At 37.5% G+C, this 267,489-nt stretch overlaps 2 protein-coding genes, 2 non-coding genes and 6 pseudogenes across 6 annotated transcripts; 4 read left to right on the forward strand and 6 right to left on the reverse strand.

The window, feature by feature from the left end:
* Nucleotides 1-7,914: 7,914 nt before the first annotated feature.
* On the forward strand, nt 7,915-8,059 carry LOC123325032 (annotated as a pseudogene).
* A 25,037-nt stretch (nt 8,060-33,096) lies between these two features.
* LOC110570525 lies at nt 33,097-33,466 on the reverse strand (annotated as a pseudogene).
* Nucleotides 33,467-34,365: 899 nt separating this feature from the next.
* LOC110570492 lies at nt 34,366-38,585 on the reverse strand (annotated as a pseudogene).
* Nucleotides 38,586-40,285: 1,700 nt separating this feature from the next.
* LOC123324835 lies at nt 40,286-40,727 on the reverse strand (annotated as a pseudogene).
* A 27,910-nt stretch (nt 40,728-68,637) lies between these two features.
* Nucleotides 68,638-77,390, reverse strand: LOC110570493 (annotated as a pseudogene).
* Nucleotides 77,391-77,941: 551 nt separating this feature from the next.
* On the forward strand, nt 77,942-237,332 carry OSBPL8 (oxysterol binding protein like 8). Of its 3 annotated transcripts, none has more exons than XM_044915365.1 (25): nt 77,942-78,007; nt 128,376-128,484; nt 144,962-145,000; nt 150,626-150,662; nt 159,382-159,519; nt 190,303-190,373; nt 196,972-197,049; nt 198,853-198,954; nt 201,117-201,320; nt 203,585-203,669; nt 205,376-205,547; nt 208,443-208,680; nt 209,245-209,429; nt 212,470-212,551; nt 212,847-212,945; nt 214,559-214,655; nt 216,654-216,752; nt 219,499-219,596; nt 221,245-221,334; nt 222,810-222,946; nt 224,488-224,673; nt 225,015-225,102; nt 229,201-229,306; nt 231,233-231,335; nt 233,108-237,332. In XM_044915365.1, exons 2-25 carry the CDS (start codon nt 128,443-128,445, stop codon nt 233,238-233,240), a joined length of 2,709 nt encoding a protein of 902 aa, XP_044771300.1. In that variant the 5' UTR covers nt 77,942-78,007; nt 128,376-128,442; the 3' UTR covers nt 233,241-237,332. The 3 variants fall into 3 exon arrangements, with proteins under 3 accessions (XP_044771300.1, XP_044771301.1, XP_044771302.1); XM_044915366.1 differs by having other exon boundaries at nt 159,391-159,519; XM_044915367.1 differs by lacking the exons at nt 77,942-78,007; nt 128,376-128,484; nt 144,962-145,000; nt 150,626-150,662; nt 159,382-159,519 and adding an exon at nt 182,174-182,318.
* Nucleotides 96,088-96,187, reverse strand: LOC123325044. The gene has a single exon (XR_006540210.1). It is a non-coding gene; the product is annotated as a small nucleolar RNA U13 (small nucleolar RNA).
* On the reverse strand, nt 173,768-176,818 carry LOC110570488 (annotated as a pseudogene).
* On the forward strand, nt 191,382-191,512 carry LOC123325016. The gene has a single exon (XR_006540184.1). It is a non-coding gene; the product is annotated as a small nucleolar RNA SNORA41 (small nucleolar RNA).
* Nucleotides 237,333-239,248: 1,916 nt separating the features above from the next.
* Nucleotides 239,249-242,050, forward strand: BBS10 (Bardet-Biedl syndrome 10). Its single transcript, XM_021678558.1, has 2 exons — nt 239,249-239,476; nt 239,898-242,050. Exons 1-2 carry the CDS (start codon nt 239,292-239,294, stop codon nt 241,876-241,878), a joined length of 2,166 nt encoding a protein of 721 aa, XP_021534233.1. The 5' UTR covers nt 239,249-239,291; the 3' UTR covers nt 241,879-242,050.
* Nucleotides 242,051-267,489: the final 25,439 nt, after the last annotated feature.

Here is a 267,489-nt window from a genome sequence, read left to right on the forward strand (position 1 = left end):
GAAGCACATTCTCCAAAAGTGACTTACATTCACCAGTCCAGTTTTAATGTGCCAAAAAATCACTGCTTTTCAGACTGTGATGAAAAATGTCAGAGGCAGCAGTGTCAACCTCAGGAAAGAGAAGAGTCCAGGGGAGGAGCCTTCTTTATGAAGCTCACCCCCACATGTCTGCACCAGCCACGCTCCCTCTGAGGACGGACTAGTAAGTCTCCGCTTACTAGTAGGTAAAAAGGGAAAGAGTATATAAAAGAACGGATGCTCCGAAAGAAATGTTCAACTGGCTTTAAAAAAAAAAACAAACAAAACTACCCCACCCACCAAAAAAATTGAACAGTACTTCAGAGGTGTTATTCAATGCACTTAAGTTAGTAAAAAGATAGAAATTAAACCTAGGCAGGACCTTTGTCTACAAAAGAATGCCCCTGGTATCATTGAATTCAATACTCAGGTAATAAAATTTCCATTTGATAAACATTTTTCTATGTAAGAAGCAGTTCTAATTCTATCTGAGGAATATAATTGTTGATGAAATTCAGAGACCATTATCTCTTCTCCCTTATTGAAAGGATTCAGATTCCCCCATCTTACAAAGCATCCAGTACGGTCTTTTATAATCCTCAGAATAATCCTCAAGGGGGCTGGGGGGTGGGGGTGGAAGGAAAGCACGTCCTCAGAACAGGTAGAATTGCTTTTACTGCTCTTTGTTGCCATGATGGGAATTACGTATTCAGCTCCAAATGCTGGATTCACTACAACAATGTTTTTCTCCCTCACTAGGAATAAGACAAACTATTAAATCATTATTTCCTTTCCAGCTAAGGGTCATTGTTGTCCTGACCAACTAAATGAAGCGTGCAGTATCTCCTGGGAAAAAATGGGCGGCAGAAGTGTAAGTGGTTAAATGCCCAGAGAAGTCGGGCTCTAAAACCTCACAGCTGATTGCATAGTCACTGTTTGCGATTCAGCACAACGTTAATAGGCTCCCCCTGGGAGTTAGCTGATGCTTTCTGAATAACTCACTTCTAAAATCACCTAACAAGTGAAGCAATAATTATTTGCCAGCATGAACTATGCCGCTGGTAAAAGTCATGAATCCACGTTGTTAAACCAATATGGATTTACTCTAGCTTGGCATCACTCAGATTAGTATCAGGGATAACAGGGCAAGCTGCTGTCAAGGGCCAGATACCAACAGCTTTGGCTAGAATTAAAGACAAAAAGGGCCTGGCTGGCTCAGTCGGTGGAGCATGTGACTCTTGATCTCAGGGTCATGAGTTCAAGCCTCACTTTGGGTGTGGAGGTGAAAGAAAGAAAGAGAGAGAGAGAGAAAGAAAGAAAAAGGAAGGAAGGGGCCGCCTGGGTGGCTCAGTTGCTTAAGCGACTGCCTTTGGCTCGGGTCATGATCTTGGAGTCCTGGGATCGAGTCCCGCATCGGGCTCCCTGCTGGGCAGGGAGTCTGCTTCTCCCTCTGACCCTCCTCCCTCTCATGCTCTCTGTCTCTCATTCTCTCTCTCTCTCAAATAAATAAATAAAATCTTAAAAAAAAAAAAAAGAAAAGAAAAAGGAAGGAAGGAAGGAAAAGAAAGGAAGGAAGGGAGAGAGAGAAAGAAAGAGAGAGAGAGAGAAAGAAAAAAAGGCAACAGGTAATCATCTCTTCGAGAGCTGCCTAGGTCAGCACCACTCATCCAAAGGGACAATTAGCATGAAAAAGAAGGGTTTTTGAAATCCCGCCGGTTTCTTGCCTCCTGGCTTTTGTTGTGTCACCTAAGTGAACTGTTTGTTTCCTCTTACTGTGCTTGGACTTTCTCACCCAATGGTGTAAGCTTTGCTTCTTTTTTTCTTCTCACCTAATACAGGAGAGGCTCTAAATTTCCCCTTCCTGCCAAGAGGCACCGTCCTCCTTTTTTGCAAAATGACATTTGGCAAAAGGAAAACACATCAGGAGCTCTTTCTTAAATCTTTATTGCACTGAGTATTTAAATCTTTATTGCACATCTCTAGATGATTGTTCTGTGCCCAAACAGCAAAGAGATGGGCTTCAGGGTTTCCAGTGAAATTTGCTATTTACAGCTACATTGGGGGCGGGGGAGGGGGGAGGAGTCGTGTCTCACAGTCAATGTCAGGAAATAGGGAGTATAATCTGTGCAAAACTTGCTGTTGGGAGGTGTCCCGCTTTGAACTCAAGTGGAATTCAGACATTTCAAGGCTCTTCAGGTGAGCAACAAGGATGGGGCTTCAAGAATTTGCAAGAGGAGGAGCCCTCTGGAGAGAATCATTCCCAGAGAAAAGAGAATAGACATCACAGCTGTAGGAGGGGAGGGGCAATTCCGAGTACCACACAGTGTCCTCAACCCAGTCTTGCCCATCGGATCAGGCACCCAAGACTCGCATTCCACCTAGGATGTGGGAATGGCTAGTAGAGAAAACCTCTGAGTAAAAACTATTTGTTCACAGAAATTTGGTGAGACAGCAGAACTGTACTGGCCCTCTTTAAAAGGAGAGACAATGTCCACACATCATTGGCACCTACAGGGCTTCACTCTGTTAGAAGCATCAAGTGTGAGGAATCTGTACTGCCCAGCAGTGGAAGTGAGGGCAGGGTCTCACAGACGGGTTCCATCTAGAGAAGGAGCTTGACATGCTCAGTGGAAGTGAGAGGATAGAAAGAAAATGGCTGTTTCTGTAGGTTAACTGACCAGCGTTGTTCGGAGAGACACCCTGGGGACCTTCATTTGAGAGGACCCCTTACAAAACACTGAGATCTTGTATTAGCAGGTGGGAGCAAGACCCAGTGAAACCAGGGGGACAGATGCTTCTTTTCCTAAGTGCGGTTTTACTTCGCAGGGAATATCCAGGCGAACAGACTCTTAAGTGTTTTTCTTTCGAAGGACAGATGGAGATCCATGTTGCTCAGGCCTAGCTCCTGACGTGCTTTGGCACCAGGAGTAAAAAACTGGAATGTGCTGCTTGCTTTTGGGGTGCTGCTGACCCACTGAAGATGTCACTGAGAACACTGCCAGGACTACTAATGATTTTAGCACTCCACTGAAGAAATTAAACTAGTTATTAGTTATGGAGTATTGTTGAAAAATTGTTTTGACATTTAATTTCTGTAGCTCTTTATATGTTTATTCTTTTGAGAGACTTGGTTCATCTTTGCTGTTCAGTGAGAGCATCTTCTAAGAGTTTATATCTGGATCAATTCTATGTTTGTCTTCTATTGTATTTTGTGTATTTTATATTGAAATAATTGGTTTATATTCCTGTCCCTCTTGGTGAAGCTATAAGCTCTTCATGGAACTTACAGGGACAGGGATTGTATCAGACATTTGAATTATCTTTCTTCTTCTTTTTTTTTTTTAAGATTTTATTTATTTATTTGCCAGAAAGAGACAGAGAGTACAAACAGGGGGAGTGGCAGGCAGAGGGAGAAGCAGGCTCCCTGCTAAGCAAGGAGCCCAATGCGGGACTCGATCCCAGGTCCCTGAGATCATGACCTCAGCCGAAGGCAGACGCTTAAGCATCTGAGCCACCCAGGTGCCCAGACATTGGAATTATTGGAACTGAACTCTTTATAGCCTCATCATTGTCAGAGTAAGCTCTGCCCCCCAAAAAAACTCAGATCAAAATTTTCTGTGAATGTCCTACACCATGGCTAAAACTGGTAGTTATCACCAAACACTATTTCCCTCTTCTTCAAGAGTAAAATAATCTTAGGTAGGCATGAAACAATCCAGTAAATACATTTCCCAGATTCTCTTGTAGCTAGATGCGGTCTTGTGATAAAGTTTTGGCCGTTGTGTTGTGAGCCAAGTGTGGACTGTCCCTCCCGGTTTGTGCCAGGAAAGAGAACGAGAATATCTTCCTTCTTCCACATCCTGCATCTTACCATTTGGATGAGGGATATAGTGATGAACCGCCTCCACCCTTAAAGACAAAGGCCCTCCTCTACACATGGTAGAAAAAATAGCTAAAAGGATTCTGGGACCTGACAACTCAGTTATCATAACAGCCCTGGACTGCTCACCCCTAAACTATGTATTATATGAGGGAAAAATAAACTGCTATCTCATTCAGATCACTGAATAACCACTTCGGTGTGTGGTATACATTAATATATTTATTCCATGGAACCGGCCAGTGTTCTTATTTGTCATACCTTACAAATGCTCTTGGTACAAAATAAGAAATTTAGTATCTAAATAATTATACGGGAGCGCCTGGGTGGCAAGGTTGGTTAAGTGTCCAACTCTTTGTTTCAGCTCGTTGAGATCCAGGGTCGTGAGATCAAGCCCCGTGTAGGGCTCCACACTCAGCAGAGTCTGCTTGAGATTCTTTCTCCCTTTCCCTCTATTCCCCCGACTTGTGCTCTCTCTTAAATAAATAAATAAAATCTTAAAAAAAAAATAACCATATTAAGGCAGTAGCTGGTATGTGAAATTGTCAGGATCTATTTTATAAGCTATCAAATTTCTAAAATTTAAACCTTTTAATTGTGAAGTGAGAGAAAAACCTCCCCTCTTAGCATGCATTTCTACGGCCTATTTGTCTACCACATAAATATCCGTTGGTCCAACTCCAAAAGGGTGGAAGTCAAATGTTCTAGTTCCTATCCTTCTGTTGCCCTCAGGTCATTCAAGTATGGCTGCCTTCCTACTCTCAGCATGCTTACTCTGAAACTCACAGATCGCATGCTGAACTCTGACCAATTGTAATGAGAAACGAACTTTAGTTTTTGTCATAGTCACCTCTTTCACTCTTTCTCATTATTTTATGCTCCTCCCCTCACTCCTTAATCCTCTATCACACACACTTCAATTATTTCCCATCACCCACCGCCACCATTGCCTTGTTCCAGAAAAACTTGCTCACAATATCCCTAAGAGACGTTTGTATCCCCAACCAATCCTGAGAGCCCTGCTTACCCAAGATACTTTCCATGTACTGAGTGGTTCCACTTGTAGGTCCTCTACAGCCTGGCCACAGTGCCAGCTATAAAGGCTGGGGCAGAGTGGTTGGTCCCTGAAGGACCAGAAGGATCCAATCCTGAGGTAATAAACATTCGTGAAACTGAGGGACATGTTTGATAGAAAATCCTTTAGAGAGAGCAGAAAGTCAAAGGCCTAGGGCATTTTAGGTAACATCATAAAAAGGCAACAGAGCTGAAAAATTTTTAAAAAAAAGAATGAAAACAATTCAAATTGAAGTCGGAATTAGGGTTCACATGTTTCAGACCATTCCAAGTTGCTTGCTGGAATGTGATCAAATTTATACCCTGTTAGTTTTGGATTTGAACCTGAGGTGGAGAGAACTTATTTAGTCATGGCATACTGCTATCATCAGCCTGGCCAAGGGCTCAGTCTTATTTGGTTTTGTTTGATTTTCCTCTTTAATCCTTGATTCCCACCCTCATTCCCCTCTCCAACATAAGGACCCATCCTAAAGTATAAACAATATATGTCCTTAAATATGTCTATATCCTTGTAAAATATATAGTATTATTTTGTGTATTTGTAATTTGTAAATTCCAAATTATATAAAGTAATTATGTGAAAGAACTAAATAGAGAGAACCCAGAGTTCCACATGATTTAGATAAGACCCCCATTCTCCTGACCTTTACAGCTTCATTGTCAATAGTGAATATGTCCTGAATATACCCAAAGGAAGACAGCACCCTGTGCTCCAGTAATAAAGACGAGTTCCCTGAGCCCTGTGCATTTGAAAAGATCTCCCCCCACCCCCGCCCGCCGCCACCTTACCTCACTACACTCACTCCAGTCTACCTGTAGATTGACCAACAGAGCTAATCCCACATACCCGTGAGGTTTTTTCCTCTGGCCTACATACCTTTCTCCACTGGGCTTGGAGGTGCCTAAGAATGTTCATGTCAAGAATTGTAAGGGACTGAGATTCTCCCTTACTTGCAAGCTAAAAGTTACCTGGGCACAGTTTCATGGATGTTGGCAGAAGACATGAGACTCCCAGGTCAGGGACAAAGGACAGTTATTATTCACAGCAATAGCAACTGCCAGGGTATTGCCAGGTTTTTTTTGTACCAGTTTCCCAAAGACCAATTCCTGTAGGCTGACACAAAGAGGGTCAGGTAATACCTGCACACATGGGGATGCATTACAGGAGAGGAACCATGAGCTTAGGGAACACAAATCTTTTAAAATGGATAATAAGCCTTCCTGATCTTTGCCATATAGGGAGACATTATTTTTATTATAATGGACAGTAAACAATGCCCTTTGTTACCTATCTTCCAAAACTGTTCACAATAAGAACATCCTTGAAAAGATAGTCCAGAACAAAGGTAGTCTGCTCACAAGATATGCAAAATTCAAGAGACCCTTGGAGATTGTCTCCCAAACCTCCTTCTATGCAATTCTCTCTTTCTTTCTTAAACACCCCCTTTATGAAGCTTATAATATCAGATAACTCTTTCTTGTTGCAATCATTTACAAACCTCACGTTATTCCCTCTCATTTTCTGGAGATTTCTGAAGAAATCAGTGTATTGATGATCCTTTACTACAATAGCTTTTTGGTTCCATGACTTCTCCTTCAATGATCTTAACCTCTATTTTCTGATTATTTTTGAAATTGAAATGAATATCACTTCATATGTTAGTTATTAGTGTCTCCCCTTTTTTAAAAAAAAGATTTTATGTATTTATTTGTCAGAGAGAGAGAGCACAAGCAGGGCGAGTGGCAGGCAGAGGGAGAAGCAGGCTCCCCACTGAGCAAGGAGCACAACGCGGGACTCAGTCCCAGGACCCTGAGATCATGACCTGAGCCGAAAGCAGACGCTTAACCAACTGAGCCACCTAGGCGTTCTGGGTTTACCATTTTCTTGTAATTAACAAGATGTCTTGTTTACTGTAGGTATTTATCCCTTATTGACTTTAGTTATTTCAAATATCCTTTTCCAATCCGTGATCTGTATATGAACTTTCCCTATTATATCTTTCAATGAAGCAAAGTCTTCAATTTTACTGTCTTTTCTATCCATTTCTTTTTTATCTTAGAGTTTGTGGTTGGTTTAAGTTCTCCCACACCCCAAAGCCAGGAAAATAATCTATGTTTCTCTTTTTTCTCTTACCATTAACTTTTCAGATTTACACTGTCCATTTAGGACTTAATCCAACTAAATTTCACCCTCCCATGGGATATAAACAGATATAGATATATAAAATATTTGTGGTATTAAAATTTCATTGGAAGAGGTAGAAAATTAGGGGGAAAAGTCTAAAAAAGTTTAACTATACGATAATGAAAAAAGGGTTGAGAAACACTGGTATAAGCTAAGAATCCAGCATTACTTTTCTCCATAAAAATGACACTTTCCTATTACCATCTGTTAAATGTTTTATCAATCCTTTCTCCACCTGCACATATCAGTTGTCTGATACGTGCAGTGAGCCCCCCCAACCCTTTTTCAAAATCTCTTCAATTTTTCATAACATATTTAGTCTTCTTATACATGGCAGAATAAGTGTGTTGAATTCATTTTTTTTAAGTCCTAATAGAATTTTCATTGGGATTGAATCGAATTTACAGATTAGTTTCAGAGAAGTGACATTTTACCCTGTTGCCATCCATTCCATGAGCATGGTATAGCACTCCATTTATTTAAGACCTTTATGCCCTTAATAAATTTAAAACTTTTTCTCCATAGAGATCATATACATTGTTTATTCAGTTAAATTCATAGTTTATAATTTTGATTGTTATTAGGAACAGCATCATAGAATGTTACATTTTTAGTTAGCTATTGCTGATGCAGAGGAACATTACTGATTTTTGTAAATGGATCTTGTATCTGGCATTTTTGTGAAATCTCTTATTAGATCTATAGTCTTTCTGTTGATTCAATTGGGATTATCTGGGGGAAAAAAAAAAAGACGGGGATACTTAGCTGGCAGGGGAGTGGTTTCCCAGGGCAAGGCTTATCCATTGCACTCTGGATATGCTGACCCCTGTGATTTCCCCAAATGTGGGAAACTTGACTGCATAATTTGTGGTAGCAGGGGACTGCATTAGTTGTCTCCCTTCCCTGTGCCAAGACACCAAAAAAAAAAAGAGAGCGAGAGAGAGAGAGAAGGGAGAAGAAAGAAAGAAAGAAAGAAAGAAAGAAAGAGAAAAGAAAAAGAAATTGATACAGATAGGGAGAAACCAATAATCTAGTAACCTATATGTAGCAAGAAGAACAGAAAATTGACCCCTTGTGGAGCACACTATAATGATCAGATGGTCTGGGACGTCTGGGTGGCTTAGTCAGTTAAGCGTCTGCCTTCAGCTCAGGTCATGATCCCAGGGTCCTGGGATCGAGTCCTGCATCCAGCTCCTTGCTCATCTGGGAGCCTGCTTCTCACTTGCCTGCTCTGCCTGCAGCTTCCCCTGCTTGTGTGCGCTCTCTCTCTCTGTGACACACAAATAAAAATAAATAAATAAATAAGCTTTAAAAAAGTAATCAGCTGGTCTGTTTAATGACACAGGGAATTTCCGCTTTGCATTTGCAATAATCAGCTTATTGAATTCTGCCTAATAAATACCTATAATTACTTTTAGCTTCCTTATTCATATGCTCAGTCCTTTTTGCCCTACATAATTATGAATTTCAGTAATGTATTATGTTATAAAAGGTTAGAACCACTTGTACTGCTTTATCTAGGTGAGCAGAGCAGTAATCGATATTCTATGGCTTTCTTTGAATAGCCATACTTAATAACTCTGAACATTCTCACCAGTACTCACAATGAAGAAAAAAATTAAGCATATGTATTAGAGGAGGAGAAAATATCTTGAGTAGTTTCCTAAATGATGACCTATCAAAAATAGCTAATTCAAAGTGATCATTTTCACCTGATGATCCAAATTTATTGCTTAATAAGAGCTTCAAGAAATTAGTGGCATCCAAATATACACACCATTCCCTAAATCAAACAATAGGTACAAAATAAAATTATGCTCCATTGTAACAAACTTGGACAAAGTTTCCATGCAAACACATGTCTATAGAATCTGCAAATTTCCCAAAATAGTCACAAGAAAACTAGATGCCTTTAGAAACAGATTCCTGAAAATGATCATATCAATTGGACTGAAAATTTCTTCACCACCTAAAAAAAAATCCAAGAAATCACTTGACCAACAATTAGTTTCTACCAGAATAAAAGTGTAGCACTTGGCAAAATTTAAGCATGTGTATTTTAATTTTTAAAAATTGGGTTTTGGGGGCACCTGGGTGGCTCATTCAGTTAAGTGTCTGCCTTCAGCTCAGGTCATGATCCCAGGGTCCTGGGATCCAGCCTTCTATAGGGCTCCTGGCTCAGCGGGGAGCCTGCTTCCCCTCTTCCTCTGTCCCTCCCCCCCACACCCATGCTCTCAGTCTCTCACTGGCTCTCTCTCTCTCAAATAAATAAATGAAAACTTTTTAAAAAATAAAAGAAAAAATAAAAAATTGGGGTTTTTAAAGTAAGCTATACGCCCAACGTGGGGCTTGAACGTACAACCCTGATATCAAGAGTCACATGCTCTACTGACTGAGCTAGCCAGATGCCCCTAAGCATAAATATTTTAAACAGCATGAATTGGATTTCTACATAAAGCTTTTTGTAAGCTAAATTAAATTCAGAGCTAAGGCATAAAAAGAAACACTAAGACTAGCTCTTATTAAAGAGAACAGGCTTCTCTGTATCCATTAAGTGGGACAGATAGACAGCTTTGTAACAATGGGATAATCTTAGCTGCCCTTCCTAGAGTAGGACACAAAGTAAAATACAATGGCTTAGCAAGGAGGGGGAAAATCATAACAGAAACATCTTTTTGAAGGTGATCCTGTGTAATTCTAACAGGAAACACGAGAACATGAGGTTTAATGGAAACGTTTTTCAAACAGAACAGCAAAGGAGTGACTTAATGTAGGTCATCATTAAAGGCAGCAGAGTTGTCAATGGTATGGCTAACTCGTTCTACTTTGTACATGTCTCTATGAAACACAAATTCACCCTATGTCATAATTTTGAGCAACTGGCAGTCAGAAATTAGCTCTTCCTCTCCTGTTTTGTTTTAAAATGTCCTGCACCCAGTATGGTGCATAGGTGTATAGTAGGTGTTCAGTCTAGAGAGGCTTTGTGCTTTAAAGTAATGTGATTATATGATTTAAGACTTTGCACTGTTTCTAGATTTACTCGTCATCACTGAGTTTGTCTAATAGGCACATGACTTACCCTGCTTGAGCCACAATATCCAGTCTAGACCAATTATTCTAACCTCCAACTTGGACTTTTAACTCTGCCAGGTGCTATTTGACAGTAGATTCTCCAATACTGAAAATCTTGCCAAGCATATATTATGTAGATGTATAATTACAGCTTTCTAGTACTTTGTATGGTATTATTAGCTCAAGCTGTAGCTCATTTAGAGTACATAATTACAGCACACTCAGCAGTGAGCACTGACCTACAAAAGGGGGTGGTGGTGGTTTCTGGTGCTACTTTCTTACCTACTTCAATTGACAATATATGTAGTTTTTACTAAAACTCCAAATTTTAAGGAACTTTGATTACTCACACTACATTTTCATCTACCTTTGGAATATCTAACATCACACTGATATTTTAGAGATATTATTTCTGCTAGTGATTATTGAATATTACTATTATTTGAATCACACTTCAATTTTTAAAATTCTTTCCTCTGGTAGGTGCCTGGTGGAAAACACCAAGGGACAAAATGGTACAAAAGAGTGCAAGTCTTAAAGAAGTGTTCTGCTGGAGAGCTATCATTTGTTAAATTTTTATAGTGCCTAGGGCATATTCACACCTCAGGAAATGACACTTTGTGGTCATCATCCATTTACATATTTTACAGCTTCAAATATCCCTCTTTAAGAGGCAAAGGAGTTAGCCCTTAAGCAAATGGTAGTCATAGGTGTATTCTCATGGGGATCGGGATTGTTCTGGACAGGAGGTATTAAGTTTTAGAGGAACTTGGGAGCAGCAACAAGGAAGCTTCAGTTGCCTGGGCTTCTCCTCTCTGACTAGCTTTACCTCGTTTGCTCCCATGTCACTATTAGACATCTCAGTCGAGCTACTTTTCCTTTGCCTCCACGTTCCTCTAGGATTTACTTGCATTACACGAAAGGTCAAAAGCTTAACCACAACATATGGCACTTAACTGAAACTCAGAATATCAATAATTGAAGACCTTTAATTTTTAAAAAAGATGTCCTGAAGACTGTTCTTTTACCTTTCCTTAACTGAATTGTCATAAATAACAAGAGCTAATGCTTTCGTACATTATTTCACATTTGTAAATATCTGTGAAACTTAAGAAGAAATCATTTTAAGTGTGCAGTATATTTTCCACTTTATTCAAGGACTCAATATTTTAATTCAAAGAAACTGATTTTTAAGAAAGAAGCTTCAGTTTTCAAACTATTCATAATTTACATTTTAACTGGAATTTTAAATATCCTGAAGGTAAAAGCCATGGCTGCTTCAATATTAAAGACCTCTTTCCATTTCCAAATACACATAAAACTAATTTTCATTTATGTGGTTGAAAGTTCACATGCTAATGCAGGCAGGAGAGTTGATTTTAATTCCATAAAAGTCTTTTTGGTATTATGTAAAAAGATTCTTACCAGCATAATCAGTTAACAAAGTTATAAAAAGCTTTTATTTTATGTGTGATTTTTCAGACTGTGGTTTGACCAATAACACACACACACACACACTTTTCTTTATGTTAAACCATGTTATAATATGGTTTCACTTAAAACATCTTGTTATAATATGGTTTCACTTAAAACATCTTATTATAATATGGTTTCACTTAAAACATCTTGACATTTCCCTTACACTGGTCTTGTGACCATTATAGAACCAAATGACTATTAGGAAATTCAGTGATAGATACATAAACAGAATGGGCCTCTCCTGATAGGTGTCAATAAAGTACAGATATGTTAGAGCTGTTTGAGATCATTTGGACTAGCATTGTCATTTACAAACAAAGGCTCAAGGACATCAACTGAACTTGTAACACTCATACTGTCTCTAAAGGTAAAGTCTGATGTCATCACCAACATCATCATCATCATCATCATCATCAAAGAGATTGCTAAAAGGAAAATCAACCAGTAATTTGCAGAAGAATTATTCTTATAGTATTCATGTAGACACACACTGTATAATGTCTAATGATTAAGGCCTACCATCTCAAAATGTTGAATGAGAATACCTGGGTTCAACATATCAGCCTGAAATTTATTAGAAATGATTTACAGGAAACATGTATACTAGATGCCATGAATGATTTTTAAAATTAATAAAAGGAAAAAGGAAGGGAGGGAGGGAAGAAGGAAGGAGAGGTAAAAGCAATGCCTGTCTTCCAAAAACTTATTTTTACTTGGAAAAAGGTATTGCTATTGAACACTTTGCTTAGCCTCTATAAACATTGCGATATTATACCAGTCTCTGCCATTAAATGAAAAGTTCTTCAAGGGCAGAGAGCTTATCTTGTTTACTGATTTATCTCCCAGAATAAGTACCTTCCATTAATAGCATTTGCTCAGTAAATGCTTCTTGAAATGAATTCTGTTACTATTATGGCACATCCAACACCAATGATAGAATGAATCCTTCATCCTTTATATATCATTTCAGCCTCATTAATGTACATCCAACACATCTTTTGCATAAAGAACAATTAATATTATGTTTTTTAAACAATAGTTTGTACAAGTGAGTTTGAAAATTCTTGAGGGAAAAGTCAATGATGAAATAATGACTGATTTAGAAATATCCTCATTGACACTCCTGTTAGTCATTTAATTGAGATTTTGTAGGTAAACTAGTAATCTCAGTTAAAGATGAATGCTTTGATTCCGCATGCCTTTATTAGGTTACACCAAGTTGAGAGAGAAAATACCTAAGTGAAAGGCAAGGAGGGGGCACCTGGGTGGCTCAGTCATTAAGTGTCTGCCTTCGGCTCAGGTCATGATCCCAGGGTCCTGGGATCGAGCCCCGCATCAGGCTCCCTGCTCAGCGGGAAGCCTGCTTCTCCCTCTCCCACTCCCCCTGCTTGTGTTCCCTCTCTTGCTTTGTCTCTCTCTGTCAAATAAATAAATAAAATCTTTAAAAAAGAAAGAAAGAAAGAAAGGCAAGGAAGGGTGTTATAAATTGGATGAGGCCCCTGAAGAGAGATGATCCATTGATAGGCATTTGGTCTATTTAAGGGAGGAAAGTGGAGTTTGGTTGTCAAAGAGGGGTGTCTATTAGGAATCAGTCGAAGAAAGAACAGGAGCAAAGACACAGAGGTGAAAGGGTTAAGTTTGTGATATAGCAACGTGTATGATTTTTATTAGCACAATAAATAACACAATGGAGCAACAGACCTAATAACTTCTGAAATTGCCAAGTTATACTGTGAATGATATTTTAAGATTTCTGGAACAACTGGAATGTGATGTGAAAATAGGTGTAATTTCTGTTAACAAATTCATAGAAACTGTTAAGACTGCTGTTGTTTGTTGCCTTCATTCATAATTGGAGGAAGTCTGAACTTAGAGATAAATGAAAATAAAGATGTCACTTTTTTCCCCATCTAGGTTCATGGACCCCTGAAATGTATGCATAGTTATCCTTGGCTCATGCTTTCCTTTCACCCACCCTGTGTAAGAACTATAAGGACCCTGTACTAGACTCATTCTGTGCCATTCAAAAGAACAGAACTAGGCTTAGTGGGTTCATGTTATAAGAAAGACAGATTTCTACCTGAAGCTAATATAACACTGTATGTTAACTACACTGGAATTAAAAAAAAAAAAAAGCCCACACCAACCAGTAAAAGCATTTGAGTAACAACGTGTTTCATTTCCGATGAATATTTTAGAAATAAATACTGAGATTATATAACTGCCTCCCCCCAAAAAAAGACAGATTTCAGTTCATCATAATGGAGAGCCTCTCAACAATTAAAAATCCTCAAAAATAATAGACCACTTAAGGTAATGAGCTTTTCATCACTGAATACTTCAAATAAGGTTGAATATGATTAAATAAGGATTTCTATATTAGAAATGATATTGGGTCCCAATTTCATAAAATATAAGGAGAACGATGCTTTCTAGAGACGTGCAATGCGACAGGTCTGGTAACCTTTGCCAGTGATGGTGCTTTACATTTATCCAACTCATTCAATTCTTTTTTTTTTTTTTTGAGAGAGAGAGCACGTGCACATGGGGATGGGCAGAGGGAAAAGGAGAGAGAGAATACCAAGCAGGCCCCATGTCCAGCATGGAGCCTGACTTGGGGCTCAATCTCAGCACCCCGAGATCATGACCTGAGCTGAAACCAAGATTCGGACGCTCAACTCACTGAGCCACCCAGGCGCCCCACAACTCGTTCAATTCTAACAGAACACTGGGGAGTAGGCATTATCTCATGAATATTAGCTTAGTTATTTTTAAATATCTTGGCCAGGCCAAACATCTCAGAGGTAGAATTCAAATCAAGGGTTCTCAGGCCCCAAAGGTTAGTAGTTTCCACCTGAAAACTAGAGTTAATAACACCTACTTCTAGAGTTGTTATGAAGACTTCAAAAAAATAATATATGACAAGTGCATATGCCAGATTATTACAGATAATAATATTCTAGCTGCTTTACATGTATGAACTCATTTCATCTTCACAGCAACTCTATGAGGTAGATTATATTATCATCCCCATTTTACAGAAGAGAACACAGAAACACTAGGATGTTGAACAGCTTGCCAAAAGATATACAACCAGTAATTGGATTTGAACCCAGGCAGTCTGACTCCAGATTCCAAGTTGGTAACTATGTTACAGGATTTCTATTCCTTTAGTGCCCGCAGTTCTTGGTCACCCCACTTTGAAGAATGAAGAGGTGGACCAGACAAAGAGTGGTGGGCACCAAAGCAAAGTTTATTGAGCAAGAGTACAAAGCTCCTAAAGAGGGAGGGTACCCGAGAGGGTTGCCATTGGAGTTTCTAAGTTTAGCGGGTTTTATGAGCTCTCTTGCAGAACTATCTTAAGCAGGCGGGGTGTGCTGAGTTGTGCCAACCAGGGCTTTGATCACGTATCTGTCTACTTAACAGGTTAATGTTTATATGCTAATGGTCTTTTTGGGCTGACATCTGGGGGCTTATGTCTTAATTGCCCCTTGCTCATGATAGTGACAAATGCTTTGTGGTTAATTGTTTTATTTTGGGACATTTTGCAGAAGTCATTTTTGCAAAGGCTGCAAAGCAGAATGCTAGTGTGTTCCTGTCTTAGCTGCAAAACAGGATGTTAGTGCTGTTTTGTCTTAGCTGTCCCAACTCCATATTTTCTTGTTGGGGACCCTGGCCCTGACTACCTAACTGTCCAACTAACTCCTAACAACTACTATGCTATGCTAGCACAATTTGTTTTATGTGTTTGCAAGATTTCTCTCCCCAACAAGACAGTTACTGTTTGAGGGTAAAAAATGGAAGTACCTTAATAAAACTAAGCTTGTTTGGGACATATAAATTCAAAAAAAATTTTTACTGGTCACTGCACAGCCCATAAATGTTCTGTACTGAAGATCTCAGACTGTCATGCTAACCTACATTTATTTTACATGCCAATATCTAGGCAGGTTAGAGTTTCTCACTTCTTGATTCTTATTCCTCTGCTTCTGTCAGGGCTGTTGGATGAATCAAAAACAAATGACTCTGAGACATAGCAAAAAAATCTGGGCAGGTCTGCTCTCCAATTTAGAGGGAGATCAGCAACAAATATCAGCTTTACCTAAATCCCTTTGCAACACAGACGATAATCATTTAAAAGAATCTTACAATTTCATTTGTAGATTTCTCCCCCCTCTGCCCTCCTGCCATATCTTTCTTGTTCCCTCACCACAGCAAGGAAGACTCTTCAAAAGGAAACACAAAAATTTCAAAATAATGAAATAAAAGTACAAGACTTTTCAGGATCCATCCCTATCAGTTTGACTCAGAACCAACTTGTTTTGCCTCTGTTGCCTGTTTCTCTTAATCATTAATGTTATTATTTATAATCTCTGAAGACTTTTTGTTCATGGCTGGTCACTGAATGTACTCTTAGGAAGAAAGAAGAACTACCCACTCTCAGGGAAGCTTTGTAAATTGCCGCTTGGATTGTTGCTAAGCTGGGTTTCTCTGTCCTACAGGGGACTCCAGAATGGTGATTCACAAGCTGAGATTTATGACTTGCTATGTCCAAAGAGACAAGCAAAATATTTATTTCTATCATTTTTCTCAAGAAGTTGAGTCACTCACATGTCTATCTTGGTACTTAAAGGGCTATAGTTTTAAGTAATTTTATGACACTCTTCATAAGTGGATATAAGCCGATAGCAAAGCAGTGTTAGAACTTGCAAAGCAGTAACATTCACATACATTTTCTTGTTTGATCCTTACAAAACTCTATGAGATTTTAATATCTTTTTTCCCCATTTTATATGAATGAATGAAGCAAACAAAGTGGTTGCGCAATTTACCAAAGGGCTTGCCCCTGGTGAGTGGTGGAACTGGAATTCAATCCATGTCTGTTAGATGCCGTGCTCAAGTTCTTAACTCTCAATTTTCAACTATCGGGGACCTTTCTCAATAACCCAGACAGGCCTCTGGCAAATACTGCTGAAATACTTGGTGTACAGCTATACACTAAAGTCCTCTGTCCACCTGTAAAAATGTACCCGAAGCTACTTCTCCTGTTAATCTCTGTGCCTTTCAACCCTCTCAGAGAGCGCTATTTTATTTCCTGAGCACCATCCATGTGCTGGTTAGTGCAAGAAAAGTTACTTTTAGCAAGATGTCTTTTCTGGGGGTCAGTTTCATAAATGCAGCCACATCAGCTACCCTTCAATGGGATCCAGCTGAGTCTGACTGAATCATCACCGGGGTAATGAGCTGAAGGCAGGTTTTGTTTCAGTGAAGCTAAGACATACCCTATGATACCCATCTCAGGATCTCCTAAGAGGAGGGAAACGACTGCCCCGGGGTGGGGGAGTGGGGGGGTGGGGGAGGTGATGGAATTTGGATCCCAGTAATCAGATTCAGACTGCTCAGTGTTTTTGAAGACCAGCATTCACCTGTGGACAATATTTTCCTTGAGGATTCTCCTAGAAAAATCCTTTTAGTGCCTCCAGCTGTTCCTTAACCTTCTGGTCAGGTCTTCACAATTCAAAAATAACTGCCAGAAGTTATTCAGGTAATTTTTGTTCAAGTCAAGCACTTGCTCCCTCTTACTTAAGTTGCCTGTGGCTGCTTCACTAAAGGACTGTTTCATCACTAAACACTGGACTTCACCTAATACCTCTGCTGGCAGTACAGATATCCAGAAATTTTATAGGACACTTGGTAGTAATGATTGTAGTAAGAAGCATTTCATGGGAATTTATTCTCTTCTTTAACAGAAATATAACTATAAATACTAGACTCTGCCAGAAGAAAAAGATTAAATCTTAGGCTGGCTGAATTGGAGAATTTTTGTGTTTTTATATTTCACTGTATCATTTTGATTTCAGTTTGCAAAGCTTTAGAAATCTTTAAATAAATACAATTAAGAAGAAAACCTTTTCTGTGCGCCAAAGAAGCATTTTAGTATTTGTTCTGGTTTATTTTTAATTTCTTGCCTACTAAAAAACCATGAAAGGTATTTTCTAAAATAAGAAGTAGTAATGGCTTATAAACCCCCAAAAAAGTTTTGTATCTAATTATTGCGATTTTTTTAAATTTGGGAATTAAAAATGAGAAAGAGAATTAAAAACGAGAAAGAGAAAAAAAGCCAGTAAAATATGTGTCAGTGAACTCAGTCCCCCACGGAACCTTCTGAAAAACTGTGTGGAACCCACCTTAGAACTGTCGCACCAGGGAATAGGGAAGCTGGTCCCAGTAGTTGAAGATGGTGTTGACTCTGCATTCCTGATTCCCCTGGTACTAAGAGTACCTGTGGGGCCGCAGAAAGGCCTCCTGTGGGGAAGCGAAGACACAGGAGGTGTCAGTCAGATGGAAGCTGTTGCTACAACCACAGGCACAGGGCACACTCTGCCCCCGTTCGCTTGCTCAGGGAACAGAAGCAGAAGGCACCTTGCCTCAGGCAGGTGCGTGCAAGAGAAAAGAGGAGTGGGCTGAGGCAGGCCTGCTTGCTGGTCAGGTAAATCACTCCTTCCTGGAGGAGGGAGTGTCAGAGGAGAGAGAGAGGGAGGGCCCCAACAAAAATCAAAGTATAAAAGCTAATACTGCAATTAAAAAAAAGAAGAAGAGGGGCGCCTGGGTGGCTCAGTCGTTAAACGTCTGCCTTCGGCTAAGGTCATGGTCCCAGCGTCCTGGGATCAAGCCCGGAATCCGGCTCCCTGCTCCGCACGCAGGAAGCCTGCTTCTCCCTCTCCCTCTCCCTCTCCCACTCCCCCTGCTTGTGTTCCCTCTCTTGCTGTCTCTCTCTCTGTCAAATAAATAAATAAAATCTTTAAAAAAAAAAAAGGAGAAAGAAAATAGTGGTATTCACATGTTATTTCAGATTATCAAGGTATACACCCCCAAGTAGCTAAAAAATTGCAGAAGTTACCTGTTGGAGAATGGGAATTGAGATTAGGAAAAATACAAGAGGGACTGCTCTTTTTCACTACAACCTTAATCATACTATTTGACTTTTTAAATCTGAATCTACGTATTATTTTGATAAAACATAAATTTGAAAAAAACTATATAGCAGACCCACCATACTGAGGAGGAAAAAGGTTGGTTTTTTTTAACAGCTATGACAATAATTCTAATTATAAAAAATTCTACATGAAGAGTTTTTACTTTTATAATCAGGAAAATACAAATACATACTAAAAATACTTTAAAATACCTAAAGCATATATGAGTTGGACTCCCTGATACAGTGCTTCTACATATTAGGAACTTATTAAGTTTATTTTATTTCAGTAATTAATTCTAAGAAGCAACAGTGAAAATAAATTTAAGAACATATACTATGCTAGTTCAGACACCCCTGTTTGAAAAGTCTGTGGCCCATTGGAATGTAAATAAAACTAGTGAGATACCAATGTGAAATGCAAGAAGCTCTGGATTTGGAGGTAAAAAAAAAAACAAAACTAAATTGGAGTTCTAGATCTGCCACCCACTAACTGATGTTGGATATGTTCTTGAATATCACTAAGCCTTGGTTTCCCTCTGTAAAGGGGGTTAACAACACTGACCTCACAGGATTATTTTTGAGATGAAGTGAAATAATGTATGAAAGCACTGTAAACAGTTATATAAATATAGTATCTATTTGAAAACTGTTTTAAATATTACATTTAAAAACAAAAAACTAGGGTGCCTGGGTGGCTCAGATGGTTAGACGTTTGCCTTTGGCTCAGGTCGTGATCTCTAGGTTCTGGGATTGAGCCCCACGTAGGGCTCCGGGCTCAGCGGGGAATCTGATTCTCCTTCTCCCTTCTCTGTCTCTCCCCGTGCTCATGCTCTCACTCTCTCTCTATCTGTTTCAAGTGAATAAATAAAATCTTTAAAAAACACACATACAAAAATCCAAAAACTAATTATAGATAACCTATTAAAAGAAGAATTATAAGGGCACATTTTAAAATTAAAACTTCATTAGAAAATATATTTCAATTTAAGGCATATATGAAGATAAATATTTCCATCACTATGTGCTGGCTAGGTAGTACCTTGGCATACTTATAACAATTGTGTTTTTCACCTTACAATTTTTTTATCTGATTATAAAAGTAATGTGTGCTTATTAATATATCCTCAAAAGTATCTTCCCCAAAAATGACTTCTAATGGTTCCAAATCAGTCCAGCAAGCAGCTGTGCAGTAATTTGACATCTTCCTATTGTTAAGATAGTTCGGTTGTTTCTAATTTTTCAGTATTATAATTAACCTGGGTTCAGTATGCTACTACACAAACTGTTGCACTGAGTCAGAATTGCCTATTTACTCATCTGGTTCCCCACTGCACAATAAGTTTTGGGAGGGATTTTTTTTTTTTTTTTTTTTGGCCACTGTTACTTAGTGCCTAGTATTTTGTCTAGAACATAGTATCTACGTATATAAATATGTGCTGTGTGAATGAACAAAGGAATGAATTAATGAATGCTAGTATTTCCCCACAGAATTTAAGTGGAATTGCAGGGATGCCTAACAAAATGAGATGACCTTTATGAAAGCACTTTGTGTGTTTTAAACTTTATTATCTTTTAGTCAACATTATTTTTGCTGTTTTAACTGTTACCATGAACCAGAACAGTAAGAAAGAGACATGTGAGGGGCAGATGTGGACGTCAGGGGGGGGGGGACATGGTATGGGAGAGGGGGGCGACACATGCCTCTTCCTCTCCTAGACACTGGCAAGCAGGCTGTATTTAGAGCTCTTTGTCGGCCTTGGCAGGAACAAAGCTTTCATCTTAGAATCCTCTCTTGGCAGTGCGGGAAGTAGCTGTTTCAAAGCAGGAAGGAGAAAGAGAAAAGGGAATGACTGTGGGGGAGGGGAAATTATTTTTCTCATTTTCTACAAAATATGAGTTGGAAATACACAAAGAGGAATACATGGAAAGAAATGCAGACTGCGGCATGGACTCCCTCTGTATACCTCAGTTCGGTGCTTGAGGCCAACACACAACGTGGATTTGCTAAAATCCAATACAGTGTGCTGCTTCCGATCAGTATGTTGAAATAACCCGAGAGGTTAGAACGCTTTGGAAAAGCAGTGTGTATCACAGGAAGAGTGCTGTATTAGGGTAATTTCGGATTTGAAGGGGGCACAAAGGAACCTTCTGGGTGATGAAAATAGCTCATATCTTGTTTAGAGTGATGGTCACACACAGGTGTACATAACTGCCGCAACTCTGAACTGAGCACTTAGGCTCTCTGTGCATTTTATTGAATGTAAATTGTGGAGGCTGCCTTTAGGCAATCAGCTTGAGCAATGGAAACCTGAGTAAGGTAAAAGGGTCCACAGGGGCCACTGGGCTGAATACAAACAGGCCCATTAGGCAACCCACCTCAAAATATCCACAAGCCCTAGCTGACCAATGGGTTAGAAGAAAGGAAAACTGCATATGTTCCCATACCTCCTCACCTTCCCCCCTTAACTACAGCCCCCACCACCCCCTCTCACCTCCTGGCAGACAGTCTCTCCTTTGCTGTCCTGCCCCCTACTCCTTTGCAGCGAATTCTGTAAACTTCTATCTCTTTTGTTCTGCTTAGGGTGAATTCTTTCACTGCCAGCCTTGCTGGCCTCCACTGGATCCGGTCGTGTCACATAAACTATACCTCAATTTTAAAAATTATTAAGTAATAGAGTTTTTTTCTGGTTGCAAAAATAACATGCATTCATTATAGCAAGTTTAGAAAATACTGATATGCACAAAAAAGGAAATAAAAATTACATGGAGTTTTATTGCCTGGAGACAATCACCCTTAACATTTGTGTCATTGTTATCTGAGTTTCCATTATCCCACCATCCCATTTAAGAGGCTACCTAATAAAGCAGTAGTTATCATAATATGGACATATTCAACTAATGAACTGACCACTTATAAAATTTGTCCCCACCCAACATCCTCCAGCATAACACTAGGTTTCGTCCGTCCCCACCCATCCTGTCAAAGTGTTTGTCTGGCAGCTGCTGCCTGAATGTTGGATGTAAACATCCACAAATGTAATGGAAATTGACCCTAAAGTGAATTGTGAATTTTTAAAAAGCAAGGTATACTTCATAAAGTCAGTGAACATAATGTTGGAAAACTGGGATCACGTAAAAGCCATGGAAAAGCAAGTTCCATCTGACGTGCGTGTACTAAAAGAAAATAAATAGGTCTGATGACAAGCACTTCAAAAGAGAATGATTCGGCGATCAAAGATTAGAAGAAGCTCTTTGAAAATAATGAAGCCCTCAAATTATTTTTGTTACAAAAGTTATGATAGTACTACAAAAGTCAGCCATAAAATGTTGAAGAATATTACACCATACTATCATATGATTTTATTCAAGAGAAAAACTTAAAATAACAATATTTTCAGTTTTTCCCAAACATTTTCTTAAAGATTTATTTATTTATTTATTTGAAAGAGAGTGCATGTGCATCCCCCTCCCCCCCACACGTGTGAGTGGGGGAGGGGCAGAGGGAGAGAGAGAGAGAGAGAGAGAGAGATCACGCGCATCTCAAGCAGACTTCCACTGATGGTGGAGTAGGACGCGGGGCTTGATCTCATGATCCTGAGATCATGACCTGAGCTGAAATCAAGAGTTGGACATTTAACGGACTGAGCCACCCAGGCGCCCCTCCCAATTAAACATTTAAAAACCTATTTTCTATAACAGCATCACAAATATTAATGTGCATAGGAATTACCTGGAGATCTTGTTAAAGTATAGATTATGATTCAACTAGTCAGGAGAGGGGCCATGGAGTCCGCATTTCTAACAAGCTCCCAAGAATGCTGATGCTGGTAGTCTTTGGTCCTAAGTTTGAATAGTAAGACTGTAAAATTGTAGTTTAAGTAGATTCACCTTAAATGGCCTTTATCCAATACTATCTTTGAATATTGAGAAACTCCTTCCTATCCTTCCAACTATTTCTAATTTAACTGTTCTAGACACATACAATATATGGTTCTCAAATAAAATCACCTAGAGTGCTTGTTTAAACAGAAATTGTTGGGCCCTATACTCAGAGTTTTTCTCTTAGTACAACTGGGGTTGGGGGGGGGGTCCTTTCTTGCTAGTTCTCAGGTGATGCTAATGTTGTTGGTCCAGTATATACTTGGTTAATCACTAGTTTAGAATGATTGCAAATAACTTCCAGGGAGTTGCTTACAATACCCACATCAGACATTCTACTTGTAACATTTTCAAAACAAAGAGCAAGATGGGAATTGTATGGATCACAGGAACAAGCCCCAAACATTAACTCTCTGAATGTTCCTGCTATTTACTGAACTCACTGATCCAGCTCATTGCCCAAGGTTCGGTTTTACTTTATATATGATGTATGTCAGTGTTCTCTGTTTTGACTTCAAAATTATTTTTATTAATGATTTTCTATAATGTTGTATATTTTTAATTGTATTTCTAAAGAGAGTAGGGGCGCCTTGGTGGCTCAGTCATTAAGCGTCTGCCTTTGGCTCAGGTCATGATCCCAGGGTCCTGGCATCGAGCCCTGCATCGGGCTCCCTGCTCCGCGGGAAGCCTGCTTCTGCCTCTCACACTCCCCTTGCTTGTGTTCTCTCTCTCGCTGTCTCTCTCTCTGTCAAAAAATAAATAAAGATCTTTAAAAAAAAAAACAGAGCAATAAAACTACATATATGACATAGGCTTAGATGATCAATTGTTTTATCTCATTGCTGTTGACAAAGGTTTGCCCCTCACTTTACAAGGAGTGGATCTGCCATCATCTTGTTGATTGTGCTTGCATTCTTCCAATGTGCAAATACATACATTTTCATTTGTATGAACTACTCACCACACACAGTTTTTTTGTATGGATCCTTTCAGACAATCCTCTCATTTTGAGAAGATTACTTAGTTAAAAGCAGATAATACAATCTTCAGATCCACTTCCTATATTTGTAATCTGCAATACAATGCAATAGGCAAAAAATGAACAATCAACTTAAGACTTCACTATAAACCGCTCTCCTCTGAGGACCTACCACTCAGGATACTGCAAACCTTTAATCACTACTCTCAGTATTGTTATTCAGTAGGCAATGTAGTCGTGTAGCTGCATTTTCATCCAGCACACAGATTTGCTATTAGGCCAGAGTGATACTGTGGGGAGCTGTGTCAGATACCCCAGGAGGAAGCCGTTTGTAGCGGCTAAGCGCTCTGGCTCTAGAGTCCGATAGTAGAGTTCAGATACTGGCTCTACCACCTGCTATAAGTTCTGTGGTCTTAAGCAAGAAACTGGATCACTCTGTGCCTCAGTTTCCTCATCTGTAAAATGGGAATAATAATGGAGCATATTTCACAGTGTCATTGTGAATCTCAAATAAGTTAATACAGGTAAAGCATTTAGAACAGTTCCTGGCACAAATTAAGAAGCCAATAAACATAGCTGTTTTATTTTGCCCTGAACACTGAATTGGAAGTCGGAGAGCTGGGTTCAAATCTTGGCTAGTTTTATGACTTTACATAAGCCATTTAATCTTTCTGAGCTTTGTCTGCAAAACAGGGCTCACAATCTCTGCCTTGCCAAGCTGATAGAATTGTGATCTCAAATAAAATAGTACATGTAAATGTGCTTTGGAAAACTGTAAAGCACTATCTAAATGTAAGAGTCAAAGTCCCTCTTTATAATTTTCTTTTATCATAAATTTTATTTTAAGGCATTTATATTATATGAAATATTTTATAAAATAGAAACATGATCAAAGCAGGAAAGATTCTTAGTGAATACTTTATTTTCTTACATTTTTATAGTCACTCATTTAGCAATTTAATTTTTTTTCTGAGATTTAAAATGAAACTCACTAGAGGGCGCCTGGGTGGCTCAGTCAGTTAAGTGTCTGCCTTCAGCTCGGGTCACGATCCCAGGGTCCTGGGCTGGAGTCCTGCATCGAGCGAGCTCCCTGTTCAGCAGGGAGTCTGCTTCTCCCTCTACCCTTCCCTCTTGTTCGTGCTTTCTCTCTCTCTGTCAAATAAATAAATAAATAAAATCTTTATAAAGTGAAACTCACTAGAATAAGATTTCTAGTGTCCTTTTCTCCACTAAAAAAAAAAAAAAAGAAACATTTGCCATCACTTGTCTTCTAGCTGTCTGGTATGCTATAAAGAGTGTGGGCTTTGAGAACAGAAGACCAACACGAGTCCCATGTGAGCTGTGTGAACTTGCACGAGTTATTTAAATGTTCTGAGCTTCCATTTTATCACAGGGATAAGAGTGGCTGCTCAGCCCACCTCCCTGAGTAAGACCTGAAGAGGACCTAATGAAATAAAACTTTCATAATTGTCATGGATTAGAGATAACATCAGATAGATATCTAGCCCATGATTCAGTGAATTTTTTTTTCATAAAGACTAAATAGTAAATATTTTAGGCTTTGCAGGCCATAAGCCTCTGTCAAACTACCCAACTTTCCCACTGATGCACAAAGGCAACCATAGACGGTATGTAAACAAATGGGCGTGGCTGTGTTCTAATAAGACTTTGTCGACCCTGAGGTTTGGTTTTCATATAAATTTCACATGACATGAAATGTTCTTTTGATTTTTTTCAAACCATTTAATTCATCATTCTTAGCACAAAAACAGGCAGTGGGCTGAAACTGGCCTATGAGCCATACTTTACTGACCTTTGGTCTAGCACAATGCCTAGCATGTAGCAGACACCAGTAGCTAATATTAGACATATAAAGTTCCTTTATGAAATGTCAATATTAGGTATAATCTATTGGCAACTTTCTTGTTCTTCATCATGATTTAAAGACTATCAGCAGGTGTCTCATTATTACATCTGTACTCTCCCAATACCTTAGGCTATAATTCATCTGGAACTGTGGACTTGGCATCATTAAAGCATTGATTTGGGCTCTTGCTAAATCAAATTTTAATTTCTTGTTTTTCAATAAAATATTTTAAAAATATTTTTTTAAAGATTTTATTTATTTGACACAGAGAGAGACAGTGAGAGAGGGAACACGAGCAGGGGGAGTGGGAGAGGGAGAAGCAGGCTCCCCGCTGAGCAAGGACCCCGATGGAGGGCTCGATCCCAAGACTCTGGGACCATGACCTGAGCTGAAGGTAGCCACTTAACCAAGGCAGCCGCTTAACCAACAAACCAAGGGGAGCCACCCAGGTGCCCCTAAAAAAATCTTTTTTTTTTTTTAATTTTATTTGTTTATTCAGGAGAGACAGAGAGAGAGAGAGAGAGGCAGAGGTAGAAGCAGGCTCCCAAGGAGCAGGGAGCCCGATGCGGGACTCGATCCCAGGACCCCGGGATCATGACCCGAGCCGAAGGCAGACGCCCAACCATCTGAGCCACCCAGGCGCCCTAAAAAAATCTTTTTTTAAGTAAAGAAAGGTAATACTCATTCTGAAACTTTCAAAAAATGGAGAAAAGTAAAAAATGAGGAGGATCTCTCATTTTCCTGCTTAGTTATGTTTTCTACCTTCCCTTTTGAAGACCATTTTCTTTACTTAAACAACAGAAAAGAAGTAAAACAATAGTTAAGTGGTTATACTTTCTCTACCATCTGTCAGCATTACATCATTTTCTTCCTCCAAACATAGCTTTGTTTTGTTTTGTTTTAACTGAACTGTTTCTTTTTATCCTCAACTTGAGCTGGTTCTGTGCTTTATCCTTCCTGAGTTTTCCCTCCGTCTGTGTCCTTGGTTGTGCACACCTCTATCATCAGCATCTATCTCAACAGAGCCCATTCTCCTCAGCCACATGTTCTTTCTTTGGTATTTTCTTCCTCATCAGCTTTATGTGTGATTGTAATTTCTTATAACCCATGTTTCCCTAGCCACACCAACCTAAGCATAAAATGGAATCATATCAACAGTAATAAATAGTATTTTTTTTTTCTGATTTTCACCCCAACCCTATTGCAGGACTTATAGCTACTCTTAAAGTCTCATCCAGTTGTCTCTACAAAGCTCATAGGTAGTATGACATGTGTGCTCATCAACAAGTCATGTCAGCTCTCCCCTCTGTCTGCCATGATTCTCTCCCAGCCAGACCACCTTTGGAGATACCTGCTGACAAAACCTTTGCTTCCCATGAAGTTACTTGGTAGTGCCAGACCATTGCCACGACTGCTGGTGATATCCATGCTAAGGGTCTTTTCTCCTGAAGCTACAAACTATTAAAATCTCTCCCACTCTTGGAACTGGTTTTCATTCCTGCAGGGTGATGGGGTCTGGCCTCTACTGGCCACCACTATCAGGACTGGTCACCGTTTCAGACTCATTGAATGTTAAAGTTGGAGGGGGCAGTTTTTAGAATCTTTAATGCATTGAAGCCTGTTGCACAAAAGTAGGATCAAGGCTTTTCTCCTTTGGGCCTTAGCATTAACAGATGAGTAACAAGATGGCATTGTCTTGTTATCGTAGTATCTTACATAGTTTATTGAAACAGAGCTTTCATCTCTTGTATTCCCCTCTCCTTAGGATTCTAACATGGGTTTATAGCCTCTGGGCCAGAGGCTAAACCTGAGCGATAGACATCACGCTCTACTAATTTCCCCTCCTGTTGGCCAAGTATTGTCCAAACCTAAGAGCACTACTTTCTCTTCCTTTAGAATGAAATCTTTCCCAGGAGACTCCTTTTCCTGTCATGCACAATAATGGAGGATTCATGCCCTGACACTGAATGTTAATGGTGATTAAAATTTAGGTTCAAGGGGCGCCTGGGTGGCTCAGTCGTTGAGCATCTGCCTTCGGCTCAGGTCATGATCCCAGGGTCCTGGGATCCAGCCCCGCATCAGGCTCCCTGCTCAGCAGGAAGCCTGCCTCTTCCTCTCCTCCTGCTTGTGTTCCCTCTCTCGCTGTCTCTCTCTCTGTCAAATAAATAAATAAAATCTTTAAAAAATAAAAAATAAAATAAAATAAAATAAAATTTAGGTTCAAGCCAGAATCTTCCACCGCATCAGAATACTACCCCTTAGTCTCTCTCATTTTTCTTAATCTATTGTCCTTTTTAAAGGATATTGGCCATAAAACCATAGTTGCCTTTCTCTGGGCTTTTAGAAATCTGTTTTTCTAAAATCTCCCATATGTTTTTGTAGTGGACATCTGTTGTTTTGCATGTTTCCTCAAGAACATTGCTCCATCAATTCTGCCTTTACTCTCCTATATCATCAGTTTCCTCTCTCCAATGGATCATTCTATAACATATAAATTTCTCCCATTTAAAAAAAATCTTCTCTTGATATCCCTCTTCTAACTACTGCCCCATTTCTCTGCTCTGTTTTATTGCACAACACAGATATAAACTATGTTGTAGTTTTTAATATTTGCAATCTCCAAATTCCCTTCTTCTCGTTCTCTCTTGAACAGACTCTATAGGGTTTTTTCACCTTCAGACCATTTAAACTGCTCATGGCAAGTAGTTAAATCCAAAGGTCAGTCCTTATTTTCACTTGACCTCTCTTCATTTGACAGAGTGATCTCTCCCTCTTGAAGCATATTATTCTCTTTGCTTCCAGAATATCTCATCCTCTTAGATTGCCTCTTATCTCATTGACTGATGCTTCTCAGCCTGCAGTCTTCTTTAGGAATTCCTTATCATCGTCTTGACATCTAAACATTGAAGTACCTCATTCTTGGAGTTCTTTCTTCTACACTCTCTCTCTCTCCCAGTGATCTCGTCCAGTCTCATGGCATTATATATCTGTATTCTGATAAACTCTGCAGCCAAGAACTCTTACCTGAATCCTAGACTCATATATTCAACTGCCCACCAACATCCCCACTTTGAATCATTAACAAGTATCTCAAATTTAATAAGAATGCGGTGGAACTCCTGTTCTTCTACAAACCTGTTCCTCCGACAGTTTTCTCCATCTCAGTTAATGGCAACTCTAGCCTTCTGATCACTCTCGCCAAAAATCTCAGAGTTATCCTTGATACTTTCTTTTACTTCTCCTGCCCCCCACAATTCACTACCTTGAAAATATATCCAGAATCTGACCACTTTTAACCAAGTCCACTGTTACATCATTTTGGTCTAAACTATTAATATCTCTAATCTGGATTACTATACTGATCTCTTACTTAATCTCCTGCATCCTCCCTTTGGTTTACATTTTAAATGTCAGCTAGATCATGTCATTACTCTGCTCAAGCTCTCCAGTGGCTTCTCAACTCATTAAAATCAAAGTCAATAGCCTTCAAGACCTTTTACAATCTTTGACCTATCACCTACTCTCCTCTGGCTCACTTTTGCAAGATACAAATCCACATACACACTGCTTTCCTTCTTCCCTTTTACCCAGATATTTACAGAGCTCATTCTCTTGTTTGCTTTGGCTCCAATGTCCCCTTCTCAATAAGGCCTTCTCTGATAACCCTACATAAAATTGCAGCAATTTCTCTTCCTTTTCCCTGATATTTTCCTACAGCACATATCACCACCTGAAATATTACATATTTTATTAATGTAGCTGTTTATTGTCTTTCTCACCCCAACTAGAGTGCAAGGTCCAATAAAACAAGGATTTTTGTCTTTATTATTCACCGTTATATATCTGGAATCTAAAATAAACCTACACTTCTGAGGCAAACAACCAAATTGTTTCCCTGAAAAGATGTCCTTATTTATATTTACTCCGACAGAGCACACAAGAATTTGTCTCACCATACCTAGGCCAGTATGGAATATTTTATCCAAAACAATTTGCTACCTTAATTGGTGAAAATTATAGCTTTTTAAATTTACATTCTTCTGATATTCTTAGGGTTGAATACATTTTTCTTATGTTTATGTTAGTCATTTTTCAAAGGGGGTGAACTAGTCTATTGGTACCCTTTACCCACTTATAATTGGGATCTCACTACTTTTTTCTCAGAGATTTGTATGCAATCTTTATACACTAATTACACTAAGTTTTTGTCTTATATATGGTAAATATTATTGTCAGTTTATTCTTTGTATTTTATTTCTATTTTGTGTTTTGATGTGTAAAACCTCTATATTTTTATGTAATCATATCTATCATCCCTCTGTTATTTTTACATTAAATTTAAGTTTGGGAACCAGAAAAATAAATAAAATAAATAAATCTTTTAAAAACAAAATAACAGGGGCACCTGGGTGGCTCAGTTGGTTGGGTGTCTGCCTTTGGCTCGCGTTGTGGTCCCAGGGATCAAGCCCCACGTCTGGCTCCCTGCTCAGCAGGGAGTCTGCTTTTCGCTTTCATGCTCCCCCTGCTTGTGTGCGCTCTCTGTGTCAGATAAATAAGTAAAATCTTTTAAAAAATGAAATAAAAATAAAAACAACAACAAAAACAAAAACAAAAATGAAATAAAATAAGCCTAAATATAGTAGGCACTCAGTAAATAGTTATTGAATGAATGAATCCCCAGCACCTGTAATTCTTGAAATAGCACCTTAATTTTCCTTCATGGAACTATTCCTTTTTAGTCGAATAGTACTGACTTTAGCTCCTCAGCTTCAGATTTAGTATGTGTCTGATATATTCCTACTCCCATCCCTCACATATGTCATATAATTGGTTTAGGGATGGGCCCATAACACAAGCCTGCCAAATGACTCTCCAATCCCACACTTCTGTGAAAAATGTTCAGAAAGAGATGTTCTCTTTCTTTTTTTTTTTTTTGAGATGTTCTCTTTCTAATGAGCTTGCTAACCTTGTAGGACATAAGCTCAGAGATATTGGAGGTCATCTTGCCACTATGAGAGGTGACTCTGTCTTAAGAATGAAGCCAGCAGACAGGAAAGCAAATAATAACAAAAGAGAAATAGTGTTTCTTGATGACTTATTTTGAAAACCTTGATCCAACTGTGACTGAGTCAATTTGAATTGGATTCTTGCCACTGACAACTAAAAAATACTAACAAATTCGTACTCTACTCCCAGTGTCCAACCCTAATGTGATACTGCCTCTTCTCTTGATCTTCTTGTAGCTTCTGTATGCTTCACTAACCGGTTTTTCCTTATTAGTAAAAGTCAAGTCTAGAGTATAAGTTTCCCTAATTGCTTCTTTAGTCTTCTGAGCAATAAAATTATCAGGTGACAAGTAAAGACTTTTCCTAATTCTTTGCCTTTAGCAGAATAGAACATTCAATACACATTGGAATAGTTGAAGTCCCTCCTCTAAATTGCCTCAGTGCCAGTTTTGTAACTGGACTTAGAAAGCAGCATCTCGAACATCTGTCTAGTTAGGTGACATGCAGCATAATCTTACAGTAATATCATGTGCATTTCTCCCTTTTTGTGCTGAACAAAATTAGTTTCATTATCTCTATCCTTAGGTTTCTAGATCTCCTTATAAATGAACACTATTTTTGAAGTCAGGAAACATTTATCGAATCCAAACTCCAAGCCTGGTACTTTTCTAGATGCTAGGAATATAAAGATGAAATTTTATCTTGTTCTATAGTCGTATCTTGTCACACAGTAGGTGTTTGGTAAACATTTGTTGAGTTAGTAAATAAGTGGATACATTGATATGTAGAACTACTTGAATATTCATTGGATCTATTTCCTTTGAACAAGATTTACCTTTCTATTGACATATTTTAGTCCATTCCAACAATTCTTGGCAGTGATGATGATAGCAATAGCTTTGATTTATAAAGTACTAACTGACAATAAATGCAATGTTTTATTTATGTTTTCACTATTCCAGTCAGTAATCTTTGGATGGATAGGAACAAAAACTAATTCAAGTTAACTTAAATGAAAAGTGTTTATAGTACATTGCAGTAAAAGTGTTGTCATATCAATCCAAGAATACCCATAAGTAATTGCGGTAATTGTGCCAGAGAGGAGTTCTAGATTCATGGCATTTCTTGGGACCTCAACAGCAGAAATTCATCAATGTGACCCTTTTGTATTATTGTTAATTACCATGACTCACAGGTGTTCCACATGCCTGCTTCTTTCTCTTGTACTCTGGTCAGTTGACCACTCCTGATTCAAGCAGCTCATGGCCAGTTACAAAAACATGACGTTAAATGGCAGTCGGCACTCAATGTGGAAAAGACTGACAGTGATGGAGATGGGGGTGAATTTAAGGGAATTTAAGCCTCATTTAAAGGGGACTGCCAATTGTTGCCTTGTGGGAAAATGAATCTATTTTTGCCACAGTATCTGACTTTTCACAAGGGCTGAAAATCCTGAGTGAAATTTCTTAATTTTTGAAGAATGGCAACTAAGTTAAAAGAAAAAAAAAAAAAAGCCTGCATGGGCAAACCCTGTGTGTGCTTGTGTAAAAATGGTAACATAGCAGGTCGACCTTCTTATTCTTAGAAAGGCCTACTTACAGGTTGGCCCTTGGCTGGCATTTGGGGACTTGAACTTTGGGAGGGCTCCCACCATTCCCAAAACTGATAAGAGTGACTCAATGTGCCTGAACTGTTTGTACAAACAATATGGATGATGCCAAGCTCCTGCTTTCCTTCTGAGAGTCTGGAATTTTGGTATCTGCCTGGCAGAAGCTGCCTACATGACCAGGCCCAGTAAAAACCCAGGTGCTGAGTCTCTAATGAGCTTCTTGCTTGGCAGCATTCCATGTGTGTTGTTATAACTTATTGCTGGGGCAAGTAAGCCCATCCTGTGTGACTCCATGGGAAGGACCCTTGAAAGTTTATTCCTGGTTTATCCTAGACTTTACCCCATGTGCTTTTTCTTTGCTGATTTGGCTGCATATCCTTTGCCATGATAAATCATAGCCTTTGAGTAGGACTATATGTTTAGTCCTGTACATCCTCTTAGTGAATCATCAAACCTAGGAATGGTCTTGGGGACCCCTGACAGAGACTCAAACAAAACTCATCTTTGAGCCAAGTCCAGCCCACAGGGTATTACTTTTTAATCTCTAATCTGAGAATCAGTCATGGGCAGGACAAGCACCACTCCAAAATGGAGCATTTTTTCCATGCCTTATCTCATTTAATCTTCACAACCCTGCAAAATAAACATTTTTATTTATTTATTTTTTCCTGAAAAAAAGAGTTCTGCATCTTGGTGATCACATTTATTGAAAGGATTGGAAAAAAATTAAAATGCCCTTTAGCTTAAGAATTTTTGAGTTATCTGGGGCGCCTGGGTGGCTCAGTTGGTTAAGCGACTGCCTTCGGCTCAGGTCATGATCCTGAAGTCCCTGGATCGAGTCCCGCATCGGGCTCCCTGCTCGGCAGGGAGCCTGCTTCTCTCTCTGACCCTAACCCCTCTCATGTGCTCTCTCTCATTCTCTCTCTAATAAATAAATAAAAATCTTTAAAATAAAAAAAAATAAAAGAAAAGAATTTTTGAGTTATCTGCAAATCAACTCATTTCAGGAGTGGAAGAATCCTTGGTCATCTCTTAATATCAAAATTTATGCAGGTTTCTCTTTTGAATGTCTTCTACATTTAAAGAGGCAATCATACAAAAGCTCCTATATTCCATACATGATAAATTCTTTGTTTCAGCCAACTCTTAATGGAGGGGCAACTAATACAATATCATCTCCCTGGACAAAAAGCATTGGAATATTCTGTTTTGTTATATATCTCTTTGTATGTTTCCTCATCAATTTCTATAGTAGTCATAATTTCTTCCACATCTCCCAATATCATATTTAAATGCTGATCATAAGCATATAATCTGCCTTGAAGCTCTCTGTCATTTCTCATTTTCACATAAATTCGCTCATCCAGGCTGAGCCTGATGAGATCCAGGGGCTCTTCTACAGTGTTGGTAGTTTGTTGCTGGTCCATGTCATCTGCCATGTTTCAAACTCTGTGCCCTTTCCCCCAAAATAAACATTTTTATAATCCCATTTTACTCATGAGGAAATTGAGACTCAGAGAGCTTAAGCTTGCACAAAGTGCAAGTAACCAGTAAGTGGAAGAGGCAGGACTCAAACAGAGCTAAATCCTATTTTATTTCCATATTGCCTCTATGAAATTATGTTAAAATTTCAGGATCACTTTATTTTCCATTCCCACATATAGCATTTATATCTCTGGAGCTAAAAGTATTCTTATCACTACTCTTCCTTGCAATATCTGCCTTTCTCTTATTCCATTCCAATCTTCCCTTCCTATCAGCCATGAATGAGGCTTTCTAAGCCAGTATAGGAGGTGGAAATGTGCATGGACAAGGGAAGGGAAGAATAACTCAGCAGCTTGGTCAGCCTTTGCTGGCCTGTCAGAAATCCCAATAATAGGGTCTGAAGTGGTGCGGGGAATGCAGGGTTAATTTGGATCCACATCCAAGAGGGGATGTGATGATTATTACTGCCTCCTAGACTACAGAAATTTTTGTCAAAGGAACAGTGATAGTTGTCCCAGAGGGATCCATGGTGTTTGAGGCAGACTCTGATCTAGCATCCAAGGGACGGTGGCATAGTTGGGGTATCAGGATAAGAGGGTGAGAAATGGATAGGTAGGTTGTCAAGGCCCTAGCTGAGGGTACAGGACTGAGCAACATTCTCAGGAAAAATTGACATGAAAACCAGACATCTGGGTAGAAGCCCCACTCTAAGACCTGAACTCCCGGAGTCAAAAATTAGGAAGGGAAAATGGAGCTTGATGGCTAATCAAGTACTCTAGAGTCCTCGTCTGGTCTACTGACTATCAAGCTTAGAACAGGAAGACTAATTCTAGCCTCTTTTTTGAGTAACCTTCTAGGTAATGATAGAACTGAATGCATAAAGCTGAGCAGACCTGTCTGTGTCTGGGCAGAGCTGAACATTGTAGGGACTGGCCTTCTTACCTGAGGAATAAAGTAAAATAGGTTTGCCTAGCTTTGCAATATTGATACAACACCTCTCTGAAAAGATTCAGTGAAGTATACATAAAGTAAATGATACTCAGGGAAACACCATTTCAATGGACTCTTGAGATTATATACTTTAAAAAAAAAAAAAAAGATTTTATTTTTAAGTAATCTCTATACCCAACATGGGGCTCAAACATATAACCCCAAGATCAGTCGCATGCTCTACCAACTAAGCCAGCCAGGCACTCCAAGATTATATACTTTTTTTAAAGTATAGTATCATATTAACAATGTAAATGATTATTCCCTTACCAATATGTTCTGTGGATATATTTTTTAAAGATTTTATTTATTTGACAGAGAGAGAGACAGCAAGAGAGGGAACACAATCCAGGGGAGTGGGAGAGGGAGAAGCAGGCTCCCCACTGAGCAAGGAGCCCAATGTAGGGCTCAATCCCAGGACCCTGGGATCATGACCTGAGCCAAAGGCAGACCTTTAATGACTGAGCCACCCAGGTGCCCCTGTTCTATGGATATTTTGATGCTAGGTAGTCTCTGAGTTATAAATATCAGGCTTATGAGCATCCTGTCCATTTATGCATCCACTAATACCTGCTGATATTACATGTGCCTACTATGTGCCTCGAGGTCATTGTGCAGTCATACTGACTAACATTTATTGAGCATTTACCCTGCAATCTGCATTGTTCATTTACATACATTAACTCTTCATTGTTCACAATAATCCTATGAAGGCAGCTATCACTGTTATATCCATTTTATTATTTTTTTAAGATTTTATTTATTTATTTGACAGAGAGACACAGCGAGAGAGGGAACAGAAGCAGGGGGAGTGGGGGAGGGAGAAGCAGGCTTCCCATGGAGCAGGGAGCCCGATGCTGGGCTCCATCCCAGGACCCTGGGATCATGACCTGAGCTGAAGGCAGAGGCTTAATGACTGAGCCACCCAGGAGCCCCTATCTCCATTTTAAAGGGAGAAAAAGAAAGCACAGAAAAGTTCAGTACAACTTTTAGTTGTATGTGGAAATGTTCCTAGCTTCAAGCAATAAACAATTTAGAGAGATAAGACATAACTAAATATAGACAACCAGTCACACTGCCTCCCCACACATTCACCCAAAGACTGCCTTGATCCTGAATATTTCCACCCTCTGTTCCAGTTGGCATCCAAGCTACTCTAATGCCACCTGTTGATCAGCATGGGGAACTGTCTAACTCAGTACTTTCCTATAATCCTATTCTAGTGGGATTTTGTCCTACATTCCCCTCACCCCTTTATTTCTAGTTTTAAATATCCACTTTATTCAACACGATACTCAATACATATCATTTACCTCTGAAGAAGAGATGGCTTATAAGACATCTATAGTAAAACACCTATTCTAAGAAGTGTAATCCATTGTGAAATATCAAATGGATGATTCCATAAACATGAATCAGTTTCTTTGCTGTAGAAAATCCAAGTGGAGTGGGGCACCTGGATGGCTCAGTCGGTTAGGTGTCCGACTCTTGGTTTCAGCTCAGGTCATGATCTCAGGGTCATGGGATCTGGCCCTGTGTGAAGCTCTGTGTTCAGCATGGAGTCCGCTTGAGCTTCTCTCTCTCCCTCTCCATCTGCCCCTCCTCCCCACTTGTGTGCTCTGTCTCCCAAGTGAATAAATAAAAACAGAACAAAAAAAATAGGGTGCCTGGGTGGTTCAGTCATTTAAGCGTCTGCCTTCAGCTCAGGTAATTTTCCCAGGGTCCTGGGATCAAGTCTGCATGGGGCTCTCTGCTCAGTGGGGAGTCTGCTACTCCCTCTGTCCCTCCCCCCTCCCCGGCTTGTGGGCTCACTCTCTCTCTCGCAAAAATAAATAAAATCTAAAAAAAATAATAATAAAATAAAATAAAGGGGAAAAAAAAAAAGAAAATCCAAGGAATAGTGATGTGTAAAAAGGTTTCTTGAAGGAAAAAAGGATGACACCCTGTATAGATTTAGTTTTCTGCCCCTTCTGCACCTCACCTTCTTCTTCTGCACTGTTCAATGTTCATAATGTTAGGTTATCACTAAGCATGATAAGGGTGCTGTCTTTGTATGAGTCTTCTTTCAGTGCATTAAGTTCTGTGATGCCTTCATCAGAAGTGGTTTTAGGCATGGCACAAAAATAGACACATAGATCAATGGAACAGAATAGAGAGCCCAGAAATAAACCTACGGTTATATGGTCAATTAATCTACAATGAAGGGGGCAAGAATATACAATGGGGGAAAAGACATAATCTTCAATAAATAGTGCTGGAAAAACTGGATAGCTACATGCAAAAGAATAAAACAGGACCAGTTTCTTATACCATACACAAAAATAAACTTAAAATGGATAAAAGACCTAAATGTGAGGCCTAAAACCATAAAACTTCTAGGAAAAAAACATAGTAATTTCTTTGATATTGGCCATAGGAACATTTTTTTTTGATATGTCTTCTCTGGTAAGGGAAACAAAAGCAAACATTAAACTATTGAGACTGCATTAAACTAAAAAGCCTTTGCACAGCAAAGAAAACCATCAACAAAATGACAAGGTAACCTACTGAATAGGAGAAGAAGTTTGTAAATGATATGTCCAGGAAAGGGTTTATATCCAAAATATATAAAGAACTTATACAACTGAGCACCAAAAAGAAAACAACAAAAAATCCAATTAAAATGGGCAGCAAACTCATATAGACATTTTTCCAAAAAAGTCATAGAGATGGCCAACAGACACATGAAAAGATACTTAACATCACCAATCATCAGGGAAATGCAAATCAAAACCACAATGCAATATCATTACCTTACACCTGTCAGAATGACTAGCATCAAAAACATAAGAAAAAAGTGTTGACAAAGATGAAGAGAAAAAGGAACATTCCTTCACTGTTGGTTGGAATAAAAATTGGTAAAGCCACTGTGAAAAACAGTTTGGAGGTGGCTTAAAAAGTTAAAAATAGAATTACCATATGATTCAGTAATTCCACTAAATACTGGGTATTTACCCACTAATTCAAAAGGATATATGCACCCTCTGTTCTTTGCAGCATTATTTATAGTATCCGCCATATGGAAGTGTCCATCTAGATGAATGGATAAAGAAGATGTGGGGTGAAATATTACTTAGCCAAAAAAAAAAAAAAAAAAAAGAGTGAGATCTTGCTATCTGCAACAATATAGATAATGGACCTAGAGGGTAGAATGAAGTGAAGTAAGACAGAGAAAGACAAATACCATATGATTTCACTCACATGTAGAATTTAGTAACTAAAATAAATGAACAAACAAAGAAAAAAGAGGCAAACAATAAAACAAGACTTAAATATAGAGAACAATCTGATGATTGCCAGATGGGAAGCGGGTGGGGAGATGGGGGAAATAGATAAAGGGGATTAAAAGTGCACCTGTAGTGCTGAGCACTGAGTAATGTATACAAATGTAAAATCGTTATACTGTACACCTGAAACTAATATAACACTGTATGTTAATTATGCTCAATAAAACAACAAAACAATAGCAACAAAAGTAGTTTTAGCTAGTGTGCAGGCAAGCTTTGGGTTATTAAGGATCTCATGTTAGAGTACAGAAAGGAGCCAGCCCAATGTGGATTGGGTGTGTGGGTTGCATCTCTTTGTAGTTTATATCAAATGCCTTTTGGAAAGCTCCTCCAGAATTATCTATAGTTTGTTCTCAATCATCACCATGTGCAACAAAGGTTACTAGAAGTAAACTCCATTTTCAGATAAAAGACTTTACCTTTTGGATTAGATGCATTGGCTATTAAGTACTTACCCAACAATTGCAGGACAATGGTGCAGATGAATCTCAGTTCAGACTCTTTCTCCCAGTAGCTCTTAATAACTTCTTCTCAGAGGTGTTCATCTTTTGTTCCATATTTGAGAAAATCCTCCAGGGGCAACCGTAGTCCCTGAAGACATTCTTATAGGCCACCTAGAGCAGGTTACATTCTGACTGGGCAGCTTGGTGCCAGGCTTTGTCATGGCCTTCATGCAGGTGGACATGTCAGAGCACTCAGCCTGCTCAGCCAGCTTGCCTTCTGGATCACTCTGTTCTCCTTGGTGAGCAGGCCGCATGCAGGGCTGGTGGGGTTCCAGGACCAGGACACGGAAGAGAGTGAGGGCAAGGCATCGAGGGTGTGAACACCAATAAGATATAGAGGAGTCCTGCTCAAGAGAACTTCTCTTCTCTGCAGTCACTTTGATCTACATTTGGCTTTAGCAGAGGATCTTCCTGGAGGCAAGGGGCAGGCAATTGTCTACACACCATTTTCTTTCTCTCTCTTTTTTTTTTAAAGATTTTATTTATTTATTTGACACAGAGAGAGACAGAGAGAGAGGGAACACAAGCAAGGGGAGTGTGAGAGGGGAAGCAGGCTTCCCACTGAGCAGGGAGCCCGATGCAAGGCTCAATCCCAGGACCCTGGGACCATGACCTGAGCTGAAGGCAGATGCTTAACGACTGAGCCACCCAGGCACCCCATACACACCATTTTCAACTGGTCTTTCTTTTTGCTTCCAAATCTTGGCTCACTCACAGAAAAATTCCACTCCCACTTTCTTTGTTCCATTTACAAACTCAAAGAGTACTCTCCATGTGCCTACCACCTTGAGGATCATGCTCTTCATCTTCAGTATTGGGGGTAAAATCAATGATAACAGAAAACTTGAATTTAATATATTTATCTTTATAAATTCAAGAAAACTTGAATTTAATATATATAAGTAAAATCGTTATACTGTACACCTGAAACTAATATAACACTGTATGTTAATTATGCTCAATAAAACATGTATGTTAATTATGCTCAATAAAACAATATATTAAATATATATATTTTTTTAATGTTTTATTTATTTATTCATGAGAGTCAGAGAGAGAGAGAGAGAGAGGCAGAGGCAGAGGGAGAAGCAGGCTCCCTACCTAGCAGGGAGCCCGATGCGGGACTCGATCCAGGACCCTGGGATCATGACCCGAGCCGAAGGCAGACGCTCAACCATCTGAGCCACCCAGGCGCCCCTTGAATTTAATATATTTGAAAGCTGTTCAGAGTTCCCCTCAGAATCATCATGAAGTCCTTACTGACCACTTCATTCACTTTCACTTATATCTATATTTTGCTAAGTACCAACAGTCAAGATAAAGATTTCTTATCCATCACGTCTTAGAATATTAGAGTTGGAAGGAGCCATAGAGACCATTTAGAACTCAACCTTTTTTTTTTTTTTTAAGATTTTTCTTTATCTGAGAGAGAGAGCACAGAGGGAGATGGAGAAGCAGGCTCTCTGGTGTGCAGAGTCTGATGCAGGGCTCACTTCCAGGGGCTCCATCCCAGGACCCCAAGATCATGACCTGAGCCAAAGGCAGATGCTTAACTGACTGAGACACCTAGGCGCCCCTAGACTTCAACCCTTCTGTTTAAGATTCTACCCTGTTTGCCACCTAAAATCTATTTCACAGGGAACTATTTGTTGATTGGCTGGCTGGGCTGCCTTCCTGATTCTACATTTTTCTCCACTGTCCCTGCTCTCATTCTTAAAGAAAGGCCTATGTTGGAACTGGGGTGGGCAATTAGGCATGCCATGTGTCTGGCAGGTCTCACTTCTTCGTTGTTGTTGTGCTAGTGAAATTTATTTACATTATACTCTATCATGTCAATTACATTTAAATCCTGGAAGTTTGTATTTACATTCCAAACCCAGTACATTCCTGGAAAAATATTATATATATATAACAAAACCAAAACAGCAAACAATTAATATGATAGTTGGGTAGCTTAATGAACATCTTGCTTCTTTGAGGTCTCATCTGGGATTTTAGGGTGAAGTGTATCCAGAGGCTGCCAGTGGCAATTCATGAGAAAGTTGTAGAGTTCTACACTTTTCACCATAAACTCTTTAATTCCTTAATATTCAAATGAAGATATGGATCTTGTAGTGGTTTTTCATCGTAGTTTTCAGCTAGATTTCTGGTTTCCTCAGGTGTAAACAAAGGTTCAGCTGGGTGTCCAGAGTTCTCATGAGCAGAAATAAGGTGGTGTCCACTTCCATCCACGACAGCTGCAACTGTAGCCAGAAAGAGAGTAACATGCTGTTGCTCATACTATTTGCCAAAAGGGTAATCCTGTCAGGGCTGGAACTTGGCTTCACTCTTTGCCAGTACCAGTAATAATTATTTTGAGTCATGCCAAAACCTGCAAAACTCTCCTGTCCAGCCATTAGACAGAAGTTAACCATGAGATGGGTTAAATGCTAGGCTTCCATGGCCTCAATTCCTCACTCCTCTTGTTATATTAGGGACACCAAGCAAGACGCAAAGGATGGCACAGCTGTCAGTTGCTCTGAGCTTGGGGCTTCAGCATTGTTTCCCACTTGCCCTCTGAGTAGTTTCTAAGAAGAAAATAAATTTCTCCTTTATTGAAGGCTTTCTCCTCCCATCCTATTATTTTTGGCAATGGCTGAGCTGAAAGGTACCTAGGAATTGCTGGTCCCATAATTTCAGAGGTATCCCTTCCATAACTCTTTAATATTGAACTTTGACGTTTCCTCAGTCTGATATAAAGTACTTTGGAAAATCAGCTTTAAGGCTCCCCTTCTAACCAATCTGCAGCCTCACATCCATCCTAAATAGAACTTCAAGACATGGCATGTCTCCTGGAGACCTTTAGCAGGGTAACGACTCAAAGCATTATGAGCTGTTTTTCAGCTGTTTGCTGTTTTTCCTGAAGACCACCCATCCTTTGAAGCCCTCATTCCTCTAAACTGAATAGAGTTAGAGGTACTTCAATCTTATCTACAAGGTTTGCATTTGTGCAAGAGCAAGAGAACCATGTACCATAGCCTGGCTTCTCTGCCAACTTGTGGATAATGTTCTTCGGAGTTTGCAGTATGAAGTTAGGGCATTTTCCAATTTCAGTGTGGACTAAGTTCCCCTCTCTAATTAGCTTCTTTGAGTTCCTTTTAGTGGGTGTGGAATGGGAAGGACTTTTTTTTTTTTTAAGATTTTATTTATTTATTTGGCAGAGAGAGACACAGCGAGAGAGGGAACACAAGCAGGGGGAGAGGGAGAGGGAGAAGCAGGCTCCCCGCGGAGCAAGGAGCCCAATGCGGCTAGATCCCAGGACCCTGGGATCATGACCTGAGCCAAAGGCAGACGCTTAACGACTGAGCCACCCAGGTGCCCCAGGACTTTTTTTAGATATAATTTTTCCACAACTTTTCCTACCCTTTCAGTTTGTAAGTGAAGAAATTGAGGGCCAGAGAGGTAAAATGGTTTGGTTAGATTCACACAGCCAGAGAATAGCAGAAGAGAGGACTGAACCCAGGGCTTCTGCTTCATAGACAAATGCTTTATTTACCTGTTGTATTTAAAAACCAATATTGTAACAGCTTTTTAAAACTGTCTTTTTATTTTGAATTATTTGATATTTCAACTACATTATGGATTCAGTTAATGGACTCACTTTAGAAATGAATCATTATTTAAATCAAGTTTCCTATGGGAAAATGCATTTCTAAATCTAAATATTCAATTTCCTTAGTGTCAGTCAATTCAAGCCACTAAAATACTGTAGATTGAGTGGCATAACAGACATTTATTTCTCACCGTTCTGGAGGCTTGGAATTCCAAGATTAAGGTGAAGTAGATTCTACAGTTTGTGGATAGTTGCCTTCTTGCTGTATCTTCATATGGGGAGTTGGGGGGTTTGGGGAGAGAGAGAAAGGAAGAGAAGGAGCACAAGCACTAATCTCATCATGAGAACCCCACCCTCATGTGGTCTTTAAGTAAAGGTTTCTGACTATTCCCTAAACTGTCCTTTCCTTGAACACTTATTTAAAGTATGGGCGTATGCTTGTCCTTTTCCTGTGTGTATGGTTATCCTGTTTCATTTAAACTGTTAACCCCTTGAAAGTAATTATTACTGTATTATTGAGTTTTTAAAGTAGTTTTGCAAAAACATGTATGATTATTAAAAATAAAATGGAGTGCAAAACTTGTTAGAATTTACATTTTAAAAAAATGATTGAAATTTGAAGAGAAAGTCAATCTAAATAATAGAAGTTTTTTTTTCAGAGAGTAATTAAAACTTGCATGAAATAGAGGATTGGACTAGGTGACTTTTGAGGTTCCTTTTGGGCCTATGATTCCATCATGATCTTATTACCCATAGAGAGGCAGAAAGCAATGAAATTAACAGATCTGGGCAGGCTTGTGACTTGCTTATAATCAAAGAAAATATAGAACTTCTGAGGCTAGGTCATTAAAGGTGATGCAGTTTCTGTCCTTTTGGCTGTTACACTCCTGTTTTGTAGCCTTAAAATGCCCCCAAATACTGTTACAACTTCAGTCAGTGTCTGATGTCACTAGCATGAGAGTCTCTGAGCCTGATACTTAGAAACCATAATAAAATGATTGTTGTTGTTTTACTCCACTAAGTTGGAGGTGGTTTCTTACACAGCAGTTGTGACTAGAATAGGTATGTTAGTATTACTGGAAGAAATAAGTACTGGAAAGACCTGGTAGGAAAAGAACTGAAAATGAGAGAAGTTTGTACTTTGGTAGTTTTGTTTTTTTTTTTTAAGATTTTATTTATTTATTTGGCAGAGAGAGAGAGCATAAGTTGGCAGGGAGGCAGGCAGAGGGAGAGGGAGAAGCAGGCTCCCCGCTGAGCAGGGAGCCTGACCCCAGTACCCTGGGATCATGACCTGAGCCCAAAGTAGCCACTTAACCAACTGAGCCACCCAGGCGCCCCGTACTTTGGTAGTTTTTAAAGAACTAATTACAGCATATGTCATATAGAGAATGTGTGTGTGTTTGTGTGTCTGCTCATGGGTATGTGCCTAGTTGGGGAAGAGGGTACCAATCTGCATGCTCTACTTTGGGAACTTAACAAAAAAAAGTTTACCTAAGAATTCTATTTTCCTGTAGACCCAAAAGTCTGTAAGAAGAAAGTGCAAAGAAGATTTGGAATTGATATTAAGGTTCATAGTATTCCACAATTAATATTTATTACAAGACAATGATGAAACAAAAAGTATACCCACCCTGCCTTTGGTTTTGTTTTTTTTAAAGCTAGCCTGGCTGTATTACCCCACCTATTCTCAAGAGGGTCCCTGAACTGGTGTTTGGAATAACTGCACTGGAACCTCTCTCCTATCTTCAGTCCTCTACCTCATGCCCGTCCCATGTCCATTCTTTAGAAGAGGTACTACAGTGACTAAAAAGACTCCAGGCTCTAAAAAGAGACTGCCTGGTTTTGAATTATGGCTGCTTCATCTACTAGCTAGGTGGCCTTGAAACTCTCAAGAATTGGGAAAATTTTTTTAAAGATTTATTTATTTATTTAAGAAAGAGAGAGACAGCGAGCATGAGTGTGAGTTGGGGGCGCTGTGCAGAGGGAGAGAATCTCAGGCAGACTCCCCGCTAAACGGGCTCCAGCTAACTACCCTGAGATCATGACCTGAGCTGAAGTCAAGAGTCGGACCTTATCTGACTGAGGCACCCAGGTACCCTTGGGAAATTGTTTTTAAAAAAGGAAAAAAATCAAGGTTATTGTTCAGAGCCTATATGCCCAGGGAAAAGAGGGACTGGGTAAGAATAAGCTTCAGTGAGTAAGAGACTTAAAGTGTATAAGTGTACAGGACGTTACAAGCTCCCATGAAATGAACTTCATTCTGAACCCAAAAATTAACCTAGAAAAATAATGAAGGAAAGAAATCTCACCTCCTAGGAAATCAGGAAAAGTAAGAGAGTTCTCTATATGGACTGGAAACAAATGAAGAAATTAGTTGTGAATCAGATTACCTTTTTATAAGTGTGCCAAGATTTCCCCACATATATTAAATGTTAAGCACAAATTAAAGCTTTGTGCTTTAACTGCATGGCTAAGATGTAAAAGGTGGCTGACCCAGTAAAGGACCAAGAGTAATAAAGAAAGGAGAAGACAAAATCCGCTCTGGATAAATATGGCAAAAACAAAAACAATACCTACATTTGAGAAACCCTAGGCAGGCTTCATTTAAAGGATACCTTTGACTAGTTTTACCAAAGATACAAGGCCCCAATTCACCAAAAATTTGGCCCCTTCCTTGCTTTGTGTTGCCCAGGCCTGGGCTATGTATTCAAATAAACAATCCTAGAACCAAGTAGGTCTCTAAAATTCAGGAGACACCATTCAAGTACACCAGATAAGATAAATAATATTTGGAGATGTACCCCAAAACAAGTCTGCTTTCCTGACAAAATGATTTTACAGAGAGTTTTATGCTTTTCTAAGAGACTGCAAAAATAAATTATTTTTTCTTCAAGTAACACTCATATTCAGCCCCCTAGGATCCTGATAAGCAGTTAGTTTATACTACAGATATAAAAACGCCTGTCTTTTAATATTGTTTGGGAAATAATAGGAAATAAAGACCCATAGAATTAAAATACTTTCCCTAGTATTAGGGATCAGTTAATGAAAATAAATTGGGTGATAACAAGTTAAGTTTGAATTGGGAAGCAGTTGCAACCTTGACTGGTTCCAGTTAATGAGACAAAAGCTCTCACCTATTTGCATAAGGAAGCCAAGAGTCAAAGATACTATTCATTTGTGCATAAAGGGAAAAAGACATTCTTGGGACGTCAGGGTAGCTCATTCGGTTACATGTCTGCCTTTGGCTCGGGTCATGATCCCAGGGTCCTGGGATCAAATCCCTCATCATGCTCCTTGCTCAGTGGGGAGCCTGCTTCTTCCTCTGCCTGCCACTTCCACAACTTGTGCTCTCTCTCTCTCTCTGATAAATAAATAAATAAATAAATAAATAAATAAATAAATAAATAAATAAATAAATAAAATCTTTAAAAAATAAATAAAAATAAAGAGAAAAAGACATTCTAAAACTTTTTCTGGTTTAACAAAGAAACCTCACAAATATTTAATTACCTTTTAAAAAGTAAAGATGTCATTTTTAAAATAATTGCTAGGGAAGCAGATTATTAAGATAACCAGTTAGATCTGCAGAGTGTCGCAGGTTGTAGAGAACTTTTCAGAGGACAGAGCAATGTCTCCTCAAGTCAGCCTGCCTTTAAGACTCCTTTGCATAAATATCTTTCAGAGAGTTTTTTTTTAAGATTTTATTTTTTATTTATTTATTTGTCAGAGAGAGAGAGAGTAAAGCAGGGAAAGCTGCAGGCAGAGGGAGAAGCAGGCTCCCTGCTAAGCAAAGAGCCTGATCTGGGGCTCGATCCCAGGACCCTGAGATCATGACCTGAGCTGAAGGCAGACGCTTAACGACTGAGCCACCCAGGTGCCCCCCTACAGGACAATCTTAATTTAAGCAGTGAATGTTACTGGTGCATGTGCCCTCCATCCACTCTTCATGGCAGTTTCTGGTTCTGCCCCCACGATTATTCTCTTGCTCATCTTTGGCCACAAAACACCACCAATAATGCTAAGTGCCTCAGTTCTTTATAAGACTTTCTGGAGAATTCCACAATTCTTTCAGCCAACCTTAGATGGTCATCCTAAGGGTGACAAGTAGGGAGTGGGGGAATGTATATGTGTGCACGGAGTCTTTTATTCTCATCCCTTTATCTCCATCAGCTGCCCAGACAAGCCCCACAAATAAATATACAATGAAGTCATAGTGTACTTATCTATAAGCAACTTCAAAAGAAGCCCCCAAATAAGTTCCCTTTCCCCACCCCAATATCCTTAAACACGCACACATACACAAAACAGAATGCTGCTCCCAATGTGCCCAAATGGAAATTCTGGCACCAACACTGACTGGCCTCATATGGTTACAGTTCATTTGACTCTCACTAGTTAGTCTTCTCTATTGAATTTACAATTCCCAGGTTGTTGTAAGCTGGGTCCTCCAGGAGCCAACTCTAAGACTAAGTTAATGTGTATGATGTTTACTAAGGAATGCCTTGGGATTAGTACCTGTGGAAGGGAAGGGAAGGGAAGGGAAGGAAGCAAGAGTAAACAGAGGGAGAAGCTGAGCTGTGATGCAGTGCCAGTGAAAACCTTGACTGATGCTACAGGAAGCTCTCGAGCTGGAATGGCCCTTCTGCACTGTCCAGGTTGGCCCAAGATGGTCCTTATGCTCCCGCACTGATTAATTATTTTGAAGAAGCCCAAACCACATAGAAAGGACATGTATAGTTCAGTTTCAACCATGTTCAAATCCACATGTTTCCATAATGAAAATATCAGAAAAGAGCAGTCAGATAATGCCCTCTGGAACCCAAAGAAGTGGTGTGGGCTGGAGGGGTGCAGAAATAAGAGTACAATCCAAGTTGCAAATGTGCTCCTGCATTTCTTGTTTAATCAAAGTGCTTTTAATTTCCTTTAGGATCTTCAAAAATTACTGCTCAGCCTTGCAGAAATGAAGATGTGCCTTATTTGTAAGGTTGCTGTGAAATGTCTGCCATCTGGTGGACATAAATAAATAAAATTTAAATATAAATTTGCCTCATCCAATGGAATAGAAACATTACTGCCAAGTTGAGCAACTTGAAGTTTTATTAGAAAACTTTATATTTCTCATTAGGGAAAACTGCCACGTTTAAACCTAAATCACATCAAAGTGTGCAGCATTGAAAAGATTTATAAAAGGAATCTTTAGTTTGATAAAATATTAAAAGCAAACATAGGTATCATTCCAAAACCTGGATTTTCTCGGGATTACATCAGAAAAAAATGTAGTCTTTTGGCTCCTTAACAGAAAATAAATTAATATTTATCTTTCCCCTAGATCACAGTCAGCGGGTGCTGGAGCCGGCTTCCATAGGCTCATAAGAGCTGATCGTGCACATCTCTTCCAACTCTAAGTTCAATGATTTCATGTTGGTAACTTGAAATTGGCCATGGTGGGGGTATTTATACTGAAGAAATCAAGAAAGATTTGAAATCAGAGTTGTTGGGTTTTGTTTTTGTTTTTCAGAAAGTCAGTTTACCAGCATACCATACATATCTCTGTTCTCCCTTGAGTCCACCAATTAAAAAAAAAAAAAAAAAGCATTCCATGGAACAGTTGTTAACCTTTTTAAAACTTTATTTAAATACACATTTCCAAATCTGGGACACTATGGAATCTTTTAGGAAGTGCTATTTGAGTTTTATATTTTTCTTTTAGTTGGAGGAGCCCAGACTGAATTTTTAAAAGGTTACTCACTACTAAAATTATTGCATAAAGGTAATATATCTCAGATTGTTTCACTCTTAGTCAAACCTTTACCAGTGTTGACATTTGTATTTTTTTTTAAAGATTTTATTTATTTATTTGACAGAGACAGAGAGCGAGAGCAGGAACACAAGCAGTGGGAGTGGGAGAGGGAGAGCAGGCTTCCCGCCGAGCAGGGAGCCTGATGTGGGACTCGATCCCAGGACCCTGGGATCATGACCTGAGCCGAAGGCAGACGCTTAACGACTGAGCCACTCAGGCGCCCGACATTTGTATTTCTTGTACTGGTGACTGTCAGCTAACAGATGTGATGAATGACGATAGCTCCAAAATTGAGACCAGAAACCTAAATGCTCTATATGCTCTGAGACTTTCCTGGTCTATTTTTAGAGGGGTGAGCGCAAGAGATAGAAGTTCTTATTGTATTTGTCTGATGACTCAGAAATGTCCCTCTGATGTTTTTTGAGGGCAGTGTGCTTACCTTTGCCTCTAGTTATATTGCCTTAAAGAGGCCTAAGCTATAAATGTGAGGTAATTTATTTCTTACAATCCAAAACTCTTGTTAACAAGTAAGGACAAGTCCTAGACATAAAACTATTGGACCAGGGCAAGGGTCTTTTATGTTCAGTTCTCCATCGTGCCATTTTCTAAAACAGGCTTTTCAGATCTTGTGAGTTCCATAAACCCTCAGATAAAAGAAAATGCAGCTTTCTGGGGCGCCTGGGTGGCTCAGTTGGTTAGGCGACTGCCTTCGGCTCGGGTCATGATCCTGGAGTCCCAGGATCGAGTCCCACATCGGGCTCCCTGCTCAGCGGGGAGTCTGCTTCTCCCTCTGACCCTCCTCCCTCTCCTGCTCTCTGTCTCTCATTCTCTCTCTCAAATAAATAAATAAAATCTTCAAAAAAAAAAAAAAAGAAAGAAAATGCAGCTTTCTGCTTTCTGAAACCGAAACGAATAGGCCTGTTTCACGTCAGCGGAGGTTCAATACGGCAGAGAAATTCTGTTCAGTGGAAGAATCCACAGGCTCTTTCCATTAGCCTTCAGTGGTAACAAGTGGTAGCATTCTATAATAGGTGCAAGTGGATTGAGATGGGGATTTGAACAGAAAGGGGATTTGAGTTGAATCATATTATGAGGTAATGGAAATGTCCAGCATTACTGGGCACTAAAAGTAACAATTTGCAAAGTTTTACCAATGTAATGTATTCCCACCGATAGATTCAACTTTCACTTTCTTGAAGACCACTTTTTTGGTATCTTCTACACCTAGCATAAAACCTCAAAAGATATTTGTTCATTTTTTACAAAGTTATACTGGTAAAAATGAATGCATTGTTTATGTAATGCCTATTTTCCCCAGGAGACTGAAAGTTCCATGAGGTCAGGGATCATATCTGTCTTATAAATACTGTATCCTCAGTGCCTGGCATATAGTAGGAAATTTATACATATTGATTGAATGAACTAATAGAATATAGATATTAGGTATGATATATAGAGATCGGATCCAATGCAGATCTATTTAAGCTTTTTTTGCAGGTATTCTGGCTTACTCAGGATGCCATTCTGTTTTTTCCTAGGTGATTATATAAAAGAGATTAGGAGACTTAATTTAACTATCTCATGATATACAGGATTCTGATTTTCTAAGGGTCTGAATTTAGTGTAATAAGGAAATTTTCTTAGTTCCCTGGTGCAGACACTAATCAAGGGAAGAAGTCACCCATACTGTTCTTTTTTTCTTTTCTTTTCGTTTAAAAGATTTTATTTATTTATTTATTTGACAGAGAGACAGAGAGAGAGAGCACAAGCAGGGGGAGCAGCAGCAGATGGAAAGGGAGCCCAATGTGGGGCTCAATCCCAAGACCCTGGGATCATGACCCAAGCCAAAGGGGACGCTTAACCCACTGAGTCACCCAGGCTCCCCTGGTTTTGTTTTGTTTTGTTTTTCTTATTTAAGTAATCTCTACACCCCACATGGAGTTCAAACTCACAATCCTGAGATCAAGAGTCACATGCTCTAACAACTGAGCCATCCAGGCACCCCAATCACCCATACTGTTCTGAGAGTTACTCTTCCTACTCTCCTTTAGAGAACATGAGGTCTCTCTTTCTCCTGAGTTACTCAGTCATTATGCTTTCCTTCCCTTTTCTTTTCACAGAATGAAGGAGCCTGAAATAAAGGCATAAGAACATGTCTTAAATAAGGTTATATGGCTTTACTTGTAAATAATTTCTTTCCTTCTTAATAGTCAAATGTTTCTTAAATACATTACAGTCAAAATTTATAATCTTCCTGGTCAGTATCCTCTATCCTCTGAACTTTGAATATCTAGTGAACCTCATCTTCTATTTTCCTTTTATGCTGTTTGCATGCAGGTCTACTTTGTGTGACATGATCGCACCATGCTTTGCTTTTCTTCATGTCTGATACATTTTCAAAGCTCTTTTTAACTTACACAAATGCTCAGTTCTAGAAACACTCCACCTTCTCCACCTCATGTCTGAGACTTTCCATGAGACTTTCTTTGAGAACTCTGTCAAATTAAACAACTGGTATATTTTTGTAATGTAAAATGTTACCTATTCAACCCTAGGGAAAAAGGGACTAACAGTAGTGTCCTCAGCCACTGCACAAGGGAAGTTCAATGGTGTTACACAGAAAGTGTCATGGGTCTTTACTTAAGTGGGAACCATGCTCAGTTTGGACTATAAACAAGAAGACCTTTCCTATCAGACTTTCTGTCATTATCACAGCTCAGTGGCCACAGGGACACATGATCAATTCCTACATGATCAATTTAGCAAATCTGGAACATTCAGGTTAGAGAGACTGAACTGCAGAATTATCCAATCATTCTCAGCTTCAATGAACAAAGATTCTTATGTATCAGTACAATAAGAATAACAGTTTATTCCTTGGAATTTTCTTTTTCATATATAGAAAAATGAAACGAGATGTGTGGAAGTATTTTGGAAAATGTAAAAGGGAAAGGGACTTACATTCATTGAGCTCCAAGAGCCAGGTGGCGCATGTAAAGGACATAGCACAGGCATTGTCTTTCTTGGATCTCTGCTCATTGCACTCTATGGGAGCATCTAATCATAACGTTAATTTCTAGACTCCTCATCCTCTGTCTAGAAGAAGGCCTCCACAGTTGAATGCTCAGACTTGCTATTAAGAGCATTCTCTGATGTTTGTCTAAATTTAAAGTGGCTTTAGAGGAACTTACCTAGCCCTTTATTATTTTTTAAATGATTTTACTATAGTTACATTTTAAAACTTAAAAAGGATAGGAATTGTCATTCCACTGGAGAAAGTAGTTGCCCCAAGAAGAGCCCCTCACTGGAGAAAAGAAAGTCTCTTCAATAAATACTGCTGGGAAAATTTGATATTCACATATAAAAGAATGAAACTAGACCCTTATCTTATACCACTCACAAAAATTAACTTGAAAAGGATTTAAAACTTAAAAACAAGACCTGAAGCTATGAAACTCATAGAAGAAAATTAGGAAAAAACTCCTTTACATGGGTCTTGGCAATAATTTTTCAGATATGACACCTAAAGCACTAGCAACAAAATAAAAAATTAACAAATAGAAATTCATCAAAATAAAAAGCTTTTGCAGAGCAAAAATACAACCAACAAAATGAAAAGACAACACACAGAATGGGAAAAAACATTTGCAAACCGTATACCTAATAAGGGGTTAACATCTAAAATATATAAAGAACTCATACAACTCAATAGCCATAATAATAATCCAATTAAAAATAGGCAAAAAATCTGAATAGACATTTTTCCAAAGAAGATATATGAAAGCCATCATCAAAAAGACAAGAGATAACAAATGCTGGCAAGGATATAGAGAAAGGGGAACCCTCGTGCACTGTTGGTGAGATTGCAAACTGGTACAACTACTATGGAAAACAGTATGGAGGATCCTCAAAAAATTAAAAATAGAAATACCATATGATCCAGCAATTCTACTTCTGGGAATATATCCAAAGGAAACAAAAACACTAACTCAAAAGGATATCTGTACCCCTATTCATCATAGCATTATTTTCAATAGCCAAGACATGGAAACAACCTAAGTGTTCATCAATGGATGAATGAATAAAGAAGTTTTGACATATATATACAATAGAATATCATTTAGCCATAAAAATGAGGGAATCCTGCTATTTGGGACAACATGGGTAAACCTTAAGGGCAATACACTATGGGAAATAAGACAGATTAAGACAAACACTGTAAAATCTCAGTTATATGCAGAATCCTTAAAAATAAAAATTAAACTTAAAAAAAAATAAATCAAACTCATAAAAAAAGATCAGATTTGTGGTTACCAAGGTAACTCCCTACCCCTAAGGAGGAGAGAATTGGAGGAAGGCTGTCAAAAGGTAAAAACATCTAATTACAAGATAAATTAGTACTAGGGATGTGATGTACAGCATGATGACTATAGTCAACATGGCTGTATGATTTATGGAAAAGTTGTTAAAAGAGTAAATCCTAAGAGTTCTCCTCACCAAGGGAAAAAATATTTGGTTTTTTTTTTCACTTTCTCTTTTTATTTTATCTATATAAGATGATGGCTGTTAACTAAACTTATTGCAGTAATAATTTTACAATATATGTAAGTGAAATCATTATGCTATACACCTTAAACTTATACAGTAATGTATGTCAAATATATCTCAATAAAACTTGAAGAAAAAAAAAAGAGTCCCCGAGCAAAGCCTTTCTTAAGATAGATGTCCTAAGCAGGCATTAAATGTATCTCTGGATACAATCATATAGTAAAAACGAATAGCCCATGCTAAAAGACACAATTTCTTTTTCATTTTGTGAAAAGGAAAAGGGAGAAAGGCAAATAAATACTTTAACTACATAAAGTAGAAGAAAGAAGAACTTTGAAACCACGCAGAACCTGGTTTCCAATGTCATTCCACCATTTCTTATTTGACCTTGAGAAAGTTACTTAACGTCTTTGCACCTTGATTTCTCTTATGAAAATCCAGATAATACTGTCTAAGTGTTGTGAGGACTGACTGACAAAATTTAGCATAATAAATAATACATATAAATCATTTGATAAATATGTATCACTTTATTAGAGCTATGTCTAGAAAGAAACTCTACAGAGAATTAAAATAATGACTGCATTTTCCCCTTTACATTTATATTGTAAAGAGACATATAAAGCCAGTCCAGCTATAACCACCATCTTCTAATATCCTAATATATTAGTTTTCAGTTCTTGTAAGTGCTATAAAATTAGTTCCTCCTTGAGTATAGCCACTTATATACCTAATAACCACAATCTTCTAGTTATCTGTTAGGTTCCAGTTCTTGTAAGTGCTATAAAATTAGTTCCCCTTGGGTATACTACTTACATGCCTAATAGGTAGAGAACTGAACTCATCATTTTGCCTCACACAAACCGTTCCTTTTTCTGACTTTCTGACTTCTGTGAATAGCATCACCATTCTCCCAGTAACTCATACTTAAAGCTTTAATCATTTTTTCACAACCACTTCTCCCTCACCACTGCTTACTGATCTTACTTCCTCAGTGTTCTCAAAATATATTTCCACCCATCTCCACCTCTAGGGCCACCACCCTAGTTCAGGCCTCCAACCTGGTTTTCTTGCCTCAAGTCTCTTTTCTCCATTAAATTTCTTTTCATCTGTAGTTGCCAAATAAATCTTACACAAATAATGCTTTGATTATTGAGCCTGTTTTACCCCATTACCTCTGCCTCTTCTGAAACATCTTTGGTAGCTCCCCACTGCTTACTAAATGAACTCTAGGCATTCAACACCTTCTACAACATGACCCCTTACTACCTTTCTGACCATGTTTTTTAATTACTCTATTATCTGCATCCTTCTTGCCTTTTCCTAAGCAGCCCCTGTGCTTTTTTATCTTCATACAACTATTATTATTTCTTATACTTTGAAAAATGTAGTCTCATTTCACCTGTCCAAATCATGTCACTCTTTAAGACCCAAAGCAAATGCTATCTCTCTAGCAAGTGAAATAGTAGATTTGCAGAAAATTCATTTTAAAATCAATACATACATACATACATACATACATACATACATACATACATACATACATAGAAATAAAATTCTATCCTGAAGGGCTAGGTTGATTCCTGGCAACAAAATTAAGAATTAAACTGGACTCATTAGAAAATTAATGTGGGGTTTGATTAGGCAGACAAAAAGAGGGGCCAGGAGTTTTTATTTTGGCAAGAAGAATGGAGGGTTAGAAATGGGGAAATAGGGCACCTGGGTGGCTCAGTTGGTTAAGCGACTGCCTTCGGCTCAGGTCATGATCCTGGAGTCCCGGGATCGAGTCCCACATCGGGCTCCCTGCTCAGCGGGGGGTCTGCTTCTCCCTCTGACTATCTTTCCTCTCGTGCTGTCTCTCATTTTCTCTCTCAAATAAATAAATAAAATCTTTAAAAAAAAAAAAAAAGAAACGGGGAAATAAGCTAGAACCAGAACAGAATATGATGGGTCATGATTACCAGTAAGCAGAAAAGGTTGGTGAGAGCAGTTAGGCCAGGACTGGTTAGAACACCACAGACTCTTCTCAGAGTGTGAAAAATTGTGTGTGATTGTAAATTGTGTGAAAAACGGATTGCTACCACTTACAAGTTAGGTTCGCTCTTGGGCAGCAGTTCTTAAAATGTGGTTTGTAGACTCCATGGAGTTCTTGAAAACCTTTCAAGTATCTGCAAGGTCAAAACTATTTTCAAAATAATACTAAGACATTATTTGCCTTTCAAACTGTGTTGACATTTGTACTATAATACAAAGGTAATGGTGGGTAAAATTGCTGGTGCATTAATAGAAATCAAGACAGCAATACCAGCCTAGACTAATAGTGATTGTATTTGTCACTGCTATACACTCACAAGAAAAAAAAAAAGAGTTTCATTTAATAATATGCTTAATAAAATAGCAACAATTACTAATTTTATTTAATCTGAACTTCTGATTCCATGTCTTTTAAAAATTCTATGATACAAAATGCACAAAGCATTCCTGCTGAATACCAAGGCACAATGGTTGTCCTGAGAAAAAAGATTTATGTGTTTCAGTTGTGAGTTGAACAAGCCACTTTTTATACAGAACACCATTTTTACTTGAAAGAATGACAGACAAAATGAATTATTGGGACTTCATCAAGATAAAAAGCTTTTGCACAGCAAAACAGTTGACAAAGCCTAAAGACAACCTACAGAATGGGAGAAATATTTGCAAATGTCTTATCAGATAAAGGGCTAGTATCCAAGATCTATAAAGAACTTATCAAACTCAACATCCAAAAAACAAATAAACCAGTCAAGAAATAGAAGATATGAACAGACATTTCTCCAAAGAAGACATACAAGTAGCCAACAGACACATGAAAAAATATTTAACATCACTCAGAATCAGGGAAATACAGATCAAAACCACAATGAGATACTACCTCACACCAGTCAGAATGGCTAAAATTAACTAGTCAGGGAACAACAAATGTTGGCAAGAATGCAGAGAAAGGGGTACACTCTTATAACTGCTAGTGGGAATGCAAGCTGGTACAGCCACTCTGAAAAACAACATGGAGATTCCTCAAAAAGTTAAAAATAGAGCTACCCTATGGCCCAGCAATTGCATTACTAGGTATTTACCCAAAGGATACAAACATAGTGATCCAAAGGGGCACCTGCACCTCAATGTTTATAGCAGCGATGTCCACAATAGCCAAACTATGGAAAGAGCCCAGATATCTATCAATAGATGAATGAGTAAAGGAGATGTGGTATATGTATACAATGGAATACTACTCAGCCATCAGAAAAATGAAATCTTACCATTTGCAATGATGTGGATGGAACTAGTGGGTCTTATGGTAAGTGAAATAAGTCAATCAGAGAAAGACAATTATCATATGATTTCACTCATATGTGGAATTTAAGAAACAAAAAAGAGCATCATAGGGGAAGGGAGGGAAAAATAAAATAAGATGAAATCAGAGAGGGAGACAAACCATAAGAGACTGTTAACTATAGGAAACAAATTGAGGGTTGATGGAAGTGAGGTGGGTGAAGGGATGGGGTAACGGAGTGATGGGCATTAAGGAGGGCATATGATGTAATGAGCACTCGGTGTTATATGCAACTGATGAGTCACTGAACTCTACCTCTGGAAGGATTAATGCACTATATGTTAACTAATTGAATTTAAATAAAATAAAATTTTAAAAAAGAATGACAGGCAACCAAAATATAGTTATTCAGACTTGGGTATTTGGCAGACATTGTCTCAAAACTTAGTGAAGTCTGTCACTTCAATGAAAACAATTTACAGTGTTTGTTGTTAAAGATAAAATTTCGAGCTTTCAGGAAAAAATTCAGAATTTTGGAAAACTTGTATCTACCCATGAGTCTGACAATTTGCTAATTCTTAAGGACTTTCCTGATGAGATCAGTGGTGATAGTCATGAATGTGAGTCTTTGATATTTCAGATGAAATGTATCAACATTTGGAAGATATGCATACCTCAGTAAACCACTATTTTCCAAATGAACAATGCATGATGTTACAAAATAATGTGTAGGTAAAAGATCCATTCAAAGTTCAAGATACACCATAATATATCAGTAGATTTTAATGTTACAGTATACAAATGTCCATACATATTATTTCAGATTCCACATTGCTACTAATCTTTAAGAAACTATCTCTTGTAGGGTTTTGGCAGTATGGTATCAAAGAGATTATTGACAATTATCTTTTTAAAAAACTATTAAACCATTCCTTCCTTTTCCAATTACATATATGTGTGAGAATGGATTTTTTTTGTTTCAACCAAAACAAATACCAGAACAGATTGAATACAGAAATAGGTATAAGAATTGAGTTGTCCTGAATTTGCTCTATGGCAACTCTACTGAGAAGGTAGCCTCATTTGGAAGTAAAATGTCCATGATGTTAACCATACTCTCCTATTTAAATAGTTACAATCATGATGTCTGAATAAGAATGATTTTAGGTTGGGCATCTGGGTGGCTCAGTCATTAAGTGTCTGTCTTCAGCTCGGGTCATGATCCCAGGGTCCTGGGATGGAGCCCCGCCTTGGGCTCTCTGCTCAGCAGGAAGCCTGCTTCTCACATTCCCACTCCCCCTGCTTGTGTTCCCCCTCTCTCTGTGTCTCTCTCTGTCAAATAAATAAATAAAATCTTAAAAAAAAAAAAAAGAAAAGGAAAGGAAAAATGGTCTAATTACTTGTCTTGATGGTAGGCAATGGTCCTATCAATCAGACAAAATCAATAAATGAAAAAGCAAATGTTGACCTAAGGTGTAAAAAAAAAACAACACTGACCAAAACAGGATAGAAATGGGAAGGAGGGTCTAATCTTTCATCAGAGAACAGACCAAATTAGGTCTGAGTTGTAGCAAGTTTCCAGATGTAAAAAGCATTCTAAGTGCAGACTGTGGTGGTCATTTAGCCTATTTTCTCTAAGATCCATCCTTCCTAGACTCTTCCTTGCTCTACACTCTGAATCACAGGACATGACCAGGTTAAACCATATTTCCCAGTATCCATTTGCCAACTAGCTTCTAGTTAGGTTCAGCAAATAGAAATTACTGGTGGGAGACTGGAAGGGAGAATGAAGGAAGAAGTATCCTACCACTAAGAAAAAGGCACAGAGAATCATCATATACAACACTTGGGGTGACTTGGAAGGTTGCCAGTTTTGAGTGGACTCAGAAAAAGTTAGTTCCTGGGTACAATTAATTACTCTTTATCTATGGGCCTGAGAAACTAAAGAAACAAGTGATCTGCCTCCAACATACCCAACATTCAATGTTGGCACAGATTGAGTATAACAGTTTAAGACATTCAAGTTCAAACAGGGGGGAAATGAAAGGCTTAAAAAAAGGTAAAATGAAAGGTGAGTTTCTTGGTCCATAGCATTTTGTTTTGTTTTGTTTTTTAAAGATTTTATTTATTTATTTGAGAGAGAGCGAAAGTGACCACAGAGGCAGAGGGAGAAGCAGACTCGCCACTGAGTGGAAAGCCTGATGCGGAGCTCGATCCCAGGACCCTGAGACCATGACCTGAGCCAAAGGCAGACGCTTAACTGACTGAACAACCCAGGAACCCCATAGCATTTTGAAATACAACTGGGTGAATGTTGGGAGTTCCTTGATTAAGTTCTTTGGCTTAGGGATAATCCTGCAAGGCTCTTGGCTCTGCCCCTTGGATTCTTGGTTCGGCCCTCTGAGTCATCCTTCCTTTTTTTGGAAGGTAGCATGTGTTCACAGATGAGTAGGTTTATCAGACTATTTCTTGACAATAAAATTGGGTGGGGGGGGCAGTCTGACAGCCTCCTTTTGTTTTACATTCTGTCTTTTTCATTCCAAGCTGGCACTGTTTCTGCTGAAATAAATTTTTCAAGAACTTGGTGCATCTTCAAGTATTTCAATGAAGTTCACTCCATTAGACAAAGACCACACAATCTACAGTTTGTTTCTATAAAATAATCTCATCTCTATCTTTGGCTCCTGCTGAGAGCCTAGGGCTGAGGAATAGCATCTTTAAACTTCTTAGAGGTTTAATGGTTTGCTTGAGAAGATCTGAGACACACCCTCAATCTCCTGAAATAGCCCTTTGTGTGATTAAGCACCTTGACTTTTTTTTTTTTTCTAAGATTTTATTTATTTATTTGACAGAGAAAGAGGCAGTGAGAGAGGGAACACAAGCAGGGGGAGGGGTGATGGAGAAGCAGGCTTCCCGCGGAGCAGGGAGCCCCATGCAGGGCTCGATCCCAGGACCCTGGGATCATGACTCGAGCCGAAGGCAGACGCTTAACAACTGAGCTACCCTGGTGCCCTGCGCCTTGACTTTTGATTTCTTTGAGGTTTTAACAAAAGGTTGTGGAGTTACTCCCTGGGCATTTTCTCTGGAGCAAGCTTTCCTGACAGTGTTCAGAAGCCATCTCCTAGTGTTAGTATTTTTTCCATCTGGGGAGGAGGAAGATTTTCCAAAATCATCAAGTCCTGTTCCCTTTTTGATTAACAATTCTTCCCTTAAATTGTCTCTCTCTTCTTGAATTTTTACTATAAGTAGCAAGTTGTCATCTTCAACACTTTGCTTGGAAATCTCCTTAACTATATAGCCAAGTTCATCACTTATAAGTTCTGCTTTCAATATAATGGCAGGAGGCAATTTCACTAAGTTGTCTGCCACTAGGATTCCCTTTCTTCCAGTTTCCAGTAACACATTCCTCACTTCCTTCTGAGCCCTCAATAGTAATGTCCTCAGTTCTATATTTCTACTGATAATCTGGTCATGGCAATTTAGGCTTTATCATCCTCTAACATTCTTCCAGCCTCCACCCACTGCTCCACCTACAGACACATTTTTAGGTATTTGTTATAACAGCACCCCATTTCTAGGTACCAAAATCTGTATGGTTTTCTATTTGTGTGTAACAAATCCCATAAATTTAGCAGCTTAAAACAACACACTTTATTATCTCTGTTTCTGTGGGTCAAGACTCCAGGGAGAGCTTAGCTGGGGTTTCCACTTTTGGGTCTCTCCAGGCTACACTGAATGTGTTGGCTGGGCTGTGTTCCCATCTGGAGGCTCAAGTGAAGAAGAATCTGCTTCCAGACTCCCTCAGATTTTTGACAGAATTCACTTCCTTGCAGCTGTAGGAGTAAGAGCTTCAGAGGTTTTTTTCTGGCTGTCGGCCAGTGGCTGTCTTCAGCTTCTAGAGGCCACCTGAGTTTCTTGCCACGTGGTCCTCTCCATAGGCAGTTCACAACATAACAGCTTGCTTCATCAAAGTCGTCACGAAAGTGAGAAAGAACAATTCTGCTAACAAGATGGATTCTTACATAATGTAACATAATGATGAGAGTGATATATCCTACCACATCTATGATATAGTGTAATGTAATTATGGGGGTAATATCTTAGCACCTTTGCCATATTCTGTTGGTTAAAAGCAATTCACAGACTCTATCTTGTGAAAATTTATAAAGGGAAATCTTTCTAAAGTGAACTCGGGATAATAGAAGGGGAGCTGGAATGGGAAGCCATACCACTCAATGTCAATTATAGGAAGAACTGTCAATTACAGACCCCTAAAAAAAGAATCCTCAATAGGAAAGAATCATCAGTTACAGGGCCCAAGAGGGAAAGATGTACATTGCATCTGCTACAAGAAATTAGCTACCCCTGCAACTCAGCCATTGAGAAACTTTCATTACCCTAGACTTGGGCTTTCCTCTGACTTTTGATCAAAACAACCCATCCAACTTCCTCCTTTTCCATAAAATAACACTCCTTTCCTTTGTTAGACTTGCCAATAGTTTTGCTATAACCTGCTTATCCTGAATTGCAATTCTCTGTTTTTCCCAAATAAATCCACTCTTGCGGATAAAATAACTGACTTTTATTTTTTAGGTTAGCAACCTATATTTGGGGGTAAGAGCATTAATACTGGAAGACAGAGATCACTGGGAGTTACCTTAGGGCCTATCTGCTGCACACACATAATTTCTCAGGATTAACGATAATCCTAAATGCAATGCTAAAACTTCATGGAAGAAAGCACACAAAAGGATTAGAAGATACAGTATCTCTCCTCTGGAAAGGCAGAACTTGCCCTGGGTACTAGATTGGCTAGGCTGACAAGTGGAGCTCAATAAATTTCTGTTGTAGAGAGAGGATTTTATCAAGTATGAACCTGGCAGAGCTTGACAGCTCAGAAAGAGTGACAGAAGTCTTTAAATATAAAGGAGAAAACTATTAAAGAACATTTATCACACATACAAAAAAACACACTAGTTTCTTCAGTTATCTCTATTCCCATGGTGTCTGTCACTTCAAGTGATAATCACCACTTATTCTGCTTTGGTAGAGTGACTATCATTCACCTTACTTTGGTCAAGTTATTTGTCAAATCATAAAGGTGAAATGAGAGGATTGTCAGGTCATATGTTTGGTAGGGATGGAATTACAAAGAAAGGAAAACTATGACACTTGGGGAAGGAGTTATGAGGAAGGAAAACCAATGGGATGCTTAAGGACTTGAGTCAGAGTCATCTGGATACCATGGCTAGCACAGTGAATTATTCTCACATAAAACTTCTAAAATGGTTACCTTAAGATTACACTGGCTACATGGTCAGGGTTCTCATTTCCTTTTCTTAAAACTGGATTGGTGCTCTTTGAAATGTCTGAAGATATATAGCTACCGTTGGTTGAGTGTATTGTATTACCAGGCCCAGCACTGAGCTAATTGCTTTGCATGCAATTTCCCAACATCTTTATGGGGATAGATGATATTCTTTTTTTTTTTTTAAAGATTTTATTTATTTATTTGACAGAGAGAGAGACACAGCGAGAGAGGGAACACAAGCAGGGGGGGTGGGAGAGGGAGAAGCAGGCTTCCCGCGGAGCAGGGAGCCTGATGCGGGGCTCGATCCCAGGACCCTGGGATCATGACCTGAGCCGAAGGCAGACGCCTAACGACTGAGCCACCCAGGCGCCCCAGGATAGATTATCCTTTCTCCTAAGTATAGGGAAACTGTTAACCTTGGTGTTAGGATGTTGAATAACTTGCCCAAGGTCACACAGCTAGTAAACATCATAGCCAAGACCCAAGCTCATATCTGCTGACTCTAAAGTTAAAGTCTTCTTTTGTTTTAACTTTTTAAAAAAGATTTTATGTATTTATTTGACAGAGAGAGCACACAAAAGCAGGAGGAGCGGCAGGCAGAGAGAGAAGGAGAAGCAGGCTCCCTGCTTAGCTGAGAGCCTGTTGAGAGCTCAATCCTGGAACCCTGGGGTCATAACCTGAGCTGAAGGCAGACACTTAACTGACTGAGCCACCCGGGCACCCTCAAAATAAAGTTTTTAATATTTAAAAAGAATTTAAGTTTTTCCATACCTCATTTTAGTTTTTACACTAGTGACCTTAAAATTTCTGTTTTTCTCTGGAAGATGCAAACTAATCTATAGTAACAGAAAGCTTGTCAGTGGTTACTGGAGGATGGGAGAGGGCTGGGAGAGGCAAGAGGCATGAAGAAGGAAATACAAAGTAGCACAAAAAAACTTTTGGTAATGAGGTGCCTGGGTGGCTCTACTGAGTAGGTTAAACCTCTGGATCTTGATTTCAGCTCAGGTCATGATCTCAGGGTCGTGGTATCCAGTCCTTCATCAGGCTCCCCGCTTGGCAAGGAGTCTGCTTGGGATTCTTTCTCTCCCTCTGCCCCTCCTCCTGTTTGCATGCACCCTCCCAATCTCTCTCTCTCAAAATAAGTAATTAAAAAAAAAAAACACTTTTGGGAATGATAAATATGTTCACTATCTTGAGCTATCTTGAACTATGGTAGCAATAGTTCACAGTTGAATACATATGTCAAACTTATCAAATTATACTTTAAATATGGACAGTTGATTATATGTCAATTATTCTTCATATTACAGATGAGGAAATAGATATCAAGAAGTGAGAGTGCCTTGTCCAACATTATCCAGAGAGGTGGTAGCAGAGACAGGATAAAAATAATAGCTTTTAAAATATTTGAACAAGTGCTATTTTTCCCTCTCAATTTGGTAATTTATCCCTACATGGTTTCAAAAGGGACTTGAAGAGACATAAAATATGAAATGCATATTATAGGAAGAAGATTGTATTTAAGAACTCTGGGTTAACTTACATATCTCATTTGAGCACTGGAAATACATGGTGAATTCATTTGATGAAAAGGTTTAATGCATCTCAGAAGTTTGTCATCACATGCAATCTGAGAAATACATTATCTTCAGGAATTTTATAATTATGTGACCAGCAGGGGGCAACTAAATACTTCAGAAACAGCATCATGTACAGGAAAACACATTAAAATTGGAGAGACTATGAGCATTCTCAGTTGTATAGAACTAAATACCTTCTAAAATGATAATTAACAACTAGTCAGGCATTCTCACAATATTGAATTTGTGAAGATAATTAGAACACTCTCCTAAGTAAAATCTATATACTAACTCAGTCAAATTTGAGTACCAGGTAACTTATTTATTTATTTATTTATTTATTTGAGAGAGAGAGAGAGAGAGAGAGAGGGCGTGAGCAAGCAAGCACCCACTCAAGTGGGGGGAGGGGCAGAGGGAGAGAATCTTCAAGTACATTCCCTGCCGAGCTCCATAGCCTGACAAAGCAGGGCTCAATCTCAGGACCCATGAGATCACAACCTGAGCTAAACCCAAAAGTTGGATGCTTAACCAATTAAGCCACCCAGGTGTTCCATGGAGCACCAGGTAAATTTTGTCTAAAATATTCTAACTCTTTAAACCTCTTGAAACAATGTCTAACACACAGTAGGCATTCAGGAATAAGTGAACAAATTCCTATTTTGCTGATTCTCTGATAATTGCTATCATTTTATTCTGGGATCTTTTATTCCCTTGTTAAATTGGCAAGATTTCATTTTCCATTCCTTTTGTCATACCTAGGTTCTCATTGAACAACTACTTTTGGATAAAGTTGTCCTATCAATAATGGGGCTTAGGCAGTGACAGATGCTCATATGTTTTAACTCTCCTCTGAATTCAGAACCAATTAATAAGGAGCCAAATAGAGAAAGATGAAAAACCACCTTCTTACTGATAAAGCTGTTTGGACAATATGACTTCAATGTATAGCCACAACCAGATTTTTCCATACTTCTCCCCAAGTGCAAATGGGATATGGCATAATAAAAGGAAAATCTGGGTCTGCAGGACAGATAAACTTGGGCAGAATCACTGGTCTCCACACTCAGTGAGGTCAACAGTAGAAAAAATGAGGGTTAGGACTCAGACCTGCCTCTAGAAGGCAGGCCTAGGCTCTGATCCATGTGTGTTTAGTTTATTACACAGAATGAGAAAGAGAATAGAACATAATCTGTTGTGGGTGGGTACATTTGAAAAATATGGCAAGAAAGGGGCTCGGTCTTATTTTCTTCTTCTTTTTTTTTTTTTTTATTTTATTCATTTATTTGAGAGAGAGAGAGCACATGAGAAGGGGGAGGGTCACAGGGAGAAGCAGACTCCCCGCTGAGCGGGGAGCCCGATGCGGGACTCGATCCTGGGACTCCAGGATCATGACCTGAGCCGAAGGCAGTTGCTTAACCAACTGAGCCACCCAGGCGCCCTTATTTTCTTCTTCTTAAATCACCAATTATATAAAATAACTCTTTCTTCTCAGAGAAGATGGTAGAAATAAAAATGGAAGTTACTCTTCCCTAAAGTTCTGAAAGTAGCATATTCCTATTTTAAGAACCAGGCAGGGGAGCACCTAAATATGTAAATATATAAATTTATAAATATATAAATATATAAATGTCTAACTAGAGAGTACAATAATTAGTGATTATATATATGATTTTTTTGCTCTGGAGAGAGGACTAGGCTAGAGATACATATTAGATTAAAAAGAATGAGAACACAAAATCCATTTTCTCCTCTCTTTTCTAGGAAGAAGACGTAAAGTGAAAAGAGGGCTGAGTTTGAAACTTTGGAGCAACAAATAAATAACAGAGAAAGATAAACTTGTAGAGAAGAATGAGGAAGAGTCAGAAAGGTAGGAAGAAAACTAATATGATGACATAAAAACTATAAGAAGTGAGTTTCTGTCCAAGGCCAACAGAGGCACACAAGTAGGCTGCCAGTTCGTGAAGACTGCTACAGTGGAAAGGCTACATGGTTCTAGTGCTGAGGCAGCCCTATGAACCATGGGTGAGATGCAAAGGCAAAGGAAATCTGCAAGCAGAGAGGCTTTATTTTATTTTATTCTGAAGTGGAATGAAAGTTTATTAAATGAAGGTGAGAACAGAAAGGAAAGGAGCTCTCTAGAGAGGGGTCCTGAATGGGTTGTCCTGCAAGCAGAGAGGCTTTAAAGAAGTAACCAGCTAGGTTGGTGCCCTGGCAGTCCCTCAGGCTGGAATTTTTACAGTCTCATGTTGATGATGATTCAGAAACTATATGTAGGGCCAGTAGGAAATAGTGATTTTCTTAAAAAGAAAAAAAATTTCTGTTACTGTGAAAGTAGTACATGTATGGTAGAAAGTTGGAAACCATATATAAGTAAAATAGAAAAATAAAAGAACCATATTTCCCATCTATTACCATTGTTAACAGCTTATTGTATATCTTTCCATACCTTTATTTATTCCTATATATGCATATAAATGTATATATTTTTAACCAAAATAGTTTCATACCCGGTATGCAGTTTTACAACCTATTTACTTTTTTTAAATTAACAACCTCTACCTTTCCAAGTAAATGAATTTTCATCTTATCTAAAACCCAAAATCAGATTTCCCCACTAGTCTCCAAATTATCAATATTCAGAAAATTACTAACTAAAAGTAAGGAATTTATTTTTCCTTTCCTGTATGAACCATATTTTAAGGTAACCAAATAGTTCTAGGTATAAAGGCAAGCTCTATTTTACTGAAAAAAAAAATGTCAGAATATAGAATGAATGATGGTATTAAAATTATTTTGCAATTCTTATTGAAATTATTGACACGTACAAGGGTTTTAAAACAAGTGTTAAAACATGAGGTTTATGTTTGAAGAGGAACTAGGCATATGCATGGTATCAAAGTAATGCCATGCAAATTACTTCCTAGTCATGAGTTTATAAAGTAGGGATGAGACTGCCATATAATTATTTCAATATCAGTCTAAGCGTCAATAATTGAGCATTAATCGAATAACATGAAAGATGCTATACAAAGTATACTACATTACCTATATTTATTCTAGCCCAAAATGTTTAACTTGAATCCAGCAAACCTTTACAACTAATATCTCTCAAAGATTTCAAAAGGCCATTTTTATATCTATTGACTATTATAAACAAGGTGTTCTGGATCGCTAAGTGACAGTGCAAGGGCAGAAGAATGAGGAAATGTGTGCATTACTGCATTGTGCTTAGAGATAAATTTTGTTTTACTATGATTCATTGTACTTAAGAAATAAGTTTGGCAAGAGAGGACTGGCTTAGAGTGTTGACTTCGTGTATTGCAACACTCGAATGTCTGTTTGAAGTCTTATTTGGGGCAAGTACAACTCTCAAATTGAGTCTATCTCCTGGTTGCTGAAGAAATGGCTTTCATTCTCACATCACATGTGAGACCTGATATTTGAATTGTAGAGATTCTTAAATAAATCTGCTTCCATGGCCTGGGGTTATGCCCACCTATGTATCTTCTATAATTCTCAGAATTAGGCCAGTCGCCACAAAGTTTTGGGATCAATGGAAAGTTGGTAGAGTATAGTGTGTGTGTAATTTTTTTACAACTAAGTAAAGTGAAAATACAGTAATATTATGTATAATGTAATATTCCCCAAAGAGAGTAACCATAACAGCTTATGTTTCTTAAGTTCTTTCTTATCACAACACTGTAAAATAAAAAAAAATTTTTTTTAACTCCACTTTACAGATGAGGAAAGAGGTCTCACAGCTAGAAAATGACAAGGCTAGCATTATATATCTGATGTTAGAGTTGGAGCTCAACCCCACTACACTATACTACTTCAGTGAGTCAAATTTAAATTGATGAACTTTGTAATATTGATTAAATTGATTTTTTAAAAAGACTTATTTTATTAATTTATTTTTAAAGATTTTATTTATTTGTCAGAGAGAGAGAGAGAGAGCGCACAAGCAGGGGAAGCAGCAGCCAAGGGAGAAGAGGATCCCCATTGAGGAAGGAGCCTGATGTGGGACTTGATCCTGGGACCTTGCGATCATGACCTGAGCCGAAGGCAGATGCTTAACCAACAGAGCCACCCAGGCATCCCAAGACTTATTTATTTTAAAGAGAGAAAGAGTGTGTGTTTGAGAGAGGGGCAGAGGGAGAGAGAGAATCCTCAAGCAGACTCCCCTCTGAGCACTGAGCCCAATGTGGGGCTTGATCCCAGGACCCTGAGATCATGACCTGAGCTGAAATCAAGAGTCAGCTGCTTAACTGACTGAGCCACTCAGGCGCCCCTTTGATTAAATTGATTTTAAGATTTTCTTTCAATTTAATAGTAATACTAACTCATAACAGTTTCTGGATTATCACCCACTAACCTAATGGGAACATCTCTGCATAAAACGAAAGTACTTAGTTCTTGCCAAATATTAGCACTGAAGAAATAAAAACATTAACAGAATACTTTCAGCTATTCTTTTTTCCAGAAAACAGTGCTAATCAAGGCAAAGCCTAAACTGTTTCACTTGACTTTTTTTGCTACTTTTTATGAATTTGACAGTTGTGCATTTGGAATCTGTTCAAATTCTATTTGTAGCTGAATCATGTGAATGCCAAGGAGATCAGTACATCTGCTTCTTAGCATCTCTAGAGTAATCTGTATTTGCAGAATGCTTTATATAAATTTGAACATGTTAATGTGCTTAATCAGATTTATTTACCATAGGTCATATGATATTTGGCCTTTCACAGTGGTTTAATAGAGGTTTGGAGCAAATAACAGCATGAGTTGCTATTGATTTAAATACTTTTACCAAAAAATAATCATGGACATGGGACACCTGGGTGGCTCAGCTGGTTAAGTGTTCACCTGGTTGTGATCTTGGGGTCCTAAGATTGAGCCCCGCACAGGGCTCCCTGCTTGGCAGGGAGTTTACTTCTCCCTCTCCCTGCTCATGATTTTTCTCTCTTTCCCTCTTAAATAAGATCTTTAAAAAAAATAGACATGATAAAGAGGAAATGATTACTATCTTAAGGGTAGAAAATAACAAGTAGTAGGGCGCCTGAGTGGCTCAGTTGGTTAAACAACTGCCTTTGGCTCAGGTCATAATCCTGGAGTCCTGGGATCGAGTCCCACATTGGGCTCCCTGCTCAGCAGGGAGTCTGCTTCTCCCTCTGACCCTCCCCCGTCTTGTGCTCTCCCTCTCTCAAATAAATAAATAAAATCTTAAAAAAAAAAAAGAAAATAACAAGTAGTAATTGTAGAGTACATTCCCATGGATTTGACCTACAGATAGAGAAAAGAAAAGTGACATAATTTGAAGGTAGGTTTTTCTCCCCCTAAAGTAGGGGCCTGATTATCCAGTATGTGTCCTTAAGAAATGAGACATTTTAAAAAAACATAACCACATATAATTATCATGCCTAAGATGATTAATAATTCCTTGATATCATGTAATATCCAACCAGTAGTAGTATTTCCCTGATTATCTCATTAATGTCTTTTTATAAAAATGATTTGAAACAGAATCTAAAAGAGGTCCATACATTGTATTTGGTTGATATATCTGATGAGTCTACTTTTTTAAATAAACATTTGTAATTTTACTTAAAAAAATAAAACATCACAACCATGAACATTGTTACAGTTAGACGCCCTCTTGGTTTTCCACAGTGATACTGAGCATGTTCACAAGGGTTCCCATTGTTTAGTCTTAGTTTATTTTTAATTTAATTTAATTTTTTAAAGATTTTATTTATTTATTTGGGAGAGAGAGAGAGCATGGGGGGGGGGAAGCAGAGGCAGAGGGAGAAGCGGACTCCCCGCTGAGCAGGGAGCCCAATGCAGCACTCCATCCCAGCATCCTGGGATCATGACCTGAGCTGAAGGCAGACGCTTAACCAACTGAGCCACCCAGGCGCCCCTGTTTAGTCTTAGTTTAAACAACCAAAACAACCGTCTTTAAAAGAAGGGAAAAAAAGTTCAGCACACTACCGTTTAACTTGTTTTAATGTTTCTTCACAAACGGTGAAAAATACTAAAGTACAGACAAGGTATAATCACCATGTTGTGGCCAACCTTATAAATATGAAATTATAAATTTAAAACATTTTCTGGTTTAAAAATAAATCTGGTAGTCAATGAAGCTGTACAGGGTCTCTGCGTCTAGTAGGGACAGTCTCTGCATTCCTGACAGTGCTCACCTTTATCCATTTTTCCAGGTCCTCCATGCCCACCTCTTTTTCCTCCTATCTGTTCCATCAAAGGTCCAAGGGGCCCACCAGGGCCGCCCCATCTTCCTCCACTAAAGCAACCTCAGTCCATACCCCAGCCACCACAGAAGCCACCTCTTTCTCCACCATGACCACTTCTGAACATCCCATTGGGACTACTGCAGTCCATGAGGCTGCCTCTTCCTCCCTGCATGCCACGGTCACCACCCGGGGGTGGAAAGGGTGGTTGGAAGGAAGCCTTCAGGCTTTGAGACGTTGCACTGGTTGCATTCTATTCTCTGGGCAAAGTTCTGGTTTCCACACCCTTGATTGGGGCACTGCCAGTCTCCAGCTCAGTGCTGGACGTTTCCTCCTCCAGATGGGAACCCCGGGGCCCTCTTGGGGGAAAGCCACCTCTGTCTCCTCCATGGCTTCCCATGTGACCCATTGGGACCCCCAGGACCTCCTGGGCCCCCTGGACCTCCACGGAGTGGCTGTGGCATCCCTCTGCCTTTTCAGGGAGGCATACCACCCTGCATGCTATACATTGGAGGCTTCTTCCTAGCGAGAGAAACCTTAAGTTTGCTCCACTGAAATTCTTTCCCATCAAACCACTCCATGGCAACCTTGGCAGTTGGTGGGTCTTCATAGGACATCATAGCATCACCTTTGGGCTTTCTTGTTTCCTTGTCCAAGTAGATATGGATCATGGGTTGTCCAGTTCTCTTGTTCATCTTAACAATCCCACACTGGTTAATGAAGTCTGCCAGATCATCTAGGATCACACTGTCATTTAAGCCTTGCACATAAATTGCACTGTTGTCAGAGTCTTCATCTGGATCTACAGGTGGGCCTAGATCAAGATCTGGTCCTTCGACCATGGGTCCACCAGGTTTATTGAAGCCACCTCGCTCTCCAGCACCCATTCCACTATGTCCTCCTCCCTGCCCACCTCTGCTCATGCCTCCACGATCAAATCCCCCTCTTTCCCTGCCCCGGTTATCAGGCCCACCCATGTTCCCATTCTCTCCTGGTCTGGAAAATTCTCCAGACTCCTGCCCATAAACACTCATGCTACTGGGGTGGTCCTGTCGGAATGAACTCTGTTGCCCGTAGCTGCTGCTCTGTTGGCTATACTGACTTGGAGCCTGGCTGTAGGATCCAGTTTGGGAGGGATAACTAGTGGGCAGCTGCTACCCATAGCTGCTTTGTTGACCATAGCTACTTGCTGTCCACAGCTGCTGGGCTGTCCATAGGTGTTCTGTTGAGAGTAACTGCTCTGATCATAACTAGTTGGCTGTGCAGAGGAATAGCTGGTAGGAAGGTAAGATGGTGGTACCCTGATTGGCTGGGGTCAGCTCCCAGGGGTAGCTCCCAGGTATCTGGGGATAACTATAGTTACTCTGTCCATATCCTAGGCTGTGCTGGTTGTAACCTCCTGTGCTAGACTGAGGTTGACTAGTCTCAGCAGATTTGTTACCATCCTGCGGTTTTGCAGGTTCAGTGGCTGCCAGCTGCTGCCCATAGGCTGGGTAAGCAGGCTGAGTGCCATATGCAGACTGAGCTGCAGAGGAGGCCTGTAGTGACCATAGCAGTGGTATCATAAGCACTAGTGCCATACCCCTGAATAGGCAGACTGTATGCCTGGGGGGCAGTTGGAGTGGTGTAACCAGCAGGAGGCTGTTCCATAAGAAGTTGCCTAGGCGGTCTGCCCATAAGTCGCAGTTATCTGAGTCTGGGTATAGCTGATATCAGTGGGCTGTCCATAGGTTCCATAACTTTGCTGCCCATATGCCTGGGTGGTCTGTGCATATCCTTGAGTGGGTTGTAGCTTGGCAGTAGGTACTATAATCCATGGACACCGTTTTAATGTTGATGAGTCTATTTTAATACGTAATAGTGCCCCATTTTTCCCCTTGCCTTTATTTATTGCATAAAGTTCATTTTCTTCTAGAATTTTCCCTGTTCTTAGTTTAGATCATTGTATTCATATGGTGTACTGCTTTTCTAATAATTTCAGGAAGGGGGGCTGGGAGGCAAACAATGTTAGGTCCAAGACTATTGGCTGACAACAAAAGAAAGTCAGTCAAAATAATCAACACAATGTGGTACCACAAGGGGCAAAGTGTTTGGTCATCTCTGGAAAGGAGCTGATATTTAAAAAGAAAATAAAAAATAGATGTATCCCAACTCTAGTCCATTCCAGGAGTGTTTTATAGGGATTAAGTGTTAAAGGAAACCAGTGGGGGAATGGGATTGGGAGTCCGGTCTCAGCTGTCTGTGCGTATAATATCAGCAAGTTAGGCTCCCATAGGAACTGACTGAAAACAACTAGGAGAAAATAGCAACAGGGCCTAGAACAGAGGGATGAACCTGACAAGAATGCTTTGGACAGACATTACCGGAATATAGGGGTAGGTGCCTTCTTTCTTCACCTTGTCACTTCTGGGCACCAGTGTTCTGGAGAAATAAGAAAGATAATGAATACCTAGGAGATTTGACAAAAGTAATCCAGGCAGCACCTGTCCTTGTTGGGAGGGGTGGGTAGACGCTGCTATTTGATAATGTCGGTATGGCACCTTCTTTGCCAGCAGAGAAGAGTACAAATGGCAGTTTTGAAACACTGTTAGTTTATAGGGCAAGGCCTCTTGCTAGCTTCCCATTCATTTCAGAAAAGAGGTGGAGTAACCTACAGCTACTTAATAATTTTTTTGTAAACAGGATGGGCCTTGGACCCAGTAAAAACTGATAACTTATTAAATTGAAAGAATTAATGTACAGTCTGGTTTATATGAATTGAATTACTTGTGAACTGTCAGAAAGTTTATAGACATATAAATACAGGTTGGACAAAGCTAACTGGAATAATCTATACTAGTAATATATAATCTCTTATATGTTAAAAAAGATAAAGTAATGAAAGTCATTTAGACATTATGCAGTGAAATTATAGATTTGGTTTTCTCAGGAAAGTATTATAGAAGTAAATATGTTTTGAATAATCTCATATGGCTGAGGAAAAGAAAGGGTAAAGCTTTGGTTAAAAAAAAAGTAAGGTATAATTTCTTTGCATCATAGTTACTACAACTTCAGAAATTTAAGGAATTATGTGTTCTATGCTTTTCATGTTTATGTAATTGTGATAAACAGCTTTTTATACACTCTCTTGAAATTGAAATGAAAAATATTTACAACTGGGAATGTGTAGTCTAGGTAGATATCAGAAAGAGATGGGTTCTTCTTCTCCCTTTATAAAAATTTATTTCGAGTTCAGGATGCCCTCTGAGCTGAATTAAAACTCAGGAGTCAATCTTTTCAGCCTGAGCATAGATTTCTAACTATTTCCAGAGATGGTATTAAAAGTCATAGCATGCACCTAATTTTGAATAGGCAATGTGGGTGGAAAGAGTAGGCAGAGCTTTTCAATAAGAGTTAATTGTTCTTAACCTGTGAATACATAATTATATAATTTGTTATGATGAACTTTCATTTTTAGACTTCTATGGTGGGACTCATTAATGCTTCATAGTTATGTGAAAAATAGTATATAATTCTACTTTCTATTACTCTAAATCATGATCTCCTAAATATGTGTTAATTTCTTAGTCTGATTATTAATAAATCATCTTCACTGGTACATTATGCAAATTTGAAATAAAAATGTCATGAAGAAAAACATTTAAAATGCTATACCAGTAGAGTTATTTAAAAAGAGAATACCAATAAAACATTAATACAGCTTTGCCTAAATGGATCAGAAAAGAGGAAAAAAATAAATGGAAATGTTTAGTATTTTTGCTTTCAAGGGCATATACCAGATGGAAATGATAATACAAATGGATAGAATACTTAGTCTGATGAGGTCTGTTTAATAGTAGGTATAAAGTGAGAATCTGATTGGACTTATTCTGATGTTAGGAATATGAGTGATTGCTATTTTTTCTTTTAAAAATATTAAATAATTTTAACAATTCTGTTTTGCATAGTCAGTGGTTTTTAGATTCATGCAAATATTTAGCACTTTCAATGTTCTTCCTTTAGTCTTAACTTTCAGACCTTTTATTTGGGATCATTTCATTTTTTTTCTGAAGAAAGAAATTTCTTTAGACTTTCTATTAGTGAGAATCAGTATTAGCAGCAAACTCTGCTTTTGCTTGCCTGAAAATGCCTTTATTTTGGCCTCATTCTTAAAAGATCTCTTCAATGGGCATTGAATTCTAGGCTGATCGTCATTTTCTTTTAGGCCACTGAAGACATTATTCCACTCTCTTCTGATTCTATTGTTTGTTACTGAGGAAAGCCAATTACCAGATATTTTGAGGATAATCTGTTTTATTCTCTTCTACTTTTAAGGTTTTCTTTTTTTGTTTTTGGTGTTTTGTAATTTTACTATAATGTATATAAGTGTAGATTTATTATTCTTTAACTTGCTGGGGATTTCCTAAGTCTGTGGGTTAGAGTCTTTCATTAGTTCTGGAAAGTTTTCAACCATTATCTTATCAAATACTGCTTCTGCCACATTTTCTCTTTCCTATTCTTTTGGAGTACTGATTTATTTTATACTTTCTCAGAATGTCTTCCATGTCACTTAAAGTCTCTTTATATTTTTCATTTATTTTTCTTTTTTCTATTGCATTTGGGCAATTTCATCTCTTTCTCCCAGTTCACTAAATTGTACTTCTGCTATGTCAAATAGACTATTAAACATGTCCACTGAGTTTTAAATTTTAATAATTTATATTTTTTATTCTTTAAATTCTATTTAAAAAATATCTTTATTCTTTGTACTTTCTTGTTCTCTGTACATATTTTCAAGGTTGTCCTTTATTTATATTTTATATAGTTATTTTACAGTCTGTGTGTAATTTCAGTATCTGAAGTCCTTCTGAATATGTTTTTGCTATCTATATTCACTGTTTCTCACTAATGCTGTCTCATTTTCTTCTGTGCTTGTTATTTTTTAAAATATGAACTGCTCGGGGCACCTGGGTGGTTCAGTCGGTTAAGTACCCAACTCTTGGTTTCAGCTCAAGTCATGATCTCAGGGTCCTGGGATCGAGCCCCGCATCGATATATAAATATCTTGCAAACAAATCTACAGATCTTTTTTTTTTTTTTTTTGCGAGACAGAGAATGAGAGACAGAGAGCATGAGAGGGAGGAGGGTCAGAGGGAGAAGCAGACTCCCCGCTGAGCAGGGAGCCCGACGTGGGACTCGATCACAGGACTCCAGGATCATGACCTGAGCCGAAGGCAGTCGCTTAACCAACTGAGCCACCCAGGCGCCCCCAAATCTACAGATCTTATAAATAGACTACTTTTTAATAGAAGTTTTTAGGTGGGTGCTTACCAAGTATCTAGGTGACTATTTTGAAGGTGTTTATTATTTTATTTTACTAAATAGAAGAATATTATTGTTCTACAGTGCATTTAGCCTTTGAACCACTAATCTGTTGGTTTACATTCACTTAAGCTGATTTGTGAGATTATATTACATAATAATTTCAAAATCTCTGTGATTTAGGACAATACATATTTATGATTTACTCTTGTTTCATGTTAGTAGCTGCAGGTCAGCTGCTGCTGTATTGCTCCAGGGTAAAGGTCAGTTGCAGGTCTGCTCCATGTATTTTCTCATTCTGATAGCCTATTTGGAACATGCCTTTCTTATGGCAGGCAGCATAAAACTAAGAGATTGACCTGAATGTTGCACTCAAATTTAAAGCAGTTAGCATGTATTACATCTGTTTATAAACCACTGGTTAGAGCAAGTTACATGGCCAAGAGTAATAATATAATCTACCACAGTCTTATTGTGTTGAATACCTTATTCATGTTTAAGGTTGCTCTTTTTTTTTTTTTAAAGATTTTATTTATTTATTTGACAGAGAGAGAGATAGCGAGAGCAGGAACACAAGCAGGGGGAGTGGGAGAGGGAGAAGCAGGCCTCCCGCCGAGCAGGGAGCCCGATGCGGGACTCGATCCCAGGACCCTGGGATCATGACCTGAGCCGAAGGCAGACGCTTAATGACTGAGCCACCCAGGCACCCTCATGTTTAAGGTTGCTCTTAATCTTCTCTGAGAAAATGAGGATTTTAACCTAAAATCCTCATCAGCAATTTTTGGCAACATAAGTGTCTAAATGGAAAGGCTAAAGGTAAAACAAAAACAACCTCAAGCCAATCTCTCTCATTCTAGGTCAAGGTTGATACATATTCTGTGGGAAAAATTATCATGCCTGTCAGTGCTTTAACTGATTTGGAAAAAGAACTTCTCATTCTCAGAAATGTATAATTAATTAAACACTAGGCAATAAGAGATTAATTCTCATTGGAGTTAAAATTGGATAGTTATAATAAAAGTGGATAGTTTTAATAAAAAGTTTTGTTTAAAAATGTTATTCTTAAAATCATTTTAAGAGTAGAAAACTTGTAGGGTATCTCAACATAGCAAATGGGAGTTACAGGATATTTCTCAATTACAGTGCAGGATTACATATTACAATTTGTTTATGTTGTGATTACATCACAAATGCTAGATTGAATGACCATTTCCTGGAATCATAGAATATTAGATTTGAAAAGATCTGAAAAGTATGTATTTCTGAATTTGAATATATTGATACATCATTTTGTTGCAATCAATTGTGAGGTATGTCAAAATCATCATTTATGGCAAGCAATTATTATTAGCAACAGTTAAAATACAGACAATTGCAAAAGATGCACTTACATTTGTTGTCCCATATCTTTACTTTCATGAACTTGCATTGATTTTTTTTTTTTTTGAGTGGGGTTGATAGGAGTTACAACTAGTCTGACAAGAATTCGCACAATCCTGAGTGTACAATGGTTATTTCAAATGTGAATATCATCACTGAAAAAAAAGGTTGAATGACACTGGTTAAACAGCATATAGTCCAACTTCCTACTTTTATCAGAACTTGAAATGCAGGGAGTAATTCATCTAGTCCAAGTCTAATTAGCAAGGTCTATAACCTAGGCCACCTTGCTTCTAGAACAGTGCTTTCCATTCCAATAAAAGACCATTTATTTTCAACAGCCAATGTAAGAAATTTGGGCTGAGGCAGGAGAGGATTGTCAAGGCAATTTGCCTTCTCTTTCTAATCTTTAGTTTTAGTTCCCAAAGTAAAGGAAAAGCAACAGAGAAAGAGAGCTCAGAGCGTATATTTTGTCTGTTATTTGTGCTCTAAGAACATTCTTTTTCAAATCTATTTGATCGCAACTCACAATAAGAAACAGTTTAAATCACAACATAGGACACACTCTTACCCTTTCCCACAAATGAAACAAAAATTTCACAAAGCAATTTCTTGTCCACACTAGTTACGTACTCTGATCTTTATATTCTATTCCATTCTACCTTATTTCATTAAAAAATTAATTTTTGAGTCAGTATAAAAAAATACTGCTCTAGAAAATAGGTGACAGGTTTCAATCTGTTGACAAACTCCGAAGTTACTAGCTTTGCTGAAATAGTGTCATTCACAGAATAATAAACGTCTCTCATATTTATTTGAACTACAATATCTCAGACTTCAGAACAGAACCTGTAGAATCTTTTCCTCATTGGAACACCAGCTCATTACCAATCCACAGATTCCAAGACTCATTGTTTTTCACATTTTAACATCTCTGAATTCAAGATGTGTCCTAAAAATATCAGTGGCATGGCATAGTTTAATTGGCAGTGTTTTTCTCTCTTAACAGGAAATAATGGTGAGTCTTAAAATCCATGATTTCTTAGTGTGTCCATAAAATACATTGAACTTAATGATTACATAAGCCAAATTCTATTGCTTATTCATTTCAAAGTATCCAGCTGATCAGAAAGCTTTTTGATGTCATATTAAGAAAATGTAATGAGGGCATAGACTTGCTTAAGCAAAACCCTTAGTTCTGGGCTAGAAGGAAAAATGACTTACAAACTGAGAAAACGTTCTCATGTGCTTTCATTGTTAGCAGGGTTTGATTATGATCTTTCTGCTTTTCTACCTCCCTCATTTCTGTATTGTTGCTTTTCCTCTGGTGACCAGCATATTCTTTTCTTCTCCTCACCAGGGTTGGGGGGTGGGGGACAGAGTTCCTTTTAAAAGGAAGGCAAAAGGTATGTCCAAAAGTTAAGGTACTTGGGGAAAAAAAAATTAGTCTTTATTTTAAAAAATGGAACAAATTGCCAAAATCCTGTGTATCTGTTTAAACTGCCACCAACCTAACACATTGTAAGACTTAATGACTGTAAAACCGGCACGAAGGATTCTGAAACTGACTAGGAACAAAAGTAAGTCTGCTAGGCTATTTTCATCCCAGCGTGATTGAAACGCACCATCCTTTCCTCAAAAATAAAAACCTCTAATGAGGAAAACAGTAAATTTAATTCACAATTAACGTGCTACTAGAAATCGGAACAATTCGTTACTGCTTTTTAAGCCAGACACCACGATGCCTTCTTTTTTCCTTTGTTTGGCTAAAACTTTAGCCAAACCCAGGGCTGAGGAGGCGGGTGTCATGCTCGCGCCTCCTGGCCTCCGGGCCTCCGAGCCTCCGAGTGGGCGTGGGGTCCTAAGTCCTGACCAGGGAGCTGCATTGTGCAGTCTCCTCAGATTAGGCAGGGCCCTGTAAGACCGATCCAGAAGGCCTCGCCTCAGCAGGTCACGGGCGTGGAGCTGGCGGCGGTGGGCTCGCATCCCGAAGCCGCCTTCGGGTGTGCGGAGGCAATTCGGCCGCGATAAGTCTCTGGCAGAACAAGGTGTTGACAGTTGCTCCCGCGCGACTCACGCCTGACCCGCAGGGGAGGCGTCTCCGCGACCGCCTCCGCGCGTGGTCATGTGACGGGAAAGGGGGGGGTTGGCTGGAGCCCGCGAGCTGGGGGGGCGGGGCCTGGAGGGGGAGGGCACTCGGATGTGAAGGATCTTGGCGGCTCTAGGTGCTCAGAGAGGCGGCGACGCGGCCGATGACAACATTAGGCCGCGACGCGCTCCGGGCCGGGCGGTCGTGGGAGCGGTAGCCCGAATCGCTGCAGCGTTAGTTTTTACCGCGGCACTAGCCGCAGCCAGTATCGGGCAGAAGAGGGGGGAGGTGGAGCCCGCCCTGGCGGGAGGACCGCGGGCCCGGAGTTCCCGCCCCCCTCGCGTGCAGAGCCGGCAGCGCCTCCGCGGCGGCGAGCCAGCGCCCTCGGTCTGGGCTCGCGCCCTAGCTGCCGCCGGCGACAGCAGCCGAGAGAAGTTGGGGGTCTGCCCGGGCGCGTGCAGGGCCCTGGAGGAATCGGTCCCCTGCTCCCCGCCTCTCCGGGGCTTCCTCACCGGTGAGTGTCACGCCAGTTCCTGAGTCGGGGGGGGCGACGGGTCTGCACCCCTCCGGGCGACTGCACCCCCTTATCCCCACGTTCTGAGCTCGGGGGGGCTCCCCGCACCGGAGAGTTCCTGTTTGGGTCCTTTGTCCTCTTGTGGAGTGGGGGATTCCAAAGGCCGGCGGGGGTGGAGTGTTTTGGGGCCCACAGTACGTGCGTGTGCAAACCTTACAAAGCCGCGTCGGGGCGGGGGTAGTAGGAGCATTCTGACGGCCCTGAGTGCCTCCTCGCGAAGTTTGGGCGGACCGCGGGGTCTTGCCGGAAGCCCCCGCGCGGGGGAGAGCTGGTGCTTTGTCACTTGGCGCGGTTAAGGCGAGGCTCCGGTTTTCCTATGACAGCCCCGGAGGAGGCTGTGCCGCGCACCGCAGACCGCACCCGCCCTTGCAGAGCCGAGTGACACGGTGTCGTTCCTCTAAACTCAGTTCCTGTGGCCGACTTGTAGGAGGAAGACGAAGCCTTTGCTGTACTTTTGAATGTAATGTTTGTTTCTAAGCCCTTTCTCAAGAGTGAAATCAGGTTCTAAGGAGCTTCACATGGAGCACGCTTCTGGTTCATTGAGCCACCCACTCAAGACCAACTGAGTGAAGCAACAGTATATGCAGATTTTCCATTCACAAAAGTCATTTAACCCTCGTCTTTATGAGAGACATCTGCGTTAGGGAACGTGCCTAATTTCATTTTATCTAAATACTGTCTGAAATGATAGATAACTTGGGCTCCTCAAACAGATGGGAAAACTTATCTGATGATGCTATAAGCATATTTGCGTTAAATAATTATAATTAAGTTTTTGCCTTCCTAATGCTAGAGGACTTGAGTGACTTATAATTAGTATGAGAATACTATAGTAGGGTTATTAGTTTTAATTAACTTCTCCTGAGACTTAGCCTCAGCTTAGTGCCATTTTAGGTCTTTTCAGATAATCATTTAAGTTTTTGCCTCCCTTAGGATTCCAAGGAAAGCAAGGATTGTAGAGGGACGTGGGTGAATTTCTTGTTAGATTTTCTCCATTCCATCAGGTGTTGTCTAAAGTTGATCATGTTGAGAGACTATGGTAAATTTTTATGCTTGCTAGAAACCCGTTTTACAGTGAAATTAAGATCATGCTAGTTTTATAAAACAGTTTGGGAAAGGGAGAGTAAGGGTATGCAGTTTGTCCTTTATAGAAAGTACAGCTAATTTCAAGTATTTGTTACCCCTTTTTTGATAGCAACTATGTATGGAATGACTACAATATACCTGTTCAAAGTACTGGGAAAGGGAATAGATGAAACATAAGAACTACCTTTTAGGTCTTTAATTATGGAGATTAGGTTGTTGCGGTCAAATTCCACGTGAACCGTGAACCGTTTGAGCCACAATACATTGTACACAGCTGCTTAGAATTGGTTTTTAAAAAGGGTCATGGTTTATTTCTTTCTTGTTGACTATTAATATGGTATCTGATCTGGAAAAGGTGCTGCTGTCCTTTTTCAGTTAGAGTATTATTACATTTTAGAGTCAATCAAATATGTTTTTACAGCAGCACATTTATGGCACTTATAAATTTGGCAAGATCTAGTTTCTTGGTTCATTTTTTTTTTTTAAGATTTTATTTATTTATTTGAGAGAGAATGAGAGAGAGCACATGAGAGGGGGTCAGAGGGAGAAGCAGACTCCCTGCCGAGCAGGGAGCCCGATGCGGGACTCGATCCAGGGACTCGATCCAGGGACTCCAGGATCATGACCTGAGCCAAAGGCAGTCGCTTAACCAACTGAGCCACCCAGGCGCCCATTCTTGGTTCATTTTTTAATTGAAAACCCTTATGCTGTGGGGATAAATATACAATTCTGTGTAATGAAGTTATGTTTTAGTTTTGATTTAAGAAAAAAATGATAAAATTATGATTTTACCAAATCTTCATTACAAAAGGATCTGTCTTGTTAAAAGACAAATTGCAGAATTTCTTTAGTGAGTACTCTTAGTACATTTAAACTTGTTTTGGTTTATAAATAATCCTTCAAGAGCAGGTTACTTGGAGCATGAGTGACAGAATAAGGAATTGATACTTAGATGTAGTTTTCTGATTTTGTGGAAAAGTCTTATGCTAATAGCAGTACCTGAAGTGTTATATTTGAATATTTGTAATATCCAAAGATGAACACATTTATAGCAATGATCTTGGAGTATCAGGAGATTCAAAAGTAGAAGGACATAGGTCCTTCCTTATTTTTACGAATATGATATACATGTAATCCATAAATACAACTTGAATTGAAAAGTCTCTGGGTACTGCATTAGTGAAGCTGCCTGGTGCAAGGAGATTAATGGAGGTGCTTGATTGGAGCAGTTGTAGCGAAGTATCATTTTCTTGTGGATGGGACTCAGGAAGGGATGTCTGCACTAATGTGTAGATGTAGATTTCACATTTGTATGTTGGAAACCCTTGAAAGATTTTAGATCTGTCCTTCTTTCTACCTTGGTTCCTCATTTCCTCATATTTCTTTGAAGGCATGAAGTTGAAGGTCTCACCTGAAAGACATGTTAGAATTTTTCCTCCCTGAAAAGTGTTATCAAGTATGCAAGGGAGAAAGCTTTCTTCAGAGACCTTGCAGGGGAGGAATCTTTGTTGTAGAACATCATACTCTTATACTCTATGTTGTTTTTACCTTTTTAAGAGATGCAAACGACGTAGGTCATCTATGATAGCAAGGGCCTGTCTTTTTTGTTCACCATTGACTCTTCAAATGCTTAATAGTTACTGAATGAAAAAAAATGCAGTTCCATATATATGACAGGAGAACGAAGAGGAGTGTGTGATAATGTAGTCCAAAATAGATACAAGGAGTGAGATGGTAAGGATGTTGGATTGGGAGGAAGGGAGCAGGTCACAATTGGGAAGCTCTTTTAGGGGAAGTAATTCTTGAGTTAGGTTTTGCTTAAAGCTGTGTATCTGAAGATAAGCAGGTGTTTTAAGGGGGTAGATAGCATGAACAAAGCATTTACATTGGACTGGGTAATCATGTGGGATTAATAAGCACAGTGAGGTTTTTTTTGGTGACATTATGAATAACTTTTTTTCTCCCCTTTGGTGGTGACATTATGAATAATTTTTCTTCTCCCCTTACAACTGTTGCCTCTCCCAGATGGGAAGATTGGTACACTTTATAAGAACTAAGATTTAGAGTACTTGAATTGTGGAAGTGACAGTGGGTGGTATAGTGAAAGCAAGAGCATCAAACCGGCGCGGGGGCGGGGGGGGGGTGGTCAGAAAATTTGAATTGGATTTCTGATTAAATCTTATACAAGCAAGTGTAGGCAAATCACTGGGCCTTAGTTTCCTCATTTGTAAAAGGAGGATAATAATCCTTATCCCATGTGGTTGTTGGGAGAATAAAGTTACATAATGTATATGGAGGTGATCTAACACATAGAAGAACTTTACGTTAAATTATTTAAAATAGATCTTTGTCAGGGGCGCCGGGTGGCTCATTTGGTTGAGCGTCTGACTCTTGATTTTGGCTCAGGTCATGATCTCAGGGTTGTGAGATTAAGCCCAATGGCTCCAGTGGGCGTGGAACCTACTTGGGATTCTCTCTCTCCCTCTTCCCCTCCCCACCATGCTTGCTTGCTCTCACTCTCAAAAAGAAATAGATCTTTGTTTTTAGATTATTAAAAAAATATTTTGGTGTATTTATCATGAACTCTAATATCTACTTGACCTTTGAGTTGACCCTTTAAATTACCTTTAAATTTGTATCAAAATTTTAGATGCTTAGTTTTCTTTCAAGCATGATGTTTTCTGATAGAAATGAAGCTTAACTTTTTTACTTTAATGTTACTACAAAAAATGCTAGATGCCTCAGATTTTTAAAGCTTTAAGTAAGGGATGTGTGTGGCTGAAAATCTGAGCCTTTAGGCATTTCTTGTCTACAGATTTTGTTTTTGAAGAAATTGCCCATGCCTATCATGCCATCTATTCATTGTTGTGAAGAAATGGGATTTTCCAGAAGTATCCTCTATATGTTTTTAGTGATTCGAGTGACTATAAACCATGAAGGATCTCTACCTGCTGTGCTTTATTTTAGAATTCAATATTTTTTGAATGAGCTAATAGACTTCTGCATCATTTCTTATCTAAGATTTTTGCTCTGGTAGCTGTTCTTTTATGAATCTCAAAATTTCATTATTCTTTGTGAACTCTTTGTAGTGTTTATAATCCACGGAGCAGTCTATCTTGTGTATAATATTTGGAAGGGAAATATTAAAAAATCTAAAAAGAGTCTTGAGTCTTAAAATGAAAAAGAAGCCATTTAGCCACCATCTTCCATATTCACAAAAGCCTGAAAAAAAGATGAAATGGTTTTGAGCTTGAAGACTCTTTTCAGATAAAAAGGAGAAACTTTTTGATTTAGGGTTATTAACATGATAGATTCAGAAGGAGATTGTTATAGCCCCTGAAGGTGTCTTAGTAGGCATTGTTGATAATAATAGCTACTATGTGTTGATTACTATGTACCAGTTACTACTTTAGAAGTATTTGCTATGTTATCACATTTAATCCTCACAATGAACACCTACCCCTCTGCATCAGATTTTTTTTTTCCTTTATTAAACCTCAGCCACTGAGAGATTAAGGGGTAGATAGTGGAGCCAGGATTTGGACTAAACCTAAGTCACCGGGAAGCTAAGTAGCAGGTGGTTGAGCCTACCAAAAGGATTTGAATTAGAAGTTTAACCTGTGCTTTTATTTAAGAGCCTGTCCTTTTAACCACCACATTATACTGTGTTGTATAGTTTATTTGCAGTTGTTCCTTGTGACAAGTCTTGACCTTCATGATCTGAGTCTATTTCAACTATGATTTGATGAAAATACACTTTGTAATAAGATGCCGTATAGCCTCGATTTTTTTTTTAATTTCACATGTATTTGACATCTTATTTTTTAAACCTTGAAAATATTTATAGTAAAGCAAAAAATTCTTTATTGTTCGTTCAGTTGCCAGTTTCTCACCAGGAAATTCCAAACTAAACCGGAAATATAACAACATAGTAAATATGGTATTTTAAGGTGACTTGTTAAAATTTTTAGAATTCATACTTTCTAAGAGTAAGACTGATGCATAGACATGGTGTGGATAGGCTTTATATAGTGATATTTGAGGGTCACAAATCTATGTAATTGAAATCTGTTGAAATTTCCACCATTAAAATAACTTGTTTTTGGCTGCCAAGTGCCACATATTAGCAGGACTAGTTTATCAGATTACATAGTTTCTTACAAAGAATTCTTGGCTCTGGCCCCTGTGGAAATTATGCAGTCTGGGTATGTAAGTTTTGATGGAGTGGGAGTATGGTAGATCTTGGGAGAGAGCAGTCTCCTCTAAGTAACATTATTACTGAGTAGGAGTAAGGAGGTGGAATGCCTTGGACATGAGGGCTCAGGTACATTTTTTTTTTTTAAAGATTTTATTTATTTGACAGAGAGAGACACAGCGAGAGAGGGAACAAAAGCAGGGGGAGAGGGAGAAGCAGGCTTCCTGTTGAGCAGGGAGCCCGATGTGGGGCTGGATCCCAGGACCCTGGGATCATGACCTGAGCTGGAGGCAGACGCTTAACGACTGAGCCACCCAGGTTCCCCTGCACGGGTACATTTTTAAAGTACAGAGTGGGGTGGAGGGATACTAGAGAGCAGTTTTGCTTACTGTATAATTTTGCCTATTGTTTTGACTATAATATTTAAAATCAGCAATCCAGAAGTAAAGAAAAATAGTGCTGTGCATCATAGTGGGGAATTTGTAATAGTTCCTAGACTGTTTTGCAAGATGTGGATGCTTTATAAATGATTCTGGAAGGACTTTCTTACTGCCTGTTATTTTAGAAATCTAAAGAGGCAGAATAACACAGGCTCTGGAGCCAGACTGCTTAAGTTCACAACCTGTACAGCCACTTAATTAGCTTATTGCCCAGTACCTGGTCTGATGCAGACATGGTATGTCAGTAGTGGAAGAAGATGGTGTATTGAGGCAGAGTAAGGCCCAGAGATGCACCTTGTGAGTTTCCCCTGGTGGTTAGGTAGTATGAAAAAGATCTGGAGGTTCTCACAAAATCCTAGTGAAAGAAATAGAAATTAACAGAGTGAGAGCAAACAAGCTTGTTATTAGGTTACTATTGTGAAGGGAGAGACCATGCAGTAATGGTTGGAGGGGAGGGCAGCTGCAGGTTCATCTCAATGCCCACCAAAATGTGTGTTTCCTCTTGCTGTAGTGCAGTTAAGACTGGGAAATAGTTGCTCAGCCAGGCATGCATTTCTGTCATTCTCTCCTCTATCCTTGTCATCCCTCTCTGCATCTAGGTGGAGCCATGTATGTGACTGATTTTTACTAGTGGAATGTGAATGGAAATGATGTGTTTTCACTTGTGGGTAGAGGTGACAGAAAAGCAGGTGTTCTTTATCTAACTTTTTTTCCAATCCAAGGAACTTGGGGCACTTAGAGGGTGGAAGGATCTAGAGACTTTAAATTACCATGTAGAAGAAAATTGTGCACCAAAGAGGAGTACCCACAACAGATTGTTATTTTAATGAGAAATTTTAATTGTGTAAAATTACTGGAAGCATGGGCTGCATAGAATGGGTAGTTGAGCTCCCAAGACTATCCATACCAACAGAAGCTGAGATGGGGCCAAGTTAATAGATCCACTGGTTGTTGTTCAAATATATTCATCAGAATGTGCCATTATGACTCCCCTAAACCTCTGAAGCCCATGAGGACACAGAGGGCAGTCCATGGATCTACATTCAGATCAATCATAAACACTTCCTGTACCCATGTAAACTTTCCTGCTATGCCCAGATACCATTATAAGATTGTGGAGCTGTGAGAAACTAAACATTTTTCTATAAAAGTCTGAAAAGTTCCTTTAAAGCAGGGTTTCTCCAATTTGGCATTATTGACATTTTGGGTTGGATAATTCTTTGCTGTGAGTGGCTGTCCTGTGCATTGTGGTATGTATAGCAGCATCCTGATCCTCTATCCATTAGGTATCAGTAGCATCTCCCCTTAATTATACAACCAAAAATGTCTCCAGGCATTGTTAAATGTCCTTTGGGGGGCAGAATCACCCCTGGTAGAGAACCACTGCCTTAAAAATTGAGTTAACCTGAAATAAATTATTTTAAGCTGAAAGACACTTATCTTTATTTAAAAAACTTTTTCTCCTCTTAGGAGATGGGTGGAGTTCATGGGGGAGGTTTGTTTGCGAATATGCAACAAAGGAAGCTCTGTTGTTTTTATAAAACACACTCTACTGAATGTTGATCTGCACCTCTTAATTTATCAATTTAAACATTATCTGAATTTTCAATTTTTTCTTTTCCTTCCAAACTTATTGCCTAAACACATTATACCCTTTCCCCCCGCCCCCATCTGTAATCCTGGCTGTCATGTCCACAGATTGTCTTTAAAGGTTAAAAAACAATAAATAGTTTCAATATTATGACTATGTAAATATTAGTTAATGCTGGGCCGGGTAGTATGCCCAGATTATGATTTCTACAGATTATATTAAGCAGCCCTTGGGCCACCTGAAGAAACATGTCTATAATAACATCAAGGTCTAGTGGATTTTATTTTACTTATTTTATCAACTGCTCAAAATCTAGCCATTGAATTAAAAAAATTTGGATGTGACTTCCTGTTTTCTTGGTCTTTCTAACCACCCTTTTTCTTGTATGCCTTTATCATAGTTTCCCCTCCCCCTCAACTCTTCAGCATATTGTGTTTTATATTGTGTTCCCTATTTTTCTGGAGTTGCCTCTACTTCTGCCTCACTTTGGACTTTTAAGTCTCTCCTGGGAACCTCCTTTTGCTGTACTCTTGAATTGAATCCATTTTATTTTAGATCTTTTTTTTCTAAATTTATTTGATCTTTTTTCCTGGCGTTTTTGAGTAACTTCCTGAAAAAGTGTGTTTGAGAGGCAAACTTTCTGAATTATTCTATGTACAAGTTGTCTTCATTCTGTTCTAATATTTGACTGATAGCTTGGCTGGGCACAGTACTATACGTTGCAAGTAATTTTCCTTTAGAACTCAGAAAGCATTGCTTGGTTGTCTTCTAGCATCCAGGGATGCTGATTAGAAGCCATATGTCATCTAATTCATTGTGGGTTTTTTTTTTTTTTTAAGGTGATCTGTTCTTTTTTTTTTTTGTAAGATTTTTATTTATTTATTGAGAGAGAGAATGATAGGAGAGTGAGCATGAGAGGGGGGAGAGTCAGAGGGAGAAGCAGACTCCCTGCTGAGCAGGGAGCCCGATGTGGGACTTGATCCTGGGGCTCCAGGATCATGACCTGAGCCCAAGGCAGTCGCTTAAACAACTGAGCCACCCAGGCGCCCTAAGGTGATCTGTACTTTATTCTGTCTGAATAAAGGTTTTTTATTTTGTTTTGGTTATTTGTTCTAGGCACTCAGTTGTCCTTATTGTCTAAATGAGATTCTTCCAACTCGAGGAACTTCTCATCTATTATGTCTTTGATACCTTTCTTCCTTCACTTTGCCTATTTGCTCTTCAGTAAGTAGATATTCTCTCTTGGATTGATCCTTTTTGTCTCATTTTTACTTTCATATCTTGTGATTTTCTTTGCTGTATGTTCAGGGGAATTTTTTCCCCCCCCTAGTTTTTTTTGGCTGATTTTTTGGGGGCAGGTAATCTATGAATATTCTTGTTCTCTTTCTTTTCTTCCTAGCTTTCTCTTCTGTTTTAGTTGTAATACTGTCTTTAGTCTTAGAATATGTAAAATAGATTCTTGAAAGATACCTTGTGGGGATGCCTGGGTGGCTCAGTCGTTAAGCATCTGCCTTCGGCTCAGGTCATGATCCCAGGGTCCTGGGATTGAGTCTCGGCATCAGGCTCCCTGCTCAGCGGGAAGCCTGTTTCTCCCTCTGCCTGCTGCTCCCCCTGCTTGTGTGTGTGTGTGCGTGCGCTCTCTCTCTCTCTCTCTGACAAATAAAATCTTTAAAAAAAAGGTATCTTGTGTTTCCTCAACTATCTGTTTTTCCACTCTGGTCACTTTCTGTGTTTGTTTTTGTAATTCTTACTTTTCATGCTTAGTTTTCCTTATATGCCTGATGTTTCCTGGTTGTCCATTCATGTTTCAGAAAGAAGGACTAGGTTTCTGGTTTGGGTCTCCCCTCTACTACCCTGTTCCTTGGACTGTTTTCCCTATTAGTTTTTCATTTGAGTAGGAATTCTGGCCACAGCACTTAAGAGGCTAGACAGTAGGGCCTCTCTATTGGCAAACATTGTTTTAGGGTAAGAGCTAGCTTCCAGCTTGTGGGCCCTCTAAATGCCAGATGAAAGGGTTTATTACTTTGCCAGCATCCCCACTTTAGTCTTATAGTCATTCATTTATCTTAGAGAAAAGCAGAGAAGTATCTTTTTGGCTGGGGGTAAATGTCAGTTGTTTAGGTGCTGCTTGGAGATGGAGATGGGCGATGGGCAATGTAGTTGTTCCTTATACAGTCAAGTAATATTTAATTCTATTTTTGGCCCTATTATTTGCACCCTTTGCTGTATCATTTAGTTTGCAATCATGCCTCTCTGGGGTCCTGCCAGACATATGGGTTCCCACCTTTTTGCATCTCTTATAAGGTATAACAAGGGTGTAGTTTTCTCTGCTTGTTATATCTATCTATATACACACATACACATACACACATTCTACCCCTATCTCCAGTTTTAAATTTATTTGCTCTTATGGGTTTTTTTTTTTTTCCTGTATGAATTGTTTTTATTTCAATGGGATAGTTGGAGTAACTGGAGGGAAATTTTATACTTAGTCCACCATTTTTTATTAGAGTCCTTTTCTAGCATAAGGTATATAGAACTATTGAACTATTTTTTTTTTTAATTTTTTAATTTTTTTGAGCTTTTTTTTTTTTAAAGGTAGGCATATTCAGGGGAATTATCATCATGATACAGTTAAAATACAGTGGTGTTCCTTAGCTATTGATTTATATAGGTGTTTATATCTTTATGTCAGGTGGTCCTAAAACTTGTACTCTTTTTGAATTCTTGTTTGCCTCTTAGTTTTTCTGATTCCTTTTCTGTTGTCATCTACCCCAATTTGCACATGTCATTATGAGTCTCTTGCCATTTCTGCTTTGCTACTTGGAAACTGAAAAGGACCGTTTAGAATTGTGCATAAAATAGTGACTTTGCTCCAGAGAATGGCCTGTTAGCTTTATCACATGGCTCTTGTGATATTTTGGTTATTGAGATACCTTTACTTATTTTCGGTTTCTTAACTGTGTCCAGATGGGTGAGGTATTATCCTTTATTTACTTCTCTGCCTTAATTGTTATAGCTACTTTGGTTCAGTAGTTATTGATATTTTTCTCTTATTTTCCTTCTGTTCTACCTTATAATCTCTGATACTTTGTGTTGGATTTAAATTGCCTAGCTAGTTCATTGAAGGCCTTAGTTTTCATCTCCTCCTTTCATTTTATATTCATAAAAAATTTCCAGCATTCTTATAAAATTTCTTTAACCTGTTCTCTTTTTTATTTCCCATTCTCCTTTCCTGAATCTTTAGGTACCACATTGATTGTAAATTATCCTGGGCAAATAAATTTAAATTCATCTGTTTCTTTCCCCTCTCCTCTGTGGTATTGCTGCATTTCCCCATTAATCTTTTTAAGTCTTCTCTCATGAGACTTCGTAATTCTTTCTTCTATAGCTCTGGTTTCTACTGCTGGAATGTGTGTCTATGATTAGAGTCATAATTCTACTGCAATCAGAAGTTTTTACAATCCAGATTTAAGAAATGCTAATTACTTTGCAGTTGAAATCTGTCAGAAGGGTTGTGATTCGGAAGGCTTGTTAAACCCCCAGATTTGGCCTGATTATATAAGATATTATAGGACCTTCATAGTAAATACTTAATTGAAATTCAAAGTAGCTTAGAAAATAAATCGGCTCTTGTGCAGTTTCTTTATTTGCCTAATATAGAGGAAGTCAGTGTTGTAAGTATTCCCTAATGAGGTGGGTATCTATTTAATGATTCTTTTGTGAACTTCTTTTATATTCTGTGAAACTCTTTATTTTTAGAATTCAGAGATTAGATTAGGTAGCAGTTGCTTTACCTTAGGTCTCTTGCTTTACCTTTTTCACATATCCTTAACATTATTCCTTTCAGATATCTGCTGTCATGATTAATTTCCTTCTTGATTGGCTCATTACAGTATCCTTTATAATTTTGATTATGTTTATAGTTTTGGTATTTTTTCTTACTCTTCCTGAAATTTTAAAGTATGATTTTTAGATTTATATAGATAATATTTGACTATTTCCAAAGGTTTGGTTGTTTCGGAAATTATGGTTTTTATATCTTCATTTTCCCAAGAATTTACGATGTAGGAATTAAAAAAAAATACTTTGTCATTATTGACAAAAAATTCTTCAGGAAAAATATTCATTTAAAAGGTCGATGACTTAACATATTTAGTATTTTAACAAGTAAGGTTTCATTTCTTTCTTTATCTTAATTCATGGTAGTAGTAATTAGCCTCTTCAAACTCAAAAGTTGAAATTAATAAGTGATACATTTTGTGGCTATGAGGCAAATTGTAATTTCAATTAAATTCAGAAAACATGTTTTTTTAGAATTCTCAAGAACTTTTTCATTGTCATATTGATCAGTTTTCTTTTTGGAACAGGATTTCAGTATGAGAGTTATCTCCATAGTTTCGCATTTTTGGTAGTCATTCTTAAAGTATTAAAAATTGTGTTGGTTCTCTTAGATCCTTTTTGAATTGGCATGCAGAAGTGTAATTATGTGTCTTGGTTACTTACATGATAAATTAAAGATGATGAGTACTTTGGTTGTGGTGATTTATACCTAGAATTCAAAACCCAGAAGCATCTAGGCCAGAGTTAGGCACTCAGATACTCATTTTTCTTTCATGTCCAAGATAGAAAGCCATTTCTTAGTCTGTATCAAAATATGAAGAAACTGTTTTTGAGATTGAATAAGAAAGTCAATAATAAATTTTTTTGATATTGTCTTGAATTAATTTTAGATCTTGCATTTTAAGCTTTGATCCTTGATAAGGAACTCTTAGCTAAGTATGGGCATTAATTTTACATTTAGGAAACTAGATAACTCTTTGGTTTATTATAAGCGGTTACCATACTTAAAAAATGAGAAACACATTTATTTTTTCCTAGTATCTTGATTTAAGACAAGGTTCATACTTTCCTTAGAAAAGAACCTTTCAAGAAGACTGACAATTTATGCATATTCAGGTAGTTTTAGCTGTAATTTAAAATACCTAACTTTAAGAAAAAAGACTTAAAATCCAAGAGAGACATTTAATATATAGGACTAAATTGTTAATATTTGATTGCCAGTATCATATTTGTAAGCACTGCCCTTAAGTGGTCTTGATTTATTACTGTCTCAGAAACCCTCTTTGAGACCCTCTGTCACAGGCTTGGGCAACATAACATTACAAACACCAACTGATTTAGTAAACGGATGCACTGGGAGAATAAGAAACTTACCAAAAGTATTGTCTTTCCTACTAAGTAACTGTGTGACCTTGGCAATCCACTTAGTCTTGTGGGTCTTAGTAAAATGGAGAGCTTGGAGCAGATAGCCTCTTAGGTTCTTTTTTTTTTGCTGTTTTATTATTTATTTATTTTTTATTCTTATGTTAATCCCCATACATTACATCATTAGTTTTAGATGAAGTGTTCCATGATTCATTGTTTGTGCATAACACCCAGTGCTCCATGCGGAGTGTGCCCTCCTCAATACCCACCACCAGGCTAACCCATCCTCCCACCCTAGCCTCTTAGGTTCTTATGAGGATTCTTTGAAAATGTCAGGGGATAGAATTCCAATCAGACAATATACTATGTAATATCCTTATAATAGCTCTGAAATAGATGGTATTATTACCATTTCACCAGTGGTATTACTCATGTACAGACTCCACGTTCAAATAGCATGCTCAGTCACGTAGCTACGAAGGGGCCAAGTAAGAAGTTGAACCTTGGCCTATCTCATTTTGAATTCATATTCTATTTAGTATGCCATATTACCTCTGCAAGCCATGTTATAGTAGACCACCAGATTTTATTCCTAAAACTTGTTTCATTTCTTAATCTTTTAGTTTATAGTAAATGTGCTTTGGCTTTACTGCATCTGTTTTTCAGGAAAACCAGAAGTCATGGATCAGGCCTATCCATGAATTGTGCCCAAAGTGGAAATGGGACCAATTTTTAAATTAATATAGTAGAACTTACTTGTCTAAGAGATGATTGGTGTGTTCAAAGTTATCTTGAATTTATTTCAACAATGTCACTGTTGTTCAAAAACACTTTTGGAACTATTCTTTCTGTATTTCCTTAGTTTCCTCAGTGTCATTCTTTTTTTTTTTTGAGAGGCGGGGCGGGGGCCAGGGAGAATCTCAAGCAGACTCCATTCCTGGCGCAGAGCCCAGTGTGGGGCTTGATCTCACAACCCTGAGATCATGACCCTAGTGGAAATCAAAGAGTTGGATGCTTAACTGACTGAGCCACCCAGGTGCTCCCTTATTCTTTTAACCTACATTCTGTGGTGGCAAATGACATCTTTTGAGAATGGATTTGATCTGTGGAAAAAATGGGAAGTTACTCTGAACCAAATGTCAAGCATAAAATTAAGGTTCAAAATGAGGAATGCCATTTTTAGTTAAAAAGAAGCAGACCAAAGGGATGAAACCTATTATCCTAATGTCACTTGTAAGGTAGTTAAGGAAGTGATTAGAAAAGAGCAGTCCCAAAATTGTTTTATGTGATGACTACTTGAAATAGCCTATAAAAATGATTACTCTGAATGGAGTTTAACCTTTATTTCATTATAAATTCTACTGTATTAAAGTTACATCTTAAGATAGTTATATCTGTTCTGTTTGCCACTTAGGTTAGTGCTATGCTGACTTAGCATGCACTTTAGAGAAGAAGAGTTGAATGAATTACAGACAGCAGATACTCTTTCCATTTTGAAGGAGATGAGAATCTATAGAACATTTATTTGCACAGTAATTTAATTCTTGGTTATATTAGTATTATGTAATTTGTGGTTATCCACATATGGGTTTAATTCTAGACAGATACCCCATCCCACTTCCTAGCATGAACTAAAACTACCTCTTTTGCTAAGCCTGAATGTACTCTGATGCAAGTTTACATGTAAATTAATTTTTATGCAAAAATTATCTTAGGCTGCCTTGTATACTTATATATTAGTGAATAGCTTTTAGATATTAGTACTTTATTAGTGCAGTTAACAAACAGTAATCTGTATATCTGGCTGCACAGGAACTTGTGATAGGAAGATTTCATTTTACCTTTTGAAGGTATTATTTTTCTTGATTTTAAACTTCCAGATAGTGGAGTTTAATGAAACTTTCTCATTTTTAGGTATTAGAGGATAGTAAAAAAAAAATCTTCTAATCCCTTTTTAATAATACTTTTCCTTTTGGGGTTTCAAAATAATTTAATGTTATAAGACCATTAATTCAACAGATATTTGAGTGCAGGTCACTATGCAAGGGGCTAAAAATTCAGTGGGAACTAGATAGACATGTGACCTCTTTGAGCATGTATCTGTGGGAAGGTGTGGAATAGATAATAAACTACTAATTGCACAGTTCACTGTGTAATTACCTTATAGAGGGTGCGAAGAGCAAGAAATAAGAATTTGCTGACCTAGTGGGGGAGGGGAGCCAAGGAAGGTGACTTGAGCTGAGGAAAAAAAGAAGAATATTTCTGGCAGAACATCTTGTTTAAATATCCTGGAACAGCAAGGAACTTGGCTTTTGCTAGGCACTGAAAGAGTTCACTGTGGCTGGAGTGTTAAAAAAAAAAAAAAGGAATGATAACAGTGTGGTGCGGTAGGCAGAGGTTGGGTCATGTAAGGCTTGATAGATCATATTAAGGATTTTGATTTTTGTCTCAAGATCCCTTGGAAACTATTAGAATATTTTAAACAAAAGATCATGAAATGATCGATCAAGATTAGAATATCATTCTGGATGCTGTGTAAAGAATGGTTTGGAGGCAGCCAGGGTAGATGCTGGAAGACCCATTAGGTTGTGTTGAAATTAAGGTATCTATAATTTATCTAAGGGAGAATCATGTAGGCCAGTGGTTCTCAAAGTGTGTGTCACCTGGGAACTAATTAGAAATGCAGATTCTTAGGTTTCTGCTCAGACTCCCTGAATCAAAAATTTTGGAGGTGGGGCTCAGAAATCTGTTTTTTTGAGCAAGCCCTCTAGATGGTTCTGATGCATCCAGAAAGTTTTTGAACTTCTGCAGGTCATTAGATATGTGGCTTTGAATGTAGGAGAAAGTTTTAGGCTGGTAATACAGATAGGGAGCAACTGCATGGAAGTGGTAGTTGAAGGTGGAGGAGAGAGAAGAGGCTCCAATAGAATGAAACCCTGAGACACTAGTCCTGGACAGAGTGAAGGGAGCTAGTGAAAACCCAAAAAGGATTGGTGAAGGGGACTAGAAGGTCAGGAGAGTCTTTGAATAAGGGTGTGGCAAATTAAGCATTACATTTGTCAATAAATGATCTTTGTGTAATTGTAGTGGAATTACAAGGGTGGGCACCAGTGTCAACAGGTTGAAAAAGAAATGGGGGGGCACGTGGGTGGCTCAGTCGTTAGGCATCTGCCTTCGGCTCAGGTCATGATCTCAGGGTCATGGGATCGAGCCCCGCATCGGGCTCCCCGCTCAGCAGGGAGCCTGCTTCTCCCTCTCCCACTCCCCCTGCTTGTGTTCCCTCTCTCGCTGTGCCTCTCTCTGTCAAATAAATAAGTTAAAAATCTTAAAAAAAAAAAAAAAAAAAGAGGGAGAGGAGTGAAGGAAATATAATTTACTCATTTAAGACCTCCCTTACTCTTTGGACAGATATTTAATATTCCATAATTATGGGAAATAGAAATAAATAACTTTGAGGGACACCGTAAGTAACCTTGAGGGACAGCATAAGAGTCTGTGGATAACTCTATAATAAAATATCATTGTTTGGACTTACTGATTCTGAAATTCATAATTTACATAAAGGAATGAGCTCAAGCTTATTGTCTTGACCATCTTGTGAGGAATACCACAGTAAAATAATAAACTATGTGGGGGTGTGGGGGCAGGGGGGAGGATGTTTAGCTTACCAAGAATAATGTTTTTTAACATGATTAAAACCACTTTAGCAATGTGCATTTATATAAAAATAATTTTTAAATTACAAATACTCTTACTCATTACAAATACATTTTTATTACTACTGTGTATCTAAAGGAAAATGTCTTTACATGAGTTTTATGATTCAGTCTTTTACTTAAATTACCTTAACTTGTTAGAATTATTCTAACAATGTTATGCTATTCTTAAGGGAAGACCACATTTATTTATTTATTTATTTTTAAAGATTTTATTTGACAGAGAGAGACACAGCGAGAGAGGGAACACAAGCAAGGGGACTGGGAGAGGGAGAAGCAGGCTTCCCACTGAGCAGGGAGCCCGATGTGGAGCTCGATCCCAGGACCCTGGGATCATGACCATGACCTGAGCCAAAGGCAGACGCTTAACGACTAAGCCACCCAGGCGCCCCAAGGGAAGACCACATTTAATATGAAAACAAATTAAAATAATTTGAAGGTGAACCCCAGTTGCATGGTAATATGCACACAGACTAACACACAGGAGTGGGGTGGCGGAGAGACGGGGAGAGAGGGAGATTGAGACTTAAACCATTTCAAGATGCATTTTCTTTTCAGGGTAAAGTATATATTTCTAAATTTTATATTTATTTTTAAAATTTTAGGTAGGCTCCATGCCCAACCCAGCTCAAAATCCCGAGATCAGGAGTCGCATACTCAACCAACTGAGCCCTCCAGGTGCCCTAAATTTTTTTTTTTTTTTTAAGAAGAAATCAGGTTAGGGGCGCCTGGGTGGCTCAGTCGTTAAGCGTCTGCCTTCGGCTCAGGTCATGATCCCAGGGTCCCGGGATCGAGCCCCGCATCGGGCTCCCTGCTCAGCGTGAAGCCTGCTTCTCCCTCTCCCACTCCCCCTGCTTGTGTTCCCTCTCTCGCTCTGTCTCTCTCTGTCAAATAAATAAATAAAATCTTTAAAAAAAAAAAAGAAAAAAAGAAGAAATTAGGTTATTGCATCAACATGTGTTGACTATAAAATTCAGCAGCTACAGAAACTCATAAAATTAGTTTCTGCTGCTACTAGACCACACTTTATGTTCAAAATAGCCCATTTATTAGCAGTTTGGTATTTTTCTTCTAGATAGTCTTCTTACTCCCTACTCCCCGTGCCCTGTCTATATGGATACTTGTATGTTTAATTCTTTAAAAAAAAAAGAACTAGTATTATACTGCTTTGCAGGTTTTGTTTTGTTTTGTTTTACCAATCAGTACATCTTAAATCTAAGAGGCTAAATCCTAATAATTCCTTCCATTGACTTTATATTTTGTTCTTAGAACCTTAGTTTGGGACTTACTAGCCCTTCTGTTTTTTAGTTTCTTCATCTGTAAAATTTAGAGATGGTGAGTGGTTGACTTGAAGGTTTCTCATAGCTCTAAAATTTGTTTAGGAATGCTAGGATTTCAAAGGGCAGACATTTCCTTCAATTTTATATGAAAAGTGATTATCTTAACCCACCTGGGAACACCTCATAGGAGAAGTTCTTGCCAAGTTAAAAATACAATAGTTCGAGGAGGAAGCATGTTAGAAACAAGATTCAAAAAAATAATGTCCCATCATTTACTAGTGTACTCACTTAGTAGGCATACCTAATGCTTTTAGGGTAGTGCTGACCAAAACAAAATAGAAACAAAAAGGCTTTCTCAGAACTGATTAAGTTTTTGCACTAAAAATTTATATCACTTTTTTTGGGGTGTGGGATATAGGTGGGTCAGGATTTGGTTGTACCCACTGAGTACTAATGGCAGATGAGACAAATGGGGCTTACGGCCTGCTCAGTGATTTTTCTCCACATCAGATGGGTAATGTGCCGAAGTGGTAACAAGGTTTGATGGAGGCACGTGTCACACAATGGTGTGGAACATCCAATCATCATGCTTACTGCACAGCATTTTTTAAGGAATTGTGTCACCTTCTCATGTAAGTATCTTATAAAAGCCAGGGTACAAGGAATAGGAGTCATTGGTATGAGGCTAGGAGCTGTGTTAAGTTTTCAGGAAACCACTTAAGAAGGCAAAGAAGTCTTAGTTTAAAGAATTTTTTTTTTTTAAGATTTTATTTATTTCTCAGAGCACACACAAGCAGGGGGAGCTGGAGGCAGAGGGAGAAGCAGGCTCCCTGCTGAGCAAAGAGCCCGATGTCGGACTTGATCTCAGGACCCCAGGTTCATGACCTGAGCCAAAGGCAGACGCTTAACTGACTGAGCCACCCAGGTGCCCCGCTTTTGTTTTAAGATTTATTTATTTATTTTTTTTTAAAAGATTTTTAAAAAATTTATTTATTTGCGAGAGAGAATGAGAGACAGAGAGCACGAGAGGGAGGAGGGTCAGAGGGAGAAGCAGACTCCCCGCTGAGCAGGGAGCCCGATGCGGGACTCGATCCCGGGACTCCAGGATCATGACCTGAGCCGAAGGCAGTCGCTTAACCGACTGAGCCACCCAGGCGCCCAAGATTTATTTATTTTAAAGGGGGTGTGGAGGGGCAGAGGGAGAGAATCTCCTGCAGACTCTCCGCTGAGCGCGGAGCTTGACATAGGGCTCCATTCCATGCCCTGAACTGAAACCAAGAGTTGGATGCTCAACCACCTGAGCCACCCAGGTGCCCCTTAGTTTAAAGAATCTTTGAGTGGGGCGCCTGGGTGGCTCAGTTGGTTGGGCGACTGCCTTCGGCTCAGGTCATGATCCTGGAGTCCCTGGATCGAGTCCCGCATCGGGCTCCCTGCTCGGCGGGGAGTCTGCTTCTCCCTCTCCCACCCCCCCTGCTTGTGTTCCCTCTCTCGCTGTGTCTTTCTCTGTCAAATAAATAAATAAAATCTTTAAAAAAAAAAAAAGAATCTTTGAGTGAAGGTGTTGAGCTCTTGAATTAGCATTGTTATGTTCTTTTTATTAATATCATGTTGATTAAAAGATGGTTTTTGTTTTTCTACTCTCAGTGTCTTTAGTTGCTGATTTTATTTCCTTTCAATTTTTACCTGTTTTTAGTTGTTTTCATCTTTTTTGTCCATAGTGTGTTTGTCCACTAACATTTTATGTACTCTTATTCCTAATCTTTAGTTTTTATTTTTCTAATATTTTCTGGTCACTTTTATGTATTTTAAATTTCTCCGCCCTTTTCATTTGATTTTTTGCTTAAATTCTTTTTTAAAATTTAGGGTTTTTTTTTTTTTCTCAAATAGGATTTTAGTAAGGCAAAGCTACAAAAAGGTATGAAGAAGAATCATTGAGAAAACTAGTGACTCCAACAATAGCTTGCCCAGGGAGAGCTTTAATTTAAATTTACTTTTTATTGTGTGTATTCTTTTTTCTATATAGCTGGCTGTTGGGTGGCATGTTTCTAAGCTGAATAACCAAAAAGATACACCCTCAGCAAGAGAATCAGGCTACTTTTATTCCCCTTCCAATTACTTAATAGGAGCTCTTAGGGCTTTTTATAAGAGACTTTTTTAAAATTTTGAACCTCTTCCTCAAATCTTTAATCTGAGTAATGCAGATGCACCATGGGCAAATTTCCCATTGTTTATTTACAGTGATATAGCCTTTGAAGTACACTTAAAGGGACTGTTCTCATGTTGATTGTCATCCCTTTAGTCATTCTGAAGGAGCTTGACTTAAAAAGTTCACAATCCTCATTTTAAAAAGAATAATTTTTAGCAGTATCAGCCTCCTAAAATCTTTCAACAAAAAACAAAAACAGAAAAACAATGGCAGGTCTTTTTTTTTTTTTTTTAATATTTTTATTTATTTGAGAGAGAGTGAGTGAAAGAGAGAGCATGACAGCAGGGTGAGGGGCAGAGGGAGAAGCAGGTTTAACCAACTAAGCCACCCAGGCATCCCAAACAGTGGCAGGTCTTAACTAATATTTTATTGCTAATCTTACTGTTAAAAACTTTTTTTAAAATTTATGTTTCTTAGTGGCGCCTGGGTAGCTCAGTTGTTAAGCGTCTGCCTTCGGCTCAGGTCATGATCCTGGGATCGAGCCCCACATCGGGCTCCCTGCTCAGCGGGAAGCCTGCTTCTCCCTCTCCCACTCCCCCTGCTTGTGTTCCCTCTCTTGCTGTGTCTCTGTCAAATAAATAAATAAAATCTTTAAAAAATAATAAATAAAATAAAAATAAAATAAAATTTATGTTTCTTAAAATAGTAACTTCCTTTTTTTAGTGTATATAGATAGGAAATACTTTAAAAGGTATTTTACATTATAAAAATATAATCATCAAAGGAAGTTTTAAAGGGAAAATCATGATTCTGGATGATATAGCACGTTAATAATTTTTTATGCATTCATAATTATTTCAGGTATTACATTGATGTATATTATCATGTGGGCCCAAGAAAGCAAAAGTAGATAAGGTCATTCTTCAGTCTCTACATGTTCTACTTTGAGCCAAGGCCTCTAACTGGATATTGGTTTGGTGTAAATGGAGCAGATGAAACCTTGTGTTAGCTGACTGTCACTAGATTACATCCTTCCTCAACAAGAGACTTGAGTTAATTTAGTCTTGTAGCTTTGTTGTCCTCACCATAGCTATATTGCTGCTACTCTATTTAAAGGTCAGTATTCTTGCCCTTTAATATTTCCTTTTTCATTGTGCATCTTATTCTCTCTACATTTCTGTACATTTCTCTCATTCTGGGAACTAAGTTAGCCTAAGTTCTTACTAGTGATCTTAGCTGTCTCTTCCCAGAATTAAAACATTGAAATGACACTTAACTGTTTTATGTATAAAATATAGAAAGGAGTTACTCTGCTGAATATGTAAAATCTTAGTAAAGACTTAAGTTGGTTTGAATGCTACAAGAATGCTAACCCTGCATTCTTTTTATTAAACACATTTAAATGCATACATGTAATAACATTTTGAAATTATATAAGTGCTCAAGAATCCTGATCTTGGTCACTTCAGGTCTCTTGGAATAGAACTCCAGCATTCTGACACTGAGTAGCATGCCATGAGATAATTTTTGTTGTAGCTGATTAGTTCTTTTGAGGAGATTTTTTATATCTTGTTTTTCAGAGTGATCACTTACAGATTTTAGATTCTGGAAAGTGTAGCTTTCATAATTTTAGGAGTGCAATGACTGCACAGCAAGGCCATATGTTGCTTCGCTATAATTATATTTTAATAATTATTTTTTCTTTAGGGAAAGAACTATGGCTAACCTCCAAGAGACTGAAGCTGATGATTGTACTCATTCATATTTTTTCAACAGAAAGAGAGAACTTTTTCTTTTTTGTTTTAAATAGTTAAATATATTTTTCTTGTGAAGTTGAGTTTATTTATGTTGTGTCATAGCATCAACTGGATGAAGTTACTATTCTGGATCCTACTGTAAAATTTAAATGAATATTTATGTCAGATGGGAAGACTGCCCTGCTGTTTTGGTTATTCCCGCATATGGACTCGCTGCCACAGGCATGCTGATTTTTCCAGCTCCTACATGCCGCTTGCTCCTTGCCACCTCCGTTCTTCTGCATATTACCGTTCCCTCCACTGGCAATGCCCTCCTTCTTTTTCATCCATTTCCTTTTCTCCTTTTAAAATTGGCATCTAAACTTATTTCCTCTAAAAGTTCTTTCATGATTTACTCCATGTAACTGTTACTTATTTTCTTGGTTTTACTTTAACACTTAACATGGATAAATACAAAGTCAACCAATCTGAGCTGTGTTTCTGTGATATACCAGGTACAGTGTTAACTATCTCGTTTAATTTTCACAGCTATCCTGTGAGTTATGCTCATTTTACATTGAAATTAAATAAATTCTGTTACATTCCTAGTTTTAGCTGTGCTAGAATTTGAGCTTCTCCTATCATTTAAAAAAAATTGCTTTTTACAGTATCATTCTGCCTTATCGTATTTGTGTAGTCTTTCCTTTCTTGCTCTCTATCACTTAGCCTACCAACAGCACTTAAAAGAAAAAACCCAAACCAAATACTATTTTGATATAATCTGCATAGAATAAAATGCACCCATTTTATGTATATAATGTGATGCATTTTGACAAATGCATACGCCCATGTAACTCACTACCATCAAGATATAGAATGTTTTCATCAGTCCCCAAAATCCCTTGTGGCCTTTTCCCACTTAATAGTTCCCCTTCTCCACTCTCCCCACTTTCCCAGCTCTTCTTCAGGCAACAACTGATTTGAGTTCTATCCACTACGCATTGTTTTTTGTCTGTTCTAGAATTTCATGTAAATGAAATCATAGAATATGTACTTTTGTGTGGCTTCTTTTGCTTAGCATGTTTTTGAGATTGTTCCTTTTTATTGCTGGATAGTATTCCATTGTGTGAATGTACTACAGTTTGTTCATTCACCTATTAGTAGATGTTTGACTTGGCTATTACAAATAAAAATGCTATGAGGGACACCTGGGTGGCTCAGTCCGTTAAGCGTCTGCCTTCAGCTCAGGTCATGATCCCAGAGTCCTGGGATTGAGTCCTGCGTCAGAATTCCTGCTCAGCGGGGAGCCTGCTTCTCCTTAACCCCCGCCCCCCGCCCCCCCCCCCCCGTTCCCCGCTTGTGCACTTGCTTGCTCTTTCACTATCCCTCTCTCTTTATCTCTCTCAAATAAATAAATAAAATTAAAAAAAAAAAACTATGAAAAATCCATGTGCAAGTCTTTGAGCAGACATATTTCCATTTCTCTTGGGTAAATACCTAGGAATGGTTCTACTGTTTTCCAGTTGTTCAGTTGTTCCTCCTTGTCAACAGTTTAAAACATTTTGGTGTTTCTAGTGGTTGTGTAGTAGTATCTCATTGTGGTTTTTCATTTGCATTTTACTGATGACCAGTAGGGTATTGAGCATCTTTTCATGGGTTTGTTGGTCATTTGTATTATTATTTATTGTTTAAATTTTTTTGTCTATTTAAAAACTTTTGCTTTTTCTTATTATTGACTTTTAAGAGTTCTTCATATGGTCTGGGTCCTAGTTCTTTGTCAAATGTATGTATTGTGTATGTTTTCTCCTAGTCTGTGGCTTACCTTTCATTTTCTTAGCTCTGTTTTTGAAGAGAAGTTTTTAATTTTTATGGAGTCTAGCATACCAGTTTTTTATGGTTTGTGTTTTTTAGTCTCCTAAAAGATTTTTGCCAACCCCAAATTTGTGAAGATTTTCTCTTTTTTATTCTAAAAGTTTTATATTGAAATACTAAAAAAAAATTTTTTTAAAGATTTTATTTGACAGATACACAGCGAGAGAGGGAACACAAGCAGAGGTAGTGGGAGAGGGAGAAGCAGGCTTCTCACGGAGCAGGGAGCCCGATGAGGGGCTCGATCCCAGGACCTGGGATCATGACCTGAGCCGAAGGCAGACGCTTAACGACTGAACCACCCAGGCGCCCCTATATTGAAATATTTATATTTACATTTATGTTGGCTTTTATACTTAGGTCTGTGATTTGAGTTAATTTTTGTGTTTAGTGTAAGTCAGGTTTTTTTTCTCTCTTTTAATGAAGTTTTTATTTAGAGTATTTTCCTTTTTATTGGGTTTCCTTGGCACTTCTGTTGCAAATTAATTGACCATGGATGTGTGGTCCATTTCTGGACTTTCTGTTCTGTTCCACTGGTATATTATGGTTTGCCAATATCACACTCTTTATTTTTATTATTTTTTTTTGAAGATTTTATTTATTTATTCATGAGAGACAGAGAGAGAGAGAGAGAGGCAGAGGGAGAAGCAGGCTCCCAAGGAGCAGGGAGCCCGATGCGGGACTCGATGCCAGGACTCTGAGATCATGATCTGAGCTGAAGGCAGACACTTAACCCTCTGAGCCACCCAGGTGCCCTCTTGCTTTATTTTTATAATAAATTTTGGAGGTAGTATAAATCCCTTACCCAAAATCCTTTTGAAAATAGAAAAAAAGTCCTTGCATAATTTACTCTTGCCATCACTGCTTGTGTTTGTTACATGGTGATTTTTGTTTTCATTTACTTGTTTTTGTTTATGTTTTCAAAATGTTGCCACCAACAGGGTTTTGTGCTTGATATTTTCCAGGGCAGATATTGTTTGTATTAAGGAAGATGCTAAGTACTTTCAGCTGGTGAGAAGGAATTAGCAGTTGATGTTCTTCTTTCCCTCAAAATCATTGGTAGTAAGCAACACTAGGTTTCAATGGTATATCTATATGATTTTGGAGAAGATCAGTAAATAGGGTCTGCAGTAGCAAAAGTATGTGCCAGAAGCCAAGTGTTTAAATACCAAATCTGAAATTGGTTGGGAAATGAAATTGTAACACTTTTCAGTTACTTTAAAATCACGTTTCTTTTTTTCCCCTCTCCTGTCTCTCTTTAGAAGAAACATCTTAGCTTTGCCTAAAGCAGTCTTTCGCCATGAATATTTGAGAAACACTAATGGCAGTTGCCAAAACTAAAGGGTGTCTAAGTGAGAACATGTTGAAGAAAAATGTTAGATACAGATTGCGTATAATTTAGTTTAACTACATGTAAATGGAAGTAAAAAATGAATACTATTTGTGGTTTCAAAATAGTGCCCAGATGCTTTCATTTTTCTTCTTAAACTGCCTTACTTTAGAATAAAAGTAATAGAAATGAGAAATGTAACATATGAATTTTGTATTGATTTTTATTTATTAGTGTTCTGTTTCATTTCTCTCTCTTTTTTTTTTTTTTTGGTCCTTCCAGGTTTTTTTTGCCCTCCCCCCCTTTTTTTGTCCTTAGGGATTTTATCTTCTGTTTATTCTGTTTCCTTTTTCTTTACTTCTCACATATTGGAAACATTGATAAGTCTTGATTATGCATTTTCATTAACTTGTTCTTGTGAGTAATAAGTCCTAGGCTATAGTAGAAATATGTGTGTATTTTTTTTCTTCCTACGGAAATCACATTTATCATTTGGAAGATGTTTCTAAGCTTTGCACTTGACACAACTTAGAATTTTAGAAACCAGGTAGGTGATGAGATAGAGGTGGAGTTATAGCTTCCCCCTTTTTTTAGTTGTTGGGATGGGTTGATTATGGTCTAGGGCCTTAGAAAGATTGGTCATACACTTTGTTTCAACTCCTGTTATTTACTTCAGAAAGTCTGCATAGATTATAAGATCAGTCAGACAAGTGGAACTGTCAAATCATCTGCTCAAATAGATATTTTTAGATATGTTTCTCCTTTTAATACTAATCATGCAGTTGACCACAAATCCTTTATTCGATAGGGGATGATAAAATTAAGATGTAAGAGCTCCAGAGGAGGCATTTTGGATAGTAAGGCCAAACTAAAATTGAGGTAGAGGTCACATTTCTGATTAAATACAGTTTTTTTCTCCTTATCATTCTGGTCTTTTTGATGTTTATATGATAGATCCTACTAATGGAATTAAAACACCTAGCTAGAAACAAATAAGTGAATATTATGCTATTGTTGCTTTTTTTTTCTTATAGCGTATATGGTGTTTTATGTTTCAGGTCTCACATTTCACTTTTGTGGGTTCATTTGAAGTTAACCTTGTCTTTGTTATTCAAAAGTTTGCTTATTTTAGTTGTACATGTCTGAAATATGTTCATTTAGGGTTCTTTGGTTCAAGCAGTAGGAAACTTTTGCTAACTTAAATAATATACCAGAATGATAAGCTCATTTTCTTGAAGTAAAAGTTGAAAAACCAAGTTTTAGAAAGAACAGACAGGAGCTCCAGGGATCTAGAGAGCAGGAAGGATCTAGAGAGGGAAGCAATGGATGGTCTTTGTGGAGCCTCCGTTAAGCTAGGTAGTTCTCTAATTGTTTTTCCATTCATGTGATCACTCTGATCATGAGTCAGATGTCTCAGAGAGTGAGTTAGATAGGGACTGATTGACTTGGTTTGGGTTTATTGCTCACTCTTTGCTAGGAGAGAGCAGGGTACCAAGCAAGACTGTATATATTGGAGGAGGGTTGCTTTCTTCAAGGGAAGATCAAGGTACATGTTATTACAGGAAGGGAAAGTGAATGTGTACAGGTTAAAAAAATCCATTATTGCTATAGTTTCTAGGGTGACATAATATTTCTTTAATCTTATAATGCAGTATTAACATTTCTTGGCTGAACCCAAACCTTTCAGCCTTTATAGATTTGCCATGATCGTTTATTAAATGCCCATGAAGACTGCTCTGCATTATATTTCAGTTGTTTTTTCTCTCTTTTGTTCATACCCTTAAGTGACTGAATGATTTAAACCATGTAGTCTTAATTACTTGTGAAGAAAGTTTTTCTTTGTTTCCATTACTCAGTTAATGAATTTTTTTTTCGGTGCTTGCTATGTGCCAGGTACAAGAAGCTGAGGTTTCAAAAATAAATAAGAGCAAACATATCTTTTCCCCCCAGCCTTGAGATATAATTGACATACTACATTGTGTAAGTTGAAGGTATACAATGTGATGATCTGATACCTGTATATGCTGCAGGATGTTTAACACAATTATGTGTTAAACATATCCTTAATCTCACGTAATTATCATTTTGTTGTGTTGTTGTAAGAACATTAAAGCTCTGCTGTCATAGCGGCTTTCAAATATACAATACAGTATTGTCAACTATAGTCACCGTGCTGTACATTATATCCTTGGAATTTTTCATCTTATACCTGGAAGTTTGTACACTTCAGCCAACCTCTCCTTATTTCCCCTACCCCTGAGGCCCCTGGCAACCACCATTCTGCACTCTGTTTCTATGAGTTCAATGTTTTTAGATTCCACATATAATTGAGGTCATACAGTATTTGTCTTTCTCGGTCTGATTTAATTCACTTAGCATAAGGTCCTCAGGGTCCATCCATGTTGTTGCAGATGGCAGGATTTCCTTTTCTTAATGGCTGAATAATTTTATAAATAAAATTTCCATGTTTTGACTATTGTGAATAATGCTGCATGAACATGGGAGCAATGCTGCAGTGAACATGGGATATCTCTTCAAGATAATGATTTTGTTTCCTTCAGATAAATACTGAGTAATGGCATTGCTGGATCGTATGGTAGTCCTATTTTTAACTTTCTGAGGAATCTCCATACTGTTTTCCATAGTGGCTGTACCAATTTATATTCCTGCCAGCAGTGCACTGGGGTTCCCTTTTGTCCATATCCTCCCATCTCTTTTTATCTCTTGTTTTTTTGATAATAGTCATTCTAACAGGTGCAAGATGATCCATCATCGTGGTTTTGATTTGCATTTCCTCTATGATTAGTGATGTTGAGCACCTTTTCATGTAGTTGTTAGTCATTTGTATGTCTTTAGAAAAATGTCTATTCAAGTCCTCTGCCCATATTTAAATCAGATTTTTTTTTTCTATCAAGTTGTATGAGTTCCTTATGTATTTTGGATATTAATCCTTTATCAGACATATGGTTCACAAATACTTTCTCACATTTCGTAGACTGCCTTTCATATTTATTGTTTCTTTTGCTGTGCAGGAGCTTTTTAGTTTCATATAGTCCAGCCTTATACCTATAAAAATAAGGTATACCAATGTATAAGGTATACCAGTGTATACCTTACTTTTGCTTTTGTTGCTTGTGTATTTGATACATATCCAAAAAAAATCAATGCCAAGACTGATGTCAAGGAGCTTTCTCCATTTGTTTTCTTCTAGGAGTTATTTGGTTTCAGGTCTTATGTTTAAGTCCTTAATCCATTTTGAGTTGATTTTTGTGTATGGTGTAAGATAGGGATCCAGTTTCATTCTTTTGCATGTGACTTTCCAGTTTTCCCAACATTATTTACTGAAGGGACTATTCTTTCCCCACTGAGTATTTTTGGCTCCCTTGTCAAATATTAGTTGACCATATATGTGTGAGTTTATTACTGAGTTCTCTATTCTGTTCCATTGGTCTGTGTCTATTTTTATGCCAGGACCATATTGTTTTGATTATTATAGTTTTGTAATATAATTTGAAAAGAGGAATTGTGATGCCTCCAACTTTGTTCCTAACTTCTGAAGATTGCTTTGGCTATTTGGGCTCTTTTATAGTTTCATATGAATTTTAGGATTGTTTTTCTATTTTTGTGAAATGTGCCTTTGAAATAATGGTAGGGATTGCACTGAATCAATGATGACTGGATAGTATGGACATAAGACAATATTAATTCTTCTGACTCATGAACATGGGATGTCTACATTTTTTGTGTCTTGTTTGATTTCTTTCCTTGGTGTCTTAAAGTGTTCAGTATTTAGATCTTTCACTTCCCTGGTTAAATTTATTCCTAAGTGGGGTTCCTGGCTGGCTCAGTTAAGTAACAATTTAACTTGTTACTTGGTCTGCTCAGAATTTTTATTTCTTTATGATTTGGACTTAGTAGATTGTATGCTTCTAGGAACTGATCCATTTCTTGTAGGTTGTTCAATTCGTTAGTGTATAATTGTTCATCATAGTCTCTTATGGGCCTTTGTATTTCTGTGCTGTCTGTTGTAATGTCTCTTTTCATTTTTAATTTGTTTTTTCTTGTTTATAGAGTAGAGTAGAGCATGTGACTCTTGATTTTGGGGTCATGAGTTCAAGCACCACTTTGGGAGCTTACTTGAAATAAATTAAAATAAAGCCCAGGCACCTGGGTGGTTCAGTTGTTAAGCATCCACATCGGGCTCCCTGCTCAGGGGGAAGCTTGCTTCTCCCTCTCCCACTCCTCCTGCTTGTGTTCCCTCTCTCACTGTGTCTCTCTGTCAAATAAATAAAATAAAATCTTGAAAAAAATAAAACCAATTCTTTAAAAAAAATTATTCCTAAGTATTTTATTCTTTTTGATGCTATTGTAAATGGGATTGACTTCTTTGTTTCTTTTTCAGATAGTTTATTGTACTATAGAAATGCAACTGATTTTTTTGTATTAATTTTTGTATTTTGCAATTTTATTGAATTTGTTTATTAGATCTATCAGTTTTTTAACTAGAGTGTTTAGGGTTTTCTGTATACAAGATTATATTATCAGCAAAGACACTTTTTTTTTTTTTAAAGATTTTATTTATTTGCAAGAGAGAGTGAGAGAGGTGAGGGGCAGAGGGGGAGAAGCAGATTCCCCACTGAGCAGGGAGCCTGACGTGGGGCTTGATCCCAGGACCTGGAGGTCATGACCTGAGTCGAAGGCAGATGCTTAACCATCTGAGCCACCCAGGTGCCCTGAGACACTTTTGCTTTTTCCTTTCCAGTTTGGATGCCTTTTATTTCTTTTCCTTGCCTAATTACTCTGGTTGGGACTGGAAGTACTATGTCAAATAGAAGTTGTGAGATTGGGCACCCTTGTATTGTTCCTGATCTTGAAAGGAAAGCTTTTAGCCTTTCACCACTGAATATGTTAGCTGTGGGTTTTTCATATATGATCTTTATGTTGAGATATGTTACCTTCTATACCCAATTTGTTGAGCTTTTATTTTTTTTCAGTTAATCATGAAAGGATGTTGAATTTTGTCAAATGCTTTTTCTGCAGCTATTGAGATGACCATATGATTTTTGCCTTCATTTTAGTAATGTAGCATATCACATTTATTGATTTGCATATGTTGAACAATCCTTGCATCCTAGGGATAAATCCTATTTGATCATTGTATATGATCTGCTTAATGTGCTACTGAATTCTGTTTATAGTATTTTGTTGAGGATTTTTTTGTTTATAGTCATCAGTATATTGGCCTGTTTTCTTGTAGTATCTTTATCTTTGGTATCAGGATAATGCTGACCTCATTAAATGAGTTTGGGAGTGTTGCCTTCTCTTTAGGTTTTTGGAAGGGTGTGAGAAGAATTGGTGTTAATTCTTTAAAATTTTGGTAGAATTTACCCGTATAGGCATCTGGTCCTAGGCTTTTCTTTATTGGGGGTTTTTGATTATTGCTTCAATCTCCTTAACTTGTTACTTGGTCTGCTCAGAATTTTATTTCTTTATGATTTGGACTTAGTAGATTGTATGCTTCTAGGAACTGATCCATTTCTTGTAGGTTGTTCAATTCATTGGTGTATAATTGTTCATCATAGTCTCTTATGGGCCTTTGTATTTCTGTGCTGTCTGTTGTAATGTCTGTTTTCATTTGTAATTTGTTTTTTCTTATTTATTTTTTCAAAAAACAATTCTTAGTTTCATTGGTCTTTGTATTGTTTTTCTATTCTCTGTTTCATTTATTTCACCTCTGATCTTTAGCTTCTTTCTTCCTTCTAACTTTGGGCTTAGTTCTTGTTTTTTTCATTCTTTGAAGTGTAAAGTTAGGTTGCTTGAGAGCATTCCTTTTTCTTAATTTAGGCATTTGTCACTATAAACCTCTCTTTTGCTGTATTCCATAAATTTTGCTATGTTGTATTTACATTTTCATTTATTTCAAGATATTTCTTTATTTCCCTGTTAATTTCCTCTTTGACTCATTGGTTGTTCAGGAGTGGATTATTTAAATTCCACATATTTGTGAATTTTCTTCTTTTCTTCTTGTTACTGATTTCTAGTTTCAAACCTTTGTGGTTAGAAGAGATTCTAGCATGATTTCAGTGTTTTAAAATTTGCTAAGCCTTCTTTTGTAACCTAACATATGATTTATTCTGGAGAATGTTGCATGTGCACTTGAGAAAAATGTGTATTCTGCTACTGTTGGGTGGAATGTTCTGTATATCTGTTAGGTACATTTGGTCTAAAGTATAGTTCAAGTCCAGTGTTTCCTTATTGATTTTCTGTCTGGATGATTTATCCATTTTTGAAAGTGGAGTATTGAAGTCCCCTCCTATTACTGTATTGCTATCTGTTACTTTCTTCAAATCTGTTAGTATTTGCTTAATATATTTAGTTGCTTCAATGTTGGGTGCATATATATTTACAATTGTTATATCCTCATGATGAATTGACCCCTTATTTATTACATAATGACCTTTTTTGTCTCGTTACAATTTTTGGCTTCAAGTCTATTTTCTCTGATATAATTAAAGTTACCCCTGCTCTTTTGGTTTCCACTTGCATGAAATGTTTTTCCATCCCTTCTCTTTGAGCCTATGTGTGTCCTTGAAGCTGAAGTGAGTCTCTTGTAGGCAGCATATAGTTGGGTCATTTTTTTTAATCAATTCAGCCACTCTGTGCCTTCTCATTGGAGTGTTTAATCTATTTACATTTAAAGTAATTATTGCTAAGTAAGGACTTATTATTGCCATTTACTAATTGTTTCCAGGCTGTTTTATAGTTTCTTTGTTCCTTTCTTCCTCTCTTGTTCTCCTTTTTTGTAAATTGGTGATTTTCTGTAGTGGTACACTTTGATTACCATTTCTTTGTGTGTACCGTCTTTAAGTTTTTGTTTTTGGTTACCCTGAGGCTTACTTGAAACATCTTATAGATATAAGAGTCTATTTTAAGCTGATATCAACTTAACTTTGGTCTCATAAAAAAACCAACCAATCAACCAACCAACCAACAAACTGCTCTTTCATTCCCCTCCCTCACATTCTGTGTTTCTGATGTCATACTTTACATCTTTTTCTATTGTGTATTAATTTACAAATTATTATAGCTGTAGCTATTTTTGTCCTTCAACCTTTATACTAGAATTAACACACCACCATATTCCAGTATTAGAGTATTGTGAATTAGACTACCTACTTGCCTTTACCAATGGGCTACTTATTTTCCTAAGTTTCCATGTTCTGGCTAGTGTCCTTTAGCTTCAGCTTGAAGAACTCCTTTCAGTATTTCTTATAAGGCAGGTCTAGTGGTGAAGAACTCCCTCAGCTTTTGTTTGGGAAGGTCTTTATCTTGCTTTCATTTCTGAAGGACAACCTTGCTGGGTAAAACAGTCTTGGTTGGCAATTTCTTTCTTTCCATACTTTGAATATATTGCCCTGTTCTCTCCTGGCCTGCAAGGTTTCTGCTGAGAAATCCACTGATAGACATAGGGGTTCCCTTATATGCAGGAATTTTTTTTTCTCTTGCTGCTTTTAAAGTTCTCTTTGATTTTGGGCCATTTTATTATAATGTATTTGGAGAAGATTGTTTGGATTGAAAATATGGGTGACCTATTAGCTTCATGAATTGGGATTCCAGATAATCTCCCAAGTTTGAGAAGTTCTCAGCCATTATTTCTTTAAATGAACTTTCTACTCTGTTTTCTCTTGTTTCTCTCTTGAAGACTCCCATAACATGTACCTTGATTCTTTTACTGATGTCTTACAAGACCCATAGATTTCTGCATACCTTTTCTTTTTTTTTTTTTCTTTCTTTTTGCTTTTCTGACAGGATAATTTCAAAAGATCTGTCTTCAAGCTCACTGATTATTTCTTTTGCTTGCTCTGGTCTGCTGTTGAACATCTCTGTTGAATTCTTCAGTTTAGTTACTGTATTCTTCAGCTCCAAAATTTCTGTTTGTTCTTTTTTGTTTTGTCTCTTTGCTGAGCTTTTCATCTTCTTGTATTGTTTTCCTGATACTGTTAAATTGTTTTTCTGTGTTCTTTTGTAGGTCTCTGAGCATCTTCAGAATGCTCAGAATTATTTTGAATTCTTTGTTAGGCAATTGCTGGATCTCCATTTCTTTAGGGCAAGTTTGTTACTGGAAGTTTACTATATTACTCTGGTTGAGCTATGTTTTCTTGATATTTTGTAAGCCTTATAGCTTTGTGTCTGTACATTTGAAGAATCAGTCACTTCTTCCTGACTTTATAGACTGATTTCAGTAAGGGAAGACTTTTATCGACAGGTTGGGCATGCTAAAGCATGCTGTGTCCCTGAGTCTCATGGTATAGGGTACCAAGTGCAGGGGCATGTGGCAGCACAGGGTCCTCAGTGGCCATTGTGGCTCATTGGCTAAAGCTATTGGGGTCCATAGCATCAACAAATGTGTGGTTTTTGGCTAGCACTGTGGGGGATCTGCAGAGTCATTGAGGACTGTTGAGGTCCTCAGTAGCACCTCCAGGTTCAGCAGCTAGGGTCCAGGGCAAGCAGTGGTAGTGGCTGGAACTTGTGGTCACACACTCAGCTGCAAGGACTAGCGAGGGGTGCAGCTAGTGGCAGGTGTGGTTGCAAACACACATGTAATGGTAGGGCTCAGGGCAGGTAGATAGCTGCACGGGCCTTGGCTGTAGGTATGCACCGTCATGCTTGCTGTGTCTTGCTATAGGTGCATGGCAGTAGAGGACAGTGATGAGGTTGGGCCAGAGTGTGCAGGTGCACAGCTCAAGGGGCTAACTGTAAGTGATTCAGTGGTACCAGCCAGTGACAGAAGATAGGGCCTGATCTGGACCCACAAGAAGCTATGATGGCCCTGGCTTTTGGTGTGCTCTTCTTTGCTTACAGTGTCCAAAATGTGCATGTATGTGCATGTGATAGTGGAAGCTGGTACCAGATGTCAGGCCAGTGGCGTGCAAGTACACAGCTGATGGGGCTAATCTGAGCACATGCATATCAGTAGAGGTCAGCTGTGGAAATCTAGGCTGGTGTCTTGAACTTAGCAGCCACAGATGCCTGGGCTGGCTGCTGGTGTAATTCCCAGGCTCTAGAGGGGGCAAGTGAGAGGGAGGAGTTTGTGTGTATGTGGGGGACTCAGGCAGCTAGTGTCTGTGAACTCAAATACCTGTGGGGCAAAAGCTAGTGAAATCTGTGTCTGTGCTGGCTATTGGTCTGGTCTTGTCTGGTTTGGTCTTCTTTCTTTTGTTTTTTTAAGTAGGCCTCATACCTAGTGTGGAGCCCAACGAGAGGCTTGAACTCATGACCCTGAGATAAAGACCTGAGCTGGGATCAAGAGTCAGACCCTTAACTGACTGAGCCACCCAGGTGCCCTGGCTGTTGGTTTCTTCAATGGAGAAAGTTTCTAGGGTCCCCTGCAGAGCAGGTCACTGTGAACTGTGGTTGATTGCAGTGTATGGCTACATTGGTAGCCCCTGTTTTTCTTCCTTGTTCCTAGCCATGCCTGTTTCAGCTTTGCCAGTCTCTACTTGGGGTAAAATGGAAGCAGGTCCTTTGTGCAGTGCCCAGAAGGACTGGGGAAGCTGATAGTTCACTTTGCTCTCCCTTTCCTGGCAAGAGGAACTCTTTCTAACTAGGGAGTTCCCTGTTGGTACTGGGCAATGCTGGGCTAGTGGAATGGATGATGCAGGCAAAATGAAACTTTTCCATCCCTTTTTGTGCAGTTATTCTCCATTTTTCAGTTGTGCTGCTGAAATTTTTAAAATGGATCTTTCCTAAAGCTGTTTTTTGTTCATGGATAGCTAGATAGTACAAGGTGAAATGTTAACAGGGTATTGTATTGGGTAGTAGTGAAGTAGACAGGGATGAACAAGTTTTAGAAGACAATTCTCTATTGATGTCTTGTATTTCTGCATATCTTGCAAGTAAAGCACTAACTGCGCTTTGTTCTGGACTATCTTTTCAAGGATGTTTTTGTAGTGAATAGTCTTGGAAGACAGAGATAGTGTCTTCCTTCCAAGGAAAGGGCAGACATACTTACTCCCATTATAAAAAATATGGATTTCCTAAGCTCAGAGTTCTCCTGCATTGTAACCCACTGTTTCTATAGGCACCTATTGGACCTATGCATATGGCTTCCTTGGTACTTGCTGTGGTTAAGGTAACTAGATAACTACAAAAGATGGGAAAGGTAATTGCAGACATTTAGGAGGATTCTCTAAATTGATGGCTGTACAAGTACTTTTAAGTTTTCCTTCACTTATAGAACACTAGAGATCTCAGCTGATGTACCATAGCTGTGGTTTAAACAATGATGCTCAACTCTAATATGCAGATCTGTACTCAGTGAAAATGAACATAAAGACTAGAGGGGTGTGTGTGTATTTCAGTTGTAATAAGATATTTAAGATGTATAATATTGCTTTGATTACCTACTTGAACTGATTTTTATTTTAATGTAGGGTAAAAAGGTTTTCACTGAATTTGAAAAAAAAACTTAGAAAACTGTAGTATGTTTTATTGATTTGTTGTGGTTATTGTAAGTTGCCTTGCATTCTTTTTTCATATATATATGTTCACACACACACACACATTTATTTATTTATATATTTATATATATTACTCTGAAGACACTCCTAGTATGGACCTTAAAGTTGAGATGGTACCTTAGAACTTATATTCTTTTTTTTTTTTTTTTTTAAAGATTTTATTTATTTATTTGACAGAGAGAGACATCAACAGAGGGAACACAAGCAGGGGAGTGGGAGAGGGAGAAGCAGGCTTCCCGAGGAGCAGGGAGCCCGATGTGGGGCTCGATCCCAGGACCCCGGGATCATGACCTGAGCCGAAGGCAGACGCTTAACGACTGAGCCACCCAGGCGCCCCTAGAACTTATATTCTTTTACACTGCATTGCAGTGGTTATGTCAGCAGTATTTAGACACATGGTAAAACTACTGGCTGTCATGTTATAGAATATTAAAGTTGTAGGGAATCTCCATAATGGCCATTTTAGCTTTACAATCTTACAAGGGAACGGAGGTCCAGAGATAGTTGTAAAATAGTTTGTCCAAAGATCCACAGCTAGTTCTCAAAGAAATGTGGACTTTACTAATATTCTTTCTGTCTCATCATGCTACATCAGGATAGGGAAAGTGAATGCCCTGAGAATGGACAAAGAGATAAAACAGTCTGTGGCAAGGTCTTACAATTTTTGGTATGGTGATGTGAGAGGACTTTAGTACATTGATGAGCTTTTAAACTTTTTAGAGTTATATATTATGTGTATTAGGAAAAATGGAACTTGTGACTCAAATCAATAAGTTTATGGATTTTATTAGATAAGGTTAATTAAATTTAAAATTAAAGATGAGTAAAAAACAGGTAACTATATGTTGATAGTACTGACAAAAATTACGAAGTTGCTGCACCAGTGACTATTGAGAAACACTGATAGAAAGATAAGTTAAGTTCGTATCTGACAGCATAATTATGTGACTGGTGGAGAAATAAACATTTAAAAAAATTCAGTTAATACTTTTGTGTTATATATTAGGGAATCCAATGATTTAGTTATTTGCCTATTAATGGTAATTTTCTTTTTAATATAGATATCTGTTTTCTCCTCCTGGGTTATTTAAAACTTCTGTTCACAGTGAGACATGTAGTACCCTTTGGCTATGCCAGAAATTTGTTGCAAGGTTCTTTGATTAAAATTGAAGTATGTATAAGAACAGCTGGCAATAATAGAAGGCAACACGAATGAACTTTCACAAAAAAATTGATATACAGCTTACACTAAAGTGCACAAATTGTATGTATACAGCTCAGTGAATGTTTACATATGTTAAACCCAGGTCACCACTACACAGGTTGAGGTATAGAACATTTCCAGTCCCCCAGTAGGTTTTCTTATGCCCCCTCTGGTCAGTAACTCCCCCTCCAGGATAAACTTACTCTAATTCTTAACTTTCCAGAACAGTGGTACATAGTAATTGCTCAAAAATATTAAATAAATGAATAAGGTCTTAAGATTTTATATGCTTGAAGGGATTTTTTTGTACATTATGATTATTGAACTTACAATTTTTTTCCTTTATAGTTTCTATAATTTTTTTTTAATGTTTAGGATGTTACTATATCTGGCCATTTTCCTGTGCTTTTTTTTTTTCCTGTGCTTTTTACATACCCCTTAAAGATAAGCTATTTCTTCATTCTTCATGCACTAGGTAAATATTCATTCCATTTTCTTTCTTTTTTTTTTTTTTAAAAGATTTTATTTATTTGACAGAGAGAGACACAGTGAGAGAGGGAACCCAAGCAGGCGGAGTGGGAGAGGGAGAAGCAGGCTTCCCGCAGAGCAAGGAGCCCTATGTGGGGCTCGATCCCAGGACCCTGGGATCCTGATCTGAGCCGAAGGCAGACACTTAACGACTGAGCCACCCAGGCGCCCTATTATTCCATTTTCAATCCTCTTCTCATAATTTCATCTAAAATATTCGTCTTATTTGATCTGCAATTAATTTTGTTATTTAAAAGTAGACATTTTAAAGTTCAAGTAAATCAAATATCACCTTAGGACCTTGTCCATGTACCTTAACCATATCATGTTTCTTTTCAGGTGTTATAGTTGTATTTTATTTAGGCAATTTTTTTTCTCCTTTAAAACCTGAGGAGTTTTAGGACTACTTAATTTATAGGCAGTCCTAAAAAGTGGCAAAGTTACAGTTCAGTTGACTTGAAAGATTTAAACTTTAACCTATTCATAAGAAGGGCAAGGTCATTTGCTCACAAATGAGACAAGAGATCATTAAGTTTAAATGATTCAGTGTGAATAACTGGTTTATCATGGAAAGGGATCACAGTGCCACCACAATTGATTTAGTTCTAAACAGAACTAGACAAATCTGTCATCTTTGAGGAAAGTTGGTATGTCTTGAATCTGATCTCTAATTATGGTATTTTTAAATAGCTTCTAAATGGTTTTCTGTTGGTTTTATTTGATTGGGTAGGTTTTCTTCTATTCATAGTTGGGTAAGAGTTTTTTGTCACGAGTAGGTATAAATTTTCCCAATTCTTTTTCAGCATTACAACGAACATGTGATTTTTCTCATTTTATTATAATGTAGTGGGTTGTATAGATTGATTTTTTTTTTTTTTTTTTGCGAGAGAGAGAGAGAGTGCGAGTGTACACGCGTACTTGCATGCACAAGTCGGGGGGAAGGGCAGAGGGAGAAGCAGACTTCCCAATGAGCAGGGAACCCAATTCGGGACTTCATCTCAGGACCCTGGGGTCATAACCTGAGCTGAAGGCAGATGCTTAACTGACCCAGGCGCCCTGATGGTTTTTTTTTGTTTTTGTTTTTTAGCAGATAAACCTAACTTGATTATAGTGGTGGTCCTTTTTATATATTACTAGATTTGGCTTTCAGTTACTTTTTTTATAGGATTTTGACATCCATATCTCGAGTTATAATTTTCCTGCCTTTAAATGTCCTTGTCAAGTTTCATATGCCTTATAAAACTACTTGGGTAATGTTCTTTCATTTTTGTGTTTCTGGAAAAATTTGTGTAAGATTTCTGTCTCCTCCCATCACCCTGACTCCCCATTGTTGGGTAAAATTCACAAGTGAAGTAACTAATAATGAGAATTTTCTTTGTTGGAAAGTTATTTATTATGGATTCTGTAGGACTATTCTGATTTTGTTTCTTTTTGTGGAAGTTTCAATAAGTTGGATTTTTCTAGGAATTTCTTTTTCTTACAGATTTTCAAATTTATTGGTACAGAGTTATTTATAATTTTCTTTCAGGATATCTTTAATATTTGGAGGATTTGTTATGATGTCTCCTTTATCAATCATAATATTGGTTATTTTTGCGGTTTTTTTTTTTTCCCTTGTTTTACCTAGCCTTCATCAATTTGAATCTTTTTAAAGAAATAACTTTTGACTTTGTAGATTATCTCTTTGTATTTTAGTTTTCTGTGTCACATTTCTGCTCTTTGTTATTTCCTTTCTTTAACTTTTTTAGGTTTAATTTGCTCCTGTTTCAAATTTTTTGAAATGATTAGCTCTTTGATTTTCAAACTGCATTTTATAGATATAAATTTTCTCTGTAAAGTGGTCCCATCTTTGGCTATTGGGAGCCCTTTTGAGTTGGCTCCTGAGTCTTCATTATATAACTCCAGAAGTCTTTTATAGCATTTTTTCTTGGATATGCAAGATACTGGAATGTAAGATACTCTAGATATACCTTGTACATTTGTTGTCCTAGACTTAGAATATGCCATTTCTCCAAGAAGCCCTGGTGTCTTTCAGTGAGAAATGATAGAGATCACAGATTGGGTGCTGGGTCTGGTTGCTACTGGGTTGGTTACTGTCTCTATATCCTGTTTTTCTATTTCCCTTTAAACCCATAGAACTATATATTTCACTTTGGAATGATTTTTTTTTTTTTGAAGTTTTAAAGGGGAAGTATGAATGTATAATAAGAGGGATCTTACACAGTTCTCTGCAGATTGGCTTGATACTTTTAAGGAAATGTATTACCTTGAGTTATATTCTATCATTCATACTTTCTTCTCTGTATCCAACTCTGCAAAATGTCCAGTGAGATATATATATATGTGTGTGTTTGTGTGTGTATATAAAATAGAATCTTGCTGTGAGTAAAGTTTGTTTATTTTTAAACTAGGAAGTTACCTTTCTAATCTATTCCTTTTCCACATGTATTTTTTAGAAAAATTGTAAACTATATAGTAATTCATTTGAGATTACTTCAGTTCCTTATTTTATTTTTTGTGGAATTAGGTATTTATTGGGCGATAAGGTAAACTGGTTTTGTTACTAAGTCTAAAACCAAATAGATGAATCTCGAAAAAAAGTAAAGTTCAAAATAGACTGCATAAATTAAGCCATTAGATTATAAAGATTTTTTTTTAAAGATTTTATTTATTTATTTGACAGAGAGAGAGCACAAGCAGGGGGAGCGGGAGGCAGAGCAAGAGGGAGAAGCAGGCTCCCCGCCGAGCAGGGGGCCCAATATGGGGCTTGATCCCAGGACCCTGGGATCATGACCTGAGCCGAAGGCAGATGCTTAACCGACTGAGCCACCCAGGCACCCCTAGATTATAAAGATTTATAAAAGATTCTGCATTAATTAATCCTATTTAGATTTATTTATTTATTCTGCTTCTGGTAGTTAATTTGTTTTATTTAATATAAAAAGGCTTTGCAAAGTTTTGTTTTTTGTGTTCTTACTCTACTACCTCCAGAAGGGTGAGTTTAGTATCCTTATGTGTTACTGTAGGTAATATCATGCATGTAGCTTTGTCATAAGGCTCATTACATTGTAGTATACTAGTCAGTTTATTTTGCCTTCTTTTGGCTAGGACAAGGAATGATATTTATTGTTCCATATATGTCCAGAATCTACAACAGTGTCCCCTACATGACAAGAAGTAAATAAATATTTGATGAATGTGTTTTGAACCCATACAAAGGATATATAATTGATGGTGAAGCAACATAGGTGTAAAGGCTTATTTTAAGCCTTAAAAGTTATGAATTATGTATATTAATGGTTGGTCTAAAGAAAATGGGAAATGGAATTTGTTTTATACCTTACCAGAAATTTAGTAGTGATTTTCTGTTTTTCATTGAAATTAGTCTAACACTATTGGTTTTCCTCTGGGCAAATTGCTAATGATATTGTTTTGGCTGAACTCTACATATTGTGTATTTTATCATCATCGTTGTTGTTATTATTTTTAGAATGGAAGGAATTTTAACATAATTCATAGGTGCCAAAATATTATTATACTCTAAGGAACATATGTACTGCACTATTTTGCAATAATTGAGATGAAAGCCATTTTGGATAGATGACTGTTTTAATCCAGCAATCCATTTACATTTTTTTTTTTTCGTCTAAATGCTTATGAATAGAATGTTGGTGCTGGCTTGCTTTTTGGGAACTGTTACATTTCATGTGATGAATGTCTCATACTAGGCTTTCCTTAAGTATTTGACTTAGTGTAAATACTGTAGATTAGGTCAGACTAGCTAAACGAAATTGTTTTTATTTGCAATTTATTTTTTGGGGGGGTCAAATTGGCAGTGAGTGAGATTAAGATTATTGAATCTAATACTCCTTTCCAGTATGTTATTCTTTAGAAGTATGATATGTTCACTGATAAGCATTCTTGCTTTTGAGAATTTTTGTTTTTGTTACATGCTCATTTAACAAAACAGAACAAAAACTTCTGGGGCATCCTGTGAGAGAGGAGGAAATACTAATCATATACAACTTGTTGATGCCTTCATAGGCAGCCATCATTCATTATAGCATCATAAAGTTGTTGAGATTAAAGGAGGGGCTCTTGGGTGGCTCAGTTGGTTAAGTGTCTGCCTTTGGCTAAGGTCATGATCCCAGGGTCCTGGGATGGAGCTCCTGAGGCAGGGCTCCCTCCTCAGCAGGGAGTCAGCTTGTCCCTCTCCCTCTGCCCCTCCCCCTGCTTGTGCTCTCTCTGTCCGTCTCAAATAAATAATTAAAAAAAAAAAAAGATTAAATGACGTGTTAAAGATGTTAGCGTTGCTTAGTAGTTGCTCCTTCCTTTTCTCTGTGACTGAAATAGCAATTTAGGCCCACAATAAAGAAGAATTTTTATAAAAATTACTTTTTCTAGGAACTTTCTAAGTGTAGACAGTGAGGCACCAATTCCCGAAACAATAGCTAGAGTACTGATAACAAAAGGAACAAAAGAGGGAACAAAGTCTTCTTTAAACTTTGCATTTGACTAGTAATTATGTTTAAATTTGGATGCAAGGCTAGTTTTAGCTCTGCAATTTGGAGAAAGGAGTCTTTAGGATTATGACACATTGTACTGGTTTACAAAAATTTTATTACACTTTCTTTTTGATTGTATATGTAACATACACTGTTTAAAATTTTTTTTAAATGGCAGGAAAGATTGCTTTTCTTCTCAAGTCTGCTCCCTAGTGCCTACTGCCATTAAGATTGTGTTTAATTACCATTTTGACTTTAAGAAATAAACTTTTTAATTCTTAGATTATCATTTTGATGAGGGAGCAGAAGGCAAGCTGAGGACAAAGCACAAGCTGACATCCCACAACTTTCACCCAGGAAACTCCAGCTATTTTAATAATAATGCTTTGTTAGAGGGAAAAACAACCTTAGTTTGACAATAGCCGGGCCTCCGGTATCCTGAGTCTTTTTTAGCATACCAGAGTCCTCTTGGACACTTCCCTTTTTCCTTACCTCCCCCAACTCGCAAGTATATAATCAGCCATTCCTCACAACCCTAGGGCTGCAGCTCTTTGTGCCCACGGGTCCTATCTCCAAGCTTTAATAAAATCACCTTTTGCACCAAAGACTTCTGAAGAATTCTTTCTTGGCCGTCGGCTCCGGACCTCACTGACATTCCAGAACTACATCAATTTAAACATCTTTTGACTTTAACCTCTGAAAGATGGGGAAATTGTGCTTATACTTTAAGCCTCTAATCAATCACCCTCTCTCTCTAGGATTTTTTGTTTTATATGTTGCAGTCTTTGGTTTCAAAGAAAATACCTAAAACTTGTTTCTTGACATATTAGCAGTGTCTCTTATCTCAACTTCCTATTATCAAAGGTAAGGAATTTAGGGCACTTATCCTTAATTTTATTTCTTTTCCGCTCCCTGCTTCCTCTTTTAAATCAGTCATGTTATGATTTGACTTTTGTGTGTGTATCTTCTTTGCCTTTTGTATTAGTTAATTCAGTCTTTTTTTTTTTTTTAAGATTTTATTTATTTTTCAACAGAGAGAGAGAGACAGTGAGAGAGGGAACACAAGCAGGGGGAGGGGGAGAGGGAGAAGCAGGCTTCCCGCGGAGCAGGCAGCCCGATGCGGGGCTCGATCCCAGGACCCTGGGATCATGACCTGAGCCGAAGGCAGACGCTTAACGACTGAGCTACCCAGGCGCCCCGTTAATTCAGTCTTTACATAATGTAATTGATGTGAAATGTTGGGGTTTGAGAGCGAAGGGTCAAAAAAGAATTCTTGAGATGTCTTGGGTGCAAAAAAGGGTGGTTTTATTAAAGCCCGGGATAGGACCTGAGGGCAGAAAGAGCAGCACTGGGGTTGTGAGGAGTGGCTGATTCTATACTTTCAAGTTGGGAGGGGGTTAGGGATAGTGTAAGTCTCTAATACATTGAGAAGCAAGGTTTCCAGGACCTTGAGGGGCTAGCTGTTAGGAAAACGTCATTTAAACTGATAAGAACAGATACTACACTTGATCTTAGCCAAACTACTGACTAGTAAAACCTTCGTCATGAGATCCCTTCAGATGTATATCAGTGGGCCATATGTTTGGGGGATGATTGCTAACATATTTGGGAGGGGGGGTTGGGTAGAGATAAAGGAAGTTTCCAAAGGGATTTTTTTTTTTACAGGATCCTGGAGGTTTGACTAATGTCTAACTAAGGTTGCCTTTTGCCTCGGGCAAAGTGTTAACTTTGAGGCAGCTAATCTTCTTGAGAAAGGTCACTCTGCCTGGAAATGTCTATGGGCTGTCTACATGGAGTAATTTTGCAAACTGAAAAGCAAAAAATTGGGATTCATTCATTCTATAAATATTGGTCGTTTAATATTGAAGTACCCTAGGGATCTGAACTTGGTCCTTTTTTTGTCTGCACAGGTAACCCAGGAGCTCTCATCCAGTCTCATGGTTTTACATTTTTTAAATGTGGGAGGGTAGGGTGGGGGTAAAAATGATAAGCCTTACCATGGGATCAAACTTAAGTTGTTATCAACTTAAAATACACTGCTATAGTTAGAGGTTGTTATATGTAAGCCTCATGACAACCACAAAATAAAAACTTACAGTGAATACACAAAAAAAGAAGAGAAGGGAATATAAGCATACCATTAAAGAAAGTCACCAAACCACAAAGGAAGAGAGTAAGAGAAGAAGAGAGGAACAGAGGAATTATGAAAATAGCCAGAAAGCACTTAACAAAATGGCAATAAGCACATACTTATCAATAATTATTTTTAAAAAATAAATTATTTTATATCTGATTGGACTAAATTCTCCAATCAAAGATTGGACAGTGACTGAATAGATAAAACAACAATAACAGCAACAAAAAAACTCAAGACCCATCTGTATGTTGCCAGAAGAGCCTCACTTTAGATATTAGGACACACAAAAGTCTGAAAGGGGAGGGATGGAAAAAGATACCCATGCAAATGGAAACTAAAAGAAAGCTGGAGTAGCTGTACTTACATCAAACAAAATATACTTTAAAACAAAAACTGTAATAAGACAAAGATGGGCATCATATAATGATAAAGGGATCAATCCAACAGGATGATGTAACATTTGTAAATATTTATACACCAACATCAGAGCATTTACATATATAAAGCAACGATTAACAAGACCTAGAGACAGCAATACAATAATAATAATAAGAGATGTTAATACCCCAATATCAGTGGATAGATGATCCAGATAGAAAAGCGATAGGAAAACACTGCCCTTAAATAGCATGTTAGACCAGATGGAATTAATAAACATCAGAACATTCTATCCAAAAGCAACAGAATGCACATTCTTCTCAAGTATACATGGAACATTCTCCAGAATAGATCATATGTTAAGCTACAAGTCTTTTTTTAAAATTTCATTAAAAAAATTTTTTTTATTATGTTCAGTTAGCCAGCATATAGTACATCATTAGCAAAACAAGTCTTAATCTATTAAAGAGTATTGAAATCATATCAAGCATCATTTTTACCACAATGGTTAAAAATTAGAAATTAATTACATGAAGAAAACTGGAAAATTTACAAATATGTGGAGATTAAACAACATGCTACTGAACAACCACATGAGTCAAGAAGAAATCAAAAGAGAGATAAAAAAAATACCTCAAGACAAAAATGGAAATATACCAAAATTTGTGGGATACATCAAAAGCCATCCCAAGAGAGAAGTTCACAGTGATAAACACTGTAGCTCAAGAAACAAGAAAAATCTCATAAACAACCTAACTTTACATCTCAAGGAAATATAAAAAGAACAAACCAGGAAGGAAATAACAAAGAGCAGAAATAATGAAATGGCGACTAAAAAGACGGTAGAAAAGATCAATGAGGGGCACTGGGTGGCTCGGTTGGTTGGGCGGCTGCCTTCGGCTCAGGTCATGATCCTAGGGTCCTGGGATCAAGTCCCGCATCAGGCTCCCTGCTCAGCAGACAGCCTGCTTCTCCCTCTCTCTCTCTGCCTTCCTCTCTATACTTGTGCTCTCTATCTTTCTGTCAAATAAAATCTTAAAAAAAAAAAAAAAGATCAGTGAAACCAAGAGCTGATTCTTTGAAAAGATAAACAAAATTGGCAATCCTTTAGCTAAAACTCACTAAGGGAAAAAGAGGACTCAAATAAAATCAGAAATGAAAGAGGAGATATTATAACTGATACCACAGAAATACAAAGGATCACAAGAACTACTATGAACAATTACATGCCAACAAATTGGACAATCTAGAAGAAATGGACAAATTCCTAGAAGTATACAAGCTATCCAGACTAAATTATGATGAAATAGAAACTGTGAACAGATCAGTTACTAGTAAGGAGATTGAATCAGCAATTTAAAAACTTCCTACAAGCGAGAGTCCAAGGTCATGTGGCTTCACTTGGATATTCTACCAAACATTCAAAGAAGAATTAATATCAATCCTTCTCAAACTCTTCCTAGGTATAAAAGAGGAGAAAACTCTTCCTAATTCATTTTACAAGGCCAGCATTTCCCTGATACCAAATCAGACAAGGATGCCACAAAAAAAGAAAATTATAGGTTAATATCCCTGAGGAACATAGATGCAAAAATCCTGAAAAAAATATTAGCAAACTGAATTAAACAATAGATCAAAAGGATCATACGCCATGATCAAGTGAGTTTATTCCAGGGCTGCAAGGATGGTTCAACATCCACAAATTAGTCAATGTGGTATACCATATTAATAAAGTACAGTATAAAAATCATCTGATCATTTCCATAGATGCAGAAAAAGCATTTGACAAAGTTCAACATCCATTTCATCTCAATGCAGATAAGGGGGAATATACCTCAGTATAATAAAAGCCATATATGACAAGCCCACAGCTAACATCATATTCAGTGGTGAAAAGCTGAAAACTTTCCCCCCTGAGATCAGGAACAAGACAAGGATTCCTGCTCTTGCCCTTTTATTCCATATAGCATGGGAAGGTTCAGTTAAGTGAAAATTATATTGGGAGGAAATCTACATTTCCAGACAATGATGGTTAAGGAAGGCATAGCATTTAATTTAATCATAAATTGGGATAAAGTCAGGAGAATATTAATAAGTCACCAAAAGCTACACATACAACAGACATACACATACATACACATCCGTGCTTCATATTAACCTAGGTATAGAACCAACATAATCTATGTAGGCATGAAAGCAGGGGGAAGAAACAGAAGAAATGAATGTGTGAACATTTATGAAATTTTCTAGTGGAGGTAAAAGAGACATAGGGTAGCTTTCAGGAAAGTAGAACTGAGAAAGGACTTTTTAACAATCGGGGAGGTTTGAGCATTATAGACAAATGGAAGGACTGACAGGACAAATTCTTATAGTAGAACCCTATACTACCATTAGGTGCTAGAAGAGAGTAGGTCAAAAGCATGGGTAGAAAGCTTAATCACAGAAAAGATTGTGGCTGATAGAGAAGAAATCCAAAGTGGGAGCTTTTCAAATTGCTCTTCTTCAAAAGCAGTTGTTTGTGTTACTGAATTTTTTTGTTTTAGAAAAGATTCTGTACAGGTGTCTTTAAATCAGACAGAATGTAAGTATTTACAGAACCTAGGCAGTTGGCAAAAACGAGTGAAGCAGTGAAAGTACAGATACAGATAGGGTGCGAGAGGTGGGTGCAATGAGAATGTTTCCCCTTGTAAAGAGGATGGCTGCTGCTCAGAGTTTTAGGACGAGTCTTAAATCTACATTGTTATATGTATAAGTTTTCACTCTTAAAATACTGGTCGAAAAGAAGAATCAAAATCACAACCAGTTGCCTTACACTTTGTGACCTTTGTTACATAGTGAATTCCTTGTCGTGTATGGTTTCATTACTATTTTGTTTACATAAAGCTTTCAAGAGCTGCTTATTGCTAAAGTATAAATATAAGCATAATGGAACCAAATCTTCTCTTATAAAATTACTGCAAAACCAAATACTGGTTGGCTAACAAATATTTATCACATGCCTGCTACTAAGAATACATTCATGTCTTTAAAAATTAAATGTGTTCAAACACTTTCCTCCTCATTTGGCTATCTTAGACGTCACTGTGGTATATTATACCCAACTGCTTGCTCAACATGCCCACTTGAATATCAAATAGACATCTCAAACTTAACATACCCCAAACTAAATGTGTTTACCACCCCCCCAAGTATCCCCAAAGAAAAAAACCTTGCCTCCCCCATCAGTCTTCCCTGTCTCATCTGATGGCCATCTTTTCAGTCATTCAGGCCAAAAATCTTTGTGAATTACTTTCTCTTTCCCACTTCATAGTCAATCCTTCAGGAAATCCTGTTGTTTTTACTTTGTAAATATATATAGAATTCTATTACTTCTGAGTATCTTTATGGCTGTCCTTAATCCTAGTATCATTGTTTCTCTCCTGGATTACTGCAATAGCCTCTTAACTGAATTCCTAATTTCTACCCTTCCCCCACTACTACAGTTATTGTCAACACAGAAACTTTAAAAATGTAAGTCAGATCATGTTGTTCTTTCCTCTGAACCCTCCAGTGATTTCTCATATTACTTAGAATTAGAGGCCAAGATCTGCAGTGGCCCACTGGACCTACTGGATCTACTGGATCTACTTCTACTTTTGTTCCCTTGCTTCTGTGATCATATCTCCTACTATTCTTTCATCCCTTTGCTCACGTTGTTCTTGCCACATTGCTTTCTTGCTATTCCTCAAGCTTACAAGTTAGGCACTTACGACTTTTGCACTGGGCTATTCCCTCTGACCTAAAAATGCTTTTTCAGATATCTACATGGCTAATTTCCTCCCTACTTCAAATGTTTGATTAGATGTCATCTTTTCAGTGAGACCTATCATGAACATCCTATATAAAATTGTAATCCTTTCCTCCCTGGTTTTTCTTAGCCTGCCTTATTTTTTTCTCATAGCATCACCTTCTAACATATAACCTTTTAAAAAAATTTTTACTTAGTTAAAATATAATGCAATATGGGTTTCTAACATGTGACTTTTAATTTATTGTATTTATTGTTTTTCTCTTTCTAGAATACAAGCTCCATGAAATTAGGGCTTTTTGTTTTGTTTATTGATGTATTTTTTTATTTTAAAGATCGAGTTGGTTTTATTAAATGATTCATGAATCAGGCAGCATTCCATCTAGCAAGTAGAGGGGAACTCCTTCACTGATGTATTTAAGTGCCTAATGTCTAGGAATAAATAAACCCTTGAAATGGAATGGATAGGAGGAAAAAAATTGGTAAAATACTTTTGAAGTTGAAGCTTCCTATGGGTGTTTTATTATTTTGTTTTTAGTATTGCCAATTTCTAGAATAATGCCTATCAATATTCAAATATGAATTTTAGTGTGCATCTAAGACTTTAAAAATAAAAACTATAAAAGTGATACATATTGATTGTAAAAATGGGAAAACACAAACACAGTATTTTATATATAATGTTCTATAATTTGCCTTTTCCACCTAATGTGGCCTTCTTTCTAATTTATATATAAAGTAAATATATAAAGAGTATGTAAAGACCTACCTAGTTTTTATTTATTTTTTATTTTTTTATTTTTTTAAAGATTTTATTTATTTATTTGAGAGAGAGAGAGAATGAGAGAGAAAGCACATGAGAGGGGGGAGGGTCAGAGGGAGAAGCAGACTCCCTGACAAGCAGGGAGCCTGATGCGGGACTTGATCCAGGGACTCCAAGATCATGACCTGAGCTGAAGGCAGTCGCTTAACCAACTGAGCCACCCAGGCGCCCCAAGACCTACCTAGTTTTTAAAAGTTGCTGCATGAACTGGGTATTTACCCCAAAGATAAAAATGTAGGGATCCGAAGGGGTACATGCACCCCGATGTTTATAGCAGCAATGTCCACAGTAGCCAAACTGTGGAAAGAGCCAAGATGTCCATCGACAGATGGATGGATAAAGAAGATGTGGTGTATATACACACACACACATGCACACACACACACAATGGAATATTATGCAGCCATCAAAAGGAATGAGATCTTGCCATTTGCAATGACGTGGATGGAACTGGAGGGTGTTATGCTGAGTGAAATAAGTCAATCAGAGAAAGACATGTATCATATGACCTCACTGATATGAGGAATTCTTAATCTCAGGAAACAAACTGAGGGTTGCTGGAGTTGGGGGGGGGGAGGGATGGGGTGGCTGGGTGATAGACACTGGGGAGGGTATGTGCTATGGTGAGCACTGTGAATTGTGCAAGACTGTTGAATCACAGATCTGTACCTCTGAAACAAATAATGCAATATATGTTAAGAAAAAAAAAAAAGAAGAAGATAGCAGGAGGAGAAGAATGAAGGGGGGAAAAATCGGAGGGGGAGATGAACCATGAGAGACGATATAGTCTGAAAAACAAACTGAGGGTTCTAGAGGGGTGGGGGGTGGGAGGATGGGTTAGCCTGGTGATGGGTATTAAAGAGGGCACGTTCTGCATGGAGCACTGGGTGTTATGCACAAACAATGAATCATGGAACACTACATCAAAAACTAGTGATGTAATGTATGGTGATTAACATAACAATAAAAAACTTTTTAAAAAGTTGCATGATATTCCATTATATATCTGTAGTATAATTTAAGCAAACTCCTAATGATTGACATTAAGGTTGTTCCAGTTTTCTCATCATACTATTACTCTTGGATGTGTTTATATATCTTTGTGCATTTGTATAAACAAATAAGTGTGGCATAATTATTAGCCTCAAAATTACTGGATTAAAGTCTATATATTTTAAATTGCCCTTCCAAAAATTATGATTTATATTCTTCTCACAAAAGTATATGAGAATACTTTTTCCTGCATTTTTCCTACGTTCTTGCCAGTGTTGGCAATATTAGCACACTTTTTAGTTTTTGCCAGTGTAATCATGAAGAAAAAAAAGAACATTTATTTCCTTAATTGTAAGTAGATTTAAACATCTTTTTAAACTTTGAACAATCTCCTATCTGTAACCTTGCTCTTGCTATTCTTCACTTGGTATATTTTTTTCCATTTTTTTCTCTGAACCTTTACCATTCTATTTTTTTTTTTTAAGATTTTATTTATTTTTGACAGAGAGTGTAGAAGCAGGGGAAGCAGCAGGCCGAGGGAGAGGGAGAAGCAGGCTCCCTGCTCAGCAGGGAGCCCCATGTGGGGCTTGATCCCAGGACCCTGGGATCATGACCTGAGCCGAAGGCAGACGCTTAACCATCTGAGCCACCCAGGTGCCCCAAACCTTTACCATTCTTTAAGGCCCATGTCAAAATCTCTTTTCTCCATGATTGGATTTCCCAATAACCTCATCCTGTAATGATTTCTCCCTCCTAATATACTTGCTGCTTTATTTTCCATTTATCACAGTTTTATACTAGTCCTAATACCTATGATTTTTTTTTTTTTCTTCTAGGATTTTCAGATTTACAGGATGGCTAAACATTAACAGAGAGAGAAGCATAAACTTACCTTCTTTCACTATGGATGCAGGTTTAGCAGATGGAGAACCTGATCAAACTTCGGTGAGTGGTTCAAATATAGTGTAATAAAGTATTGTCCTGTACAGCTGTGAAGTGTTTGATGTAAGCCATCATTTTATTTTAAAAAATGTATTTAAAACAAACTTAAAAAAAGAATTTTAAGATAATTCTTTAACTCCTGCTGATATGAAGATAACAGATATTTTAAAGCTTGTTGAAGCAGAACCCAGTCAGTTTTCTGATATTTCTGTCCTATCTCCTCCTCTGCTTACTTGTATTAACTTGGTCCCAACCCTTGGGATGGTAAATTCTTTGGGATAGTGCAGAGGCCAACTTTTCTATGTTTCATGTTGCTATGGAATTATATTGAGATGTTTGTAAATTTTAATTTAGTGAAAGTCCTTTGTTCAGACTCAAATGTAGGAACAGTCTAATGATTGAAAGCAAAATGCAGTTTTGTTTACTTATGTTAACTTGTTCCCAGCCTTTTTTGAATTTCTGGTTCAAACTTGTTTTAGTTTCTTAAAAGGTCAAAAAAAGTTAAACTTTAAAATAACTTGTTAATAGAAAATAAAATTGGCATGGAAGTAATTTGGTTTATGAAGGTTATTGTCACAGCGATTATAAAAGGAAAACTGATGGTAGGTTATTTTCACTATGATTTCAGCAAAAAGTTAAGATTAAAGGCTTGTCTTAGAACATGTATACTTTGCCATAAATATTCTATTTAAAGTTAATGGACTTTCTTAACTCTTTTAGCTGAAATATTTTTAATCTCTTATAATAAAAATGCCAGTAACAAAAACAATTGCTATTCTCTAAGTGTATACTTTGTCAGACTGCCCTCACAACAGCATTAAAGGTAGGTATTTGTTTATTCTCACTTTTATAGATGGAGAAAAGGGCTCCGAGCTGGAGGTTAATTATCTTCTCTAAGAGCTCACAGCTTAAGGGGTGTTTCAGTACTTTGCCACTAATGTGTTGGCTCTGTGCCTGTCTTTCTGAATAGAATTGCTTAAAATTTACTGTTACCTTCTAAACTAATATCTAAACAGATAGTATTAATTCTATAACAGAATGCCTATGCTGTATTAATAAAATTTTATTCATTTTTTATTCTAAATCCTGTTGATATAGAGAGATTGGAGCAAGATATTTAAAAAGCAATGAGAACAACTTTCTTTTTCTTGTTCATTAAGTTTCTTTTGTGAGATATTGTAGCTTATTTTAGAATAATACCAATAATTTCAGTTGCACTGCTGAGATTTTCTGTATTTGAAACTAATCTTGAGATCTACTTTTGAGTTACCTATTTATAAAATATCACCTTTGAACTGCACCGCCTAAGCTGGTTACTGTTTAGATCTAGGAGAAGTGGATAAGAACATGGGCTTTGTAGCCATTTAGCTACATGTTAAAATCTAAGCTTGCTTAGTTGTATGACCTGGATAATTAATTACATTCTCTAGGTTTTCAGTTTTCTCATCTATTATATAAAGATAATAGTAATATCCACCTTCCAGAATTGTTTTGAGTTTTGTTTTTAAAGGTTTTATTTATTTGTCAGAGAGAGAGAGAGTGAGCACAAGCAGGGGGAGCCACAGGCAGACGGAGAAGCAGGCTCCCCACTGAGCACAGAGCCCGATGGGGGGCTCGATCCCAGGACCCTGGGATCATGACCTGAGCTGAAGGAAGACGCTTAACCACTGAGCCACCCAGGCATCCCTGTTTTGAGTTTTGATTAGATCATATATCTGTAAAGTGCCTATTACAAAGCCACAGACATTCTAAACATCCAATAAATAAAAGCTACTACCATTATTGTTGATATCACTAGCTGTATCAAGCCTTCTCTCCAAAAAGATAAATAATTAGAAGGCAGGAGAGGCAGTAAAACACATTGAAAAAAACCCTAGGCTATTCAGTAATTTTGGCTTTATACTTTCTCAGAATCTCAGTTTTTCTTCCTAAAATATTGAGGCAAATATTCTACTTCAATAAAAAATATGTAGGCAATAATACTCATTCTGAGTACTTGATAGAGACAGTATGATCTAGAGAAACCAGAAAGTTCTTTGAAAATATGAAGTAGTGTGTCAGTATGAGTTGGTAGTGTTTTAAAAAATGATTGCATGCACTAGTTTTTAAAATATTAGTAAACTTTTTTTAATTGCAGCCTTTGTACAAAGTACTGTGCCTGGTGAAGGGGATGCCAAGAGATATACATTATAGTTTATCTGAATGAGTTTTATTTTAGGAAGACTAGAGAGATAGATAAGGCAATAACAGATTTACTCAGTGTAAAATGATGGATATAAACAAGGCATAGTTTACAAGCTATGAGGATTGGGTCGTTGTTATACACTGGGGTAGTTAAAGAGTTTTCTTAAGAGAACATACACCGATTAGCACAGGTAAATAGTGAACGTAGGATGGAAAATGAGCAAGGAGAACATTCTAGGAAGGGAGGATAACAAGAGGCAAAGCTAAATGGGGGGAATTATTTGCTTATTGGGTTATTTTTTAGGGAGAAATGAATTAGAAAAACTAAGGTAGATTGGAAGGTAGTGTTATTTACAGGAATAATGATTCATGAGGCAGATAGAGACCAAAATTGTAGAAGGTTTTGAGTGCCAGACCCGGGATTTTGAACTTGAATCTGAAAGCCACAGTATGTCATTGTATGTTTTTATGTAGGTAGATGAATGTAGAAGCAGGATATAAAACAATTAGGAAGAGTAAAAGATATTAAGAGACTATTATAGTAGTCTTGGTGTGAGGTTGCAAAAGCTTGGACTCAATATTACTGTTGGTGTCCATTAATTTAATATTCTTCTTCCATAGGAGATTACTTTTTCTGTTTTTTTTTTTTAAGTAGGCTCCACACCCAGCATGGAGCCCAACGTAGGTCTTCAACTCACAATCCTGAGATCAAGACCTAAACTGAAATCAAGAGTTGGACACTTGGGGTGCCTGGGTGGCTCAGTCGGTTGGGCGACGGCCTTCGGCTCAGGTCATGATCCTGGAGTCCCGGGATCAAATCCCGCATTAGGCTTCCCACTTACTGGGGAGTCTGCTTCTCCCTTTGACCCTTCCCTGTCTCGTGCTCTCCCTCTCTCTGGCACTCTCTCTCTCTCAAGTAAGTAAATAAAATCTTAAAAAAAAAAAGAGTCTGACACTTAACTGATTGAGCCACCAAGGCGACCCTACTTTCTTTTTTTTTTTTTTAAATTCTTTTGCCCACTCATTATTCCACTTGTGTATAGTTCAATTTTTGTGGTAGTGTTGTCTTAAGTAGTAAATATTGAAAAATATGGATTGAATCTCTGTACATGGAACTACTACTATATTTCAGGACACAAGTATACATTTAATATGTGTCTTACGATATTTTGTAAAAATCCAGAACTTAGATCACTTTAGCAATTAACCACTAAGAAATGCTTAAAGTGTAGGAGTTAAATTTTTATTACTAGGTTGAGGTAGACTGTGAAACATTTTTTTTGATTAAAAAAATTAAATATGTTTTTCACCTTAAGGACAGTCATTATATCTTTTGAATATTTTACATATTATTTCTGTTGCCAGAAGAAACCTTCCTTTAGAAGGTCTGTTAGAGGTAAAAAATCTTTTGCTGTATTGTAAATGGATTATATAAATGACTTTTCAGAAGAGAATACAGTTTTTAAAATACATATGAATCTTTTGTATTATAAGGCGCCCTCAACTGAAGTAATCTTTCTTAAGATTCTAATGTAAATTGGGTACTTTGAATCGAAGGATTTCTGAAGTGTAAGGAAATGCAAAGATTATTTAGTTCAGTAATTCTTAGAATGTAGTAAATGAGTGTCTTTCTAATGGGCCTAGAGAGGATCCAACTTCCTGAAACTTTATTTTTACGTACTTCCTAGGTGAGTTTTTCATGATTACTGTGATTTGGTGTTCATAAAGTAAAATTGGTATGTTACTAGACTTTACTGAGAGCTTTAAATCATATTCTAAGAAGTATGGCTACTGTATATAATATTTGGCAACATTATATAGTTTGTATATTTGACCATGCCAGTTAATGGAATTGCCCCAGTGTTTGGTAACATCAAGTATTATTTTGAGTGGTCCTAAATTATATAAATTCTTAGGTTGCAGAGATCTTTTTATGTAAAATAATAAAACAGCTAGAAATTTTAGTCACCAATTTGTTACCTGCATACTCATTCTCTCTTATATTAAGAATTCTCTCTTTCTAATAGCTGCTTGCTAACTGTAAGAATTTATATGTTAATCACATTTAAGAATGGTGCTATCTTTCTTGAACTTTTTATTATGGAAAATTTCAAATATTTTTAAAAAGATGGGCTAATGTAGTGAATCATCATGTACCTGTCACTTGTCTTCAACAATTACCAATTCAGGTCAGTTTTGTATCATCTGTAGTCCCACCTTCCCATCCCATGTTTTTTTGGAGCACATCCTGGATAAATCATTTTGTTTGTACGTATTTCAGTAAATCTCTCTAAAATATAAAGACTTTTCTTTAACTTTAACCATAAATACCATTAGTATCCTAAAAACGAGTAATTCTTTAAAAGATTTTATTTATTTATTTGAGAGAGAGAGAGAATGAGAGCACGAGAGGGAAGAGGATCAGAGGGAGAAGCAGACTCCCTGCCGAGCAGGGAGCCCGATGTGGGACTCGATCCCGGGACTCCAGGATCATGACCCGAGCCGAAGGCAGTCGCTTAACCAACTGAGCCACCCAGGCGCCCCAAAACGAGTAATTCTTTAATCAAATAACTAGTCAATGCTTAAATTTCCCTGATTGTGTCATAAATATTATTTTTTATAATCCTTATGTTGGCCTTGGTTGATAAGTTATTGAGGTCTTTTTTAATCTTTTAAGTCTATCTTGTATCTGTTTTTAATTTTTCCTTTTCAGTGTATTGAAATAAATAAATAAGGTAGTTTGTCTTGTAGAATTTCCCGCAATCTGGATTTTCCCCCATGGTGATTATTTAATGTGTTCTTCAGTCACTTATATTTCTTGCAAGTTGGTCATTAGAGTTAGACTTGCTCAGACTCTTTTTTGACAAGTATACTTTATTGAGGGTGTTGTGTATTACCATCAGGAGGCATATAATGTCTGTCTCTCTTCTTGTGATAATAGCAGCCATTGATGATCATTGCGTAGATATGTTAGTTCACTAAGGGTATAAATTAATATACTAACTGGCTTACAAAAATGGGGGCTGGAGAGAATAACTGTGACTAGTCCCTACCTTTTACACAAACCAACCCACCCTGTATTTTGTCTTCTAGACTATTAATCTTTTTGCCATTTTACAACTTTATTGAACCTTCTCCTAAAGGGAGACATTTTTTAAAAGGATAAAACAATTTGACAAATATACTTTATGCTTTATTATCTTCTTTAACTTATGAACGTTACAGGTTAGTAGTAGTTAAATATTTGTAATGTTTGAACTTCCCAAGTGGGAAAATAACACTCAGTTATTTCTTATTATATGGGTACTTTGATTCTATCTTATTATAACTTCATTTTTTTGGCTTGTTAAATGTTCTTTTTTTTTTTTTTTAAGATTTTATTTATTTATTTGAGAGAGAGAGAATGAGAGAGAGCACATGAGAGTGGGGAGGGTCAGAGGGAGAAGCAGACTCCCTGCCGAGCAGGGAGCCCGATGCGGGACTCGATCCTGGGATTCCAGGATCATGACCTGAGCCGAAGGCAGTCGCTTAACCAACTGAGCCACCCAGGCGCCCCTTGTTAAATGTTCTTATTAGAAGCTTGAATAATATAATGTAAAAAAATTTGCAGATATATAATGGGACTCTAATAAACTCTAATGGGAATTGAAAAAAGGGCTTTTTAAAAATTTTTTATTTATTTTTATTTATTTTTTTTTAAGATTTTATTTATTTATTTGAGAGAGAGAATGACAGAGAGCACATGAGAGGGGGGAGGGTCAGAGAGAGAAGCAGACTCCCTGCTCGGCAGGGAGCCCAATGCGGGACTTGATCCCGGGACTCCAGGATCATGACCTGAGCCGAAGGCAGTCGCTTAACCAACTGAGCCACCCAGGCGCCCAAGAGCTTTTTTTTAAATTAAGATTTCATTTATTTATTAGAGAGCATAAGCTGTGGGAGGGGCAGAGGGAGAGGGAAAAGCAGCAGGGAGCCCAGTGCGGGACTCAATCCCAGGACCCTGATATCAGGACCTGAACCAAAGGCAGATGCTTAACCTACTGAGCCACCCAGGCGCCCAAGAGTTAGCTTTGAAAAAGAAAAATAGCCAGTGATTTATACAGTACATCAGCAGAATTCTAAGCCAGAAAGCTTTTGTATTTCCATTATGCTTGGAGAGCTTCTCCAATTGTATTTGATGTTATTTGCCCCTTTTCTCATTCTCTGAGTGTACAGTGCACTATTCCAGAGACTACATGAGGTGATGATGTCATCAATCTCCTGGCTAATTATAGCATTCCCATATACTTTGTACTCAATTTCCCCTATTATTAACACATTTATGGTACATTTGATATAATTAATGAATCAAGGTTGATACATTATTAACTAAAGTCCATACTTGATTCAGATTTCCTTAAGTTTTTACCTGTTGTCCTTTTCTGTCCCAGGATTTCATCTGGAATAGCACATTATATTTAGTAGTCATATTTCCTTAGGGTCCTCTTGACTGTGATTTCCTTGTTTTTGATGACCTTGACAATTTTGAGGAGTACTGGTTAGATATTTTGCACAATGTCCTTCAATTGAGATTTGTCTGTTTTTCTCTGATTAGACTAGTCCTTATGGGTTTTGGGGAAGAGACCACAGAGGTAAATGCCATTTCATCACATCATTGCCAAGGGTATATACTATCAACCTGACTTGTCATTTCTGATGTTGACTTTGATTACGTGGCTGAAATAGTGAGTTTCTCATTTTTAATTTATAATAGGGCAAATATCAGTAGGTATAATCCACATTAAACAGCAGCTCTTTGGAGGCTTCAGTAATTTCTGAGATAGTGAAGGGATCTGGAGACCCAAAAGTTTGAAAATTCCTCAAGCCTTTAGCAATTAACACTTTAAGGAAGAATAATTTATAGCTACCTGATATGAAAAGAGGGATCCAGAAGGTGATGGGGGGTGGGAGCAGGGTAGAAAGAAGAATTGATAGGGCCTTCAGCAATGAGGGAGTGATGATCAAAATAAAATTTGACTATTATAAAATTGTACCTGGCATTATAATCTATATCTTTCAAGGAGTTTTTGTTTTTGTTTTGTTTCTGTTTTCATTTTGACATTTATAGATATTGGTTGAATGCTTACCTATTTTGTCTTTATGAGTTTTAATGTTTTGTCTGATTCATATCATCTGCAAATAATAGTTTATTTCTTTCCAGTCCTTATACAGTTAGGACTATGGTTTTGTGTATGTATGCCTGCAGGTTAAAGTTGGTGGAGTGTTCATAGCCTTTTATAGTTTTCCAGAAATTCATCTCTTGTGTGTAATTTTCAAAATCATTTAAGATTTATTATTTTGGAATACATCATGCCCTCTTTAGGGGGTCTCCTGTTTGGGGAATGTGGCACTTTCGCTTCTATCTTTTCTCTCTCATGTTTTCCTTCTTTTCGTTTTGCTATGCCTTCTTGATGAATTACTTCATCACTCTTCCTGCTCACTAATTTATTATTGTATTTTACTTGTTTTGCTGTTCAAACCTGCTGTATACTTTGTTTCATCATAATATTTTTATACCCAGTATTACTAGCTGTTTTCTCTGTGAATGTTTGGTCGTACTTCATTTTTACAATATCCTCTCAGATCTTTTTGAGCATATTTATTATGGTAAGTTTTTGATGAGTTTGGTTCACTAATTTTCTCTCCAGCTGAGATTCTTCAGTTTGTTTTCTTTCATAGCATTTGGACCCCTTAGGATATTAATTATTTTTGTTTATGAGTTTATACTTCCTTGGAAATAATATTCTTTTGGGAATATTACTTGCTTTGATTGATAACTGTCCCAGATAGAATAGAGCCTAGGGACTCTTTTGGTTGATCTAGGGAACGTATGTCATAGAGTAGAGAATCTCTTAAAATCATTGCTTCATCATTTTTCATTTGCCCTCCCACCAAAATATTCTGTTTCTTAGGGAACTTTTTTGTATATCTGCTCTGAGCATAGCTCATAGCCACAAGCTGCCTCCCTAGTTGTAATCACTTAGCTCATTTGGGAAAAGGGCAATGAGAGATAGTGGTCATCCTCTTTGCCTGTGATACTGCAGCTGGACATACACACTGTTTTATTCTATTCTATTCTATTCTATTCTATTCTATTCTATTCTATTCTATTTATTTTTAAGTAGTGGAGCCCAGTGTGGGACTTGAACTCACAACCCTGAGATCAAGACCTGAGCTGAGATGAAGAGTCGGATGCTTAACCGACTGAGCCACCTACGGTTTAAAAACAAAGTGTTTAGAACCATGTTTAATGTTTCTAGTTGGTATTAAATGATGTTCTACCCTGGTAGTGAAGACAGGGTGGGCAATGATTGTCCAGTATCACTGAGAAAAAAAGGGCACAGAAAGATGACTTCCAGCCCTCCCTCTTACCCTCAGCCCTTTCCTCCATCTGTGGTACTATACTCTCTTTCTGGTCTAAGGTTGCTTGCCATCCACCCATCTTTAAAGATAGGTTCAGGGAGAGTATTAGTTATTTCACTAGTAAATAACTCAGTTCCCATTTTTAAAAGAAATTGGTTACTTTCTTTTTGGCTTTGTGTTCTCTCTATGTAGAATGGCTGAGGTGGTGGCTGAAAGGGGACCAAAAAATCAAAAGAACAGCAGCACTGTTTAACAGTTTATTCCTATTAAGATCTTTGGCAGCTTGACATGCCCATAGTATAAACATCAAAAGTAGAACTGTTAAGGCCGTTAACTCCCAAGTAAATAGATTATGTCATTTATCCAATAGAAAGCTATTTGTTTTGCTAAACTAGACTTTGAAGCCAAAAACTGGCTTCAAAATTTTATTATTTCTTTTAATATCCATAAATTCTGCAATCATTCAGTTTTTAAAAGTATGGATTGAAGATTTTTCATGAATGTTTTTACTTGCTGTTTCTCCTAAGTTTTAAGACATGCAGGTGCTTTTATAAGCAGAATATCATTAAAGCCACTGCTCTACATTTAACTTTATTTTTTAAGATTTTATTTATTTATTTGAGAGAGCACATGCGAGTGCATGAGCAGTGGGAAGTGCAGAGGGAGAAGCAGACTTCCCACTCAGCAGGGAGCCCCACATGGGGCTCCATCCCAGGACCCCAGGATCATGACCTGAGCAGAAGGCAGTCTCTTAACAGACTAAGCCACCCAGGTGCCCCTCTACATTTAACTTTTAATTAAAATTATGTCCATTAAGAATCTTAAATTTCTTCTTGTTTTTTTAGAAAATAAAATGAGTCCTGTCAAATCTCAGATTAGAATGTGAAGGATTAGAATTTTAGCATGTTAGAGATACATGAAGATAAAATTTGATTAAAAGTTCAAGAAAATCTCTACCTGTTCAGCTGTTTAAGAGAATAGAGCAATTAAGAGATTTTTATCCAGACCTCAGATCACATTAGTAGGTTTTCATTAACTTAAGACTACTTCAGAAGTCACCTTAAGTTTAATATGGTGAAAACAACAGCAATGGTATGCAAAAAAAAAAAAAAAGCATGGGAGGGGAAATGAATTTATGTGTGTGTGTACACATAAAATTTTTTTTTTTAAAGATTTTATTTATTTATTTATTTGACAGAGAGACAACGAGAGAGGGAACACAAGCAGGGGGAGTGAGAGAGGAAGAAGCAGGCCTCCTGCTGAGCAGGGAGCCCGATGTGGGACTCGATCCCAGGACCCTGGGATCATGACCTGAGCCGAAGGCAGACGCTTAATGACTGAGCCACCCAGGCGCCCCCATAAAATTTAATTTTACTTTTGGTCAAACATTTATCTAGTTTAGAAAACTAACCTATCTTCATAGAGCTCATCTATGCGCATGGTACCTTACACTTGATTTTAGGTCTCACAGACAATATGGTTTGCTGCTTGTTTGGTAGAAAATAAAACTGTAAGATGGGGCGCCTGGGTGGCTCAGTCAGTTAAGTGTCTGCCTTCCTCTTAGGTCATGATCCCAGGTCCTGGGATTGAGTCCTGCATTGGGCTCCCTGCTCAGCAGGGAGCCTGCTTCTCCCTCTGCCTCTACCCCTCTGCTTGTGCTTTCTCTCTCAAATAAATAAATAAAAAGTCTTTTTTTTTTCCCAAGAAAATAAAACTATAAGAAATGAATAGCAACTAACATTTGTTAAATTTCTGTCACGTGCCAGAAGCTATTCTAAGTGCTTTTGAGGGAAACTCATGTAATTGTCTAATAATCTTATAAGATAGTATTATTACCCTCATTTAGTAGAAGAGAACACAGAAATGATAAGTTGCTCAGGGTCATACAACTAGTAAGTGGCAGAACTGGGATACATTTTGGCTCCGTAGGCCAAGCTTTAATTATTTTCCTATACTACGTCTCAACCAAGTTAGAATATACAGATCCTTGAATGCTATTTTTACAGTTTGAAATTTTTGTTTTTAAGGTAATGTCAAACTGTTGAATTTTTTGTTCTTGTTTTTTTGGAGCCAAGAAACAACCTGTTGAGAGTTGGGAAAATGATTTTGGCAGAATTATGGAATATTGTGGGGACAACCAGATGAACATTACAGAGCTATCTCTGAGGTGTCTTGAAAAATCCCAGAGCCCAGGTTGCACCACTATTCAATTGCATTAGAGTCTCAGAGGGTGAGATGCAGCCATCAATACTTTTTAAAAGTCTCCCAGGTGATTTTAATGCATGGCCAAAGTTGAGAACTATAGAAATAGAGGCGATTAGCCCAGAGAACAAGTTAGCATGCCGTTGTGTAATCTAGGTGGAAGGCAGTTAAAACGTATAGGGTAGTAATAGCTGAATAGAAAATATGTCCCTTTTGGATTTTGTTTTTTTTCCTAGATCTTTAGAATTTGCCCTTTCCATATTTGGGTTAATAGTATGGAGAGGAAAAAACAAAAAACAAAAAAACTTGCACACTTACTATGTGTCGTGATCTCGGCTCTTGTCTCACATACTTTCTCATTTAATCTCCATAACACTGTGGGGTAGGTATTACTCTGTTTTTAGAGATGAAGAACCCGAGACTCAGTAATTTTTCTAAGATCACATAGCTAATCAGTGGGCCATGTTAGGATTTAAATACACATACTCTAATTTTGTTATTCTAGTCATTGAATGTAAAGGCTAATGTTTTTATATTATAAATTGATCTATGTCATACCCAGCCTTTTAAAATTTTTATGTGCACTACCTAGTATAATGTGTACTTTGAAAAATATGTGATACATGATCTATTTTATTTAACTCAAAACTTTGTTCTCCCATAACTAATTTTGATTTTTCTATCTGGGGTGAATATTTTGGCGTTTAGGCAGTATATAGTTGAACAGTTGTTAACTGCATTTTTATGTGTGGTAAATATTATGAGTCATGGAAGTTGATGTTTCCATAATATTAGCAGTCTTTCCTGTGGCTTGATACTGAACATGATATGCTAATCAGTGATTTGTTAGAAATAGAACTCTAGAAGGAAAGAAGGTATTTGTTGTACAGTCCTTATGTCTTAATTCAGATCCTGGTCAGGATTCAATATAGAACGTGGGCTTATTAACTGTGTAAGGAATTGGCCAAAATCAAATTCCAAGTAACATAAACTCTTATTTCAGACTGAATATCAAAGTTATTTAAGTAGGTCATAAGATTAAGCATCATACACTGAAATATTTTTGTATATGAGCAGTCTCCTAGAATCAGTTGTCATATCTAACCTGGCATGATTGTGATGTGATTACATGGTTTCTGTTGTGCTTATCGGGTGACTAAAGATAGTTAGGTCAGATATAGAGGAGAATGTTAATGAGGTCAAAGGCCAAGGTTTAATTCTTTTAATGGACAGTTCACTTTTTTCTTGTTTCATAACCACAGACTTCACCAGCAGTCTCACCAGATGCATGACATTAGTTACAACTGACAATTGATTTTGAACTTCCCTTGTATATGAAGTTCTTGATGAAGGAAGTTGTTGTCATCATGGCAAGAGACCACCATTACCAGAAGAAATATAACTTAGGCTCCCTTACCAAAACAGGTGGTGAATTTGTAACAGTGTTATTTGTGAAGGACAGAATTATTTAAGAAAAATGATGGGGGAATTTCTAACAAAGGAATTTGGGCATATGATAGCCAGAGACTAATAGTGGAAGAAAATATGAATATGCTTTACATTACAACTAAAGATGTTCTCAGGTATTGAGGTAATTTTCTATGTTGAATTGTTATTATAACAGAATTTTAGGACTATAACAGATCTTATGAGTAAATAAAAAAGCTAAATTCAAGATATTTATTCAGGTTTACCCAGGGAATACTGAGAGAGCTTAAGCAGGCTTAGAACTCAGATTTCAGAATTCAAGTCCATGTTAGTTCTTTGTGTATCTATGTTAAGCATGCAAAATGTTAAGGTTTGGAAAATACAAAGATGGGTAAGACGTTTTTTTTGCTGTTAGAGAATTTAAACCAATTCATTTCATAAACAGAGGAACTCAGTGAATTACACATAAGAAATTCTTTGCTACGTATTAGAGTTATAATAATGACTAAACCTTTTTTTCATTCATGCATTTGTCATTCAATATTTGTTGATTGCCTACTATGTGCCAGGCTCTGTTCTAGTCTTAAGGGATACAACAGTGACCAAAACAAACTAAGTTCCTACTTCAGTAGAGCTAACATTCCAGTGGAGGAAGACAAAAAAAGTACATAAGTATATACTGTTAAGTGGTGATTGTTGTGATGAAAAATAAAGCAGGGTAAGATGGATAGAGAATCCAGAATAGGGGATGGGTGTTGCTATTTTCTGGAAATACTGTGGAAGTCTTCTGATGAAGTTACTTTTTTTTTTTTTAGAGTGGGGGGTGGGGCAGATGGAGAGAAAGAATTCTTTTTTTTTTTTTTTTTTTAAAGATTTTATTTATTAGAGAGTGCACAAACAGGAGTGGAGAAGGAGAAGCAGACTCCCTACTGCGTTGGGCTCAATCCCAGGACCGAGATCATGATCTGAGCCCAAGGCAGACACTGAAACCAACTGAGCCACCCAGGGGCCCCAAGAGAGAGAATCTTAAGCAGGCTCCATGCCCAGCATAGAGCCCCATGTGGGGCTCCAATCTCATGACCCTGAGATCATAACCTGAGCTGAAATCAAGAGTCTGATGCTTAACTGAGCTACCCAGGCACCCCTGATGAAGTTACTTTTGAACAGAGTCCTAAAGGATAACAGCCAGTGTGGAGCTTGCAGGTCTATTAGGCAGACTGTGGTGGTTAGGCTGTAAGTGTTGAGGTTTGTGGGGAAGGTGAGTTAGGGGTCTTTCACCTCCTCAATCAGGAAAATGGTGTGGTGCAGGGGCACTGTCCCTAGGAGTGCATTGAACTTTGTGGGCTCTCCCCTCAGTTCTGCCTGATAGAAGGATGCAGTGACAACACAGATGTAGTATCCCTTTGTTTTACCTGGTGTGAGAGGTCAGGAAATCCCTCATAGAAGATGTGATATTTTATCTGAGATAAGAAGAATGAGTGCAGCAGGAGGGTGATTGGGAATCCTTTAGGGAGCTGGAGCTCGGGAGAGATTAAGGTGGGAAACTAATTTGGGGAGTTGTTAGTGAATAGAGCCCATTTAAAAATTAAGTGAGTGGAATCACTGGGGAAATCATGTTGAATGGGGACAAAAGAGATTCTAGGATGCAACCTGGCGTTCAGGGGCAGAGGGGGAAGGGAGCCAAGCAATGAGAGGGAAGAAGAGAAAGGAGAGAAAATAGCTTGTTAACTGGGGAAGGGGAGAGAGTTTTGAGAAAAGGAGTGATCAGTGGTGGCCAGTCCTAAAGAGTGGTCAGTTAGGTTTAGCTGGGAAAGGTGAGGTTGGCTAGACTTGAAATGTCTAATAGTATAGCCACTTATGACTAATTTACATTTAAATTAAATAAATTCAGCTCCTCTGTTTAGCCACATTTCAAGAATTTAACAGCTACACGTAGTTAGTAGCTACTCTTTTGGATAGTGTAGATATAAACTATTTCTATCATTGAAGAAGTTCTATTTGATAGCAGTGTACTAGATCATTATAATATTAGGGAAAAGTTAAATAAAAATTCATTTTTTACTTACTTGTGATAGCAATAGAGAAGATACTTTGAGACAACTGATTATGTATTACCAAAGAACTGATGTTAGGAAGTCAGAGTTTTATCTTGAACTGTGGTAGCAGAATTGGCAATTTGAGTTGAGCCTTTCAGGTCAGGGAACTTTCAAGCTATTGAATAGGGAAGCAAAAAGAAGGAGAAAATTGCAGATCACTCTGAGTGCAATCAATTTTACTAGACAGAGAATTTAGGTAAGTTTCAGAGCTATCTCATGGGGGATCAGAACACCTCTGTGGCATGAATAATTGGTCCATGCTGTAGACAATTTAAATATCAGGGTTTGAGGCTTATTTTCTAAAGAATGGGTACTATCAAATGTTTTTAAGTGGAGGAGTAACATGGCCAATGTGATAGTTTATGGAATTAATTTGGTAAATTAAGTTCTTGGTTTTTTTTCTTAGTCTTTGTCATTTGTTGCATTCCTAAGTAATCCTGCCTTATGTCTACATACTGCTTTTTAAAAAATCTATAAAGTACACTCATGTAAACTGTACCACTCATGTAAACTATTTTTTAAAAAATTTTTAAAAATATTTTATTTATTTGAGAGAGAGAGAGAGAGAGAGAGCATGAGAGGGGGGAGGGTCAGAGGGAGAAGCAGGCTCCCCGCTGAGCCAGGAGCCCGATGTGGGACTCGATCCCGGGACTCCAGGATCATGACCTGAGCCGAAGGCAGTTGCTTAACCAGTTGATCCACCCAGGGGCCCCATGTAAACTATTATTAAGCCTCACAATGATTCTGGAAAGTTGTAACATTTATAATTACATATTCACAGAAAATCTCAGAGTTCAATAACTTGCTAATGATGGCACTAGCTTGAAGAATGACTAATACTGGGTAGATGAGATAATTTACCTCAATGTCACATAAATTACTATACAGTACACACAGTCTTTAATATATGGTCATCTTTTTTTTTTTTTTAAGATTTTATTTATTTACTTGACAGAGAGACACAGCGAGAGAGGGAACACAAGCAGGGGGAGTGGGAGAGGGAGAAGCAGGCTTCCCGCTGAGCAGGGAGTCCGATGCGGGGCTCGATCCCAGGACCCTGGGATCATGACCTGAGCCGAAGGCAGACACTTAATGACTGAGCCACCCAGGCACCCCTAATATATGGTCATCTTGTTGGCAGTAGGGACCAGGTCTTTATTGTGTTTTTGAATTCCAGTACCTAGCAGAGTAAATGAATGAGTGAGGTGAGACTTAATGCAGGGACATCTATTGAAAGGGAGATGAGAAATGAGGTGATGTGGGTCTGGCCTGGGTAATAGTATTAATGAGAATTGAAAGAAAGGACCAGATGTGAGGTAGACATTGTCTTTGTAAAAATCATCAGAACTTAATGACTTCATGAGATGTTGGGGGGAAAGAGTCTCAGATGACTCAAGGGTTTAGGTCTGAGTGAAAGAAAGAAGCTACCATTGAAAGACTTGGGCAAATTGCCATGGAACCTGGTTTCTGCGAGAAGCTACTGAGTGCTGTTTTTGACTTAAAGATACTTTCTAAAGCCAGCTTAGAGCCCTTCCTTTGTTTAGAGAATTTTAGAACCAGAAGTTAATTTGCAATAATGTCTGAACATACAGGTAGCAATGTTTTGGAGTGAAGTTTTGGAGATAGGGTAGGACTTGGAAGTTGTCTGAATAGAGACAGTAGATATGCCTTGAGCATGAATGCAATCTGCAGGAAAGGAGCAGATAGAGGAAAAAAACAATACAGTTGAGGACTGAGCGCTGGTTATGGCCACTCACTTACTGAATGAGAAGACAGAGTGGAGCCAGGAAAACAGGAGAAGGGAAGCCAGAGGAGTAGAGTACTTTAGAAACCAAGAGAGGAGAAAGTTTACATGGGGAAAAGACTGAGAATTAAATACATGCAGGGAGGATAAGAACTGTGAAAAAGCCCCAGAGCATGCCAGAGAGGACTTCACAGATTGGCAGATATACTGGAATTTCCCAAAGCCTCAGAGATTTTTGTTGGTTTTTTTTTTTTTTTCCGAAGGATTTAGTTTCCACTGTAAACATATTATTGCACTTTTTTTTTTTTTTGCTGCTTCTTAAAAGATTAATGCACCATTTAATTCATTTATACACTGGGTGCTCTCTAAATTCAGATTCAAGTATTTGACATTAAATCACTCCTGAGAAAATTTGTTTTTTTTTTAGATCTTGCCATATTCAGAAGTTGCTGAAGTTCAAGAGACAGTGAGTAATATATGGTGCTATGTTTGGAATGTTAACATTTTTGTATTTTTTGAGGATTTCAAGTTGGATTCTTAAAATATATTTTTCACTGTATTTTATCATAGATGATTATGTCATTATACTAAGTAACTCATGTAGGTTGAAAAGATCACTTTAAAAATGTTTTCACTTTTTCCAACATGTGAATGGATTTAATTTTTTTTTTTACTGTAAAAATAATGTATACCAATGGGGGCATATTTAACTAATACAGAAAATATAATAAATAAAATTCTACCTTCTAGAGGCAACCACTTTTAATATTCTGGTGGCCTCTTTACTAAGTTTCTTCATATGTATATATCTTACATATGGAATTTTGTAAAAATGGAGTCGTACAAACTTTTTATAGCCTATTTTTAAAAGTCAATGTATAATGAATGATGTTCAGTCAGTGGGAAAAAAACTTTAACGGCTACATAGTATTTCATTGTATGAATGTATTTAATAATTACTGTTTTAGATTACTGTAAGTGATGTGATAAATATCTATGGACACATCTTTTTAAATATTTTGGATGATCACTTTAGTGTACATTCCTAGAAGTGCATTTGCTGAATCAAAAGTCTGATTAGGTTATTTTAAAATAACTGCCTGGCAGGCCAGTTAATATTCTCTAACAGTGATAAACTCTAGTTCCTAGAAAAATATTTCCGTAAAATATCTCCTGTAAAACTGAGGGATAAATGTACACAATGTGTGTTTTGCAGTTGATTGCAAAAATATGAAAAGTTCAGTTGAATGTAGAAAGAGGACTCCTGTAGGAAGAACAAACAAATCTCAGATGTGTTTTAGATCTCTCACTGAAGACTCTTAACTCTAAGGGCCAAAGATAACACTAAATAGAGCACTCTTGGGATGTTTTATATAATCCTCCTTCCAGATTGTGGCTTCTGAGAACCAGCTGCAGAAGGATTGCTTCTATGAATACAACTTGATCAACTATGATGGGGGAAGAGGTGCAACTTGGTTGGAACTATTTTCAAGTTGTATCAAAGCTGTTTGTGCTTTGGCTTAAGCTCAGAAGATGGCTGAAGTCAAATCGATATGTATGTTAAGAGTGAGGTGCTGTGCTTAAGGCAATGGAATCAAGCTATAGCTCTTACGGGATTGTTTCTGTGTTATAAGGTGGTCATCCATCCTGAATTGCTTATGACTAAGGGGTTTCCCAGGATGAAGGGTGTGATTTTGAACTTATACCTATTCCTTTACACTTCTGAAAGTTGGCGAGTTTTTTGCTAGTTATAGATGGCGTGACAAATATTTAGAAGTAGATTAAATAAAATCCCATTTTTGCATAATGCTCTTATCCTGAGATTTGTAGACTAAATTCAGTAAAGATTTAGGTAATGGCTATATTTCATGCTTTTAGTTAAAATAGTTAATAGTATACTAATTAATAATAAACAGGAAAACTCTAGGCATGTTGCTATTATTTTATCACTTTCATCCCATACTTTCTGCCAAAATAGAGCATCTGTTTATTGTTGAAATGACTGTGTGGACATTTTTGAAGGGATAATGATAAATATGATGTTATTCAGTTAGAGAAAATGTTTCCATCATATCTTTAATGGTCTTTTTTTGAACAAGCTGAGGTAAAGTTCCTGGATTCTTTGAGTTTCTAGTAGTATTTTGGTTCTCTAACAAAAGCCAATAGAGTTGGTTAGCTTTTTGTTTTTTAAACTATCTTACAAGATACTTGTGTAGAATGTTTCCACATCAATAATTTCACATTGTCTTTATTCATGTGTTATACCACATGGAACTGTGCAAATTAGGCCCAGGTCCTAAAAGCAGTAAAAGTAAGAAGTGTAGTATGCAATTTAGCCATGCACACAAGTGATATAAGTTACTTGGTAAAATTAATATATAATCTTCAATTACTTATATCCCATTTCCCATTGGCATTACTTACAGTCAACTCTGGGATGATAATTTCACTTGTATCCCAGTTAAATGCCTTTTATCCACAACGTTCTGGGGAAGGTGTCTGAAGTCTTACTTATTTTTTTATTGTATTTCCACTTTTATTTAGAGTGTTTCAGCTTAATTCTTAGTTCTGTTGTTCCATTATAATGTATGTTTTCTGGTGCCTATTCTTTTATTCTGTTGCATTTTTTAGTCTCCTGTGATTAGCCATTCAGATCATATACCCTAACTGTCACATACCATAATTTATACTGTTTCTTAGCAACCTGAACCTTTCTCTGTACAGGTGTGTATGTCCAGTTGCCTACTTGACGTTTTGATGTGGATGTCTAAGAGACATTTCAAACCTAACCTATCTCAAACTTAGTACTTCTGTTTTTTTCTGTAAACTAACCCCTCTCATTGTCCTTTCCATCTCAGACAATGCAGTTTCATCCTTCCAGGTGCTCAGATCCCAACACATTTATCATTTTGATTCCTCTTTTTTTTTTTTTAAACAAAACAAAACTTCATACTTGGTCTGTTTGGAAATCCTGTTGGATCTACTTTTAAAATATATTCAGAACTCAACTACTTCCTCTCACCCTCACTGCTACCACCTGGGTCCAAGTCTTCATCTCTCCCCTAGATTATTACAGTAACTTCCTAACTGATTATACTCCTGTCCCTCTAGTCCACTCTCAACATAGCAGTCAGAACAACCCTGTTAAAACGTAATCAGATAATGTCACTCCTTTTCTCAGAAATCCAGTGGCTCCCCATCTCATTCAGAATAAAGCCAAAGTCCTGACTAGGTCCTATAATCTGGCACCCATTTACTTCTTTGACTTCATTTCCTACTACTCTCCTACTTGTACTGTATTCCAGCCTCTCTGGACTTTTTACTATCCTGCAAGCCCTCCAGACTTGCTCCCATCCCAATCCTCCTCTCTACACTTGTTCCTCCCTCTGCCTAGAATACTCTTCCCTTTCATGTCCTTATGGTAAACTTCCTCATTTTATTCAGTCAATTCTGTAGTGAAGTCTTCTTAGGCCACCCTGTCTTAAATTATAACTCCCTCTTCCTTAACCTTTTATGTGTCCTCATTCTTGGCTTATTTTTTCCTCAGTATTTATACTATATAATATGCAGCAAATTTTTACTTGTTCAGTATGTTATTGTTCATCTCCCATTGAACATGACTACCACAAAGGGCAAAATTTTTGTCTTTTTTGTTCACTGCTATATCCCTTGGTGCCTGAAATGATACCTGTCCATATAGTAGGTACTCATAAATATTTGGATGGATCAATCAGTGACATGAATAGTGTTTATTTTGATTCTTCAGTGTTTCAATATGAAAAAAATTAGATTAATACAATCAGATTTATATGACAAACATGCTTGAAGTTATACTGTTGGAAGCATAATTTGAAACAAATATCAGAAGTTGCTGTATATGCTAGGGATTATTTTTTGGGAGCAAACATGCAAGGAGTACAGCTGCAAAGAAGTTGATACAATGCTGTTAATTAACAAAATTTGAGAATATGCGTGATGAAAGTGAACTTAATCGTTTATCCTAAATAGAAGACCAACTAAAAAACCTTCAAAAATGACTGGCCCTTCTGAAATTAAATAGTCCCAACTGTGCATATATGGTTAGAACTATTGTTCTCCTTCAAGAAATTCAGATTTACTGGTAAATCTAGGGAAATTATTCATATCAATATAAAAAGGTATTTTTAGAGAATGTCTATGAAATATTTGTCAAGTTTACCATGGTTGACTCTGTCAGTTTCCTTCTTTTCCATTTTCCAGTATCATATTAGTTATTTATTGGTACATAACAAATTATCCAAAAATTAAGTGGTATAAAACAACAAGTATTTGTTATTTTATAATTTCTGTGGGTCAGGAATCCAAGAGCAGTTTACGAGATGTCTCTGGCTCAGAATCTCTCAAATGGTTGCAGTCAAGCTACTGGGGAGGGTGTGTGCTGCAGTCTCATCTGAAAGATTGACTGGGTGGATGGGAGGGCAAAGAGGGCCAAGGCAGGAGATTTATTTACAAACTCAAGTAGTAGTTACTGACAGACATCATTCCTTCAGCTCATGGGCCTACGTACAAGGCTGCCTCATGACTCTACAGTTGGCTTTCCCTAGGGAGAGCAAGAGACTATAAATAAGATGGAGATCATAGTCTTTTTACTGTGTAATCTTGGAAGTGATATCTGTTCACTTCTGCCATATTCTGTTTATTAGAAGTGATTCAGTGAGTCCAGAATACTCTCAAAGAGAGGGGATTATACACAAACACATGGGGATCACTGGAACCTTTTGTAGAGGTCTCCTACCACAAATACTTCAATCTTTTCCCACCTGTTTGCTAGTTGTGGTAACATGGCCATCAGTAATAAGGACTTGAGCACAATTAGTTCATTGTCATTACAGCTGTATTTTTTTAGTTTATCTATGAAGCTGAAATCAGTTTATAGAATGGGCAACTACAGAAAAATGACTAGAGCAAATACCTTTAAAGGAATTAAAACTCAGTTTTGAGCATTAGGGAAGCAACAGGACCAAGATTTTTCCGAAGGGGGCAAAACAAACAACCTTTCTTTTTGGTCACAGGTAATTAAGATTCCTCATTCCCTTTAAATAAAAAGCAAGCAGTAATGTAATCAGTGGGAATTTTTTATTTTTGTTGTAACTTTAGTTTTGATGTTACTGTACTTGGTATTTGGAATGAAGGAAAGCTAAGGACTCTGTTTCTACCAAGGGAGACCAAAACACTTGTCTGTAGGCAACATTTAACATAATATAAGTAGGCAATATTTAGCATAATGTTGTATGTTAAAATAGTTACCAGACAAAAGGTCAGTAGTCTTTTACCGTTTCTTTCAGTTGATTGCGAATTACTCATTTCAGAATTGGGTCTTCGTACTTCCAAATGACCAGTAGCTCCACGTGCTAACACTTCATATTTAGTGGGTCCTAAGAAAATTTGTCTGACAATAAAATTGATCAGTTTATCATTTCTAATCAATATTAATATTCCTCTTTTTTTTTGCCATTTGAGAAAAAATTTGTTCTACTTTGTTGATGTCTTTGTAAAAGCTCTTTGCACAATGCTTGGCATATAATAAGCACTCAGTAAATGTTCCTTTCTTTTTATAGAAGAAACAGACTGAATTTCTATGTAGTGTTAAGTGCTTTCATGGCATGCAGAACTAATATTTAATAGTGCATGGGTGTTATAGATTTTTAAACCATTTAAATTTAAAGAATGAACAACTTTGGGCTGTCCCTTACATTTCTAAATAATTTTACCACTCCTAACCCATACCTTGAGTTAAAATTGAAAATAATTTTTGATTTGAATAATTTTCAAAACAAAATACTTAGTTGATTTCATTTTTGTCTTTCCATCTTTGTTTTCCAAAATTTAAACAAATATTTGATAATACTTAAACCGAGATCTTTTTATGTGTGGCAAAGGAAATTCCGTGTGAATTGTGATTATTAGGATTGATGTGCATGTGCTTTCTACTTATAAACTAATGCTTATTTTCCTTGTCCTTTTGTTTCACTGCTGCTTCAATCCTGATGCATTTTGCTTCTTCCTGGTTTGGATTGTATTTGTTTGCTGCTCAATTACCCTGCATTTAAAGCTTCTTGGTGATAGCAAAGATGTCCTTGGGCCATCAAGTAAGTAGCCAGTTTGAATGGCATATTTGGAGACATAATATTTTGCTGTGTACTTATAAAAGGCATACAGTATTTCTCTTTTGATTATTAAGTCATTCTTTTCTTTCTAGGCACTGAAATTCTAAGCAAAGAATATAAATGGTCATTCAGTGCCCATCTGCTCTCAGTGCCCATCTGAGATTGATAGTGTTTGTATATTTACTTCTTGATTGTCTAAAGATGGAATTTTTACTTAGCTAGTTATCTAATTCATAATTCAGGACCTCTTCATAGTATTCCTTTCTACAATCTTCATAAAGGATAGATCAGACTTCGAGACTGGACATGGTACAAGAAATTCACTACCATGTGAAATGAGAAACATTGTTTTGTTTTTTCATAATCTTTACATAATAGATAATTTGGTTATGAAACACATTTATTTGTACTTTGGGGATTTCATAAGTGAAACATGTTTCATCTTAGGGATTTAGAAGATGTACCCATTAAATTTATGTCTGAAAAAAAGTTTTTTTGACCAGACACTGTGCTGGCTTTGGGGCGGATATGATGAGTAAAACATGTGCCCTGCCCTTAAGGATCATGGTCTAGCAGGGAAGTTTTACCCATTAATAGATAATTTCAGAGCATTGTAACAGAGGCAACTTTTGTACTGAAAAATCATAGAATTACTGAGGTGAAAGGAGCCTCAGATATCATCTAATAAAGCATTAACTTTGTAGATAAAAAGCCTGAAGCTAAGGACTTAAAGGATCAAGGAGTTAGAATTAGTTACTAGCCCAGTGTATTCTTTCCTGGTTTTAAAACATCATAATGAAACCATCAGTTTGCTAAATTCAGATCTAACCAAATAATTAAAATATTACTGTGTCATAAATCAGATAAAGATTTAAACTTTATTGAAGGGAAATGTAGAAATTTTATTGATTTAGAAAGTTTTAGTGTTTATTCCTAAACAGTTATTTGACCACTGCAAGTCAGTTTCCTGCTCTGGGGCTCTTTTTTTTTTTTTTTTTTTTTCCATTGGCTAAAGAAGGGACTGAGCAAGATAATGGCAAGCATTTTTCTAGTTGTAAAATTCTTTGGTATGGATTGGTTGCTATTTGTCTCTAATACTGATTATAGTATGTATGTAATTTTTTTCTAAAAAGAGACAATTTAAAGTAATATGCTAAAATTCCATTTTAGGGGTGCCTGGGTGGCTCAGTCGTTAAGCGTCTGCCTTCGGCTCTCAGGGTCCTGGGATGGAGCCCCGCATCAGGTTCTCTGGTCAGTGGGAAGCCTGCTTCTCCCTCTCCCACTCCCCTTGCTTATGTTCCCTCTCTCACTGTGTCTCTGTCAAATAAATAAATAAAATCTTTAAAAAATAAAATTCCTTTTTAAAGGGGCTAGGCCTAGCTGGCTCAGTCCATAGAGCATGTAACTCTTGATTTTGTGGTTATAAGTTCGAGCCCCATGTTGGGTGTAGAGATTACTTTTTTAAAAAAATTTTATTTTTTAAGATTTTATTTATTTCAAAGAGGGAGAGCACAAGCAGGGGTAGTGGCAGGCAGAGGGTGAAGCAGGCTCCTCAGTGAGCAAGGAGTCTGATGTGGGACTCAGTCCCAGCGCCCTGGGATCATGACCTGAGCCGAAGGCAGACGCTTAACCGACTGAGCCACCCCAGCATACCGAGTATAGATACTACTTAAAAGTAAAAATAAAATCTTTAAAAAAAAAATCCTTTTTAAAATTCTTAGTTGCAATAATTCATAGTATTTTAAATATATTGTTATATACCAAGCATTATTAGAATAGTAGAAATTTTAAAAGTTGAAAAAGTATACGGATATCAAAACATTTTTATGTTTTCTTGGCAGCCTTACTTGTGATACCTGGCAGATATTTTCAGTGGATTTTCCAATTACTTTAGTTACTTCATTTTTTAGATGTTGGCTCAAGTGAACTGATTGGCAGTGCTGAATTGAAAAATAGAATTTTTAATACAAGTTAAAATGGTTCTGTTTTAGGTATTGGATTTTATAAATGAATGGAGGTCTTTAATTTCTACTTGGAATAGAAGAGATTTATTGTGGTTACATATTTTCTGCATACACAAATAAGAATATACAGTATATATTAGAGATGAATTTATATTCTACTCTGTCAACTATTAAAAGGCTAAAGCTATATAATTACTGGAGATCACATATCTTTGAGTGAAAAGTAATTTCATTAATATTAGGATCAGTACTGAATGAAAAAACTCTAATAATATATACAAACATACTTCGATTCTTTTAAGTATTTGAGAAAAGGTACACCATCTGTAAGGGGAGTCTTATGATTTACATAGAGATTATTTATGACTTATTTAACTTTATCTTAGCTTCCTTAGATTAAGGGCAAACTCCAGACTATGAAGTTTGGAAAATTCTTCAGATTTTATATTGATGAGTTGACTTAATAAAGTAAGATGGTAGTTGTAGAATCATATTCTCCTTAGAAGTTACAGCTGGTATGTTAATTATGTTACTATTAATTATTCCAGTGTGGTTAGTTTCTACTATACTTAAGGTTAATAATGCAATATGAATAGCAAAGTAGGTTACTTTATTTCCACTATAAAGTAGAACCATAAGAGGGCACTGTTATGCTATCTTTAGTAGGTGAGGCAGTTGTGTCAGAAAGTATTCTGGAATCATGCAGTGATTCATTTGTCAAATATCATTTGCATTTAGCAAGTATTTATTGTCAGTTTTAGGCTAAGGGGTACAGATAAAAACAAAGTGAATGCCCTTCTGGAGCTTACATTCAAATAGTCTTAAGATTTTACAAATGATGTAGGACATCAAAATGATTTTTATATTTTGCAAATCCTATTGTCTGTATAGTTGTTAATGTTTGCAAATGGGATAAGAGAATAAGAGGGAAAAAATCCTAAATTTTTTCTAAATATTCAGTATACTCTGTATATTGCTATTTTTATAATCAAAATCATAAATAGTAATACCTTTACTAGTAAGGAGTTAGAAGGAGATGGATACAACAAATTTGCACTTCTTAGACTATTTCCTTCTTTATATAGTGAAGTTATTCAAGATATACGTACCTATATCTTACTTATGGAATACTGAAGCATACTTTAATTCTATTAGTTGTTCTTCTCATAATGTATTTTAAATTAGCCTAAAATGTACTGATGTCTGATACCACAGAAGAATATATGTAGCATATATAAATTATATATGATACTACAAAAGAAGATATATAGTATATATAAATTATAAAGCATAATCATCCAGTGAATATGTGTTGAACCTACCACTCAAGAACTTGAATCTTTAAAATCCCTCATGTTCAACTATGTGCTTCTTCTCTCCTCTATCCCTGTTTGCCTGCCCCCAAGAAGTGATGACTAGTTTTTATTTTTTATCATTTGCTTTTTTAAAAAATGTATTTTTTGATATTTTTAAATTCCATATGTGGCACTAAGTTTTGTTGGTTAATTTTATGAGTGGTATCATGCTTTATGTCATATTCTAGAACTTGTTTTTTGTGTTAGTATTTTCAAGATACAACCATGTTTGGGGGTATAGATACAGATCATTTTTTTTTTCACTGCTGTATGCTATTCCAGTATATGCATATACTGCAGTCTATTAATCCATTTTATTTTCAGTTGATGACTAAGTTGTTTTGATTTTTGCTCTTATGAACATTCTTGTTGTCTCTTGGTAAATGCATATAAGAATACTATTTCTAGGTATAAAGCTAAAAGTGGAATTGTTGGACCCATAGAGTATGCTGAAATTCAGTTTTATAAGGTAGTTCTATATTGTTCTCCAAAGTGCTTATATCAGTTTATTCTCCAGCAACAGTGCTTAAAATGTCTCATTGATTCCCATCCTTCTCAGCATTTGGTGTTATCAGGCTTATTAATTTTTGTCAGTTTTACTAAGTTTAAAATATTTATTTCATTGTGATCTTAGTTTGTCTTTCTCTGGTTACTAAAGAGGATGAACATCTTTTTGTATATTTATTGGCTGTTTAATTTCTTCTTTCATGAACTCACTGTTCAAGTCCACCCCTCCCTCATTTTTCCTTTTCTTTAATTAAAATTTTTTTTGTATGGAGATACAATTGACAAATTTATATTCGTTTCAGGTATACAGTGATGATTCAGTATTTGTATATTTTGCAAATGGTCACCACAGTAAGTCTAGTTAACATCCATCAGCATGCATAGTTAACAGATTTTTTTTTCTTATGAGAACTTTTAAGATTTTTTTTTTTTAAGGATTTTATTTATTTGACAGAGAGAGAGAGAGCGAGAGCACCAACACAAGCAGGGGGAGTGGGAGAGGGAGAAGCAGGCTTCCTGCCGAGCAGGGAGCCCGATGCGGGGCTTGATCCCAGGACCCTGGGATCATGACCTGAGCCGAAGGCAGACGCTTAACTGACTGAGCCACCCAGGTGCCTGAGAACTTTTAAGATTTATTCTCTTAGCAACTTTCAAATATTCAGTATTAGTATTAACTATAATCATCATGCTGTACATTTCATTCACATGACTTATTTATTCTATAACTGAAAGTTTATACCCTTTGATTTCCTTCACCCATTTTGTCCACTTGTTACCCCCCTGCCTGTGTCTTTTCTCTGTATCTATGAACTTGGTTTTTGAACTTGGATCATACCATATTTGTCTTTCTCTGTCAGACTTATTTTACTTAGCATAGTTCCCTCAAGGTCTGTCCATGTTATAAACGGCAAAATTTCATTCTTCTTTATGGCTGAGTAGTAGTCCATTCATTTGTTAGTGGGCACTTAGATTATTTCCATGTCTTGATTATGGTAAATAATACCATGCTATGGTGAACATAGGGGTGCATATATCTTTTTGAATTTTGTTTTCATTTTCTTAGAAAAATATACAGAAGTTGAATTGCTAGATTATATGGTAGTTTTTGTTATTAACTTCTTGAGGACCTTTCATGCTGTTTTCCATAGTGGCTACAACAATTTACATTCCCACCAACTGTGCATAGGCAGTCAGGTTTCTCCATATCCTTGTCAACACTTGTTATTTCCTTTTTTTTGAGAATAGCCATTCTGATAGTTGTGAGAAGATAATCGCTCATTGAGGTTTTGATTTGCATTTTCCTGATGATTAGTGGTGTTTAGCATCTATTCATGTACCTGTTGGCCATTATTTCCTTTGGAAGAGTGTTTGTTCAGACATTGTGCCCATTTTTAAGTCAAATTTTTTGTCTTTTGCTGATGAGTTGTATAAACTCCTGATGCATTTTGGACATTAACCCCTTATCAGATATATGACTTGCAAGTACTTTCTCCCATTCAGTAGCTTGCCTTTTCGTTTTGTTGATGGCTCCCTTTGCGCTGCAGAAGCTTTTTAGTTTGAGGGAGTCCTATTGTTTATTTTTGCTTTTGTTGCCTCTGCTTTTGGTGTCAGATCCAAAAAACCATCACCAGTTCTGATGTCAAGGAGCTTACTGCCTGTGTTTTCTTTTAGGGAGTTTTAGGGCTTCAGGTCTTATATTCAAGTCTTTGATCCATTTTGAGTTAATTTTTGAATATGATGTATGATAGTGGTCCAGTTTCATTCTTTTGCATGTGGCTGTCCAGTTTCCCCAGTATCACTTATTGAAGAGACTGCCCTTTCTCCATTGTGTATTCTTGGCTCCTTTCATGAATTAATTTGACCATATATGCATAGGTGTATTTTTGGGCTATTCTATTCTATTCTGTTCTATTGTGTCTTTTTTTAATGCCAGTATCATACTGTTTTGATTATTTTGATTATTATTTTGCTTAGTTCTGTTTTACAGTTTGAAACCAGGGAGCATGATGCCTTCAGCTTTGTTCTTCTGTTTCAAGATTATTTTGATTATTCAGGGTCTTTTGTGGCTCCATACAAATTTTAGAATTTTTTGTTCTATTTCTGTGAAAAATGCCATTGGAATTAAAAAACTTTTTTTTTAAAAGATTTTATTTATTTATTTTAGAGAGAGAGTGCATGCATAAGCTAGGGGAGGAGGAGAATGACAGGGAATGGGGAAAGAATCCCAAGCTCAGCGTGGAGCCCGATGTGGGGCTCAATCTCATGACCTGAGCTGAAACCAAGAGTTGGACACTTAACTGACTGAGCCACCCAGGCACCCTGCCATTGGAATTTTGATAGGGGTTGCATTGAATCTGCAGGTTGCTTTAGGTAGTATGGGCATTTTAACAATATTAATTATTCCAGTCCATGAGCATGGAATGTCTTTCCATTTGTGTCTTCTTCAGTTTCTTTTATCACTGTCTTACAGTTTTCAGTGTACAGGTCTTTAATCTCCTTGGTTAAATGTATTCCTAGGTATTTAATCTTTTTGATAGATTTCTAAATTTTCCTATTGAATTGTTGGTCTTTTTCCAATTGATTAATAGGGTTATTATTATTTTTTAACATATTCTGGATACCAACCCTTTGTTAATTGTATATGTTGCACGTATCCTGTTTTTCTTTTTAACTTTTAATGGTACTTTTTGATTAAAATCTTAATACAGTAGAATTTATTTATACCTTCTCTATGCCAGAACCATACCAGGACTTGAGGATTTATGGAAATATAAGGCAGACAAAACTCCCTTCTCTTGTGGAACTTATGGTCTAGTGGAGAAGGCAGACAATAAACAAATGATTTCAGATGGTGATAAGTGATAATTTCAGACAGTGATAAGAGCTACAATGAAAATCATGTTTGATAAAGTGATAGATTATAATTGTGGCAGGGTGCACAGTAACCCAAAAAAATTTATAAATTGTATTATATTAAAATTAAGAACTTATCACAGGTACCATGAAGAGCTTTTCTGAAAAGATGACATTTGAACACACACAACAAATGAGGGGGTCAATAGTGTGACCGTCTGGGATAGGAGTTTTCTAGGTAGAGGGAACCAGAGATTTAAAGGCCCAGAGACTGGGGCAAAATGGCATGTTTTGAGGAATACCAAGAAGGCTATTATAGCTAGAGCCAAGTGACTACAGAGGAGAATAGTAGAGAATGAGGTTGGAAAGGTAAGTGGGGGCCAGCCACTTTTGAGTTCTTATGCCATGGAACTTATTGCAAGTATAATGGAAAGCTGTTGAGGATATTTCTGCATGGTGCAAATCTGATTCATGATTTACAAAGATTGTTCAGGCTTCTATGTAGAGAATGAATTCTACACAAGCAAGGAGCGAGACAGTAAGTCTGGAGACTAGGTAAAAATCTGTTGCTATGATCCAATGGAAAAGCAGTGGTTGGCTTAGAACAGGGTGGTAGTTGTGGAAGTGGGGAGAAGTAGAAGGATTCTGGATGAATTTTGAAGGTAGACTACAAAGATCTCACAGATGAATTGGATGTGAAGCATGAAAGAAAGGAAAAATAGAAGAATATATCTAAGGTTTTTGGCTTGGGAAAGTGGGGGAGGAGAGTATTAATTCCACTGAGTTGCAGGAGAGGCAGGTTTGCAGAATAAGCAGAATCAAGAATTATGCTCTGGATAAATTTGAGATGCCTATTAAGTAATAGAGGTTATTGTAAGGCAGGTAATTGGACATGTGAGTTTAGTTCAGGGAGGGATATAAATTCAGGAGTCTGTAGATTCTTTTTTTATGGACTTGATGGGAACATAAATTTTTTATATCTTGGGTATTAAGTGAAAGTTTTTTTGAATTTTTACATTGAAATTTATAGAGCTAAAATAGAATTCTTAAACTTTAGCACAATGGGAAACATTTTGAACTTAAAGCAATTGATTGAAAAGACGTGGTGATAAAAATGTGAATGTGAAATTCTGGTTAAGTTAAAAATTAAATCTGTAGTGAGGACAGAATCATTCTCCCTAAAGATAAAGCTAAAGTTTTTGTAGGCAGAAAGCACAGAAACAAAATGAAAGGACATGGAGACCCTGGGGCACTGTGGATTTGGTCACAATTTGCCCTATTTCTTCACTGAGTGTGTTTCTCTTTTCTATCCTCTCTGCAACTGGAAATTGCTCATCTTTATTAGTAGCTTGGTCAAATAGGTGAATAACAACTTTAAACACTATTTAAATTGATTATTGGGGCAGCAAGCTTTTAAGAGATTAGACTTTGGAACCAAATGCTCCTAAGTTAGACCTCTTACCTCTATTACTTAGTCTTAGGCAAGACGGTCTCAAGTTTTCCTATCTCTAAAATCATCTCTAGAAATCGTACCTACTTTTCATGCAAATTAGAAATTAGAGTATAAATTCTAGTGAATGTAAATATTTTATGCTGCTAATTTGTATTTTTTCTGATCACTAATGAAGGTTGACTATCTTCATATGTTTATTGACATTTGTATTTCTTTTATGAAATGTATTTGTCTCTTGTTTATTGCTTTATTGGCAAATATAAAGAGTTAACAGTGAAAAATCCATAGTAACCTTGGATTACCTTTCATTATCAGTCGACTGTGTGTTTTCATTTTTATAATGTCTGTATTTTGTGTAATTTGACTCATGCATACCTATCAGTTTCTCTTGGATTGATGGAAAACTGCAATTAAAAGAAAAAGCAATTATGCAAATTAAAGTATGGAGTTGGTAAAATGAACGTAACCATTGAGGCTATTTCAGTCTTTGTTCTATTCCATGTTATTAACCATGCCATTTTGTAAATCTGTAACATAAGTACTAATTCTTTTTGCCTTCTTTCCTTGAGCTGTGGTAGCAAACAGTGACGAATCTCAACTTCTGACACCAGGAAAGATGAGTCAGCGCCAAGGGAAAGAAGCTTATCCAACGCCAACCAAAGATTTGTACCAGCCATCTTTTAGTCCAGCAAGTCCTCATAGTCAGGGTAAGAAATTGTGCTTTTAATTTTGTTGTTGTTTTAAGGGGAGAATGACATTTTAGGTCTACCATAACTATTTGTAACTATTTGGTTTTATAGTGTTTTTTTAATTTGTTTTGGTCATCCATTATACTCTTGAAATGAGTTTATTTTCCTTTAGAGTCCTTTTAATTCCTCTTATATTCTCTAGTGTACTTGGTTTCTTACACTTTTCTTCTAATTGAGAGATTCTCAAACTTTGTGGTCTCAAGACTCCTTTACTATGTTAAAAATTATTGAAGACCTCAAAGAACTCTTACATGGATTAACCTATTGATATTTATTATAAATTAGAATGAAGACATTTAAAAATGTTTGATTCATTTAAAATTATAATAATAAACCCATTACAGGTTAATATGAATAACATTTTTATTAAAAAACAACTATGTTCTTCCTTCCCTTTTCTTCAAAAAAAAAAAAAATTGAGAAGAGTGGTATTCTTTTCCCTCATGGTCGCTCAGATTTGGCACTTTTGACATTTTGGGCTGGATAATTCTTTGTTGTGGGGGGCTGTCATGTGCATTGTGGGATATTTAGCAGCATCTTTGTCCTCTACCCACTAGATGATAATAGCACTTTCTCCAGTTGCATACAACCAGCAATAGCTCTAGACTTTGCCAAATGTCCCAAATTGTCTTTGGTTGAGAACTACTGTCAGACAATTTTTGCGAATCTCTGTAATATCTAGCTTAAGAAAAGACACCTGCATGTTCATATCTGCTTCTGCAGTTCATCTGTTAGGATGTGATGGTTTGATTGAAGTATAAGAATAAAATCTGGCCTCAGACATATATGTAGTCAGAAAATGGAGGATTACATTAATAGCTTTATACATAATTACAGATAGTATTCTTTGATACTACACCAAAATTTGACAAGTGGTAGTTTCTTAAATATTGGTTGCAAAATGGAATCTGAAACATATCAATAATCTTTTCATACTCTCTTAAGTTAAAGTCCATTGCTCTATCTTGAACTTTGAATGGCTCTTTACTCATGCATGATTTTTTAACATCATGCATTAATCATTTGGGAAGTAGTTGTTTACTGAATTATGCAGATCTATTAAGTGTTGACACATTTTAAAATACAATACAAAGATGTGCTTTATGCATACTTCTCTTGTCATACAGAATATTAAAACCATGTGTACTCAAGGTTTAAGATTAATAATTTTTACTGTTTCATCAAGAACATCTATAAGTGAAACTGGCCTTTTACTTTAAGTGCATGGCAGTGAAGAAATCAGTGACTACTAGTTTGGTGCCTGTGCCTTGATTTGTGCTAAGGTGTCAGCAGTTTTACCCAACATTGCTTTTGTACCATCAGTGCAAATGTCAACACAATGAGAATGTATTATGGAACTAGTTTTGACCTTGCAGACTCTCTAAAAGAGTCTTGGGGACTCCCGGGGATTATGGATCTCACTTCCTAATTCATAATTGATAAATTTTGTGTATTGAATTCTGTTTTTTAGTAAAGTTTATTTAATCAGATGCTTTGAAGTCTTGTGGTACTACAATGGCTATGGTGGAAAGACTTCTGCTTTTAAAACTGAGCACTTAAATTTGGTGTTTGAAAGCTAATATGCACTGTTTTTATGCCAATACCATACTGTTTTGATTACCATAGCTCTGTGTTAGAGTTTGAAACCAGGGAATGTGATGCCTTCAGCTTTGTTCTTCTTTTTCAGGATATTTTGATTATTCAGGGTCTTTTGTGGTTCCATACAAATTTTAGAATTTTTTTGTTCTATTTCTGTGAAAAATACCATTGGAATTTTTTTAAAAAGATTTTATTTAAGCGAGTGGTGGGGAGGAGTAGAGGGTGAAGAGAGTCCCAAGCAGGCTGCACTCAGCAAAGTTATCAAATACTTTAAAAAATTTAATTTGGAGTCTTAACTATCACAATATCTCCGTATAATTAGTCAGGTTTTGGTGTTGTGATTTTATATTATTTTTTAAAGATTTTATTTATTAGAGGGGGCACCTGGGTGGCTCAGTTGGTTAAGCGACTGCCTTCAGCTCAGGTCATGATCCTGGAGTCCCGGGATCGAGTCCCGCATCGGGCTCCCTGCTCGGCGGGGAGTCTGCTTCTCCCTCTGACCCTCCTCCCTCTCATGCTCTCTCTATCTCATTCTCTCTCAGATAAATAAATAAAAAATCTTAAAAAAAAAAAGATTTTATTTATTAGAGAAAGAGAGCTCATACACAAGCTGGGGGAGAGGCATTGGGGGGAGGGAGAAGCAGACTCCCCCTGAGCAGGGAGCCCGATGTAGGGCTCCATCCCAGGACCCTGGGTTCATGACCTGAGCTGAAGGCAGCTGCTTAACTGACTGAGCCACACAGGTGCCCCAATGATGTTGTGACTTTATGAATTATTCTTTGAAAGTAGGATTTAGTTCTTTTTAATGAATATTAATTGGTAAATAGTAAGTTGCATGATCATTTTCTAGTTTCTTTCAGTGGAAAATTTTTTCTAGTCAAGTGTTTGTTGGAAAATTTTTATTTACCATTGTTGGAACTGGAAAAACTTTATATAAAAACAAAAATAATTACTATGTTAACATTTATTGTATAGTTGTTGAATATATTTTGGAAGTTAGCATTTTTGTTGCCAAAATGCTTTTTTAAGCTTAAAAGTGGATATATGGTACACACTGGTATAAATAACCTTCATTAAGATAAAATTCTTGATGTAGTTTATGTGGTTTTTCCATTCTGTGCACCACAATTTTGACTGTAATAGATTCATCTAATTCATGTATCCGTGTACTAGAGTATTTAGAGGAATTCTTTAACTTGGGACTTAATGAAGAAAAAGGTTAGTTACTAATAATTAAAACTACCCTCATTTATATTTATCATGAACATTTTCAGACAAATGGAATTTGAGAGAATAGTACAGTGAACACTAACATACTCATTAGGTAGATTTAGGAAATCATTAACTTTTTCTCATATTTGTTTCATTTATTTGAGGGTGAGGCTGGAATATTTAGAATAAGTTACAGACCTCATGATATTGTATCCCAAAATACTAATGCAGTTAAAAACATTTTCTTACATAACCATTAAGGCCTCTAACAGAATTAGTGGTAATTACTTAACATAGGCTAATACCTAGTCCATATTCAAGTTTCCACAATTGTTCCCACATCTCTTTACAGTAGGCTTATTACAGTAGGCTGATCCAAGAAAGGCTCATAGATTGTATTTTGTTTTTATGTCATTATATTTCCTTTAATCCCAGAGTCTCCTTGTTTACTTTTATTTTCTCTTGTTACTTTTGGCTTTTTTTGTAAAACTGGATCAGTATTCCTATGGAATATTTTACCTTTTACATTGGATCACCTTCTTGCAGGATTATTTAATTTGTTTTTCTATCTTCTATATATTCTGTAAACTGGAAGTTAAATGCAACATTGATTGCATTCAGGTTGAACATTTATGGCGAGATTATTTTGTAGGAGATGTGTACTGTGGAGGGGGGAAATGTATCTGCATCACATGAGAATTCACTTAATGTTTGATTGTCCCACTGTTAGTGACTTAAGATTGATCAGTAGGTTCAGGTGGTGACAGCCCTATCCTCTAAAGTTGCATCCTTTTTCCCCTTCCGACCTGAAAGTAAAATAGATCCAGTTGGCACCTGCTAAATAGTCTTTTCCCCCATCAACTTTTTTCTTAAGGATGTAAGCATCCTTTGATGACTATTTAATCAGTTAAAATATTAGGGGTTGAAAAATGGTGATTTTCTAATTCTGTCATTCTTTTTACATTTGTTACTAAAATTTTTCTGTAAAGAAGAGATCTTAATTGTAGAGTTACTTGGTAAACATTAAAATATAGTTCCTATAGGAAAGGCAGGATAAACGGTTGTTTCTGAGAACCCATATTTAGATTAAAGAGATGATGTAAAGTCTGTTTCCAGTGGTGACACATAAATTTTTTTGGCCTTTAAAATTTTTTAAATATGATAAAGAACTCATACATTTTAATATATTCTTTGTATTTCAATCATTGGTAAAATGAAGATAATAATAGTACCTAGCACATAAGATTTTTATAAGGCTTAAAATGTTAGTACATATAAAAAGCCTAGAACATAGTTTGGTAAATAATAACCATTTGTGACAGCTGATTAATAAATAACATTTATTATTAATATTATTTTAAATGATTCTGTTTGGGTTAAAAGTTGATTATTTCAGTTGTTGCTGTACTTCAGCATCTTTTTTTTTTTTAAGATTTTATTTATTTGAGACAGAGAGAATGAGAGAGAGAGAGCACATAAGAGGGGGGAGGGTCAGAGGGAGAAGCAGGCTCCCTGCCGAGCAGGGAGCCCGATGCGGGACTCGATCCAGGGACTCCAGGATCATGACCTGAGCCGAAGGCAGTCGCTTAACCAACTGAGCCACCCAGGCGCCCTGTACTTCAGCATCTTACAGAGGCTCATTTAGAAATTCTTTTTAGCATGGATGGCCCATGTAAACCTCTAATTTTTGCATTTAAAGCAGCTGCAATGTCAGTTATATCTTGATTTGCACCTAAGTGTTCCTGCATTAGTTACAGGTAAATTAATATTTGTGGAGTGAATTACATACTGAATGTTCTTATTTATTAAAGTCAACTTGTTGGCTTTGTGTAATGCAAGATATCTCCCTCTGGTTTAACTACTGAAATTCTATAACATAGTTTCCAGGTGTCAAATTTGTTTAAAATAAGATATATCAATTAACTTTAAAAAAAAAAAAAGATTTACTTATTTTAGAGAGAGCGAGAAAGAGTGTGTGTCCATGAATAGGGGGTAAGGGCAGAGAGAGAGGGAGAGAGATAATCTCAAGCAGACTCCCTGCTGAGCGAGGAGCCCTACACAGGGCTCCATCTCACAACCCTGAGATATGACCGGAGCTGAAACCAAGAGTCAGACACTCAACAGGCTGAGCCACTCAGGTGCCCCTATATCCATTAACTCTTGATTATGATGAGGATAAACTGCTGTAGGAGATTAACAAATGTCCTGTGAACCTCTTTGAATTGTCTGCCATGTCTCAAATACTCTTGCTTAGTATTATCAGCTTCTGAATGGAAAGAGATTTCCAAAAACTTATTGACAGTAATAATGACTAACATTTAATGCTCTTTATTTCTCTAAGTGCTTTTTACACGCATTAGTTCCTGGAATTCTTGCAATAACCTTATGGTGTATAAATCATTCTCCCTGTTTCACAAGTGAAGAAATTGAGCAATTGGTAAGGGTAATTTCCTTGCCCCAGTTCACACAAATAATATATGATAGAGTTTGAATTTGAACCTAGATATGATTCCAGAACTTGGTTTTGTTTGTTTGTTTTTTAGTTTCAGTGAATTAGTCATTAAGTTTTTTGATGCTCAAATTTTCTAAACTTTTAACTTTGGCTCCTGTGTCTTTTGATAGAACTCCATTATATGTAGAATGCTTTCTGTGGAGATTTTGAGTTTTCTTTTTCGTTTTTGTTTTTGAGTAATATATAACAGTGCAATTACAGAGTCAGGTGGTGAGTATATATTTTACTTTATAAGAAATTGGCCAAACTAGTTCCAAAGTAGTTGTACCATTTTATGTTTCTGTTAGCAGCATATGAGCATTTCAGTTGCTCTGTATTCTCAACCTTTTTTTTTTTAGCCATTCTAGTGAGCATGTAGTGGTATCACATTGTGGTTTTAATTTGCATTTCTCTTATAACTAATGATGTTTATCTTTTCACATGCTCATTGGCCACTGGTATATTTGAAGTGTAAGTTCAGAGTTTTTACCCTTATTTAAACAACCGGTCTTTTTATCTTATTGAATTTTAAGAGTTCTTTGTGTATTTCAGTATCATGCTTTGCTAGCTGTGTTTATTGTATTTGCTTTAAGTTTTGGCATACCTTTTCATTGTACAAATGATTTCTTTCAAAGAGTAGATGTTTTTTAGTTTTGATGAAGCCCAGTTTATCATTTTTTACCCTATGATTCAAGCTTTTTTCCCCCCATCTCTACTGAAGAAATCTTTGTGTACCCTAAGGTTGCAGAGAACATTTTCTGTGATCTCTAAAAAGTGTTATTGACAGTAATAATGACTAACATTTAATGCTAGTCATTAAATGTGTTACAGCATTAAAGCTCTGATCTCTCTTTTCATTCTTACTATTATATCTGAAGCCAGGTCTTTATTATTTCATACCTATGTACCACACCCTCCTAATTCTATTAGGACCTTGCCCTCTAGTATGCTAGGTTCATCTTTCTTTCTTTTTCTTTTTTTAAAGATTTATTTATTTTAGAGAAAGAGTGTGCACGTGTGTGCAAGTGGGGTGGGGGCAGAGGGAAAGAATCTTCAAGCATACTCCCTGCTGAACGAGGAGCCTGACGCAGGACTCAATCCCATGACTCATGAGATCATGACCTGAGCTGAAACCAAGAGTGTGATGTTGAAGTGACTGAGCCACCCAGGCTCCCCTCAGGCTCATCTTTCTTAACAAAACAACCTTGTGTTAAGGTGAGATTATTATGGGAATGGGGCTTTTGTAGATGTATATAGGCAGAGAATACATGGATCCTCTGAAGTAGGTCTCTGAGGGAAATAATATGAATAAAGAGAAATAGAAAATTACAAATGAAAATACAGCTTTTGATTATTCAAGCTTGTAACCAGAAAGTTCACTAGATGCCTGCAATTCTGTTGCTCCCATTCTCAAAAAGTTGACAGTTGACTGTTGCTTAAAGCAGTGGCTGTTGAGTCTGGCTGTGTCTGAGAATCACCTGGGAGCTTTGCTTAGATACAGATTTCTGCTCCAGCCTTATGAAATCTCTAGGACCTTTTTTTTTTCCTCCTCTAGGGCGAGGCCGTGTATTTATTTATTTATTTATTTTTATTTATTTATTTTTTAAAGATTTTATTTATTTATTTGACAGAGAGAGACACAGCGAGAGAGGGAACACAAGCAGGGGGAGCAGGAGAGGGAGAAGCAGGCTTCCCGCCGAGCAGGGAGCCCGATGCGGGGCTCCATCCCAGGACCCTGGGATCATGACCTGAGCCGAAGGCAGGCGCTTAACGACTGAGCCACCTAGGCGCCCCGAGGCCGTGTATTTATAAAGCTCTCCAAATGTCTCTAATGTAACATTTAGACAAATAGTCAAGAGCATAAATTCCAGATTCCGTAATCTGATAGTCAGGACTCCTAGTTTGTCTGATTTTACAGTACCTTTCCAATTTCATTTTGTGTTTCCCCTCATCATGAACCCAGCAAGATGGCTTTCTTCTCTGTTCCCCAGTTTGACTATGCTTTTATTTACCCTGGTCCTCCATTATGGAATGTCCTCTCCCTTCCCTTTGCTTATCTGAATACTTCTCAAATCCTAGGGTGCCATTAGTAAAAAATGGCCTCAGAGTAAGGATCAGATTAAGAGTGCTTCTGTAAGATTTTATGTTGCAACTTCAGAAGGATTTAAGGCAGTGTCTCTTGGATCCTTTCAGCTAGACAAAGGGCTTCAAAAGGTCTTAAAGGTGTACCTTTTAGAATATCTCAGCTAGCCAGAAGAGCTTCTAAGGCTCTTAAGTCTGCTCTCGTATAGCACCATGACATAGCCCAAAGTAGTGAACAGTCTATCTCAAAGAAGTTTTTGGTTGTGCCATCTGTTTCATTGAGATTATTCTAATAAAATTCATAAGAAACTCAAAAAGTTTTTATAAGAATGATGCTAATGGAAGCACCACCAGCTTAGATGGAAAAGGATAGACATATTTCCATTAAGTAGAGCCTTTTGGGGGGAGGGGGGACTCCCAGTCCTGTGTGGGCATGAAGCAAGCTGAGAAAGCTCCACTGTTGCAAACATGGACCATTTCTTAAGAAAGAGGAAGACTGACTCGGAGAATGGAGCCAGGAGCCCAGAGGGCAGAGTCAAGATTCACAAAGGACTATTTTCAAAGAACATGACTATTCTAATCAAACTGCTGATGACATGTGCCCAGCAGATTTCACAGTTGCTATGGCACTGTTGTGCCTTCTGTGTAACTCATTATCCTCTGCATCTTTTGAACTCAAGTGTCCATTGCAGTCCTATCCCTGGCTTACTGCAGTGGGGCAAATAAGTTATTTTTTGAGGTGATAGGATCTTGGTTTAAGAGGAGCTCTAGCTGAGGAGTTATATGTGAGGAACTAAACCCAAGGAGTACTATTTGCACTTGAACCTGATTTAAATAACTAGATCCTGGCCTTACAGCCAGTGCTATAATAGGATGACATTTTGGTTGGGGGGAGATGATGAGTATATTTTACATGTGGAAGGAATATGAATTAGGTGGACTGTGGTGTATTTCATTTTCAAAGATGACGGCAGTAATGTCTGTAAAGTCATGTAAGACATGACTTTTTTTTTTTTTTTTTTACTGTGTCCTGCAACTTGCCCATCAAGAAATGGACTTTATTCTTTTTTTTTTTTAAGATTTTATTTATTTATTTTTGACAGAGAGATAGAGAGCGCAAGTAGGCAGAGAGACAGGCAGAGGGAGAGTGAGAAGCAGGCTCCCTACTCCAGATGTGGGGCTTGATCCCGGGATCCTGGGATGTAAAATATATTTCTCAAGTCATGAGTTATAAAAAGTTTGGGAAGAATTGAAGCCTGAAAAAAGTAGTTGGAATACCATCCTAAAAAAAAAATGTCAACATTTAAGGATCTGATGGAGAAAGAATTGGTAAAGAAGTGTTGTAGCCCAGAAGAATGAAGCAGAGGGTTTTATGAAGGAGGGCGAGTGACCTGTAGTTTTACATACAGCTCAGAAGTCAAGCCAGTTAAGACAACTGAAAAATTATCCATTGACAAGATGTGATTTCTTGCTTTTGTGAAATCAGTTTTAGGGAAAGTGATGAAGGCAGAAGCTGATAGCAATAAAATTTAGTAAGAAAGATAAGGAATTGGAGACGGTTCAGATAGCAGACTCTTTCAGGAATTGTGCCCTTGAAGGGGTAGAAAGTGTATGGTAGCTAGAGAAAGACATGGGCCAAGAAGGAGATGTAAGAAAGGAGCTATTTGAGCGTGTCCAGACATTCAAAGGATAAAGTCGGTAGAGAGAAATACAAAACATGTGAGAAAGATGGGGGAGTTAATAGGGTAGGTCTCAGAGGAGGCAGCAGGGATGGGATCTAGTGTGCAGGTGAAGGGATTGACAGGACTAGGAATACAGCTGGAAAGTAGAGGAACCATGTTAGTGGGGGTGCCAAGTAGTGTTCAGTCCTCAGTTGAGGTTGGTATTAATCTGCCTCAGTGTGAGGTTTTCATCTGTAAGGTTAGGTTTTACTAGGTATGTGCAATAAAAGTAATCATGGCAGAGTAGGTGTAGGATGCTGGCAGGGGAGTGGAGGTTTAATGGGTGAGTTTGGTGAATGCTTTGGTGGGAGGGGGGTAGATCTGTAGGAGGAAATGTCCAAATTAGTGGACAGCCTAAAGGCATTGTATAAGTAAGTGGTTGTGGGGGCTGAGGCAAGGGTTCTCCAACAGATGAATACTGAAATGATAAAAGAGGACTAATGTAAAAGGAAGAAAGGTGTAGAGAGTAAATGTCATTGTCATTAAACTCCTCATGACAGCTTGTCCTTTTTTTTTCTTTTTTTTTTTCTATTCCTAGCACACATAGTACCTGGAACATATTAGGTACTTTTAAGTTGAGTAAATGAATGAATGTCTTTACTGAGCACCTTTTATGTGCCAGTCCCTGCCCTTGTGAAGCTTTAGTCTCATTTTTTAATGAATAGTTGCAAGTTTGGAGGTGATACTCATGTCCTAAAACCTGTGCATGAATATGACATGAACCTCACATACAGTATTGTTCCTGTGTTTGCTAAAGAGAGAGTCCTACAAGAGAGTGGAAAAAATGGCATATATATTGATCCTATATCCTGGACTAATGCTACTAGCTACCATTTATCAAGTTTAGCTAATATGCTAAAAGTTGTATGTGCAAAACTATATTGAACTATTGAAATAATCCCATAAGACACAGGCACAGTTACTATATCAGTTTTATAAGTGAGGAAACTAAGGATTTCGGGATGTTAAGAAATTTGTTCAAATTCACAAAACTTGTAAATGTCTGAAGCAGTTTTCAATCTCAGGACTGTCAAAGCCCGAAGTCTTACTGCACTCTACTGGAGTCAATTACAGTGCCAGCTATTTTCTTTTTGTTTTATACATGCTATTGTGTTAGAAGTTTGTTTTGCCATTGCTTTAGGATGGCAAAGATTCTGATTGTTCCTGTTTTCTAGCTGAGTCTCCTTCATGCATATTGATTCATACCAATTTAATGTAGGTCATTATCCCTTAAAAAACAGTTAAGTTTTTTTGTTTTTGTTTTTTTTGTAGTGTGGTTTCCTTACATTGTTTTAGGGTTTTCTTTTCTTTTTTTGAAGGAAGTGGGGAGACTGATGCTCCTCACTAGAGTCCACACACATCAAGGTAGTCTTTTATTTGTCATATATTTAGGTTATGGTAATGAATCAGATTATTCCAGAAATTATTTGTCAGATTTTTTACCTTATTCAAAGTTAAGTATACCAGTTTACTTAAAAATACTTTTAACTTTAGTATGATTACAGTCTCTTAAATAGGATGGTATTTGTTTTATGCTCCTTTGACCTTTATTTCGGCTTTTCATTAAGAAAGAAAGACATGTATATTAATTAGGGTTGTTGTCTGCCTTTCCTCCCCTCTACTTTTGAAAGTGCAGTGCCAAGGGAGCCTAGAGACTAAATTAAAGCTCATCTCATGGATAGATATTCTGTTCTCACTACATGACATTTGAGATTGTTATCAAAGCTTGATGAGTTACTATAATTCATCTTGTAATTCTTTGGTCATAAAAAGCTATTTTGCATGCTTTTAGCTTTACAAAACCATCTTTCAGTTGTAGTGCTTTATAAGAGAATATAAAATGTCGCTTTGCCAAAACTTAAAGGCAAACTAATTTTTAAATGTTTAAAATTTAAAAACTTTTAAAACTGAAAGTTACCTACTTAATCAGTTACCTGCTTAACCAGTTTTATCAAAATTAATTTAGACCATGCTTGCTTTATCTAGACTTGAATTAAAATGTATATACTTAGTATTGTGTTTCTCTTATCCGTCAGCAAATTCTCTTAACCCTGCCAAGTCCCTTCACTTGAATTCCCTGGTAGCATTAAACATGACATGATGGGTCTGTGTCTACAACTTAATAGAAAACTTTAAAGGGGGATTTTCTTTGCAGAGTTTGCTAGTGTGAAGATGTTGTACCAGATTCCCCAGGGTAACAGTTTTAGCCCTCACTGGTATAATCTCAGGTGGCACCTTCATTAAAATGGTTTATAGACAAAAGGAGACCAAGAAGTCAGTTTCCTCCATGAATCGAAGCAATTCTTCCTTCCTTGGTAAGATATTTCTAGGATCAATTCTTGAGCATTTATGAGACTACACACACATAACAAATATGTCTTGAATATATGTGTTCTATTTCATGAAAATTGTTTTACCGGAAAGAGTACTTGAATTTATCCGCACTACCTCTAATTTTTTTTTTCTCCTAATTGCTGTCCTTTGGTTTGTAGCCATAGTTTGTTTTCATTACAGATAGTATACGTTAAAGGTTATGTTAATTTTCTTCTGAGTTATTGAATCCTCACTGTTAGATTTTTGAAGTTATTTTTTAAGACACAATTGTTTTCTGTTTGAAATTCCTTGTGTTCAGATAGTTGCTTCTTAGGTATGAAAATATCTATTAAATAATGAAAAAAGGATTATAATATTTGGCAAATTAAAAAAAATGAGAATGAAATATTTTTCTAAATCTCTCTTGTGAAATGTTGCAATATCTATGCTTTTCAAATGTTCCTGTGCTCTTGTAGGGGAAACTGAAATACTTGAAAACATTTATTGAAAAGTGAGAATGAATAATTTAGCTCTGTTTTAAACATCTTTACAAAGATGAGAGGGTTCTGTCTTATCCTTGCCAGGCCTTTTTAGTTGCTTCTTATCAAAGCAGTTAAGATGAACATAAAGAATACTAAAAGACACTTTTTCCTCTATAAATATTCTGTGTGCGTGTATCTAATTAAAATATATATGTGTGTGTACATACATATATTTACTTAAGATGTGTGTGTGTTTACTTAAGATAACATTAAAGGATTGTCAAGTATTACTTGCACTAGTCTCTCAGCTCTTTTCTGTTGGGATTTTCTCCCATTTGTTTCCAAAGTCTGAGAGGTTGAGATTACCTTCTTAGCAAGAGTGGTAAAATAGTTTCACCTATAGAGTTAACTGCTACGATTTTCCTTTCCTTATTTGAGGCATGGAAATGCAAGTTTTCTGTATTGTTATGTTAGTGAATGTATAGCAAGATAGTAACTTAATTTACCAATATTTGCATAATTTCTGAGAGAAGATAGTTTCATAGAAATTTTTGTTTTCATTTTGGTTGTTGTAATTTTGAACATACGTAGGTTTTATTTAAGAATGACACAGTGAAGTTTAGCAAACTCCTATTTTCCAGATAAAGGCAGGGTTTGTGAGAGATGGACAAATTCCACCTGGGGACTAGAGGATTTTCCAAGGGTCTCTTCCATCAAGCTGGCCTTTATTCTGTTTGGTGTACAGAATTCTGTACTAGAAAGCAAGAACAAACCAGATATTCTCAGTCCCAATTTGTAATTGGGAAATTTAGGGACAGGAAGTAGGGAAACATAAGGAAACATGAAAACATGTAAGTGAACTTTACATGTTACACTTCCAGTAATATAGCAAACTAGACATTCAGAAAAAACCTTCCTAGTAAGAACATCAAAATGATGGATATGGTGGGGGTTTTTTGTTTTATATTTTTGTTTTTGTTTCTGTTTTTTATACCACTTTATTCCAACTTGAGCACTTCAATATAAAACTACACACTGGTGAACTGTTTTCCTTACTAATTCTGAATTGCTGTAAGTGTACAAGTTCTGCTAGCAGTTCAACGCTTAGATTCAATCATCTCTGACACATGGTAGATTTCATATAATGAAAATACCTAAAATAATTAGTGCAGTATACTGAACTGATCAAAATAAAATGAATTTTGGGAAACGTTTTAAGATTATTACTAACACACTGCAATACTTATTTATGTTACAAATTACTGATACATTGTTTATTATGATTCTAGCCATGTACGAACAACTAGACCCCCTTCCTTTCAAAGGGAGAGAAAAGGAAAAATTAGTTGTTTTAGTAACTGTACATTTTGTATACTTTTAAGCAACTCTAAAATATTACAGAAAAGTAATAAACATATATGGAGACTGCAGTGCAGTACCTTATTTATAGTACCACTGAATATCAAATTTAAAATAACCAAGTTTGAATGTACCTAATTGTTAGTGCCTTGACTATATTATGTCCAAAGAGAACAAAAGCCTACTCCCTGCCCCAAACAACAAAACCTATGTAATGGCCAGGTGTGATTAAATAGAAATCACGGACACCTGATTTGTTTATTTCTGTTGAAGAGCTCACATGTTTGAAGGGAACACTATCCATTAAGGTGCACTTATCAGTTTTCATATGTCTAAAATAAGATGAGGATACATTTGACTTTTTCTTACCCCACAAAAAATACTAAGACTAGCTATAATTTCGATGCCATTAATGTTTGGGTTTTTTTCCCCCCTGAAGATGTGGGACTGTTTTCTTGTGGTTAATTTGTTAAAATGTGGAATGTTCATCTTAAGTATGCATACTAAGAGAAATTACCAGTAACCTGAATACTGTAGCTAAGCATAAATATCTTTAGAATCTCCTTCTAAAAAAAGAATGTTTTTGAAAAGCTTAAATTAATAAGTTCCAGATCTTTTTCACAGAGCTGGCTGGTTAACTGTGGGTTTACATCATCATTTGTCTCTATCCCTGATGGTGAGAAATGATTCCCCCTAACCATCCAAGGAAACAAGCATATACACACAGCTCTCATTCCCCACTTCTACTTCTGAAACATTAGTCAGAGGGTCACATACCTGTTTTTAAAAATTAAGCTCAAAACACTTAAAATAATTCAATATTAGAAATTGACTCTGTCACAAGTCTCTTCTTTTTAGAAGTCATACTGGGCCAGTTAAATGCTCCAGTTCCATTCTCATTAACATTTATGAAGCAGCGAATATTCCAGCAAGTTCAAACTGGAGGTTTAGTTATCACAACACTGACTCCTGGTTGGCTGTGTGGGTTCAGTAGATCTACTCCTCTTCCTCTGGCAGAATTTGCTCCTGGATTCAGTCGTTCATTCTTTGGCAACTTTTTAGCTGTTGCCATGAATATTTCATTTACATTCATCGATGTTTTAGCTGATGTCTCCTTGAGTAATACACTGTTGTCATCTACATAGGACTGTGCTTCCTGGAAATTGATAGCTCTTTTATTTGCAGGATCAGCCTTGTTTCCCGATAAAGCTATTACAGCATTAGGATTGGCTTGCTTCTTAAGTTCTTTAATCCATTTTTTGGCTTTGGCAAAGGACTCGTCATTTGTGATATCATCTACAACTATTGCTGCTTCGGTCCTCTCTAGTACATTGGTGCTAGACTATGGTATTGTTCTTGACCAGCTGCATCTCATATTTCAAGCTTTACTGTTGTGTCATCAAGATAACACAGTTTGGGGGGCACCTGGGTGGCTCAGTCTGTTTTTTGTTTGTTTGTTTGTTTAAAGATTTTATTGATTTATTTGACAGAGAGAGGCAGCTAGAGAGGGAACACAAGCAGGGGGAGCGGGAGAAGCAGGCACCCGGCTGAGCAGGGAGCCCAATGCAGGGCTCGATCCCAGGACCCTGGGATCAGGACCCGAGCCGAAGGCAGACGCCTAACGTGACTGAGCCACCCAGGCGCCCCGTGGCTCAGTCTGTTAAGCATCTGCCTTCAGCTCGGGTCCTGATCCCAGGGTCCTGAGATCAAGTCATGCATCAGGCTCCCTGCTCAGTGGGGACTCTGCTTCTCCCTCTGGCCCTCCCCCATCTCGTGCTCTCTCTCTCTCTGAAATAAATAAATAAATAAATAATAAATAAATAAAATTATTTTTATTTTTAAAGTGCGGTTGAGGGGTGCCTGAGTGCCTCAGTTATTTTGGCATCTGACTCTTGATTTTGGCTCAGGTTATGATCTCAGGGTCATAACATCAAGGCCCACGTCACTCTGCGCTTAGTGGGTAGTCTGCTTGAGATTCTCTCCCTCTCTCCTTCCCCCGCTCATTCTCGCCCTCTCTCTCAAATAAGTATTTTTAAAAAAACTCGTAATAAAAAGTATGGTTGAACTGTCAACAAAGTAAGGGAATTGGTAGGTGGGGCAGAATTATGGAGAGTGGGAATCCAGAGAGGTGATGAGTTCTAGAGGCAGCATTTGTCCTGATTAGCACTTGTTACTTTCTGAAGTTCTACAGCTTGAGTTTAATGAGAAAAAGGGAGAAAAGTCCTGTGGCCCATTCATGATGGAAATTTGGATTGGAGATCTCTCCATGTGAAATTAGGAGTCCTTAGTTAAAAAAGAAAAAACAAACAAACCTGAAAAATATAGCCATAGAGGAAGATGCTGGTGTAAATGCCTGTCTTGGTTGTGACTCCAGGTAGAATGGGGGAGAGAGGGACTCTTCTTTGAGAGGCAAAAACATATACTCCTGTGTAGGCTTGGGGCCAGAACTCATCCTATCTCTGTGGCAAAAACAAAAACACCCCTCAGTTTAGTTTAAAATGATCTTTTCCCAAGTGCCTGGAAGAATCGACACGGATACTTGTTAGAGGAGAGGTTTAAACACATGCCTCCAAAAATTATTGATTTTTAGTTATGAGCTTATCCATAAACAAAACAAGTTAGCATTATGATGTGGAAAAATCAGTAAAGACATGAGGTAACAAGCCACCATCAGAGAGAATCTGCATAAACTACCTACCATCCAGACCAACATCTGCACCAATTAGAATTATAAATGCCAGAATGTGATTTAATGGGTTAAAGGCAATATTGAAAGATAATGCTGGGAACTTTTCAGAAGGATGAAAGACAGGGAACTGGGTGGCTCATTCAGTTAAGTGTCTGCCTCTTGATTTTGGCTCAGGTCATGATCTCAGGGTTGTGAGATTGAGCCCCCGCATTGGGCTCCATGCTCAGCACAGAGTCTGCTTGGGAGTCTCTCACTTCCTCTTCCTCTGCCCCTCCCCTTGTGTACGCATGCTCTCTCTCTCTTAATAAATAAATAAAATCTTAAAAAAAAAAAAAAGGATGAAAGACAACTGTCTGATTAAGGAGGCCTCACAATTCCCAAGCAGGAATTCTAAACAGTAATAGTTTTATTTTTTTTTCAAGATTTTATTTATTTATTTGAGAGAGAGGGAGAGCGCCGAGGGAGAGTGAGAGGGAGAAGCAAACCCCACTGAGCAGAGAGCCTGATGCAGGACTCGATCCCAGGACCCTGAGATCATGACCTGAGCCGAAAGCAGATGCTTAACCAACTGAGCCACCCAGGAGCCCTAAACAGTAATAGTTCTAATGCTGATACTTGACAAGAAGGAGGGCTGAAAAGTAATGAATTAAGTAAGCATTTATTTATTTATTTATTTATTTATTTTTAAAGATTTTATTTATTCATTTGAGAGAGAGAGCACATGAGAGGGGTTAGGGTCAGAGGGAGAAGCAGACCCCCCGCCGAGCAGGGAGCCCGATGCGGGACTCGATCCAGGGACTCCAGGATCATGACCTGTGCTGAAGGCAGTCACTCAACCAGCCCAGCCACGCAGGCGCCCTTAAGTAAGCATTTAACTTAGTGTTAGAAAAGTAATAGGATAAACCCAAAGTAGATAGAAGGAAGGAAATAATAAAGATAAGAGAAAAGATATAGGTGAGAGCAAGAAAGACAAAGTTGGTTGTTTGAAAAGGCCAATAAAAATTATCAAAACTTGAGCAAGACTAAGGGAAATAAACATTAGGAATAAAAGGACAACTAAAAATATAGGCAAATGTTTAAAAGATAATATAAACTCTAGCCAATAAATTTGAAAAATTAGATGAACAAATTTTTAGAATGATTGTACTTCCCAAAATTTAGTCAGTAATAGGAAATTCTAGTGATTTTTGTACTCTAATTAGTAATATAGATTATCTTTACAAAGACATCAAGATAGATTTACAAACAAGTTCTATTGAACATTTAGAGAAAAATATAACTCCAGTCTCACCTTAGAACTGTATTTCATTAAGTCTAAAAAAGTACCCCTTCTCCTACTTTAACATCTCTGAAATTGGGTTAGATCTTTTTTTTTGTTTTCTGGGGGCGGAGGGGAAGGTTGGGGGGCAGGAGCAGAGGCAGAGGGAGAGAGAGACTTTAAACAGACTCCATGCTGGGGCGGGGGGGCTTGGTTTCTTGATTTTGGCTCAGGTCATGATCTTGTGGTTGTGGGATTGAGTCCCGAGTTGAGCTCTGTGCCCAGCTGAGAGTCAGCTTCAGATTCTCTCTCCCTCTCCCACCCACCCACCCACCCACACACTCTCTCTCTCTCTCAAATAAATAAATAAAATCTTTAAAAAAAACTATGATGTCATTTAACATACAGATTAAAGAAGAAAAACTATGTCATCCCATCAATAAAATGTATTTGAGGGTGCCTGGGTGGCTCAGTCGTTAAGCATCTGCCTTCGGCTCAGGTCATGATCCCAGGGTCCTGGGATCGAGGCCCACATCGGGCCACATCCCTCTCCCACTCCCTCTGCTTGTGTTCCTGCTCTCACAGTCTCTCTCTCTGTCAAATAAATAAATAAAATCATGGGCGCCTGGGTGGCTCAGTTGGTTAAGCGACTGCCTTCGGCTCAGGTCATGATCCTGGAGTCCCAGGATCGAGTCCCACATCAGGCTCCCTGCTCGGCAGGGAGCCTGCTTCTCCCTCTGACCCTCCCCCCTCTCATGTGCTCTCTGTCTCTCTCATTCTCTCTGTCTCAAATAAATAAATAAAATCTTTAAAAAAAAAATGTATTTGAAAATGTTAACGTCCGTTCATGATACAAAATCTTTTAGCAAATTAGAAATAGAAAGGAACTCTTTCTTAACCTTGTAAAGTTAGAATTAGGAACAAAGGTGTATACCATCTACACTTCATTTCAGCATTGTACTTGGAATTTAGCTAGTGAATAAGGTAAAAAGAAATAAAAAAGGAGCAAATTTTATTTGTAGTTAGTATAGTTGTTTATACAGAAGCTCTCCCAAATTCACAGATAAATTATTAAAGTTATTAAGAAATTACTGGTTACATGTTAACTATGGTTGTATGTACCAGTAACAAGTGGTTAGAAAAATGCAGTTCAAAAAATACCACTTAAAGTAACAGAAAATAAGGTACATAGCAATAAGTCTAATAAATCTAACATAGTATCTTTATGTAGAAAAGTATAACACTAAGATGGTGTATTCTCAATAAATGAAGAGACATACTATGTTTCCAGTAGGAAAAATCAATATTATTAGTGTGTCAGTTCTCAAATTGATTTTATCTGTTCAAGGTATTTTGAATCCATATCTCAACAGGGTTTTTTCATGGTACTTGATAAGATTATCCTTAGTCTAGGGAGAACAAAGGGCAAAGAAGAGTCAAGACCCTCCTGAAGAAGCAGAGCCAGGCAAGGGTCAGGGGCTATTTAATACTTACCATAATGCTCTAGTAAGTAAGACAGGAGGTGTTGGTGCTGAAATAGAGACAAATGAAACACCCAACAACAGAGACTTAGAAATAATGTTACACATTAGAGTTCTACATGACACTGGCAAAAGCAAAACTACGGAAAAACAGTAAAAAGGTCATTTCTTTTCAGGAGTTGGCAGGGAGGCAGCAGTGACTAAGCAGAGCACAGGTTTTTATGGTAGTGAAGATGCTCTGTATGATACTGTAATGATAGCTACATGTCATTATGCATTTGTCCAAACCCATGGCATGTACAACATTAAAAAGTGAACCCTAAGATAAACTATGGAATTTGAGTGATTATGATATGTCAACATAGGTTCATCAATTAGAAGAAATGTACTGCTCTGGTGAGGAGAATTGATAATAGGGGAGGCCATGCATATATGGAGGCAGGGGGGTATATGGGACATCTCTGTACCTTTCTCTCAATTTTGCTGTGAACCTAAAACTGCTCTAAAAAATAAAGTTTTTTTTTTTAAAGATTTTATTTATAATTTGACAGAGAGACAACGTGAGAGGGAACAGGGGGAGTGGGAGAGGGAGAAGCGGGCTTCCCGCGGGGCAGGAAGCCCGCTGGGGGGCTCGATCCTAGGACGCTGGGATAATGACCTGAGCCGAAAGCAGACACTTAACGACTGAGCCACCCAGGCGCCCCAAAAATAAAATCTTAAAAAAAAAAAAAAAAAAGTAGAATGGCACGAGCCAAGCTACTCATGCTGTTTGACAAAGTCCAAGTATGGGGGACGATCCTGAAAACAGGAGACTCCACAGCTGGCTCCTTCTATTCTTTCATTTCGTTTATGGCAATCTTTATAGTTGTGGGAATATTTCTGGGCTGGCTCCTGCTATTCTCTTTCATTTTGTTTATGGCAATCTTTATAATTGTGGGAATATTTCTGGGGTTTCATGATAAAGTGACTACTCATTTTAGTTACGCCTATCTAAGCAATCATAATGAAACTAATTCCACGAAGAATTAGTTTCTATAGAACAAAATAACAAGATGGTCATGCTCTGTCTAGCACCTTTCTCTTTGCGTACTGTTTTTTAGTTTTAGCGAAAGCCAATAAGCAGAAATCAATAAAGGTCATGTTAATCATTACAAAGGAAAAATGAAAGAAGGCTATGGCTGTAATCCAGAAAATGATCTAAGATTTGGAAAAACAAAAATATCCTAACATATAAATAAAGTTCCTCCGAGGCTGTCAGGAGGAGATGCTTGCAACCTGATCCTGTACCTGTGTCTCCTCATTCGCCAACACCGTCCTTTCCTACAAGAGACCCACCCCGGCTGGAGCTGGACTCTGGCAGTAGAACATTTCAGTGTACTGGAAGTGTACTCACCTTATCCAAACATCATAGCATGGGGGAACAGAGAAGAAACATCATCAGCATACTATCAAGATAAGCCAAAGTCAGAAAAAATTGGGCAGAGTTCACCCAAACAGTTTGTCCTTGGTTTACAAAGAGATAGTACAGTGGTAGGGGACATTTTGGGTGATGACAGCTCTTTTATATTGAGTATCCTGTTTCCTGTATCCCATGCATTCTTACTTTTGCTATCACTTTTTGGTAAAATACAATTCTAGTACAGCCATTCTCAAGTGGGGTTGTATGAGGGAAGTAACGCCTATAGAAAATAATTTAAGTGAATATTTTCTCAGTTCTCCCAAGGATTATGGTGCATGGGTAGAGCCATTATAGATGTATGGGAGAAAAGGTTAATTCATTTTGAAAAGTGGATATTTCAATGCAGTAGGCCTAATGAATCCCAGGTGAGAAGGACTGCTCTAGTAAATTATTTGAAAATACTCATGGAAAGTAAATTTTAGACCTTACATGTTTAAAAATACCTTTATTTTACCCTAATATGTAGTTGATAGTTTGGCTGGGTATGGAATTTTAAGTTGGAAGTCATTTTCCTTCTGATTTTGAAAGCACTGCTTATATTTTGGTCCTGATTCTGGAATTACTGGTGATGTCAATAGCTTATCTGTTCCTGATCTAGAGGAAGTTGGTGTTATGAATTATCTGCAAAAGGATTCTTTGGTATAAATAGGGCTGGTTCTCAGTTTTTGCCATTGCTGGTTTGTGATTCAGCTTTCTGGGATATGTAAGACAGTGACTACTTGTTAATCTCATGCTTTCCAATGTCAAATATATGTTGTTATTGTATCCTATCCTGGATCCATACTTGTGGAATATGTACCGATACTTTCTATTTTTAAGAAATTACCCCTTTCTTACAATTTTAGTTTTAGGAGAGAACACATTAGGTTAGTGTCTTCCTTCTGCCATTTTAACTTGAAACCTTTCTAAATTTTACATATATTATCCAATTTCATCCTAATAACAATGTGGTAATATAGGTAATATTATTAGCATTTTATAGATGAGGAAACAGAGACCCACGGAAATTAACATAATTGCTAAAATGCATCCAGCTGGGATTTGAACCCAGGCAGTTTAATTTCAAATCCTGCTTAACCATTAACACAACAATGCCTTGAGAGTCAAGCACCATTGTATGAATTATAATTATTTCTCTCTTGTCTATAATTAATGGTCATTTATATTTCATGACATGGAGAAAAGCAAAACAAACAAAACAACCCAAATCCCTGTTGTAGTTGTAATTATCAACTGTAAACTTATTTTTACCATTATTTGATTTTTGAAATGCCTTTGCCCAATAAAGAACATGTTACATAAAGGAAATTAAATTTATTTGTTAAGTGTACTTTCTAGTAAAGAGAAACAGACTTAGATTATATAGGATGTTATTGTATAGGAGTGGAGAAATAGCCTTGAAATGTATGCACAATAGGAGGAAGGAAACTGAGATCGTATAGTAAAGTACCTATAAAAATGAACCACTGTCAGTTGAAATTTTAATGGTAGTTATAAAGAGATAGCATAGACTATAAATTTGGCTATTGGCACTTTACTGTTAGATTTAATAGTGAGAATCATACCAGTAACTTAGTTTTAACCTAGTAAAGAAAGGTATTCCATTTGTTATTGTGATAATAAAGCTGCATTTTTCTTTAAATAGGAGAGTTTTAAGTGGAAAATCCTTATTGGTAGATGATATATTTTGAAAAGTTTAAATGCGTTGACCAGGAACTACAGCAGCTCCTATCTGTTTCAAGAGAACATGTGTTAGAGCACTCAGCATTATTGTGGTGTCTTTTCAGTCTTCCTTCTGGATTGGTTTGCATTAACATTGTCTTAATGACTCATATGTCCTTGCTAGAGGTAAAACTTAAATATTTATTTTCCACTTTAGCTGTTAGAATCCATAAAAATTGTACTTGAAAGAATATCTTTCCTTATGAATTCTTAAACATGGCTGAGGTACGCAGTGGATTAGATATAGATCTAGAGGCTTTAGGAAAGATAAACAGTGTTATATTTATATCCATTTATGAGGTAAGCAAAAACTGGAAAGAATCGGAAGAGGTGGGAAGTGTGGCAGATACTACAAAAACATAACGGATATGAGAAAAGGGTTGCATTTTACTTCATCCTGAATCTCTAAGTATTGATCTTGCTTTGTTTTTACTAAAGCAGCAACCTCAGTTCAGGGCATTGCTGGTTTGATAAAAAGGTAAAACATTAGTGGAATTGCCTTTCTTGTTTATCAGTTCATTAAAAAAAAAAAAACCAACAACCCACTAGCAAGGCTTAATGCCTTTTCTGTTTATTGCTGATTTGACAGTCTCTGGTCCTTCTCCTTTGCTGTTAAATGTGTGTGTCCTTTGTTTGTGCTGGTGGGTTTCGCTACATTTGGATGGGAGAGAAAAGCCTCTCATTGCCATACTGATCTAGTTAGCCTTCTGGGTGAACGTATACGTTAAATAGACCTTCTAAGCCATGAAAGAAGAGAGCTCACAACAACGTAGATTTTCTTCCTGTACTGTGGTTTCGCCTGTTTTATTTCCTCCACGAATTGATGGCCGAAAGCTTGTCCGGAATGCTTCATTTGGAGGATACAATGAACTTTCTCCTTCCTTGCCAGGTTTGTTTGTTTAATCTTGCATTCTTTTCTTAATTTCTTGCAGGCTTTTCATTAAACTAGATATTCCAGCATCTTAAAACTGCTTTCATTTAAATGAAACAGATTCTGTAGTGAAAGGTTCAGTTTTAGTGACTGCTGCTATATGGCTTGGCTTTTCCATGTTTTCTCTTAAAATCTCTTAAGCCCAAACTTGACAACTAGTGATTCAGTGAATTACAAATCTTGCATTGCTGATAGCATGAATTTTTGCTTTAATTATAGAAATAAATATTATAATCCTTTGATAAAATTAAAACCTTTTCTGGACTTGAGATAAATTAACATTCTATAAATAAGCAAATTAATCTGAGGTTTTTGCAAATGAAACCCAGATATTTAATATTGATAGTAACTATGTTAAAATTGCTGTTTAGTTTAAGCTTTAATGGTTCAGGTCCTGACTAAAGTGAAGTTTTCTGTCCAAGTATAATTTTTGAAATAGCCTTCTTGTTGTTAGATGTGTCTTTGTATAATTAGTGTGTGCTAAGAAATTGTTATTTTTAAGGTAACAATTTTAAAATGAAATTAGGCATTTGACAGCTGTGATTCAGACATTAAATAATTGGTTTATGAAATAGGTCTTTAATTGTATGAAAAAGATTTATTATAGCAAATATTTGGATATATATTTTAAAATATTTTAAAATCTCTATTTTCCTTTCAAAATTTAAATTGCAACATAATTTTGTCTAGTCTTTTGAGGTTATATTTTTCTTTTAAAATGAAAATATTCTTTCAATACTCATGGCAAAGAAATCACTGAAACTGGTGCTTGCTTTAACCATCTCTAGATTTTTCTGACACGTTTTGTTAAATTTGAATTATGTTTTCTGCTTTCACACTAACATTTATTCTTGGCTTTTTATGAATATTCATGCTGATAGGTGGTATATGCATTATTTTGAGATAGTGAAACACCGTATAGATGGTGCTACCTGGACAATTAAATAAATCATTATAAATTCACTGATTTCTTTTCTGACAGTGTTTTCACAAAAGAATTGGGAACCATAGTCCTGAACTGTTGCCTAAGTAGCATAAGCTATAAACAGCATTCATAATCTGTATTTCATCTTCTCAGTATAGCATGGTTACTATCATGCTTCTTATGTTCTCAAAATGGTGTACATTTTAGTTATTTGTCTTTGTTCAGAAGTGTCTTTGAAAATACAACATGCTGAAAAATTTGAAAGTTGTTAAATACTCTATTTGCTTTTACAGTGTGACTTAGTTCTATTTCTGTGTGTGTTTCTGTATTTTATTTTTTAAGCTAGCAAGCTTGTAGCAAATGTTTGCTGACTTTCATGCAATGATTCTACTTAATATTAAAGAATAATCATGTGACTACTAAACAACAGAAAACTTCACTTTTATTAAAAGTTTGCTATTTACTTAATTGGGTAACTAAAGGCAGAATTGTCAATTTCTCTTGTCAAAGAATATATTGAAGGTCACCCTGGATTGATTTATTTGAATGGAAAAGTAAATGGTTGGCTTTGTTTTCTAATTCTTGAAATAAAGAAAATCATATTCATAGGGATGCTTCCATATCCCCCTTTTTACAACCAACAGTTGTACTGCAACCAGCCACAATAGGAAGCTCTTTATGTTGCATTTTATCAGCTAAGAAATAGAATGGAATTAGGCACTTCAGAAAAGTGGCTTTTATGTTGTTGTTTTTCCAGTTAAAAAATAAAACATATTTCTTCTGGGACCTTTCATTTTACTGAAAAAAATTTTAGATGCATTTGTTTTTACCTGACATTATTAGAGGAGAGGTTCTGTGTTAGTGATATTGAAAGATCATTTTGCCTTACTACTTTGAACATAACCTTCTTTTCATTTTAGTTTCCTTAGGAAAAAATTACTTTTTTGTCTTTCTACCTTAAGAAATATATTGGTTTGGCCTTTTTCTTTATGACGAGCTATAACATAGAAATGGTACCACCTGCCCATGTATTTCCAATAACACCATAGTGCTTTTTTTTTTTTAAGTTCATGTCTGCTTATCTGTTTCTTTCCGCAATCTCAGGTGTATAACTTCTAGATATGCTTATTGGACCAATCTCTAGAATAGTACCAGAAAATTGGAGTAAATAAGCTTTGAGCAAATAAATCACTTATGGGCAAACTGTGTGAGCTTTAGTGCACAGATAGATTTCTTTTTACTATATTTTGACTCTCAGAGTTTTTTTTTTTTAGTACAATTTCTTGATTCTTGGCTATGTTCATTACAGTTAATATTAATGTAGCTATATTTGTAAATACATTTTAGCAAGACTGAAGCAGCATAAAGCTTGCTTTATTATATCTAAACATTATTGAACCAAATTTATTACGGAAGTATATGAAAGGTTATACCTTGTCAATGAACATAGCACTTGTATTCTGTTAACAAATTAGAAGTTAGGGACATGGTGTTAATTTATTTAGGGATAATATTCCATTGGGTTAGTAGGAGGAAGTAAACTCTGTGTATTACTACACTACTTAAAAATATTTTTGTGACCACAGATTTAGGGAAGACTTTCTTAAGACCAAAAAGCACTAACCATTAAAGAATGAGATGGCTAAATTTGACTACCTTAAATTGAGTGGTTTATAAAAAAAAAAAAAATGCAGGTAATAAAAAGACAAGAATAGGGAGTTATTTGTAACATATAGCTGGCAAAGGACCAGTATCTGGAATACATCAAGAATTCCTATATAAATCAATAAGAAAAAGATAGACTCTGTGTGTGTGTGTATATATATATATATATATATTTTTTTTTTTTTTTTTTTTAAATGCACAAAAGATTAGGGCTCCTGGGTGGCTCAGTCAGTTAAGCATCTGACTCCTGGTTTTGGCTCGGGTCATGATCTCATGGATTGTGGGATTGAGCCCCTTGTCAGGCTCCATGCTCCATGGGGAGCCTGCTTAAAGATTCTCTCCCTCTGCTCCTCCCCCTGGGTGTGTGAGCGTGTGCATGTGCGCACTCTCTCAAATAAATAAATCTTTAAAAAAAAAATAAATGCACAAAGGATCTGAGGAGGTCCTTCACAAAGAGAAAGTTAAAATGGCTAATTAAAAGTGCTCAACATCATTAATAGTCAGGGAGATGCAAACTAGAAGCCCATTATACCATTGATATACACACCCCAGAGATTAGCAAAAATATTAAAAATTTGTCAATATTGATGTTACCATGGATATGGAGAAAGGAGAACTCTTACTATTAGTAGAAAAATAAACGATTTGGTATCCTTAAAGTTGAAGAACACATATACTATATTCCTACCCAGGAATTCTAGAATTCAAAGAAACTCACAGGTAGGTGTGTATGTATATATATATACATACACACCAGGATATACTTCCAAGAATATTTGTGGCACCATTGTTCATAAGAGGGACAAATTAGGAACAACCCAAATGTTTATCTACAGTAGATGGATAAATAGTGGTATAGTTATGCAATGGGATTCTAATCTGCAATAAAAATGAATGAAATACCTCCTTGACATGCTGGTAAAGAATGTTTGCAAAAGTCAAGATAAGTTACCTTTGAGAAGATTAGATTGTGATCAAGAATGGTGCTGGGAAGTGGGGAGGATCTTACGGGATTTTGACATTTGTTTTTTTTATTTGGTGGTGGTTATGCCAATATTCACTGTATACATTAAATTATACATATTTTATGCATTTTCTGAAGCTGTTCTATATTATATGTATTTAATAAAATAATTACAAATAACAGTGGAGTCCAGTTTTGTTAATTTTTGCAACAAATTATCAAATTTTTATGTTTGAAAGGGTGAATAAGGATTAGACCTTTCTTTTCAGGAATTCACAGTCAAGTATGGAATATGAACATGAAAACAAATAATTGAAGTATATTGTGATAAATAGGGTAGTACAAATATGTATGAAATGCTATATATCTCGGAGAAGGGAGAGCTAACTATTCCTACACAGTCAGAGCAAGGCCACCGACAAGAGGTGGCCTTGGGTCTTGAGAGGCACCTAGCATTCTAAAAATAGCATGAATTTTAAAGTTAGACCTAAGTTTGAATTAGCTCTGATACTTACTGACATTAGTCAAGTTACTTAATTTCTGTGAACCTTGGCTTTTTCAATTATATAAAATATAGTTAATATGTGGGGTTTTTTTGTGGTGTTATTAGTAGGTAAAACATCTAGCATAGTGTCATAATCACACGTGTTCTTACAAGTGGATGTTGGTTCCTTTATTGTTGTTTTCATTAATATGTTAATTATTACTATTGATGAATTAATAAGAATTAGTCAGGTGCAAAATAAGTTAAAGGGATATAGACTAAGTGAGGAAGGATGCCAAAGCAGGAGAGGTCTAATAAACTGGAAGAATAGAGAAGGCTGAGTTTTTATTTATTTTTTTATTGAGGCATAACTTACACAGAAAAGTTAAGGGCACAACCTTTTGAATTTTAAGTTACATATAGACCCATGTAGCCACTTTCCAGAACCACAGAAGAGTGCCTCTTGCCCCTCCCAGTCAATTCCTTCTACTAACAAAGGTAAACCACCGTAACAACCTCTATCCCTATAGATCAGGTTTGCCAGTTCCTGAACTGTATATAAATGGAGTCATACAGTATGTGCTTTTTTTTTTAATGGAAAGACATGACTTTTTTTGCTCAATATTGTGTCTCTTGTTTTCTGTAGTAGTAATTGGTTCTTTTAATTACTACTACATTGCTGTGTAACATTCCATTGTGCTGTGTAAACATTCATTTATTCAACCTTAATAACCATTTGAGTTGGCTTCAGACTTTGGCTATTATGAATAAAGCTGCTGTGAACATTTTTGTATCTTTGATGAATATACACAACCATTTCTGTTGGGTATATCTAGGATTAGAATTGCTTTGTGTTAGAATATCCATAAATTCTGCTTTAGTACGTAGTTTCAAATAGTTTTCCAAAGTGGTTATGTCCCATTATACTCTTACCAGTAGTGAATAGAGTTCCAGTTGCTCCACATTCTAATCTGTACTTGGAAGGTAGTATCCCTTTAATTTTAGCCATTTTGGTGGGGATATAGATTTCTGTATCATTGAGGCAGTTGGGAGGATAGTAGGAAGAGAATTTACTACCTAAAATCACTAACAAGGAAACCTGGTAAAAAGTCATGATCTGAAATTGCTCTGCATTATTAATAATGGTCAATAATGTGTTATAGGCTTCAGAATTTTGTCTATAAATACCACTTTTTTAAAAAAATAGAGGAGTAATTTTAAAGTAATTTTAAATCTCCACACATGGTAGAAAATAATAATTCATTAATATTAAGAATTACTTATTACAGGGGTGCCTGGGTTGCTCAGTTGGTTAAGCGTCTGCCTTTGGCTCAGATCATGATCCCAGCGTCCTGGATTGAGCCCCCCATCAGTCTCCCTCCTTGGTGGGGAGCCTGCTCCTCCTCCCTCTGCCACTCCCCCTGCTTCTGCTTGCTCTCTCTCTCTGTCAAATAAATAAATAAATCTTAAAAAAAAAAAAAAATTCTCCCTCGCCCTCTGTCCCTCCCCCCATGCTCACGTGCTCTCTAAAATAAATAAATCTTAAAAAAGAATTACTTATTATAAAATGTTACTACTCTGAATAAATATTTGAGAATTTTTAAACTGAATTAAGTAACTTTGGTTTGCTTTATACTAAAGTCTAAAATTTTGGTAAGTTATTTAAAATTTCATGTTGCATTTATGAAATAGTTTTGTTTCCCCCTAGTATTGGGATTGAGTGATCCTCCTTAACAGAGTTGGGGGGTGGGGGAAGATACCTTCTTCATATTACAGAAAACAATGCAGTAAAATCTCTGGATTAGGAAATTGGAATGGATTTGTTTTTAGCTAATAAAAGCCAAATAGAGAAAAATGGTATTATTAATATGTTAGAAATAATTTTTAAATGCTTCAGGCACTGGTGCTACTGATGATTATTTAAGTGCTGCTTTATGAATAATTATGTATGTATTTTTAATATAGGCTTTATTGGACTTAGAACAAATTATTATAGGGAAGAGTTAATAATACTTGCCCTCAAAAGTAGAAGGAACATCTTTAAATTGAGTACTGCTCCTTTTATTTTTATTTTTTTTTTTTAAAGATTTTATTTATTTATTTATTTGAGAGAGAGAGAGAGTGAGAGAGCACAAGAGGGGGGAGCGGGGGAGGGAGGAGCAGACTCCCCGCTGAGCAGGGAGCCCGATGCGGGACTCGATCCTGGGACTCCAGGATCATGACCTGAGCCGAAGGCAGTCGCTTAACCAACTGAGCCACCCAGGCGCCCCGAGTACTGCTCCTTTTATACCTGCCACGCAAATTTCAGTATTAACATTTCTCTAATTGTACTTTTTTTTTTTTTAGATTTTATTTATTTGACACAGAGAGAGCGAGAGCAGGAACACAAGCAGGGGGAGTGGGAGTTAGAGAAGCAGGCTTCCCACTGAGCAGGGAGCCCAATGCGGGGCTCGATCCCAGGACCCTGGGATCATGACCCAGGCCGAAGGCAGATGCTCAACCGACTGAGCCACCCAGGCACCCCTCTCTAATTGTACTCTTAATAACATTAATCTGTTAATTGCTTTTGGCATAGTGTTATGTTAATGTGTTACATGATTGCAGGGATCTGTGCATGTTCATCCCAGTACATTCATGTATTTTAGATTCATTCTTTTAGAATTTGTATACAATAGTCACTGCCGATGATCATCTTAAGAGTCAACATGAATTGAGGGCGCCTGGGTGGCTCAGTTGGTTAAGCGGCTGCCTTCGGCTCAGGTCATGATCCTGGAGTCCCGGGATCGAGTTCCGCATCGGGCTCCCTGCTCGGCAGGGAGCCTGCTTCTCCCTCTGACCCTCCCCCCTCTCATGTGCTCTCTGTCTCTCTCATTCTCTCTGTCTCAAATAAATAAAATCTTTAAAAAAAAAAAAAGTCAACATGAATTGAATGTATACTATATGGAAAATACTATGCTAAATGCTTTCTAATGGATCCTCATTTAATTCTCACAATAAGCACATTGTTAGGTTTTTAAGTCTGTCCCTCAATCTAGATTTATTTTCTCTAGTCCTTTATCACCAATTCTAGAATTGTTTCTGATTTGGCAAGAGGTGTTAAAAATATGCTGGGTTGGTTCTTTCAGTTAGGATTCTTTATTAGAAAAGAGTTCACTAGAGGGGCGCTTGGGTGGCTCAGTCAGTGGAGCAACCGACTCTTGGTTTCAGCTCAGGTTTTGATCTCAGAGTCCTGAGATCAAGCCCCGCCCATGTCGGGCTCTGCACTCATGGGGGAGTCTGCTTCTCTTTCTCTCTGTCTCTCTCTCAAAATAAATAAATCAATCTTTTTTTTTTTTAAGATTTAAAAAAAATTTTTATTCATTTGAGGCACAGAGATAGAGCAGAGAGCATGAGCAGGGGGAGAGGCAGAGGGAGAGGGAGAAGCAGGCTCCCTGCTGAGCCAGGAGCCCAATGTGGGGCTCAATCCCAGGACCCTGGGGTCATGACCTGAGCTGAAGGCAGACGCTTAACTGACTGAGCCACCCAGGCATCCCATAAATAAATAAATCTTAAAAAAAAAAAAGATTAATTTAGTAACTAGAATAAAAACTCCATGAGGCCTGAGTTCATGAAAAGTGCTCTAGGAGCACAGAAAAGAGGTATTTAGCTTGATGCTGATGGGTTCAGGAAAAGACTTCATTGCCTTTGTAAGCCTTAATTTATTCTAAAGAGTTATTATACTACATATGATCCCTTAGAAGGGTTTTAAACTATAATAGTTTAACACTGTATGTTTAGTCTAAGTTTTTGTACCAGTATACATCAAGTATAATGTATATTTGAAATTGGATGACTTATATGCATTTGCTTCTTAATGCCTGTATGCTATATAGTAATACTAAAATAATAACAATGTTTTTTAAAGGTTTTGAAAGAGGAAAGGAAGACATTTCTCAAAATAAAGATGAATCTTCACTTTCTATGTCAAAGAGCAAGGTAAGCATGTGTTGTCCCCAAATACATGACTATGGCCTTTTTCTAATATTTAAGAAGAAGAACAGTAAAATTCTATCAGATTTTTATGGGATGTTTTTATGTTGGTATATCTAAATCATGCCGTATATAAGAAAAAAGGAAAGTTCCACTGGGGTTGATGTCGGTCCTGTTGGTTACTTAGAAATACAGCCTATTGGTAACCAGTGTGTTCTCTCCAGAGTTATATTGCTTCTGATATGTCTGTTATTGTAGTACTTCTCAGACTGAGAATTCCATTCGGAGAAGTTCTCAGGATTCCTTGTGTTTTGTTTTGTTTTTTAACTCTTAAGTGTTTTGAGTTTATTTGAATGACAGTCAAAATACATTTTGGGGCACCTGGGTGACTCAGTCGTTAAATGTCTGCCTTCAGCTCAGGTCATGATCCCAGGGTCCTGGGATCGAGGCCCACATCGGGCTCCCTGCTTGGTGGGAAGCCTGCTTCTCCCTCCTCCATTCCCCCTGCTTGTGTTCCCTCTCTCGCTGTGTCTCTCTGTCAAATAAATAAATAAAATCTTAAAAAAAAAAATACATACATTTTACCAGTTAAAGGCCAAGGTCTCTTGCAGTAATGGCCTGCAATTGAAAGACATTTTCTTAGAATGAGATACAGTTTCCTAAATTAGTAATTCTCAAACTGGGATACTTGTATATATTTTTACTGTTGAGAACTTTTTCTTTAAGAGTATATATTCAAATTTGAGAAACACTATGTAATACATTGCTTTTCCTATGGGTTTGTAATTTCTCTAATATTATATATAGAATATATATATTCTATATATAATATATTTGCTATAATTTGTTAAAGAATTTGACTTCTGACTGTTATTTCAGGAGGTTTCAGGAGGTTCAATAGAAGAAGCTTTTGTTTGTGGAATCAAACTTCAGTGACTGTCAGAAAATCTATTTCTTAAGCTAGTGTATTCTCTGCTGTTCTCAGCTAATGAGAGCTGCTACCCATTATTTTTCTGCCACAGCTCCTAGTCTCTAGCTGTCCTCATGGGAGCAGTTGTGGCATTCCACTGTGGGAAAGAAACTGTTTACATGATTAAACACCTTTCTTAACAAAATAGAAGTGGGCATATGTATGACGAACAGAACATGAAAAAAACCTACATTTTTGTTTCCATGCATGACAATGGTTGAGAAGAGTGCATGATTTTTTTTAATGTATAATTTTATACACACTTTATCCACACTTTTCAAGTATTCATTACTTAAATATCATATGTGTAAAAGTACTTAGGATAGAAGTTTAATAGTACCGTGTATATATATATAACATACAAGTAAGAAATTCCTTGATCATTTTATGAGATGTGTAAAGGAAAAATAATTTATTTTGAGTCTTCAATAGCTAGAAATATAATGAAATTTATAGAACTTTTTAAAACCTATTTTCAAGCAATTAATACCAGAATTGTTGAATATGTGGTAGAACAGTATTCCTTCTCAGAAGTCTAAATACTTAAACCCCACACTTATATATCACAGCCACCTATATGTAGTCTCTAAATTGGGGGGAGGGGAAGAAGGAGGGCAGGGAGCCTGAAAAGAAAATTTACATACCTTAATGAAGCAGGGTGGATTAATGAAAAAAAAATAGGATTTAGAACTGTACTTTTAGGGGCGCCTGGGTGGCTCAGTCGGTTAAGCCACTGCCTTCGGCTCAGGTCATGATCCCGAGGTCCTGGGATCGAGCCCCGCATTGGGCTCCCTGCTCTGCGGGAAGCCTGCTTCTCCCTCTACCACTCCCCCTGCTTGTGTTCCCTCTCTCGCTGTCTCTCTCTCTGTCAAATAAATAAATACAATCTTAAAAAAAAAAAACAAACACATACACAAAACTAAATAAAAATAAAAACAGAGCTGTACCTTTAATAGCACCAATCATTTTGGACTCTTTAAATTTAAATTAACTAAAATCAAGTGAAATTAGAAGTTCCTCAGTTACACTAGCCATATCTCAAGTGCTCAGTAGCCATATATAGCATTTCTGTCATTCAGAAAGTTCTGCTGGACAGCACTTTTTTAAAGTCAAAAAAGCAAGTTTGAATCTTGATTCATATATATTACCTGTGACTTCTTAGATACTAATTACAGTGATATTAATAGCTATTTTGTATTAAGAGCTTACTGTGTGTCACCTTAACTCTCATAACAATACTAAAAGGTGGTAGGTATTATTGGCCCCATGTTCTAAGTGAACAAACTGAAGCTTAGAGAAATTAAATAAGGGTCAGAGTGGTAAAGCTGGGATTCAAAATGGCTTCAGTTTTCTTATCTGTACAAAGGAGAAAAGATCCACTTCCCAGATTGTGATACTGCAAGTGCCTGACAGAGTACCTGGTTAATAGTAGGTATTTGAGAATTCATCTTCTTTTTTTGAATAAGAATTACAGTGGAGGGACACCTGGCTGGCTCAGTTGGTAGAGCATGCGACTCTTGATCTTGGGGTTGTGAATTCAGGCCCCACGTTGGACATAGAGTTTATTTAAAAAGGGAGGGGGAATTACAGTGAGTGAATGGGATTCTTAACATGGTAACTAGTGTAAGTAAAATTGTTCTTAAATCCTGATATTTTCCAACAGTTGAAACCTATTGATTCTATCTTAACTTAGATTTAATCCTTGTTTATTCTGTTAGCTGAAGAGATGCATAGTCACCAGTTTGTCCTTAAATATTCTAACACATAACCCAGTCTTATTTTTCACAACAATCCTAAAATTTATACATTTATCATTAAACCACATTCTCATGGAATTCTGAACATTTTAACCTTACTTAAGTAACTTCAGGAAACAAAGTTTTGTTATTCCTTCTGTAATCAGTGTGCATAACTGAGACGATCATAATTTTAACCTTATATTTTTCTGAATTTGATGCAAAAAGTATTAATACTGCCATTTTGGTCATAGGATTTGGGATTATTTCTTAAAATACATGATTAAGACCAGTAAGCACAATGGAATACACTTTTTTACCCCCTCATTTTTAAAAAAAATACAGTTTCTATTTCTCATGCATCCTATAAATGAGTGGATTGGAAAAGTCAGTTAATCAAATCCCATCTCATCTTGCTGTTAGCGTTTTTAAATGAATTTTTAGTAGTCCATCTCAACAAAAGGAATTTCCAGCATGGGTACTGTGTCTAGTGGGATAAAAGTAATCCTACTACAAGGGTAGTGGTTTTTGAGCCCAGATCTATTTATTGACTTGATTCTCCAGGCATACATACATCTGCTTATTTATAGGGATGCTACATGTCTATCACTTGATGTAAAAAATGTATGTCCCTGGACATTTAAAAAACCCTTCCAAATCAGGATATCTGATCTAGTCATATTAACATGAACATTATCCCTTATATCTGTAGTATTTTGTAGTTTTCAAAGCAAGAGGAAAGTATTCTCATACGTAAATGTTCCATTTATTTAAAGGCCAGATTTTTGATAGCACTTACACTCTAGAGGATAGTCACAAACCTGAAACACAATATATACCAAGTAGTATGTTAAACACATCATGCACACTACCTCATTTAACCCTCAGAGCAACCCTACAGGTTAATAAGAGTATCCTCATTTACAAACAAGGAAGCTAAGACTGAAAGAGATTGAATAACCTCCTGAATCATGCAGCCCGTAGGAGGACAATAGTTATGGGGGGAAATGAAAAGAAGGAAGGAAAAAGAAAACAACCTACTGAGCATTCTAAGACCATTTAATGAAGAAACAAACAGTACTATATATTAAACCCTGTGGTGATCATTAAGATAGTGTTCAGTAAGGTTATAAAAAAGGACCAAGTTAGTTTAGTAAAATATTTCCGACAAAAATAGTTTGAGTTTTGGTATTTAAAAGGAAACCTGTTGATACAGAAAACTTTGGTATAGTGTATTTAAAAAGCTTGTAGAACTTGGTCAGTGGATTTTTTTTTCCCCCAGAACTGGCTACACAGAATGGCAAGGATTCCTTGAAATATGTGTTCTCTAAAATTTACCAAGCTCAGATAACCCCCTTCTGGCCTGCAGGTGCCTTATATTCTAGAATCTTTTAGGAATCACCAAGCCAGATCTTGTCATGTCAGGGAAACATATTTCCTGTTGTTCATGAAGATAAATCTTAAATTTGAGTCTGGCTAAAATTCTGTGTAAATAGTTTTAAAAGGTGAGAAATCATTACAGTGAAATGGCTAAGAGCATGAGACTGGGAATTAGGTAGACCGGGGTACAAATCCCAGCTCATCTCCTTATTGGCTCTGCGACTTTGGGAAGTTATTTTTAATTGGTTAGTCTTGGTTTTCTTATTAGCAAAAGGGAGATATTATTACTATTTCATAGGGTTGCTTTGAGGATTAAATGAGGTAGTGCATGTGAAGTGTTTAGGAAAGTACTTGGTAAAGAATAAGCAGCCATTTCTGTTAGCATTTATTCTTCATTTACTAGTGTCTAAGAAGTATATTATAATACACATTTTCCTATTAAGCTGTGAGAAATAGAAATCATCCTATTTTTCTGACAGTAGCTGTGCCATCTTTAGGTTCTCAGGGGCAAGGAGAAGACAGAGACTGTTTGGCTTGAGCAACTTTGTAAAATTGTTTTGTTATCACAATCAGTGTGCCATTGCCATGAGAGTAAGTAGTATGATGTTTCAAGTTCAGTTTTCAAAGGAGTGACTTTAACAAAAATTTAATTGGGTTAATCCCCACCTTCTGCATTGTACATAGTTTGTAGTTCCCTTCTATCTAGTGCAGCCAGTTATTGTCATCATCACCATAATCACCCATATTTCGTACCAAGTAGCAGAGGTGTTTTTTCAGAGAGGTAAAAGAAATGAGTTGCAAATGCTAGTTTAATTTTCATTTTATTAATTCATCAGATATTTAGTGAGCCCTTTCTTTTCCCCAGGTGATAGCTGGGTGTCATTGGTGAATAAGTATGGTCCCTGCCTTCATGGTTCTTCAAATGGAGTGAGGGAGTTCATACCCAAAGTTTTGTTATCTGTAATCACACCTAGTGCTTTGCAGGTCTAGCCATTCAACATTTGAAAGCCACCATTTGGATCAAGCCCCATATACTTTCTTGGCACCAGGAGTCATGCTGAGTACTTTATTTATTTATTTTTTTTAAGATTTTATTTATTTGAGAGAGAGAATGAGAGAGAGTGAGCCCATGAGAGGGGGGAGGGTCAGAGGGAGAAGCAGACTCTCTGCCGAGCAGGGAGCTCGATGTGGGACTCGATCCAGGGACTCCAGGATCATGACCTGAGCCGAAGGCAGTCGCTTAACCAACTGAGCCACCCAGGCGCCCCCATGCTAAGTACTTTAAATACCTTCTCCTGTATCTAACAATAGATAAAAATGAAAATCATAGGACAGAGGACACTAAGCGTGCTTAATTTTATTGTCCAAGATTTATAGAAGCAGCTTTCACATTTGTGCTCTTTTACTCTGGTGAAAGAATGTAGTCTCTTCAAAAGAGTGCTATCAGGAGACCTACATTCTGATCCCTGTTACATTATTGTTAGTTTAGAAAATCAACCTCCAGAGCCTCCCTTTCATGATTTGTAAAATGGAGCTAAAACCACTTGTTATGTCTATTTTTAAGGTTCTTTTTTTTTTTTTTTTTAAGATTTATTTATTTATTTGAGAGAGGGAGAAAGAGTGCTAGTGCACCTCTGGGGGGGTTCAGAGGGAGAGAAGTGGACTTCCACTAAGTGCGGACCCCAGTGTGGGGCTCGATCTCACACCTTGAGATCATAACCTGAGCCAAAATCAAGAGTTGGATGCTTAACCAGCTGAGCCACCCAGGTACTTCTATTTGTCAAGGTTCTTATGAAGATCAAATAAAAATAAGTATAAGCAAAGTTTGGAAACAAGTTTAAGACAATAATACTTCAGGGGCACTTAGGATAGGTAGGAAGAAGTAGATGCTAGGAATATTGGTTTTTGAACACTACAAATTAGATAGTGTTTTAATACTAATTTCTGAAGATATATTTCTTTCCATTGGAGAAGTAGCAATAGGGCAATGTGTGCAGTAACTAGAATGTACATGGTTGATTTTATTAACTTGGAATATTTTAACTGTTAAAAAATTACATTGCTTTGGATACTTTCGTTTTAAGAATAAATAATTGCATATGTTTCTTAGAAATATTCTGGAAAGTAGAATGCAAAAATTTACAAATGATCTTATTTAACCTCACATTGTAGATTAGTTTATTGATTAGGGTTTTTTTTTTTTAGTAATCTCTACCTCCAATGTGAGACTTGAAGTCACGACCCCAAGATCAAGAATTGCATCCTTTTCTGAGCCAGCCAGGCACCCCTGATTAGTGTTTATTTTGTGCTTTTGTGGGTTTAACATGGATTAGCTTTTAAACTAAAGGTATCTATATAGGGAAAATGGACACCTGAAAATTTATTTTTGCCTAAATCACAGCAATAAATGGGAAGAATTCACAAACATAGCTTTAACATTAATTTGTATATGCTGTATATGTAGAATAAGTGAAGGTTTTAATTATGATTTCTCTTTGTTCATTTCTGTGTGATTCAGTCTGAATCTAAACTTTATAATGGCTCGGAGAAGGATAGTTCTGCTTCAAGCAAGCTCACAAAGAAAGAATCTCTCAAGGTTAGTTTCCAGTTATTTCATAAATAACATTGTGCTTTGCATGTGCTTTTGAAAGTAGGCTAACAATAACAAGATAAATATGTGTCTCCTAAAGAAAGAAAAATAATATCCAGACAGGCACACATAAAGAATGTTAATATTTGTATGGCACACTGAAGTCAACTGAAGAGGCTCCTTGATGACTGTCGGATGCTGCCTCCGGCCTCACCTGACCATTCCTTTGGCTGAGGACTGGACAGCTCTGCACACTTGAACCGAGTTGGGCACATCACTGTGTTGTAGAACGTGTTATGGGAAGCTCTGGTGCTTTTTGAAATTCAAGTTTACGAACTTGCAGGGTCGTGGGCTGAATTTGGCCCACAGGTAGATACATTTGTTTGATGTATACAATGTTTTAAAAATTTGAGGTAACAAATACAAGTTCAGCTTTCCAACCTCTCTTTAAGAAATATGCACTTGGGCTTGCCTTCCAGAATGGCCACGGATCCTGGATCTTAAGAAACACATGCTCTCTAATTGACTCTTATCCCTGCATGGTCTATTTTTACCCCTTTTTTTCTTATATCTGATCCTGTATGCATTTGCATTTGCAATCCCATATTAAATCTACTGTTATTCAGATATGCATATTAGTAAAGACCAAAAGTCTGAAGTTTTTTGGCTGTAGAATTATTTAAATTTTGTTAGGTGTATATAGTCTTTTTGTCATTAAGTGTAAAACAGGAAGGTTTTATAGCTAAAAGAAATGTATCACTGATAGTTTATCACCACTTTTCCATCCATTTAATAACAAAGTAATAATAAGACTATATTAATCCACTGCATCCTTCCCAGATTACCTCAGAGGTAACTTACGAAGGTAAAACTTTGATATTTTGAATGAATTAATATCATTTTATGATAATATCTTAGTATCAGGAAAGAGCAAAATTGCCAGTTGCAAACAAATGCAGCACTGTCTGCAATATGAAAAAACTGATAACAGAGTGGATTCCATCAGTAAGAGAACTTAAGAAAAATTATAGAGCAGTAATAGCATGGTGGTTAAGAGCATGTCTTTTAGAGCCAGTCTGCCTTTGATGAATCGTGCCTCCATGACTTACTAGCTGTGTGATCCTGGGTAAGTCACTCTTTGTCCTTCAGTTTTCTCATCTGTAAAATAAGGATAATAATTGTCTTACTTTCTGGGGTTATTGTGAAGATAATGAGATAGTACTTGTAAAGTGCTTAGAACAGTAACTGGTATGCAGAATGTGTCCAGTTAACCCCATGTTTTATTCATACTACGAAGCTTATGTAGCAATTAAATGAATGAGGTAGGCATGGAAATGCTCCCAAAAATATTGAATGGGAGAACCTTTTTTAAAAAAATGTTTAAAAAACAAAACCTCAAGAGCTATATATTTCTATAGGTTGTATACGTAGAAAAAGCCTGAAAGGATAGTGTTTTCCAAAAGTGTTAATAGTGGTCAGTTCTGGGGATTGGGAATAGGATAGGGTCTAATAAAGCTTTTAGCTTTATTTGTGTTGTTTGAAATTCTTACCATGAGATTGGATACATGTAGTATTGTGTAATTAAAAAAAGGTAAATTCTTCAAAAAGATACAGAGAACTAGTGATCAGAAAAACTAGACTCTAAAAATTCCTACCAGCTCTTAAAAAAAAAGTTCTTTTATCCTAAAATGCTAGAATTCTAAAAGAGGTTTAGAATCTTATACTCTACATGTTATAGACCTAAATTTTTAGAAAGAAATTGCCCATTTCTAATGAATTTTTAATTTTTCTATTATTTTTGTTAAATAGGTGCAAAAGAAAAATTACCGAGAAGAAAAGAAAAGAGCCACAAAGGAGTTACTCAGTACAATCACAGATCCTTCTGTTATTGTTATGGCTGATTGGTTGAAGGTCAGTTTGTATTGAAGCTTGAATTCATATTGCTGGATGTTTACCTACTGGAATAGGAAAGCCCAGAGTGCATCTAAAGCCTTCAAGACAAAAACAACTCCTGGGATGATTGTTTTTCACTGGCAACCTATTAATTGTATCCCAGAGGTTCTATGTTCCAGTCTTAATGGGGAGAAGGAAACTTAACATTGTCTGTCTTGAAATAACATCAGATATGGATAGCAGTTCTTTTTAAAAGGCTTTTTGGTTTGTGTGACATTATATAGTCTAAAGAAATATTTTGCTGTTCAAACTATCATTTAGTATTATTGTAGACTTGTATGCATTATTGAGAAGATATTAAGCAAAGTTAATACAAAAGTTATCATTTGGAAAGGATTAATTTTCAGAAAAACGTGCATATTGCTGTTTCCATACCTTATTTTGGCCTCTGGTTATTTCCACTATCTTTCATTTCCTTTTTTTATCATCCCCCACTATCCTCTTTCTCATTCTTATCTGAAGGTTATTTAGTTGGAATCTTTCAGACTAATGCTGAGTTTAAGAATGATCTTGTTGAGACTCTGACTCCCAGGAAATTTTAGTACCTGACATTAATCTAAAAATCACCCCAGCCCTGAAAGTTTTCCACTCCCAAAAAGTTGGTACAACCTCCAATGTAAAATCCTTAGGAGATCTTTTGTGGAAATTCTCTCACTAAAATGGGAGCCTAATGATAGTTTCCTTGTTAGTTCAGGTAGTACTAGGGTCTTCTTCAGTGTTGTGCTGGAAACACATTCGACTTACTTTGACTGTCTTTAAGCTCCACGTCTCATTTGGGTTTTTCAGAGCTAAACTTCTTCCTCTTGTCTTCTGACATTGGATTCCTGCAGCTAACCCCCTAAAAGTCCCCAACACATCCCCTGGCTGACTTTTCTAAATCATACCTTCATTCTGATATTTGCCATCCATGTTCTATTATCACATGTCCCAGATCCAGAATGTTATCTTAGGATAACTCTTCCTTTTGCTTTTCTTGTCTTTCCATTTCTTTTACATAAACACATACTTTTCTCAAAGATTTTCTCTTCATTCCTGGCTCCAAACTCCCCCTTACTATTTTTTTCTTATTTACAGTTACTGTGGTATGCCTATTTCAGGGGTTAGGGAGTCCTATATTTATTTCGTAATTCATAAAAGTGCTTTGAGAGAGCAGATGTTTTACAGTAAGTAAAAGTGAGGATAATTCCTAGTTTTTATTCTAAATATATTAGCATTCTTTTCAGTATTGTGAATTCAGTGACTTGCATAGAAACATTTTTAATGGATGACAGAAATAGAAATTGATAGGAAAAAACAGTTATAGACTTGTTATTGCCATCACATTAAATCCTGGAACGAGGAACATTTTGAGATTAGAGAGAGAGATTCAGGTAACTGTGTTTTAAAATTCCCCCAAGAACTGAAATGGCACAGTTTATGTAATTACTAAGAACAGAGTAATTTAGAGAAGGTAATTTTAGGGGTTGGAAGAGAGTTCTTCCCTCTTCTACCACTCAGTGAATATTTAGGGAATGCCTGGTGGTTGTGCTAGCAGCGATTTCAGCACTGCTGATATAGTGGTAGGAGGGAAACAATCTTAAAAGGTGGAATAATCTTGGGATGCCTGGGTGGCTCAGTTGGTTAAGTGGCTGCCTTGGGCTCAGCGGGGAGCCTGCTTCTCCCCTCTGCCTGCAGCTCCCCCTGCTTGTGCTCTCTCTCTCTCTCTGTGACAAATAAATAAAAATCTTTTAAAAAGGTGGAATTTTCTTATACTCCCACAAATAAAATTATGATAGTTGCTAAGAAGAGGAGAATCTTGGTACTAGGAAAGTATATTTTAATGGCTCCTGGGCTGGCCTGGAGGGTTAGGAAAACGATTCTACTTGGCGCATTATTTTGAAACTGTTGACCTCGTCTCTGGCTAGACTTTAAGTTTCTTGGCGGCAGGAGCTATGCTATTTTTAGCTTTGCGTGCAGTGCTTACCATCTAGTAGCTTAAAAAAAAAATCTACTGAATCTAAAGTGTATATTTTGTGGAAATTTTAGATTAAAACATCCTATTTGCCATTACTGAGTTTTTATATTGTGGAGCAAAAAGAGAAAAAGAGCTTTATTTCCTAAATAAACTTATCTTTCTGTAGATTCGTGGTACTCTAAAGAGCTGGACCAAGTTGTGGTGTGTTTTGAAACCCGGGGTGCTACTGATTTATAAAACCCAAAAAAATGGTCAGTGGGTAGGAACAGTCCTTCTGAATGCCTGTGAAATCATTGAACGTCCATCAAAAAAGGATGGCTTTTGTTTCAAACTTTTTCATCCTTTGGAGCAGTCTATTTGGGCAGTGAAGGTAAGTAAGCACTTGTTACATAGGTAAAAGATAAAGATGACAATCTGTGAGTTTCAGAGTGGAGATAAATCAATTAATCTAATGATTTCTGACCTCTGCCAGGACTTCTAAATTTGCTTCTGTTTTCAAGTGCATTATTCCTCTTTTTCTTTCTGCCCACGTTGAACTGTGTACCAAAAGGCTTTGTTTAGCTTTAAGATCTATCTTAAAAATTTTTGCAGAAAATGTTTCCCAAATTTTCATCGTACTTTATAATGTGTTCTCCGTGGCGATTAAGTTTGTACTGTTTTTTTTATTGCAATTACTAACTTTGCTTTGTAATATTGTATCATATTTATAGTGTTTTTGTTGCTATCAAAATTATAAGATCCCCTAGAACAGAGCTGCCATTTATTTGTGTGGTCTTTCCTGTAGTGATGTAAATATGTGACTAGAAGCAGTCCTATGTACTCTTGAGGTTTAGCTATCTTTGAAGATGGAGCTCTGTTTTAAAACTAAAAAGTATTACTGTGGTCACTTCTGTGTGTAAAAGCAGAAACTTAATCAGGAAAATAGGAATGCAGGGCACCTGGGTGGCTCAGTTGGCTAAGCGTCTGCCTTTGGTTCAGGTCATGATCCCAGGGTCCTGGGATGGAGCCCCACATCGGGCTCCTTGCTCAGCATGCACTACACACTAATGGAATAAATGGATTTAGTTTAAATTTTTACAAAGCAATCATTGTTTTAGTTTCTAAGACGGTCAATTATATACGAATAAAAGGTTTAGAGGTTCTTCTTTAAGGGAAACCACCTAATTGAGACTTAGGGTTAAACAAAAGGAACTTCAGCTTTTAAATATTTTTTGGTATTGCTTAATTAGGCAATATACATACACCTATAAAACACCTGGACTTTTAACTTTTATTTCAGTAGCCTATAGTCATAGCAGGACTAAATTTAGGATTAGAGAGTTAGTTCCATTCTGGGATTAGGCACTTCCTATAGGGAAAGAATTTAACCCAGAGAACCTCTGTTAATTATATATCATGTGATTCTCAAGTGAAAAAACAACTTTCAAAACCCTTTATGTATAGTATTTATTCTTTACTACTACTCTTAGGAATTGAAAGAATTATAATGAATTTTTAAATTATTAAAAAAGATTTTTAATGTCAAATTTATTGAATTCCCAATATTGTTGGGAGGGAAGGAAATTTGTCCAATTAGATGATCATCAGAACATTCTCCACAAGCAAAATATGCTTAGGACATTGTTTAAACAGCTTTAAAGTCAGTATCTATGATAAGGTAAAAGTAATATTTAACAGTTCTTACTTGGTATCTGGGACTCTTGAGCACCTTATGTGGACCCCTTTTAAAAATTCTCATACCTTTAAGGAGGTTGTAATTTTCCCTATTACCCAGATAAAGAGATTGAGGCCTAAAGGGGTTACTTAAGTAATTTTTCTAGCATGGAACCAAGCTCGAAACCCAAGCAGTCTGACTAGATGGTGGTTCTAGGAGTTGGCCCATAAGCTATTTGAAAATACCCAAGTGATACTACAGGATTTGTTAAAATTGACTTTTTCTTCCTTTTTATTTTGAATCTATATCTTCTTTATGTTTATGCTTCTCAAATTCATTTTATTCTTTGATCTTACAACTTAAAATTACACTTTGTCTATCAAAATTATACTGTTCTAGCCTCAGATTTTCTTTCCAGGGAAGAACTGGGTTCACCGGAAGAATTCCTCTTTCTTTCTGGAAGAATAAAATTAGCTTTTTTCATTGGTATTTTATAACAAGTATTTTATAACAGTTGTATCAGTGGTTGTAAAATAGAGATTTTTCCCTAGACCTAGTCAAAATTCATTTCTTTTTTTCTTGTAAATTATAGTTCCAGCTTTTTTTTTTTAGGTCTCTAGAAATTTAATATTATTTATCTTAGTAGTATCTGTGGGATGGAAATTTCTCTATTAAATTAAAATTTCGTCTAGTATAATAAATTGCAGATTTCTCTTTACTATGTGAACAATAAGCAGAGATATTTAATGATAGCTATAAGTTGTTCAGTTTTCTGGTAAGGAGGTATATTTGTTGGAAGAGGAAAACTTTTCTTAATACTTACCATCTGCTTTCTTAAGAAGCATGAGGTTAAAGGTTGTTTGCTTTTAGATTATAACCCATGCCTAACTTAGATTGTTACAGGTAATAATGGATAATATGAAGTTGAGATTTTATAATACCTACTGTATACCACTTATTTTATTTTATTTTATTTTAAGGGTCCAAAAGGTGAAGCAGTTGGATCTATAACTCAGCCCTTACCTAGCAGTTATCTGATCATCCGAGCTACTTCAGAGTCAGATGGTAAATACAGATTTTTGATAGATTTGATTTTGGTCCTCATTTTTAAGGATTTATTTTATATGCCACTGTGTATTTATTTTCCTTTGGGGAAAATCTCTTTAGTATGGTATTTACAGCAGAGGTATTGTAATCATAAATTGATTTTGATAGTAAAATATCATTAACTTTGTAGACAAACAGGGATATCTGATAGGAAGAAAGCATTGTGAAGTCAAATTGGCAGCCTGAAGTTTTCTTCTTCATTCTCCATTGACATACTAACACCTTTTGATTTGGTTAGTGTTCTTTGTGGTAACTCATTAAGTTTTATAATTTTAGAGGTACATTTAATATGCTATTTGTATTTTATTATAAAAATTAATATTTATGGGGTGCCTGGGTGGCTCAGTTGGTTGAGCGTCCAACTGTTGGTTTCAGCTTGACTGGGAGATCAAGCCCCATGTCAGGCTCCCCACTCAGCAGGGAGTCTGTTTCCCCTCTGCCCCTCCTTCCTGCTCTTGTACATGAGCTCTCTCTCAAATAAATAAATCTTTTTTTAAAAAAAAAAGAACATTTAGGGGCACCTGGGTGGCTCAGTTGGTTGAGCGTCTGCCTTCGGCTCAGGTCATGATCTCAGGGTCCTGGGATCAAGCCCCGCATCGGGCTCCCTGCTCAGTGGGGAGTCTGCTTCTCCCTCTCCCTCTGCCTGCCGCTCCCCGTACTTGTACTCTCTCTCTCTGTCAAATAAATAAATATTTTTTAATTAACATAACACATATACACTGTTTTGTTTTTTTTATGTAAGAGATTCAAGTATAAACTTTGTTCTATACCTAGTAACTTAATATTTAATTCTTGAAGCAATATGGAGAGAGCAAAACTTACTTTTGTGAAAGCAAAGCTAACTTTAAAACCTTAATAATTGATAATGGATTTCTTCCTCACTTTTATGTTTTATAATTTAGCTTAGCCTAGCGAATCTTGTAACCTTTCAGTTTACTTTTACTTGATGATTATTTTTAAAATTAAAATACCATAGGCACAAGCTTACATTATGAAAGTGTTTTACTTGACTGATATTTCCAGCAGATATTGAAACATGTATATATACACACACACACACACACACACACACACTTACATTTTGAAGAGCAACTAACGGGTTTTTTCGTTTTGTTTTGCTAATACAGTTCTAAATTTTAATTTAAAATATTAGTGTTTCTGCTAATATGGCAGTTCATTACAATATTGTACCGGCATTTCCATGACTCAGAAATTTTCATACATATAAGTAGAATGGATGGTAAACCTGGGGATAGACCTTTTATCAACAAAACATCATTTTGATAAGTTTGTTTATAGTAGAAACATAATGTCTTCAGTATATTTTATGTACTTTCTTTGGTAGTTGCAAATCATACTACCTGTTACTGTTCTAAGATTTTAAAAATAAAGTACACTTATTTTAGATTAGGTGTACTTTCTAATGCATCCCATATGCTATTCATTTACCAGTGGTTTCTAGATGCTTTGTCTGTAAAAAGCACTTGCTAAACTGAAAAATTGCATTAAAATCCTTGCAAGATTTTATATTCAAATTAACTTTGCCAGTTTATGTTTCTCAAAGAAATAATAGTATGCTTAAAGGTTAACGGTGTTAAATTAAGATGGCTGCTGGTTTTTATAGTTTCTTGAACTACACTGCTTACGAATCTGTGTTCTTCTAGGAAGGTGCTGGATGGATGCTTTGGAGTTGGCTTTGAAATGTTCTAGTCTTCTTAAACGTACAATGATCAGGGAAGGAAAGGAACATGACCTGAGCATTTCATCAGAGAGCACACATGTGACTTTGTATGGCTTATTACGTGCTAACAATCTCCACAGTGGTGACAACTTTCAGTGAGTAGCTACTGTCACTAATTTTTATAAGGGACTATGTTGTTCACGAGGTTAGTTGGTACATTTTTGTAATGTATCTAAAATTGAACTTGGATGTTTTCTTCCCATTATATGGCCTCAGGCCTGGTTTGAGATCTGTTTAGTTGCTGTTATAAGGTATAGAAAGTTATTTTCTTGATTTCAGCTAATGTGAATTAATTGTTCTTTCCCAAATATATACCTTGTCTTTGTACATGGTGTTCCCTCCATTAAGAGTGTTTCCTAGTCCTCCTTGCTCTTTTCTCCTGTTATAATCCTATTCTTTAAGACCAATCTCAAATATTACATCAAATGCAAAGCCTTTCCTGCTTCATGACAGTAAGATGTAATTTGTTCTTCTATTGCTGTTCTATAACACTTTTTAATTTTTTTGGTAATGGTACTTACTCTACCTGGTATTTGTGGAATTCTCCTATTGTAAGTGTTTCAAGTTGGAACTGTATCCTGTTTGTGGTTTTATCTTCTGAGATATTCGTTGTAGTTGATACTAAAAAAATATTTCCCTAGGGAAACTAACAAATACTTTGTTTGAGGTTCACATCACTTGTTGTTTTGTAGGAAAAATATTAGATTTCCCTCTCCTCCCTTGTCCCAATACTTAACTTCTGCTCTGAAACTACTTATTCCCATCAGCATTGAGGTTACTTTGAGGTTAGGAATGAATGTTTGTTGAGGCCTCTTCCCAAGATTTTTCCCTCGAAGCTCTTCAGCTGTAAATAGTCCACTGTTTTTACTGAATCCCAGGTAATTTTTAAGTGCTATTATTTTGGAATCTTAAAACTTCATCTGCTTCACGTATTTATTCATTTAAGTTTTTTGAGCCTCTTTTCTGTATAAGACATTATACATACTTTTCTGTATTATTCACTGCATTATAAGTAGGGAGATCAGATACGATCCTAAATTTGAATCCAGTACAACAGTATACTAGCTCTGTGATCCTGAAGAGACATTTTATTTTGTCTTGTTTTGTTTGAAACCTATAAAATGCCAGGCAACTATAAATAATAGGAAGATAAGAATGACATAAACAACCAAAGGAGAGGGATGCTTTAGTTTAATACAGGATCAGGAGAATTTAGAGGATGGAAAGATAACATTCAGCTAGGGAATCAGGAAGCAGATTTTTACAAAGGTAGAATCAGCATAGCAATGTGTTCATTTGGCTGTGTGACAGAACATGAGCTAAGAGCTGATGATGCAGAGATGAGGGGAACAGAGGCCTACTTTGAGATGTATAGTCTGCTTGGATGTAAGGGACAGGGAGTGGGTGAAGTTAAAGATTACAAGTTTTAAGCCTGAGTGACTGGTAAGGTGATGGTAAAATTTTAAAAAAAGGACCATGTTGGGAGATGATAATTTATTAAGTATTGGACATGTTGAGGATGCATTGGTCCCAGGACATATAGATGATATCAGCCAAGCATTTTAAAAACATGGGCCTGAAGCTTATTTATGCATGCATGGCTTTGAAAATCAAATAGAAATGATGGTGAAGGCTTGAAATTGGCAAGCTTGCCAAAGGAGAGAGAGGACAGAGAAAATAAGAAGGCCAAGGAAGATTAAAATGTCTTAAGGATGGAAGGAGGTAAGAGGGATCAGAGAGCTCAAAGAGTCAAACCATAGTTACATGCAACCTGAGCACTGAGACAGTTTCAAGGAAAATAATCATCAGAATCACAGAGAAATCACAGAAGGTGAAGATTAGACAAGGATTTGTCAACTAAGCCATCGTTAGTGACCTTTAAAGGAACAGATTCAGTGGATTCAGGGGAGTGAAAACCAGATCATGAGAGGTTAAGGAGAGAGTAGATGGTAAGAAAACAGGGACAGAATTTGAGACTACATTTTTAAAATACATGATTATAAAGGGAAAGAAAGAAAACAAGTACTATAAAAATGAATTTCTATTAGAAATTCTTTGGTTAGGGAAGCCTGGGTGGCTCAGTTGATTAAGCATTGCAACTCTTGATTTCGGCTCAGGTGGTGATCTCAGGGTTGTGGGATCCAGCCCTGCGTCTGGCTCTGTGCTCAGAACAGAGTCTGCTTGAGATTCTCTCTCTCTTCCTCTGCCCCCACTCTCTCTCTCTCTCTCTAATAAAACCTTAAAAAAATATATCTTTGGTTAAAATCCAAACAAATGAATATTTTGGGGAAAAAAAATTTTACATTTTTTTTTATTCTGGAAGTGAGGTGGTTTTTTTTTTTCAATTCCTTTTTGTACAAATTATTAACCCTAATCACTGTAAATAAGAATAGGATTGGGGTATAGCAACCTAATCCATTTTAGGCTGTAGGTTTATTTCCATAAATTTCCATTAGCAATTCTTCTTGAACTTTTTTCTCAAGATTAAGCCTATTAGTCAAGTATTAGAGAGGATTACTTTTATATTTTCACTTACGTTGAGTGACTTTGGAGAGACCTTTACAGGGGAAAAGTCATAATTCATTTGAGCTCACTTGAGAATCTTGACTTGGAAGTTTTTCTTTAGACCAGAAGCAATAGCGAGGTTGATTCAAGTGATGATATTTATAAAACTAAGAAGAAAATCTAACAGGGGAAAGTCTAAAATTTTGCTTTTTGGAAGCTTTTATCCCTAAGTGGTAAAGAGGCAAAGAACTCAGAGTGTCCTCTTTTAATATTTCCCAGGTTTTTATTTAATTTCTCTGTGCCTTTATTTACTAATCTGTAAAGTGGGAATAATAATATTACTTACAGCATTAACTGAGTAAAACTGTATAAAACACAGAACAGTGCCTGACACTTAAAGTCTAAATAAATGTTACATATGATTCTGATTTATAAATTAAATATTCTTAATCTCCTTTATTCTTCCTCCTAATCTTTCCCTCAAGGTTAAATGACAGTGAAATTGAACGACAGCATTTTAAGGACCAAGATATGTATTCTGATAAATCCGATAAAGAAAATGATCAAGAGCATGATGAGTCTGATAATGAGGTGATGGGGAAAAGTGAAGAAAGTGACACAGATACATCAGAAAGGCAAGATGACTCTTATATCGAACCTGAGCCCATTGAGCCTTTAAAGGAGACTACCTACACTGAACAGAGCCATGAAGAACTCGGAGAGGTAAAAGTTTGATTTTTCAGAGATTTTGATTTTCTAATTCTTGGGAATTTCCAAGTGAAATTGAAGACATTTCTTTGACCTATTGCTTATTTTTCTGAAAGAAAATATTTGAATGATACCTGTTTTATTTGTAAAATCACATACCTATGAAATGTATCAGAATTTATAACAATTAAATATGTATACTCACACAAGTACTGATTCTTCAGGTTTGTTTTTGAAATAGGATAGTATTGCTTGATGTCATTGCCAGGTACAATGTAAATTGCAAGGATACATGAGCGTATAACTTTCTTGTTATTGCTAGTGCATAGATAATAGCATGTAATGTTTTTTGTAGTGAATTCTTTGTATATATCTTTCACTTTGATGTCTATTAACTACTCTTTTTACCTAAGTTTTATAGCTATAGACTTACTACCTTATGAGTTATTTCCACTCATATTAAGAATGCTTGAAATAGTTCTATAGCGTATTCGGATTTCAACATCAACTGTCCGATCTACATATCTAATATGTCTGAAATAAATATGATATTTCAGTATTTTTTGTTAATTGCTAAAGGCAGGTGAGGCTTCTCAAACAGAAACTGTGTCTGAGGAAAACAAAAGCCTTATCTGGACACTGCTGAAACAAGTCCGTCCTGGCATGGACCTGTCCAGGGTGGTTCTGCCTACATTTATTTTGGAACCTCGTTCTTTCCTGGATAAACTTTCAGATTACTACTATCATGCAGATTTCCTATCTGAGTAAGTAGATTCTCATTTTTTAAAGTGAAAGACACTTCGTGGTTTTAAGAGATTTTTCAGAGGTCTAAGTACAGTGGTTATGCCTTACCAAAATCAGGCTCTAATGACATACCACTCTTCACTCTCTTCACCATTTCTACAGGTGATCGAAATAAGAACATTTAATACTTTGCTATAATGTTTCCATTTATGAAGTTGAGTTGGGAGATCACAAGCTTGAGGAAGACAAGGAGTCTACCCCTTATCGACAGCACTGCTTTCTCAGGCTCTCTGACCTGTTCACTGACCTAACATAGGGAGAGGTGGTTGGCATTCCTTGTGTTCCTCTCCACCTCCCCGCCACCGCCCCCCCGCGCGCCCCCCTCGCCCCGCCTCCCAACCCGGTCAACTAAGCTCTTGTTCAGGTCCCATCCTGGGGCTTGGGCTTTTGTTTATACACGTACCTTCTCTGTGCTCTTGAGGGGTGTGCAGCTTACCACAACCAGGCCAGTTGCTGGCTCATGATATAAATCCCCACTTCCATCATAGCTTTTCTTCCTGCCAGCTGATCCTGGGTATAATTCTGAGGAAGGCAGGCATAAAGGAGGTGGAGGAGTTGCTGCCCATCTCTTTCCCAGCAGTTTCTTGGAGAACCAATAAAAGACATCAACTTTATGCATACCTTTCCAAGTTTTGCATGCTGCCCCCATTCCAGCTATTCAAGACAATGTGTTTTCTAAGATACTGAGTTCTGGTATTATGACCTGATTTTTAGATTCTGCATCAATATCTGTATTCAGTTTAGTAATTATTAGTCTATTAGTTGCAGTAATGAACATTGCAAAAAACATAAGCTGAATCAAAAGATAATTGAGAAACTGGGAGATTTTTGCAAATTAAGGCATACCCAAAGTGTTAATCTCTCTAAAATAAAAAGGGCTTTTAGAAACTTAATGAAATGATCGGCAACCTAATAGAAAAAGGAGTGGAGGAAATGACCAGGGTTCAAAAATGAATAGAAACAATCCTTAAACATGTCCTTAAACATCTCAAAATAAGAAAACTGCAGATTCAAATTATGAGCTATTATTTTTTATCCATCAGTGACCAAAATCCAAAAGATTTTATACACCAGTTCTGCTTTACATCTTATTATAGTTCTTTTATCTGTCTAGAAATTCATTTCTTTTGGAATACGAGGCAGGTTCCTATGAATCACAGTAAGAACTTTTTGAGAGATGCCCATTTCCCCAAATTGTTCTGGCTACACACACTGTTGCCAAGGTTTTGTGGGGCAACAGGCACTTGTACGCTGTTGCTGCATGATACAAACTAGCACAGTGCTTTTGAAGGGAATCTGGCAATATTTACCAGAATTATAGATGCATTCAGTCCTTTGATCCAGTAATCCTACTTCTGGTAATAACTCCTACAGATACACCTCTGCATATTCAAAATGACATATATGCAAGATTGTTGCAGCAAGGCTTGTAATAGTAAAAGATACAGGATTATGTGTGTGTGGAAAGAGCAAGGTCCAAAAAAATGTGTGTGGTTTGCTACCTTTTCTTTCTTATAAAGTGTTCCGGCTGCATAATTTTATTTGCTTCTTTATGCTTAAAGAAAACTGTTATTAAAACAACTAAAAAAATTGCCTATATGGAGAGCTGGGACAGTAACAAGACATGTGTACTTCTTTATATTGCTTTGAGTTTTGAACTACGTATATGTAAAATATAAAATAAAATTGCCTAGTAAGAGAATTTAAACCAAGATAGGAGGAGTACAATCAGACAGTTGTTACTCCCAATAAGGGCAAGTTTTCTACTCGGCACAATTGTCAGTAAGCCTAAGCCTGGTCTCTTCCATTTCACACTTTTTCAAAAATCACTAGGGGTGCCTGGGTAGCTCAGTTGGTTAAGCATCTGACAGGTCATGATGTCAGGATTATGAAATTGAGCCCCGCATGATGGAGCCCCGAGTAGGGCTGGGCCTGGAGCCTGCTTAAGATTCTTTCTCTTCCTCTCCCCACCACCCGCCGCATGCATGCGCGCACTCTCTCAGAAAAAAATCACTACACTGAGCTTTCAGACATGCTTGAGGGAAGTAATAGTTAAATTATAATTATTGTTCATATATATTATATGTTATATATGTATGAAAACTCAGTAGAATTCACTTCTGACATACACAGTGTTTTGCAGTGTTTACAGCAACAGCAAAAGGGCAAGGGGGTAGCTGAGTCATGGCTTCTAAAATTTCTTCTTTAAAATGAACATTGTTCTTTGATTATCTGCTACATTGATAGAATTTATTCACTGGAAAATCACTTGGTAGCACGTGGGATTAAAGGCTAAGAATAGGTTAAATCCTTTTTGATTGACTTAAATTATCTTAAAACTTCCATATTTGTGATTTGAAATTTCTGTATTTTGTACTAGGAACTAAAAAAGCATACAATCCTATTCTTAATGGAGCATTTTTCATAGGAGAGGTTAATATTAGCCTATTGTCCTCTCTTCATGTAGCATGGCACTCACCAGTTATTGTTGAGCTCCTCTAATTAACATCAGTGACTGAGAATAGAGTAAATCAAGTGGACATGATCCTTCTCTGATATAAGGATCTGAAGACCTCTAATGAAATTGTTACTGAGGCTGCTTAGCCCCATCATTGCAAATGCTAGGCATCATGCAATCCTTGAGTCTCAAAATATGTTTATTTTTATTTTTTTCAATCATAATTTCTCACAGAACTCCTAGCAACATCTTAGGGCCCTAAGAACCCCACTTGAAAATCCTTGGTTTGGAGAGTTTCTGAAAACTACTTGAGCAAAGACCTGGGTGGTATATCAAACAATAGGAAAAATGGAGAGAAAAGCAACCAGATTATGAAAAGTTATTCTTACAGACAGATTTACATGGTTGTTTTTGCCATCTATTTTAAATATGACTTAGGTTTTCCAGTCACATCTCATACTCAGTTGTTTAGTTGATAAATACAAGGGAGAATTTGTGATATATTTTGTGAAAGTTTTGTGTATACCATTTTGTTTTTTTAGGGCTGCTCTTGAAGAAAATCCTTATTTCCGTTTGAAGAAAGTAGTGAAATGGTATTTGTCAGGATTCTATAAAAAGCCAAAGGTAATGTTTATATTTTACCTTCTTTAACCTTATATGAGTTCTTTATTTTTTGTTATCTTTAGTTTATTTATTGATAAGCATTACAAGGCCTCTTTGAGTTAGCAAAATTGCAAACTACTTAATCATTTAGATCTATATTGTGGATTGAAGTGGTTTCATTTTATCTCATGTCTTTACAGTGAAATTTTATAAGGATAGCTCCCAGATGACACAGCTAAATCCATTTTGACTGGTTTAAACTATTTTGAATCTTCCAGATTTGTATTTTGAAACTTGTAATTTTTTTTTTTACCAGGGACTGAAGAAACCTTACAATCCTATACTTGGTGAGACTTTCCGTTGTTTGTGGATTCATCCCAGAACAAACAGCAAAACTTTTTATATTGCTGAACAGGTATTAGAAGTGCATGTTACAGAAACAAAACTGGTTCGGAAGTTATTGGAATATTTTAATAAAAAATATTAACTCAGTAAATTCACTGTTGATTAACCTTTCTTATTAGTGAGCATTTGGTAAGCATTTAACCTTTTAGTACTGAATACTACTAAATATCATATTTATAAGTATTAAAATTACCTGGTATTGCACTTTTTTGCCTCTTATTTTATAATTTAATTCTCCCATTCCAATATTTCTTCTCAGCTATTCTCCATCTACACCAACCCTGACCTCCTATTTCATGATCCAAGTGACTGCATCTTCCAGTGATTTCTCCCTTCTCAAACTTCTGTATTATTTTTTGTGATTATCCATTAAGCTGTTATTTTAACACACACTGTTTAACTTCTTACACAATATTTATTTCCTAATTGAATTGTCAGGTCCTTGAAAGAATGCCCTTCCTATAAACCTCTTTTTGTTGTACATATAATAGGCAGTCAAAATATTTCTTAGTTTTAATCTTTCATTAATTTAAGACTTATATACATTTATATTTGTGATTCTCAATATCCTCCCCTCATCCTCCCCTTCCCCCTGGTCCTGAGGAATAGGACATTTTTTTCTCAATAACAATGACTCCTTACTATAATAATTCTCACCTAGAGTGTAAGAAGGATGAGGAGACTGTGTCATTTGAAAAACCTTCCTCTTCCCTAGAGATTTTGATATACCTCTCAAATGGAGATGACTTATCCATGTATTAATTTTTAAAAAGTTATTGATTATACCACCTTGCATTTTAGTTCACTATAATTCCTCACTAAATTGAGAAGCTGGGGAAGAGTTTGATTTTTAGCTTTGATTCATTTCAGAAAACATAACGTGTATATATATATATATATATATTGAAGGTGTTAGATTACTAAAGTAACATATTTGTCAAAGGTTTTGTTTCCTATTGCCTATTTAGTAATCCATATGAAGAATAGCTACTGTATTAGTTATCCATTGCTATATAATCAGTGACTGCCAAAACTTAATGGCTTAAAACAACAAACATTTATTAGCTCCTACAATGAAGTTTAGGGATCTGAGAGCTGCTTAGCTGGATGGTTCTGGCTCAGAGTCTCTCATGAGAGTGCACTTAAGATGTCAGCCAGCTTTGCAATCATCTGAAGACTTACCTGGGCTGGAAGATTTCACTTCTAAGCTCATCACGTGGCTTTTAACAAGAGCACTCAGTTCCTTTCCACATGGGTTTCTCCATAGGGTTGTTCACAACATGGAAGCTGGCTTCTCAGAGCTAATGATCTGTGAGAGAGAGAGACAGAGACCAAAATGGATAGTGCATTATAACTTAATTTCAGAAGTGACATATGTCACTTATACACAAAGTAACTTTGGTACAGTGTAAGAGGAGCCCACCTAATGGTGTGAATATCAGGAGCTGGTTTCCTTGGGAGATATCTTGGAGGCTGGTTACTATAGCCACCAATGTTTAATTTTACCACTTACCAAACATTGCTTCTTATTATTAGAATATACTTTTAAGACTTGACCTTTTGATAATAGCACAATAATATGCTTATGTTATTATATTTTACATTTTTTCCTGTGTTCAATAGGTGTCTCATCATCCACCAATATCTGCCTTTTATGTTAGTAACCGAAAGGATGGATTTTGCCTTAGTGGTAGTATCCTGGCTAAGTCCAAGTTCTATGGTGAGTTTCTCCTTGTCTCAGTCTGCACCCTTTTCTGGAAGGTAGTATTTAAAAAAAAAAAAAAAACGTCGGGGCGCCTGGGTGGCTCAGTCGTTGGGCGTCTGCCTTCGGCTCAGGTCATGATCCCAGGGTCCTGGGATCGAGCCCCGCATCGGGCTCCCTGCTCAGCGGGAAGCCTGCTTCTCCCTCTTCCACTCCCCCTGCTTGTATTCCCTCTCTCGCTGTGTCTCTCTCTGTCAAATAAATAAATAAAATCTTTAAAAAAAAAATAAAATAAAAAAAAATAAAAAAAAAAAAAACGACAAACAAAAACATATACTCCAATTTCAGATGTCTTGAGTTCTTCTAAATAGTTAAAGAAGAAATAATACCAAAAAAACACCAAAAAACAAAACCACCAAACCAATTCTGTACACATTTTACAGAAAGGAGAAGAGGAGGAAACATATATAGTATATGTTACATACGTATGAAAACATATCATTGAAAATCAGTGTAGTTCATATTAATTGAATGAAGGAAAACCATATCATTTTAATAAATGCAGAAAAAGCATTTGACAGTTTTCAACATCCATTATGATAAAAGCTCTTATTAACAAACTAGGACTAGATTAAAGGTATCTGTGAAAAATATATGGCCAATTTCATACTCTTAAGGTGAAAATTATTTTTACTTAAGATCAGGAACAAGGCAAAAATGTTCACTCTCACTACTTCTGTACAAAACTGATATTAGAAGTCATAGCCAATGCAGCGGGCAAGTTAAAGAAGCATACAGATTAGAAAGGAGGAAGTTAAAAACCGTATACATACCTGATCTACAAAGAAAATTCTCAAGAAAATACAAAAAACTACTAGAACTGATAAATGAATTTAGTAAGGTTGCTGGATACAAGGTCAAAATACAAAAGCCAGTTGTATTTCTTATACTAAAAATGAACACTTGCAGAATGAAATTTAAAAAACATCTCCAATTATACTAGTATGTGAAAAATAAAATAGGAATAAAATAAAAGATGTGTAAAACTTGTAAACACTGAAAAACTACAAAGCATTGCTAAGGAAAATTAAAGAAGATTTAAGTAAATAGATATACTATGTTCATATATTAGATTTTAAAAATTGTTACAGTGGCATGAAATGTTGATATAACGGCATGGATGAATGTGAAAAACATTTTGCTAAGTAAAAGAAGTCAAACACAATAAACTGCATATTCTGTGATGCCATCTGTACAAATTCTAGAATAGGTAAAACTACAGTGACAAAAACCAGACTAGTGGTTTCCTGGGGCTGGAGGAAAGGATTGACTGTCAAGAAGCAAAGGGGGAGCTTTTTGGGGTGATGCAAAGTTTTGTATCTTAATTGTGTGATGATGGTTACATGACTGTATACAATTGCCAAGGCTGTCGAAATACACACTTAACATGGGTCACATATTGTATGTAAATTATGCCTCAGTAAAACTGGTGATGGCAGGGGTGGGGGAGAAAAATTACACATGGGAGAAAAGCTAGAAGAGAATACCATGGAATTTTATCAACAATTGCGTTTTGATGGGTTATGCTTATGTTTTCTTTTTTCAAAATATCTATAGTATTATTATGTCAATTTTAAGTACTAAAAGCTTGGGACTTAACTATGTAACTTACAGATAAGAAATAATGTTTTTATTCAAACACAGATATGTTATTAAGCCATATCGTAAAACTGTTTTATTACATGTTCTATGTATTTAAGATTTTTAAGATTTCATATAAAATAACATAACAAGCATATAACTGTACCTTTTAAAAGTACTCATTTTGTAAGACTGGGAATGTGGATCACATATGTTTTGGATATAAGATAAAATACATACATTTGGGCACGTTGAGATTGAGACATTTTTAAGACATTCCACTGTAGATGTATGGTAGGTGTCCTGAGTATATTTTGTTTATTTTGAATTGGTTGCATTAGTTTTGCGAAATTTAATAAATGATATTTATTCTAGGAAACTCATTATCTGCAATATTAGAAGGAGAAGCACGATTAACTTTCTTGAATAGAGGTGAAGATTATGTCATGACAATGCCATATGCTCATTGTAAAGGTAAGTATTTTCCATACTTGAGTTAGATATTCCATAAACCTTTTTAAGTAAATGTATATGGCTGTAATTTGTTGTGTTTTGTGATTGATGGAGTCAGCCTTTTGTTTGAAAGTGTCCTTGGTTTATAGATATTTAAGATTATTGCTGTCATCTAATGAATATTTCTATGGTTAATTAATTCACCTACAACAGACTTTTATGACACTTCAGTTGGAAAAGGCTGACTTATAATAATGGAATTTCGTTCACCTAATGTACAGGTTTTAAAATTGATGGTACTGCCCATTATTTCAAAATCTTTTTAAAAAAGATTTTCAGGGCGCCTGGGTGGCTCAGTTGGTTAAGTGACTGCTTTCGGCTCAGGTCATGATCCTGGAGTCCCTGGATCGAGTCCCCCATCGGACTCCCTGCTCGGCAGGGAGCCTGCTTCTCCCTCTGACCCTCCCCCCTCTCATGTGCTCTATCTCTCTCATTCTCTCTGTCTCAAATAAATAAATAAAATCTTTAAAAAAATAAATAAATAAAAAAATATAAAAGATTTTCATTTTCCTGCACCTCCACCCCTTTTTAAAATGTTAATTTGCTGCTTTTCGGTATACTAAGTCCTTTAAAATTTTTTCTTATCCTCATTTGGCAATTTCTTAAAAACTAATGTATTACACTTTTTCCCCATTATTTAAGATACAGATAAAGATACTATCATTTACAGCAGACCAGGGACCCAACCATTCGGTGCACCTTACATTTATAAACTCATTTAATCACTTCAGCAGCCCTATAATATTGGTAATATTGTCTGTTTTATTGATGTGGAAAATGAGGCACAGAGAAATTTGCCTGAGATCACACAGCTAGGATGTTGCAGAGTCAAGATCTCTGTGACCTGCACTATTAAGCTATACGGCATCAGCTTCAACACTCAGTTTGGTCATTATCTGTATAATCCCTTGCAACCCATTTTTTAAAAATAACTTTTTTGGGTAATTATCCTCTTTTAGGAACTGATTCATGAAAACATGGAAATTATTTAATGTGGCCTCATTTCACAGATGTAGAAACTGAGAGGGTTAAGAATCTTATCTAAGGCCAAACCAGTGAGAACACAGAGACTAAACTCTAGGCTTGTTGACTCCCATCCACTGTAACATGGACCTACCTTGTTTGAAGTACAAGAGGGGCCACCTTGTGACCTCAGGCTAGATAATTCTTTTTTTTTTTTTTTAAGATTTTATTTATTTGACAGAGAGAGAGATAGAGAGAGCAGGAACACAAGCAGGGGGAGTGGGAGAGGGAGAAACAGGCTCCCTGCTGAGCAAGGAGACCGATGTGGGGCTCGATCCCAGAATCCTGGGATCATGACCTGAGCCAAAGGCAGACACTTAACGACTGAGCCACCCAGGTGCCCCTCAGGCTAGATAATTCTTAGAGCTTCATGTGTGGTTCTTGAAATAGGCATGAACTGAAATATCTGAAATTATGAACTAAATTTGATAAGAAATATATTTTAAAATCTTGTATCATTTAGAATAAAGAAAATGATATTTTATGTAGATACCCAGGGCCAATGTCTTTTTGCATGGAAAAAACAAGAGATTATAATAACCCCTTGTGAATGAGCATAGAAAATAATGATTGTTTTTTACAAAACCTTGTGTATTTTCTATGATGTGTTCCTCAAATCGTTAATCTCACAAATTGTTTTACAAAATGAATTCCATAGCCAAGTAAGTATGAGACACATTGCATAGTCTCTTCCCCTCTTGGAAATTAACATTGTGCATTTGCATATTAAAAGCTCCCTTAACAGTTTAGTCCAAGAACAGATCATGCATACATGCACACTTAAACTTTAACAAATTCAAAAGAATTTTCTCAACTTTTAGCCACAGAACCTATCTTTTTTTTTTTTTTACATTTTTGTCTTACTTATATAACTGTTGATTCTTGTGATTAGCAGTATTTATGTTCCATAAAGTCACCACAAATACATTTTAATGAATACTAAACCATTGCTCCTAGGGGAAACACAAGATTAGGTTACTATGAGTCACCTTTTCATCAACCAATTAATACATAACCTTGTTTCTATTTAAAGACACCTTATTGTATATTATTGATTCAGTAACATTGAACTAACAGCCAACAGCACTATAATCATGCCTGAACCAAGCTTTAATACACATTTTCTCCATAAGGTACATTATAGCCTTCTTTGCTTAGGAAAGCTAGATAGCACTTTAGCACTACATTTGGAGGTCATTTTAAACCATAAAATTACCAACAAAAATCACCAAACTGTGAAAAATGTGGCTCTTAAAAATACTGCAAAAAAAAGCACTTGTTTACCAAATGAGGGATGAAACCAGAAGGCAGTGTTAACCTTGTTCAGCCTCAGCTGGCAATTTGCACATGGGACAACTCAAATTTTTCACCACTCTGTGCATGAAGGACTGCAAAAGTGCTGTGGGTATTTATTTTGGGATTGCTAACATGTTTTAGTGAGAATGTGAATTCGCAAATAATTGGATCTACAAATGGAATGGAATCTGCAAATAATTGTATCCTCTGTTACCTATTTAAGTCCTACAGAAACAACTCTGTGTATGTTACAGATTGTTATTGGGTGGGACAGAAAACCCTTGAATTATTGGTTTCTCCTAGAGGGAGAGTAGATTGTAAAGTTCTGCTTGTTATTATTAGCCAGCATTTCTCTTCAACCTTTTGTCAAAATTGTTTTTTTTTTTAGGAATTCTTTATGGCACAATGACACTGGAGCTTGGTGGCATAGTCAATATTACATGTCAAAAAACTGGATACAGTGCAATACTTGAATTCAAACTAAAGGTTAGTACAGTTAGAAGGTGTCACCTAATTAAAGAGGATCTGTGCTATAAATATTGAACAAAGAGCACAGCTTGGCTCCTTATTAAAAAATAAATTTAAGAACACAGAGGGCAGCCTTGGCAGATCCAAATCAAGAGAAAGCCTTCATTTTTTGTTTGTTGATTTTAATTAATAAAACTGTTGGTATTTTATGGGAGATGAGATATATGAAGTGAATGGATAGAAATTTCTCAGTAAATTAAAGCATTTCTTTACAAAATACAGAATATGTATTAACTTGAGCTAAAGTTGTGTACACTAAGAGTTGTATTGGTTACTATTTCTGCCTAACAATTTACTCAAACTCACAGCCTTAAAAACAACCTTGCTCTGATCTATAGGGGTTCTATCAGTCGGGAACTTGACCAGAGCATATTGGGGATGGCTTATATCTGCCACATAATGTTTGGGGCCTCAGGAAGACTTGCAGGTTGTGAGTGACTCAACAGTTGGGGCCGGAATTACCTGAAGGCTCATCACTTACGTGTCTGGTGCATGGGTTGGGACAACTTAAAGACTAGGACTGCTGATCTGAGCACCTGTATGTGTGGCCCTTCTATGTGGCTTGGCTTCCTCACAGCACAATGGCTTCAAGTAGTCCAGCTTCTTACTTGGTAGCTCATGGTTCCAAGGGCAAGTGTTCTTGTGAGCAAGGTGGAAGCTGCATTGCCATCCATGACCTGGTGGCAGAAGAGTCAAATTACATCACTTCCACCATTTTCTCTTGAAGAGTTATAAGCCCACCCAAATTCAAGGGGAAAGGATGTAGACTCCACTTCTCAATGGGAAGATGGCTATATTTGGAAAATTTTGTCTGCCTGTAAGTGAAAGGGAAATTTAAGACCTTTTCATTGTGGCAGTTATTGGTTTAGGACAATACATTATGTTCAGATAAGAATATTTCTATGAACTATTTAATATTTGTTACCAAATTTCTCCTGTGTTGATACCCAGCTGATCAGCAACTAATCAACAACTTTGTTCTGATAAAAAGTATCTCTTCAGTATTATTTGGTGCAGTGCCCTTTTTTTTTTTAATCTTAGCAAATTTTTTGCTTGTATGGTGATAATGATATCTGAAAATCAGACTAAAGATGTCTTAAGTAATTTCTGACACCTTTAAGGGCTAGATTGGAACATCAGAATTTTGTCACTGACTGGAGACATCAGTAAGGCAATATAGTAACTCAAAGTGTATTCTGATTTAATTTTTGGCGGATTTTTTGGTTAAATATTGTTTTACTGTTGTTTTGAAGGAAGGGTTATTCTAAAAGATGAACTAAGTCCCTCAAGTCCACTGAATTACTATTGCTTAAATAGACTACAACACTGATAGACCACAGTTGAGTCAGAAGAGAGCACACAGCATGAGTCATCATTTGTGATCTTTCTCAATATGTTTATTTGGACTTCACACACACTGTTTTTACCTTTTTCTCCCCACAAATTCCAATTTCTTTTCATTGAACATTTCTGACTAAAATTTCACCCTTTTTGCCTTCAGTAGCACTGTAACTATACAATTACATCTTTTGTTCCTTTTTGTCTACTTTATATGTAAATATAAGTTAAAAGCAAAATATTTCTGTAACATTTTCTCTCTTAAAAGCCATTTCTAGGTAGTAGTGACTGTGTTAATCAAATATCAGGGAAACTTAAATTGGGAAAAGAAGTTCTAGCTACTTTGGAAGGCCACTGGGTAAGTGTTTTTGTATTTTAGCTTTACAAAAAGAATTTTATTCTGTGAAAAAAATTAAAAATAACATTTTAAAAGTTCACTTATTCCATTGCTAAAAGCATCATCACTATTCAACATAAGCTTCAGCTGAACAAATATTTTGGCACTGAGCTATTATCAACAATCTTTAGTTTCATGTAGTACTTTATCTTTCCAAAACTTTTTTTTTTAGAGATTTATTTATTTATTTATTTAAGAGAGAGAGAGCACATGAGAGGGGGGAGGGTCAGAGGAGAAGCAGACTCCCTGCTGAGCAGGGAGCCCAGTGTGGGATTCGATCCTGGGACTCCAGGATCATGACCTGAGCCGAAGGCCGTCGCTTAACCAACTGAGCCACCCAGGCGCCCTCCAAAACTTTAATTCAATAAAAATAGCTAACTTACCACTTACAATGTATTGCACTGTTTAAAAATGTTACTCATATTAATTCATTTAATACTAAGTAACTGTATGAGGTGGGTACTGTTAACTGTCTCTGTTTTACAGAGGAGGACACTGAGGCACAGAGGGTTTAATTTGCTCAAAGTGGTGGAGCAGTATTCCCGCCCATGCTCTCTGGCTCCAGGGCTGTGCTTCTACTCAGAGCAGTATACTGCCTCTCACCTCGAAGAAAGAGGCATTTCCAATTAGAGTTACATTTCCTTTTGAGGAACATTGAAAGGATACAGTGGTATTTGAGAGCAATGGCTTTTATTTCTTTATCTAGTGACGTAAATTCACATTTATGTAATTTTGTTAAGAGGAGCTTATGAATAAGAAGGATGTATCATGGTACTGCCTAGATGCACTCTCACTGTGAACACTGAGTATATGCTATTTTCTGCATTGTAAGCAGAAAATGATGAGAAATGTGATGAGAAAATGACACTGGATCTAGAGACTCAACCAAGAGGCCGCAGATGCTCTGTAATTTTAAAAATTTACCTCAATCCAAAAATCATTTGGAAAAAAGATAAAACTATGTTTTTTTAAAAAAATGAAATTTCTAAGATTGTGCTCAAATTTTTAATGCTAAGAAAAGCTTGTTGAGGTTTTGTGTGTGTGTGTGTATATATAGAGAGAGTACATAGATAGTCAACAGCATCTCATTGTAGTTCTAGCAAATACTGTGCTCTACTTTAACAATTCAGAAATGGTTGTTGAGGTTTTTGCAAGTAATTGTTTGAAATTTGTTCATTAAGTAAAACTTGTGAACTCTTCATGAACTTTTTGTGTGTTCAAATTTTTTAAATGACTAGTATTACATATTTAATCTAATGGTTTTATAAAATGACAAGAGATTTGGGACTTTTAGAAAAGTGCTAGTTGTATTTGTTTTAAAAATGTGTTTAACTGTGGGATTAAGTATCAGGAAGAAAGTATTATTATATTGTTATACTAAATAATCCTCTTTAATGACAACTCTCTTCATTAATTTTTAATTTCTTTAAATATAGGATAGTGAAGTTTTTATTAATGACAAAAAGACTGATAATTCAGAGGTTTTCTGGAATCCAACACCAGACATTAAGCAGTGGAGATTAATAAGGCACACTGTAAAATTTGAAGAGCAGGGGGATTTTGAATCAGAGAAGTAAGTATACCATTTTTCAGCTAACGTCATGAATATTGAAGAGTGTTTTTTAATCTCTCAATAGTATGGACACTTTTCTCTGTCACTTTTCAGTCACATTTTAATTCAGCAAAATAATTTAACATTTGTGGGATGTGACAGGATTTTTTTTTTTTTTGGCATATGTGAATGTCAAATAAATATACAAATCATACTGGTTAAAAAAATCATACTGGTTTTCTGCAGTTCTAAACTAAAGCTTCCCATTTTTTCCTTTCTCTTCTTATCTGCTCCAGGGCCTATTAAAAATGAAAACAAAACAAAAAAAACCCAAAAACTTCTGTTTTGTTTATATAAAATCATGGGACTAATTACTCTTGGCTTTCAAAATATAAGAATTATGTCATGGGATATGCAGGCTTTTAGAGGAGTTACTTAGTTGGGTAATAATTATGACTATCGTTTCTGTTCTTAAGTCATGAAATTCTTGCTGGATCTCTTACTTTTGAACCAAAAATACTGTTTAAATATTGCCCAGTTCTATTCTTATTATATTTCTCTGTGTTAGAAGGTTTCTATGCAAAAGACACTCTACCAGGTACTTCATATACATTATACAGTTTAGCTCTCACTACATGTTCTCCTATGCATGTCATTCTCATGTCCCATTGTCATGAGGACTCATGTCTGTGTACTTTCCTTCTACATTCAAAATTGAGGTTGTCAGAAATGGAAGAATATGTATGTACCAGTTCTAAAAATTGTTTCAGCTATAACCACATGATGCTATCAAGAGTGAAGCTTTGCCAAGGCATACAACAATTTTTGAGGTGTGAATATAATTTAACATATTTTAAAGATGAGGAAATGAGTCTTAGGATAAGTAACTTTTGTTCACCAGCCAAGAATTCATCCCAACTCTGATTCCAAAGCTTGTATTCTTTCAGTCACAACGTGCTGTCTTCCTAGGTAGATGGAATATAGATAGTATATTTTTATTTGATTAAAAAACTAAACTTCAGTAGGGGAAAAGATTTTACTTCAGTCTTTTCTGTTATATCATTGGTTCTCAACACTGGCTACACATTAAAATCACCTGGAAAACATTTAAAAAACCAGTACTTGGGCCTATCCCCAAGATTTTGATTTTAAAAGTTCCTGATGATTCCTGTATCCAAGGTTGAGAAGCATGGCATTACAGTATTGGATCTTTGAGGCTAGTGAATCTAAAACTGAAAAGAATCATCCAGGGAGCTTAAAAATAGAGATTCTCAAGCCTTCATTACATTCTTATCATCTTGGGTCAGCACCATTCATTGCCATATGTTTAAGAATTCAAGTAATATCTCTCTCCTGGCAAGAAAAAAATTCGTTTCCACTGTGATCTCTCTACTTAAGGCACCACTTTTTATATCTTGACACATTTCGAAGCCTATGAGCATAAGCTTTGTCACAGCCAAAAACCCACATGGGCACCATTTTCTCTCAAGGAGATTCAAATCTATTCTATGTAGATTTGATTTTCTCTTGCTTTTTTAATGCTGTTTTTAAACATGTATTAGACTCTGGCAGCGGGTAACTCGAGCCATAAATGCCAAAGACCAAACGGAAGCTACTCAAGAAAAGTATGTTTTAGAAGAAGCTCAAAGACAAGCTGCCAGAGATCGGAAAACAAAAAGTGAAGAGTGGACATGCAAGTTATTTGAGCTTGATCCACTCACAGGAGAATGGCATTACAAGTTTGCAGAGTAAGTAATGAAAAAGAGTATGTTACAAACAATATACCAACGTAGTTTTTTGCCTTTATTTCTGTAATTTTTACTGTTAGTTGGAGTAGTTTTTCATTAAGCTATATATATAAATTAGTATGAGATTTTAAACTTGATGTTCCATTCATTATAAATTTGACTCCGTGAGAGTAGTTTACAAAATAAGCTGAGGATCAGAAGACTAGATATAATAAATCTTAATCTTACATCTAGGTTCATAATTGCTAACGTAAATGTATTTATAGAATACATTTTTGGAAAAGTATTTGAGTGTTTTGTTCAGTTATGAAACGGATTTTTTTTTTTTCCCATTTATACAGTACTAGACCATGGGACCCACTTAATGATATGATACAGTTCGAAAAAGATGGTGTTATCCAGACCAAAGTGAAACATCGCACTCCAATGGTATGTAATAAAAAAGTAACAAGATCTGCAAGGCATACAAATTTTTCTTTTAAATATTTATTTATTTTTTAGAAAAAGAGAGCGAGTAGGGTGGATGGGGAGAGGGAGAGAGAATTTCAAGTAGACTCCGCCCTGGGCACGGTACCTGAATCAGGGCTTGATTCCACAGCCCATGAGATCATGACCTGAGCCAAAACCAGGAGTTGGACACTTAACCCAAGTGTGCCACCCAGGCACCCCTAGGCATACAAATTTTTTTTTTTTTTTTTTTTTTTTTTTTTTTTTTTTTTTTTAAATTTTTTTTTTTTTTTTTTTTTTTTTTTTTTTTTTTTTTTTTAAAGATTTTATTTATTTATTTGACAGAGACAGAGACAGCGAGAGCAGGAACACAAGCAGGGGGAGTGGGAGAGGGAGAAGCAGGCTTCCTGCTGAGCAGGGAGCCCGATGTAGGACTCGATCCCAGGACCCTGGGACCATGACCTGAGCCGAAGGCAGTCGCTTAACCAACTGAGCCACCCAGGCGCCCTGGCATACAAATTTTTTAAACCCCTTAGTATCTTTGGCCACCAGTGTTTAAAATTTGGCTTCAAAATTTAAAATTTGGGGTCAGCAAAATGCAGAGTAGGCAGATCCAAGCTCTTGTCCCTTCAAAGAAACAAAAAAGCAAGCAAAAATGGTCAGAACCAAATTTGCCAGAACTATGGAAAACAGTCAGAGGTTTGCAGCAAAAAAATGAATGCTAAATCAAGACAGAGATGACTTCAAAGCCATAGGAAAGCTTTATGGCATTTCTACTTGTCCTTACCCCAACTCTTCACAGGTGGACTGGTAGTCTTGAAGGGTCCCCAGATTCCCAGTATGTGTCCTGGTTCCAGAGGGAGCAGAGCAGACCTTATTCACAAATTGTGTATGTCTATTGTAACCTCTCCGGGGGCTACCTGAAGGATGCCTGTTGTCATTAACTCAGAGCTCAACCAGAAAGGCTGCAGGCATTGCTTGGAAGTACTGTGAGCCATACTGACAGCTTACACAATCCTGGGGCAAAAGATACCATTGAAACAAAACAGTAGACTGTGGAAGGCCAGAAACAAAAGCTGGGGAGAGAATCTTTGGGAACCTAGGGAACCAGGGATTTTAGAAGACCATGGACATGTTCAAGGCAAAATGCTTATGCTCAAAAAAGACCTGTGCAAGCCTGGCTTAGTGTTGAAAGAGGGCTGCTACATGGAGCCAGTCTGCTAAGGCTGGGAGAGTTTTTTTTTGTTTTTGTCTTTTGTTTTTATTTGTTTAGCTACTGGTGTTCAAGGAAGCTTCTGTCAAAATGCTAGCTGAACCCAAGGTAAGGAGCAGAGATTTCAGTAACCATGAACAAGGAATACAGTCTTTGCAAAAACAATTTAGAGACTTGACTGAACAAATGGAGTACTGTAGCTTTCATCAATCCAGAAGACAGCAAGCCCTGGGGAGAAGATGGAGAATCTGATTTCCTGAATTACCACACTGTAACAGTCAGATGTCCAGTTTTCCATAAAGAATAACAGGGCATACAAAGAAGCATGAAAGCATGACCCATTCATTAAAAGGAACAGAATAAATTGACAGAAACCATCCCTGATGAAATCTAGACACCAGACTCAGAAGACAGTTTTTAGAACAGTTGTCTCAAATGTGCCCACAGAGTTAAACAGGAACAGGAACAAAGAACTAAAGAAAACCAAGAAAAAGATACATAAACAAAATTAGAATATCAATAAAGAGAAATTATACAAAAGAATCAAACAAATTCTGGAGCTCAAAAATAGAATAACTAAAGTGAAAAAGAGGCTACTAGGGACTGAGGGGAAGAGGGAATGGGAAGTCATTGCTTAATTATTATATTCTCTCTTTGGGATGATAAAAATGTTTTAGAAGTAGCTGTGACATTTGCACAATATTGTGAATCTACTTAATACTACTGAATTGTACACTTAAAAATGGCTAAGATGGCAAAATTTATTATATATATGTATATCAGTACACATACATGGTATCACTATTTAGAAATTGTAAAACATTTTAGGGGCGCCTGGGTGGCTCAGTCATTTAAGCATTTGACTCTTGATTTTGGCTCAGGTCATGATCTCAGGGTTGTGAGATCAGACCCTGCGTTGGGCTCCATGCTGGGCATGGAGCCTGCCTAAGATTTCTCTCTCTCTCTCCCCCGTCCCTCTCTCTCTCTCCCCCCCTCCCCTCCCCCCTCTTTTTCCCTCCCTCCCTCTCTTAAAAAGATAAGAAATTTTAAAACATTTTATTTTTTTTTTTTATTTTTATTTTTTTTAAAGATTTTATTTATTTGACAGAGAGAGACACAGCGAGAGAGGGAACACAAGCTGGGGGAGTGGAAGAGGGAGAAGCAGGCTCCCCGCAGAGCAGGGAGCCCGATGCGGGGCTCGATCCCAGGACCCTGGGATCACGACCTGAGCCGAAGGCAGACGCCTTAACGACTGAGCCACCCAGGCGCCCTAAAACATTTTAAAATTTTGTTTCTTCCTTTAACCGCACTAACATGATGGATAGAGACAGGCATCTGTATTTTCTCCTAAAGGTAGAGTTTACTGAGAGATAGATTGCTGACTCCCTTTATCATTTTAAATACTCCTCACCGGTCTTCATAATGTCCAATTTGAACCTACTCTAAGAATGTGGATTTGGATTCTAATGCTATAATGTTTAGTCTCTATGACTTGAAGTGGGAGGGCATAGTGTAGGCTGGATCTAGAACCTACTTGCTCATTGCTTATTTTCTATTAATAAAATTACAGAAATTTTATTTGAATTTCAGTCTTTTGAATAAGATTTTGCAAAAGAATAGGTAATTGGTGGATAATGTCTCTTTAGAATAGTATGAATAGAATCCAGGAGTTAGGATGACTGGTTCCCTGTTTTTCTAAGCATGTAAATTACCTTACCCTTTTAATTCTAGTTTCTTCTCTTGAATTTGAGTTTTTAACCTTAGGATTGACCTCCAAAATTGCAAGCCTATTAATAGAGCCTAAAGTTCATTATTCTAAGGAAAATTTAGTCTTAGTTGATCATTTGATATACTTCTGAATCTTGTGCATGCATTCAAATACTTTCTGTAAGTATAAATCATGCTCTGCAACGGGGCGCCTGGGTGGCTCAGTCGGTTAAGCATCTGTTTTCGGCTCAGGTCATGATCTCAGGGTCCTGAGATTGAGCCCCGTGTCATGCTTCCTGCTCAGCAGGGAGTCTGCTTCTCCCTCTGCTGCTCCCCCCTTCCCCCACCTCCCCACTGCTCTCTGTCTCTCAAATAAATAAATAAAATCTTTTTTAAAAAAAATCATGCTCTGCAAAATAATAATACTTCCATTTATTATAAGATGCTCTCTAGGGGCAACTGGGTGGCTCAGTCGGTTAAGCGTCTGCCTTTGGCTCAGGTCATGAGCCCTGCATTGGGCTCCCTGCTCAATAGGGAGTCTGCTTCCCCCTCTCCCTCTGCCCCTCCCCCTGCTCATGCTTGCTCATGCTCTCTCTCAAATAAATAAAATCTTTTAAAAAAAGATGCTTTCTACATTATCCAGATATTATTAAAAGTAAGTAAATAATTTTATGGGAAACCCAACATCATTCAATAGGAATGTTTCTAATCTTGAGAACAAGATAAATATGATTAAAAAAGAACACTACTATTTGACATTGAACTAGAGATACTGACTGGTACAGTTAGAAGTATGGGGGGGTCTATATTCATATTTGTGTGTACATAAAAATGTCTTTTGAAGGATATACAAAGTAGTAGTGTGAGTATTTGTGGCAGAGAAAATGGGTTGATAGAGTTCAGGAGTAAAGAGAAACTTCATTGCATATTTTTAAAATATTTTTTGTTGTTTGTACCAAATTAATGTTTCCTATTACAATTTAATAATTTGATTATATAAGTATATCACATCTTGTTTGTTAAGTTTTAATTAGACTATTGCATCTTTGTTTTTATTTCAGTGTACTGCACCCATGAACGGATAGTTTTGACAGTTGTACAACATTGGTCTTTAATTTAAAAATTGACTGCAAATTCACATAGCATGGCTTTTTTTCCAGGTTAGTGTCCCAAAAATGAAACATAAGCCAACCAGGCAACAGAAGAAAGTGGCAAAAGGCTATTCCTCCCCAGAACCTGATATCCAGGACTCATCTGGAAGTGAAGGTAAAAATACTTACTGCAGACAATTCAGTACAAGCACCTAAACTTTTAAAAGGATATTACTGTTTTATGTTTAATATGTGAAAAATGTTTTTCATATTAAGAAGATAATGTAGGAGTTTGGGTGGAGACAGAAATAGTATGCAAAAAAAAGCTATTTTAGATTATAGATAAGTTTTAAGACCAGGCCACAAGGGAAAGGCAAGAGAGAACATGCAAATCAAGAACCACACTGTAGTACTAGTTCTTATGTCTTGTTAGCTTCTGAAAAATTGTTGATTTTGTAGATTCAATGCAGGAAGCATTTTTTGAGCTTTGAACTCATTTCCATGCTTCAAAAAAAGTTTTCCATTTTTAGAATAAATTCTTACAGTGTTTAGAAGTCACAGACAAGTAAAAATATAACTATATCAAAATTATGGTCTGAATTAACTAGTATGCCATTCTTGTTCACTTCAGATAATGTGTAAAATGTCTTGAATTACATTGAGATATAATCAAGAAAGGATTAAGGTAATGTCTGAGAAAATAAAGTTTTTTTAAAAGCCACAGTTCTCTACTAAGCTCATACTAAGCTGGGGAGCTTTTTTTTTTTTTTTTTAAAGATTTTATTTATTTATTTGACAGAGAGAGACACAGTGAGAGAGGGAACACAAGCAAGGCGGGGGTGGGAGAGGGAAAAGTAGGCTTCCCGCAGAGCAGAGAGCCCGATGTGGGACTCAATCCCAGGACCCTGGGACCACGACCTGAGCCCAAGGCAGTTGCTTAACAACTGAGCCACCCAGGTGCCCAAGGGGGAGCTTATTTTTATAGAGATAACACTAGAGGTGAATAAATGATAAATGACAGGAAATTAGTAGACAACAAATAACAGTTTAAAGGAAAGGGAGCTGAATTTAGTTTGAGGAAGGTTCTTAGAGGAACCCGGATGAATTATTAGGATTTCTAATGGATTACAGCAATCTCGGCTTGAGGGATGTGGGTGGGGGGCAAGATTACCAGTGTAAAAGAAGAATAAAATCAATAAAAGTTTAAAAGTATGAGTCACAGGGTACTGGTGTGCTGGAGTGGGGAGTATTAGTTATACTGTTTTGTTCCCATTTTACAGAAAAGGAAATTGAGACACAGGTTAACCTGCTCAAGGTCACATATCCCATAAAGCAGTATGTATATGTAGTATATGCAGATATTTTAGTTCCTTACACTCTCTTATCCACTCCGCTATTTACCTGTAACTTACCAGCTGACATTCACTGAGTACTTAATATGTGCCAAGCTAGATGTTTAACACACTGTACTACCACCATGTGAAGTTTGAATGGTGGTATTATTATTCCTGTTTTACAAATGAGAAAGCTGAGACCTGGAGAGAGGTTAAGATCTGAACAAAAACAGAAAGGAAGGAATGGATATGAGAGGTTTGAAGGGGAAAAAAAAATACATTATACTAGTTGACAGTAAAAATTTATAGAAAAGGTAGCAAAACCAACTGAAAAGATATAAAATTTAGGTGACTAGGGAAATAAAGATAACATTAACAGTAAAACACTGAAAAGGGGGCCCAAAAAGCTGACTTCTTCAGATGTAGGCAAATGGACAAGAGATAGAAGAGAGTAATACCTTCCCCCAAATTAATATATGTATTTTTAATGAATTATTTTTGTCTATTTTAATGAATTTTAAAAAACTGATGCCATCCGAATTTAATTTGTGGTTACTTTAAATATATTTGTAGTATTCTAGTTTTGAAGTGATATGATTGAAACTTAAAAAATGCAGAGTATTAGTATTATTACGTTACTCTCTAAGCCATAAAAATAATGCCTAGGAAAATTTTTATTACACAAGAATCGTTAAGCTGAAATGTAAATTGTTTATAATTAAATGTGTTTGCTGTTTTCACCAACTTCATTCCAAATGTCTTTTCAGCTCAGTCAGTAAAACCAAATACAAGAAGAAAGAAAGGGATAGAACTGGGAGACATTCAAAATTCCATCGAATCTATAAAACAAACACAGGAAGAAATTAAAAGGTAATATATATGGATAGTGGCTATTCATTTAAGTCTAGAGGGATAGTTAAGAGTCCTGTTATGTAGGAAATTATATGCAAACTTTACAGTTTTATAACATTGTTGGGCTAAAATAGACCTTGGCTTCTGTTGGCCTGATGACTAAAACTTATGAACTTCCTTCACCACTAAAATATTGGGGGAGAGTGGTGGTTTTTCCTCATCTGTGAGGGCAGAATTAGAATCTTACTGCTGTAGCATACTAGAAATATAGCTGGGTTAGGTGTGGAAGTGGGGTGGTTTCTGAGAAAGTCATCTAACAAAGGCTTCTGCTGTCCCTTTTGTGTATGTGGCTAATTTTTAATTGGAATGCATCAGTTGTTGAAATACTGAAATACTTCATAGCAATGGTTAAATAGCCTGAGACCTTTGAGTGCTCTTTTTGTAGTCCCAGACCCTTCCTCACACACACCTCTCCATGATCCAGCAGCACAAGATCATTAACACCTAAGAAGGCTCCTTGGAGAGGGAAGGGTCCTGATCTGTCCTGCTCCATTGCTAAGCTAGCATGAGTGCAGATTGGTTGCCTCCCATTGCTATATCAGGGAATTTTTTTTTTTAAAGGTGATTTTTCTTTTCTTAGTGATTTTAGGGCTTACATTTAGTTGCTGTTTTCATTTACAGCCTCATCTCCTGCCATTCCCCTACACCTGTCCCATGTTCTAGTTCTGTGAAACTCCTCACATCTCCAGAATACACTGTGCTGTGTCATCTTTGGAGCTTTGCCAACACCGAATTGCTCTTCCTCCCACCCTGCCCATTAAGACAATCCCTGTTTATCCTTCAGAATATAGTTCAGATACCACCCTTTTAGTACCATTTCTAATTACTCACCCTGCTCTGTAGAGTTACTAATCTCTCCACTTTCCTTGTATAGTTCTCTATACATAACTGCTTTTGAGCAGTTACTAGACTATAGAGTTGTTATTGTAAGTGTCTACTTACCTCACCCCTGCTGCCCCCACTGGACCATGAGCTCCTTTAGAGGAGGGAGCATGTCTTCTGCATCTTGGTGTCATCAGCCCTTATATAAAATTTTCATTTCCTAGTTTAATTAGATTTTATAAATTAATGAGTCTGTTCATTTGCTTCCTTTCTTTATACTGGTAAAACACTTTAATAAAAGAAGTTGGGGTGGGGGCGGGGTGGGATATCTTCACTAATCAGTTTTTCTTGTTTTTAGCCAAAAGCATTTAGGATGGCATGAGGATAATGTAAGCTCATTTCATGACTAAGTTAACATTTTGTTAGCATATGAAATTCCTATGTAGCATTTTTCAAGTCAGGAATGTCATGAAATCCGTTGTATTATTTTTTTCTGGAAAATTTAGGATTTTTCTCCAACTCTGCTGTCTTCCCTAAAGTAAAGCTAAAAGAACCTTAATAGGCCAACTTAAAAAGCACCATTTTTGTTTTAAAACCACTGTGATAGAAAGGTGATATATTTTTATATCATCAGATTTTAATAATTATGTTTAATGCACATCATTGAGTAATATATTTGTAGAACGTGGAATGTAGATTTAGACAAGGCCTAATAATGGCTTCACATAGGATAATCAGCTTCCTATTCAGGTAGTCGTAATTGATTGAACTCTAGTTAACTTTAGATAATGTAATTAAGTGTTCTGTTAATTAAGACTTTACTAATAAGCCTCATATATCAAATTGTGAGTTCTATGCTGACATTTTTGACATATAATTATAAAATTTATTGTTTCTTATTTTTGTAGAAATATTATGGCTCTTCGAAATCATTTAGTTTCAAGCACACCTGCCACGGATTATTTTCTGCAACAAAAAGACTACTTCATCATTTTCCTCCTGATTTTGCTTCAAGTCATAATAAATTTCATGTTCAAGTAGAAGTTCCTTACAGTTGAATCAGTGAACTGGAATGATCAGATTTGGCCTGGGACCAAATGTTCAAATTGCTTTGGTCTTTATTAAAACGTCACAATATTTCTAAAACAAAAATCTTAGAGATAAATGTAGAGGTGTTGACCTTTCATACCTTTTATCCTTAACCTGAAATAAGAACTATTGGTTATTAAAGTGAACTTTATGTTAAGTACCAGAACATTTCTAGCTTTTGTGAGAATGTGCTTACGTGTGGATGTGATAAATCCACATGTATACACAGTTGTGTTTTATGTATACCCGACAGTCGTCTTTGTAATCTGTAGTATGGTCGGAGATACAGCATTAACATTCTTATGAAATACATGTAGCAATCTATTTCTTCATAAAACAGGCACAAGACTTCTATCAGTAAGGAATTACAGAATGGGAAATGATGGCATAATAGACATGAAGAGTTCAAAACACTGTCCTGTTTAAAAAAAAATCATTTCCAAAGCACCCAGATCAATTGTCTCCGTAGAAACAGCAAGAAAAAAGTGTAGTCAAATTGATGTACTGAGAGAGACAAGATGGCAAATTGCTTTTTTAAAAGTTTACACATGATTTTTTTTTAACCCCTAGAATTTAATATTTATAGATCCAGGTATAAATGTATGTGTGTGTATCTCAACAAAAAATTGGTATGCAGCTATTTGGATCTGTTCATTATATCTTTCTTATACCTGTATAATACCACCCTAAGCACTTGTTTGAAAGTGTGGTCAAAATTTATTGCTGTCCTTTTTTCTTATTTCTGTTTTTTGTAACTCCATTGGTCCAATATAGCATAGGCCAAATTCAAGAGATGTTTATAGAGCATATGAAATTCTGATAATTTGTTTTTTTCATTATGAAAAATGTATTTTAGCTTTCGTTTAGACCCTAATGTGTTCAGTGAACAAAAAGAATAGAAAAAATTATAACCAATATTTTATTTCAAAAGCCAAATAAGAGAAAGGTGGTAAGAAAAGACACTTTGGTAGCATTTATGTGTACATTAAAATTGGTTCCTTTAAAATGTGCAATAAGTTGAGCATTTAAGAAGAGCATCAAGTTCTGAAGTTCAATTCCTTATTCTCCTCTGTTCTGAGCAACTTCATTCTGTGATAAAATCATAATTCGTCAAGATTTTTTTTGTTCAGGCTCAGGCAAACTTTTTCCTAATTTTTGGGGGGGTTAATATTTTTACTTTTTGTCGTAAATATTTACAGTCCTCAGAAGCAATTTTTGCAAATGTAGTTAAGCTTAGGAACATGTTGTCCTAAGATATATCTCAGAATCCTGAAAGTGTAGATTTCGAAATGGCTATTAATGAAAATAAAAGTCAGAATAACTATTCTGGCTACATTTGCCTTTGATTAAGAAGAGACTGTGAGACACTAGCAAGATTACAATCAACTGTTTATGCCATGATAAATATAAAATCAAGGAATGATTGCTAAATTACAAAAATTGAAAGTGCTGGAAAAGGAGCCTGCTTTTTTCCCCCCTAATATAGCTATCTTAAGTAGCCTTAGGTTTTAAGAAGAGCCATTTCCCATGTAGTTTTGGCAAAATAATGCTGTATTCCATATGTACATGTGAAAACATTTTTTTATTGACTGAAATATAAGTAAGATATACCTAAGTATAGGTATAATAATGACTGCACAGAACAGGTGGGATCTGTTTGTTTGTATTTCATACTTGTCAATATAATTTTTGTTCTCACTTTCTGTTACCAGTGCTATATGCTCAACTGCCTATTCATTGATAGATGATACTTTGTAAATATTGTTCAATTTGATCCTCTTTATGGTTTAAATTAGTATTTATATCATATAAGTTGATTGTCTGATCACAAAAATAATTTCATCATTAAACCCTGAAAACTTAAAATTTTTTGTTCGTAAACCCCCATTTGGGGTTTTAGTCTTACCCACTTGTGTGTTATTTTCATTTGGTCTAAATAGTGTTTTATTTGTATAGGTATCTTCTAAGACTGGAAAGGTAATATTTTCTTTAAGGCAGATGTTTTGCGTTCTTTACTCGAGTTAAAAACTATTTCATGAAAAAGAGCAGGGTTACTCATGACTGTTTCTTATACACTGAAAGCATATATCTAATCTGATAGTCTTCTTATGCTTTTAGTTGTATGAGTTCCTTTCTGTGAACTGAACACAAAACTCAGGAATTGATGGCTTAGTTTTAGATCATTGCTTATACTAGGCTTAGTATGTGAATCCTTTAAAACACGTAATTAACTTTGTATGTAGCCATATATGTAATTGACTTTGAATGTTCTCTGAGATTAATATTCCTTCAAACATGGATTCATAATTGTGATTACAGTTCCCAGTTGTCTGAGAACCTCATGATGGTTTCTAGGATTTAAGATCTTATGACCACTTTTTTTTTCATTTGATCAAAAATTTTATTTTTTCCCACGAAACTCTAGATGAGTAATAATTATTGACATGTGCATTTGTTTTAGTTATTAAATGTACTATGCCTTCAATTACCCACCATTTAGTGAGGTGTAGCTGGCCCAGGAATAGAAAATAAATAGGGCATGTGAAACAAGTAAGTTTCAGCAATAGATATTTTACTTGTATTTCATGTTAACACTCTTTTGTATCACTTATAAATGTACGGTGTAATCTTTGTCACCATTCCATTGAAAAAGTTGGCCTTGTAAAATACAACACTCATTTAGTATTCATGCTTTTGTGCCTTTAAGAAAACACTTTTTGTTATCTTGTGTTACAGAACTCTCCAGTATGATTCAAAGTGTTTATAGGCTTACTTGTCATAAGGGTCATTTCTCTGTGTCATTTTATTTCCTTTTATATAGCTATAGTATATTTAAACAGTAATGCTGTACTTTTATAAGGGTTTGTCTATTTAACTATTTCAGATATATTCACTCTCAGACATCATTGAAGTAGACTTGTCAGATTATTCTGAGTATTGTAAACAGTGCCTTTTTGATGGAATTCACACTGTTTTGGGTGTCAACGTGTGCCATATACATATAAAATTCTGTAGAAGGCAGTTTTAACTTTTTGAAGAATATCTTCGTCAAATATTTAAGAAAACAAATGTGTAAAATTCCATTTTTTCCAGTGTTTAGCATTTCTAATAAGTAATGAATATATTTTGGGGTTTTTTTCGTTGATATACAGTGATGATGGCAATATTGATGAGCCATACATGATGCTGTAGATTATTTTGAATTATGTTAAATGTACAGAAATAAAATACTAATATTAGCATTTATACCAAATTTTCCAATTTGAACCAATAAGGGGTAACACCATACAAATCTCTAAGTTTACATTTTAACTTCTATCTCATTTGACTACATGGATAAAGAAATTCTTTAAAATGTATAACCTGCCACTATTATGTAATTTGGTTTCATTTTGTTTACATAGTGTGTGAATTTAGTATATTTAAGTTACTTTTTGTTACTCTTTAACATACTGTTTGTTTTGTTACAGTTTTTAATTGAAGATGGACTGTTAAAATTGTATAGGACCAGTGTCTCTTTAATATGATTAACATATTTAGAAGAAACACAAGAAACCCATGACAAAATGAATGTGAATATACTTTCTAAAATGTTTAGAAAATTTTATCTTTTTGCATTTATCATGTAAAATTATTTTATTACAATATTGAAATTTATTTAAAAATATGCCATGAAACATTTGAGCCACAGAACTTCAGTTGAAAATTTTTTTACTTTTTAGCATGCTAAATATACATCTGTTAAAGTTAAATATCCTGTTGAATGGCCATTTATAAATTCAAACACTACCACTGGTCAGTTTTGTATAATAGAATAAAAGTATGTTATCTGCAGTGTAAGTACAGCACACTGTCAAATCCTTTCCCTAAGGTGCATAGTAGATGTACAGATAGTCATAGGCAACTGTTTTGTAATGTATTACATTTCTAATCTATTATTCCTAACCCATTATAAATGTTTGCAGAGACAAAAGAATCGAATTTTTCTAATCTGTAGAATTATGCTAACTTCTACAGGTAGGCATTCTGAATAAAATTCTTAAAAAGAGCAAACTGTGATCAAATGACTTTGAATATAACATGGTGACTAACTTTGTCCTAGTGTTTAAATTAAAAAAAATATATTTTTTGTAGGGGTAGTTGTGAAGGATGGTGAAGAGCTGGGAAGGATTTAATAGTTAGAAACCCTAATGTATGCTTTCCTTGGTGCTTTATATTCATTCTTCTTAAATACTCATCATAACCTTACGGTAAGTGGAAGTTAACCCACCTTTATAAATAAAGAACCTGAGACTCAGAGAAGTTAAATGATTCCAGAAGCTATGCAGTAAGAGTGATGGCAAGCACAAGTTTAAATCCATGTCTAATTTCAATGTCCATTCTTCTTCCACGGTACACTTAAATAGAACCCTGATGGTAGCACTTTACTTTTTTAAAAGTTTGGAGTAATCCACTGCTCCAATCTGTATACTATAGCTATATCCACCACTGTTTTGTGATGGGTGGAACTAGAAAAAAACTTACTAAACAATTATATATACAAAACCTATATAAAAAGATTTTCCCCTCAAATCACTTAGTCCATACTGAGTCAACATCAGGTGAGTTCCAAATCATTCCTGTCTGGTTTTCCTCTTTTCCTTCATCATCCTCCTCTTCCATTCTTGCTCTGTCCTCAGGGTCTACTTGCTTCTGCCTAATAGTCCGTTGGCTCTGTCTTACTAATAGGGTGGGGCAGGGTGGAGGGAGGGAAAGGAGGGCTTACAGGTTTCCCCTGTCCTATGGGTAGGAATAAGGTAAGGAGAACGGCCCCTCATTGTTCAACCTCAATGAAAAATCTACAAGATAAGTAATTTTCTTACTAATACTGACTGCACTCTCATAGGTGTCCCGTGTTGTGCTATCATCCTAATTGGCTCTTCTGCACTTTTACAAAATAATCCTTTTCTTGTAGAGAGAGTGGGTCCATACACTAGTGAATATCACAGTAATTTGGGGGGTGTGCTGTAAATATTTGACTGTTGAGTGCTTAGTATATATGCCAGGCACCATGCAAAAAAAGTTCTTTGCAAACATTCTCACTCTGCAAAACCTGTGAGATTTTTCCTTTATATATTACCCCCTTTTTTAAGGTAAGAAAAGTGGAGATGAAAGAGTTTACTTACTGAATGTCACAGATAAGTGTCAGAGCAAACCGAGGTCTAAATCTTAAGCCCGTACTGTTAACCATTTCATCCTTGAGAGAAAATGTGTTTTAATGTATGAAACAGTATGTTTTTTCTGCCTGTGTTTTCTTATGCACTTGTATCCAACAGTCTTAGGCCATTGTGTTTTTAAAGCATACTAGTGATCGCCAATGTAGCTAAGTTTTCACATCTGTCCCCTCTGCTAAAGAAAAAGTAAACTCTGGTGGCTGGGGGTTTCCTAGTAATATCCGTGCCCAGGAAATGTGGCAAAGTTCCCTGCGGAAAGCATAAAACTTGCCGCTGTCCTGCATCCCGAAGCTGTTTTTGTGATGGTTAGAGCAACTGATGATACTGTGGACAGAATACTCCTGAGTCCAACGCAGAGGTTTTGTCAGCGGTGGGGCACGAACCCGGTTCCACCCGCGGGACCCATTCCCTCCTACGCATAGGCTTCCCTAAGCGTGCCGACTTCCCGAGAGGAAGGACGTTTCCTGGGAGACAGATATGGTGGCAGCTGAAGCCACTGCAGGGAATAAGTTCACCCAGGGAGCTGGGGAAGGGCTGGCAGTTTCCGGTCCAGGAACAGCTCCTCAGAAGTCCTGACCTCTTGCCCAGCTTCGCGGTCTGCTGGAACGCCGGCCCCAGGTGGCAGAGTATCCGGCTACTCCGTTAGTGGGCGGCAGGGGATGAGGCCCAGCGGCCCCAGCGCGCGGCCTCCTCCCCGCCCCTTCCGCTTCCGCCCGCTTCGCCTCACCCCTTCCTGGCCGTACTGCTTCTCTGCCGCCCGTGGCCGGAAGACCCTCGATCTTTACGTGCTATGGCCGCCGTGGGGTCCGCGAAGGCGGCGTTGCAGGTGGCGGAAGTGCTGGAGACCATCGTGAGCTGCTGCGTAGGGCCCGAGGGGCGACAAGTTCTGTGTACGAAGCCCACCGGGGAGGTGCTGATCAGCCGGGATGGAGGCTGCCTCCTGGAGGCGCTACACTTAGAGCATCCCATAGCCAGGTACCCGCGTCCCACATTCCAGCTCGTTAGAGCGTCCCATGGCCAGGTACTATTGTCCCACTCTCCTACCCAGAGCCGGGCACCACAGGCCATCTCCCTGAACCCCTAGCCGGTGCTCCTGGGAAGACTCACCTTGGGCGAAACCAGTATGCTTAGGGTTCGAGCGCCGTCCAGTGGAATGTTCTTTTGGAAATCCAATCTTACCAAACACCCAAGAACATTTATTTCCCTCCTCCTCGCTCCACCCAGCCCCAGAATCTTGAAATAAAACAAAGTAAAACTTCGTAAAAACTGAAACTAAAAACATCAGTCATAAAAGTCTTTTATGACTTTGGTTGTGAAACCATGGTTTCAACTTGATTTACATGTGTGAAGGCAGCCATCTGAAAATCTGAGTTGCTTTATTTCTTTTTTTGTACAGGATGGTGGTGGCCTGTGTTTCCAGTCATCTAAGAAAAACAGGAGATGGTGCTAAAACATTTATTATCTTTCTTTGTCATTTACTCAGAGGACTTCATACAATCACAGACAAAGAACAGGATTCTTTGATTTCCAAAAATATTCAAACCCATAGAAGGCATTGGAAAAATTGTTGTCAGTGGAAATTTATTTCTCAAGCTCTTCTAACGTTTCAGACACAAATATTAGATTATATTATGGACCACTACTTAAGTAAACACTTTTTGTCCATCTTTTCTTCATCCACTAAAGAGAGAACACTGTGTAGGAGCTCTCTAGAGCTGCTCTTAGAAGCATACTTTTGTGGAAGAGTGGGGAGAAATAATCACAACTTTATTTCACAATTGATGTGTAACTACTTTTTCAAGAGTATGGCTTGTGAAAGTGGGTTTGAAGAAGTATTTGACTTAGTGGATGACTATTTTGTAGAGTTGAATGTTGGTGTCACCGGCCTTCCTGTCTCAGATTCCAGGATCATAGCTGGGCTTGTGCTTCACAGAGACTTTTCTGTATACTGTCCAGCAGATGGTGACATAAGAATAGTGATAGTAACAGAAACCATTCAGCCTCTTTTTTCAACTTCTGGATCAGAGTTTATTCTAAATTCAGAAGCACAGTTTCAGACCTCTCAGTTTTGGATTATGGAAAAGACAAAAGCAATAATGAAACATTTACAGAGTCAGAATGTAAAATTGCTCCTGTCTAGTGTGAAACAGCCGGACTTAGTTAGGTATTATGCAGGACTGAATGGTATATCAGTGGTAGAGTGTTTATCACCTGAAGAAGTTTCTCTTATCCAGAGGATCATCGGTCTTTCTCCCTTTGTACTAGCACAGGCCTCTTCACAGTATGAAATCTGTAACACTGCTTTGGTGAAATTCTGTAAGCCCCTGATCTTGAGATCCAAAAGGTATGTTCATCTTGGCTTGATTAGCACATGTTCATTTATACCACACTGTATAGTTCTTTGTGGACCAGTGCAGGGTCTTGTTGAACAACATGAAGATGCTTTACATGGAGCATTTAAAATGCTTCGACAGTTATTTAAAGATCTTGATCTAAATTACATGATACAAACCAGTGATCAAAATCATACATCGAGTCCTCCTACTTATAAGACTAGCAGAGAAAGTAATCCATTGCCAGAAATTGTTAATGGCTTAATACAAAGGCCATCTCAGGGCACAGTTGTAAAGAACAAAGGTAAACTGGCAAAAACTCAAACATATTTAAAAGTATATTCAAATTTGGTAGTTCCAAGTGTAGAATTAGAAACCTGTATTCCATATTCAACACCAAAAGTGACACCAACAGATACATACCAGACAGATGAAACACTGAGATGTTTACCTCCAACCCAAACCAGGATAATTGATGACCATGAACCATTTATTGAGAGTAATTCTGCTAATTCAGTAGCAGAAAACACTGGAATAGAAATTTCTTACGAAAATTTACAAGTCACAAAAATTGCTAGAAAGGGAAACATGTTGCCAGTGAGAGAGAAGTCACTGGAGATGTGTACTTCCCAGAGTTACTGCTGCTCCACTCTACCAGCAGGTTGTGTTTTGCCAGTGGGTGGTAATTTTGAGATCCTGTTACATTACTATCTCCTCAAGCACACCAGAAAATGTCAGCAATCAGAAGAAACCATAGTTAGCATGATAATAGCTAATGCTCTTTTAGGCATTCCCAAAATCCTCTATAAGTCTAAGAAGGGAAAGTACAGCTTTCCACACATATATGTAAGAACGTTCCATGCACTGCAAACCAGTCAACCCATGGTGAGCAGTCAGACAGGTTTGGAATCAGTAGCTGGTAAATACCAGTTACTAACTTCAGTTCTTCAGTGTTTAACAAAAATTTTAACCATTGACTTGGTAATCAATATTAAGAGACAGCCTCAGGAAATGTATGATCAAGATTCAGAAGAGGAAGTATAAAATTGGAAGTTTTTTATTAACCAAAATTTTAATTCAACTCAAGCAATAAAGAAGGATGTGACAGCTGATTCTCAAATCAATTCAGTCTAGTTAGGAAAACATCAAAACTTAAAAAGTCTTTAGAAGTACGCTAAGAGGCTAGCAGACATTCAGACACAAATACTAGAAAACATTATGGAACAATTCTGGGGAGGAAGCCTTCCACATAGGGGAAGCCAAGATCTGATTGTGTCTTTCTTCCCCTTACAGGTGCCTGTCTGCGCTCTGTTAGTTTGTGTGTATATGGGAGGGTGTTTATAGTTCCTTTTTACTCTTCCTTTTTTTCACTCTCTTCATCTGTCCTCACCTTTCTGTATTTATTTAGTTCATAGAAGCATTTAATCTGAGATTTGGATGGGGTCTTCAGATGTCATCCTATTTTAATGGTTTAAAATATAAAATACAGTATTTGCTTCATTTAAAATTATTTTCTCTACTCATAATTTCTAAAGCAATGAAGTCTTGATTTTTTTTTCTCAAGCATATAAATTAGTTTTTACTTTTATACGTCCCCTTATTTGTATCTGTTTTATGTGGAAAAGCCTGGATATGTTTTTTTCATTATCCATACACCACTGACTGTAACCAGAAATACGACTTTGTGCACTGTAAACTTACTTTCATTTCTGTAGTTAAAAGTTAGTTTCAGAAAGGTTATGAAATGCATACTATCATTTTCTCCTGTCCCCTAAGAGCTTGTAAAAATCATTCATGTGGGGCGCCCGGGTGGCTCAGTCATTAAGCGCCTGCCTTCGGCTCAGGTCATGATTCCAGGGTCCTGGGATCGAGCCCCGCATCGGGCTCCCTGCTCGGCGGGAAGCCTGCTTCTCCCTCTCCCACTCCCCCTGCTTGTGTTCCCTCTCTCGCTGTCTCTCTGTCAAATAAATAAAATCTTTAAAAAAAAAAAAATCATTCATGTATGTGCTGGCTTTTCTTGTATTTGGTGCATATAATTCAGAGTTCAATAGTAATAAATAGTTTGAAAATTCTTTTTTTTTTTTTTTTAGTGCTTCAGCCAATTGGTTTATAAAAAAATGAAAAAAACAAAACCAAACAATCAAAGATGGGTAATATTAGTACATCGCTACATCATTATGTAACAAGATCCACGATTTTTTTGGCCTTCATGAAAAGTTCCCATTTTACTTAACTTTTTTTTTTTTTTTTTAAGATTTTATTTATTTATTTGAGAGAGAGAGAATGAGAGACAGAGAGCATGAGAGGGAGGAGGGTCAGAGGGAGAAGCAGACTCCCTGCCGAGCAGGGAGCCCAATGCGGGACTCGATCCTGGGACTCCAGGATCATGACCTGAGCCGAAGGCAGTCGCTTAACCAACTGAGCCACCCAGGCGCCCCTACTTAACTTTTTATACAGAGTTTTATCTTCTGTTGTAGAAATACTAAGTTAACATGACTATGTTTATACCTTCTTGGAATACTTAAAAAAAAAAAAGTAGAACTTTCTACTGAAAAAAAGTTTGAGACTTTTACATTCATTTCTTACAACATTTAAATAAAGAATTGATTATGCAGGGGCGCCTGGGTGGCTCAGTTGGTTAGGCGACTGCCTTCGGCTCAGGTCATGATCCTGGAGTCCCGGGATCGAGTCCCACATCGGGCTCCCTGCTCGGCGGGGAGTCTGCTTCTCCCTCTGACCCTCCTCCCTCTCATGCTCTCTGTCTCTCATTCTCGCTCTCGCAAATAAATAAAATCTTAAAAAAAAAAAAAAGAATTGATTATGCAGTGCTAAGCTTCCACCTGTACTTTTAGAAAAGGGGTCTAACACCAAACTCTCACTTAAGTTTTGAGTGCTCAGAAATTAATCATACCGTGAATTTCCCCTGAAGACCATGACAGCTTTGCAGAGGGTGGTTTCAATGCTACATCCTAAATCAAAGTTATAATGATTTACATATACTTTGCTTTCCCAACTTAAGTTTTCAAACATTACATAGACTCAAGAACAGCTTCATTCCAATGACCTTCAATTGGAACAATGCAATCATGAATCTATTCCAGGGAAACAACTCTAATGTAGTTTAGGGTTAATTCAGAGTTTCTTAGGGTAAAAGGATGTAATGTATTCCTTTATATATAGTTGCAAAACACAACACAACACACAGCATTATGTTCTCAGAGAACACAAGTCTTGATGTATCCTTGCACACAGCATTCCCTGCATCCTGGCTTGAGAACTTTGATCAGCAAAAATCTACACATTCCCTTTCTCCTGGCCTCAACCGTGGCTTTGAGGTTATTGTCAAGAGTAATAAGCGCAAGTATGCAAGGAACCGGCAAGCACTAACCATGATGTACACAGCGCAAGACTGGATTTCCTTCGCAAGCTAGACTTACTAGTATTTTCAGTCTTAGGTCTTTCAGATTCTGCAGCACAATGAATGTGGCACGTTATATTCCAGTAAAAAACCAGTATGACCGTATCTTTTTTTTTTTTTTTTTAACCCAGGCCAGAAAACAAAAATCGGTCGCTATTATTATAAAATTTAAATAGGAAAACAGAAGATTTCTACGTTTCAGGCAAGTATGACATCTGATTGAGACTTTCACAGTCACGATCTTAGTCACTGACAGCGTCACAAGACCTTAGAGTCTCTGGGGATGGCTTTTCATTAGGAAAAAAGTCACCTGTCGAGTAGCGCTGCAGCAGTTCCCAGACACCGCGGTCTCCCTCAGCTTGGAGCCTACCTTTCCTGCCGCCTTTTTTTGGCGTCGTGTCCACTTTCGCAGGAGCAGGTTTAGCTGACAACGTCGCCCACCTCCTCTGGGGCTCCTCCTTCGCCGCCCCGTCTGCAGAGCTGACCTTCCTCGTGGGCGCCGTGGCGGCGGCGGCGGCGGCGGCGGCGGGGCGGGCGCGGGCCGGGAGCGAGCGGGCGGGGGCGCCCCGGAGCCTTCGCGAAGCCAGGCTGCCCGGCCGCTGCCGCTGCTCCCGCCGCGCGAGCCGCTGCGACGCGCCAAAAATTCTTTATTTCTGATGTGAACTTTACAATACTTGTACTTTATTTTAAAGGTTTATAAGTGCATGTATCACTGTGTATCTAGCTGTAGAGAAGGACAGTGTCTTCTGCTTTTAGGAGTTCTCTGCAACACCCAAACACGGCTCTGTTTGTACCAAGTATTCAGACGCACCTGTTGTAGAAAACTGCTGCCTTTAATCCGTTCTCTTTAATACATGTTTCCAGTTTACAAATTCCACAAATTCTTTGTTTTGTTGTTGTTGTTGTTGTTTAATTTATTTATTTTAGAGAGAGAGAGAGCGGGGTAAAGGAGCAAAGGGAAAGGGAGTGAGTCTGAAGCCAACTCCACCCGAGCTTGGGGCTTGTCACTAGGCTGGATCTCAGGAGCCTGACATCACAACCTGAGCTGAAACCAGAGTCCAGGCTTAACCGACTGCACCACCCAGGCGCTCCACAAATTCAACAAATTCTAGATGAGTGCCTACCATGTGCCAGATGCTGAAGACATAGTGGTAAATAGCTGTGGTTCCTGCCTTCATGCCCCTTTCCTGAAAAGTTAATGGATGTGACACTACTTGGATTGAGATTAAATTTAGGAAACCGGATTTTAAAATTCTAATTACAGTAAAACTTGAAAAAATGGTGACTAAGAATGTCATTAAGAAACTGTAACATCTTAAAAAAAAAACTAACGTATTATCTTGTGGTATCTCATGATCTTTTACATTAACTGTAATTTCATTTTTTAAGTTTAATATAATAATATTATTTCATTTCTGTGATTATGGGGAGAATAAATTAGCTCTGGGTTTTTTTGTTTTGTTTAGTTTTTAAGGAGGTGCCACACCCAGCAGGGAGCCCAACCTGGGGCTTGAACTCACAACCCGGAGATCAAGACCTGAGCTGAGATCAAGAGTCAGCCGCTTAACTGAGTGAGCCATGCAAGTGCCCCAATTAGCTGTTTCTTATACCAAATTCATAGATGTATGAACCTACTGTAAATTGCTGTACAATTTTTTCCATTCACTTTTTAAACTTCCTGTCAGATCATTTGATAGTTTTGCTTTATTTTGTTGTTGTTATTTTAAATACTTGTCCATCACTGAAGGCATTCAAAGACTTCCAGACATGCCCAGACATATGACCTTACATATGATATGCATTTTATTAACTATAAGTAGTCAGAAGCCCAGAAGTCCCTTTGTAAACTGGGCCTGGGTCTTTGTATGTTTGGCACCTGGTCTAATATCTAGCACATAATAGACAATAAATGTCGATTGAAGAACTATTTGTTGACTGAATTAGTCATTTGATCCTCATAGATGAGGTCATAATTATTTCCATCAAAGTTTCATGGGAAAGGATATGTTTTGGGGAGAAAGAGCAGAAAATGTAGAATAGGTCCACACAAAGCAATCTTTTCTCTTTTAAATTTCTTCTAATCTCTTTTTTTAAAAAATCCCTTAGAAGTGGTGATAGAGCTTTCATGGATTATCTTTATCATTTACAGAATAACACCAGGGAATTTACATCACCAAGTTAGACAAAAGAGCACTTTATTTTTTTTAAAGATTTTATTTATTTATTTGACAGCAAGAGCACAAGCAGGGGGAGCTGCAGAGGAAGAGGGAGAAGCAGGCTCCCCGCTGAGCAGGGAGCCCGATGCGGGGCTCCATCCCAAGACCCTGAGATCATGACCTGAGCCAAAGGTAGACACTTGACAACTGAGCCAGTCAGGTGTCCCCAGAAAAGCACTTTAAAAAATTTGATTACATTGTATTTAAACCCTCTTCCACAAAGGATTTAAAGTGACTTGCCACAAGAACAGACAAAATTACTGTAAAATCTGAATACCAAAGAAAAGGTAAAGATGATTAAAAGTCAAAACCATGTTCCTGTTTTTGTTGCTGCATAATGAATAACCTCAAAACTTACCAGATTTGAACTACTATATTATTACCTCTTATGGTTGTGGGAGTTGCCCAGCCTTAGCAGACAGCATCCACTGTATTCTGTTGGTTCAGGCAGTCACAAAGGTCAGCTGAAGTTCAAGGAGAGGGAACATAGGCCCACAACTCAATGGGAAGAGTGTCAATGTCACATTATTAAAAGAGCATGTGGGTTGAGATATATTGAGGCAGCTATTTTGCTATAATCTACCACACCATGGAAGGGGGAAAAGGACAAATAGGCATTAATTTCTCAACTGAGTTTTTTATTGTTGTGTTCTGAGGTTACATGACTACCTCCCACAAATACATTTCACCAATAACTTTAATGAATCTCCTGATTTTTTTTTTTTTTCCCATTGGGCCAGCACAAGCTATTTTTATTCTCCAAACAATAGGTATTAGATTGTTGACTGGCCCTGACTACTTTAGCCAGGGGAGCTATTTAATTGTATTAGGCCGGAAGTGGAGTGCCATGGTATCCATGTTTCACACAAAGGGAGAGGAAAGAGGAATGCAATTTTTTTTTTTTTTTAAGATTTTATTTATTTATTTGACAGAGAAAGACACAGCGAGAGAGGGAACACAAACGGGGAGTGGGAGAGGGAGAAGCAGACTCCCTGCCGAGCAGGGAGCCCCATGCGGGACTCGATCCCGGGACTCCAGGATCATGACCTGAGCCGAAGGCAGTCGCTTAACCGACTGAGCCACCCAGGCGCCCAGAGGAATGCAATTTGAGCCTAAACTTTTATCAGGTATTGTTTACCGCCTCTCAAAAGGAATAGACTATGTCTTTCCTGTTATCAGGGCCAGCAGAGAAAACAAAACCTACTGCTTAGGAACCATCTCTCTCTATCATGTTGTAGTTATTCAATGCAGCTTTGTAATAAATTGGTAGCAACCTCAACTCTAAGTGAATGCACAAACTAAGAGGGGTAGGGGCAGTAATTTGGGGGGGGGGACAACATGCATAGGGAAGAGGTAGAGAGGTGATTTCTCAGTATACCACTACATGCTGATTTTATACCACTACATCCAAATTTTACTCTTCCAGCCAACTTTCTCTCTGAAGCCCCAGCTCACTCACTGAACTGCCAACCCAGTCTCTACTCAGAGCCTCACCCTTACCTTGTCCAGAACAGAATTGCTATTTCCTATCCCCTAAAGCTGGCTCTCCCTTGTTGTCCCATCTCAGTAAATGGCATCCACCACTCTCCCACACGCTCAGGACAAAAACCTAAAGAGACCCATTGACTTGACTCTAAACTTTACTTCACATCCCATAGCCAATCTATTAACAAGTCCTTCTGGCCCCATGTATAAATTAGATTTCAGATCCACCCATTTCTCACAATTGTTGTTCCAGCCCAGATCACCTCATCTCTTATCCGCAGCAGCCCTCCTATGGCCTTTGCTTCTATCCCATCTTGTACTTCTCTAGAGTGATTTTAAAATATATATTTTTAAAGATTTTATTTATTTATTTGACAGAGAGAGACACAGAGAGAGAGGGAACACAAGCAGGGGGAGTGGGAGAGGGAGAAGCAGGCTTTCCACCGAGCAGGGAGCCCGACGTGGGACTCGATCCAAGGACCCTGGGACCATGACCTGAGCTGAAGGCAGATGCTTAACGACTGAGCCACCCAGGCGCCCCTAAAAATATTTTTTTAAAGATTTATTTATTTGAGAGAGAGAGAAAGAGAGAGAGGGAGAGTGCATAGCTGGGGAGGGGCAGACAAGAGGGAGAGAGAATCTGAAGCAGACTCCCTGCTGAGCCCAGAGCCCCAGGCGGGGCTCCATCCCAGAACCCCCGGATCACGACCTGAGCTAAAGTCAAGAGTCAGATGCTCAACCAACTGAGCCACCCAAGGTCCCCTATTTAAAAATTTTTAAACCCACAGAAAAGTTGAAAAAGCCTGCAATGAACACCTACATACCTTTCTTCTGGATTTACCAATTACCATTTTACCCCTTGTTCATGTGCACACAGCCACACACACAAACACATTTTTACTGAACCATTTACTGAAAGTGAGTTGAGGACATTATACTTTATCCCTAAATATCTCACTATGTATTTCCCACGAATAAGGACTTCCCCTACATGACTGAATGATTCTTTCTAAATGCAAATCATCATGTCATTCCCCTGCTCAAAACTCTCCGGAGTTTTTCTCTCACACAGAATGAAACCCAAATGTATCATAACCTACAAGGCTCTGCATGATCTGTCCACTGCTTATCCTTTAGATGACATCTCCTACCTCCCTCCCTCTAGCTTTCTCCTCACCAGTTACACTGACTGTGTTGGTCAGGCCACGTGATGCCATACTGAGGTAACAACGCCAAATCTCAGAAGCTTGACACAATACAAATTTATTTCTTGTTCACATTTATGTCTTTTAAGGGTCAGCCAGGGACCTTAGCCACCTTGTCTTCCTCGCTCTTAGATTGTGGTTGATGGAGCAGTCCTGTCTGTTGCATTACCAATCATTATGGCAGAGAGAGAAAAAAAGAGCTCTGGACAGCCTCTTGGTTCTGTCCTTAAATGGCACATGTCATTTTGGCTCATGCCTCACTGTCCAAAATATGTCACATAGTCCTACCCATCCACAGAAGAACCAATTAATGCAATCTTACCTTGTGCCTGAAAGGAGAGAGAACCAGAACATTTGGCAAAAGCGCTAATGAGTCCCCAAACTGGCCTTTCTGTTCCTTGAACATACAGGTTCACTCCGACCTCTGAGCTTTCTACTTGCTGTTCTGTTTACTTAGAACTCTCTTCCCCACTAATCTTCATATGGCTCACCTTCTTACTTCATTCGAATATCTTTGCCTTAATGTCACCTCCTCAGATGGGCCTTTCATGACCTTTCTATCTAAAATAATACCATATTCCTTTCCCATCACCTCCCTCATTCACTGTCTTCCTACCTTGTGAAGCTTTTTTTGAAGCACAGACCTCATGTTATTAGTATATGTGTTTATTTTTTTGTATTGACTGCCTTCCCCACTAGAATGTAAACTCCATGAGGATTTTGACTTATTCACTTCCATATTCTCAGCATGTAGGATAATGCCTGGCCAGGTAGGCACTTGAGAAAGTTCAGTGAATGAATGAATAGGACCATGACGTCTAAAATGGTCCATAGTGTTCATACCACTAAGGCTTCCTTCTTCTGGGCAATGAATGATCAGATAGGCCCAACCAACATTTGCCTCAGTGACTCCATTTTTGTTTGTTTTCAATGCTACCTAAATTCTGATGGATGCAGTGTTTTCTTAAAATTTCTTAAAATACTAAATCACTGCAGAGCTCTACTGGCCTGGAAGCCATTCTGTTTCCTTCAGGTGACTTAGCATGTTTCTCTTCTACACAATCATTTGTTCATTTTAAAGAGTAGGCCTCAGTAGGAAATTGCATTTCCAAGTCAGTGTCAAAAGCTTCTCAGTAGCCCCATATATTGATGACATATTGTGTTTTGTTGAATTGCATCTATGCTTAGGTTAGCAATATGGTAAAATATGTGTCATCCTTTCAGTCTCTGTCTTTCACTACTCCTTTGGGTATTTGCATTTAGCACCAGGTAAAAGAGGGGCATTCTTATCCCCTCCATCACCTATGCCAGATCTTATTATAAATAGGTATCTCAGTGAAAACCTCCCTCATCATTGCAGCAGGGATCCTTATGCCCAGATTAAACATGGCTGGTTAATGATTGGGGGTTCTAATTATGATGAACTCCATTATCTGTGCCCCACTATAGAGAATCCCTGCTGCAATGACAGAAATGTACATTTTCTTTAAACAGGGAGTCCCACAGTATATTTAATAATTGTACGTATTCCAGAGGCGCCTGGGTGGCTCAGTCAGTTGAGCGTCTGACTCTTGATTTCAGCTCAGGTCATGATCTCAGGGTTGTGGGATCGAAGCCCGCAGCAGGCTCCATGCTTAGTGGGGAGTCTGCTTCTCTCCTTCTCCCTCTCTCTCTGCCCTTCCCCGAACCCCAGGTGCAAATGCTTTCTCTCTCTCTCTCTCTCAAATTAAATAAATCCTTAAAAAATATATTAATACATATTCCAAAAGTACATTTATGCAAAACTTCTTGGGACTTCACTTGTATCACGATGTACCCATCATTTTGTACTTAATAAACTCCCATTCTGAATTCCTCTATATGTCTTAACATTTACATTACCTTATAATGTAATTAGCTTAATAATCAGTAAGCGTTTCTTATAGAATCCCCTAGCTAGTAATTTCTACATTCCTACATGGTCAAATGATAACTCAGGCATTAACTGAAAAGGAAGTTACCTAATGTGCTCCTTGAGAAGACTTTGTCGGTTATTTGGAAAAAAACAGAAGCCCATTTATACATTTCTACTATTTGCCATATTTTACTCTAACCCTTTTGAGAGGTAAAAAAAGGAGATCTTTTATATATGTAGAAGAAGAAACAAAATGAACTGCATAGCGACGTTTTATGAAGCGTGCTTATGTTCTACACTCTGAGGCACAGTATAGTGGCAAGAACGTGGTCCTTGAAGTCGAGCAGCCCAGTATGGCCATGCTGGCTATCGGTTCCTGGCTACATAGCTGGGCAAGCTGCTAAGTACCTCTTCTGTGAAGTGGTAATGATAGTACCTATTTCACACAGCTGTGGGGAAGATTAATAAAGATCTTGAAATCTTGAAATTAAAATAAAGATCTCTGAGAAGCGCCTAGCACAATGCCTGCCACACTGTTAAGTAGGAGCTCCACAAACGTTTGATTTATTTCTTCCTTTGGTTGCCTGTACGTTTTTAACTTTTCCCTTCTTCCTCCAGTCTTTCGGTTACACTAGCTAACCCGGGCCCTATGTGTGGCAGCATGGAAAAAAGCAGAGACCCCTGGAACCCAGGCCAGCGTGGACTATAGATATCACAGACATAGCAGAAGTGTGTTGTGGCATATTCTATTTCCTCCCGTGTTTTCCTTGCCATATGTTCTTCTTATAGTACGACCTTGACACTCCTCCCCTGGAGGGGTGGAGTGTAAGTCCCCTCCCCTAAAAACGGGGTGAGCCCTTGGGACTGCTCTGCCCAATAGACTATAATGAAGGGACACTGTGTGACTTCTTCGATTATAAAAGGCCACCTCCTGGTTCTCTTGGAACCCAACCACCATGCTGTAAGGAAGCTCAAGCAGCTTAAGGAGAGGCCCAGATGGAGAAGAACCAAGGCCCTAATCCACAGCCCTGATGAAGTTTCCAGCCAACAGCCACGCCTCAACTTTCCAGTCATTTGAGTGAGGCTTTGAAGTGGATCCTCCAGCCCCCAGAATTGAGGTTTTCTTCATATGAGCTTTGCTTAGTCCCAGTTGAATTAGATAACATAGCATAGGAATAAAATTTTCCTATTATGTTTTAAGAATTTTGATTTTAACTTATGAGTAAGTCAACAAATATTCAAGTAGAATGCACTGATAGAGCTGGGCATGTTGTCAAAACATTGATGTGCTTCTGAATTGGTTTAGTAAGTAGCTACTGTCTTGAGCCTCCCTCTCAAGTGCTACCACCCTCCCTGCCAAAACCCCATCCTATCACCCTGGCCTCCCAGTCTCTCTCCCAGAACCCCTTGGGCCACCCTCCACTCCAGATAATGCCTGGTTCAGTGAGGGAATTTTCAGGGATCCTGCCCCAGTTCTTTGGTATCTACTTTAACTGGAGGAGTATTAACCATGCTATACAGGCTGAAGTAGTTTGAATATCACTTCTTTTTTTTTTTTTTTAAGATTTTATTTATTTATTTGACAGAGAGAGACACAGCGAGAGAGGGAACACAAGCAGGGGGAGTGGGAGAGGGAGAAGCAGGCTTCCCGCCGAGCAGTGAGTCCGATGCGGGGCTCGATCCCAGGACTTGGGATCATGCCCTGAGCTGAAGGCAGTCGTTTAACCAACTGAGCCACCCAGGCGCCCCTGAATATCACTTCTTAATGCAATTATATATATATATATATATATAGTGATCACACCATACATACTGTTTTTTGGTGATTTTTTTTTTCCTGTTTGGCTTATCTCTATACTCTCTTCCCCTCCTCCTTTCACATTGTATCCCACCCATCACCCCCCAAACTGGGCAATCCTGTGAGCCCCCTACTAGGTATCCTTCCATATCTTTCACTATGCTGCTTATAAAATTAAATAAACATGTGCATGCATTTTCATACATGTGCATTCTGATTGGTTTTGACCTATTTGGTTGAGACTTCTCTCAGCCTCTGGTTTCATCCACTGCCCGCCCATCCCAGGAGGCAGAGGGACTTGCCTGATGGGTGAGTTGAGGTGGAGGAACTGTATGTGTTTGCTCAGCACTGTCTTTCTCGCTCTTGGTTATGAGAAAGGAAGCATGGTCAGCTTTACCCCTGCAGGCCCGTAAGAAGAACTGACAGTGTTGGGGACCATGACTGGGTCCATCTGGCTGCTGCAGAGATGGAGCATTGACCTGCCTGCTCTTTTTAACTCCATAAGCCCTGCAGGCAAGGATAAGCATTATCAGGAGGTGCCTCGGTGTTCCTATCTCCCTCAGCCTAACTCCCATGCCTGCCTCCCAGTGGAAGGGGAGTTATTTATTCAGTCCCCCAAAGTCCCATCCCTGCCACAGACACCGTGAGCTTTTTATAGCCGGTGGTAGGTAAAGTAGCTGCAGGAACAACTGGACCTGCTCAGTGTCCCCATGGTCACCCCCAGTGTACCAGCACTCACATGCTCACATGCCTGAACCCTTTCCCCAGACTCCACTTATCCCACCACCTGGGAAGCAGGCCCCAAGAGAAGAATGGAGAAGAGAGGCCAAGTGCCATGTCATAGACAGCTGAGCTCCCACCGGGATGAGCTGTGGACTGGACAGGGGGCTGAGATTTTAGTAGTCTGCTCTAAAGACAACCCCTGGAATGGGCTTAATTTAGCCAAGGAGACCCGGGTGCTGTTACTTGGCATTATTAGATTGTTTTCCAGCTCCAGGGTGAGCTGAGATTCTTAAAAAGCAAAGTTATGGGGAGAACCAAAGTGTTCTGTGTTCTTTGCCACTGAATAGCAATTCTTAAATCTCCGCAGACATGAAGATGGGATCACTGACGAGAGATGGAGAGACATCTCTCCGGTTCACACTTGCAGAACTTTCCAGGGCCCACCAACGTTCCTGCGCCCTGGTGCCAGGAGACCTCAACATAAATTAGCTAAAAGAGTCCGATACTCGTGAGGAGGGAACTAGTGACAACGCTTTAATAAAGAAAGACAATAAAGGTGAGTGGTGTGATTAGATGAAAGGAATCTTTTATTAATTTGGGAAAAGGGAAGGAATAGAAGGAGAAAGGGAAATGAGTCCGTCATTCTAGAGTGATGGGATGAAGATATTCAGTCTAATCAGCATAAACAGCAATACCACTGGGCACCATGCAGATAAATAGCTTGCGATGGCTAATTAACTTGTGTGTTAAGATTTGTGCTTTTGTGTCCTATTTAAGAAATCTTTGCCTACTGCAAGGTATGAGCCTTTGGAATGGTAACTAGGCAATCTGAGCAAAATACTGAATTTCAGTAATTCCTTCATATATATATTAAACATAAATATTTACACTATTAAAGATGTATGATTTATAAAATATTAAACACACAAATATAATGAATATATAAAAAATGAGCATTCTAGGATAATGCATTCACACTGTGTGAAAACTGGTTTACAATACCATAATAATGAGCTAAAGGAAAAAAAGCTACTTTCAAGTTATAGCAAATTTGCCTCAATCTACTCTTCCAACAAATTGGCTTCGCAGAGATTCTTGAAATAGTTCAGTCCACTAAAACTTCATTAGAATTGCCTTTTTACTCACCATTCTCCTAGAAACTCCTCCAGTCGGCAGCTTCTTTGGGAATCCAGAAAGCAACCTCCCGGAACTGTAACATGAACCAATCTGCAAAGATTTTTATACTAGCAGCCAGATGATTTTGCATTTGCCATGCTAAGCATCTTCAGGAGGCAGCGTGGTGTGGGACAGAGAATGTGTGCTTCGGGGGCCACATGACCTGTGTGGGGATCCTGCACCTGCCATCGACTGGTTGTGTGACCTTAAACAAGCCACTTACACTTGCTGTTCTTTATTTCCCCTACCAGTTCCTTCAGCTACTACTGTGTAACAAGTGAGCCTCCCACTTCACAGTGCAAAACAGCAAACGTCTGTCCTCTCACACAGTTTCCCTGGGGTAGGGATCTGGGAGGGGCTTAGCTGGATTGTTCTGGCTCAGAGTCTTTCATGAGGGGCCAGTGAAGACCTTGGCCAGGACTGCAATCCTGGAGGCTTGACACGGGCTGAAGGATCCAATTTCCTCACCGACATGGCTGTGGGCAGAAGGCCTCAGTAACTCACTACGCTGGCTTTTTCATAGGGCCGCTCCTGTATCTGCATGACATGGCAGCTGGCTTCCCCACCCCCGACTGAGTGACCCCAGGGGAAGCAAGGAGAAAGGGCAATGCCTTCTATGATACTGTCACTTGGGTCACATTCTTTTTTTTTTTTTTTAAAGATTTTTATTTATTCATTTGAGACACAGAGAGAGAGAGAGAGAGCATGCGCAGGGGGAGAGGCAGAGGGAAAGGGAGAAGCAGGCTCCCCGCTGAGCCAGGAGCCCGATGTGGGGCTCGATCTCAGGACCCTGGGGTCATGACCTGAGCCGAAGGCAGACGTTTAACCATCTGAGCCACCCAGGGGCCCCTTGGGCCGCATTCTATTCATTAGAAGGGCGTCACTGAGTCAGTGGGAGGGGAATTAGAGTCCACCTTTTGGAGGCAGAATGTCAAAGAATTTATGGTTTAAGATCATCACATCAGGGGCGCCTGGGTGGCTCAGTCGTTAAGCATCTGCCTTCGGCTCAGGTCATGATCCCAGGGTCCTGGGATCAAGCCCCACATCGGGCTCCCTGCTCAGCAAGAAGGCTGCTTCTCCCTCTCCCACTCCCCCTGCTTGTGTTCCCTCTCTCACTGTCTCTCTCTCTGTCAAATAAATAAATAAAATCTTAAAAAAAAAAATCATCACATCAGAAAAAAATCATTACATCAGTAAAACAGCAATAATAATATTGATTTTGCTGAACCCTTTAAAGAATGAAAAGCAAACATCTAGAACATTGCTGGTTTCAAAGGATATATTCATTTACTTAGTCTTTATCGAGTACCTACTACCGTACTATACGCTCAGCATAAGATCATGGTCCCTGCCCTCATGAAGCTCACAGTTTAAGGGGAAGATAGATATTAATCAAAGAATACACAAACAAATGTAAAATTGCTGTGCTCAATGCAATGTAGAGGGATTGGAGCTACTCGGGAAAGGCTTCTTCGAGCAAAAGATGTCAAAGCTGAGATCTCAAGAATGAGTAGGGGTTGCCTAGGTGCAGAAGAAGAGAAGAGCATTCCAGCCAAAAGGGACGACAGGGGTAGACCTTGTGGGTGGGAGCTCGGAGAAGACAAGGAACCGGTCAGGCTGGTGTGGCCATGGCCTAGGAAGCACCATATTATTGCTGTTTTACTGATGTAATGATTTTTAAAAATCCTTAATGTAATCACCTAGGGAGTGGTAACCAGGGGCCAGGCCCTGCTCTGCTTATCTGTGTCCATCGTGAGAGCACTGGTGGCCAGGGAGTAGAGTTGACCGCAAAGGGGTGTGAAAGAACTTTGTGGGATGATGGACTGTTCTGTATCTTGATCGCGGTGGTGGTTGTAAGACTCTATGCATTTGTTCGAACTCAGAACAGTAGACTAAAGAGAGGGTAAGTTTTACTCTATGTAAATTATATCTCAATAAACCTTGAGTTAAAAAAGGTATGCTTTTATGTAAGCACTTTGATAGAGGTGTACCATAACATTGAATTTTTCTACAATATGGGTTTGGATTTCTTCCAAACCGGTTTAATGCCCACAGTATCAACAGAAGGGTGTCCCACTGAAGTCTGACCTATCTGTCTAGTGGTGCGGTAGCCAATCGGAGCACACAGTCAGTGGGAGTGAGCTCTGTGTGAGTGTGTGTGCGTGTTCTGGTGCGGGAATAAACACATAGCAAAGTAAACTAAATATAGTATAGTTTTTGGCACTAAAGGGAAACATGTTTTCACAACGGTGTCAAGTATGAAGGGAGGGAAAATTTCGGAGGTAATAAATTAAGTGCTTCAAGGTAAATGCTGACATTTTGGCTGCTCTATTTTTATTTTGAAAAGATGCTGCTGTGTGAATGCAGTTCTAAGACCAACCGTAATGCTTAACAGTGGAATTTAAGGAACTGTTGTTTTGTTGCAAAACCAGTAACAGGTATGAAGCCAAACAGGTTTCCCTGTTTCGACTCCCCTCATCCCATGAGCCGTTGCGGAGTTTGCTGTAGCTGCTTGTCACAAAGTACGTCCAACTGGGCGGTTGTGCCACAGACAGAAATGTATTCTCTCACAGTTCTGGAGGTCAGAAGTCTGAAGTCAAGGAGTCAGTAGGGCTGTGCTCCCTCTGATGGCTCCAGGGGAGGATCTGTCCCTTGCCCCTTCCGGTTTGGGGGGGCGCAGCGCTTCCCTAGTTTGTGGCCACAGCACTCCAGTCTTTGCCTCCATGGTCACATTGCCGCCGCTTCCGCCTCATTCGTATAAAGACACTTGCCACTGGATTATTTAGAGCCCACGTGGATAATCCTGGATAAGCACCTTCTTGAAAAATCCTTAATGTAATCACCTCATTTGCCATAAAGGGTAACACATCTATTTTTTTGCCATACAAGGTAATATTCAGAGGTTTTGGGGATTAGAATGTGGACAGATTTTTTTTTTAAGATTTTATTTATTTATTTGAGAGAGAGAGAGAGAGCACAAGCAGGGTAGGGGCAGAAGGAGAGGGAGAAGCAGGCTCCCCACCGAGCAGGGAGCCCGACCCAGGGCTCAGTCCCAGGACCCTGGGATCATGACCTGAGCCGAAGGCAGACGCTTAACCGACTGAGCCACCCAGGCGTCCCTGAATGTGGACAGATCTTTTTGGCTCAGTCTACCACAATCACTGAGTTCTCTAAAGGTTCTAGCATAGTCATTTTTACAGTGATATAAGTTGAACTGAGGAGTTCTCTGCACAGCAATAATGGTAGAAGCTGTGAACATGTAGGTGGGGCACAGTTATGCCAGATTCAAATGCAGCCTGTAGGACTCCAAAGTTCATGCTTTTAACCACTAACCAGTATCATCACCTTCTGCCCTTTCTTTGTGTTAGCTGTCAATATGTTCAAAAGTCCGCAGTTACAGAAAGGAAGCATGGGCTAGTCGCACCAGTATCCCCTGGAGCTTGGTTTGGCAAGGGTTCCATGGACATGAGAAGCCCTTTTCACAACCACCACCACCGCCACAAAAGATGCCCCCTACGGAAAAGATTCTCCCTACTGTGCACAAGATGACCGGCAACTGAGTAACCAGGAAGCTGAATTCTTTCTTTCCAGTTCCTTTCGATTTGCAGCTCAGAGCTCAGAGTTTCAGTCTGGCAAGTAAAAATGACCCTGACAATCGTCTGCCTTCCCAATGAGTTCTTGGAGGGGGTTGGCGCAATCTAGTGAGAAACAGCCCTGATCGGGGGCATTCATAATCAGCTTCTCATTTCGAAGCAGAGAATCTCTGCCCTGCAGGCCTCATAAGAACACGGGAGCATAAATCCTGAAGACTTATGAGGCACTTTATACTTCATACGCACTTAGCTAAAATTAATTACCCAATTAATCTCCAAGGATGATAACCAAATGAATTCTTCTACAGATTATCATTATTTATTAACAGATCAGAAAGCTGATGAAGATATTTTGCATGAGTTTCCACAGGGGAAATGAGTCCCTGAGAAACCAAATTCCAGTCCGTTCAAGGTCTCCCAGTGGAAGAGCAACAGAACCCAAAGTCACTGTGGAAGGTAGGACCCACGGAGGCAGGATGCTGGGATCTGCCCATCTCGCTGTGTGAAAATCATGAAGTAACAAGACCCCTGGAGACTTCTATTTCTCTGTCAGCCACAACACTAGAGTTCTGCCCCTGCTTCTCTTGCTGAGTTGACAAGGAAGTCTTCATGCAACTGAAAATGTTATATTCTAGAAACATTGATTAACTTATGTATTAAGTTAATTTAAAAGAAATTATAATTAAGCAAGAATGTATTTATTTGCATTTTTTTAAAGATTTTATTTTTAAGTAATCTCTATCCCCAATATGGGGCTCGAACTCACAACCCCAAGATCAAGAGTCGCATGCTCTACTCAGTGAACCAGCCAGGCGCCCCAAGCAAGAATGTTTTAAAATCATGGATCCCTTAACAATTGTTTATTACATAACTGGTTTTGCTGGTGCTATGTCATGCCTGAGAACACAGGATCTACAGCGAGATGGCAGGATTTGAATCTCACTTACTACCTGAGTGACTTTGGGCAAGTTACATGCCTCAGTTTCCTCTTCTATAATATGGGTATCATGATAGTACCTGCCAGCTAGTGTCATTTGAGGATTCAGTGAGTCAATATAGGTAAAAGCATTTAGCCTGGTTCCAGGTACATAGCAGATGCCCAGTAAACAAATCATATCCACACTGTGCATCAAGGACATGGAAATTTTAGCACAACAAAGAGGACATGGATATATCCCCCCACGTTTCTCTGTCTCCACAGCCTGGTACTGACCAAGCATCCAGCAGACTCATGAACCCCCTCGGACCCTTCTTCCCTTTCCCTGACCCCTCCATGTCTGTCTGTCTTTCCCCATCTCTCAGTTTTTCTGTTGCTTTGTCTATCTCTCTTCTCTCTACCTTCCGTTTCTTTTCACCTCACTCTTCCTGTTTCCTCACCATCCAGGACAATGAGGAACCCTCTGATTGTCTGGGTCTGCTTCTGGGACTATTTTGTCTCATAAATTATCAGAGGAAATCAACCAGGCATATGAATTCCTTCTCCTTGCTGAACTCTGTCTGTGCCTTTACCCCCACTTTTTGTATCTCTCTGTCTCTGTCTACTTTCTTCTCTGTTGCCACCTGTCTCTGCCTCTCTGAGTCTCCTGTACCTCTTTCTGACTGTCTCCTTGTTTCTTCGTCTGCATGTCTTTATTTATCTCTGTATCTCTCTATTGCTATCTCTCGCTCTGTGTGTGTGTGTGTGTGTGTGCGTCCTCCGCAGTGGTGAGATGAACTCCCTGGGCACTCTGAAGACCTGGTAGAAGAAGAAGGAAAAAAGCCTCAGATCGTTTGTGCCTCCTCCTTCTTTAGGATATGACTGAGAAAACTTTCTCTAGTTTGAGTCTCTTGTTAGCCCCCGAAGTAGCAATGACTTTAAGCAGTGTATCTCTGAACAGGTGTCTAAGTGGACCAGAGATGTTGATTCTAATCAAGACAACTTACATGAAAGTTAACTGGGCATATATTTAATGACACACATGATTATGATTATGCAGCATGGTAATTAGGCATAAATGGAAGGGGCTAATGTTAATGACTGTAATTAGTATTATTTTTTCACAGCTAAGCCAAATTTCATTTCCCCTTTCTACACTGCTAATTCGCCAGTATCTGTCATCAGTGTCAGTGTTGATAATTTCTTGATGTCACATTCCGTTTAATCATCACATCCCATCAACATACACAGATTCAGACACACAGACATACATGGATACGTACACCACACACACACACACACACACACCACACACAAACCTTCCTAGCCCTGGAGCAACTGAGATCTCTTTAGAGAGGCTTAACCCCTCGCTGAGGTCATCTGTGTATTCTCTTCTAATCCTGAAATTCTGTTTTAAAAATAATAATGTGGGGTGAAAACATATAGTGAGTAGGGTTTAGTGCCTTCATAATTATCACCATCATCATCATCACAAAAAAATGATAGTAATTGGATTTTAATATATTCCATATAGTCTTTCCACGCATAATCCCTTTAAATCTTGAGGTAGGCATTATTCCTCATTTCCCAAATGAGAAAACTGGAACTTATTGAGGTTAAGTATTTGCCCACAGTCATGGAGCAAATAAGTGGGAAGTCTGGGGATTTGGACTTTGAAGTCCATGATATGTCACCAACTTGTTCTTCTAGCAAAATAAAAATGGTAAGGACAGATATTTCCATCCCCTGAATCTTAATTACTTTAACTATGTTCATAGGGCAGATCTGTCTTATTTTTAGTGTCAGGAAGGAAGATCTTCCTCTGCCCTACAAGGTCCTTCTAGCTGGACTTAGAATCAAATTGACATGAGAAAGATTAACAGGAGAAAATCTAATTTAATAGGCATATGTATGGGGAATCCACTCAAACATGAAATTCCAAAGACAATGAGGCAACATGGAGTTTATATGAGCTAAAGAGGGGTAGGGTCTGAGGATACAAAGGGAAGAAAGGTGAAAGGAGTGTTTGGAAAAGCAAGGTTGCTCTATTATGCAGATAAGTTTTTTAGGTAAAGGGGAATCTCTGTTAATAGCTCTCTTCCTGGTCCAGGTTCTCCTTTCCAATATAAATTTAGGCAGCTGAGGGGGAAGCAGAGAGTTTTCCTGCATCTGGTGGGTTTTGATTACTTTTAACTCAAAATAATCTGTTTGCCACAATGGCCCATCTTGGGGCAGCCTGCCCTGGGCTCTACAATAGGAAAAAAGGGGCCATGGCACTGGATACCTGAAAGAGGAAAGAGAAAAGAATGTAGAGGCAAGAAGCATTGCCAACGTTGGGATGTTTATTCAAAACAAACTTGTTTATTTTCTGTAAGTGACCATGGTGATCATTTAGAAAGTTTTGAAGCTTTCAGAAGAAATCTGGGCATCAGGGCTGTATTCAGCCTTTTGCACTAGGTTGCTCTCAGAAGAGGCTTTCATCTCCCCTGGGTTTGCTCCCCATACTCAGGCAAAAAGTTCTCTGAGTGGTCCTCCCCTAAGCAGTGTCCCCTAAAGGCAAAATTGAGCTGTTTACGTGGGAGGAAGAAAAGGAGGCTTTTGTGAACATAAATGAAGATGGGGGGATGCTGTCCTACTCACTGTGATGACCCCATGGGCGAGGTCTGGGCTACTCCCTCCTTTTAAGACCTATTCCTCCCCAGCTCTAGCCTTTGGATCTGCCTAGGAACAGCCTCTTCATTCTTGACTAGACTCCCTGAGCACAGTGAGTGGTCCAGAGATAGGCACGATCAATCAAAATCCTTTTCTAGGATTTAGCCAACTGCATGTGGGAAAAAGGGTCTCTATGATCAGAGGACTGTAAGATGTAAGAGGTACTGAAGAACTATGAAGTTTCTACTGTGGCCCTCCCTGTCCTTGTCACTGTAGATTGCACACCCTCTTGCACATGACCTCAGCCCCTCACTGTTCCTTCCACTTCTCTTAGTAAAATCCAAATTTTCCAAACAATGGCTGCTAATTAATCAGAATAACTCCTCCCTTCCCTGAGTACCATCTTTGAACAAATATTCTTGAAACTAGCTGAACTTCAGCTGACCCTGCCTGCTGAAGACCTATAAAAAAATTCCACCCTTCTTCCCAAGTTAGAATGCTCCTTCTCATGCAGACAGTTTTGAAAAAAGACTTATGCTAATGGTGCTCTTGTTTTTTTCCACAGAGGATATGAGTAAGAGATGCAGAGATGCTAGAAGCCGGACCACAACTGGTGAGAAGCCAGCCTGGGAGAATGAAATTAACATGGGAACAGGTGCTGGAGAGAGAGGTAGGGGGTGGGGGGGGGGAGAAATTGAAGCAGAGACAGAGCGATATCCAATGGTGTTCAAGTTTCCATCCTATTCCTTAAGCCTAGCACATCTGTTATTACCATTTTTTTTTGTTATATAAATGAAAAAGTTAAAATGGTAGGATTAAAAAAAAAGGAGAATCACAGCAGTCCTCAAATTTGGCTGTGCAGACATAAAATGCTTTTTATAACTCTATTCTGAAATCAATCCAAATCTAGAACCTGTATATCCAGGAATAAGGGTAAACATTATCTTGTTTTTTCAAGTAGCTCATTCAACTAGTCACCTCTGGGTAAATGTTCAGTCAGAAATTCAGGGTTCTCCCCTCACTCCTTGTCAACCCACTTTTGGGGATGAACTAAGTTGCTGGAGAATCAGGGTACTAAAATGTAATTTTTAAAAATGTGACTCATACAAATATAAAATGAATTTGTGTCAAAGATTTTATTTTACTCATTATTTAATGAGAAACTAATGAGAAGTAAAAACTGGTTCAAAGGAGATTCCAAGGGAAAACACATCTATAGGCAATCCGGAATAGTGGAGTGAATTTGCTGATAGAGGCAAAACTGGCCTCTTCCGCTAAGTAGAAATTGATGCATCCTCATTGGACAAAATTCATTTGCATTTCTAAGAATGGGAATTATTTGCATCATCATCAGCCTTTTACAAATTAACTTCAGTCTCTATAGACTTACAAAATAGCCAAGGACAGTGAAAGACAAGACCCCTATAGAATCCAGATAATCCTGGAAGTTTCCAGAGATTTTGCCAAGAATTCCGTCTGTACAGTCTGATTCTCTACACAGGCTCTACAGACTGGCTTAAATAGAAGTGAATTTGAATAACTGAATTTGAGACATTTCCTGCCAAATGACACTATCAATTACTGCCAAACAAAATATTCTATTTTCATATAGTCCCCCAATCCAATTCATGGGCATTGTGACAACACAATAACCACCTGAATTTCTAGTTTTCCCCATTGATTTTAATTGTGGCAGGTTAGCCAGGTACATTGGAAACCCCGTCACAGCCTTCGGCTCCCCACCTTGAGATGCATGTGCAGATGGAGTGCTAGCTCAGAAACTAGGGTTTCTCTCGTAGGAGGGAATAGGTTTAAGATTTCAAAATCAGACACAACAGACATCCGATTATGGACTTAAAGCCCCAAGTAGGAAAGCCTGCAAACCATGAAAAAAAACACACCCTTAAAAACCAGCACCGGAGCGCCTGGGTGGCTCATTCGGTTAAGCAGCTGCCTTCGGCTCGGGTCATGATCCCAGGGTCCTGGGATCAAGCCCCACGTCTGGCTCCCTGCTCAGTGGAGAGCCTGCTTCTCCCTCTCTCTCTGCCTGCCTCTCTGCGTACTTGTGCTCTCTCTCTGTGTCAAATAAATAAAATCTTAAAAAAAAAAAAAACAGCACCCCTGTTACCTGGCCCCCACCTGCCTCTTGGACACCTTGTGCTTCCATTTGGATATTTCATCCCAACTTTTTGTATTAGGAAGCGTGCTGCATCACTTTGGGTTCAGTAAAGATCAAGAAATAAAAATATTCATGATCTGGTAGGATTGGTCCTGAGAGCTCATGGTGGATTTATTTACTCCCAACTGGGAGAAAAATTGGTCAAATAAGGCAAAGTAAACATTTCACAAGCAGGTGGAAGATCAACCTCTTAGACAGCTCCCCACCTCCCGGCTGTGGCAGAGGTGGAGACAGAAGCTGAGGGTCAGTGATTGCAAAGGCAAAGCCAAATGAAGTTTCAGTGCAGACGCAGGTGAAGGAGCACCAGATAAAATTCTAGATTACAGGTCTGCAGACTAAGAGGAGTTGTACAGGTGTGCCCTGTTTATTTTGCTTTTCTCTTGTTCTGGGATGGCCTTCTGGGCTTAAATACCAAAGTTGGTATGGTGCTCAGAAGTACAGTACTAGGTGTACTCTGTCATCCATCTCTTCATCAGTGTATATGCTAAACACATGCTAGCTGTCATCTTGGTGTCCCTGAGTCCTCTAGTCTATGTAGTTGCTTATATATTTAATGTTTAAACAGAAGTGGCTTGAGTTTCTATCCTACACTGTGGAGAGTTCAGTGCCTTTCCCAAGATTTCTGCAAACCCCAAGCTGCATCCATTGCTATGCTTGCTCCTTGCTCAGATTTCCTGGTCCCACTAAACTCTCAATCCACCTCACATTCCACTCCTATGGTTCTTCTCTTCTCTCTATCCTTTGTTACCTCATAAGGGAAAAACAGCACACACTTCTCTGATTTCGTCACCAATGAAAGAAGTTCATATGTAGCACACATTTATCAAAGTTTAAGATAATCAATAGTTGTACAATGCCAAACACCATAGCAGATTATTTAAGATGAAACATGCCTCTTCTTAAAAATCCTAGGAGGGGCGCCAGAGTGGCTCAGTTGGTTAAGCGTCTGACTCTTGATTTTGGCTCAGGTCCTGATCTCAGGGTTGTGAGATGGAGCCCGGATTCAGGCTCTGCGCTCAGCACAGCGTCTGCTTCAGATCCTCTCTCCCTTCCCTACTGCCCCTCCTCCCGCTCTCTCTTTCTCTCTCTTAAATAAATAAATAAATAAAATCTTAAAAAAAAAACTCGGGAAAAAATAGATGGAGTAAATGTGGTGAAAAGTTAGTAAAGTCTAAAACCAGATGGTTACATAGGGTTAATTATACCTTTTTCTGATTTTTAAGTTCCATAGTTTTCACAAGAGTTTAAAAATACACACTAATCCTGAGATCATGAAGATATTTTGGGGTCTTTGTTAGTTAGGGTGACAGCAAGACTGCCATAATAACAGTCTCCAAAACACAGGGACTGATGATGTACAAGCTTATTACACTCTCACATAATAGTCTTGAGGGTCCACCCTCTTAACAAACTTTTCAGTGTATATTACAGTATTGTTAACTACAGACACTGTATTGTACAGCAGATCTCTAGAACTTACTCATTTTGCATGACTGAAAGTTGATACCCATTGAGCAACAACTCCCCATTTCCTCCTGGTAACCACCATTCTACTCTGCTTCTATGAATTTGACTATTTTAGACACTTTATATAATGGGATCATAAAGAGATATCACCTCCCACCTGTTAGGTGGGCTATTACCAAAAAAAACCAAAAAACAAAAGATAGCAAGTGTTGGTGAGGATGTGGAGAAACTGGAACCCTTGTATGGTGTTGGTGGGAATGTAAAACTGATGCAGCTGTTACAGAAAATAGTATGGGAGTTCCTCAACAAAATTAAAAATAGAACTATCATATAATTCAGCAATCCCATTTTTGGGCATTTACCCAAAAGAATTGGCATCAGGATCTCATGGAGATATCCGCACTCTCATGTTCATTGCAGCATTATTTATAATAGCCCAAATACAGAAACAACCGAAGTATTCATTGGTGGATGAATGGATAAAGAAAATGTGGTATATGCTGTTGATTTGCAAGCTCCTTGAGAACTACCCTGGTGTAATGTGAAACTACCCCCCACCACCACACCCCATAGTGAAGGGTGGGAGAGAGGGAAGGAAGAGGCAGGCCACTTTGGACTGGTAGGTGGCAGAGTTTAATAAGCACAGGAACTTACACACAGGCTTGTCTTGTGTGGCTGCAAGATGAGTAGATTTCCACACCTGCCTGCCAAATCCTTCAAGTTTATATAGAGGCTTAATTAGGTTCAGTCATATATACCATCCAGATGGTCTCAATACCACATCATTATCACCAGGTTATGTCCTTGGGGAAACCTCTGAAGAGTAGGGAAGGCAAGCAGAACCCACATTCCAAGGACAGGGGAGGGCTGTGAGATGCTCAGGCCAAGCTCATGGGTCAACTGGCAGTCACGTCCTCTTGATGACCTCCTCCAACATAAGTGTGCAATGGAATATGATTCAGCCTTTAAAAAAGAAGCCTATCCTACCGTATGCAACAACCAAATCCAGGTTCGTATGGATGAACCTGGAGGATGTCCTGCTAAGTGAAATAAACCAGTGACAGAAGGAGATAGGGTCTTTAAAGAGGCAATTAAGTTAAAATGAGGCCACGAAAGTGGGTCCTAATTCAATATGACTGGTGTCCTTACAAGAAGAGGAAGTTAGGACAGGGCACACCCAAAAGAAAGACCATGAGAAGACAGAGGAAGAAGATGGCCGTCTACAAGGCAGTGGGAGGCCTCAGAAGAGGCCAACCCTGCTGACACACTGACCTGGGACTTCTCATCTCCAGAACTGTGAGAAAAGAAATTTCTGTTGTTGCATCCCCCCCAATCTGTTTTACTTTGTTATGGCAGCCCGAGCCAAGTTGTACACTGCTCATTTTGCTGTAGAACGATTTTCTTCTCCAATTCACTACTCCGAACTCATGAAAGCCTCCCTTGGTAAATCCTTAACCTCATTGAGCCTCTATTCTAAACAAAGGACCAATTCTCTCAGGATATCTGCCCTTTAGGAGCACAGAGTCCCCATAGAAGCTGAGAAGTTAGTCTTCCCTCGAATGAGATCAAACTGTTGGGCACGTCAGTCTCCTTAAGTCGGAAGGGAGCCGTGTAAAAGTCTATTCTTCCTTAATAAAGAATATGCCACCACTTAAGAAGCTGGCAGCATCTCCCGCCAGTTTCTTTCGTTTGCTTCAAACGGCGGTTTCCCCCTTCCCGCCCGGTTCACAGGCATGCCTTCATCCTTCCGTCACCGCGGGTCATGAAGAGCCTCCAGCGCGCAAGCAGCTGGGTCAAAGACAAGCCTGTGAGGTTCTGCTCAGAGGGGATCCCAGAAATGAAGGGTAGCTGGCGGCAGATGTGGAGGGAAGGGAGCAGTCCTTCCTTCCTTCCTTCCTTCCTTCCTTCCTTCCTTCCTTCCTTCCTTCCTTCC

This window comes from Neomonachus schauinslandi, chromosome 5 (assembly GCF_002201575.2).
Source record: "Neomonachus schauinslandi chromosome 5, ASM220157v2, whole genome shotgun sequence".
Lineage (NCBI taxonomy): Eukaryota > Metazoa > Chordata > Mammalia > Carnivora > Phocidae > Neomonachus > Neomonachus schauinslandi.

What these genes read in the sequence shown, in the direction of transcription:
- OSBPL8 (XM_044915365.1), top strand. Translation starts at nt 128,443, where the DNA reads ATGGATGCAGGTTTAGCAGATGGAGAACCTGATCAAACTTCG. An exon ending in CACAGTGGTGACAACTTTCA is followed by an intron (nt 205,548 to 208,442) that starts GTGAGTAGCTAC and finishes CTTTCCCTCAAG; the next exon opens with GTTAAATGACAGTGAAATTG. An exon ending in GCCATATGCTCATTGTAAAG is followed by an intron (nt 216,753 to 219,498) that starts GTAAGTATTTTC and finishes TTTTTTTTTTAG; the next exon opens with GAATTCTTTATGGCACAATG.
- BBS10 (XM_021678558.1), top strand. Translation starts at nt 239,292, where the DNA reads ATGGCCGCCGTGGGGTCCGCGAAGGCGGCGTTGCAGGTGGCGGAAGTG. An exon ending in TTAGAGCATCCCATAGCCAG is followed by an intron (nt 239,477 to 239,897) that starts GTACCCGCGTCC and finishes TTTTTTGTACAG; the next exon opens with GATGGTGGTGGCCTGTGTTT.